This window comes from Conger conger, chromosome 4 (assembly GCF_963514075.1).
Source record: "Conger conger chromosome 4, fConCon1.1, whole genome shotgun sequence".
NCBI lineage: Eukaryota > Metazoa > Chordata > Actinopteri > Anguilliformes > Congridae > Conger > Conger conger.
Genome location: NC_083763.1, coordinates 51120453 through 51361317, shown reverse-complemented (window position 1 = coordinate 51361317; position 240865 = coordinate 51120453). Strand labels below are relative to the sequence as shown.

Sequence of the window (240865 nt, the reverse complement as noted above, 5' to 3'; positions counted from 1 at the left end):
AGAGAAGCATTTTATTGGATTATTTCAACCTGTCACATTAGTTTACATCAAGTTTGCTGGGTTCAAGATTGAATTCGTTGCAAGGACCTTGCCTTATACTGGTCAAATTTGATCATTATGCTGAAGTGGATGTGCTTGAAAATAATCCATGTTGTAGTCATTTCTGCTGTATCAACTCCAACCATTATAACACTTATGGGCACAAGTGAGAGCCCTTTATGAGAAATGAGCAATTCAAAGGTCTTTGATATTATTTTAAATATCATTGCTATTAGTGAATGTACATCATGTGTCATGGTCTCAATTCTGATCACTAAAAGAAGTATACTTGATCATTTTCCGTAGTGATGCCTCATTTCCCCAGTATTAAAATGAGCCAGAATGAGACTCAATAATCAATCTGCAGTTTTTAGATACATATAAGGCCATGAGACGAAGAATATCCAACCCCTCGATAAAAGTTTCAGCTAAATAACCAATTATTTTACATATAACCCTACCACTAATGCATGCAGTCTGTAAGCAAATGAGCAATAAGCCAGAATCACAGTTGTGTGATGAGATGGGAAAATCCAAACCCTCCCTCAATGGTAGATAATTATATCCTCAGTAGACTGACCCAGAGAGTATGGGATTCCACTGACATTCAACTGGAAGCCTGTGTCAAAATAATAAAAGTTAATTTTTTTCAGTTCAGAGGACATAAAACCAGCATGATGAAATAAAACCTCATGATGAAAATCATTGAATTGGTATGGACCTGCAAGGCAGTGTTGATGGGTTCCACAGTTGTTCAGTGGAGCTGGGTGATTACAGTGCCCCCTTCTGGCCAAAGATGGAAGTGTCTTACAGTGCAGCAGTGTCTTGGTCGCCCCCGAGGGCGGGAACATTTCCTAATCTAGCCCAAGATGAGCACCCTGGGGTCTGCTAAGCTTGGAGTAGGAGCTATATTTAGGTCTGACTCAGCCATGATAGAAGTGAACTGGAGTGGGCACAGCATCCTGTGCCAGCCTGCTCTGCTCTGCATTTCAAAGCCTGATTCATGGGAATCTCTTCAGTTTATATCGCATGCCTCCATCTGCATTATATCTGTTTTGTTTTCTTTTGATACTATTATAAATAATGTGGAGGGGATAAAGCATTCACTGTTAGCAGTTTATGTTGTTTTTATTTTTAGGTTTGCTCTGTACAGTATATTGGAAAGCTTGAAAAACATGTCAAAGCATAAACCTGTCTGATAATTACACAACAGCACAAAAGATATTTAAACAAATGGAGAAAATAAATGTAAAGTACAAACACCTTTTCTAATGCTGTGGGAATTCCACATGAATTAAAAGGTCAAAATGTTATTTTGTTAATTTATGCTGCATTTATTAAAATGTTTATTCCGTTATCCTGACTTAGATCCAGTGTAAAATTACAGCAGAAAGTTGAATAGAAACAGAAAAAAAAAAAAAAAAATGTCAGGAGGTCTGGTTAGAGAAATGTAATAGCAATCAAGGTAATGTTTTGTTATGGTAATTCTCAGCCATGGCAAGGGAATTGTGGGCACTACACATAATGCTTATGTACACTTTCCCCCTGAGGACATCCTTTGTTATACTGAACATTAGGAATGAATATTTCACAGTACTCCTATGATTAAAACAGCTGTATGTTCTCTTGACTACATTATTTATTGTTGTAAAATTTGATATACACAAATGAAAAAAACTAGTACCATACCTTACATAAAACAAACAAACAAAATATACTCATATGGTGGGCTCCAGAATTATTGGCACCCTTAATAAAAATGGAGAAAAAAGGCTGCATATAATAATCAACATGGATAATGATCTATATTGTATGTTCAAACATATGGGAAAATTATGTACTTTTATTTCAATACATTTAGTCCCATGTTTCAATATTTTTTATGAAAAACTACAGGTGCCAACATTATTGGCTAAATAAAATAAAAATAAGTGAAATTGGCAATATAATTTTACTTTAATATAGTTAATTTCATATTGTGTCACTCCATCACTTCCTGTCTTACTAGAGTATAACAATTAGGTAAGAGGCATGTAAAATCCCTTTGTCAACCATCAGCATGGGAAAGGAATGGTCAATTTAGAAGACACAAATGGTATGAATACAAGTCAGGTACTGCTAAAAATCAATGGCACAATGAATTCAACAAAGTGCCAAGAAATCTTGGCAGATTGGTTAGGAAGCTGAGTCTTAGTCATAGGTAGATTGTCCAGCAGGACAATAACTCCAAGCATGTAAAAGTAAAAACAACAACCGTGTTCTGCAATGACCATCTCAGTCTCCAGACTTAAATCCCATGAGAAGCATGTGTTCTGAACTGAAGACAGGGGTATTCCAAGGACATCTCAATGATTCTGAAAAGTTCTACATGGACGAATGGTCAAAAATCCCAAAGGTGTTCTTTAACCTTATCACAAATTATACGAAAAGACTCACGGCTGTCATCTTGGCCATGGGTGTTTGCACAAAGTATTATACCAGGGGTGCCAATAATTGTGAAACCTGCTTTTTCTTTTAAAAAGTAAGACTTTGGTTTATTCCATTTAATCATTAGAGGTACAATAGGTATGATTTTTGTTTTAAAACAAGACCACTGTAAATCCCTTCCTATCATTGAAAAAGGCTCACTGACATGTTAACTCACCTTCTGCCTGTGTTTATTGTCCTTAAATTTGGGTTTCAAAATATGCAGTTGACGGGCCGGCACTCTGTACCAAAACACCATATAGCTGTACAATTTTTCAAACTCATTGGTTGAAAATTGGTTCTAATTGCCACAGCCAATGGCGTTTCAATGCCAACGCGTTCACAGAGAAGGGGTGGGATAAACAGGGTTGTGTTTGAGCGTGTTTGTTTCTGCAATTCCTCTCTTGACCATTAGAAGTTCAAAATGACCTATATGTATATCAATAAAGCAAACTACTTTATGCATGTTGGAAAATAAAACAGTATTATTTTGTCTACATACTATATCAATAATTCTGGAGCTCACTGTATATATGCACATTTTAGACCTGAATAAACCATAAATATTGCAACCAAAGCATGAACCATACAAACAAAACAATCCATACTTCTACATGAGTGATCACACCATGGTTTAATACCTATTAAATACATCATTTATTTTACATTTATTTAAAGCGCAAAGTGAAGTACCTTTTCCATTCATTATTGCCTCTATTCCATAAATAAACCTCTTTGACATATATGTACCTTTTGTATTCATCCTAGCCCTTTGGCTTTTAAACGTGAAAAATCATCTGAGTACATATTGGCTATCTCTCATTGAAAGCAATCCCTGGATACAGTCACGAAGAATTTTATTTTTAGCTTTATACATGTGCAATTTTGAAATGTGAACAGTTTTGAAATTTGAATTAATGAACAGTAGGTTGGTTGGTTTATGATGATCTTCCCTATTAAATATTCTTATTGCTCTCTTCTGATGTATAAAAATTGGATTTGTATTGGATTTATACACATATCCCCATCCCTCCACACAGTAGGTCATGTAAGGAAATATCAGTGAACAGTACAAAGTGTACAGAGAATGTTGATTCAAAAGGTCCTTGGATTTGTGTAAGATGACAAGATTGACATTTTTCATTTTATATTATTCATATTTGGTTTCCAGGACAGTTTATGATCTAATATTATGCCCAGAATGAAGACCGTACAGAGTTGGTAATCTTTGGTAATTATTTTCAATAGAAAGCCAGTTTGAGAGATGGGGGAAGCAAGTCCTTAATCTGCCTGGCTGTGTTAACAAAAGGAGTGAGATTACTCTTTGAAAACTCAATGGAAAACTCAAGACATTGGTCATCAGAAGGAACGATCTTGCAACTTTGAGAGAAACATCATATGGCTTAAGCCTTAAACCATTGTTCCCTGGCTTGCTCAGGCACCATTTTACAAATAACATCTATCAAACTGACCAAGGCAGGTCTTTTTCCAGTTCTATATTTTTCTATAATTTTTCCAAAATTGGATTACCACAAAATTTTTTATCGGGTGACAGTTCTCTCCACAGTTTTATATGCATGTGTGGCAGTTGCTTTAGAGTGTGAACGAGTGGCCATAATCTTTAAGTTTTGAGATTTCACTGTGACGAAAACTGTGTGAAGGGAAAACCACTACAGATGTATTCTCATGGAACACTTTACTGTTATCATTTTTGCCACACTTTTGAAATACTATTTACTACAGGCAGCAGTGTGGAGTAAGGTTTATAATTCCATATTTCAAAGCAATGTGACCTCACATCCCAAGAGGCTTGGCAGTGATATGTTTTAGCAAAATTCACCCTTGAGAATTCTTCACTGACAATCAGCTGATGTGGGCAAAACCTTCCCCATTCCTGTTCTGACCTGTTGTGTGAGGTCACTTAAGTGTTTTGTGTGATGATTATATTATGTCCTTGTGTGTGATCGATATATTATTATCATGGTAGAGGCTTTCTGTAAAAGGCACACATAGCTGTTCGACAGTTGAAAAAAATGTTTTCTGCACAATTTAAAGTATTCTTTGGTTCATCCACTACAGTGGTCTTCCATGGTATACCAGGCTGTTTGCTTTTGCTGAGCTCACTAGTGCATTATTGCTCCTTAACAATGTTCCAAACAATTGACTTTGATACACTCAAGGTTTTGGATATACCTCTATTTTGACTTTATTCTGATTTGTCCACCCCATGATGGCTAGCTTTACTGGCGTTGAAAGTTCTTTGGTCCACATGTTGAGAGACAACAGCAACAGACTGAAACAGCAAAGTCCACACCTAGAATCACCTCTAGACTAGTCCTATTTTGTTAGCTTTCTTGGGCATGAAACAATGGTGGCAGCATATAGCATAGTTTAGCAAGGCCCTCATTGCCCAAGGGGGCATTGTCTCCTGCTTAGTCTAATCAACTGTAAGTCACTTTGGATAAAAGCATCAGCCAAATAACATGTAATGTAATGTAACAATGATGCAACAACACACAGCTGGGCAATTCAGTTTCAGTCCCTTAAAGTTGGGGACTATTTATAAAAAGGGCTGAAATTCCTAAATGGTTAATCTGATGTAAATACCCTCAAATTAAAGCTGATGGTCTCTGAACTCTAACGTAATTGCTTCATTTCAAATCCAGTATGCTGGAGTACAGAGGCAAAACCACAAAAACTGTGTCACTGTCAAATGCTTACAGACTGCACTGTGTATCATTAGAACTTGCATAAAACATATGGAAAAGATCCAACCAAATGTTCCTGACAGTTTTTGAAAATCTCCATTTCTCAATGAAGATTTCTGTCTCTTCCCTTTTTGACTGAATTTACCCCCAACCCTCCCCCACACACACACACACAAAAAAAAACCCAGTATGTAGCACTATAACAGACAACTAGATAAAAGCAATGCACACAATGGAGATGAGACAGTGCAGATCAAACACCTTTTACAAAATGAGTCTACTACTAAGAAATCTTCCTTTTAGATCATTAATCCTGTTTAGATCTGATTAAAGGGTAATTCAGTCAAATCGAAAATGGCTAATCTTACACATCCAATGTATACAGTTTCATACTTTTGTTTGTGATATTCTTTTAGCGTCACTTAAAGTGTTAAAAATCAAAAATTGCAAGTTGACTGATTGTGATTGATTGAGCATGGGAGCAATCAAATAGCTATTGTAAGTTGACTTCACAAAAATTCACACATTGGGAAAGAAATGTAATAGGTTATTTAAGCAGTTGGGTGCCAGTTACTGTGAGAGTACTATCGAGAAAGCTACCTGACATGACTGAGCAGAAAAAAAATACTGATTTCAAAGGACACCAGAACTCATTACTTCATTTTTAGTATGAGTACTTTATTGTGTTAATACACTTCAGTTTGACTTTCTGTCCTCAACTCAGTTATTCCCAATCCCAAGCGGGGTATATTTTTGAAGAGGCATATTTTACATGACTCAAATTGAATTTCTGATTAGTTGTAACCTAGTAACAGAGAACATTGCATTGTGATTCACTGGTGAGTACAGGGAGAGAATTCTAGAAAAAGGCCTCTCTGGTGAATTGGAAAATGGATATAGCTTGAAGAGCTTCCACCTGTGAATATTATATGGAGCACCCTTCTCCCTGGGGACTGTCGACATCCACCATTCACCAGAAATGCATTACGTGAATCAGCACTGGTCTCTCATGGGCTGTTTCTCTCAAAGCTCAGTCCCCAAGAAACCTGACTTCTTCTTGGTCAGATTTCATATAATCAGCACAGGAGGAAGGGAACGCTCTTAAAACAGACCTTTATGGCTCACACGGCCTAAATCTCCACTGAATTCACAGAGACTGTATTCCTCATAGCCTTGAATTACATGCAATTACCCCAAGCTTCTAATGGACTAAGAGCTTGGCCATTACAGGTACTGCCTGTATGTGACACATAACCGAAATAAATATGTGAAACAATATCACTAATAGCAGCACATTTTAAATAGTGCTCTTAATCATCAAAGTGATATTTAACTTGCCATACATTATTGCATTACAGTCATTTAGCAGAAGCTGTTATCCAGAGCAATTTACAGTGTAGGAGAAACAAAAATGTGTGTACCTGGTTAATATGAACTATAGCGCCTGATAACATGGCTGATAATATTCCCGGACCAGCCATTAACGATGGAACATCACTGAAGCACTAATGCAAGTTAACTATGCCAAGAACCAAAATACAATATATAATTCTAAATGCAAACTGTAATGGACTATGATTCTTGTGCCAAAATATATGAGAGTAACCAGTTAAAATGGAGCACAGTATGTTACTTGGCCTTACAATTAATTCCTTTTTAAATAGCTATCCATCTCCTAAGCAGACCACAACAGAATGTACTGTCATCATCCACTTAAGAAGCAGGCCACAGGAAGCGCTACAGTGACTGTGTACAGTAAACCATTTATTTTGATTGATATATCACAGAGTCCGTAATCCAAGTGACTCATCATATGTGTTTCATTGTTTTTTCCTGGTAATTGGACCAGATGAAGGCATTGATAAAGGCATATATATACACGTCATATATGAGCACATTGGATTGGTGTAAAGGAGCCACATATTATTCTAACTTTACGTGGTGACAAACCTTTTTTTCTTTTTGTGTTGCTTTTTGTTAGGGTTCACCTGCGTCCTTACGGCCTCTGGCAGCGGAGGCCACCTGCTCTTCCCTCATGTCTCCCTTACTCGTCAGAGTTAATTGTTTGACATTATTAGATTAGTGGTTCCCTTCAGTCTGCATGTGTTTAGTTAATTTAGGTGATTGTCTGCATGTGGGTCTTGGTGTATATATTTCCCTGCTCTGCTTGTTCTTGGTTTGTACTTCCCCAGCCCCTCGGGATTGTGTTGTAATTCTAGGAGTCCAAGTATTTTGTTCCTGCCTGTTTCCCGAGTTTCCCAGTTATTGTGTTTTTTGCCTTGGTGGATTTATTGTATTTTTCTTTGGATTTACTCAGGAAAGATTGTTTTTGACCTCACTCCTGCCTCTGTGTTCCTGCACTTGGGTCCAACTTCCTGACTTTCCCGCCTGCGACAGCTTTTCAGATTACAGAGCTTCTAGAGACACTTTTAATACCGGATACACATTTTGACTCAAAAGATGCATAAATACATTCCAGTATAACTGTAGACCCGTGTCCATTTGAATCCCTTATGTCTCTCATTCACAGAAAATCTGAAATGTTTAACTCGGTACTCTAATTATGAACACGCACTTGCGATTTAATGCACCTGATTTAATGAATTTCAACTAAAAAGAGAAAATTAAGATAAATCTGTTGGCTAAGTGGAGATACTGCCTGTAAAAAGGCACGTGAAATAGAAGTTCCTGAAAGTGTTTATATCATATTTTATTTTAGAATTTCAATGAATATATTTCAAATCCAGTAGTGATGGTGTGTTGACTCTTTGAGGTACCAAATAATATGCTTTGATGAGACTTTATGTAATTTCTCAGTTTTTCTGAATTTTTCTCCCAAAGCAAAAATTTCTACTTCATTGCCTTTTATTTACATTGTGAGAGATAATGTTTTGAGTAAAATTAGTCTCTAGTTCATTGCTATTAATCTCCTTAGAATATGCCTTCATCCAGGTTCTTCAGCAGCTCTTGCACTTTAAGTCCTGCCTGTCATTTGTCCCGATTGTTGAATCCTGCCCAACGCATAAACTACCTTCCCAATTTGTCCAGGTTGCAATTTTTGCTCATTCAACATAAATCCACTGATTCAAGCTAATTAGAAAGGCCTTGTCTTGTTTATTGATTTCAGAAGGAAATTGCCCCAATTTTCACTCTTTACAGTGTGGGTTTAAATGTCACCTTTGACAAAAACACAGAGCTGACCTATTACTGTGTACAACAGTGCTGCCTCTTATGTGGGTTAATTTATCCCAGGGTCCTGATCATAATAATAACATTCAATAACACTTTCTCTGAATAGCTGTACATTGAAAAAGGAAGCATTCATCTTTCTGCATGTTTTGTCTTTCATTTGAGATTTGGCATTATATATTGTTGCAGTACATAGGGCGGCTTGTAGCATAGTGGTTAAGGTAATTGACTGGGACAGGTAAGGTTCAGGGTTTGAATCCCAGTGTAGCCACAATAAGATCTGCACAGCGGTTGGGTCCTTGAGCAAGGCCCTTAACCCTGCATTGCTCCAGGGGAGGATTGTCTCCTGCTTAGTCTAATCAACTGTACATCGCTCTGGATAAGAGCTTCTGCCAAATGCCAATAATGTAATGTAATGTAATGTAATGTAATGTAATGTAATGTGCATAGTTTTGCCAGTGGTGTGAAAAAACGAATATGAATTAATAAAACTTGTCTATAAGATGACTAGTTATTCTCTATTTGTCTGTCGGTAAAACAGTATCCTAGTTGACATTAATGACCAGTATCTGCATATACAGTATGTATCAGCGTCTGTGTTTGTTTGCAATTGAGACTTGCTGTGGGGAGGTAGTGATTGGCGGAAAAAAGGAGGATAAAATGAGTGCCAACCTGAATCCCTTTCTCAGGAGAATTGTATAAAAATGATTTTTTTGGTTTAACAACAAATAGCTCTTTTATCTCAAAGCCTTCAAGATTGTGTCTATGGCACATTTGAAAAACAATCCATTTGAGAAGCGAACCAATCTAAGATCGCTGTAATTCTGTTTCCTTTAACATTCCGTGCGTTCAGTGAATATGAAATTCTTCTTTCATCCATATTTTTATGTTGACTCAAAACTATATTCATATTTAATTCAAAACATAATTTCTCACTTTCATTAGACATTCCCTGTTTTGATCCAATACTTGTTTGTGTGACTGCAGCCGTGAAATAAATAATGAGATGAGAACCGGGGAATTTGTCTAACCTTTCAGGTATTGGAATTATACCCCTGAACTTGTGAAGAGAATGAGGTAATGAGGTAATGCTCACTTCAGAAAACAAAGCAAGAACTAGAGCGACGCAATTTGAAAGTAAAGCTTGCCGAGCAGGCATGTCGCAATTGATTTTTCCATTACATTTCCTGCAGCCAAAGCTGTAGCACATGCTGTTGCATGTATTTTGAAGGCTGTCTGTCATGGTAAATGAAATTTCTGAGCTTTTGATTCCTGCAAAACAAAAAAAAAAGTTGCTAATTTCACTTTGTTAGATTGTTAATAATTTTGGTACCTGTGCTTTTCAGAAAACAAGAGATTAATAAATAAAAAACATTGAAACATAAGAGTAAATTTATTGAAATAAAAGTGTATATTTTTCTTGTGTGTTTGAACATAAAATATAAATCATTATGTTGTTTTTTATATGCAGCCTTTTTCTTCAATAATTCAGGAGCCCACTGTACATAATCAGTACTACTGCAATTAAAACACAACATGACACATACTCCATAGTTATGCCCTAAACAATTACTTGCCTATTTGCTCAAGAAAGTATTTACAATCACTCAATTGTCCAGGACTGAAATCCTGCATCTCCTCAGAAGCGACTTGAATAAATAGACTTGATTAGAGGTACCGTTGCACTGACAGGCAGGGAACGGTGCGGGGAAAGGGCGCTGGCATGGAATAGACAGAAACAGATGCTATATCCATCATGATGAACAGCATCGCCAAGGTGTTTTGAACGGCCATTTTGTCTCCCTCTTCCAATCTCGGGCGCATCTGCTGTTCATGCAGAAGCAGTGACACAGGTGATCAGCCACAGCTGGGTTGCCCTCACGCTCTCTCTCGGCCATCTTGTAATCTTGTACAGTACATTTTAATGACCCCCCCTTCCCAGATGATGACCAAGACGAGACAAACCGTGGGCTCATGCACAAGCTGTTTGTCTTTGTCAATCAGCAGCCTTGGCATCCTGCCCTGAATGAAATACAAAACATAAAGACCTGAAGCCCTTCCTGTGTGCATGTGACCACAGGGCTGAAGAAGATATAGATCTTTACAGCAGGAACGTGAGGGAAGCTGTTTATCATTCCAAAAGTCATCCCACCTACTGTCTCCAGGGAACACTCTGTATTCAGTCAAGGCATCCACATGCCGGTTTGCAAAATCGATTGGCTTCTTCAGGTGGGATTTGATGTTTGAGCTTGCCCTTCCCATGACCTCTTTGCAGAAGCTTTTACTCACAGAAATAGCACAGTTTAGAGACATTTACTGTAAAGAACGAATGGTAAGGTAACAGAGGAACAGCATAGAACTGAGTGAAAATTCTGAAAATTGAACCATTTGGTTTGGGGTCTTGCACTTGGAGTGATGATTCTTGCAGCTTGCAATGGTGATTCTGAATGAGGAATATGAATAACATCAAAAAATTGATTGAAGCTAATACATTTTCAAAAAAGAAGTTTTACATGGTAAAAGAATTAACATAAAACTGGAATAGTAGTAAAGTAAAGCAGATGAATACATCTTCATATGGATGTATCAATACGACAGTACAGAAATATCTTGTGAAATATCTTTTATATATATATATATATATATATATAGTGGAAGTAGTATTTTGCTATGCCTCAATACAAATAATAGTGGTCAAGTATGCTATAATAAGGCAAAAACATTCTACACTATTATCCTGCTAAAACACTGGGTTTCAGTGTTGTGTGTTACTGATTAATAAAGTAGGGAGTGAGGGTCTCATTCAGTAGGATTGGCTTCATCTCATTGAGTTCCCCATTCATTCATTCATTTTCCCTGAAATGAAATCCACAAATTCCATATAATCATCCTGTTCTGTTGGTCGAGTGGGTAGCACTGCCGCCTCACAGCAAGGAGGTCCTGGGTTCGAACTCTGTGCAGAGTTTGCATGTTCTCCCTGTGTCTGCGTGGGTTTCCTCCGGGTACTCCGGTTTCCTCCCACAGTCCAAAGACATGCAGGTTAGGCTGATTGGAGAGTGTAAATTGCCCTTAGGTATGAGTGTGTGAGTGAATGAATGGTGTGTGTGCCCTGCGATGGACTGGCGACCTGTCCAGGGTGTATTCTTGCCTTTCGCCCAATGTATGCTGGGATAGGCTCCAGCCCCCCTGCGACCCTGATCAGGATAAGCAGGTTCAGATAATGGATGGATGGATGGATCCTGTTCTGTGTATTATTTCAGCAGAAAACATTTCCTTTATTACCGTTGTGTTGTATAATAGATTAATGGGATCACTCACTGTGAAATAACATACTGTACGTATATTGTGAACACACATTAGCCAGAGGGCCAATTTCATCTGGTGCTGTTAATATAATACCAGAATGCAGAATAGGCACAGTAACCAGAGATTACCATTCAAACAATGGACAATTTTAGTTTATAGCAGATTGAAACAGAGAATGTCAAAGAGACACATATATTTATTTATATAAATCATCTTTCTCTCCAGTGATGAACTGGTGTTAAGCCATTTACAGTTGAATTACAGTCCATTTTTATTGGTTAGTGAAATTTACAGACCATCTCTATGAATAAGCCAAATAATAGTTGTGAAGGTTCACTACAAGGCCTACCTAAAGGCAAACTCTTCTATAGAGACATAAGAGGCCGGCTGCCAAGCTTTTAAATAGTTGGAGTTGGCCACAGAATTCAAAAACAGTTGGCAGTACAAGCAGAAAATCTATGTGGGAGGTAACAGTGAGACTGATGGTGTAAACAAACAAGGAACCTGGTCCAGCCATAATGTGACTCTGTATCACACAACCCACAATGCAAACTGCTCTTTTCCCATTTTGAGTTCAAATAAGAAAAGTTGCTTGCTGTATCCGAACACTAGATTAAGAAGAATTTTGGCCAAAGACATCCAGACACTGTGTTCCTTTCAAGTACCAACAAAAAAGACAAAGAGTTTTGTCTGTTATAAAAGCACTTGGCATGGCAAAACAAATAAGTGTAGTCCATTTCCGTAAATGTGTAAAGTGTTACAGAAATGTTATGATCAATATTGTCCACAATGCTTTGTGTGAAACACCTACTTTTTCTCCAGTATGACATTGTTAATGGATCCCACAGTATCTATAATGCATTGGCTGCCATTATTTCACACATATTAATGGCAATTTCATCACAGAGTGCAATAATTATATTTAAAAGAAAGGTGTATAGCAGTAATATTACATCTAATATGGAAGCTAGAATAATAAAAGGTTTCTTGGGAGAGGGGAGAGAATCAGCAAGACGTGATGGTGAGGTGATTTATGAGCACTGTCTAGCGGAATAAGCCCTTTATTTATTAATTTATGACAACCACTGTGGGACAGCAGTCTGATGGAAGAGCAGAGGTTAGGTCTGAGTGTATTTAAAACCAGTCCATACTACAGACATAAACAAATATAGAAACGTTTGAATTTTGATGTTGCCAGTTTCGTGGAGGTATTGGTATAGACGAAATTCCTCTTAGCTCAGTAAAAACTATAAATAGGCCCATACACTACATTCAATAGTTGAGCAGTGATTCATTTTTCTGACTTATTTTATGTGAGTGAGTGTATGTGTGTAGCAATTGTGTCCATAATTATACCAATGCAGAGGTTGCTGCCAACACTCCTGTCAATGACAACTTCTTTGTGTGAGGTTTCATAACACAAAAACCAAACTGTTTAGTAAATAACAGTAATTTACTGAATTTACAAATTTGCAAGTTAAGTAAATTAATTATTCCATCGAGTCTACGAAATATCATTATTACACACAAGCCGCATATTTACATGGAAACTTTATGGCCTAATAAACAGGTTAACCTATAATACATATATGAGTATGTACATATACATATATACAAGTATAAACTAAGAAAGCTTCGTAACAATCTTCTCATTTTAATGAGGTACTTTAAGGATCTTCAAAATTATTTTTTATTGAAAATCTTTTAACTTTGACATACTTACTTCATCAATAAACTGGCAACACATAGGGCATAGTGGGACTGCAGGAGTTTGGGAACCGTTATTACTGTATATCAATCGATATATTGATTAGTGTATTGATCTAATCAATATATCCATATGTGGTTGTAAGTTTCATATTATACTGAGGTCCTACTTCTGAATGCACCTGCAAGTAATTATCAAGACATATATGAGCTTGGTATAACTTCAAGTTCATATAGGATCATATATATTTTTTGTCTGTCACCTCTGAGTCCTGCATCCTCGTTTCTTCAGCCCTTCCTTCAGCTAGTAAAACAGAGAGACTTTCATGCTTGAACAGATGATCTGTTTTACTCTCATGTTTCACACTCCACTGTTGTTATCCGGCTTCCAATTATCCTCACACAGCATTTGTTTTTGACTGTGTTCCCATTACTTGTGGCAGTGTGCTGTCAGTTGTGTTCTGTGATGTGTGAGCGGACAAAATTGCAAAAAAGGTTGTTCCTTTGGTGTGACTGTAATTACTTGCCATAATAGCCTTTATATGAAGCCTTTGTAACCTTTAATTGGTCATTAACTTCAGGCTGAAGCCACACATTTCCCTATCACAGGTCTCAGCACAGTGAATCCATATCTATTCCTTAAATTAAATAAGGATTAGCACCTATCTAAAATTGTTAAATTTTAATCTGAAGACATGCTCTAAAATGTACATAACGTGCTGTCTGTGATGTATTGGTGAGCTGTCCAAGGTGTATTCCTGCCTTTCGCACAATGTATACTGAGATGCAGGCTCCAGCCCCCATGACCCTGAGTAGGAATAGGTGCTTTAAAAATAGAATGGATGAAGCATGGACTCAGAGATAGCAGAACACAGTTCCAGAGCCGGCAAACAGGAATTACCCAGGTAAGGCAGTTTGTGGTCACAGGACAGGTGATGGTCGAAAAACCAGGCAGTCAGGGCAATGTAGAGCAGGCAGACCAATGGGTGGTAGGAACAGGGAAGGAGTCAGGGACTGGAGAAGAAAAGGAGAAAAGGAGTCGTATCTCATACCTGTATCGTACCCCCCGTAAGCAAGTCAAGTCAAGTCACATTTATTTATAAAGCACATTTAAAATGACTACCGTCAATTGCTGTACAATTTCTAATTACTGTATATAAAAATAAAAACGGTAAAAAAACAAACAAAATACACAGTACTGCAATAATAATACATAAAGATACAGCAAAAACAAACAAGTTCTCCAATATGTTTGGTACAACCTACCAGCTAATGTTGTAACAAATCAGTTATATTATATTTGACATATTTATATAATTTTTTATTTCTCCTTTACTTATTCTCATTTATTTAACCAGGTGAGTCGCATTGAGATTGTTATCTCTTTCACAAGGCAGCCCAAGGGAGGAGAAAGCAGAGATGATAACATAATGTTCAATACAATACAAAAGCACAACACAATTACACATTAATACAATCTCAAGTAAAACAGTCTCAAGTAAAACAGCTGCAGTTTTTACAGTCTGAAGTAAACTTTTAAATTTGGCTTGTACTTCAAGCTCAGTTATAGTACAAAACCCTTGGCATCACACCAGTAATAAGAGATCTGCAACTCCACCTGTACAAATTCAGGAGTAATTACAGAACATTGTGTGTTCTCATATCGTCAGTAAACCCTTTGTGTTGTCCTGTACAGTAATTAGTATCTTTGAATGTCACCAGAGACATCAAACACAGCATGTTCTGTAAAACATGGCAGAGAGCCACAAACCTCAGTATTCTTTCAACATTGGTGCTTCATTTGAATTGTTCTTCGTCCTGATTATGTCCAGAGCACATATTGCAGTGTAGAATAGACACAAAGAAAGACTAATTATAGATTGCTGTCTAGGTGACAAATGGCTCATGCCAGCAGAACACTGTTACAACATACAGCATACATTATGTTGGAAGAATGTTATGAGTTGCCTGGGGTATTATCTATTGAACTGTGGACTTCTGTCATCGTGTGTGGTGCAGAGACCACTGTATTGGTGGTTAAACTGTGACAGCTCAATTAGGGGTTGATACAGGTCCAAATATTGTTCTGTTGTAAATACAGCGTAATATCAAGTCGGTGGCTATGCCAACCCAATTAACTTTACTGTCAGATACACAGAGGGGTGGGCACCTAAGCCATGGTTTGGCTTCTCGGGCTTTTTTATAAATGGGATTTTTTTAAATGTCTTCTTATCCCATAGCAGTTCCAAGAATTCAAACAAGTAAAGTTAAGCTACCAGTTACCTTTTCATTAAGGACCAAAAGCTCAGTACATGCTGGGATATAAATCTCAGAAATGGTCTTAATACATGACAAATGATTTGAGGGAAACTAAAGCATATACATATTGTTCTTTCTCTTCTTTTTTTACTGAAAGTAATGCAGAATAAATCTAAACACATACCAAATACGTTTGAAAAAAAACAGAAAAGCATTTCTGAAATAGCTCACTTCAAGTACTTTTTTGAACTTCCTCTAGCTTTCTGTAGAAGAAAACCATTCAAACAGCAGCTCATACTGGTCCACTCACATGCTTTCCAAATCCAAACATTTTTTTCCTGAGGAAGCTTGAAGAAATGGAAAAAAACAAATCCAACCAAATGCTAGTCACTTTCAGTGTCACTGAGGTTACCATAATTATAGGCAATCTGGCCTGTCCATAATTTTTATACATTTCTCGTGTGTGTGTGGTAGGATGTCATCTGTTTATTGAATGGATGAGCCATACTTGCACAGTAGCATCTGTTTGCACATAGAGGTTTTCACTTATTTAATCGTTTTCTTGTATGGAAAAAGCTGAAAGAATTACACTTCAAGAAAGTATTAATATTCCACTGTTAGAATAAATCAGAACATAAAAATGTAGCTATGACAAGTGACTACGCATGGAGGCTTCAGCTTGGTGAATTATTTTTTGATGTGTTTTTTATTTTTATATACAAACCAAAGGAGAAGTGTTAAGTGGATAGTTTTTCATTAAAATATAAAAATGGCAACAGGCTGAAAAGTGCGTACATGAACCAGCATTACTGGGTAAACAGGAGAGCAGGAGAAATACCTGATGGCTGTACAATACAAGATATTTTTTCTGTATAATGTACTACTTGCTACATTATATTACACTGTAAACTGTAATGGCGTATACATCACAGATAATTTCCATCATTACTAAGCGCAAAATGTCCAAGTGGTGCCACTGTACTGTAGCTAAGTACTCTCAGAGGTGTGTGGGTCTTAGTGGTTGGCATTTATGCAGCTATGACTTCTGGGAAACATGAACGCTGGAAATGCAAGAGGCCAAATTACAGGGTACACATGCTTGTGTTTGTTTTGCTGCCTGCTCTTGGCAAAATGCAACAACAGTAACTTACAGTGACATAGTGCCATCTGTTGGTGATCTAGAGCATTAAAAAGTACAACGTGTAATGTAAGTGGATATATTACTGTAGTGAGCTGTGGGGAGAGTTGGACTAAAAATGATGCCCAGACTGGTCAAAGCTGACAGAAAGGTGGCAGAAACCACCACTGCAACATGAAGAACAGCATCTCTGAACACACAACTCGTATTACAGTTTTTTACAATAACTTGGACACTAATTTCAGAACCTTGAGGTCATTTTTCAAAACCGTAGACACAAAACTCAAAACAGATCATCAAAATTTGCTTGGATACAATTTACATAAACTAAAAACCATTTGTTCACTGAACCAAATCACTTGTTCACAATGACACAACTTAATGTTCAAATAATTAGCCTTTCAAAATGAAATACACACATTACATTTGAAAATACTGTGTTTTCGTTAATTACAACGCATCTAACTACCAATGTATCCCACTACTCAAAATGATAGTTTTATGGAAACTGAATACTTGTAACAAACCCACAGTATGTTGTAATTATATTAGTGTTCTAATTTTGTTTGATGATTCCACTTTCTTCTACCATTTCCACTATATTTAGAACCACAAGAATAACCATTTTGAAATATGTATCAAGTATTTTTACCTGCTATAGCAAAGTATTGTAAAAACAACTAAACAGTGAAGCTATAGCTATCTTTTATGTGGGTAATCTAAACAAATGTTCCTATAGTACTTAATGAAAAGTTTGAACCAATGAGTTTGAAAGTGCAAGATTTCTTGAAAGATATGAATGCACAATGCGTGTTCTGAACAAGTGAACAGGCTGTGTTACAAGTGCTTACCATTTTTGTGTCTAAGGTTTTGAAAATTGAGCATAAGCTTGTGAGATTAGTGTCGAAGTCATTGTAAAAAAAAATGTAAGTGGATAGATACAGCAGCAGAAGCCTTAATAAAAAATAAGTGTTCACTGAGTATATATGACAATTCAATAACACTCATTGAGTATTATAGTGGGGCACCCCATCGTGGTGTGCATCAGCCAGCCTCCTAATGCATGGCCCCAAATGCCTTATATCCAGCAGAAACTCAGATAAGAAATATCAAGTTCAATAGCCAGTAGTTACACTCTTACGGTTCAAAAATACTTGAATTAGGGACCATAAGGCCACTTACCATGTAATTATTCTTATTGAGGAAAAAAATAACAGATTTTAAATCGCAGACTTCCAAAGATATTTGTCTGTATGGCATTCGCACGTCCCTTACTTGTTTTCTTTAAAGCCATAATATAATATACCTTGTGTCAGAGCAAGTGCTGACGGAGCTAGGCATACAGATAACGCAGTATTCTAGTGAATCTGCGGATACCAATCAAACGATATATCGCCACCTCAGCGCTGACGAAAGTGCTTCTCGAAAGTGAATTTACTCTCATTCCGGGGATTTCATCATTCACTCTGCCTCATTTTCTGCCGGTGTTTTCGGTCCATGCTTTTCAGAGCAGTCGTACCCGCCCTGGTGAGGTCCAGTATAGGCATCGCTGCCTTCGTGCTGCCTCGGGTTGCAGTGAAATCAGACCCGCTCCCTCATTCATTGAAAGGCAGGCTTTTTTCTCGATCGGTCTGCTTGAGTAAGAAGAAAAGTCTTCGGCTTCAGATTTCAGAAGGACAAATTATGGATGGCAATATTGAAGAGATTCTCGCCCCATTGAGGCTTGCAGTGAAAGAACAGGTAACGTTAGGAACTATATTAAAGTTAATGAATTGACGATGATTCACTTTGCATTTGGTAACGTTATTAACGTTAAACGGCTATCTAACGTTAGCTATATTACTAGCCAACTAATTGGTTAGCAAGCGGATTATTTTCCCCTGCTGGCTTGCTGTCAAATGAATGGTCAATGGGATACAGTAACGTTAGCTAGCTAACGTTAGACACCACGCCACGTTATCAAGGTTAGATTACTGCCTATCTGTAATACTACTGCTGAAATGATTCAAATGTATAGCTACATAATTATAAAAGCAATTACTACTTAACGTTAATAGCTAACGGTAGCCGTTTTTAAAGATTGCTAGTTAACTAGCTAAGAGTTGGTGGTTTGTGCAGCACTGATTGCAAGCTAGCGAACGGTAGCAAGCTAGCTAACAGCAAGAGTAACTTGCAGTACTTGGCTAGCTAGCTAATGTTCAATTAGCATATCCATTCAAAACCGTCGGGTTATTAGCAAGCTTGGTGGTCCATGTTACTTTGACGTTCAGTATGTCAGTTTTCAAGCGTTAGATTGATACCTTGATACAAGCTAACTGTTAAACGTGGTTGGCCTCAGCCAGCAGTCAAGCTAATGTGTCATATTCGCACGCAGTGCAGATGTTTTTCTCTTCGGGCTATGCCACGTTTCGTGTGATCATATTGTAACAATACGTCCTAGCCAAGTAGCTAGCGAGCATTGCAACGTGGAGAGGAGGAAGAAAGAACCTCGCTAACTAACCAGAATAGCAATGTTTTGCTGCTAGCTATTTCTACACAAATGGTCATGTCGAAGCCAGCTACTTAGCCCCATAAGTAATACGTAAGTTATATAAATGCATGTTTACTGCAGCTAGATAATTGATGTGGCGCAATCTTAATTAAATTAAATTATTTTATTATTGGATTGAAATGTTTCACGAAAGTGACTTCGATTGTGTTAAATGGAAATAAAAATAAAATTTCAAAACGAAGCATAACCGGCCAACTAATCCACAAACGGTAACGTTACTATGTATTCATGATCTATCGTGAATCATACCTTGGTTGGTTACTAGCTAATTAGTTCCATACCCCCACTAGTAGACTTGTCCATTTACATGGTAACGTAGTGTTATCCGGCTGCGTGAATGTACTGTACACCACGTCGTATCTGCTGAAGCAAGCAAAGTCCAGTATCTAACCAACCACAATGCTCTGTGCTACTCTTACCTATAACATTCGACTGTCAAATTATACAAAATCTATTGAGCACACACAGACAAAGCTGTACTATAGCTAGATGTTATAACTTTCCCATGTCTTACCGGTAAAAATGTATGGTTATACAGGAAGCATCTCGCAGTCAGTCTTTCTGTGAGAAGTGGGAGCACATACACCTCACAAACAAATAGCCTATAATTTAGCAGCCAGTCCCTAAACGGAATGGGAAATTTGTGACTGGAGTCCCTACCTGTTCCTCTCCTTGCAGGGGGAATTGGTACGCAAATTGAAAGAGGAGCAGGCCCCTGATGTGGATGTTACCAAAGCTGTGGCAGAGCTGAAGGCCCGAAAGCGAATACTCGAGGCTAAGGTGGGGTCTTTCAAACTGAAATGTGTTGTCTGCCAACTTTTTGCAAAGCTTTCAGCTAGTGATACTTGGTTGATGTTTAATTATTTGACTTGAGGTTAAATAGATCTGGATGTGCTACATTCATAAAAGTTTCCCTCCAAAAGTTTAAGGACGTAAGTTGGCATGCCCTGTGGTTCCTGGAACCTGCTATTCTGTGCAGTTCTCCAGGTTTTTGATAGGGCATATATTAACTCTGTGATTTTTGCGTGGAGCCTGTGGCTTTATACATCAGTCTCCATAGCCCGGTCTCAGAAACATTTCCTGCATACTGGACACTGCATACAAGTAAAGATTCTTGTCCACTCGGCTGTTTTTCAAATTAATTAATTTATTTTTCATCTTTCTCAGAGTTCGCCTATCAGAAGGCCCCTTTCCTCACCCTCCTCATTAAGTCAAACACTAGGAGGATTTCCAGTGTTATAAAATGTAAAAATTGTTAAATAAATATGTTCACGTCATTGTACTGGACAGTCAAATACTGTTCTGGCATAATTGTAACTTGAGCTATTCACCACTTCCAATCACGTCACCTTTAGGCTTGATTGGCTTCTGAAATTAAGATTAGCTCACTGATAAATTGCAGACCTTGTCTGGTGTTTCCGATTTCATATTCAGTCCTCTCTTCCCATTCGCTCTGCAGGAGTTGTCCCTACAGCCCAAGGATGATATCATTGATAGAACCAAGATGGAGGACACTCTTAAGAGGAGATTCTTTTATGATCAAGCATTCTCCATCTACGGTGGTAAGAGGCAGAGCACTAAATTACCATTAGTTAATGTCACTTGACTAGATGGAAATTATGGTTTTTGTAGGTATGGTTTGGTGTTCACCATTTTTGAAAGGAGAATTCATAGGAATGTTTTTAATGCACAGGTATAGCATTATTGTGCTCAGAAAATGGGCTACAATAGAACCAGGGCACAGGAGCTGCATCTCCTTCTTTTGGGCCTAATTGCATTTTGTCAGGTGTGAGCGGGCTGTACGACTTTGGCCCCGTCGGGTGTGCTCTGAAGAACAACATCCTCCAAGCATGGAGGCAGCACTTCATCCAAGAGGAGCAGATCCTGGAGATCGACTGCACTATGCTGACCCCAGAGCCTGTTCTCAAGTAGGTGATATGACCTCTGTGTGTACCTTTATACTCTGTTGATCCGGGGATGGACTGGTTTCAGGTTTGAGGTTTTAGAGGCCTTTTTAAAGCCCCCCAAAGCTTTCCCGAGGTATAATTAATCTGGATTTAATCTCAGTCAGTTTTAACTGACTTCAGGTTGAATCTGACTGTACTGCTGTTCTAGGACTTGAGTTGTAGGTTACTGAGAAGGTAACCAGCTAGTGAAGGCCTTCACTAGCTGGTTGTCTGTTCAGAATTAAGTTCTAAACGGCAGTCTAGGCTAATGTAGCATGGTTAGCTCAGCTAGTTCGCTAGTAAGCACGGATGGTGCAGTGAAAGCGAAGGCTGGTAGCAGGTTATCGCGACAACACTCCCCGATGACGTAACCCTCAAATTCAAAAGTACGTTGTTGCCCTTGGCTAGAGGCGACTGACTGGTAACGCGTTCGTTCAACAAAATATTTGGACAAGTGAGAAGCCGGGGTTCAAATCCCACCTCGGGCTCAGGCCAATTCTTCACCTGTTACATTGGTGCCGTGATTCGGATCTGGGTGGGAGTAAAAAAAATAAAAAATAAATAAAAAAATGGTTACTGCGGAGTTTCACATGGAGGGGAAGTCAAAGGGGGGTGAGTGTAGCATGGTTAGCTCAGCTAGTTCGCTAGTAAGCACGGATGGTGCTGTGAAAGCGAAGGCTGGTACCAGGTTATCACGACAACTCCTGTATGAAGTAGATGAAGTGTTTGAAGGAGGTGTTGAGGTGGGCCTCCTCCTGCAGCTGCATGACGGAGTCGAAGTGCTGGTGGTAGATATGAGCGTAGACCCGGAACAGCCTCTTCAGGATGGTCTTGGCCACAGACAGGAAGTTCTTCGGGAAGGGCACTCCGATCTTGGAGGGGAAGAGAGTCTCGTCGTCCAGCTGGTCCTGCACCCAGGTCATCAGATAGTCAATGTATTTGGGGGCTGAGCATTTGATGGGCTTCTTAATGTTGGTGCCGTTGGCCCAGTGGTACTCATACCTGGGCCCTGCAGACATGACAGCACAGCTGATCTCTGTGCAGAACTCTGTGATGGTGCCATACAGCATGTTGATCTGGTTAAAGAAATCCACCGTGTTCACGGCGATCCACTCGTTGAGGTCTTCTCCCTCCGGCAACATCACAGCCTGCCGCAGATTCCCGCTGCCCAGTGTGGCCTCGGCGTGCTTCAGCAGGTCGTACTGGTGGGAGCCTTCTGGAATGTTCTTCTTTGGCTTGAAGGTCTTTGAGGAACGATTAAAAAGGAAACTCATGGCAGCAGACGAGCAAACTGTTCAGTGCGGACACAAAGAAAAGTTTCAATAGAAGACCTCACAGAAGTCCGATCACTGGTATGCGTTGGATGTCTGATAGGCAATTCGGTGAAAACACACCTTCTTTAACTTTGCTACTTGAAAAATGTCCGTTTTTTGCGTTTTTACATTCAGTTTCCAAGACCACCTTGACTTGTTACCAGAGTAAATGCAAGATACGTAACCCTCAAATTCAAAAGAACATTGTTGCCCTTGGCTAGAGGCGATTTCGTCTTTAGCTGACTGGTAACGCGTTCGTTCAACAAAATATTTGGACAAGTGAGAAGGCGGGGTTCAAATCCCACCTCGGACTCAGGCAATTTCATCACCTGTTACACTAACACCTTCCTAATACTGGTGTGGTCCTGTTTTGGTAAATCTCCAATGCTGACATCGCACCTTTACAGTTACAGAACTGTGTGGACTGTGGTGATAGTGACTCAGCGGCCTTGATAGTGGTCCTATAGTGTGAGTCATGTTGCTGCCTGGTGGTTCCTGGAGACAGCTGGACTGTGCTGATCTGTGGGTTTTGATAGACAGGTAGACATTAATTCTGTGATTTTATGCATGGGGACTGTGTTTCTAAGCAGACTCCATAGCCTGGTTGCAGAAACAATTCACCAAAAACACTACTACTGCATAGTATAACATAGTATGCATTGTTCATTATTCAAGTAATCTTTCTTTGCATGCTTTTGCTCATATTCAAGCTGGTACTTATTAAGAATATTAATGTTGTGAGTCAAGGAAAACTAATCTATTCACTGTATTTCTGTTAGATATTCCTTTAAAGATCTTTCTGTGAGTATTAAACTGTTTTTGAAACCTTCAGGGTCCCAACCAAAGTATCTTAGTAAGGGTATATGTGTGCCTGTTGCAGGACATCAGGACACGTGGATAAGTTTGCAGACTACATGGTGAAGGATGTGAAGAACGGAGAGTGTTTCCGTGCCGACCACCTCCTGAAAGGTACGGAGCAGCACTTGCAGTTCTCCCTGTTTTTGGATCACATGAATGCAGTGATTCAGTTGAAGAGATTGCTCATATCAGTATAAATGTGTGAGATTTCAGTGGACCCCTCGGTCTCTCAGACCTGGCAATGTCCTGAGTATCAGTGCTTTGCCCTCAGGGGAAGGGAAGTGTGTGGCTCAGTAGAAATCACAGAGCTTTTAGCGGGATGCTGCTCCACCATTATCCCGTGCCTGCCGTTTAAACAGCAGCTGGTTTAGTGGTTAATGTCTGCCCAGTCACCGGAAAGTTCCGTGCTTCACTGGGTCATACCCAAAGATAAAATGGCACCCCTGGGCTCATTGTTTGGCTTGTAGTGTTGTGTTGGCTTACAGTTGAGAACAACTCAACACAGAAAGAGAGAAAGTTAAATTTCACTGAAAGATATTTACACAAGATGGCCCAGGTTTATTTCAAAATGGGAGTTGACATTTTGCTGTGTCTAGGGGCCAACTGAATAGCTAAGATTTGTATTTGTGGCAATACACAAATTAGTTAATCTTCCTATTGTCTTGTTATGCTTCCTGATAAATTTTAATAATGTAAAATGTGTTAATAACAGGCCTGTTTTTTAATACTCTTGTAAATTTCCTCATTTTCTTAGCTCATCTCCAGAAATTGATGTCTGACAAGAAATGTGCTGCTGAAAAGAAAGCTGAGATGGAAGATGTCATCACTCAGGTCTGATTGTAGAACTAAAAGCGTATTCTCATAATTTAAAAAATAATAATGTCCAGATTGAGATTGAGTTTTAATAATTTTCTCCTACTACATACATGATGGAGTTTCTCCTTTTTGTAAGCTGTGGCTTTTTTCACAGGTTCTAAAACTAATGTGAGATGCTTTGTCGACATTGTTTAGACTAATTTATCTTGCTTTATAGTTGTCTTGTGGAGACATTGTGATCCGGTTAGGAAAACTACAATTGCAGATGAAATATTGATATATTATTAGTTTAAAGTAACTGGAGTCCAGAACTGCAATGCTTGCTTATGCTATTCTCAGATGGACAACTACACCCAGCAAGAGTTGACAGACCTCTTTGTTAAGTACAACGTCAAGTCTCCGACCACAGGGAATGACCTGACCGCACCCATCTCCTTCAACCTGATGTTCCAGACCTCCATTGGACCTGGGGGCAACATGCCAGGGTAAAGGGAGGGGGCACTGAATGCTGAATCATGCTCACAAAATATTTCTAACTCTGTCTCCAAAACAGAGGGAAGTGTTTGGAAAAATTAGTAACCGCATTCAGAAAAGAAACTAATCTTATCATAACCACAGGCTAACCTAAAATCTCAATGTCAGTGCCACATGCTGAATTTGTATGCGTTTTAAAAGTTGAATTTATACGTTGCATGTAAACATCAGCTTTCACTTTCACATATCAAAGACTTGGCTGTATATGGCCGACGCATTCAGCCTGGTGTACTCAATGAATGTAATGTAATGTGCAGGTATCTACGGCCAGAGACCGCTCAGGGAATCTTCCTCAACTTCAAGCGCCTGCTGGAGTTCAACCAGGGAAAGCTGCCCTTTGCCGCGGCCCAGATCGGGAACTCCTTCAGGAATGAGATCTCTCCCCGCTCGGGCCTCATTCGGGTCAGGTGAGCCAGTTCAACTGGTGGAAGAGGGCAGTGTCATAGACCTGGAAATAGGGCTCACTCTACTTGGCTGTAATGGGAAGGTTTTCAGATGATTTACTGTACATGTATTTTGGTTGCTTAACATTACAGTTACATAACATTACAGTATGCACTGGCCTGCAGGAGCCTTGCTTTAAATCTCAGCTGAAATGGCTGAATATTGTGTTTTTTTCATTTTAAAAAAACTTACTGAGGGTCAGTATATGTGGAATGTCTCATTCACAGCTGGAACCATCTGTAATAGTTTCTTGCTGCAGTTTGCTTAGAGGAATAGCAGTAGAACTAATCTTTGTGGAAAGCTCGATCAACTCAGTAGTAGTAACTAAGGAGTGGAGTTATCACACAAATTGCATCTAGAAAAGTAAATGCAGTCCTGACCTTGTCCTCCAAACAGAGAGTTTACCATGGCAGAAATAGAGCACTTTGTGGACCCCAACGAAAAGATCCATCCAAAGTTCCAGAATGTAGCAGACCTGGATATCCTGTTGTACTCCTCCAAAGCACAGACCAGTGGCCAGTCAGCCAAAGTAATGAGGCTGGGTGAGGCAGTAGACCAGGTAAGACCGGTTGGTGGTGAGGGGGTGGAATTGGTGGGGAAGTCCAGCCTGCAGCTGTGTCCTGAATTTACCCAACTTGACTGCTCAAGACTCAGTTTAAAACTTGTTATTTAGAATTTACATCTTTCCTTTGTGTTGTTACTTGTAAATATTTTCCGGAAAAGTCTGTTGCCGCAGACGATTAGAGTTCCACCGCTGACCCAAGTGATTTGTATATGGCTGTCTGCCCAGCATACGATCTAAGCCCGCATTCATATTGGTTTGCAGGGGGTGATCAATAACTCTGTCCTGGGCTACTTCATTGGGAGGATCTACCTGTACCTTACCAAGGTGGGCGTGAGCCCAGACAAGCTGCGCTTCCGTCAGCACATGGATAACGAGATGGCCCACTATGCCTGCGACTGCTGGGATGCTGAGACCAAAACCTCCTACGTACGTCCACCTCCGTGCCCCTGTTGGCCTGGCTCCAATGGTCCAGCCACACTTTTACGACTGGTGCCGGAACCGTCGAGTTGACTGCAACGAAACGGCTACCTACAATTTGTTATTTTCCCCCACAGGGCTGGATCGAGATTGTTGGGTGTGCAGACCGCTCGTGCTATGACCTGCTGTGTCACGCCCGGGCCACCAAAGTCCCCCTGGTGGCTGAGAAGCCCCTGAAGGAACCCATATCCATTTCATATCAGAGCTTGCATCTCCACAGTCCGATCATAGGCTCTTAAGATGCGTAAATATCTGTAGCATTACATCTCACTGTGGTAGTGCTATTTTCTGGCATTTACAATACCGGTCAGTTTTGTCTATACCCCACTGTTTCAATGGCGTTTATGGAGAGCATTTGTTACCGCAGGTGCACCGTCTTCTTGTCACTACCCTTAACCATTGCACACAAAACCGTAAATGTTGTCCAGTTCGAACCAAACAAGGGAGCCATCGGCAAGGCCTACAAGAAAGAGGCCAAGCTGGCGATGGAGTACTTGGCCATCTGCGATGAGTGCTACATTACGGATCAGGAGAAGCTTCTCAGTGAAAATGGGTTAGTTCTGAAACCTGTGTGCTTTATGCAGTCTTTATAGCGTTCACATTTATGTTGCTGTAGGCTACTTGTAAAATAGAATTTTTTACATACATGTTTACTTCTCATCCACCTTAGTGAGTTCACCTTTGAGACAGAAGGGAAGACTTTTAAGCTAACCAAGGACATGGTCACTGTGAAGAGGTTCCAGAAGACTCTACATGGTAAGTTAGCACTCAACCTATAAATTAATACCTGAAGTTGTAATTCACAAAATGGGTGTAACACAGGAAGATAATACTGTCTGAAATTGAACCATTCTACTGGAGATTATTTATGGACATTTCCACGTTTGATGTGGACACAGTTGGTTGGCAGTTGTACATTGTGAATATTGAAATTGTCCAGTTCAATTTTCTTGATTTACCACTATCTACCACTCCAGGGCAGTTGACATGGCACCCCTAGGCCATCAGAATAAGGAAATCCTATTTAGTGATGTGCATAGGAAAGAAGCGTTGGTCATGAAAGAAGTGCATAATGATTGCATAAAATAATTTGTTCTGTTGTGTCAATTCTTACATTTTATTTATTACCCTTTCCCACAGTTGAAGAAATTGTTCCCAACGTAATCGAGCCGTCCTTCGGCATTGGAAGAATCATGTACTCCATCTTTGAACACACATTCCATGTCAGACAGGGCGACGAACAAAGAACGGTAAAGACTACTCTGAAGATAGCACAAAGATTTACTCTAAAAATCATCAATGAAGTGGGAACTGTGTAGCTCATAGTATTTCAGATATCTGCAATCGCAAGGGCTTTGCACTAATTTCTGGGACTAAATTTGCACTAAATTAACTAACTTCTTGTCCGCTGTTCTTAGTAGAGATTATAGCAGGGTTGATTAATTACTTGTGTGTTTCAAATACACAAGGCAGCTGAGGTGTTCCTTGCCCCAGACTTAACCAAGTTTTCTCTCTAGTTTTTCAGCTTTCCGGCCACTGTAGCACCCTACAAATGCTCCGTCCTCCCTTTGAGCCAAAATCAGGAATTCGTGCCTTTCGTCAAAGAGCTATGTGAGTACTTATTAAATTGTCACGTTGAATTGGCTGACAAGACTATTGACATGAGATCACTTATTACTGAATGTAAGTTTTGGGTGATTACTCTAGGCTGCTTTGTGTGATTACACTGTAAACACATTTTCCTTACAATTATCAGCAATTTTGGAGAATTGGAGAATTTCAGTCCTTGTAATAGGTCCCTACCAAAGCAAATTTAATTAGCTTTTATATGCCAAGTGCTAAGTTGTTAAATAGAAGGATGTGGTAATTTTGGCATTGTCATGACTTACTGTTAAGTTGTATTTAATTATTTGTTTGTGTTTACTGAAACAATGCAGACTGCAAATGCTATCTCAGGGGTACAATCACAGCTTTTGGAATTCAAACCTACAATCTTCTGACTGTGATTTCAGCCTCTTATTCACCAGTGAATGAAGTGATTAATAAATCACCAGGGCTAATGAGATTAAAGAAACTAGTACAAACTGTTTTGTGCTCAATCCAAGTGTAATTGGTTACACTGCTTTGACTGTGATTTCTTTGGGGGGGTCATACAGCTGGTACATTCTTCAAGATGAAAGAGAATGTTTTAAATGAGCCATTGTGCATATTTAATACCTCTTTATGAAATATATAGAGTATGTTTTACGATACGCAATGACTATTTTTAAAAAGCCTGTGAACTATCAAAGTTCTTGAAGAAACCACTCACGCTTTTACCGTGTTCTCTTTTTGGCATACCTGTAAAAATGCGAAGGAATAGTGTTTGATTTGTTGCACGTTTGCCCTCCTTTCCACAGCCGAAGCCATGACCAAAAACGGCGTCTCGCATAAGGTGGATGACTCCTCTGGGTCCATTGGGAGACGCTACGCCAGGACGGATGAGATCGGCGTGGCGTTTGGCATCACCATCGATTTCGACACGGTGAACAAGAACCCCCACACCGCCACCCTGAGGGACCGCGACTCCATGCGTCAGATCAGGGCCGAGGTAAGAGAACGGGGCTATCGGGTGGCACAGAAATTAGTCAGTGATGAATTCATAGGATTGGAGGAAAGCCACTGCTTTTCCTTGGTTTTTGAAGACATAGCTTACCAGTACAACACAAACCACTAAAACACATTTGCACAATGGGCAGAAATCATAAACATGCCTCATGAACACACATAGTACAGCAATGCTTGCAGTAGGATTGAGGTCAAATTTGATAGCATTATATTAGATTACATTACACTTTATTTAGCACACTCTTTTATCCAAAGCGACGTACAAACAATGCGTAGCATAACATGCACAATGTCATTAGAACAGACTATAGAACAGGTTAGATAAGATGCAATTCACAAATGATCCGTTTTACACAAAACCAGTTGGCAAGACCATTGTCTGCTTTGTAGAAAAGCAGCGAGTGGATTTTTAAAATGCGTGTTTATGTTGTGTCGGAAGGTTTCTGAGTTGCCGGAGATTGTCCGCGACCTGGCGAATGGAAACACCACATGGGCCAAAGTGGAGAGCAAGTATCCCATCTTTGAGGGACAGGAGACCAGCAAGAAGGAAGTCATCGAGGAATAAAACACAACTGCACCAGCCAGCACCTCTCACTGGAGAAAGCGGACATTTGTACTTAAAGTCAATCGGGGCACTTTCCCAGCTGTAATTTGCAAAGCTGTCTGTTCACTAGTAGAGGTCCTTATGTTTCACAATGCAGCCACTATTGTTTTGGGATAATGATAATTTTTATGTAATTATAATGCTTCAAGTCGAATAACGGTATGTTTTTGCATATTCCTGCCCATAAATGTTAGCTTTTAAATTCAGTTGAAATCCTCATAACTAAAAAAAGAATGGGGGAAATGGCGAGGCATTTTGGTGAATGACCTCTCTCTTTGAGAGCTGTTGGTGTACGGTTTATACAAATGCCTGAAAAGGTGAGGGAAGGCACTTTGTCTTTATATCAACCTGCTTAAATCATGTCCTTTCTTTTCAGTTTCGAGGTGTGTCTCACAGAGCAGAAGACATGTATGTCACTGTTCTGAAACTGGGGAAATGAAATGAAAAGCATCTTGGTTCAATAAACCCAAATTATCTGTAGACCTTGTGGTTGTATTCCATTTTTTTTACTGTATTTATGTACACAATACCAGTATACCAGCGTTCCTTCTAAAGATGCATTTTAAATGTTGGGCTTAAAGAGGTCCAGTTGTTTTTGGGTGTTTTGTCTGCCCCAAAAATTTTATTACTACATTTTTACATTCTTGCAGTAATCCAATATCCTCATTCTCAGAAATGGTTTATATATACCATGAAATACAATGGATGCAACCACATTCCATGATATTGACACACACTCCTCTAGACATGGTATTTACACACAGTATTCCAAATAAGTCATGTGAAGGACATTCATGAAATGTCCTGCCAATTCAATTAAAAGAGAAGCTTGCTTCTGCATTATGCTGTGTTATGTTTTATTATGATCAAGATTGAGAATATTGGGACATACAGATGTACTTCTATTTCTATGTGGAACTAGAACCTGTATTCTGAGCAATATTCCATTTAATAGTAAAATCTCATATCTCATAGCGGTATTCACCACCAGGATACTGGCTTATTTGGGATTTTGTAAACAGCAAAATATTCACATTTGTCATTGTCAGAACACTTGAATATGCACGTTAGAATTGGAGTATTAGTGCATGTGTAAATGTCTAGTCCGTAGTATTAACAGCTGATCCCTTGTAAGTGCACACGATATCTCCATGCAATTACCACATTCTGTCCTTTTGAAGTAGTATGTCCCAATCTCAACTTGACTGATATGACTAAAGGGAGATAAATGGTTGCTGGCTTATTTGGGATTTTGTTAACGGAGCAAGATATTTACATAATTTGCCATTGTCAGAACACTTGAATATTCATGTTAAAATGTAAATGTACTTAATGATGCATAAATGGAGAAATGTCTAGTCAGTAGTATTAATAGCTTACCCCTTGGAACGTAAGTACATACAGATATCTCCATGTGCTTGCCACATATTGTAAGTAGTATGTCCCAATGTCACCTTGGCTGATATGACTAAAGGAAGATAACACATGCAGCTGTATTTTTCTTTTGGGCGGCTTGTTCATGTATCTAAACAAAGGTCAGGTCAGGTCACATCAATCTGCTGTTGAAGATAAACCATAATCCTTAGCTGGCTGAATCCTGACTTCACAAAGTAAGGGCTACAAACCATTGGCATTCATGCACCATGAAACGCAAGGGTGGTATTACAAATATCTGATGTTAAAGACCGGTTTCCTATGAAGGAAATCAATTATAAACTGCAACTCACAACCGTTCTGTATAATCCTGTGGTTATTGTAATTCTCTATATTTTTCGGTACTATTTTCACCTTTTATGCATTTAAATCTATCATTTCTGTTCACCATTCCTGTAGGTATGACAGTGTGTTAAGGGCATAACTGAATACATCCACATTGTAGAGCATTGTGTTTGTTTAAATTAATAGACACTCCAGTCCGGTGATTTTATATGCATAGTCCCATGTTTTTTCCAAGAAATAATAATAATAATAATTATTATTATTATTTATGTATAAATGATAGAGTAAAATGTGTATGCTCCAAAACTGTGTGTTAAAGGTGACTGTGGAGTTGGCATTTATCTATATGACCACATTGGGGCACTATTTCAAACTCACCCACCTTTGCAAACATTTTTTGTGTAGGCCTACATTAAAAAAAGAATGTGCATAACAAAATATACACTTCTTAAATAACAATTGTATGCTGACACAGCTATATAACTATGTCCTCCGTGGTGAAAGACACAAGGTCTATGTGCTTGATGGGCCTCATTTTCCCTCTAGGCCACCATTTGAATAGCCAGTATAACTGACACCGTATTGAAGACTGCAAAGACAAACCTGACAAACATGAAGAGAAAATGACATTTCTAAGTCCATAAGTTCTACAAAAGAAAAATGAAAGCATAGTTTTGAGATCCTTAAAGTTTAGTTAAGTCCTTTAATACCATGTTAATATGACTAACAGACCCTACAAAGACCAAATACGGATCATTTTTTTTATATTTGTCAGCCTGGTGGAGCATAAAGCAGACTGACAATATTCCAATCAACTGTCTGGCTGAGGGATAAGGGAACAAGATAAGAGTCACGATAAAAACCTGAAACAGGCCCGGACCTATTCAGAGTATGCTGGTTCCTCTTATTCTAGTTCCTGTGCTTTATTTTGAAGCCATTTTCTCCATTCATCAGGATATGAAAGCACAGTAAGTAATCATCGATTTCTGAATGAATACACTTAAATGCGCAGGCATGATTAATAACGTATTATTATGTTGCCATTCCTTTATCCCAATGCACATTCTAAAAAAGTGCATTGGGATAAAGAGAAGAATGAAAAGAAAAAAATGATCCTATTTGGACTACTAAAGCTACACAGGAACCTGTTGAGGAACTGGAAATTGGGTTTGTACCCAATTACAGAAGGATTTGGTGAGGATTTTAGGTACACAAATATGTTAATATAATTTCAGCACACTGGTTTGAACTATTTATAATAATTCATGAAAAATTTAAGATTTGTCATGCCCATATACAGTGGGCTCAAAAATTATTGGCACCCTTGACAGAAAATGAACAAACAATACTCAAAAAAATTCTAAACAATATATTTATAGACAAACTCGAAATACCAACATGTGATAAATACTGTGCTATATTAATGTTTCAATGGAACCAACAAAAATCATTTACTGATTTAATTCTAAATCAATTTCCTCCAAATCAATGTTTCACAATTATTGGCACCCTTAAAGATTATTGTAAATAACACCTACCAAAATTAAACCAGGTATTAAATTCCACTTATTTAAGTTTATCTATGTGTTAAGGAACTGTATTGAGTGATTACATCACTTCCTGTTTCACTAGGGTATAAAAATGAAGTAACACACATGCAATATCCCTTTGTCATCCAACACCATGAAGAAAACAAAAGAATTGGCAGTTCAAAAGAGGCAGATGGTCATAGACCTTCATAAACGTGGTAATGGCTACAAGAAAATTCTCCAACAATTGAATATACCACTGAGCACTGTCAGAGCAATTATAAAAAAGTTCAAAAGAAATGGAACTGTTGTAAATCTCATGGGTAGAGGACGCAACTGCATCCTGCCCCCCAGGATACTGAGGAGAATGGTGAGAGAAGCAACAACATCCCCAAGGATCACAGTGAAAGAATTGCAGGCCTTGGTGGCATCTTGGGGTCACCAGGTTTCAAAAAGCACCATCAGACGCCACCTCCATAACCACAGCCTCATTGGAAGGGTTGCCGGAAGAAAGCCTTTTCTGACCACAAGACACAGAAGAAAGCGCTTGGAGTTTGCCAAACGTCATTTACATTATGACTGGAACAAGGTTCTCTGGTCAGATGAGACCAAAATTGAACATTTTGGTCAGATACAGCATCGGTATGTTTGGTGTAGGAACAGAGATGCATACAAGGAGAAGCACCTCATACCCACAGTGAAATATGGTGGTGGGTCAGTCATGTTTTAATTCCAGAGGTCCAGGGGCACTGGTTAGGATTGATAATAGCATAATGAATCCCAGCAAGTATCAGGCAATTTTGGCTGAAAATCTGGTTCCCTCTGCCAGAAGTCTGGGACTTGGTAGTAGGTGGACTTTCCAACAAGACAATGACCCAAAACACACTTCAAGATCCACACAGAAATGGTTCCGTGACAACAAAATCAACGTTCTGCAATGGCCATCTCAGTCACCAGACCTCAATCCAATCGAAAAGTTGAAGAGGTCAGTTGATAAGCACAAACCCAAGAACGTGAAGGATCTTGAAAGGATATGCAAAGAGGAATGGTCCAAAATCTCTCCAAATGTGTTCCTTAATCTTGTCAAAAATTACAGGAAGAGACTCCATGCTGTTATCCTTGCCAGAGGTGGTTGCACTAAGTACTAGGTGAAGGGTGCCAATAATTCTGAAACCTTGATTTTGTTGAAATGTATTTTTTATTAAATGATTGTTATGATTTTGGTTGTTTCCATTGAAACATTAATAAAGTACAGTATTTGGCACATGTTGGTGTATTACCTTTCTCTATAATGATATTATTCTTTTTTTTAAGCCTTGTTTGTGCATTGCTGGTGAGGGGTGCCAATAATTCTTGAGCCCACTGTACATATCTATAGGCCTTCTAAAAAACTATTTTGGGGCAAATCCTCCCATATTGACATTAAAAATATAAATTAACTTCCCAGAATGTCAGTACTGTGCAAATGTCTTAGGCAGACACACACAAATGTGAAATTTGTAAAGCGAAGATGCTTTCCAAAATAATGAAACTAAAAGTTTTGAAATATTTAAAAAGTTACTATAAAGAGGAGGAAGCAGTTAAAAATGAAATCAAATCAATATTTGATATAACCTCCCTTCGCCTTTAAAACTGCAATCAATTCTCTTAGGTACACTGTCCTGTAGTGTTATAGGAAAATCAGCTGGTGGGTTCTTTCAAACATATTGAAGAGCTTTCCAGATAATCCCAGACAGCCTTGAGCATTCATTTCCATTAATGATTACATGATAATTCAATGTGCATTCTCTCTGTGACTACTTTAAACCAGCAAGGCCTCATAGAAGTGTTTTTCCTTTCATTGTTAATACAAGCTGTTCTGTGCGCTTTACCTTTAAGTGATAACATTGCTGCTTTGACTGTCCCTTGATCTACTGGTCTGCATCACAGGGCTTTTTTATAGTGTGTATTTTATTCTATTCATTCAGGGGTTTTATTCATGAGTTTATGAATGTACTGCTGTTTTTCAACCCCAAGCTACTGTATATAAAGTATAAGTGCAGCATACAGTATGTGAAAGGGCACTTCATATAATGCTGATGCAGAAATTAAAGGATACACTGAAGTCGCAAGTAATTTATTAGTAAATTATCATGCAACGCATGTGACCTACTGTATATGTTAGATAAGGCAGTGTTCTAACATGACTAAAATGGCTTCCACTTTTGTCTTCTGTATGAATGGAAACTCAAATAGAGAGCATAATGTTCTCTTCATTTTTTTTTCTTCTGCTTTTTTCAGGACAATATGGTTTTGTTATTGTTTTTGTAGGGAATGTACATATGTGGTGCATTGTGTGTATAAAATGGCAATTATTTGAATGCTTCAGCAATTATGTAGAAAGCCACAGGATAAGGAAAAGCACATAAGGTAATTTCAATGATAATTCTACACAATTCTGCTTCTAAATGAAACTATTCCTCTGTTGGCAAACAATGTACATAACACAGTATATGTTTAAACATTTCTTAACAAGGTCCACGCTGTAGCAGTTTTTTCAGCACAAACTAAAATATATTTGTATATTATATGCAAAATATATTTGTCTTTACTGTTTATGATGACACCTTAATCTAGCATATGAATACATTAATTGTTAATTCATATAATTTTATGTGATTATCTGAATTTAGCAGATAGTACTTTATTTGTAGTGCTGCTTAATACTTTGTTGTACGTCGCTCTGGATAGGATCGGCTGGCAAATGACTATAATGTAATGTAATGTAATGTAAAATAGCATTCCACCAGTGCAATTGTACTATAAATATCACTGACTCACAGACGTATTAGGAACTATGCACTTTCTGTGGCCTACACTGTCTTTCTTTCTGCTATCATTTGACAGACAGGCTGATAACCAACCCCGTGGCGTTCAAATAATATAAATATTAGGCTGTCACAACAGCTTCATTGTTCCGCACATCCGTAACGGTGACCGGTGGGTGAGGTACAGCCCGTAGACTAACCCACCATCACTCCAGCTACAGGGGATATGTATATATTCATCCGTATTTATTTATTTATTTATTTTATTATTTGTTTTATAAGTTTCCCATTTTCATTTTAAAAGCAGGGGTGCTGCAATTCAACCTATACGACTGTCCTCAGACGTATCCTCCAGCTGCTTTACTGAATTCAAGGTCAGTAACCTTTTAAAAGGTCCTATGCCTATTTACAGTAAATTACTGCAATAAATAAATAAATTTTAACGAGTAAAGCAGAAACAGCCTTTTGTGAATCAAGTTAACACTATTTCCCTAACAAACAATCCTGATTGTTTAATCATGGACGAATGTTGCTGGAAGAAAAGCTTGTTTTGAAAATTGATAATCGGATACTTATTTATATGGAACGAATGCAAGTCTCCTAATCATTGCAGCTTTAAATAAACATGTGCACAAAGGAAATTGTTGGTGCTATTTCCTACTGTGAAGAAAGTCACCGACGTGTCCGAGAGTGCATAATCTTGCAACAGGTGTAGGCTACGCTGAGCAACTGCGAACTTTAAAATAGGATTGCGGCATACAGATGACTCGTAGTCAGACCTATTTGAGTAAAAAGCTATTCTATTGACCTACTTTGTGGGCGATCAATTTTTAAGTGTTGTTGGTAATTATCTGATTTGAGAATCAGCTGTCACTGAAATTATTTTGAAGAAACTACAGTTGGTATTTTTATTATCACTGTTGTTGATTCATATATTTTGCTGAAAATTTGTCACTGAAAAAATGTTAAGACCGCTAGTTTATAGTTCTTATATTTTGTTTTGCATGGGACATGTGAGAGCAGAAGGTAGTACCACCAATCACGTCGAATTTGTAAAGGACAGATGGGACACTTTGTATGCTTTGTTTTAAAGCCAGAAGTAGCTTAGAGTAGCTCTTTGTAGATTGTTATGCAACATATATCACTGATGATACAACCTACAAACATAGACAGGCATGAGCAAAGAAATGTACCTGGGCAAACTAGACTATCATTAGGCTATGGTATGCTTAGCTCCCAAAGCAATTCAATCAAAAATGTCTAACAAATTGCAAACATGAGTTGAAAGGTAAGCCATAGTCTGCTTCTACAATGTTCCAGTACTTAACTGATATTGCACAATCTAGACAAACTTCATGAAAGCATTTTATCACATCGTGACAGACGTCACTGCAAAAACAGTAAGTGACACAAAGCCTCTGCAAGAAAAGAAGAAGATGACCCCATTCATTGCATATTGACAGTAGTAACACACAAGTAACCTTTTTTGCAATCTATTGCTGAATCTAGTTTAATTTTAAATGATTTTAGCTGCACGGTACTGTTGCTATAATACTGTAATCCTGTTGGGGTAAAGTGGTGTCATAAGTGACCTGTGTGTGCTCCTCACTCAACAGTTCCCTCTGTGCTACTATTTGCTTGTGGGCCACGATGGGAGTCAAAGCCGCCCTTCCCAAATATGAGCTGTGCATATACATGGCTGTTTTGTACATGGCTATGGTCTGGGCTGGTAGCTGGGTGTTTGAGGTCTCCAGTGGTAAGTACACTTGTGTGCATAATGGCACGAGACTGAGGACTTGGTGAACCAGTTTCTTTCAGCCTGCACATACAACTGAACAGACTTTTTTGGATTCTGTAAGACCTCTGGTTAGTATAAGAACTTACAGCAAGACTGTAATTTCTCTTGAATAAAAAACTGCTATCAATGCAGGCTTAAAGGACTTTTGACCAGTTCCATTAGGTCGACATGTATGTTATTGAACAAGCATATTGCTTTGCCACATTCTAATTTCTGATTATATTTATTTATATTTTTTGTATTTTAATAAGCTGCTTCAATAACTTCTCCATCACATGTTTCCACAAGGAAATGGCCCTCAGGGCAATGAGAGCAGTGGGGAAGGTGATTTCCTCTTTCTGTCAAAATAAGTCAAGCCTTTGTGCTGAAGTACTAATGAATAATCCATTTTACAGCAAGTACTCATAATAATTACCTTCTTCAATTGTGATATCAAAGCAAATTGCTGGTTAATAGAAGCAATCAATGGGATCTATGCAGGCTCAAGTGGAGTTTCAAGTGGTGACATAATTGAATTTAAATGTGGCCCTCTTCAGCCAAGATTCCTCTGGTACAGCATGAGTGACCTATACCTATGTCAATGCTACACCTGAAAATGGAAAAGTGTGCCAACTTTATAACAGGGTCTGCACACAATATTCTGGACAGAAGTAGGCTACAAAATGAAATGAGATGTCACTATGGCAGAGAAACCACTTTAAACTGGCAATAAATCAAATTTGAAATATAGTTAAAAAAGAAAATATTCTAGTCTTTTGTGACAAGTTTGTATGAAATATGACAGCAGCAAAATTCACTAATGTTTTAAAATTCAAGTAAAAAAAAGTAGGTAGTAAGTAAGTAAGTAAAAAAAAAAAGTAAGTAAGAGCTTTGAGATTTGAAATTTCCAAACATTTCATTTAATTTCATTATTTTTGAAACCATCTTCACTTTACGGATTTGTTTTACACGTGCCTAAGACTTTTGCACAGTAAGTAAAACCCCTAAAACATATAATGGGTGTTTTGTTAAGTCTGGCCTTGTTGAAATAGACACTGAAATGTTGTTAGTACTCAGCAACTGAATCAAAACATTGTGTTAGCTTGCCCCAGCGTGCTTCACATTGTACTAGGAAAAGGGCAGCAGGGCATTGGTTTTGAGACCTGGAGACGGCAAGCCTGCAGACATGTGAAGCATGTAATGGATATCAGGTTTCTGTATTAATAAACCAGGGCAGGGGTAGAAAATTATGTTCAGGATGTCATCCATAACAAAAGCGACTCATCTACAATAGTTTCATGGGCAAGTCAGTGCTGATCCCCAGGGAAGCTTTTGTTTGGCTGTACTGAGCATTAATAAATTGTCCTTCTCCCGCTTTTTCACTACATGAAGGACGATAGTTGTTCCAATGTCAATGTACGTGTTATGTACGGTACTGAGGACCCAGACGCAGACCAGGGGGTAATCCAAAAATGTAGTTATTTATTCTGAATTCGTAGCCAGGAGATCCAAGACAAAGACAAAAACAGCAAGCAAAACAATGGTAGAGAAAACAGGCAAAAAGGTTAAAAAAAAAAAATTTTTAAATCAATAGGCGAAAGTACAAAAGGGCAAAGGCAAAAAACCAAAGTCACTAAAACATATCAGATAATGAAAAAAGAGGAAAGCAGAAGGGCAAACAAAACAAGAGGGTAAGGCAGGCTCGAAAATCAAGGTGTCAAAGGGGTGTCTTTATGAATCTCAAGAAATAGGCGTACAAGTAATTCGGCACTATAACTGATCAACGTTCTGACAATGGTAGAAACGGAGACTGAGGTTTAAATACATGAGGGAAGGTGACAATCTAGGCGGGGCTGGGAAAAAGGTGGGCTAAACAAATAGACAACAGGTGGGGAAACATAATAGGGTAATAACATAATAACAGGAGGGAGACGAAAACGCGGACTGGATGCACGTAACCGAACATGTAAAACATACGGCTCCAGATTAGGGAGTAGACATTTGCATAGATTGAAGACGTAGTGATAGTCAGAGACAGGTGCGACAACTTCGCTGAAACTAAGCGAGTAATCAGGGATAGCATAGGGAGGCGAAGTTATAGAACAGTGCAGAAACACTAAGAGATTGCGTTAGTGAATTAGTTACGTGAATACTTCTAAACTACCCAATAAAAGTGACTGTTAGTTAGTTAGTTAGTTAGACAGACAGTAAGTGTATTAATCAGATTAGTACTGTACAATATCTAGTAGTAAGTAAGAATAGTGCTTTACAACATTTAACTACCAAGAGCAGGAAGTAAGAATCGCGAGTTTGGAAGGAATGTTGAAAACCCGAAACTACCGTAAACACCCGAATAGTGGGGCACGCAGACAGGGGAGTGACTAGGCTGGTAAACATTCAGACGCAGACATAACAGGGGATGACAAATGAGAACTGTAATGAAAACAATAACCAAGGATGTATGAAAAATGAATAAATAACAAGAATAAACATAAATACACACAGGACAGATACAGAAACATTACAGTACGTCTTTGATCATATGGCTTTACTCAGCTGTCTGCAGTTGCTTAGACTTGTAATTAATAAATTCTCAGCCCTGCGGTTATTGTTTTTTCATTTAGAAAAGAGAGGACGGGAATTTATTTTCGCCAAACTGTCTTCTACTTTTGCCTTCATCATCATCATCATCATCATCATTGTTTTCTACATCATCAGAGTCTATGGGAAATTGGGGGTGGGACTAGATTCAGCTATAAGTTGCGCTGATACAGTAAGGAACACATTTGTAGGTTAAATGGCTTTAAGTCATCAAGGGTCCAAGGTATCAAATGAGCCTCAAACCACTGTGCTGCTGCCAGATATGCAGTAGATACAAACATAATTGTTTCTCCTGGATATTTTTTCCATTGTGTTCAACAGGAAAATTTGTCAGCAGAATAAATGATGGGTCTTTGTCCCAAACATTATGGAGGGCACTGTATATATGATGATAGATTATTTTTCTCTTGGATTCTGATGTTTTGAAGTGTCCATTTTCTAAGTTTAAGTAATTCAGGAGAAAAAACAATGAAACAAGGGATAATTGACTATGCCTTTTAAATAATTTAACCCCTTCTCTTTTTAGTGAATGTGAACAGGAAGGCCTTCAAGGCCACTGTGAAGCCAGGATGGCACTACTTTGGGAGGAAAATGGTGAGTAGGAAATTGTGACACATCATACAGGGGATATTGCACCATGTAGATGGCATAATGCCTTTGTGGGATTGAAATATAAATGTAATAAGGAAAAAGAGCTGTGACTATTAATATTCCATGTAAAGGAGCACCTGAGCATAATTCTGGTGGGGAACTAGGATAGGCTGGGCCAGACATCAACATAATTCCAAATGTAGTGTCACGAAGAGGTAATCAAAACCAAGCGCAGACTCAGGACTGTGACAGAAGTAACACAGACAAGGCAGTTCGTAGTAATTGGACAAGTGATGGTCAGAAGCCAGGCAGACAGGGAAAGGTAGAGCAGGCAGAACGAGGTCCAGAGCGAGCAAGAGTCGAAACCAGGAAGTCAGTCCAATGGAGCAGCAACGGGGAAGGAGCTGGGAGGAGGAGAGGAGGCTGAGGGCTGGAGATACGACAGAATACGGACCCGGGAACACAGGAGCAGGTAACAGGACATAGGAACATAGGAACAGGTAAGGCAGGCACAGGAAACAGTTAAGTGGGACACAGGAGCAGGTTACAGGAGAAACTGCTTGAGAGTATGACAAGTACGAAGCAGGGCACATAACAATCTGGCACAGAACAAAGAAACAGGCAGGAACTCTTAAAACACAGAGAAATGAGGAAATCAGGAATAACCTAAAACAGCCATCATCAAATCTGGACAGCAAATCCAAATATGACCTGGATTATTTTCTCCCAGGTAATTAGCTGAAAAATTTGTGCTACTGATTGGCCAGAGTGTTTCAGACTTGACTCCCAGACAAAGGGAGGGTGGAAAACCACGAGGACCGTGATTTGATGATCCCTGAACTAAGACAACATTACATTACATTACATTACATTACATTATTGGCATTTGGCAGACGCTCTTATCCAGAGCGACGTACAACAAAGTGCATACCCATAACTAGGGATAAGTGCGCTGAAAGACCCTAGAGGGAAGTACAATTTCAACTGTGAGACAACAAGACAACAGAAAAACATGGAACTCACAGAAATACATAAAACCAGGAAAATCAGGAAATAATTATAACATGGGGCATGGGACATGACATGTAATAGCCCCTGTTGAATCTATGGTGACCTCGTAGATTCTCATAATGTACTGTTGCTGTTTTTGTGTTCATGCTTGTTCACAGGACATTGCTGATTTCGAATGGGTCATGTGGTTCAGCACGTTCCGCAGCCACATACTGTTCGCCCTGTCCGGTCATGTGATCTTCGCTAAGATCTGCTCCATGTTGGCTCCTCAGGTGCGCTCAGTGCTCCTCCAGTGCAAATGTGTTAATCAGGATACATGGGTACACGGTGGGCCGTAATGGGGCCAGCTTCAGTTAACTACCACAGCTATAAACAGCGTTGTAGAATACATTTACAATGCGTCTGTCCAGGTGTAAAAAGGCTGAATAGATATTGACTGAAAATAAAAAGCAATCTTGCTTTAAAATTTGCAGAAAGGTCTCATGTTTAATTTAGTATTCAGGTTTGCTTTTGATCATGTACAGATTCATTGTAACAGACATTTAAACCAGGGGTCCCCAAATATTTGCTCCCCACTGTAAAAGGAAATGTGTAATGTTACATACATTAATGAATGGCAGAATTAGATGTAATCAGACCGGTGCAGATAATTCTCAGATAAATAGAATCACAGTTTGCTCACTTCATGAATAAGGGCTAAAGTAAATACGTATGTAAAGGTGCGTAGGTAGAGGTGCGTCATGTGATGTTTGAAGTTCAGTCAGACAACGTACAATGAATTAAGCAATATTTATTTAGCTTTAATATACTGTAAATGCAAACTTTGGCGTAATGGCAACAGAGTGCAGAATGAGCCAGACAGCGTAATGGCAACAGAGTGCAGAATGAGCCAGACAGCGTAATGGCAACAGAGTGCAGAATGAGCCAGACAGTGCAATGGCAACAGAGTGCAGAATGAGCCAGACAGTGCAATGGCAGTATCATGCAGAATGAGCCAGACAGTGCAATGACAGGATCATGCAGAATGAGCCAGGCAGTGTGCAGAAGGCAGCAGGGTAGCTGCAGAATGAGCAATGGCATGAAAAGATAAGGTTGGTGGTTTAAATAGCCTCTCCCATTAAGTATCACATGAACAGACAGCGCTTCTCAAGTTGTCTCCCTGAACTAGCTCCACAGGCTTCGCATCATTAGTAATAATCTGACTCTTTGTCCACAGCACAGGTCCATAATGTACATGGCGTATGGGATGACAGCCATCTTCATGAGCATGGGCTGGACCTATGTGGCCCTGATCCTATCCCACTGCATAATGCTCTACAGCATCTCACTGGTCAAGTTCAAGTGGCTCTGCTTTGTCACCGGATTCACCAGCCTGGTCACCTTCAAGATTGAGCCCTTTATTTCTTGGCAGGTGAGTAATGGCTCAGATAATGGCCAGTGATATTTTCCAGTCTGTACTGATGGAGTGAGGATTCCTTTCAAGTGGCAATGTAAAGTTTTGCATAATTAACCATGAATAAGCGTCTGTATGTTTCCATGGTCAATAGCACACTATTAAAGAACAATAATTTGTTGTTCTTCTGAAGTGCTGCAGCTCATGTGATGGTGTTTTTGTTTCTCCAAGGGCGGTTTTGTGAAAGAGACCTTTGAGCTTCAGCATGTCCTGTTTTACGGAGGCTGCGGGCTCACCATCATGCGCTGCATGAGCTTTGCTCTGGAGAATTGTGAGAAGAAGGAGAGCAACTACACCTTTCTGGATCTCCTTAAATATAACTTCTACCTCCCCTTCTTCTACTTCGGACCTGTCATGACTTTTGATAAATTTCACACTCAGGTGAGTCATTCAAGATAAACCATGTGGATCACCTCATTTGAGTATTATTGTGTTCCATGGTTCATATGTATTTTAATATTAATTTAATTCATACTTGTGTGGTTTCTGACACTGTACTGCTGCCCGTCTTGCAGGCCAACAATCCTGACTTGACTCGTAAAGATTGGGAGATGTGGAACATCACCACCCAAGCCGTGTTGCACCTTGGGGCCATTATCATGGTGGACATCCTTTTCCACTTCCTCTACATCCTCACCATACCCAATGATATTAAGCTGTTGAAGCACCAATCAGACTGGGCACTTGGTCAGTGAATGATTTGTCAGTCATATTTGAAGCTCATCAAGTTAATCAGAGCTATTCTGTAGTTGTAAATATAATACTTTAGAGCACTTTGAGATTCATATTGTATTTCTAATGCATATCAAACTTAGGTACATTTAATCTAACAAATTGAAGTTACATTATCTGAATTGTCTCATCTTTTTTTATTTTATAGCTGGTTTGGCCTACTTTAATTTGGTATATGACTGGGTCAAAGCAGCTGTAATGTTCGGGGTCATAAACACAGTGTCAAGACTTGATCACCTTGACCCCCCTAAACCCCCAAAATGCACCACACTGCTGTATGTTTTTGCTGAAACGTGAGTATGCAACATTCTTGTCATGGTAATGTTCATAATGTTCTCATGTTCATTGTGTCATTTGCATATGATCTCTGTCTGATCAGTTATCTCACCTCTTCATGCAAAACATTACTGCTTACAAAACACATCCAATGTCTTACTCACTCAATACTTAGCCAGTGTGAAATTTATGCAAATTATATGTCACAAGAAAATAATACTGATGTAATGTTTCCTCTTTTTTCTCTCCAATTTGCAGTGACAAATTAAATTAGTCAGCGTTAAATGCCACAACCTTAAACAATTCAGGAGAGTGCTGACAAGCATGTGCTCTTCTCCGAAACATGTGATGTCAGCCATCACATCCTATCACATGCCAGTTTGCAATTTGGACTTTGAAGTTGAAGTCACTTTGGACCTGATTTACTAAGACCTTTTGCACTTGCAAACACTCACAAAACTAATAACAAAACAAATGATTTGTGCAAAATTTTTTTACCATGACCTATCATTTATTATGTTATTGGTTTTGTGTGTGCTGAAAGGTTTTACATATGCTAAAGCTTTTACTAAATCAGGTCCTTTGTGTGCAGATTTACCAGCAGACTTGAGGATGTTTGATTGGCCAGCAGGGGTCACTGCTGCATGAAGAGATGTGATCATCCAGACTGAATGAAACCCTGGGCTGTGCTAGAGCCAATGTTGCATTATCCTGTGGGGTCTACATTTATAGTTTCTGCTTTGAAATATTTATTTTAGAATGTGTGATGGTAATTATTTGTCTCACCGGCACGATCTTTAGACCAGCCATTGGGTGTAGTAAAATAACGAGTTTGCTGACACAAAAATCCCACTTGTCTAATATTGTCTCTCTTTATTGCTGCAGACATTTTGACAGAGGAATTAATGATTGGCTCTGCAAGTGAGTACTTTTGAAAGTAAACGCCGGTATTGACTGTACTTCCCCATAATGAATTTTAAACACTTTGTACTGATTTTGTTGTATATGCTCAGAGGCGCTAAACATAACTGCTGATGAATCAACTTAAACAGTTAAAGCACATTTCGTATTTACTATTTATACAATGGAGATATCTCATGTGTATGCAGGTACGTTTATGACTACCTGGGTGGAAACCATGACAACATCTGGAACGAGCTTGTGGCATCCGTCAGCACATTTGGAATCACTGCTTTGTGGTTAGGGCCGTGTCAGGTGGTGTTCATCTGGTCTTTCTTGAATTGCTTTGGCTTGAACTTTGAGCTGTGGCTGGCAAAGTTCTTTTCACTGGAGCCATTTGCATCCATGGAGGTGAGGCTTGTGTAAATGCCAATGCATTTATAGTGTGGTAGTCTGTTATAAGTGGACTGTCACACTGTAAGTGGTCTGTAACTACATCATAAGGAAATTATTTATTTTGCTGTTGTATATTGATAGTTGGGGATTAAATCCAATTGTGAGATTCTGTCAATTCAAGAAATGGACAGAAATTATCAAATTGCAGTATATTTTTAATTGGAGGACATCCAATTTATTAATACAACTTAAATTCATTTCCTGAATTGACTAAATTGAAAAGTTATTGAGTGTCTGCAAACAAAACATTGATGCTAATAAAAGTGTATAGAAGCAATACTGTACATGTAAGTTAAACTGAAAATAAAGTAAATGTTACAAATGTGAACACTGACTTTCTTTTCTAAGTCATTTTGGATATGAGAATCTCCGATGTGATTGTAATGTATTGGAATTAATATTAAAGTTTTACTGCAATCTTGGCCTCCTGTCCACAGATGGCGATGTCTGAAGCCATGTCTCGGCGGATAAGAGCTATCTTCAATGCAGCTAACTTCTGGATAATTGTCCTGTTCAATATCCTGGCACTCAACAGCCTCGATTTTGCCAAACTAGTAGCCAGGAGACTACTCATCAGAGGTAAAGTGATCTATGATCTCTCACAGATATTGACAACTGCTGTGACCTGAAATATTAGGCTACAGCATTGTACTCACAGTTTACTATATATTAATTTACCATTGATCAAACACTTCATCTGAGAGTAATTCAGCTTTAGTAAAATCCATGTGAAATAGACAGGACATGTCATTCAGGCTTCAAACTGTTTATTGTTCTTTACATTATTTAATTATATTCTTTGCGTATTCTATGAAAAGCAATCTGTAGAGTGTTTTTCAAACAGAGGGTCATTTCACTCAGTAATACTATACTGTGTTGTACGTCATGTCTCTGTTCACATACAGACAGGATGTTACTAGTCAAAAAACAACTGTGACATTTTGTATTTTTAACTGAAAATAGTTTTGATGTAGATGGTATCTCACTATTTATACATTTACCATATAAATCATACATGGTACATATTTCATGTGGCTTATCAATACTTAATGTCACTCTTGTGACATTTTCAACTAAATACACATTGTATTCTCCCATTATAATGTCACAAAAGAACAGTTGGAGAATCTACACCACAATATCTCTGTAGGATGTATAAATTCTTCTTGGTCAAATGGCACAATAAAGTAATATGCAGCATCAGTTATAAAAATGGAAACAATTAGTTGTTTTCTTTAACTGGTTTTGTTATTAGCGTAACTTAGTAATTATGAAGTAGTTCATAGTCTATGAATGAACTATGTATATAGTTCATTTTTAGCTCTGGTTTGGATGTGTTAGTGCTAGTTTTTAGGGTCCTTTTTGAACCATAGGGCATTGTGCAACACATAATAGGTTACACATTGTGAACGTACGACTTTGTCACCACCTACAGGCTTTCCCGTGTCCACACTATCCGTTCTGTTCTTCACATACTGTGGCGTGCAGCTGGTCAAGGAACGAGAGAGGAGGCGGGCCTTGCTGTTGGATCCTGATCCTGCCCCAGCCTCTGCCCCTGTCACTCATACTGGCCCCACCCTGACAAAGGAGGAGCCAGCGAAGGAAAAAGCAGAGTAACAGAGTCACAGAACTCTGCATAGTTCTCAATACCATCAGTATTTGTGAAGCAGAAGCGGCATTTGTGGGGGTGCAGCATACCCATATGAGAAGCCATTGGGTGGCCCTTGAGAACACTAACACTATGAACACTAACTTATGAATGAAAAGCATTGTTCAAAGAATGTCGACAAATAACATTGTGTATTGTTTCCCTGCTGTAAAATCTAGCTTGACCAGCTTGACAATTGAGCTGGTCAAGCTGGTCATAAGATGGTCTAGCTGGGTATGAGCTGGACAACCAGCGTGGCCAAGCTGATCATAAGCTGGTCATCCGGCTAGTGCTGGTACCTTGTCTGAGCTGGTAGCTGGTTGACCATACTCAGCTGTTTCAAAACATAGCTTGAGCTGGTCAAACCATGTCAAGCAGGGAGTGGGTCAGAATTGGTAAACCAGCTACACCATAGGTGACCAGCTGCCAGCTCTTTCAAAACCTAGGATAAGCTGTTTTTTTTTCTGCAGGATTTGCATTAAAAACAAATAATACATATATTTTTAATCAGAGTTTAAGTTTAAATGCATCATATCTTTAAAGTGTTTTTGCTCTCATCATGCCATGTGTCCATACTGTATGACAGGCTAGCTCCACCAGAGACTATGAGCCTTCTAGACTGCTACATCCATCACCACAGATTTCACACCATGTGAAGTAAATCACATTTTAATTGTGGATCATCCTGATATGCTGTAAATAAATGCCATCAGTGCATGACTTTATTGTGTTGGCAAATATAACTTCCTGCCAAGTGTATTATGGATTTTAAATATAGTATATGAATTGGTCTTATGGACCATGTGTTTTTCTGAGTGTTTTTATTCATCTAAAAATGTAATTACCTTTGCTCATTCTTCTCAAAATATAAAATGTCCAGTCATATATGTGGGTTCATTCCATTGGACTGATATCCTCCATCAATTTGGGAGAGCAATGAGTAATACATACACTACGTCCTCTGAAACATGAAGGCCCCCACAGAGTAGTCGTGGTGTCGTAGGACCGGAGGAGCTGCTGTACCCAGGGGACTGTAGACAATAATGTGCTGCTCTACAGAGCTTCTGGCCACTCTCGGCCCCAGCACAGTCATAATTAGATTCCCGATCACAGGTAGTCATTGGTCTGAGAACAAATGGTTTAGCCAGCTAGACCCTCGCCTCTAGCAGCCCTCAATACATGCACTCAGACAATGTCCGAAAAGTATACTTGATATCATTATGAAATAATTGAACCAATCACTATTGTAACATTGTTTTTTATTTGCACGTATGAACACCAGTGTTCGTACATGTACATGGTTAGACAATAGTCCTGGCTTCTAATGACAGTGACGGAAAGGATAGATAGAAGGAAAAGTACATTTAAAACAATAGCGTGTAGACCAGGGTGCTGTACAGAGTTAAAATAAGATGCATAAAACAAAGTAAAATTGGCTTACACCAAATTGCACATCACTAGCCAAAACCTTTATACAGATTCATAGGCTAATGAGAAGAGCTGGGTCTTAAAACCAGATTTAAAAGTATCAATGAAGGGGGAGAACCTGATACTCAGACGAAGGCTATTCCACAACCTCGGAGCAGCAATGGAGAAATCAAGATCAACCTTTGTTTTTAAACGTGATCTTGAAATACACAAGAGCAATTTGTCAGAGGATCTAAGAGACCTGGAGGTGGACAGGGGGCAAAGGAGTTCAGAATTATAGCAAGGGGCCAATCCATGTAGGGCTTATAGTATCAAATAGTAACACCTTAAATTCAACTCTTATTTAACTGGTCGACAGTGAAAATAGGCCAGTACAGGTGTGATGTGATCTCTCTTCTTGACACTGGCAAGCCTAGCAGCTGCAATTTGAACTAACTGCAGACAGACAAGACTAATTCCTAATTCAGTCCAACATACAGATAATAGCAAAAGTAATAAAAGTAATAAAAAGCATGTATCAAGATCTCCAGGTCCTTCAACAAAAGTAAAGGGTTTAGTTTTATTTTGGAAACAGAAACAGTCAGGACTGTTTGGCAGCGCTGTTGTTATTGGCAGAGAGATTATCTTTTGTAATGACTCTCTCTGTCAGAGGGAAAAGAGCATGGAATACTCCCTCTCTGACTAGGTGGCTTAGATTAGCTCCCGGAAGGTCATAAGGTAATGAATATGAATAAACCAACTTTTAGATTCCTCTCATCTTTATAAACAGTTGTACATTCATATTAAGGCTGATGTGGCATTACTCAGTTCCACTTTTAGTGTGGAAATACGCTTGATGAAAGCGACAATGTATGAATAATGTGCAGCACAAGAAGTCATTTCTAACTATAATTCTGTCCTTTCAATACTTCTACGGATAGATAAACATTTAGGATTTTCTGATTTATTTTGATACAGTTTTTTCATGTATTATTTTAAGGCTAGCAAAATCGAGTATTTAATTTCATGAACAAATCCAGTTAATTAAAGCATGAAATCAGCATTTCTATCCTTGCTCTTTCAAAAATGTAGCTAAATTACTTTTTTTTTTAAACTGGAATGAAATGTTCAGGAAAAAATTTGTCATTGCTCATTGAGTCAAAAGGGGAATTTTTTTTGAACATGTTCTACTCAACATCTTGATGACATATTTACACACAGACAGGTAAGCTCATACTGTTAGGTCTATGTGACAAGTGGAAGAGGTGATGCACAGCCCCACCAGTGGACAGTGGTGTAATAGAGAAGGTCTTGCTCTTTTGACTCAGGGCTCACGAAGGGACCTTCTAATGGGTGATGATCTCATTGAAAAGGTTGCATTGACTCAGAGCCCCACTAGGGGGCACATTCCTGTTAAATGGTGATCTCAGTGTGTGAAGCTATGTGCTGCCAGACCAATTTTGTTTAGCCAGGAGACAGCTTGTCAGCTGCTGCCTGGGACAGACTACTGGGGATCAGATTTCACATGTACCATGTGGATTCCTCAGCTTTGTGGGGGCCCAGTCTATAAATACACCTCCTGTTGGAGTTTGAAGGGTTGAAACAGCTGAGGAAGTCAGCAGTCCTGACTATTTCTTCTGAGCTAGGCTTTGAATGAGACAGCACTGCTACACTACTGCACAGAGGTGACCGGGAAGCCTACCCTTTTCTAGGTTCGGTAAAAGATGGCTTTGCCTATAGATCCCATGGAAGAGCCCCGGCTGTACCAGCAGACCCTGCTGCAGGACGGGCTATATGACCTCTTGGAGAGTGATACATTTGTGGACTGTGTCCTCAAGATTAAAGACAAGGAGTTCCCCTGCCACCGACTGGTGCTGGCCGCCTGTAGCGCCTTCTTCAGAACCATGTTCAAGTCAGACCGGGAGGAGTTCAAAAAGCGGGAGATCGTCCTAGAAGAAGTGGAGCCAGATATCATGGAGCTCATCATCAAGTACATCTACACATCCAGTATTGTTGTGACAGAGCAGAATGTGCAGGACATCTTCACGGTAGCCAACTTGTTGCAGATCCCCTCCATCTTTACTGTCTGTGTGTCCTTCCTGCAGAAGAGGCTGAGCCTCAGCAATTGCGTGGCGATTTTCAGGCTGGGTCTGATGCTGAACTGTCCCCGACTGGCCATCGCTGCCAGGAACTTCATCTGCAACCGCTTCCAGCTGATAATGCTGGACCAGGACTTCCTCGACTTGAGCTCGAGCGAGCTAGCGGCCATTCTCGCGTCTGACACCCTCAATGTAGAGAATGAAGACCTGGTCTTTGAATCGCTGCTGAAGTGGGTTGCCAATGACAAGGCTGGCCGGCTCAAGGAACTTCCAGGCCTGCTGGAGTGTGTCCGCTTCCGCCTGATCTCCGAGGAATATTTCACAAACAAGGTGGAAAACCATGAGTGGATACAGTCCAACCCGGCGATGGCAGACAACTTACAGCTAGTAAGAGATGCTTACAGTGGAAAGCTTCCCGAAGTCAAGAAAACCACCAGTAAGAAGGCAGAGGGCAAGAAAACAGAGAATGGTGGAGAAATGGGTGAGGAAGAAGAAGAGGAGGAAGAGAAGGAAGGCTTGCTTCCAGGAATCCTGAATGACAACCTGCGTTTTGGAATGTTCCTCAGAGACCTCATATTCATGATCAGTGACACAGGGGCGGTGGCTTATGACCCCACAGCGAATGATTGTTTTGTGGCATCTTTGTCCAGCCAGGTTCCTAAAAACCACTGCAGCATGGTCACTAAGGAGAATCAGATCTTTGTGGCAGGGGGACTTTTCTACAATGAACAGAGCAAAGAAGAGCCTCTCAGCTCCTACTTTTTACAGGTAAGCCATGAAAAACCTTTAATTTAATCTATTGGCATGTACTATTTTGTTTGATCAAAGCTACATATACACATTATGTGCTTATTTTTCACAATTTTTAAAAGGGACAAAAAGAGTAGTTTCTGTCCAACAACGCCTAATATGTTCAAAAAACCTTTGAATAATCACATATACATATTATCTGTATAAATCGTATTCACTTCAAAGTTCAATTTTAATGGAATTCTATGGCATAGCCAGCACTCCACAAGTGCCTAATGTTCCTTATAGTGACACAGCATGTATTTAAGACCAGGCTATGTCATTAAACAAGTATGACCGTGGGTATGCTATAGTGGTGCCCACGTGCTAGAGGGTGTCATCAATGAGTAATAATGTTGTAGTCAATAGTGTGAAAATAGTCAGAGGTTCGCAAATGAGTGTATTGGGCTATATGAGTAATGAGTGTTTGCTAATGAGTGTATGTTTCTTTTCACATGCAGACTGTGAGATCCAGTGTTGCAAAGATTTATTTTCAGACCCTTTATTTTATTTTTTTGCCAAATATCAGTTTTGAACAACATTTCCCAGTTTCTTAGGCCCAATAATATATTTTACCAACATATTGTATTTACAACTGTTACACAGAGAGCATCTAGAGTACAACATTTTGGTTTCAGATACACAGGGCGAAGCAAAATGGATTGAAAAGGAGTGGAAAAGGGGAATTGTAATAATAATGATATATGATGTATATACAAGGATATATATAAAATAGTTTGTTTGAAAGGTATTGCATACTGATTCATATTTGACTTCATCTGTTTGCCAGGGTTCAGCTGAATGCATGCATTCATTTAACTTTCAACCCCAGAGCTAGGCTTGTTTTCAGACAGTTCTTGTTTTCCCTGATGGAGTCTCGTCCATCCACAGTTTGACCCCATGGGTGCAGACTGGTTGGGTATGCCTCCTCTTCCATCCCCGCGATGCCTCTTTGGGCTGGGAGAGGCAGAGAATGCCATCTTTGTTATCGGAGGCAAGGAGCTGAAGGAAGAAGAGCGCATCCTGGACACAGTGATGGTCTATGACAGACAGTGAGTGACCACTAAATGAGACCCCAGACACAGGGTGCACTGCCCTGCTGTAATATCCAGCTATGCTAGCCTGACCAGCTTGAAAATTGAGCTGGTCAAGCTGGTCACAATATTGTCTGGCTGGGTATGAGCTGGCCAACCAGCATTGCTAAGCTGGTCAGAAGTTGGTTGAGCTGGGTATGAGCTGGTTAACCAGCTAGTGCTGGTAGCTTGTCTGAGCTGTTAGCTGCAGCTGTTTCAAACCATAGCTTCAGCTGGTCAAACTATGTCAATCTGGTAGCTGGTCTCCTAGTTTCTTGAAGGAACATTAGATGGACTGGAATTTCCTTCAAGTTGGTGGACCTCTATTGAGTCCCAGGTGAGGCAAAGAACAAGGGGACAGGGAAGGATAAAATAATCAATTGGAATGAGCCCCAAGTGTAACAGAAAAACAGAACAGAAAAAGCTGGCCCAGCTCCCACCAACCTCTTTGTAAACCTTTTTTCATATTTTTTTTTTACTGATTGTGAAAAGACAATTCATTCATGTTCGGTGTGTATATCTCAACTTACAGGACTTTCAAATGGGAGGAGGCAAATCCACTTGACTTCGCAGTTTATGGTCATGGAACTGTGTCTCATAACGGACTCATCTATATAATGGGAGGAAAGAGTGAAGACAAGTAAGTCTCTCATGTGGTCTTGCAATACAATGTATTTTAAACTGCGCTGTTCAACCAATCCACATTGCTTCATGTATAGTTCTAAAGAGCCGCGGTTTATTATAGAGAAATCCTTACGGAATAGCTTTTAGAATTATGCCAAGGAGAATTAGGATGTACAAAGTAGTTACATAATGCATGATGGGTGGACAATGGCTGGATAATGGAGATATCAGTAACAGATGCATTGGCTTTTAAATGGGGAGATGCATCTGTCAGTAAGAGCTGACACACAGTTGGAGGCACAGCATGGTGTCTGTAGAAAATGGGGTGAAACTCTCATTCAGCTTTTCAAATATAGACATTTAGAGCATGGATAATGGAAGTACAGATGAAAAGGACCTCCTTTGCCCTTGCATGCATGCATACATAATTCCAGTTTTATGCGCATTCTGTGCAGTTCCATGCATGAGGTATAAAATCACCACACCACAAGATACAGGGTTCATGGGTAAAGCGTCTTCTAGTACACAGGTGTCAAACTCCAGTCCTAGAGGGCCTCAGTGTCTGCTGGTTTTTGGGGTGTTCTGGGCACCCGTGGTTCATTCAAGTCATTGATTGGTTAAAGTATCCACAGACCTTGTTCTCAAGGCCTTAATTGGCAGCTGATTGAAAGGAAACCACAAAAACCCACAGACACTGTGGCCCCCTGGGAATTCAGTTTGACACCCCTGTTCTAGTACATAGTGAAAGTAATTTTGGATATTTCCTCTCAGGGAAGGAGGGTTTCAGTAAGCAATCTTTCCTCCCTTCATCACACAAGAGAAACTCCGGTGTCCGTAGCCCGCCAGGAGTCTGTCAACATCAGCTGTCAATGAATTAAATCTATTCAATGTAAAGCTCAGCTGGTGCACTGCACAGTGAAAGGAAGAGGTGATTGGTAGAAGACAGCACTGCAAACACAGGCTGGTCTATGCTGTCCCAGACTGACAGTGACATTTTAGAAATGAAATGTTCTACAGAACACCAATTTAGGTAAAATGTGGTGAAACCCGAACAAATAAAATTTCTTTAAAACTAAGTTGTTTATTCTAAAATGTTTACCAAAGTCTGTCATCTGTTCTGTGCAGAGAGTGCATAGAGAAGACGTGTGTTTACGACCCAAAGACGTTTGAGTGGAAGGAGCTGGCCCCATTAAAGATCGCCCGCTCTCTATTTGGTGTGACAGTCCACCAAGACAAGATCTACGTGGTGGCTGGAGTCACGGACACAGGACTCACCAACACCGTGGAAGTCTATGACATAGCCAACAACAAGTGAGCATCAGTAAATAGCAAGCATGGTCACTGGAGTTTAGCTGCTTAACAGAGCCAAGGGTAGAGTCACACATTACTGTGAAGACATATGAGTATTTGAAATGTTATTTGTAGCATCTAATATATCTTGTATTTAAATGTTCTCATTAACTGCCATTTTAGACTATTCATGAAAATAACAAAACCATCAATGCAATATACAAGCACAGTCTCAAAATTGTTTACATGGAACAACACAGATATCTATACCTATTTTCATTTGATAATAATTTGATAATTAAACAGTAGAATCTGTAATTAATTTGTGAAAAACCACTTGATACATTGAAACCTTCATGGATGGTCTAGTTTAAAGGACTGTGGTTCTATGCAATTCAGGTGGTCTGAGTTTCTGGAGTTCCCTCAAGAGCGAAGCTCCATCAGCCTGGTCTCCACGGCTGGCTCCCTATACGCCATTGGGGGGTTCGCTATGATGCCCAGTGAAAATGAGGAATTCACCCCCAAGGAGATGACTGACATCTGGAGGTGAGTCCTGTTTCTGCTGGTGTTAGGGTCCTGGTGTTGAATCATATCCAGTTACATGATCTATGTTCATACATCTCAAATTTCCAAAATACAAAAGCATCATATAGACAATGGGGCATGGGAGAGGCTGCATGGCAGGCAGAAAATATAGCAGTTTCACATAATTTCTGTTTAAAAATGTATTAGTTTCACTTTCATCCAAATGCTTAAAATGCTTCAAACTGAGTTTATCATCAGTCATGATGAGATACAATACATGAATCCTGAAGTGTGAGGGGATTACAGATAAGGCTGGGTGTTTGTCCTGGAAAATATTGACTGAAGTTGTGGAGCGGTCATGGCATGTTGAAAATGAGGAAGAATTATTATTATTATTATTTTTTTTTACTTTAATTTAGGAAATTAATGAATAGATCTTAATAGATGTGAAGCAGTGGGAAATAATTTAAATAACATATTCTCAAGAGTAACAAGTGCTTCAAGAGCAACAAGTGCTGGGCATCAATACTGTTTATGGGCCATCAAAAATATTTGTAATTACAAGTAGCAAGGATGGGAATCTTGATCCCGGTGCATTCTAGAATCTGTACATTGTTCTGTTTCTCCCAGCATTTGGTAATATTGTGAAAACACATAGGCCTATAGCCTACAAATAACAATGTTGACTATGTCAAAGTTGACGGAAAGCACTAGAAACAGAGGGAATCACAGAAATTTCCATGAACAAACACCCAGCCTAAGTATAGATACACAACTTAATGGCTGACTGTAAAACAGCAATGAGGTTTCGCAGCTGTTTCACATGACAACCACTCACTATATTACTTATGCTAAGAGAAAAAGTAGAAATGACAACTGTACAATACAATGTATGCTCCACAGATATGATGAGGCGGAGAGGAAGTGGATTGGTATTCTAAGGGACATCCGCTACGCATCGGGTGCCACCATCCTGGGTGTACGTCTAAATACGCTGCATCTTACCAAGATGTAAACATCACAGCACCCTGTAGGTGGAGAAGACCAGGTGCAAGTAACCTGCCCACTCTGTGGTGCCACCAGAGCAGAAGAATCGAGTCTTCTTCAGTTCTCAGACAGGAAATATATGTCATATCATCCCCATGAGAACAACCCGAACTAAAAAATACACAAAGGCGAATTTGAAGCAGTAACTTCACCATTTGGCTGTCAGTTGAACTTACTGTACAGCTGTACTACAGCATATTAAACTATATAGTGGAGTTGGGCAGAACTTATTGCTGGAATAGGATTCCAGGCCTGTATGTGCTGTCCAGAATGAATGTGTGTGTGACCGCATATAATTTTTTAGTTAGCATTGAAAATGGATGTTGATTGATAATGGAATGTTCCAGAACTCTTTAATCATCAGCTCAGCTTCCAAACCATAACAATGAGGTTTGTAAAAAGGTTTGGTATTATGATAACTTGCAGTTATGATTTACTTTCATAATTAATTCTTGCTAACCAGTCCAATCCTCATCAAATAACTTTTTTTATCATATAAACTGTGAAAGTGACCCCATGGTGTCTTAGATAATTACAAGAATATTTTGTGGGCAACACATGAACAGCAAAAGTGGCCCACAGCAGAAGGCCCAAGAGACAGTAAAATGATTGTGTTCACATACCTACATCTTATCACAGTCCTAAGATGTAGGTAAGATGAGAGGGAACAGTATTTACGGAGGCAAGAGACCTCACCCAAAACCTTTTTCAAATGTTACGTAAAAGTAAGCTTCTATTTGTAAAATTGTGTTTTCTTTGGCAAATAAAACTAAAGAGCTATAAAGACCCTTGATCTGTGCAACAACATCGCACTGCAATTTATTAGGCTGTATGAATTAATCCAACCATGCCGATCCATTAATGATTCAACAGAGGGAGCCAGAACTCAATGTTTTTCACCTTGGATGATCTTCTGGAGTAGACAACAAATCAAGACATGTTTACAGCAGCCACGTTTCATTTTGCCATTAATAAACTAGACATTTTCCCCCAAGTGATCAAAAGAACAAACATGCTTGACTTTGCATATTTATTATGCCCGAGTGCCCATAAATGCAGAGACATGTGTAAATCACCTTGCCTTTCCCTCTGTACCGGCCTCAGACAATCCCCCGTTGTTGTTTTTTTATAATTGAAAATTTTATGGGGCAAACTGGTGACTTACTGCCCTGGAGAGTGAGCAATACTGGTATATTCAGACTCGTGTTTTTTTTCCCCACGTGAGGTAATCATTCTAGTTTTGTTTGTGCAGCTGTTTCTGCAATATAAACAACCTCTACCCACTTTATAAAATCCAACAGGGCTTTTGATCATTATTATAATTCCACAGTCATATGAATAAGGACAGTGAAACAGTAATTACTTATTAAAGATGTTCAAAGAAAGGATATGAATTTTGATTAGAAGTATTTAAATAATTGACGTCTGGAATATCTAAGGTCAAACATAGTCTAAATATATAAATATTCTGAATATCTCTCCAAAATATCAATACCAGAATTATTAGAAGAATCATGGAGTATGTCCCTTACACAGACATATCCTCAATTATTATTTTGTTAACTTTTAAAATGAGTGGTTCTCTGAAATATTTTGTGACAGCCACTAATTGGTGGAGAGAACCACAAAATGTGGAAAAAAAGCAGTATTACAAGTTGTCAAAAAGTTGCACTGCAGGTTTTTAAATCCAAGTACAAAGTTCAGTCCTCAATTCCCGCAAGCACAGCAGCCCTTTGTCCGAATTTATCCAGACCTCTGCCACGACCACGTCCTTTGCCAGCCCTCGAGGAGTGCTGCAGGCACACTGCATACCAAGAACAGTTAATTAGGAGGAGACACGACTGAAACCAAGGGGCTCATACTGCATGTCAGTCCTGGGAAAGCAAGCCCCTTTGTCTCTTGTGAGGAATGTTGACTGTACACTTTAAAACAGTGTACAGTTTAAAACTGTCTGCATTCCAACATTAAGTAAGAAGTTGGAGGAGCGAGATTGAGGGTTCTGGAGGCATAGTGTGCAATGTAGCTTTCCTGCTGTTAATGGTGCTGTGGACTCCATTATAAAACTGCCCACACAGAAGTTTATAGGTTACAAAATTGTATGAAAATATTATTATTTTAATAATATAAATAATTATTCCTACAGACACAGCGGAAAACTTGTGGCTGGAGATTTTAGGAAAGATAGGATTGAATTGAAGAATGGTCGAAGTCCTTAAAAACACATGCCTTATTGGGTTCTCTATAAAGCTGTGTGTGTCTCTATAAACACAATGCACTCCAAGGCTCTAAAAAAGACTGAAGAACAAGAACAATGAATTAAATATCAGCAAAACATACAAAATGTTATAGGCAGCAAATAACCACAGGAAGCAATCTCGTTGGAATAATATAGATCTATAGAATTTAATATGGAAATTATTGTTTTTTTTCTCTTTCCCGTGTTACAGACAATATACACTTGCCAATACAATAAATGACATGGAATATAGACTAATAGTATTAGCACCTCTAGACATAATTGTCCTTGTATTATTTTTACATTTCTGTTTAGATAACCACAACAGCTACTGTCTACATGTAATCTAGTATGTACACAGGAGTTAACTAAGACATTGTGTTTACATAGTAAATTACTGAATCAGCATTCAAAAAGATTGACACAGAATTGGCTTCCTAAATCTGGATTGGGAGGGAAAGGTGGTTAAGATCAGAACCTAGCATGGAAACCGTTTAGTCCTAGCAAAACTACAGATTTGTTTGGGTTTTATTCAGTAGCACTGAAAACTATGCAATGAACGGACATTTCCCTTTCCCAATGGAACACTGTAACACTGAAAAGACCACTGCCCTTCAATTAATGTGCAGTAACCCATAATACTACATCTTTTAGTATTCTAACATTCATTTAATTTGTAACTTCCTCCTTCACAGACTTGGTACTTTACCGACTGCACATAAAAATGTAATTTGAAACAAACAATGAACCCAAACAAATGCAGTGCACACATTTCTCCATTCAAATAATTCCTTGGCTTGCTACTCACATATATTTCTTATCTTTTGTAGCCATTATTTTCTAATGTATAACCTTTTACAGTATGTACACACTCAGCTTTTCCATAGACCGACTCATCAACTGAGTCTACCTTTAGATATATTTTGGTCTAGGTATGAAGGCCACAAAAGTCTTTCATTTGGGGCAACAGTCCCCCTAGCAGCAAAACCCATGGTAAGAATTCTACTTTCCTTTGGGGAAAAAATACAAAAAAACAAAAAACATCACAATGCACTAAATAAGCAAGGGGTCTGGAATCCTGGAGGTCCTGGAGAGCATGAGGGTAAACAATTACGGTAACTCACCTAACTTGGTCTGAATCGGTTGCGGATTTGAAGATGAAACAAAATTGAACAGACCCTACAGCCCTCTGCGACACAGGACGCAGACACCTGTACTACACAGTTCACACTGTCATCTTGTTTTAGGCACCCATAGCTTATTCTAGCCAGCAACATTTGTATTTAACAAATTCATCTTTAAGGAAGAAAGTGTCTGAAACAATGACAGAATGTCAGAAAGAGCAATAGTGATACTTTGACTGTAGCCTTCATCATTTGGCCCTCGGCTATGAAACAGCACTCATAAATATGATATTCAATCTGTATCCAATATCCCACATTACTTTTTTTACTTTGACTTTTACATGTATTGTATAAACATGTATTGATACATTTGTACATGTATTGATTTCTTCAAACATCAAAACCTGACTTCACTAGCTTATCTCCAACCAACACCATCCATTTCTACAAAGTGCTTAAGAATAATAAAAGGCTTGCTTTTGTTACACCTTTAAAAATGATGCGCAACAAGCAAGTGTCAAGTGCTTTGTTCCTCAATAATAACCTCAAAGCTTAACCAAATAGTTAAACTACCTTTGCCACTTGAATACAATGAGGATATCCCATAATACCAATACTCAGGCAGGGTGCAGCTTAAGCATTAATAGGCCCACACTATACCGCCCACAGTAATCCCCCTGGTTGAAGGTGAACCTTTTGAATTGACGTACAAGATTACAACTTGAATTCATTTTACTTAAAGCTATCTATGTTTTAAATACGGATTTTATATCTGCTGTGAGAAGTGTTATAATCAGCTGATTTCAAACAATGATGATTGACTGCTTCCGGCTGACAACATTACTAAAATTCATGAACAGCTTTGCATTACCCTCAGTGTTGCAGCACAACGTGATTGGTGTCTGAAGTCTAGTCTAGTGTTTTGCTAGAACCGTGACTGATCGTCCTTGTTTGAGATTGGATAAACCAAAGCATCTATTGGTAAATGAGTGGAAATAACCTAGATAACCTACCAACATATTTGCAGTATCAGAAACGTCTTCCCATCAGACTTGAGTCCAGGAATAACTGCAATATTATTCTCCTCATTCTCAACCTTCAGACTCTGCAATCTGAGCTGCTCTGCTGCATGACACTCTGACAAATTGATTAACTGCACAGTGCTTCATAAATGATTACAGAGCAGTCTCAGCTAAGCAATGCTAATACTATTATTATTAGATATAGCATACACAATTAAAACTTCAAAACTTTTGAAGATTTTTTTATCTCCCATGAACGTAATGGCAAAAGACATCATGGCACCGGAAATAATTTGACCTAACTCTTCCTTTTCCTCTTTTGGTGGAAATCATCTTCCCAAGGTGAGAAAATCCAATGAGCACAGTGTAGACTAAGAATAGTTTTTGGGATTCTCAAATGATTACAAAACCACATAAGCACAAATTCCTCATTCTGTGACAATTTAAATAGCATTACCATTCATTATTAGTATCTTACAACACGGCGACCATCAAAACATGTAGCGTTGCCATTAGACTTTCATCACTTAAGGCAAGCCAAAACAAAGAAGCACCATCTAAGAATAGTTACAATTAGCCAACCATTCTCCCTGACCCTGGAGCATAAGAATTAGCAATTTTACCTAAACCAGTTATCAATAAAATAAATATGTTATCCTTAGCATCATTTTACAATGTCAAGACAATACTGTGTGACTTTACACAAAAATGTATGAAAACCCATTTTCTTGATGTATTGCTTAGGATCATTTCAGCACATTTCTGGTCTAAATGTGTCTGTATATCATTATTTAGTTTGATCTTAGTTAAAAGTGCTAGACTTGAGAGGCGACAATCCTAAATCGTTTATAACTTGAGGATCAAGGATAAAGAACATTAATACAAGCTTGGGTAAGGCCTTCCAAAAAGGAGCAACAACTAATTAGCATACCAAGTGTAATTTACTTTAACTTATTTTACATTTTATTCATGTAGTTATACTATGTAGGGTACTGAGGCATTATACTTCCACAGGCCAAGTTCATTCCCATCACTACTGCCCTGCAGTGCAGTGAAGTTATTCTTTATTTTAAAATACAAGGCAGCAGTGTCACTCCATAGTTAAAGTGCAGCCACTCCCAGAAGAGTGTTGTGGAGCCCACCAAACACTTATTCACCTTTTGATTGACATGTGCATCTGCCAATGGGACAGTAGATTCAAGAAGTTTATAAAAAATACAGCTGCCAGTGCCCCGCTACAGGTCTTTCCCAATGTGGACCATGCACAACTGCAGCCAATCAGGGAATGCAACATTTAAAGGTACAGGCCAATGTAAATACAAACAAGAATTTGAAAGAAAAAAAAAAGTACTGTACCTATCTTTTGGTTTCAGTCCACAGCCAGGTTACTGCTACCTCAGCTTTGTGATTCAGCTTTATCACACTTTACATACATAGTTGGGTTTCTTGTTATACAATTACATCATTATTACTATTATAAGGTGCTTAAGCAACGTGAAAACCTACTAAAACATATTACAGCGTTTTACAGATAAAATAAATCTTCACAACTTTCCACATCTTTCATTAATACTAACCACTACCACCACCATTCCCTTTTCTTTCAAAGAGACTGTAAACAACATATTTTGATCTCATACTAAAAAGGGCTAGGAATAAACCTTGTATTAACTGTCAAACTATATTTATATATTGATGATATAGAACTACAGAGGTTTGTTTTTGTCACAGCCTCAAATAAGTAAGATGTACTTTAAAGTATTCCAACAGTGACTTCTCATTAAATCTATGGTGATTCAACTGCAGCCAAGTAAAACTATTTTGAGATTAATTTTTATAGTATAAAGCGTCATTTGAACAATGAAATTAAGGTTATCACACAAGTGCATGACTAGCCAAAAACAATAATGAGATTGCACTCTTCCCCCAAAACTCAGACAATTAAAGGTGCTTGACCTTAACTTGGGAGATATAGAACAATAATACATTTCTCAGCTTGAATGATTTTTCTTTTCTGGCCATGTGGCCATTCTCTGATTCCATATTTTCTGCATTGTCATATTCAATAGAACCAATAATATATTAAAAACCTATTCTGCAGTTGATGAAGACAGATTTTGATTAAATCAAATATACAAAACAAAAATTAGTTCCACAGGTCTGTTCCACTCCCTAGTAGCTCATGTAGCAATGCTGGTGCCACTTTTTGGTAACTAATTAACTGTAATTCCTATCACTGTTAGTTGACCTCATGGTCTTCTGAATATGATATACAGTATCATAATTCAGGTCACAACAATAGCTTCCATTCAAAATATATTTTTTGCTAGACCATACAAATAACACTGTAACTTATCTTGTTATCTTATCAGGGGCAGCAAGTTGTTGAAAATTTGACTCCATTAAGTCTATTAAACAGTAAGGGCTGATTATCATCTACCTCTGAAAAGGGGAATTGCTTTAAAATGTGCAGGGAAAAAACATTTTTGGAGAAGATCCTCAAATAATTTATATGGTAATTTTTTTTGTCCATTTAAAATGGGACCGAAGATGATCCAAAACTGTCAAAATGAGGAACAATAATAACTATATAAAGTATATTATAGATCTAGTGAATCTGAATGGCATGGTAATGGCTTCAATACAAAATGAGAATTTTCCACTTAAGTGGGCAGAACAAAACAAATCAGAAAGTGTCATGTTACTACAAAACAGAGCAAAAACAACTAAATTGCTTAACATAAGCAAATACTCCCAACTGTACACTCAATGCACTTTGTGTCCGCCCCTATGCTTTCAGGCCCAAAAGGTGTGGTTAAATGATTTTAATACTTATTGAACGGGAGGTCATATGAATCAGTGTTCTTTAGATATATTTTCTGCTAAATGGAACCACATCCTATATCTTGGGCTATCTGGGTGTTGCACAGTGTTCTTAACCTAACTTTTCAAAAGCCTTTAAAGTGGCATCACATGCCTAATATTACACAAAAACCTCACTAAAAAGAAAGACACAATTAGAGCACATTGTAAATATCACAAGGGGGTATAAAAGCTTCAGAATATACTCTAAAGGCTGTATAACAATGGCCTAGCAGGGGAGCTCACGGGATTTGGTTATTGCAATGCAATACAAATGTATTCTAAGAAAGATTAGCATTTGGTTATCGCTGGATCATTAAAAAGAACCAAAGCAGAACAATGAAATACAAAAACAATGACATTGCTACATTTTCAATAAACTAAAATAACAAAACGAGACACCTTGTGTCCTATCACGCTGTTAATTTGTTCAGAAAACCACCGTTAGCACTTGCTTAAGGAATCGTTGTAGCTCCGGCAGCCACAAAGTTCAGAACATACATGGCCTTTGACTACACTACACAAACCCACTATGGCCGTTTCACGACTGCTATGCAGAAGCATTCCCACAACCAGACAAAGGCCAAGTATATTTTTTTCAGGGACATCAGGCAAAGTAATAAAAGTAGGGAGTTGGCTTAAGTTCCCTGGGACACTCTTGCACCTTAATGGACCTCACTCCAGTAGTCCGTGAGAATTCTGTCCAAGAGACGTACAAAAAAATACTCATGACATGAAAGTCCCCAGCAGGCAATTGATTTGTAATGATGTTCAATAATGTTCACGCATTCAAACAAACGACCAACATGGTCCATCCCCTTTCCATAATTATTGTAGGTTTAGTATGGAAGAGGCAAGCAAGAATTATTGTAGAAATATGAGAACAAACTGTTTTTGTGGCAATTTCCTGTAGATTATGGATATCCAGGGAAGAGATACAAAAACAAGAACATAACATAATATAATATGTAAAAGGACCGGTACCACACATTTTCCAGGCTTTTTATACAGATTGGGGGTGTTAGCATTTCAATATCTAATAAAAAACTATCGAAATATGCTTGGTATATGTCTTTCTATCGCAAAAGAATCCTCTGAAATATTGGTTTATAGAATAAAAAGATAGCTATGTATGACCAGTAATTTCATACTGTGGGATTATTCTCAAGAGGAGGTAAACTCCAACCCTCGGCAAGGTTCGTTATTGAGCAGTCTTAGGTCCCATGGAAGTAAGAGGGGAGCAGAATGCCAACATTTTGAGTCTGCAAAAAACAAACGATAAAAAGCAGACATTAATTATTAATTGTTGTTGGAGTTTATCCTTGCTGCTGGGAAAAGGGGAGGGGGCGGGGGCAGTTGGGTGGGTGGAGGAAGCCCCCCCATCGAGTGGAACAAGGGGAGAGAGAGGGCAGTGTGGTGGGAGTGGCCACCGGACATGCTCTCACCCACCGCCACCTGATTGGCTGTCGCGTCGCCAGCCGGGGTGGCGGGGTCGAGGCTCAGCGGGTTGACCTCTGGAATCATGGGGTTGCTGACCCGGAAGCACTTCTCCTTGTGGGCCTTGAGCATGTTGGAGAAGCGGAAACGCTGGCCGCAGATGTCACAAGGGTAGGGCTTCTCGCCGGTGTGCGTTCGGCGGTGACGCTTCATGTTCGGACGGCTGGTGAAGCTCTTCCCACAGATCTCACATATGTACGGCTTCTCCCCTGCAGGGCGGAGGAAGAACAGCCAGATAATATCGTGGAAAATATTCTTTTCAGTTTCATTCTGTGCATTGTGACAACATTTTGGCAATGCTGCTCTCATCCCCCGATTGTACACTGGACAGGATGCACTTAAAAAGAAGTATGGTGACATGCAAAGAGATTGTTGTAAACCTCTTGTCTCAGCCTTGTAAATGTTTTTGTCTGTTGGCCTGGTATGACTTTGTTTTTGGAAATATGCAAACCAAAGACTAAACAAGATTAAGATAGTGAGTAACATCATTGGCTAGTCAAAGACCCCGTCTAGAATATCCGGATAATATCATCCACATAAAAATGCAGGTGTAAATGCAAGATGCATTCCGAACAAATTCAAATCCTATTGCCTAAACCACTACAGGAGGTGGTTCGGGCGCATTGAGGCCGGATGTTATACCACTTCAAATGCATCCATCTCTTGAAGACACATAAAACAACCGAAACTCCTCCAAAATATAGTGTCATGCGACTTGTAAACACATGTAACTTCACAATCGCAACAAAGAGTAATTTCAGAAATCAAACAGTTTTTGCTACGGCTACTACCAGGGATGCTGCTCAATCTCAACAGTCTTTTTTGTACATTGCCTGCTGAATATGGCATCTTCCATTAAGAAACAGAAAAATGCCATGCTATTTTGGAAGCAGCTATCATCTTTGCTCTGTGAGAGGCGGAAAAAAACAGGAAGTGGGCTGTCAGGGTTTTGCATTTTACGTGCAAAATAGCAATAGGATTTCAATCCGGCATATTTGCAATATGGATACCATCTAGATTAGTGTTTCTCAACTCCAGTCCTCGGGACCTACTTGCCAAAAGGTTTTTGTTGTAACCAGGAACTCACACACCTGATTTAACTAATGAAGGGCATTTTTTGTGGTTTTATTGGTTCAGTCATTAAATCAGGTGTGTGAGTTCTTGGTTAAAACAAAAACTTTCTGTCAAGTGGGTCCCAGCGACTAGAGTTGAGAAACACTGATCTAGATACAAGTCATATGGAACAACCTGGTGTAATATGGGGCCAAAGTTAGCAACAAATGTTGACTGAATGTAGGCCTGGTTACTCAATGAAGTGGGGGGCTCCTACCGGTGTGTGTCTTCATGTGCTCGTCAAAGTACTGCTTCATGTTGAAGTCCTTTCCACACCACTGGCACATGAACTGCTTGTGTCCGATATGGATGCTCATGTGTGAACGCAGCTGGTACTTATACTGGAACCTCTCACTGCAGTTCTGCAAACCAGCCACACACTTGGGTTACAACAATATTGCCACTTTCTCATTTTACACTACTGTATTTCCGTTTCTTCCTTCAGACATTAATGCACAGCAGTTGAGCACTTTGGATAAATCACATGCAAATGCAGTGAAAAAACATTGTCAGTGGTCCCCAGAATGGGAATATTAAAACCTTTTTAAACTTTTGATGACCACTTAAGACTTATCATAGACATTGCTGACCATTTAAGACTTATCAACAGAAACAGTAATGGAGATGCTGAGGTTTCCCCACTGTGACACCTGAGAGGAGCAAACCACATTCAAAAGTAGTAAACCACAGTTTTCAAATCTAGTTAAAAAAGGTAAATGGTTTTAAATGCAAAGTCATGATAATATATCAAGAGGAAAAATAATGAATGTGGAAAATTGTACATCCCTTTTTCAGTACCCCAGCGCTGGAGACATATATCGGACAGTGGCATGATATAGTATGAGGGGTTTATGAATATGCTAATGCTTCTGTCTGAGTGCATCGGTAGTGTCTGCTGCCACTGAGAGAAGACAAGGGGGGAGAGGGGAGGGCTGCACTAACTGCTGCTGTGGGGTTTTTTCACCATCCCACTGGAGTGTCCAGGCCAGTGCCCGCACAGAGGGCTGTTGTGTGCCCGCATATCTGCATCTCCCAGGGGTCCGTGCCTCTTTCTTCCGACACGCACATTTACATATTCATGCCTCTCTTTAAGTGTCACCTCTGCAAAGCAGTCACCGCGACCCACGCGGTTAGCGCAACTCACCCACTGTACTGTATGTGCCGTTCAGAGAGGGAATACCGATTAGGGCTCCTGGGTGCACCTCTCTCGCTCATCGAGGAGTTTGGGGGAAAAAGTAAAGAAAGGAAGGACAGTTCTCACCTCGCACTTGAAGGGCTTCTCTCCGGAATGCTGGAGGGAGTGTACCTTCAGGGACATGCTGCGCTTGAAGGACTTCCCGCACGTCTCACATGTGAACGGCATGTCCTTGGTGTGGGCTGGGGACACAGATGGAACGACACCGCGCTTCAGATTACGCAGAGGGGCTCCTGACTCAGGAGACCAAGAGGGCACCCGCGCTTGGAGCTTATGTGCTGTCATGTGGGAGACCCTTTGCCAATTTCATGGCAATCAAAACTCTGTTGTCTTTGAAGTGTAAGCCCCTCTAATATTGAGGAAAGTGCACTGCATATGTTCCCTCCATTACACTTACATTTGTTTACCTGGATTACACAAAGATAATCAGGTCGACTTACTTCTATTTACACATATGGACCATTATAAAGTAATTCATAATAACTGTAAAATACATATTTTAATTGCAGGTATTTGGCTGTGAGTCCGAGCCCACAAGTCTATGAATATTCAGAAGTGAAGTTTATTTCCCAGGGATGATTTGTAGTAGCTTTTAGGACTAAAATCAATATACTCTCCCGACGCGAACAACGAATGAAAACAAATGTATATCTATTTTTAACAGTACCCAAGGCAATTCCAATCATTAGGACTAGATCTAATCCAATTTCTTGCTGAATTCCAAATTAGTCTGCAGAGGAAAAAAAAAATCTAATTTAATTCAGTGAATAAAAACTTCCGGTAAAAACAGCTAAAAAGGTACCATATTCAAGGCAAACTTCACCACACAAAGAAAACACCCAGCAGTTTAAATTCATTATAGGTGGGTGTAAAGAGTAATACAGCAATATGCATGAATGACTGAACTGAAAATATCTTATTCCAAGAAAGCAGTCATATGCTCATATTAGAAGAAAATTGTTGGTGAGGAATAAGCCCATTTCTGTCTGATAGCAATTTACTTCTCTGCATAGTGAAGATCTTTCATTATCATATTAATGTGAAGCTGTGGTCTGGAGTGACAGGAAGTAGACTCGGGGTTCTGTGGCAGGAATCTGAACCACAAATGTATTGCTAGGTCTGTTCCCAAACTGTCCACGCTCCACTTTGATTTTAATCACAATCATTGACTGATTTTGCAGATAAAATGTCAATTTTGCAGATAACATGTCAGCCATTTCATTTCAAGCCAGTGACTTAAGATAATCACAAATTACCTGTTCAAAGTAGACGTTTCAGAAGTTTCAACTGGGAAACAACCAGCTATTCTAGCCCAGTGTCTAGCACAATAACATTATGCTAGCTTTCTCTGAGACCTCTTTCTGGGTGTGAAGGTGAATTCTGTGTTTCTCAGGCTTCACAATACACAAGAACAATGCAGGCACAACATTGAGTTACCACAGAGCTGCAAAATGAGTGACTATTCCAAGACAACAGGTCCTAACCTAGGTGAAAGCATGAAATCACAGCCCTTTTCTGCTTATGAGGCAGACCCAGAAGACATAAATTAAGCATTTTGTTCCGAAAGTGATTTCCTTGCCAACACAGGAAACGCTTGCCCACTCCCACCAAAGCTAAACATTCAGGGAACTGAATACATAACAGCTAAGCTTCACTTCCCTTACAAAACCAAGCACAATTCTGACCACTTTCATTATATAACAGACATTAATTTAGCAAGCATCCTTATCCTGAGTAACTTACAATACAAGGGCAAGAGCACCCATCTATATACAACACTCCCAGTCCAAGAAGTACAAGTGAAAAATCATCAAAGCACAAAAATAAGTTAATATTCAGCTAATATACATACAAAGCTATTAGAAAATGTTAATTCCAAGAAACGCACAGAAAACTTTGCAACTGAGCCCCATACTTGTACAAGCAGCAGAATCTGCAGTAGAATTAAACAAAAAGCTCCCAAAAGATATTTGCCTACTCATTATCAATACATACTGTATTTCCCCTAGCCTATTTCTGTCACGTACGTCCTTTATAGTTACAGCCAGTCTCCAGGACACGACAAGTTTGTTATTGCTCTCTGGGTATTCATCCTTAAGACATCTTTGCAGTAGACATCAAAACCTCAATACAAAATCTCCCATGGTACAATACCAAGGCACTAATTTGCGCAGAAAGAGCCAGCATGAATACAGAAGAGGATTACCACAGCGGAGAGATATTTCATCAAAGGATAACAAACCAAGATAATATCACAGTAAATACATTCATAGAATTATTCAGGAATACATGAGCAAATATCACAGTTCTGTTAAAGTACTATCATACAGACTTTAAAAACACAGTGACACAATTAATACTCAGATTTTTCCTCAGAAATATTAATTTATCATCAGACGCATATTGAAGGTCGGAAACCTATTCTGCTGCTCAATTGGCCACACTAACAAGCATCACTCACTGAAAGTAGAGGTGCAGACTAATCTTGTAGGAAGCTAAGATTTCAGCTACAACGGAACAATTTCCTCTCCACCTAGACAGATTTAGCACAGGGGCTGACTAGACTTCCTTCCCTGTGGCATAGTTGAGATCAGGTAACTGCTGGGTTCATACAGACAGTGGTGAAAAAAACCTTACGTTTTGTTATCTAAATCTCAGAACCAGCTCACCTATATCACACCGAGTCTCAAACTTCATCCCCATTGCATCTGTGCTGTACTTACCGACCATATGCTTTCTGACGTGAGCCATAGTGTAGAACTTTTTCTCACAGATCTCGCAAGAGAACTTCTTTTCGGCATAGCCGTGGACTATTTTATTATGTTCATGGAGGGACCATAGCTTCTTGAAGCCTTTGCCACAGGTAACACACTGTAAGAAATGGAAAAGGAAAAGAAATACCCTAAAATGACAGGAAATGTACACTTCATATTATGTTGCCAACGCAATAGGTAATTTTTAATCCTAGACATAACAAACTCTCAAACAAACTTGCTTCTCAGAATACCTCCAAAATGTCACTGCCAAGCTAACTTGGCTTGCATTGACACAATGCTGATTTGTCTTGTCCCAAATTTCCTGCAGGCATGTAACACAGTACATCCGTTTTTGTTACCCTAACCAAAGACAAATTAGCATGAGAATGAGAACACTGTCAGAGGTACTGGAGCACTGCTGGCCAAGCAAAGTGAAGTGGGTACAATATGCTTTAAGACAAAATAGCGTTAACATTGAGGGACAGGATTTAAAAAACATTAAGTGCAATTCTATAAATAAATAACATTTTCATTGGTATACCTGAGATAAAAGATATTTGCAAGGAAGAAACAACACCATAGAACCTTTTTAGAAGGTAAAAACAAATTTAAATTCTATCAATATTACTCACCTATTCCAGCAACAGTGTAAAACATGAAGTTACATCAACTATTTACCCCATCAATTTGAGAAGATGACAGGGTTGAAGCAGGCTTCCAGCTACTGTGAGAATTATATAAATCCTGCATGAAATTTGCATGTGTTATAATCACTATTAAAATGATGAAGGAACTGAATTAGTTCTATAGCAGAAAGAAAATAACTAGGCTAAATCCTTCTCATTGCTTGGTGGAATTTCATAACAAATGGACAAAGTAAAGCCAGCTAGGGAGCTCTGTATTTGAGGGTTTTGTAATTTGAGGCCACAGATTTCATTACTGATGCTTTAAAAATAAAAGTTTGGATGCTACAAAGAGGAATGACTGAAAGGGGACTATTTGGCAACAGAAATACATAGCAAATGTCCAGCTGTTTTCTATAATGTAGTGCATTAAAGCCACAGTGGGCAGAATGTTTGAATACTCTTGATTAATTGCAGGTGTTAAACTGTACTCGTATTGAAAATGTTATTCATTAATATTTTCTATGCAACCAAAATGGCTTTGGCAGACTGTTTCTGAAAAATGTGAGCCCCACAAGACTTTCAGAGCCAACTGTAAGACAATTCCAGGGTTGACAATATTTCCATAAAAAACTCCATCAAGACTTGCTGCTAACAAGCAAATGAAACCAGGCAAACATGACTGCCGATAATTAAAATGCAGATGACACTGACTGATTAGAAGAACAAGTGTTCTGCAATGCCTGGTCAAAATATTTAAGATCAGCCATAATGTAATGCAAACGCATTAGCAGCTCCTCGATCTCTGGTTGCTTAACACCCAAAGGATGAGGCCTACCTGGATGGCCTTCTCACAGTCGGTCTGGTGGTGCAGCAGCAGCTCGCTCTCCAGCAGGAAGCGCTTGCCGCACTTGTCGCAGATCTGCATGCGGTTGTGCGTGACGTTCATGTGCTTCTCCAGGTACCAGCGGTTGTTGAAGACGCGCGGGCACTTCTCGCACGGGAAGTGCGGCTTCTCCTCCAGCTTTACCTTCTGGCCCAGGCTTTCCGGGTCCTTCTTCCTTTTGCGTCCGCGGCCCTTGCAGGCCCTAGTGGAGGTGCTCAGGGTCTGCCTGGTGGAGATGGCTGTCATGGTGTCCAAAGAGCCCCTGGTGCCCCGACGGGGCCTCGCCGCCCGTTCTTCCTGCTCTGGAATGGTGTGGTTGTCCCCCCTCTCCTCCCCCCCGTCCTCTTCACCCTCTTCACTGCTGTCCTTTTCCTCCTCTTCCTCTTCCCCTACATCTGCATCTTCATCATCCTCCTCATTGTCTTCTTCCTCTTCTTCGTCCTCCTCCTCTTCCTCACTATCCTGTTCCTCACTGTGACAATGGGCCAGTACAGCAGTGGTCTCTGCGGGGGACGGCTTCCCCTCCTTGCCCTTAGATACATTCAGGGTCTGGTTGTTGAGGTTTACCTCCACGATGATCTGCTCCCGGTTGAAGGAGGCATGGTCGTCCGAGTCTTCGGCTTCCTCCACGCTGCCTTCCATCTTGCACACTCCCCGTCCACCGCCCCTAGCCCCGCCTCCATCACCCTCCTCCTTCTTGAAGAACTTGGCCTGCGCGCTGGCGTGGTGCGACTTCGCCAAGCCGTCCTCCACGCGCACCGAGTAGGGGCCGATCCCCTCGCGGGCGTAGATCTTGGCGTGGGCCGGGTCCATTTCCTGCTTGATCTCCCGGTAAAACTGGGAGGGGGCAGGGTTCCCGCAGCCGTCCTGCTTGGCCATGGCCAGTTCGAGGCCGAGAGAGCGGTTGCTGATGAGCTCTTGGCAGGAGCTGGCGATGTCGCTCATCTGGAGCACGGCCGCGGCGTTGAGCACGTCCCGCACGTTGCAGGCGTTCACCAGCAACTTGGAAGTGTAGATGAAGTTGAGGATCTGCTGCAAGCCCTGCGAGGTGAGGGCCTCCAGGGACAGGTCCACCCGCTGGAGCTGCTTGTTCTGGGCGAATAGAGAGTGGAAGAACTGGCTGTAGGCTGCCAGCACGCCCTTGTGGGCCGGGAAGGTGTTCTTGTGCCGCACGAGCACTATGTCTACATCACAGAGGTTGGGCTGAAACAGGCGCTGCTCGTTTAGTCTGTCCATCAAGCAGGTGAAGTGCAGAGCAACATCTTCCACCAACGAGAACTCTGTGGAAGGGTAGTCCGTTGTCTTTTCCACTATCAGCTGGAGGGAAACGGAAGAATAAAATATCTCAAATTCAGGATTTGTACAGCACTGAAAACCTCATTAAAATCTTTAACATATGGAATAATTATGAATGCAAAATCTCAATGCTTATGCAAACCATAATAAAGATACATAACAGTAAATCACTTAATTAGTGACTAGCAAAAAGCCTAGTTTTTTACTTGAGCACATAGTCTTTTTGTATATGATATCAAACCACTAATTCAACAAAAGAATGATGGAAAACCCCTCAAAAGCCAAATAATAAATTAATAATTGCCAGAATATTCTCAAAAATGTAAAAGCAATGTTATATTGTACATCTAAACAGGCAGCTGGGTGGTTCATCCAGTCAAAGCACTGATGTGGATGTTCGGCCAAAGTGCTCATAAATACAATCGGCCATTCCAAATTGAGTAGAAAAATGGTGTAAAAAAAGAAACCGAAAATGGTAATTGTATTTATCTATCATGACCATTACTTTAAATCATTCACAAGCACGCCTGAGAGGTTGTGGTATTTTGAATGAACACAGCTGCTCAACCATGGCATAAAACCAAGGCGCAGAGAGAATGTGTCATGACTACAGGAACAACTGGTGAGTGCTGAAACAATAAAAAAAGAGGTATGTGACTTCACAAGTGTTCACCGAATTTAGTGAAGACACAGGTACATGTTCTATCAAAAAAATAAATTGACCAATAGGGTCTTTTTGGTCCCCAATTCTCAGCAGAAAATGTTATGACACTGCAAACCAGGCGGGGTGGGGGATTTAACTAAACTACATTGAAATAACAGAGATTAAAATGATTACTTTTTTGACATGGAAGTGGAACTTATTTAATAGTATGCAAATCGACAAAGCAGTATGACCTTAGCACTCAATCAGCTGAACCGTATCTAAAACAATAAACAAATATGCAATTTGTTTTGGAGAATAAGAATTGTATTCCCTTCATTCAGAGAGCATAACATTGTTTTTCATTATCTGAGGTTAGACTGCACACCAAGGACAAGTGTTCCAGAACACAGTGTTCCGGAACATACGACTGCATCACATACAGAAAGTGGGTCTCAAAAACCTGTAAAGAATCTATACTGCTTGTGGTCAAACGTTTTGATCTGACCAGGATCCCAGTTAGGACCGAGAAACAATCATCGCCTCTCTGACAGCGATATTTGATGAGTGAATTGATATTCAGTTCCATCTCCCCCTGTTTGCTCTCTCATTCTTGCCTCCAAGGATTTCACAATTATGCAGAAAACAGAACGCGTACAGAGAACTAATAGCATGAGGACAAACTGGGTGAAAGAAGAGCAACCACCCAGAAATGTAAGATTTACTTTTGAGATGTTCACCTATAATTTAATATGAACATATACAGATCAGATTGCAGGCACTGTACGTATCAGTACATATAATACCCGATGGATCCAATAATACTGCACATCATGACTGAGTGTAAAAGAGGGACCTGCACTAAATGACAGTATATACAGTATTTACAATATGTAACTGCCAGAATCCCACAAAACAGAGGCAGAAGGACTACACAGACATAATTAAATCTCTGGATGGTTATGAGCAATGAATGATAAACTATAAATATATTCCACTGGGGCGGAGCTAGCCTGTCATACATATGGGTGCTAGGCATGGTGAAAATAAGTCCACTTTAAAGATAGGACACATTTCTACATCAACTCTACATGACTGAAAACATATGCAGTATATTATTTGTTTTTAACACAAACAATACATAATGTTACTTGTCAACATTTTTTCAACAATGTTTTTCATTAATTAGGCCTAGTTTAGTGTCTGTGTTTGGGTTCTGAGAGGACCCCCCATGGCTGCCCATATGGATGCACTGCACTCATGGCACTCCCGCTAATTCCGCTTACAAATACTCCACAATAAAAGTAATCTCTGATGGTTTTAGTAGTGATTGTGTTATTCAATATAGCATGTGGTTTTACATTTCACTCTCATTTGTAATTTTTTAATTGGAGGTGATTACATATGAATTATATATCAGTTATCATCAGTGTGAATTTTCCTTGTATTAAACCAGAAGCAAGACAAAGCACTGCAATAAACATTAAAGCAAAACAGTTTGATATGCCCCAAACTATTGGCAGTGGGACAAATTTTCAGATCTCAAGTCAATCTATTACCTTTAATTAGCATCTCTTTAAGTTCTGCTTAGAAGTATTGATGTCTCTGTGCACTGTCGATTGCGTTAAGGACTGCCCTTTCTGAAATCAATAAAAAAGACCTGCAGGAGAATTGATTCTTAACAAGAATTAACCTTGATGTTAGCAAGGTTTTCAATTACCATTTTATCTAATGTTAGATATATTCAATGATATATTCTTATTTTTTTAACAAAGAGGCACAGTAAAGCTTGGGAATAATTGGTAGTTTCATAGGTAGAGTTGAAAGAGTTCAAGGACAGAACTGCACTTCTGAACACAGTCTCCACTTAACTCGACATAATTAATTCACACGCAAATTTTGCTTGGTCTTTTTCAGCCTCCAACACGCCATTTTTCTACCATAGGTGAGTAATTTAGGTTCTAAGAAGAATTTTTAACACTACATGTGCTTTAATTAAACATTAAGCATGCAATATAATTTACCATTAGAATATATTAAAACCAGACATGAATATAAGACATTCCTTAAACAGTGCAGCTATCTGAAAATGCGATGTCCACGTAAAAAGATTTTTTGGTAAGACATTAGATTCAGTTTTGGCCGTTCTAGATTGCATAGTGCATCACAGTTTCCCATTTAATTTTCTTTTTGTCTCACTGGTAAAAAGTGACATCCCTGATTGCCCTATAAGGCAATGTTTAAAAATGCAAATACTAAGGTTGAATGAAGACACAGATGCTCCATCTGAAAATTTTTCTCTAGCTATGGAAAAAGCTTTTTCCACAACAGTTGCATAGCTGAGAGTGCTTTGTCACTTCCAAAATGAACATATCAAATCTTTCACAGTCCTTGATTTCAAACTGCACAAGAGACTTGAATGAAATAAGGTGTTACTTGTGAGATAATAATGGGCCGAGATACAAGGTTTAAAGCACAATTTATGTTTTCCCATAATAGATACTGCAAATATGTGTATATAGATATATTACATTGCAATATCTCTAATTGGAATCAGTTGCATAATTGCCCATAAATTGTGCATTAAAATATTAGTTATTTCATATTTTCACGATAGGATATTTGATTTCCTTAATGGCCTTGTTAGACTGACTGGTCAACAATCATTGGTCAACATCCATCAGTAGTCAGCTCACAAAAACAGGCAACAACTTAAAGCCCTGATATAAATGAGGTGGAATTCAGCCTGTATCCAAATGCATTATTTTACTCCAAAGAGAAGCTTAAGAACAATAAACAAATAGCCAGTGTGAAGTCAATTATTTTACGTTAAAAAAAGATAAACTCACTTATCACAGCAACGAATTAGGACCCAGGCGCAGAAGTACAGTAAGTAAAACAAAGAAGTGGGAATAAAACTAGACATAGGAACAGGAACTGTGACATGCAGTAGGCTACACTATAAGAGCTATTAAAGATGCCAAACTGATAATCCCAAAACGCAGAACTCCTCTTGAAGAGGCACACATAATCATCAAAAACATGTAATTAACGAAAGAACACCATTCTTAGGAAAACACTTCTGCAAATCCCTTTTTCAGGTTGTGTCTCACATCAGCTACAGATGCTGCCTTGAGATAAGAAAGACCTTGAAACTTTCAGACACCTACTTCAGTTTCAATAGTGATACATCTACATGTGGTCATCTGAGAATGAAACATTCCATAACAGAACACAACACAACACAATTAACAGGCCATTCAGCCCAACAATACTTTCCTACCACTAAAGTGTACCTAATGCGTAGCTTACCTAAAAAGTAGATAGTATCTAGCACAGTATGAAGTCTAAACCTAAGCTATTCCACACAGTTCACTTTGTTCATTCCTTTTATGAATTTAAAAACCTCAATCAGATCACCCCTAAGTATCATTTTACGAAGCTTGAAGATACTTTAAGCATCTTAAGTCTTTCCTCATAATTCCTCATATCTTCTACAGTATACTTGGAACCAATTTGGTTGCCCTTCTTTGAACCTTTTCCAGAGCCTCTATATCTTTCTTGTCGTACAGCCTCCAGAACTGCACACAATACTCTCAGTGTGGTGTGACAAAGGTATAGCATAACAGAAGTAGAACTTCCTTGGATTTATGATCAATACTTTTGGCTATATCCCAGTATTCCGTTGGCCTGTGGGATATTGTCTTTTCAATAATTTATAGATGTAGTGATACACCAAAACACTGGTTCAATAAATCATAATGACGTTTATTATAATTTGAATTAACTTATGACTTCACAGTTTCAATAAACAGTTTTACCAGCAGTATTCCAAAACTGGGGTCTGTATGAATCTTTTGCAACTTTTGCAACAAGAAAATATATCTTGACTCTGGTACAAAAGCAATAAAGAAAAACTTCTGGGTATCCACGGAAACTAAGCGAAGCATGCATAATACTTGTACATTTAATTGCCAAATCTTGCCAATTTCCCATCTGCATATAAATGTTAAAATTAGCGCTTGTCTGGTGCTATTAATTCTTTCATGGAAACTCCAACTCTAACCTCATGCCTAATCAGGAGGGGTTGCATGCATTATTAATTACAGTGCCATGGAAAACAAGCACTTGGGAAGCTTGTTCACACAGCTAACAAAGGGTGTAATTTCAAAGAGCTTCAATCAAAATGCAGTTGTCCCGAAAGTGGTTTAATCTTTTCAATTTCTTTATACCAGTGAGCAGAGCCAAAGGTCTGCATAATTTGTGCTTGTGCTTTTTTGGGGGTAAATTTACATTTTTTACAAACAAAAATAATCACCATAAGGATGTTTAACAGGAAAGCGAGAGAAGTGGCTTAATCAGTGGAGGCACTATCGACGAGTGCAAACTCGTACATACAGAGGGAAGACATTGAAGCCTGGGCTATACCATTATCCGACTGTGAGTGGTGCACAGTGGTACCGCATGATTAGCTTCACCCAGGGTTAGGGTAGGCATGTCTGCTACATTTGCTAATAAAAAATACACAGTGTGCCACACCATGGGCTACCAGTTGCTTTCAGTTAGAGACATGTTTCATTTTAAATGAGTGCTCTCTTTTGCAGGCGGATGTATTGGACGTTTGCGTATACAGCTGCAGTGATCCTGGGGTCTTTCTCCCATGGTATAGGCACAGCTCAAGATGCAAAATTGAGAGGAAAAAGGAAGAATTACTTCAATTACAATTATCACCCTATCCCAAAGGCATCTAGTTATTATACATACAGCATGAATCCTGTATACAGCCCCATATTCCATCAGTTTGAGGTGAACACGAGGTGAACAAGTATGGTAAAGAGTGACGCACACGAGAGGAAGTGTTAGGGTTGTGTTTGAATATCTTATACACAAATGAACTCATTTTATGACATAATATATTCAGTGATTACATTTTTTACAAAAGCAAACTACAAAACTGCTGAAATGCAAGTTAGAGGGAAAAAAAGTAAAGGATGAAAAGAGATGTGTGTGTTAGTGTGTGCGTGTGCAAAGCAATTAAGCCCTCCAGCTGTCCAGGCCAGAAGATAAATGTATTTTTCTTGGTAACTTCAAAGGCCGACTCATTATTTATTTCTTTAGATTCTGAAGAGGAGTCCTGTATTCTATATTTCTGAATCGTTAGGGTTAAGTGCCAGAACCAATTCACCTAAAACAATCTATTCTCGTCTTCAAGACAAGTGCCTGTCTCTTGTAATTACACCGATGTCAACGTGACCAGATATTATTCTCACATTCAATACGTCAATGGTGGTAAGGCACAAATGATAGTGAACAATACACAGAAGCTTTGTTAACACACATCATCTGCACTCAGCATGTACATGGGCTGAACCACTAAATAAAGACCCTCTGAAAATCCTTTGTTCTTCCATTATTCATCAAGTTAATGAATTGCTTACATTTTTTACATTTATGAACAAGACAATAATTTAATTTCCATTTGCTGTAAAGCATCCACTTTCTAAACAAGAGAGCTGAATGTCTGACATAGTATTTCCAATTAGTACACATATTGAACTCAAGCATACTTCTGATTGGCAGCCCACATGATAGCCAATGATTAGGTAAAACATAAATGCTGTGTTACTTGCAAAAGAAACATAAGTTCCAAATCGTAATGGATGGTAAATGGAGTGCATTTATATAGGGCTTTCATCCAAAGCACTTTACCATTAATGCCTCTCATTCAATCATTCACATACGCTCTCACATGGCAACCAATCAGCTTGTTGGGTGCAATTAGGGATTAGGTGTCTTGCTCAGGGACACTTCGACACACCCAGGGTGGGAGATCGAACCGGCAACCCACCAATTGCTGCACAACTTACCTCCTGAATTCAGAAATTAACAATCAAACAATACAAACGATCTGGTCCGTAAACAACTGAGCAGGATATTTGAAAGTAAAAATATTTAATCCAAAGGAAATGATAAGATTTATAACTCTTGCAGAGCTAAAAATGACAATGATCTCACAAATCAGGAATTGCAGGTTAATCTCACTGGGTAAAAGCTAAAATGAAATACAAACAATCTACTGCATTTGAGATACAATTCAACATTTGTGAAAATGTTCTACTTGAAATTAGGATGAATTCACTATTGCCAATCACTTTCTTTCTGGTACATGGTATATGATTTTCATCGCCTTTGTCTTAATATTGAGTAATTTGGGATGCAACCTCCACCTGCCAATGACTGCAATGCATTCGGTACAGTCAGTCAAGAAAAATCTAAGCATTCATGCTGATGATCCACAACTCAACGCAGCGGTCTCATACAGAGATAACAAGAAAGGTGTAGCAGTTTCACACTGCTTCAGGCAATGTTTGCAACTTATCCTTTGTTACAACCGAAGACTAATGATCTACAGTATACTCTATACTAACCCAAACTTCAGAAGCCCATAATAAATTATTTTATAGCTTTCATTCTTACACCAGCAGTTGCTACACTAACTATGACATTGCTCATGGAGAGCCACCAAGTTCAAAGATCCAACTGTGAACAGGAGCAGAGAAAACAGAAGGGGAAGCCATCACTCTTTGTAAGAAATCAACATTTATTTGAAACAACATTTCTCCTGATGCCAAACTGCTCAGAGCCTGGTATTATTATTCTATGAATTCTCTAGTCTCTGGTTTTAGGCTCTAGTCTATGTGTAGCTGAAGATTATAAATGGATCTTTGTCCCTCAAGGAACAACATATAAGCAATAAATTGGTAGCTATCATGCATGCATGCAAGCATTAGAAAACAAACTTATTAAATTAAATAGACGCAAGCTGTTGCTAAATCAAATAGTTTTTAACGTCCATAATAAAAATGTGCACTACAAGTATTTGAAAATGGTGCTAGACCTGCACCTAGTCCCAACCAATCTTCGATTCCATAGTAACGGTATTGATTGATAAAGGAATGCTACAAAAGCATTCTGGCTTGTGAGGTGTTTTAACTGTTGACAAACTTGTGTTAGGTATTCAGAGTGCTGCACATTTAAACAAGGGTGTTGATGGTTAAAACCTCTGGATTCAGGAATTGCTGTTTTAAATGCATTTTACATAATCCTCACGTCCCTGACAAGTTGAATATAACACAATGAACTTTCAATCACAAACAAAACAAACAGCCAGTTGAGGCATACAAAGTATAAATGATCCAGGAAAATAAGAAACTATTTGATGAGCATAAAGGTAGTTAAGGGTACCACAAACTTAAAATGCGAATAGACAGTCCCTTGTTAGCTTGGGCTCTTTTCAGCTGAAACAAGGCATGTCAAAGTAAGTACAGACCTTGAGTCTCATAGACACAAGAGAGACTTCTGAGGGAGCCAAATCTGACATGAAAAGTTCAGCATCAATATCAAGTGAACACGAAGGTGACTGAAAGGCGCAGACATTTGGTTCTAAAGCCTCTGGGAAGAGGCATTTTGAATGGGTAATTACTTTAGCCCAGGCAGTGAATGTCAACCAGACAAGGCCTCACAGCTGAGGAAAGTTAGAGGCTTCTTTATCTTACATCATTAATTGCACCAGTAATTCCTCTTACACAAACAGAGCTTCTCTTTCACCAAAGCTAAAAGTGATATAAAACTGCTTCTGAGGCGAAATATGGATAAGTGAGTCATACTTGAAACAATTAATTGCCACAAGTATAATATGTTCTTGTGTTTTACAGAATTGGTTGTACCATTATCCTGGACACACTTACACATTCTCCATTAAAGTGGCTTGCCAGGTGGTTGAGTCAACTTACTAAACAGCTGTAACTGTTATTAACTAACTTAAATGGAAATATGTCAATTCCTATTCTAAAATGCAACACTAAGGAAAAATGTAATTTTCTCCTTAGAGAAAAAACAGGATTTGAGCATTCCTTTTGGGTTTTTAATAACACAGATAACAATGAATAATAAAAAGCACGCGGATGGAAATGCATTTTTCAATTGGCTGTGAGTCAAATTCAATCTGATATTTTAGGAAACTATGCTTAGCAACATCTGAACCACTTTAGCATGCAAGTAATTTCCCTATAAAAACAATATATTTTAAGAGGCTATATCATTAGTAGTTTGCTTTTAACTATGCTTACAGCCACAGAATGATTAATTTCCACAAATGATGGCACTTGCTTTTAGAAATTGTGGTACTATTTAAAGAAGAACTTTGAGTCTTTCTTGTCTGTATGACTTCCATTCATTTTGGGAAAAACTTTGATGGGCTAATCAAATGTGGAAAAAGTACACTGCCAATATGTTTGTCCAAAAGGAAATTCATTCTTAGGGTGAACTATCCTTTTGCAGGATAACTTTCTCTGAACCCCAATGGAAATAGTGATACCTCTGGCAGATCAGGAAATGACATGTCCATTTCTCTGGTGCAGTGACTGTAGCACTCAGCTGGTGAAATGAAAAGTGACAAAATAGAGAAAGGTGCAGGCTGAATGCATTTCAAAAGACACATGCTGGTCTGGACACTTGCTAATGTCCAGCAACCACTGCACAAACTTATAATCATGGTCTAGCTTAGGAGAGTAAAGAAAATATGGGGATGAATTCTATTCTTAAAAGGGAGAAAAACAAGACCCTGACAAATCAACCTCAAAGTTAACCAACCAGTTAACCATTCCCATTAACTACACTCACAGAATAAAGCTTTACCCTCAGTTGACCTTGAAAGAATATGAAGTGAGCTATTGCTCCATGGGTCTGGTTAAGTTCTGCTTTCCTTCATGTTGCAGGGACATTTGGAGGCCTTCAGCACAATGAGGGATCCACAGAGATCACACAGACTCTGACACACCGCCATGTTCTGTGACCGACACCTGCCACAATCAGATCAGGCATAGTGTCACCTGGTATCTTCATCACAGTGTTAGGGATGGGCAAAAATAGGACCTGCATGCAGAACAGTGATCCAGAGATATAATTGGAGATAAGTCAAACCTTTATTCATGCATTTTTATGCAACTAAAACACAAAAAACTCTTTAAAAATGTATTGAAAGTCAGTTTCTATACAGAGACATTCAATACATCTTTGCTTAAAAAGATTAATTTCCTCATGCAGCAAACTGTTTCTATATTGCTGTCCAATTGCCCTTCAGTCTACTCTCACAGCCAGGCAAGGTGACCAGAATTGCAATCCTCACGCCTTTTCCACACTCACTCTAATGAAAAACCCATGTTCATCACAGTTTAATCAAAATAACATTTACGTGATGTCAAATCAATCATGGCTATAGTGTATTCTGGGTACCAATTCTTCTGGTTAGCCACTGTCAAGACACAGGTGGCAATGACCCGTGTCTTCGGTAGATATGTGTGTTATAAAAGCTTCAATTGTGCACATTGGTGTTTGTATGGAATATAAATATCTTAATTTTTTAAAATCTGTAAATAGCTTCTCTGGGGTTGCTGGGTGGCTCATTAGGTTAAAGCACCATGCTGTGGAGCATGGATGAGTCTCCTGGTCTCCGATTGAATCCGGACCGGATTGAATCCGGACCATGCCAATGTAGACTTTGGCAGGTCGCCCCATAGGGTGATTGACACCTGCATTGCCCAGGGTATGGGAAGGTCCAGTGAGATAGGGATCTGCATACCATCATTCTTGAGCAAGCCCCACTAGCTGAGAAGGCACATGAAAGACTGCATATGAAGCTTCCTATGCTGCTCTGTGTGAGATTACTGTATCTATGGTCTACAATGCTAAAAGAAGTAGCAGTTGGAGACGTGTTTCAGAGGAGAACTGCGGAAGTCTCATTCTACCAAATTGGCAGGGTGGTTCAGGCATGGAACGTGGATATACACAGCCCCGATGGGCAGCTAATTAAAAATGTCTCTATACTCAAGTGCCTAAATTAATCAATAAACACATAAAATGATACATTTCTGCGTCTTTAGATTTTTGTTTAAGAGGGTAACAGATCACAGCTCAGATGGTGCCAGCGGATGCCCCTATGTACCACAAGACTAGCCCTTGAAAACTGATTAACAGTACAATTCCCAAATTAACAACCTCTTTTGCAGACTGCCTGGTCAACAAAACAGGGCATGAGCCCGGAAATAGCACAAGCGTTTATGCCTTTTCCAGCTTCTCGGTGTACTGCACACATAGATTCTCCATAAGTATTACCAATGCAAAAAAGCAATCAAAATAATTTAAACAATTTAAAATCAACAGTGATAAAACCTGTAAATATACCTCTCAAACTGTATGGCAGTCCAACTAAATTTAGTGAGGGGTCAGCATATTGGAACAAAAAGAAGAGTGCCGTCTTATGTAAATAACACACATTTTAACTGACACATTAATGGATGCACTTAGAAATTACCTGTGCTAGACGTAGTTTGAACTGAGTGGTAGTCAGAAGCCACCTGCTTGTTGGCAGACCACTGTTTTCTAGTACACAATCATTCCTAGCTTGATTTGAACTATTTTTATAAGTTGTACTTTTCTTGGTCAATAGTTTTTTCTCTCTCACTAACTAAGCTCTACTTCATTATGTTTTATCTTTCAAAAAGCCAATGTAAAAAAATATTCAGAAGAAATTGTTTAATTATTGGTTATTAATTAACTAAAAACTATAGAGCTACAAAATCAGAGCCTATTTAAAAAATAAGGGTAGACTAATGCAATCCAATAAATGTTTCAAAGTAGGATTTGTGTATTTTGACTTCGCATTCAAAGTTACAATCATTCTGGAGTTCCGAATGACCCCATTCCTGAAGACCCAGATGGTAAATGGTTGGCATTTATATAGCGCCTTTATCCAAAGCGCTGTACAATTGATGCTTCTCATTCACCCATTCACACACTGACGGCGATTGGCTGCCATGCAAGGCACCGACCAGCTCGTCAGGAGCATTTGGGGGTTAGGTGTCTTGCTCAGGGACACTCCGACACAGCCCGGGCGGGGGATCGAACCGGCAACCCTCTGACTGCCAAACGACTGCTCTTACTGCCTGAGCAACTGTATTCTGAGGGTATGACTTATCAGCATCTTCCATTTCACAAAGCTAAGTTTGTCAAAGACAATTAACAAGTAACAAGAGAGTCAGCTTATATTCATGAGCGAAGGAGGAGGATTAAACCACAGGGAGCTCAGATTGGCCAGTTGGCATTTCTGCTGGACACAGTTGCCCAACTTCAGCTTACCTTTAATGACCTCCACAACCCTGCAGCTGAAGAGCCATGGAATAATTAAGGATCTCTGAGCTGCAGAGGCGAAACTCAGTTCTGCCGTTCACCACATTTCCAGCACAGGGTCTTTGGGGTAAGATAAGCTTCAGTGAAAGCAGCTATGAGCTAAACGAGGTCCTTAAGGCAAAGAGGTATATCAAATACTGCAAATTGGGCACATCGTTTTCTGTTTATTACCAAGGGCATCTCCCAACATAGCTCTAAAACAGTGTTAATGGGATCATATGCTTCCAAGACGAAATGCACCAGAGGATACTCTGTGAGTACTTACAGCATCAAGAATTTTATACTAGCCTTTTGGCTCTTCTGTGCCTGGCTGATCTATGCCATCTAAAACACTTCCCTTGGGGCTTTGCTTTCAGATTTATACAACTACATTGACATATAGGGTAATTCCGTGAAAGATCAGCCAGAGGTGTGGGGGGTGACCACTCCAATTTTGCTCAAACTTTGTGTAAATGTTATTTATATATTCAATAGTGAAACTTAGCCTCGTTGGATTTGTCATTCTAGAGATATTGGCTCTCAAGTTTGGGGTGTCACCCAGAAAGTCACTTACAAGTGGATAGGGGTTTGTGTAGATTTTGGAGCATCATATCTAAATCGTGCCACTCGGCAATTCATTTTTTCAATATTTGATGACTTGCTACATCAGCACCACTTGGTGTATGACTTCCAAACTTCTAAGACTATTGGTTAAGAACAGCCACACAGAAAAACAATGCCAAAATTGCCTATAATGCCTATAATATTAAATGGAGAAGCAAAATAAACAACAGATGAACTGTAAACAGTCCCATAAAAGCATAAAATCCCAGTGTAGTACTATGTAATGGTAAATGGTTCCATGTTTTGACTCTTATTTTAACTGGTGGGAAATGTAGCAGTATATACACTCAAAGGAAGATACTGCTTCGTTATTTATTTTGTCGCAGGGGAAATTAATCTTCATTTCATGAACAATGACAGCTGCACAAATATGTATTTGCCTCACGATTGTGCATTTTAACACTTGACAATTTTTTATTAAATATGCATATAAGGAAAGCCCATTATCCCCGTTATCTTTATCACCTTCTCTATTTCCAGGGCAGGGAGGCTGCAACATTCACAAGTTGGCCATGCTGAACGCTTCCTGTACAACTCAAGATAGGAGGAGGTGTCACAGGTGAATGTCGAGGCTTTTCAGTTCCCACAAAGGTGTGGTCTGAGCGATGCTGGGACAAACCCATCTGCTTCTCAGTGGAAGTTGCAGCTCTGCAGCAAGAACTCCCTGTGCACCCTGCAGACAGCAGACGCAGCCATCAGACTCACCAAGGTTAAACAAGGCAGTCTCTCAGAGGGGGAGCGAGGGAGGGAGGGATGGAGAGAGACAGACAGAGAGGGAGAGCGAGAGAGAGCGAGAGCGAGAGAGAGAGGGTGGCAGGGAGAGCAAGAGAGAGAGAGAGAAACCTGCCCGCAGAGAGAAAAAAAAGTATACAGCAGGTCTGTCTCAGAATCCCATCCCCCTTTCCCCTCCCCTGTCCTTTTCATCACAAAGTACCCCAAGCACTGACCTTGAGGAGAGAAGCATGAAACGGACACATAGCACCTACAGTGTGTGTTAATGCCACCGGAGCAGAGGTGCTAAAAAGCAGTGCGGCTGGGTTTTCCCGCACAAAAGCTCCAAGCACTGTCTGTAATTGCACATCTGCATGCACTTATAAAACATGATCAGCATTTAGGAGATTTGGAGACCAAGAGCCTTAACTAAAATACAGCACGGCAAGCGAATACAAAATAAAACATATAGACATTTTTATGAGGTAGTATTTTAGACTGTTTGAGAGAATTTTAATACTTAGCAACTCGTCCCAAGTCCCACTGAGCCAAGCAGAGCATTTTCTCTGAAATGAAGCCATCTACAGTACAGTCCCATTTTGAAAAGCAGTATTTGTTGAGAAAGTCCTGTGAGGACGTAGAACTGTAAGAGTGGTATTGTATTTCCACATTTTCTTTTGGCTCTCTCAACTCTCGAGGTTACTTTGTAGTTTCTTAGTGGAATATTTAAACACTTGCAGCACAGGTCTCTTTTCGCATGACAGTACTGCACATTAGCAACGGGGTTCCACCTAATCAACCAACCAATGTTTAATTGCATCAGACAGGGATGTAGTTGTTAAAAAGCCGGGGAGCAGCAACCAAGGGGCCCTAATGTCAATTTATACAAAATTACGTTAGAAGATGTAGCAGTACACTGACAGGCAGATTCATACACAGCAGCAAGGTCACATTGTAACACGTCCTGATTTCACCTTGATGTGGTAATGCTGCACTGTCAAAGAAAGACAGGGATGATTACAGCTTGTCCCAGTGCTGCCACTGCTTCATAATTCAGTGCTGTCACAGTGCCTTGACAGAATTCTATCCAACCACAAATGGGAGCATTCCAGTCAGCCTCATTCTGCAACAGTAAATTACAACCGGATAGAGCTATTTTTGCAACTGTTTCTATAATCCCAGCATTCAAAACTGCAAACTTCGTACAGAAGTTTAAAACGTCTTGTGGATATAGGCCTATGTCATGTAAAAAGTAAGAGAACAAGAAATAATCTGTAGGAAAAGATATTACTATATCACAGGTTCAGTGGCCTACATTTCACACAGCGGGCTGTAGGCATAGAACTCAGAGGTATGAAGTCCCCAAAGTCGTTATTTTATTTTGCTTTAAAAATTGAGTGATGCGTAAAAAATAATTCCCCTGTCTGAGAGCAGGCACAGCTCTGTTTGTGTTCAATGATAGCAAGCGTTGCGTTTCAATGAACGGTGACAAAATTGTCAATACACAGCTGTAAAGCATTTCTGGAAATGAAAACTTGCACTCACTTCTGTCTCCTACATATTCATCACTGTGTAATGTTTCCACATAACACACTGTCTGTTGGGCCATATAAAAAGTGGCATGCAGACAATGGCAATTTATGTGCCACAGTCTGCATGTCATAGTTATATTTCGGATCTGATTGCAAACACATATTGATTAGAGAGGCTATTAAGCTTGATTTTGTTTTGCCGACAGTACAAAAAAAGAAAGCATGGAAAAAAAGTAAATGTTTGTGAGCCAGAAAAGCACAGACAGAATGGGGCGAGTCAAATTCAAGGCTATTTTTATCAGCTAAAAACCTCTAATAATAAAAATGCAAATTGATAATTTGTATCTGTCGTTAATCTATTCCAAGAAATAAGTGTGAAAATGGAGATAGAGAAATCACTCAAGTTACATTTACAATGTCAGAGTTAGCTCACAAGCCCTAAGGCCTTGTTCATTACCTGTGCGAACATAGGCATGGAATAATTACCTGCCCAGGCGTAATGTATGAGACGGATGGTGGTACTGTGCCTTCCTTCTAGAAAACACTGATTAATTATTGTGGCATAGTGAGACTGCTGAAAGCAAAGTGATGGGAACTTGGTAACCAACAATGCAAAGGACTGGACAAAGTTTGCATTGTTAAGGACTTTTTCCCACAAACAATATTACTCATACACTCTTGAAGTCAGACCTTTCATCTGATATGTGTCTGAATAAACGTTCTGAATAAAATTTATTTTGCCACTTGTAGAGATGGATGACATACAAAACTCTGCAGTCCTTCTGCCACTTATATTGTATGAAATCCATCCATCCATCAGTCCATTATCTAACTTTCTTATTCCTGGTTAGGGTCGTAGGGGGTGCTGGTGCCTATCCCAGAATGCCTTGGGAGAGAGGTAGGAAATCATACAATAAATGACTGCATCCTATGACAGTATAATATACGTTGTATTTCAATTATTATCCTCCAGGGGGTCCTACACAAATAGCAGCCGGATTGTAAAATTCATAAACACAATTAGTTGACTTAATATTAGGAGAGCGAAAGGAAGAAAAATGAACTTGGACAGAGTGGCAAACACACACACACTACAAAAAGAATATCTTTCAGCAAACAAGTGCAAGAGTATCCACCTGGTAGGTTGCAGAGAGATTTAGGCAAATTCATTTAGCAGAACCTGCAATTTAGCATTAAATCACACAAAGAAAACAACCCACAATTTAAAACAAACAAACATGAACTAATTCTGAGATCAGCAGACCGCAGGCAAAAAGACAGCCTAGAACAGTGGCTAAATGTGATTCCAGGTTTAACATATGTGCAAATATTGTACTGTAAAAGTTGATAATCCCAAATTGCAGGATTCTATGGAATAAACGGCAGGGTAATGCCATCAGCGAGACAACTTTGACATAAGCTTAGGCCACACTGTATCTGTGAATAAATCAATGGACAAATCCACAGATGGAACAGAGCATTACATATTTAATTTATTCTTCAAGGAAAGTCCATCACAACTGGATTTTAGCTTGCTGATACACTATACCTTACTGCCTTGAATACTCCTCAGTTTTGGATGGCATCAAGAAATGCTCTGAGAAAGTTAAAGCTGATTTGAAAAATGTGACTGCATTTCTGAATGGAGGTTCTATGAAAAAAGCATATATAGACATCCTTGTGGTCAGGTTCAGTGCACTTACAGTAACTTGAAATGTCAACACTGATGTACTGGAGGTCATAAACTTCCCAAAAGTAAAATTAGTCCAAATTGCCACAAACTTGCCACTTTCAAGAGAGTTTTTGCCATCGTCCAAGCTGGAAGATTTCTTATAGTGAGCATATAAAGAATGCAATTAAATAGCAAGGCTATTCTCTGTCAAAAACATCCCCCTGAACCACATAAAACCAAAGGGGTCATTTGGTATTCTGCTGCAGAGTGCCAAAGAATGTCAGTTATTATCCCAGATTTGTGGAAATAGAGTCACACCAACGCTCCAGGCTTTGACGGATAAGGATTTGGAGATACAGCTCTCATTAGTCACTGAAAACGGCAAAACTTTGGCTGACACGATCCGGTTGTGCTCACAAAACCTACAGTAAAATAGAACAGCATAATGAACATTGTACACTGTGTGAGTAAACGTAATCTGTCAATCAGTTACAGAAGAGACCACTTGAAAAACTGACCATGATCAAATTTGCACTTGCAAGTCGCTTTGGATTAAAAGCGTCTGCCAAATTACAAAAATGAAAATTTTATCACAGACTTTAGAAGACTTTCATTTTAACTGTGCACATGGCAGTCACTTATTTTATTTATCATTGTGTAATACTACTCAAATAATAATAATAATAATAATAATAATAATAATAATAATAATAATAATAACAACAATACAACTACAAACTATTGCATTATTATCAATACAATTTAACCATTCAAGTTAAATGACAACTGATAACTGCCGTTAAATGATCTCTGCTGCTCTCACTTTTAATTAATTCCACAGTACTTCAAATAAAAAATAACATTATTCCAGTGACAACATTCAAAATAATTTGGCTTTTATGTTATAGTTTATTAAATTTTGGATTTTTAAAAATTATTATTTGTTCATTAAATTCCATTGTAAATGTAATATTTTATTTTATGTAATTCAGGACTCCCTTGAAAATGAGATCAATGGGTAAATTTTTGTTAATAATTTAATTGAATTTAAAAGTTGTATTCAACCATCTGTGATCAGCTTAATTCTTGCTAATTATTTTATGCGGTGGTGGTGCAGTTGCGATAATTGTAAAAAAAGGCCTCTTGTTGGCAGAGGACTGAAGCAAATGTGAGAAAAGAGCAGTGAGCAACTGGCAGCTCTAGCTATACAGAAACATGACAGTGTCTTGTAAGAATTACAATTTCATGATAGACCGTGACAATGTAAGCCATTTTGAGACTGCATAACAAATAGATCACATTATACATAATTGTTTTTATTTGATTTATTATGATTAATTATCCTGAAATTCAACCATCAAGTAATACATAAGTGATATTTACAGTGTTATACTCACCATCTGCTTAAGAGAAGACTTGGCCAGCTACAATGTTTTCACTGTAGACAGGGGCAGTTTGCTTTAATGCATCGTTTTAACCACAGGCAAGTTAGAAAGGGGAGCATTACTGTGGGTCTGTCTTTCACGACAAAAATCACAGTAGTGGAAAATCCGTGCGCTGTATGCATGTCTGCAAATATTATTTGTAATTCTGACAAGCTTAATCACATTAAATGTTGATACCACACATCCATATCTTCCATCTAAAAAAGCAATTCAATTGTATGCAACTGAATGCAGAATGAATGTAGCTACCACAACAAGCAATAGATTCTCCTGGTATTAAACTAGATAATACACCAACATTATTAAAGTAATTTGCTCTGCTGGGCTTTTAGCTAGCACACTAAATGTCTACATAAGCTTAGTTATTTGCACATTTTAAGTAACGGATTAATCTGGTCATGGTTTAGAAAGAGGCAAAACAACCCACTGAATCCATCCATCCATCCATTATCTTAACCCGCTTATCCTGAACAGGGTCGCAGGGGGGCTGGAGCCTATCTCAGCATACATTGGGCGAAAGGCAGGAATACACCCTGGACAGGTCGCCAGTCCATCGCAGGGCACACACACCATTCACTCACACACTCATACCTACGGGCAATTTAGACTCTCCAATCAGCCTGACCTGCATGTCTTTGGACTGTGGGAGGAAACCGGAGTACCCGGAGGAAACCCACACAGACACGGGGAGAACATGCAAACTCCACACAGAGAGGTCCCGGCCGACGGGGATTCGTACCCAGGACCTCCTTGCTGTGAGGCGGCAGTGCTACCCACTGCACCATCCGTGCCGCCACCCACTGAATCAAGAAAGCTAATTAATCAGATAGGACTGGCATACTCACAGCTTCTAAGAAACAACAATAAAGATTTATTTCCATTTTTTCACACCATAAACTAGTTCAGACTGCATGGATACACTGCAAATAGTTTTGGATATCAGCAGTGGCATTGCCATTTCTAACAGTCCTTTCAGTCTTTAAAGTCTTCTTGCAAGTTTAAGCTATGCGCAATTACAGTCAGACTAAAGGAAGACCAACACTTCATCTTCTAATGGATGAAAAGGACAAATAGGTTCAAGGACCCCTTGGATCAGGAGCTAAATTTGTTTGGCTCGTTTGCCACTGCTATTAGCATAGCAGCCCATCAGTGATCCAAGTGCTGCATCCTGACATATTTTACTGTCTCCAGCTTGCGTGAGAGCTGACAGTGATGGATAGCACTCTGCAGCTAAATGAGACACCTCTTTGGGAAGACATGCCTTTAATGGATAATAGTATAGGCATTTCAGAAAATAAAACTCATATTACTCAAGTAGCAGATTTACAAAGTCGTCTGGAACATCAGATTCTGCTGTATTTCGTTCTGCTGTCATTACTGCACAAAAGTATTTCCTTTCTAACAAAGCTTCAAGACTAATCTGTTTGTTTATTTATTTGAGAAAAGGCCAACCTTCAGATCTGTAGAGGCTTTAGTCCGTTCCTTGTCACAGAGTCCCCAAATAAACCTATGAACTGATCTGTGTTGCCTGACATCCATCACCAAAAAGCCCCCCCTTTCTCCTTCTCCTGCCATAAGAAAACTGCACTCTGTACCAGCGAGCTATGAAATGAATAAGGACACTCTTTCCATCCCCTGATCATTAGCACTGATGGATCAGCCTAAAAAGACAGGTAAGATAACTGGAAGAGTGCCCACACTTGCATGAATAAAACATGCCACTTCCACCAACTGACACCAGCAAGACTGCTGTATTCAGATCGCTGAAACTATGATGCAACATGATCCACAGCACACAAGAGTTACTGGTGTAATACATCACAACATTCACCTTGACCGCACCTGAAGTGTAATTGCCAATTAATTTGGTCCAGAATTAATTTGCCACTGTTATCTATGGCCACTCTTCACGACAACCAAACCACATTGCGTCAGCCCCTGTAGCTGCTTTGGAAAATGGAATGTGTGTGTATGTGTGTAGGTATGCACATTTTCCCGATATACACATGTACAGTAATGCACGTATATAGGCTATATACACCGATGAGCTGAATCATTATGACTGCTCACAGATTAAGCAAATAATGCTGAGTATCTCGTAATAGCACATGTCAAAGTCTGGGATATATGAGATAAGATTAGATGGTAGGCGAACAGTTGATTCTCGTAGTCAACGTGTTACATGCGAAAGAAACAGGAAGGTGTAAGGACCTGAGCGACTTTGACTAGGGCCAAATAGTTATGGCCAGACGACTGGGTCGGAGCACCTCTGAAACGGCAAGGCTTGTGGGGTACTCCCGGTTAGCAGTGGTGAGTATCTACTGACAATGGTCCTCAGAGCGGCAAATCACTGACAGGCTGTTGGACACCAAAGGCTCATCGACGCACAAGGGCAACAAAGGCCATCCCTTCTGGTCCGAACCGACAGAAGGGCTACTGTAGCCGGTGGAGGGAGTGTGATGCTCTGAGCAAAGTTCTGCTGGGAAACCCTGGATCCGAGCATTCATGTGGACGTCAATTTGACACGTGCCACCTACCTAAACATTGTTGTGGACCGGATGTACCCCTTCATCGCAATGTTCCCTGATGGCAGTGGCCTCTTTCAGCAGGATAATGCTCCCTGCCACACTGCCTCCATTGTTCAGGAATGGTTTGAGGAACATGACAAAGAGTTCAAGTGTTACCCTGCCCTCCAAATCCCCGAGCTCTCAATTTGATCAAGCATCTTCGGGATATGCTGGAACAACAAGTCTGATCCACAGCAGCTCCACCTCGCAACTTAAAGGACTTAAAGAATCTGCTGATAACTTGCCGGATAACACAGGGCACCTTCAGAGGTCTTGTAGCATTCATGCCTTGGCGGGTCAGAGCTGTTCTGGTGGCATGTGGAGGACCAACAGCATATTAGGCAGGTGGACATAACATTTTGGCTCATCGGTGTATATTTGGCTCATCGGTGTATAATGCATGTATATACACTCAGTGACAACTATATTAGGTAGATCTGTACACCAGCCGGTTGATGCAAATGTATAATCAGCCAATCATGTGGCAGAAACTCCATGAAACCATCCAGACAAGGTCAAGAGGTTCAGTTCTTGTTCACAAACATCCACTGAGCAGCAGCTTTGTAGGTAGTTCTGGGCTTGTTAATGAGAGAGGTCAGAGGACAACGGCCAGACTGGTTCAAGCTGACTGGAAGAGGACAGTAACTCAAATGGCGTTTGACAACAATGTTATGCGTCAAACACAGCAAACCTTTAAGTGGATGGGCCACAGCAACAGAACACCACACCGGTTTCACTCTTGTCAGCTAAGAAGAGAAAGATGAGGCCAGAGTGGACACTGGACAGCTGAAGACTGGAAAAGCGTTGCCTGGTCTGACAAATCACAATTTCTGCTGTGACATGCAGATGACAGGGTCAAACTTTGTCATAAACAACAAGAATCCATGGATCCATCCTGCTTTGTGCCAGAGAGTCAGGCTGGTGCTGGCGGTGTAATGTTTTCTTGGCACACATAAGGCTCCTTAATACAAATTGCATCATTAAAATTCCACCTGAGTATTGTTGCATGTGCTTGCCTTTTTGGCATGTGCTTCCCTTTATCATAAATATGTTTCAGAAAACAAAATAGACATCAAGTCATTAACACATATATACTCTACTATAGACCATATATCCTGTAACTATAGTAACCAATAACTATATATAGCATCTCAAAAAGCAAATGCATTTGGCATAATGCCTGTATGCCAATGTGCTGAACCTAAAAAATTAAATAAAAACTGTTGACTACATACTAAGGATAAAACAATGTATAAAATGTAGGTCCTGTTGTGAAATTAGAGCTCTACAGTAATGTAAAATATATTTTACCTCATAAAATATTGGCTGCGCTGTTAATCTCTGATATGGGAGGTGAATTACCAGGAAATGTTTTCTGCTGTCAAAAAGTTACCTGAAAGAAAGTTTAAGGGCTTGATGTCAGCAGCACTGTGTATTCATACTAATCCAGATGAGTAAAGCCAGGTAATGTGCAACAGTGAAATCATTTGTGAGCACAATAGTAGCTGATTTTAAGAGTTTGAATACCATAATTCTAATTTCACAACTGTAATTGTAGCTCTCACCTTTTTGAAGTATCACTTAAGCGTGGTTTATTACCTGTAGAAGCAATTACAATAGCCTGGTGGATTATGTTCTTCAAGGAGATATTGAATTCTGGGTAACTCACCTGTCCCACAGATTTAGAAATGCAGGGGGCACACCTTGGGTTAAGTGGAAAGGTACTCTGTCGAGCATAGAAAGCACAGAGGACTCCTCAATGGCACAGACTACGAGATAAATTTCACAGGAATTAATATTTAATAATAGCCTTTTATTTCCTCTTGGGGAGTTTATTAATCCCTGTATAGGTAACTGATGTGTGCATACTCTTTATTTATTTCCTTTCCCCTTTTATATGTGGCATTTATTATCCTAAGCAGGCACATTTTATAAAGAGATGAAATTAAAGGCAGTTTTATGAGGAGAATAAATTAAAGGCACCATATTAGATTATTGTTAGAGAAGAGGAGACAAAGGAAATGTCAGTTTTTATTCTGTAATTCTAAATTTGAATGTCTCAATATGTGAACTTTGGCACTAATGCCTCCTTGAAGAAAAAGATGAACGTGACTAATTCTCATTTACATTTATGGTAATACAACCAGGCAACGGTGTCTACATGAAATCCTCCAAAGGATGCAGTCCTCCAAAATCAATGTGTTCACATATTTTCTTGGACTATTTTTCAAAGCGTAAAGGGATGCAATCAATATACACTCAGTGAGCACTTTATTAGTTATTTATTATACTATACTGCTACTTTAACATAAAAGATGCAAAAAAATACAGTGCCCTCCATAATGTTTGGGACAAAAACCCATCATTCATTTATTTATTTGCCTCTGTACTCCACAATTTGAGATTTGTCTTTTTTTTAAAATTACACGTGGTTAAAGTGCTCACTGTCAGATTTTAATAAAGGGCATCTTTTATACATTTTGGTTTTACCATGTAGAAATTACAGCAGTATTTATACATAGTCCCCCAATTTCAGGGCCCCATAATGTTTGGGACACAGCAATGTTATGCAAATGAAAGTAGTCAGTTTAGTATCTTGTTCCATATCCTTTGCATGCCATGACTTCATGATGTCTGTGACCTATCAACATCAGAGTCTGGATATCTCATTTCCAGATACTAAAACTCTTTGCATTTCAATGGATCTCTATTGGAATTTGGGGGTGGGACTAAATTCAGCTGTACATTATGTTGATACAGTATGGAATACATTTGCTGGCTAAAAGGCTTTAAGTCATCAGGGCTCCAAATCAAATGAGCCTCAAACCACCATTCGGCTTCCAGATATGCAGTAGATAACCAAGCAAAACAGGTCTGCAGCTGTTGTTATAATGTACCAGGTCAGAAATAAAACTTACACCGCACAGTAACTTAATTTACTGGGCTAGTCGCCATCAGAGAAGGATGAATTAAGGATTGGTTTTGCTTTAAAATGCAAACTATAAGCCACAAAAGCTTCTGTCTGCATTAAATCAAGCACATCCATCCAAGCACAAGCAGCATTCACATTTTGTTTACGAGAAACAGAAATGAGAAATGTGACACTTTGTGAGACGTGACTCTCAATAGTGGAGTTTAAGCGTGATGGTTTCGGTTTGAGGTAACCCCAAAGAATGTTTACGGTTCGGCTGAGCATTTACACAGTTCTTTGCATGAGAGAGGTCAAAGCCAGGTGAAACCATTTTTATTATTTTTATATTTTTTAATGGTTTTTAAACAGGTTTTTAAACTGAACTGAGCAAGTTACTTGAGCTCTAGCTGGTCAAGGCTGTTATTTCTGATGGTTCTCTTACAACATATTCTCTTTCAGCCATTTCATTACCAACCACCACTACATTCACATACAGTAAAAACAAAGTCAGCTTCAGAATTATTGGCACCCTTAATAAAAATGAAGAAAAAAGCTGCATATAGTAAACAGAGATAATAATCTGTTATGTGCAAACATATGGGAATACTAAGTTCTTTTTTTTTTTTTTCTCGTTGACAGTGTGGAAGATGGTGAAGGAGGCCATAAAGAATCAAAATTCACGGTTTAAGAATTTCAGTGTTTTTTTGCATTTCGGGGTCCGCAAGTGTGTAAAAGAACCATAAAACAACACCTCCATACCACCAAACGCTTTGGAAGGGTGGCACAAAGAAAGCCCTTCATGAGCACAATAAACAAAACCAGGCAGTTTGCCAAAAGGCATTGGAATTATGACTGGAAGAGAGTGCTATGATCAGATGAGACCATTGTGGTGGGTCATTGATGCTTAGGAGATGTTTTGCTGCCAGTGGTCCAGGGGCACTATAAAAGATCACTTGGATTAATGAATTCATCAACAAAGTTCTTAAAGTCATTCAGAAAGTCTGGTTATCTCAGCTAGGAACCTGAACATGGTCGTAGCTGGATTTCCAGCAGGACACTGACTCCAAACATACATCAAAATCCAAACAGAAATGGTGGAGTGAAAACAACGGCCATGTTCTGAAATCTGACTTTGAAAATTTGTGCATGGTGGGGTTCTGGCTTTCACAATACAGTTCTTGCCATAATACACCAAACAATGTGCTATTTACACTGCACCATGGTACTCAAGTAGATGTCATCCAGTGAACTCTGCAGAGGACGTGTATTGTTTTGCATTTAATTTCCCCCAACTCCAAATACAGTTCCATGAAAGCATAGTGAGATACAATAAAGCATTATTTCATCAATCTGCCACAGCAGAATTTGCCTTTCTTGGGGTGGAAATAAATTGGCACATACCTAGTAAAGTGGCCACTGAGTGTATTTTTTATACTTATTTGTTACTTATTGGCCTTCTGCTGCTGTTGCCCATCCACTTCAAGGTTCAACGTGTTGTGTGTTCAGAGATGCTCTAGATAACACTGTTGTTACGCATTGTTATTTGAGTTACTGTCATCTTCCTGTCAACTTGAATCAAACTGGCCATTCACCTCATATCCCTCTCATTAACAAGGCATTTTCGCCCACTGCAACTCACTGGATGATTTTTGTTTTTCACACCATTCTCTGTAAACCCTAGAGACTGTTGTGAGTGGAAACTCCCAGGTGATCAGTTTCTGAGATACTCAAACCACCCCGGCTGGCACCAACAATCATTCCATGGTCGAAGTCACTTTGATCACATTTCTTCCCATAAAGACATTTGGTTTGAACAACAACTGAACATCTTGGCCATGTCTGTATGCTTTTATGCATTCAGTTGCTGCCACATGATTAGATATTTGCATTAATGAGAAGATGTACAGATCTAGCTAATAAAGTGTTCACTGAGTATAGTTACTCAGTGGGAAAATGGCAACGTTCAGTAGTTCTGAAGCACAAGCACCTTTAAGAAAGGGTGAAAAATGTGTCCAGCTCACTGGCACGGCAGAGTTAGAGGCAATCTCAGAGGTCAGGGTGAGCCACCACACAGAGCCTAATTGGACAGCCGGTGAACGTATGTGCATTTACTGAGTCAGCAGTCCAAATCCACAGGGATCTGGCAGAGCTTCTGAATATCTCCTGCGAATATCTCACATAAACCTAATGCTATAATGGAATCACATTCCAACCAGGGTCCAAAAGGAAAATATATGGGAATATGTTCCAAATGGAGAGAACAGATGTATGGGTATTGGTGTGTGACTTGATTGCCAGCATGCATGGTCAGGAAAGCATAAACAGTAGAAACATCAAAAAAATAAGCAGAATTGCGTTAGTCGGCAGCAATCCCAGCCAGGCAGTGAGGAACCTGAATGATTTCTCATCACAAGGGGACAGAAGGAAGCTAGGTTTGGAAGTAACTGGTTTAGCCAACTCATGCAGAGCAACTCCAGGACCATGGCAATCAATACTGCATTGCTCAATGGTTGCTGATTTCACAGAACATCTCGGTTCAATACCGCTCTGCCAGAAGGAAGCTATGGCTCTCCGGAGACGTTTTCAAAACGGAATACCAGCCTTCACTGTCAAACGCTCCAGTTACTGTTGTGAAACCAATCAGACAGACTGGTATAGCCTACAATGAACTGAAAAAAACAGCCAACAATTACACATTTTCTACTAACCCCTGTCAGTTTGAAATTCAATATGTTCTGATACACATGGCTTGGGAAACCTATGAGATTTACTTTCTGTTTGGGTAAAATCCCTGAAAACAGCATGCATCTGGTATAGTGCTTGTACTCTTAAATCCACATTAAAGAACATTTTGTTGGCAGCTTCACGTTTAAACACTGTGAAGACTATATTTATTGTAGAAGACTATAGACATTAGAACTTCAATCCCAGCTCAGCCAAAAATGCATCTTGATGACAAAATATGCACCACTTGATTCAAACAACACATGGTATTAAATAATTGAGAAAAACTAAAAATCTTGCTTTGATATCATATATCCAAAACAACACATAACAAATGATTGCATACAATTATATTACCTGAAACTTCTCTATTCTATTATCTGAAGATTATATTATCTTTGTTGAATAAAAACAACACATTGGCTTTCATCTTTTACTGTCAATCTTAAACTTTTAAATCGGAAGAGGTAGATCTGAGGATGCAACCCCTTTTACAGCACGATTTAAAGAATAATAGGCCTGGAAATAAAACTATATTCATACATATCAGCATATTTAAATCATTTTCTATGTTATGCCCGCCTAACGTCTAAGGCTGACATATCATGTTACAATATGAAGGAATTCCTTCAAACAAAATGTCAGTGGAGAGTTTTGTAATATAACCTCTCTACCCACTAGACCCTCCAAAACCTGAATCAAGAGGCCACTCTCCATCATTTCTTGTACTGCAGTACTTAAGCATTGTGGGTAATCTCAAGGCACACATGGACGTGAATAGGTCATGTTGTACTATTAATAAATGTTTGGGAGAGTGGAACCCATAGGAATCAGAGAACTGAAAAGAAAGGACTTTTAAAGGGGCAGTTCACCCAAAAATGAAATTGAGATACATTTCCACTTACCTTATAGATTATAGTTTCTCTGAGGTCTGAAAAAGTTTTCTAGATTTCCGCTGCAGTTCACCCTGACACAACAAACCTCAATGGGTCACGGCTAATGTGGCTTCAAAGCACCAAACATTCTGATTAGAAAAACTCACCAGCAAGGTCTCAAAATATGCCAGAGGTCCTCCACAACACAAATATCTACAGACCTTAAGGGGAGGCTGATATAAAACATCTAAATTAACTACTAGTTGTTGCTGATCATAGTTTCCTATATTTTATTAACCAATAAATTGACATATCCAGCCAAAATCACCCTTTTCATCTGTGGTTCCTCCCCTTAATTTGAGGCATGGTTTCATAGAAAATGACGCCAGTTGTTTATATCAATGCAAAGTCTCAATCAAAACATGCATGTATTCTCGGATGCAGTGTCAGCATTGTTAAAACGATGAATGTTTTAGGACAATGTAATATGTAACAAGTAGAAAGTAGTTTTAATTAAACTATGCACAAATTAAACTCTGAGGATGTTCGTGGGCTACTGTTGTATTATATTTGGAAAGAAAGTTTGCTGTTGATTTTTCAAAAGGTCACAAAAACTGTGTCCCGCTGAGCTCAATTGTATCAGGGTGAGGTGCAGCGGATATCTGGAAAGTTTTGTTGAAATTTGACAAATCATGTCAGAAATTTATCTGGATGGATAGATAGCACTCTGGGTAAGCCGAATTCTATTTTAATTTTTGGGTGAACTGTCCCTTTAAAATGGAGATTCAAGCAAATTCATTCAAGGACAGTCGTAACTTTAAACTCTTGCTTTCGTAGAGGACTGACCCCCTAATGTCAAATAGCACTTTATTATTAGTATTTATTATTATTGTTGGTGTTGTTGTCGTCATTAATGCTTTTTAATCATTATTAATGAGATACTGTCATCCCCTCCATTCTGCCACTTCGTGCCGTCTGGCGCCTCCCCCTCGCCACACCTGCACTTCACGCTCACGACTGCTGTCTGTCCTGGTCCCACGGTGGTGGAATGACCTCCCGGTGGATGTCAGAACGGCAGAGTCTCTGACCTCCTTCAAGCGCAGACTGAAGACCCATCTCTTCAGGCTACACCTTTCCCTCCCCAACTCACAATCACTGTGATTAGCCTTAGACCGTAATGGCACTTATGTATAGATATCGTTACTTGTATAGGTATTGTTGTTTTTATTGGCTGTTGTTGTATTCTAGCTGCCAACAGTGGTATGCTAGTTTGAATGTTGATTGTACTCTTCAAGGGTTCTGAATTTCTGTATGTTTACACTAGGACTCGGAACTGTACTGTCCTCTCAGGTCTACTTTTGCACTTGTTCTTGTGATTGATTTGCACTTTGTTGTACGTCGCTCTGGATAAGAGCGTCTGCTAAATGCCACGTAATGTAATGTAATGTCATCCCAGCCAGCCGATTCCCTCCCATTCCTGGTCTAATTGTACTCTGCCTTGCAGAGCCGACCATAGCTAGTTACTGTGTACAATGTCACTGTTTGTTCATTGTTAATTCACAGGGTTTGATATACATGGTGTGGGAGAAAAATATAATGTAGTACAATGTAACCTAGGATATATGTATCCAGATATATACAATGCATATAGTTAGAAAACTGCTTAAAAAGAATAAATTGTGCTTGTGACAGATAACCAGCAAAAATGTAAGGGAGGGGTGAGTGCTCGGCTTCAGGAGATAAGACAGAACACCCTCCCATCGCTGGGTGCGATCAGGTGCTTGTTATGATAGAAAAGGATGAGGAGGAAGCGCATCCAAGGTCGGTTCCTCCTTAACCAGCCTAGGAGGAACCACGGATGATAAATATAGCCTTTGAAGATACTGTAGCAGTGGGTTAATTGCAAAACAAATGTTATATGACTTAAGGAGCAGATGTGGGCCTAGGAGTACAATGCGTGGGAAAAATACTGAAACACTGTCTGAAGATGATTGGCTTTCACCGTAATGTATTCATGTGATAACTTAGGATGTGTAATGGTATAAGAATAGACACCCTGTCTGCTAAAATCTAGAGTGTTTTTTCACATTGGTGTGAGGAATTCTCCGTGCTTTGTTATAGGGTTAATAAAGTTTGTATTATTGAAACTCCCCTTGCTGTGAAAGAACTGGGTTCTTTTAAACGGGAAAGGTTGCTTGCAAGAAGTCTGTCCTAACTCAAAGGGAATTTTCCCCAACAATGGTCTAATGCAGGCCAATGAAAAAAATATTCCACTGTAAAATCTTGGATTATATAGAAAAAATACAATTGCACTGCTATAATTAATTTATTACAGCAGGAATTTCTTTTTTGAGCGTATTCAAACCACCCTGTCTGACACCAACAATCATTCCATGGCCAAAGTCACTTAGATCACATTTCTTCCCCATTCTGACATTTGGTCTGAAAAACAACTGAACCTCATGTCTGCATGCTTTTATGCACTTAGATGCTGCCACGTGATTGGCTGATTAAATATTTGCATTAGCAATCTGGTGTGCATGTCTACCGAATAAAGTGCTCAGTGAGTGTATAGGCTATTAATATTAAGGTGCCAAAAATGCAACTATTATGGCTGAGCACAATGTTATAATGTTATAGTGTCAACATTGGTATTACCTGGTTTAAGATCAAACAATTAGAAGGGGGAGATCAAACAGAAATGCTACACAAAATTACTACAGAGGGGAGTTGTAGATTAAGACCTGAGCAGTCATATATAATTAATCACAGAGAATTTAATTAATGTTCCACTTTCCAATTAAGTTCTTAAAATGATTACACAGTCAGTGGCTTTGACCTTTGTGACATTGGGGTGAATGAACAGCTGCCTCACCTTTGGGAAGCACAGAACCAGTGCTGATTCTGCCATTCAAAAGAGGAGCAACTACACTGCCAAACATACCATCAATAGCAGTGTTTCCGCAATGAATTTGACTAAATTACTAGATGCTTTGTATGAATTAGATGAAGAATTAGTTTGTATTTGTTTTTAGTTCATGAGCCCAGGGGAGGGGTAATGCCCACATGGAGGGACAATGTCTCATAATAATCATTTTGGATGGTCTATGGCCCTAGTATTACAAAATGTATGACATCATTATGGCAATGGTAGCTTTCTATATGTTATCACTAATTTGTTCATGCCTCCATTACTTGTTTTTCATCTTTTATCATCGGTTTTCAATTAAAATTAACATAAAAACAGTTCAACAAGGCAGCATATAATGAAGTCATATGTATGGAAAGCTTACAATCCCCTCTATCCAAGAATGTTATGTTCAGTACCCTAAAGTCAATAGAACCTGACCTTTCACCCTGTGATGTAATAAGGCAATTTAGGCTTCGTAATTATTTACACTTTCATCTGGTGCCACCAACAGTGGCGTAAATTGAAAGAACACAAGATAAGCTCTAAAATGATGTATAATATGTATATTAGCAGAAATAACCCTCTCCATGAGAAGAATTGAAAATTATTCATCCCTCATTGTTTTAATGATATGGTGCATCTTATAAAGTGGTGACTGAGTGTATACTGTGCTTGATGAATCATTAATCATCCAGTATGAACAATGTTATTAGTAAATCCTTACTGATGAGATTAATCAATTGCTACATGTATTTGTGCAACTTCTCATTAATTAGAATCCAAGTACATGGATTCCAATGCAGCTCCCCAATCAAAAATCTCAAGCCTCAAATTTCAATTATTCAAAAACAAAGAATGATGAAAAACAAATAATGATTGAGGGATGAAAAAAATAGTGATAGCACACAATATAGCATTGTGGCAATGGTAGCTTTCTATTGTACATTTTGTAATACTAGGCACAAAGACCATCCAAAGAAATCGTCCTCCCTCCAAGTGGGCATGATTGCCAAAACTTGAGGGTCTAATAGGTTTGTGTTTGATTTATGATCTGAGGTTGTATGGCAGGTTTGTGTGGCATCAACACTTTAGTTGAGCTATAAAGTTAGAACCGCATGACACAAGGAAGCAGTAATCGGTTTACTTAGTTGTGTCTACGATAAAAAAATGGATACAGGAAATTATATCTGACCCCAAGGGACCTTTGAAAACTGGAATTATTATATTAACGCTCCAGTGATGTAGTGTATTTGACTGCATGTCTGTTTTTATCTGCCTTTCGAACGCATTATAGAAATGCAGTAATGATATTTGACCACTAGGGGTCAAGGTTGAATCAAAGGGATAAATGTCTAATCGCTGTCTGTTCACTCACAGTACTAGTCACCATTATTTTAGTTGGCTGTTGGCAGCCATCCTTTTCTAGAGCAACATAAAGCTCTACACAAGCCTTACTTGTGTACTAGAATTAAATCCTGAAAATTATGGATACAAGGTTCCTTGCCTTCCTAAAAGGAGAATAACGTCCTGTGAGAGCATGCACTGTTGCCATTAATTCCAGCGAAGTCCGTAAGTATTTGGACAGAGGTGCAATTTTTTTGCTCTGTACGTTGGATTTGAAATTAAATGAAAAATGAAGTTACAGTGCAAAAGCTGAGAACGAAGACTAGATATGGACAGATTTCTCATACAGGCACTAAAGAAGCGATTGTATACACCTGACTAGTCAGAAACAGCTGAGGCGCCAATTGTCCATTACTTTGGTCCCCTAAAACGAGGGGGGGGGGGTGCTATGCATAAAAATGAATGTAATTCCTCCGCAGATCACCTAATACGGATGAAAAGACTACCAAATTAAAGGCGACAGTCGGTGTTTTAACCTCATATTCATCTCAAATCCAATGTGCTGGTACAGAGTCAAAAAAACTGAAATTGTACACCTGTCCAAATACTTATGGACTGCATTGTATTTCTATATCCAGATAAAATACTTGAATCTATGTGAGTCAATCAGGGTTAAGTTTGTCTCAAAAAGAATTATCAAAGAGTGTAGTTATTTCAAATGAGTTTTCAATGACATTTTCTTGGCAAATGTTCGGTAATAACACTGATACTGTCTTTAAACTGTGTGTCTTGCCAGTTAAATTAATCATGCAGGTATAGGATTTATTTGTGTTCACGTCAGGCAGTCTCCTATCTCCTGATATCAGCCAATCTTTGCCCACGGCAAACACCACAGCATGGATCTGCCTGACAGAGGGAATGAGGATGGTGAATGAAGAGATTAGATCAGGGCTACTCAACTCCTGGTCCTGGGGGCGCATACAGAATCCAAATAACCAGACAAAAGATAAAACTGAAGATCACATTGTACAAGATAAAACTAAAGGCTACAGTCTAGATTACAGTAGTTGGATGGGGTATATAGATTGTAAACATGAATCCGGTCATCCACATCATAATTAAAGTAGCCCACATTTTTGTCAACAAAATGTTTTCTATTTTATTCAATCGTCAGAGAATACGCAATCGCTCCTTCTCTGGTCAACTGGGAGCCTGCGGTCTGTCTTCAGTCTGTCTGGCACATTGGAGATGCACCTTAGCTGGAATGACCACTGGTGAGAAGAAGTGGCATGCAGACTGCAGGCACTCAACCTATGAGAGATGCTATTTCTCAGTGATGAGCCTCGGGTAAGCTTGTCGTCAAGCCTGTGGGGAATCATCCACTAGCCTGTGGGGTTTGGCGGCCATAGTCAGCACTGGCAATACCAGGACTGGGGACTCCATGCCAGACCATTTGGTATGTCACTGTATAGCAACAGTACTTCAGTTGGACATGATACTCTACAGTACCAAATCCTATTCCTTGCATTACATTACATTACTGGCTTTTGGCAGACGCTCTTATCCAGAGCGACATACAGTTGATTAGACTAAGCAGGAGACAATCCTCCCCTGGAGCAATGCAGGGTTACGGGCCTTGCTCAAGGGCCCAACGGCTGTGCGGCTCTTATTGTGGCTACACCGGGATAAGAACCACCGACCTTGCGTTTTCCAGTCATGTACCTTAACCACTACGCTACAGGCCGCCCCGCCTGCCAAAAAAGCACTGCATATTAACAATTCATCACCCAGTCTAACAAATGAATAAAGTACAAAGCAGCACAAGAGCAGTAAAATGAGGACCGAAGACTAGACAAACTTGTGGTCAAGCTTATGGACCTGCATCATGGCATTTGTGCTTTCTGAGATGAAGGACTGGCTTGTGACAGTTGAGTCTGCAGGAGTCTGACACTTATAGCCTCAGTGGCTGCACTTGTCAGTAGAACTGAAGTGACCCCTTATTCAGCATTGCAGGGCAATTCAGGGCCTGCCTGAATGTGGAGTCATGATTAAACCCAGCTTTCTGCTACAACAAAGTTGATAGAGTCAACTGAGCTGGAGAATTATTTAAAGCAAATTTAAAGTGATTCAAGTTCTTCCGTTGCTGCATAAACATGAAAACACACACTAGTTGCCTGACAATTCACCAGAAAGTTGTGTGCTTGTTTTTAGACAACTCAGCAACAACTATATAAGTCGAATGTGTAATTCCATTAGCTCCTAACAGATAATATTACATAATAATCATACAGGAAAGTAGAGGATTGTTCAGATCTTCATGGCACACATGAGCAATTATTTGATCCAACCAGTTTAATGTTGAATTTCACCAGGGACAATAGAACATTTCAGCAATTTACCACTAACGCCTTGGTTTGAATGAGCCAACTTGCTGAACATGATGCAAGAGATCTCTCATATGAATTCCTAAGACATATAGTGCGTATCCTCCGCTGTGAAAAGATTAAATTAAAAAGAAATATGTTTCCAGATATCTGCCATGCATGCACCACATACAGGATATTTGTGAACGTTGTGGGCCCTGACAAAAAAGTTTGCAAACTGTATAAGCAGCCTAGAAAAAAGATTTAAGCATTAAACCCAACCGTTTCAAAATACTGTTCACATTGTAAGAAATAGCTGTGAAATCATGAAAAACTGACAAAATAGCCTCTCCAAAAATTACATAGGATATTATACATTGTTAGTCATCAAACAATACAGTAAATTAAATCTCACTTGCTTTAACTCCAGGTCTAGTTTATATTTCGTTAGAATTGGCACAAATAAATGATGTAGAATTTGCAAGTTTGCAGCTGTCTTTGTTAGTTAACACTCATGTGCACTACCAAAAGAAAATAAACTTGTGTAACACCAGATGTGAGATGAAGTTATTGACATCTTTGAAGTGAAGCTAGAAAAATCTGCTTCATCTTCACTATTGATTTTGTCAACATTTAAAATCAAAGAACTCAGTTGAAAGCTAATATTTAGCATAACCAACAGCCTACAAACTGTAATGCTTTTCTGAATTCTGGATACACTGATAATTGAATATTCAACTGAGCAGCAGTTGGCACTCATTTTTTATTGATGACTATAACAGTATCCTGTGCTGGCAGCTCCACTGGCATGATTTGGATGTGTACCTGCAGTCAGTACCATCACCTTTTAATCTTGACAAAACCACATCAGCCTCACCCTCACTAAATGCCGTTTATACAGCCCTGGTGCCAATAAAGAGGGTTACACATTGTATTCTATGGAACTCTGACCTTTATAGTTAATGGTCCCATATTGTACACCTTTATTTTAGGTCCTGATATCCATAAGATATTTGTGTGGTTTTAAGTACCAAGAACAATCTCCATCTAGTTTTACAGTCCATTCTCCAGCACCTCTCATGAGCTTTAATGAAAACAGGCTGTTTTAGAGACTGTGTCTTCTAATAAATATCATGAAACCCTGTTCTGATTGGCTGGCTAGCACTAAAAAACTTAATTTTGTGTGTGCTGAGCACTGGAATTTCTTCAGGCTACAAGGTGCTGAAGGAGAACATGAGAAATGAGTGTATTGTTGTGATGTCAAAAAATTCATGGAAGTCCAAACGGCTTGTTTAAGGAAAACACAAACATTTGGGAAATATACCTTTTTTCCGACTTACCCAGACAAGATATTTGGTTTCATTTTCATTTTTGTGCATTTACTGGCTCAATTTCAATGTTAGCAGCCTAGTCAGCCAGCGTAAGATGGAAGAGGATACATGTGTGTTCAGCAGTTATAGTTCCAACAGTCTTACTTCTCGGAAAACAACGTGGAAACATTTTTATATTTAATGTTAAGGTCAATGGAGTCCAATGGGAAAAAAGTTTTTTTGAGCAAGAACATAGGTATCACTTGGGGTAACTTGATATCAATTGTCATACGCACATTTTCTTCATACGGATTCCGTGGGCTTATTTGGGGCCTGTGTGTTTTGATACTTTCAGAGTTTTTATAGCACGTTCAACGCCTCTATAATCCACATAGCAAGGGAAATGTTCACAATATAGCAGCTTTAAAGAAGCAAGTGTTTGAGGAACATTAATTTTCTTCCATCATTAATCTTAATTACACTTTATTACATTTTATGAAAGGCACACTTTCTCCTACTGTGCACCCTTAATTCATGTCATAGAAAACTGCACCACCAAAAAGAAATGTGAGAATTTAGCCTATAGTTACATTACATTAATTTAGAAATATTACATTAGTAGTATAGCCATAAAACATTGACAGTACCCAATGATAATGTGAGCCTTTTATCCAAGCTAAAATATTTCAAAAATGGAGATACCATTTCAGTTTTTTTGCTGTTTATTTACAATACTGACATACTGATTATTATAACCACTCTACAGCAGTCATGCAAATAAATACAAATAAATACATTATATATTAACTAAAATAGGATATAATAGCAATATTTATATTATACAAAAACTCTTTAAGCATTCAAATGGGGGGACAAAACCAAGAATAATCATTTATCCATGCTGAAAGTCATTTGAATGTTTTAATGCCTTCTGTGATAAAAGGAGACACATTACAAGAAAAGGATATTTTTACCCACTGGAAGCTAAACTGTGACCACCAAACTGATCTGACTCGTGACCTGACCTAGATACTCACCCAAGCCTCCAGATGTGAAAGGGCTATAGGATTATTCCGCTGCGCCACCCAGCTTCAAATGCTGTTTAATGAAATATCCCCGAATGACCCCTATGCCTACGTGTCTACCATCCCCCCCTCCTTCCGCCAGAACAGACGGAGGACGAAGCAAATGACTTGTTAGAAAAAATATGGAAATGAACATACTTGCCAATGAGCACATTTACCTCAAACCAAGAAGGGTTTCGACTTCCATAATGAAATAATCAATAATGAAAGAATTCTGAAAACAGCTGCATAATTTCAGAAGAACAAGTACAGAACAAAGGTCCCTTTAATGGGGCAGACATTCCCATACTATTCATTGTTTTGTTGCCAAACATAGTGTAATAAAAATGTGGAAGCTTCATCATTTTTCTTAAGGGCTATTTAAAGAGATGAAGGCAATTGTCTTGACAGATTTGCCGTTCAAACCGCTTCTTCTTCACATTTTGAAAATGAATGTAAGGTATGTGCCACGTTCCTGATTTGTGTGGGATAAAATTCCTCCACAGCGATGTGAATGACTGATCAAGGGTTTGGTTGCAATTATTGCTGCTAAAGGTGCAACCAGCTATTGAGTTTAAAGGGGCAATTACTGTTTCTACTTTTTATTAAGGAAATATAATAGTAACATAAAAATGTTTTTTTGTGTTTACTCAGGTTCCCGCTGTCCAATATTATTTTGTCTAATTATATGAAAACTTTCAGTGTGACAAATATGCAATAGAGTAAATTAATAAGGGGGCAAAAAACTTTTTCATGGCACTGTAGGCCTATATTACAGAAGCAAGTGATTCAAGTGACTGAATTTTATTTAGTTACATGTCATGAAAACTGGTGAAAGGACAATGATTTTGTTTCAAAATTACATCATAAAGAGGCTAGACTTGATAATTAAGTGGTTAAAAGCCAGTGATATTATCAAGCCTACAGACTGGGGCTAGTGAATGAGTCAAAACTTTGCTTGAAATTCCAGGGCTACTGTTGACAGCATGTTCTACACACATAATATATTGTATATTTTGCAACTTTCTTCAGATTAATAACTTGCATGTAGTTCACTGGAAACTTTAAACTTGATTAAGACTGCAGGTGAGAAAGGACAGGTGATACTTCAGTAATCAGACGGCTGTCCAAGAATAGAGAACATGGAGACTGACAGATTGATTAAAAAAGTCTGGTCAATAGGAGAGGCTAAACTCAATCTATAAAACTTCAAGGCAGAGAACACTGCCAGGCTCAAATTTGCAATAGTTGAATCAAAGCCACCACACAACCATTAATGCAACACCCGTTGGAGACTATAGCCTACTCAACAATGAACAACCTGGCAGAGTCTAACCTCAACACCATGGAAAACCTGGGACCAACTGTCTTAGAGATGAACCGTACAGAAAATATGTAGTTGGCATATATTGATCAGCATACACATTAGAGAAAACACCTTTTATCTTCTCCCGTTTAAAGTATTTGGATAATGGCCATTAAAAAAATGTACATTTGACCATAATTCCTTTCAGAAAATATCCTTAATAATGAAGTCACTGATGGAATTAAATGCGACAACCTAGGTAGCCTATACCCATCTACAACATACCATTCATCATAATATAACACAGACCTATACCTAAAAATGGTGTCATATTTTTCTATCCAAAACACATTGGGGTTACTACATCAAGCAGTTTATACGAGTTTAAGTTTCAGTAAAATGAAATCTCTTTTTCCATATCCAAATACAATATCTGAGTTTACCTGATGTATATTAGAAACATTCTTTATTTCAGTCAATTAAATTAAATGTGTTCTTCGAAAAACAAAACATGAACAATATAGAAAATAAAAGGTATTTTCACTTATTATAATACAGGATATGGACAGATCACATTCATACAATGTTATAAATAACAACATTTACACTAAACCACAGCACTGCCTTCCTTAGTTTTCAATCCAAACCACGATGTCAATCAAACTGAGAATAATGGAAGCACGGCTTGCAGTTATCTTTGCAGATAACTTTGCCCAAAACCGTTACCTGAACAGTTAATGCCAAGTCACATAAATTCTGCAAATGCAACAGAATGTCGCGTTACTCATGTTTACAGTCCGGTACAATATGTGACGGGCGGCAGCTACGCTAACATTATTTATATTTTCAATAAAACAGACGTATTATGAGACCTATGATCTTTCTGAGGGTTTCCCATGAAACGCAAATGTGCACAATTCCTCTGCTCCAAGAAACTTGCCAACTAAAATATTCCAAAGCCAGTTGATCCTAGAAATCTCATGGAACACAATGAGTTTCACTTGCGCACCAATGTCCAAAAAAAGCACCAGTCACGACCTGGTCCTTGCGGTGGCATCCTAATATGATGGAATTTAACTCTTTCTTTGCAAAAATGCAGTTGTTGTTACTATTGCATTCTTGTAATTGATCCAATATGTACTCTACTTTCCTACTAACGCTCAATGCAAGTTCTAACTTTAACTATTCGATGAACTCACAAACGCCCGCATACACAGAATTATCCAAAGCCACTTGACAAGAGACATATCCATGCAGAAGCATCCTTGGACAATTTTTCAGGTAAGTTTCAACGGCCTAGCTAACTAGCTGAAATTTGCAAGAGATCAAAAGGAAAAAGAAAATAAACAGACAATTGCAACGCTCTACTGTACCATTTTGATCCAAGCTTTTCTGGGGCAAAGGAGTCCTGATTCCCCTCCTTTCGTATCGGACTTTTGTTCGCCATGAAAGTCTTTAATGCTCTGTTTTCACATTTCTTTTTTGATTTTTTATTTCTTCATATCAGTCTTTTTTTCGCCATGTTAGCATTCAGAAAGACAAAAATGCAGAGACTGCCTTTGCAGAAGGAACTGGTGATTGGAGCTCAGGGATCATATGGGCGTTTTGTCTGGGTTTTTTAAAGCGACAGGGACGCTATATGCTGCTTGACTTTTAAGCAAGTGCACTTCAAATTTTTCTGCTTTTCAAGTCTTGTAAATTACCACTGAAAGCAAAAGCAACCGCGCTCTCTTAGCACTACACGTCCGTACATCAGAGCATTCCAGAACACGCGTCGTTACTCCCGGGTCTCATTAGACAGGCTACGAGACGCGGGCAAGGTCACGGAGTCCACAGCGATGCGAACATGTCAAATGAAATGCTGATGAAATACCTCTGAAATATGGGCAAATTGATCAGTATGTGTATATCTGCTTATCGTATAAGGACACCTGAAAAAAATCAAGAGATCGAGTTTGAGTTTTACTTTTTTCTTATTACATCGGTTTACTAGCCTATGATTATTTATGTAATGATGCAAATGCAACCGCCTATTCCTGATAGTCTACTGTAATTATAATTAAATAATAGCTCAAAACGTTCTTTCTTTGGTTGACTTTTACTTTGGGCTGAAGTGTTTGTATACATTTGTTATTCAATTATCAACATTTTTAATGTATACATAAATAATACATTTAGACATATCTATTTTATTGTATGTTTATGTGAATAAACATAAATGTTACCTTATTTTTAAAGAAATATATACATTCCTGGATTTATATAATCTAATTATATTCAGATGAAAAATAGCTTATTGGGTCTGGAATTTCTCATGTTTTTGAACAATCTGAGAATGCAGAGCTTCTTGCATGGGTGCCAATGAAACAGTGGTATTTCTTGAGGCAAAATTGGTGAATCTTATTGAGAGGTAAACAAGGGAGGCAATAGTTCAAATCTTTTTATAGAATGTAAGTGACAAGGAAAACTAATTTAAGAAGGCTGCATGTACAGGACATTGTTGAAAAGTTTGAAACAGCAATAGAAAATAATAATTGGGCTGTGAACCACTATGTGGCACCTGAACCTCAGTTCTGGTGACAGAGAAGGCCACAGCATATGAAAAACATTATTGGCCGGCAGCTCAAACCATTGTGTGACTACATGTGAAAAATTTTCATCCAAGAAGACACCTTCCAGCAGGAAGGAGATGCTTCACTTATCAGAACGTATACACCAGCAAGACCCCTCCATTCCACTACTTCGGGATGCCTGGCACCTCCCCCTTGCCGCACCTGCACTTCTCGGTCACGACTGCTGTCTGTTCTGGCCGCACGGTGGTGGAATGACCTTCCTGTGGATGTCAGAACAGCAGACTCTGACCACTTCCAAGTGCAGACTGAAGACTCATCTCTTCAGGCTGCACCTTTTCCTCCATAATTCACCACCATGATTAGCCTTGTGCATGCCATTGATTATAATGGCCTTTCTGTAAAGTAAGAATGCTTTCAAAAATAGAAATGTTAATAGTTTATTTTTATCAATTAACAAACTGCAAAGTGAGTGAACAGAAGAAAAATCTAAATCAAATCAATATTTGGTGTGACCACCCTTTGCCTTCAAACCAGCATGAATTCTTCTAGGTACACTTGCACAAAGTCAGGGATTTTGTAGGCATATATTCAGGTGTGTGATTAACCAATTAAACAGGAGCTAATGGTCATCAATTTAATATGTAGGTTGAAACACAATCATTAACTGAAAGGATGTTGGATGGTTAAAACTAGGTGAGGAACAGCCAAACTCTGCTCCCAAGGTGAGGTTGCTGAAGACAGTTTAATGTCAGAAGCCATACACCATGGCAAGACTGAGCACAGCATATATTATATAATATTTGGCTTTAGCAGAAGGCAGTTTGTTTGCTGAAGGGCTGGAGAGCGGTACAAGAATGTCTGCAGGCAACAGTGAAGCATGGTGGAGGTTCCTTGCAAGTTTGGGGCTGCATTTCTGCAAATCGAATTGGGGATTTGGTCAGAATTAATGGTCTCCTCAATGTTGAGAAATACAGGCAGATACTTATCCATCATGCAATACCATCAGGGAGGCATCTGATTGGCCCCACATTTATTCAGCAACAGGACAACTACCCCAAACATACAGCCAATGTCATTAAGAACTATCTTCAGTGTAAAGAAGAACAATGAGTCCTGGAAGTGATGGTATGGCCCCCACAGAGCCCTGATCTCAACAAGTCTGAAGAAGAACTGTAGCAAGTTCTCCAACATGCTTGGAACAACCACCCTGCTGATTAGCCAACGCTGTCCTGCAGTTCTATATCTCAGAGAAGTAAGTTTTAACGCTGAAGGGTGGTCACAAAAAATATTGATTTGATTCAGTTTTTAATTATTCTGCCAAATTACTAATGTAAAATGTATAGTATGTTTATTTAGGACCTTTCATTGAATTATTTTTGAAAGAATCTTATCTGTAAAGAATGTTATACAGGTGCCTAAAACTTTTGCACAGTACTACATACATATACTATTGTTGTACTCTGGGTATTCTAGCTGCCAACCGTGGTATGCTAATTGGTAAATTGATGTACTCTTCAAGGGTTCAAGTTGTATCTATATGGTCATGCTAGGACTCGGAACTGTACTGTCCTCTAGGGTCCTCATCACACTTGTCCCTCTGCGTTCGATCTGCCATTAGTTGTATGTCGCTCTAGATAAGAGTGTCTGCTAAATGCTTGTAATGTAATGGAATGTATATGGAATGAAAGGGATCACCTAGAATCATTAAGTATGGATTAGCATTGGCATTGCCTTCTAAGGCAGAGGTGTCAAACTGTAGTCCCGGTGGGCCACAATGTCTACATGGATTTGTGGTTTTCCTTACATTAACAGCCAATTGAGGACAAGGTGTGTGCTTTGCCCAATCACTGACTTAATCGCTTGTGTGGAAACACACAGAAAACCAGCAGACACTGTGTTCCAGACTGGAGCTGAAGGGGACAAGTGCATCAAAACCAGTGGTCTCCAACCTTGGTCCTGGAGAGCTACAAGGTCTGTTGGTTTTTGTTGTTACTCTGCACTTAATGAATCACTTAAAGCTGTTGATTATATAGTTAACTCATCACCACATCTGGTTGCCAGGGTCTCAACAGGGTGCCAATTTTAAGGTGGAAACAAAAACCAGTAGGCCCAGTAGCTCTCCAGGACCAGGGTTGGAGACCACTGATCCAAATCGATCCAGGAAAATATGTCCTATACCATTATGGAACCCTTCCTTGTTGGAACTAAACACTAAATACAAATGCATGCCTGAAGGAGCTTACTAAACCTATAGGTATTTAAACATGTGCCACACATATACTACCACAGGGGTGGCCAACCCTGGTCCTAGAGAGCTGCAGGGTGTACTGGTTTTTGTTGTTACTTAGTACTTAATCGATCTTGCACACCCTGCGGTTCTCCAGGACCAGGGCTGTTCACCCCTGCTCCACCATGTTGAAGGATGATTCCTGATTCATCATTCCTGATTCATCATTCATCAAATCTCCACAAATTGGTACTCCATTCTCTGTGCTCTTTGTTCACAACACACTGCCATGAGTGGGCTGTGCACCACAAACTGAATATGACATGTTACTCTGTAGTATTCTCAACGGACTATTCTTGATGAAACTGCCTGCTCATATCCTAGACTGAAATTTAAAGACAGTTGCTTTATAGTTGTTCCTTGCTTAGCCTTAATAAGTCAAATGAATGTACGGACATCACAATCCAGGAGTACTGTATGTATTTGCAGTCACAATTCATTGGTTGATGGTGTTTTCCCCTCAGAATTCAGTGCAGGTTACATACTGTTCTCCATGGAAAACGCAATATGGGCTATCTTCACCAGTGAATATCCAAGTGTGTCTTAACACCCCTCTTTCAAAGTCACTGAGGTCCTTATTCTAATCAGGTTTTACCAATTTGTTCATACCCTGTGTACGTTGGAATGTTAATTGTATAAATAACTCAGGAACCTGTGTGGAAGTATTTTCTGTCAATATACTTTTTGTCCCTCATTTGCCAAAGTGTTAATAACATTTTTGAGCACTGCCTATCATCAGTTAGTAATGAACAAACCAAAGCGTTCATTGACAGATTAAATATTTTCCTAATCAAAACATATTTAGGTTTTTCAGGATTTTACAGCTGCCAACCAAACAGATTATGAGGAATGAACTATTCATTATTATCAATAAATTAACTACAGCCAATTCTGAAATGCCTGTTGGTGAAGTCACTTACTTGGGTTATTTGTTAATCTCTGCACTGCTCTGCTCTGCGCAATTTGTCCTTAATTGATTACAGTGACAAGCCTCTTCCCTGATGAAGCTATAAATAGCAGAAGAAGTGAATTTGTGACGATAAATAAATAAATTGATTCATAGTTCTATATTCTTTTCTAATTTTTTCTTTTGATAATTTATCACCTGAAATAATGATTGCCTATTTAACTGTAACTTTGTTTATTGCAGGAGCCCCTCGAAAACAAGAGCTCAAGGGGCTAATTTTCCTAATAAATAAAACAAATTAAACAATTATATATTTTCTTCTGTAAGAATTTCAATAAAACAACATTGCCTACATGTTCATTACGTTTTTTAAGCTGCTGGCTCTTGACTGACACACCCTGAGCAGTGGCTCTCTTCTCACTGCAGTGCACAGTGAGTCCCGAAATTACCGGAGGGAATGGGATCATCTTGAAAATGCTAAATCAGCAGATCGCCAGCTCGCAACACAACAGGCGATGACGGGAAAATAGGGCCCAAAGACTGCCTCCTCTGTCCTTACCCCGACCCTTCAGACATTCCCATTAGCTCAAAAACACAGAGGATTTTACATGCCATCATAATGATATGAGGAAACCCCAATAAATGAAAGCATTGTTTTGAGTCATTCAGCCAGAGAAGTCATGTTTTTTAAAAGAATATTGGAATAACTATTGGTGCAGTGGGTAGCACTGCCGCCTCACAGCAAGGGGGTCCTGGGTTCGAATCCCCGTCGGCCAGGGCCTCTCTGTGTGGAGTTTGCTTGTTCTCCCCGTGTTCGTGTGTGTTTCCTCCGGGCCCGTGGGTATGAGTGTGTGAGTGAATGGTGTGTGTGCCCTGGCGACCTGTACAGGGTGTTTTCCTGCCTTTCACTCAATGTATGCTGGGATAGGCTCCAGCCCCCCTGCGACCCTGTTCAGGATAAGCGGGTTCAGATAATGGATGGATGGATGGATGGAATAACTATACAGTGCCCGTCCAACTAAATGAATCAATTCCTGGAGTATACATCCACAAGAAGAAATGACTGGAACTTCACTTGGTAGCATAAGGCATCAAAGACTAAGCAAAAAACTCAGTATTAGTTCAGAACTTTATCAATAATTAAATTGAGCTTTTTCTGTGCTTGTTCTTGTAAAAAGGAAACGTGGAAAAGGAATTAGACAGAATCATTCATTATTCTCTTTGTTCCAATTGCATTCATTCTAATCTAGAAAATTAATATTACTCATTCTAATTAAACCAAGAAAATATATATTTCAGTTCAGTTTGTAGTCTATTATTACGGCAGAAATCAGTGGTATTATTAATAACATGTCTTTAATTTGTTTGAACAAAGTTCCACACCAAGAACAAATTCATCATGGTAGTGTAATGGTTCATTATACTTATACGTAACTTATTTCATGACATGAACTATTCATTTTAAACCATAGTGACATGAATATTTTACACAGGGGATATACAGAGTTTATTATCAATAATAATCAATTATTATTATTAAGATAAAGTAATTAAATGTAATATAAAGGTATGAGTACATGTATAGTTTGACAAGGGACAAGAAACAATCCTGCAGCATAGTGAACATATAACAGTATTTTATATTTTGCATCATCATCATGTACTGTCACTATTGTCATGTATAATTAATATCGCTATTGTTGTACTGATATTGTGTTAATGACCCTTCTTTATTATCCTTTTGTGTGTGAACTGCATTGCAACTTCTGTACAAAAGTGTTAAAAGAAAAAAGATTGATTGCTTGAAGTGGTTCAATAATTCATGAGGATGGCAGGTGGAGCTGAAGAAATTTGTTCAAGTGATGGGCTTCATGTAGTGAATCTGTCATATTTTAAAACCAAAAATAAAACCATGCAGTGAAAACTGTCTGTGCCAATTTAAACAATACACTACAACTGAAAAGGGATGTTGTTGTGCTACATTACATGAAATATTAGTCAATTAAAGTTAACAAAATTTAAAAAATGTTTTGACCCGATACAATCAGTTTAGTCAATTTCAAAACACGCTTATGAACTTGATTATATACATCTTGAAATGTTCCAACATTTCAATATTCCTTCTGAACTGTCTAAATAAATGTGGCCCATGTTGACTGCCCTAAATATGATAAAGAATGAAGAGTGCAAGCCGTCACTCACTTAATCTGGCCAATCAGAATGACCAGATTGACCATTCAGAGGAATCTGGGTCTATACTGCTTTGGTCTACAACCCTGCACTTAATTAGTCAATTACAGCTGTTGATTACAGTGAATTCACCTCAGTTAGTTGGGTCTGAATTTGTTGTGGACCCTGCAGCTCTCCAGGATGTGGTAGACCTCTTTATTAGCCTTTTGTATAGATTGGGAGCTCAGATACATCTAGAAAAACATGCACTGGAATAAGCAGTTCAACTGCAGTCTGCACAGGAGCACACTATTTTAAACAGGATGGAAACTACAGTGTTACTGTCCTACAATGTATTCTTGTGGCAAGACAAAAAAAACTTGGCAAAAGGACCAATGCTTTTCACAGGAAGGATTTAAACGGTCCAATTCAGGCCATATTAAGTCTTTTGCCAAATGTTTTGAAACGTGGTAAAAGCACACAAAAAACTGAAACGCAGTTGCAAACCTGCAATGGTAAGGTAAGGCAAACATTGCCGTGTGTGATTAAGTGAAACTGACTCTCGGGTTCTTCCTGCTGAGAGCATCAGTTTGAATAGTGTCATTGGCCTGACGTGACAGTGACCCAGAAAAATAAGATTCAGGTTGGCATGAAGGTTTTTCCTTTCGGGGACCACTGAGGATGGACATGCCAGCTGGGCTGGTTTTCAGAAGTATGAATGACACCAAGAATTAGACACCAAAAAGCACATGCCTACAGCACCTGCCGTTTGTAATTTAAAATGAGTTATATTAATTGAAAAAGTTGTCTTTGAATAGTAAGGGGAATAAAAAAGAAAGTATGGGGGGCTTTTATTTTGTTTAAAGTTAAAAAACAACGTGTTATACAGCAGCTCCTGGGGCAACATGGCTCAGGCAGTAAGAGCAGTTGTCTGGCAGTCGGAGGGTTGCCGGTTCGATCCCCCGCCCGGGCTGTGTCGAAGTGTCCCTGAGCAAGACACCTAACCCCAAAATGCTCCTGATGAGCTGGTCGGCGCCTTGCATGGCAGCCAATCGCCGTTGGTGTGCGAGTGTGTGTATGAATGGGTGAATGAGAAGCATCAATTGTACAGCGCTTTGGATAAAGGCGCTATATAAATGCCAACCATTTACCATAGCTCCTGCAAACAAGACCATGAAAGAAGTGACAGAAGATCGCTTTTGCATTGCATTTATTTTACATTCATAAAAGAAAAATCAGCACAGTAAGAAAACTAAGCAGGAATTAAATCATGTAATATTGAATATGTATTGTTAACACTACAAAAGTTAATTCCCCATCAGTTACCATGATTTCAGTCCCTTTCCCTGCTTGTTGAAGCTGATTAAGGCATTTAGTTCTCAACCAGGGATTCTCGTGATGCGCTCCGGTAACAGGCTGTGGTGACTGGGATGAGCTGACTGTTATACAGGAGCATTTTTCATGGAATTAACTGAGAACATTTGGTGTCATTTACAACATGCCATTTGATGCTTTCCTTTACTGTACATTCAATGCAATTTACATTTTCAGTAAAAAAGTAAACCCAAACTAAAGGAGATGGGAAATAAAAAGCATTTGTCTGCAAATACACAAATCTAGATGTACAGTACATAAAAGTATTTACAAAACTTATAGTCTTGCCTTCTCAAAGCAAAGGCAGATCAGATTAGAAAATATTGTAAGTGTTGGAAGTGTAGCAATACAAGAGCTCATCCAACAAGTGACAAAAGCTACATCTCAGCCTCACACGCAGAAGCAGGGAAGCAGAAGGTCCCCTCATCTCCCAGGCACTTCTCAGCTGTATCTGCTGCTCCTGCTGTGACTGCGCCGTCTTGAGTAACTGCGGTCGCTCGCACTATACGAGCGGTACGACCTACAGCAGTGCAAAACGGGGGAAACCCAATAAATAACACAGCCCAACAGAAAAAGAGGGTACTCCATCTAAGTGCAGATAACCTCGTGCATGAAACGGCCCCACAATTAAGTGAAGTCTCTGAAAGCACATAAGCATTTGCTAATATAACCCCAAATCGGAATTCTTAAAATAACTGCCGACACACTGCCGGAAGATAAATAAAAGGGATTAGACGGATCTTTGAATTAGGATCTAAGATAGAATATGCCGAAGCAGCGCTACAGGAAGGCTAAATGCAGGGCTAAGCGGTTGCACACTGCGTTCGTACCTGGACCTGCGGTCAGAGCTCCTGTAGCTCTCACTTCTCCGTCGCCTGCTGCTTCTGCTTCGGCTGCGGCTGGTGTAGCTGTCATACGAGTACGACCTGCATGACCAACACACAAATGTTCCCATATTTGGACATTAAAAACGGGGAATCCTTGTGTTGCTCGAGGGTGGTGGGGAAAGGCTACACAATTTAAAAGCCACAAGAATATAAACACTTTAGCACAGTCTTTCAATACAATTTTCTAAACAAGAATTACAATTCATGACCTAATTTTTTATCAGTCCAAAGAGCTAATTAATATAGAAAGCTTTGACCGTCAGTTTTACTGCCTGCTATTCATGCAAGAAATTATTAATATGATATTTTATGCCAAGTCAGAGTAATATTCCAGTTCAATTTGGTTCAGTTTTTTGGAATTCCCTATGAAAAATGACTAACTTGATCACAATCTGTTTGTGCCTTATGAAAATAGCTGACATACATACCTGGACCTTCTGCGGCGGGCATGCGATCGGCTTCTGGATTTACTTCTACTGTACGTCCGGCTGAAGGCACAAAACAAATCATTCTAAACATACCGTCTACAGAATGCATTTCAGTGCGGTAATAAGTAGTAGAGTACTTCTGATAGAATATACAGTATTAAATTGCATTCACATTACAATGAAATTGCATGCTTGTGAACATGTTATGTTCATCCTCAAGGTCAAACTGCTTGTGTAAAAACATTGTTTGCTTCAAATTTTTGGTAGTGGTAGCCTGACCTGTGTTGCAACATAGCATATCCAGTACAATAGATCAGGCCATCTAAAACAAATACCAGAAAATAACTGCAACCCGCAGTCACAATCATTCCACAGCTTTTCTGTGTGATGTGGATCCCTTCCTGTGCATTTCTTCATTGTGCTCACCTGTGACTATGGTAGCTGCTGCTGCGGGTGCGAGAGCGCCCCCTGCTGTATCTTCTGCGGCTGTGACTCCTGCTGTAGCTTCTGCTGACAAGACACCACACAAAACAAACCATAAGACTAGATCACTCGCTGTCCGATTGAACATGTTAGAAAATCTCATTCTGTTCTTGAGGTACATTCCTGTACAACATTAAAAAAATGGCCCTCTGATAAAAAATACAGTTATGCCAGCAACAGCTAACATTATTGGGTCTTACACATTGAATATATGAAATATGAAATCAAACGGTAGAGTACAGGCCAGGATTATATCTGTGTACATAGCAGAAGAACAGCAAGAAATAACAAAAATAAATCTATTGGACATAATTTGAGCATTGAATACAAAGTTTTTCCTGCCATTTCAACAGTTCTTGCACAGGTACGGTAATGACAATGGTCCAAAATGATGTGAAAATGCATCTTTTTGAATGTTTCTGACCACGTATGCAAAACTTGAGACGATTAAAGAGTTAAACTAACTGACATGGAGCTCTCCCTTGCAGGCAGCTTTTTGAAATAGTGCTTCCATTTAGATGAGCTAACTGTAGGAAAGGGCAGAGTTATATGCACACAGGGCCATAGATAATCAGAACCGCAGGCACAGTAAAGCCCTTTTCAATGGCTCTGCATAGGTCTATAAACTGAAATTCACAGCAACCAGCACTTACGGCAGGATTTCAAACTGAAGCAGAGCATTGGATCTTCTCACAACAACCAGCCTCATATTAAATGAGATTTGAAAGTAATATGGTCAGTTAAGAGTGTGTACGCCGATGTTAAGCATAACATTTTTTTTCCACTCCCCAAGAGATTGCCATCTTGTCCAGTCAAGAAATATACTCACTAATTTGACATGCATTAAATGGCTGAATGTCTGGCAAATACACTACAGTTGTGCCATTCTTAAGACTGTAACCACTCATGTAACACTTGTCAAAATGTTACATGAGCTTGCTGAGAAATTCGTTTCCATGTTTTGACACTTGTTCACCTCAAGATATGCCTTCAGATATTGCTTTCAAATAAATAAAAATATAATTATGTCTTGGTTCAATTAGCTGCCCATATTTCTTGGCTAGAGTTAAATAGAAATGATTAAATCCAGGCATTGCAGTCTTAAAACGGATCAATGGGGATACAGTCCCTGTAGAAATCCCACCTGTAGGAGTAACTGGAGCTTCTGGATCGGGATCTGGAGCGGCTGGAGGACTGGGACCTGGTCCTGGACCGGGAGGAGACGGAGTGGGATTTGCTCCTTGATCGGCTGTGAGACTTGCCTTTATCACAGGCTGAGGGGGACCTGTCCTCACTGGAGCTTTCCTGGTTTCTTGGCCTCTGGTTGAGCCTGGCCGTCTTGCGGACCTCGTCAAACAGGGACCCTGGCCGGACTCGGCTTCTGGTCTTAATCTCGATCCTGAGACCCTGGGATTTACAGTCACTCTGCTCTAGAGGATTTGCATTTTTTGCCACAACAAAATTGGGATTCACTGCCTGCAGACCAGAGATACCCCTCAGAGGCTTCCATCTTGAGTCTGCAATGATTGCTGCAGCTTTGCTGGTGGTAGTTTCCTCCCCTGACCCACAATTTTGCGCTGAAGTAGGAGCTACAGCAGCATGACATTCCTCAGTAATGGGTGACAGAACAGAACTGCCATCCTTTGTTGCATTCTTCAGGGGAGCAGCATTTGGAGTTGAATTCTGTGATGGTTCAGAGACCATGTGAGGACCTGACAATTCACTAATCACTTCAGGAATGTCATGCTCAGGGGTGCATATCTCCATAGAATCATCGTCTGGAATCTTTGGTAACTCGGAATTGCTCAAATCAGTTTTAATTTGGGTAATCTCAGGGAGTTCCATCTGAACTGAATTAGCACGTTCCTTGGTTTTTTGCCCCTTCTTGCTCGTTTCAGTCGTTTCTTCCACCCGGCAAGGTACTTGTGGCAAAGTGCAAGTTTCTTTGGCTGACCTTTGATTTTTCCCTGTTTTCACTTCATATTGCTTAGGAGTGATTCCTCTGACAGTTTTTAAAGGGCTTCCCTTCACAACCTCAGGAAGTTTCAGATTAATGCACTGTTCTAGAACAGGAGCTTCCTCTTCCTCCTCCTCTTCAAGTGGTGGCTTCCACTGAAAGGTCTCCTTAGGCTTCTGTTGTTTTTTCTTGGACTTCTTGGATTTAGTCTTGGACTTTGAGCGATGCAACCGCACTTTTGAGGAGGTCTTCTTCTTATGCTTGTGCTTCCTCTTGGCCTTCTTCTTTGTTTTATGTGATTCAAACACCTTGCCTTTATCTGGACTTTCCTCTAAACCAGGAGGGCTCTCAGAAGCCTTCTTTAGGTCAATGTCAGAATTCGCTGAGGATGCAACGCCAGTGACTTTGCTTGTCTTGCTGTGCAAAGACACATGGCCCTCGCTCTCAGACTCAGAACTGGCCTCGCCTTCCTCTTTACCAGATGAGAGTTTTGAATCTGCAGCTTGAGAAGTTTTTGCCGCACCCTCAAAATCACTGTCTGAGTCCCACCGACTAATTTTTTTTTCTCCACCTTTCTCCACCTCATCAGATTTTACTCCAGGTTTATAGTTTTCCATTGATTGGTCACTCACACTGGCCTTTTTTCTGGACTTATCGCTGTCACTCTCCCATCCAGATTTACTATTGGGGTCTTCCAATGATGTAGCCTTCTTTGGTTTGTCAGTCTTTCCATAGGTTGTATGAAGGCTGCCAGTTTCTGACAAGGAATCAATTTTGCTTATTAGCCCCTTGGAGTCAGTATCATTTTCTCTGTGTCGATCAATTGGGCTATCTTCGCTGTCTGAAGCAAATTCGGAACAGGACGGAGAGGTGCAATTCCGCTTCACCTGATGCACATTACTGGTCTTTAAACGGGTCTCCATAACTGGACTGTGAGGACTCCTATGTGTGCTGTAGTGTTTCTTCCCTTTCTTTTCATGGCTCGTTTTCCTCTTGATCTCATGTCCACGGTATGAATCGTAGGAGTCTGACCGGCTATAGGATGAAGACCGACTGCCATACTTGGCTGGGGACCGTGACCTGGACCTGGACCTGGACCTGGACCTGGACCGGGAGCGACTGTATGACCTGCTGTAGGACCTACTTCTGGAAGACCTACTGTGCGACTGTCTTGTTGATTTTCGACTCTTGCTGTACCGCCTGGAGTCGTAGCTCCTCTCACTCTCAGCACTGTCACGCGGGTTGTGCTGCAATGATGTTCGCTCACTTTCCAAAGCACTACTGGCTATGCAGCTCAGCTGAGGGAGGGCAGCAGGCACTGCCTTTGCTTTTATTTCCTGGATACGGACATAGGAGGGTTTCCAGGGCTTCTGTCCAGGCTTCCACCTGGAAGGTGGAGGACTGTCACTCAAAGGTAATACTGGAGCACTCTCTGCAGCTGCTGCAGGCACTGGCTTGCTTTCCCCTTTAACTACAACATGCACAGGGGCTTCAGCCTTTGGTTTGATGCTCTCACTCAACTTAGTTTGTCTTGGGGATCTCGACATGTTCCTCTTACGTCTCCTTGACCGTGACTGTGAACGAGAACGAGAAAGAGAACATGACATACTTCTTGACCTAGATGAAGATCTTGTTCTTCCATTTGACCTTGATCGACTAAGGGAATAGGACCGGCTTTTAGACCTAGTGTAGGACCTTGAGTCTCTGGAGGAAGGGGAAGAATGGCGCTCCTTTTCAGACCTTGACCACTCTTTCCTGGAGGAATGTCTGGAGGTGGAGGAGGAACGTGACCTTTTCTCCGGGTGACTGGATAGCTTTGATCTCCTGCCAGATGAGGCTGACATCTCACCCTCAGAGAGGGGGGACCCTTTGGGCTTTCCCTTAGATGTCTTGTGTCGCTTCTGTTTTTTGGACTTTTTCTTTTTGTGCTTGGCTTTCTTCTTCTTCTCCTTCTTGTGTCGGGGGTGCGGACTGGAGCTGTGGTCAGAGGAGTACTCCTGCGACCAAGACCTGGACCACGGAGAGACGCTTCTGTTGTCCCATCTGCTTGAGGAATGGTCATTCAATCTGTCAAGTCAAAATTTTTACACCCTCAGTCACCTACCAGTACAGACAGTAGGTAAATTAAATAGGATTCAACCTGGGCATTGGGCACGTTTAAGGAAAATATTGTGAAGCTAAATCTCTGATGCTAAAATTATAGAGATAGCAATCTCAAATCTAACCATGTATTGGTTCAGATGGGGGTTTTCTTTTCGTTATTCAGTGTAACGTTCACCGTGAAGTACATTAATACAATACAAATGACAGGTGATAGCTTCACAAAAAGACTAAATCAATACAAGACAGACTGTTTTTCCAGATGTTGCATACTTGTCTCCTTTACTCCATTTCTCCATGCTAGGCAGTTGGTATGTCTTAGTTTTCTGCATCTCCTCTTTCCAGTGAGGTGGAGTTTCACTGCTTCCTCTGTCTTCTTCAGACACGGAGCGGGATTTCGACCGAGTTGGTGTGTGATATCTCTGCAGTGGTAAACAACAAGGCTGTAGTGCACTGACAACTATAAGACATCCTTCCCCTTTCAAGATTTTTGTGCTGCCTTGCATGCTATTTAACTTTCTCCATGTGGCTTGCAATTTACATGACCTAAATTGAAATTCCAGGAAGTAAACACCAAATGTGTGCTTTTGTAGGGCAGAAATATAACCTAACAATTTGAAAGAATGGCAGTTGCACTAAGGAAAATAAGCAGACAGAATAAAAAGGATAAATAAAAACAGTTGCAGGGATTTTGGTTCATATTTGCTTTTGTGGTCCTGTGAGATATTATGGTTCTTTAAACAACATAAGATTAATCTCTGGCACACATATTGTAAGCATTGCAGCAAGTAAATCATTTCATAAGATCCTGATCAAAATTTAAATTGACCAAATTAAATGCAATGACACTGCCTTAATCAGACAATTATCTCAGAAAGCTACACTCAGCCAGGAGAACTGACATACCATTGTTCCACGGCCTTTGATTTTCCGGCCAGATTTTGTGACTGCTGGCTTGAGGTCATTTGGAACTGATGAGGCCTCTTGCTGGATTCTAAGGAACACAAATGCTATTTTTATTCAGCAGTTTGGAGCATTACTGCAGTGTTGATGGACATTTCATTGCAAATTACTGTCAAAAGCATAGTGACCAAGTCGACACTGCAAAACAAACATTCTAAATACATTTAGAATGTTAATATTAAAACTAGGATTTATGAGTAGACTGACTAAATAATGGAGCTATTAGTTTAACTGTAAAATCCTGTTTTATTTGTTATTTTTAATCGATTTGAGGAGTTTTAGTTCAATCCTTAAACATCTGTACAGGAATGCAATAAAGCATTCACAAACAATATAAAATAAAACTAAAAGACCGCAACTAACGTATCAGGATTCTCCTCCTGCACGGGCATGTCCCTCCTAAGCAGGAATCGATTCTCTGGCACTGGTGGAATCTCTTCCGGGCGAACCACAGGCTTCTCTCGCTTGCTCTGCTCCTTGTCCATTTCCCCATCGCCAGTCTCCTCCTCAGGACAGCTGCAAGAATAAAGTATGACCCATTGTTGCCACAACATTTTTATGCAGTCTTTTTTTAAATATCAAATACAACAATTCATTGGCATGACAACCAGGTACAAACTATTTTTGGATTGGGTAACAGGGTCTATTATAACCAAACTGCTTTATTAAACAGCAAAAAAAACAATCTACCAGCCACATTAGCAGCTGAACAAGCATTTAAAAAAAATATCTGCAGAGGCTAGAAATACCAGAAGCATCTCAGGACCCAAGGCCAAACCATTCCCAGTCATTGTATTTATGAAACTCACCGACAAAATGAAAGCACAAGAGACAGGTGGTTCAAGAAACTCACCTTCTTTGACTTCGGCTTCTACTCTCCTCCCTCTTTTTGAGTTCTTTCCTTCTCTTCTTTGAGCGTTTCATTTTGGCCAGCATCTTCCGTCTGCGGCGCCTGTACCTTTCCTCCGATTCGCTGTCTGACTCTGAAGATGATGAGTGTGACGAAGAGTCAGAGGAGCTGATTGAGGTGTCCGTCGAATATGACGTTCTCTTCCTCTTTGCCCCAAGCACTAAACGAGAAAGAGCAAAATGGCAACTCAACTTGTTCAGCATACCATTAAAGACTGACTGTTTATTGTGTAAAAGGCACTCTTTGGGCTGCCAGCATTTCCCAATAATTCTTCCCAATGTACCCTGTCAGGTACTGTGACCATTATACCTTTTCTAGATTAAGTGCAGCTGACCTACAGTATAACCATACATCAGACGCGTAAGGTGATGAGGACAAAAAGCACATAATCCAATCGGGGAAACATATGCAGCTGGTAGGATACATCATGGTGGACTATGATCTATTGGGCTCAAACTTTCCATTTGTTATGCAGAACATACCCACCTAAAACCTACAATTACACTCAAATGAAACGGATCTAAACAGACCAATCTAAAAAGCAACTTGATCCGTGCACACAGTTAAGACTCAGTCTCAGCAACGTCTGGTTATATGTAGGTCAGTCATTTCACAATTCACGTGTGACAGCAAAGACATGTTCTAATGTACGCCTGTTGAATGCCTTCAGTCCTATATATAAACCGTGTCAATGAAGACTATTTTGTCATTGACAGCGCATAACACACACATATAGCTACATGAAATGTTCAGATAGTAGCAGCATCTCGGAGACAGCAATATATTGCCATATCAGTACCCTCCCTTATATTAACAATGCACAGAAAAATACATTTATCAATTGTGACAAAGAAACAGGATTAATAAATTCATAATCAGTACAGAACCAGGGCAATGAAATGGATTCCTAACTGTGCGTGAGTGCATATGTAGTGTATGTATGCATGCAAGCCACTTTTGAACTGCAACAGATATTCCAAATTTTCCAGTGAGTACAACTAATTCACTGCACATATTAATTTAGGGGGGGAACATGGGTATTCCACTTAGTGGAGGAACCGCTTACCATCATTGGCTGACTTTGTTATCAACTGTCCGCAGTCGATCACCCGCACATCAGCGTAGGGCCTGCTCGCAGAGTCGGTCTTCAGACTCTCGATGCGTTTCACCACCTCAAACCCGGAGATAACCAGACCAAAGACCACGTGAACTCTGCAGCAGACAAGCAGGATTTCAGAGGGGCTGGACAGTCAGAAGCCATTACCATCAGTCTACTGGCACGGCCATTATAAATAGACTCCCACACAAGGCCACAAAACTGCACACTCTGTATGCATGGTGCTTTGGTGAATACACAATTGAAAAATGTAAATGCACAAGAACATTCCCCAGCGAATGGTAAAATATAAATGCATTCATCCATCAGAAAATGGATAGTTACATTAGCTTTTCTTTTATGCAACTACCTCATGTGAGACCAGTGACTACTGAGATAATCTGGCCAATTATTTCATGACAGCACGGAAGCACTACTCCAGATCAGTGACACCTAGGTATTACCTACTCTAGACCACATTGGTTGTCTGAATGTCAAATGAAATATCATGCAATTTCAACTAGGTCACAGAACAAGAACTGAATAATATGGAGGCAGCTCAAATGGACAGAAATGGAAAACATACCCATCAAGATGAGGTGCCATCTTTGTGGTGCTGTTGACAGGATATTCAAGCATCCAGGTCATTTCAGCCAAAAGGATGAGATGTCATGGAGAAATAGAAGAAAATGGATAGAATAAGCACTTGTGAAATACAAAAGATACCAATACAAATATAACTTTCAAATTGATAATTTTGCATTTACACAACACATTTTGAAAAGCAAAGACTTCATGTTCCACATGGTTCATGTTTTTTGGGAGCACACTGAATGAATTGATGGTGAATTTAAGAAAGCTTTTATATAAATATCTTAAAGTCAATTACAAATGTGTGACTTCAAGAGAAATAATTACTTCGTGGGTAATAAATGGAAATACATGTCAATGTGGATTTAAGGTTCCCTCACCATAAAATGCTGAAGTACAAATCATGAAATCTAAATGATATTTACATTCAATAAAAAAAAGCCACCTGCGTATGACCTACCTAGGTCTACCAAAGAGCAAAGCTGAGTTCTCCACTGCTCACCAGTTGTGTAAAAAAAATTATTGAGATTATTTTAGAATCAATTTACGTTAAGCAGGTACTTTGTGTAGGGTTTTAAGCTTTTAGGAACAGCTGGTGTGGTGTTTAGGCTCAAACTCCTCAGTTCTCAGTTTGAGTCCTCAAGTCTTTTTCAAAAATACACACCAACTGAAATGGTACTCTGCTTTCAAAGGGAGGAGGATGGTGAGAGGCAACTAAGAAATCAATACACAGTCAGGAGAGAGAAGCACAGCCTTAAGAGTCACACATTACCTTGGAAGAGCAGGATGCTAGAGAGTTTCTGTAAATTTTACACAAAAACGGCAAGAGAAAAATTGTAATACATTTGTTGGCAAAAAAGGAGTCCAAGTCTTTGTTTATGTTTGTTTAATATGCATACATCAAGAGGGAAAAAGCAGTAAGCATGTTGAAATTGTCTGCATTTCACAAATACAAGGAGGTTTATGCAGAGCATTAGAAATAAACAGCACAGAAATGGAGGACTTAGCCAAATCTGCTCAAGTTGGAAAAAATGGGATTTTATCAAAATATGCACAGAAACAGAGGACTCATAAATTTCACAGGCCATATAAGGAACGCCATCGAAATTGGCATTCCAAGCATCTTCCTCACGGAATTTTCCAAACATTAGCAATACTGAGTTCACGTTTCAACAATATTTATATTTTATCTGGTGGTTCAGGCAAATTCTCCCCTTCACTGAGCATAGCTTTGAGACAGGATGAATGACAATAACAATTAACATTGTTGTTGTTATCATTATTATAATTAATAATGGGCCACATGCTGTACAAAAGTATAAAGAAAATCCCAGTCGTCATGTACCTCAGTCTATATTAACTGGGTTACCATACTGCTCTGAATGAGCTTCAAAATTATTCAAACTGCCATTCCTAATGAAAGAGTTAAAAGGAAATACAACATTTTGGAAGGTACATTAACTGGTACACTAATTTACAACCATGACGTAAATTCACTAACTTCATTCAGAACTTCCTCAAAGTTCCTCAATGCAAATTATGGATCAAATTGCATGACAAAGTTTCTCAGTGGAAATGAGTTGGGATGTTTTTAGGATGCATAAACTTGTGCACATTATTTGTTATGCAAATCATTCTGGGGTGCCCAGTGAACAGATCCTAAAGAAGAACTCCTAAAGAAGAAGTAGATGCAAATCCCCATCTTGTGTTACAGCTACAGTGAAATTTTAGAGTCCTGTTTCGCAGTAAAATATGATTTACTTAATTTGCAAAAAGCACAAGACGCACACAGAAGCTGATTTCAGACAACTGGTCAAATCGTAAGTGTTTGTCAGAAATCCCAGAAGTTCAACTAAGAACAAAACGACAAATCAAGGAAGCACCATCCAGCAACTGAACTTCATGATTTCATAAGTATGTGCATAACCAATATAGCGACTCATCTACATGTAGACCTACATGCGGCAGTTGGTGCAATAAACGCAAGTTTGAAATGCAATATGCAACCTATGCATTATTGCACAGTGCCCTGCTATTGCATCTAACAACGCACTCACTTCTTTACAATGAAGTAGAAGGCAATTGTGTTCATATAGTACAACACAAACTGATATGCCTTAAGAATGATAACGAACCCAATTTACTCAGCTGATGAATTGCTTCTACACATATTTTCTGCGATACCCCCAACAAATACATAATCAGGTCAGAAATGGCATTTGATAGTAACCAATCAGCCACACAAAATGATTCACTCAAACACTGTTATCTTTATGAACTTTTAAGTGAATGGTGCTTCCCCCACATTCAATTGCTTGACAACAAATTGAAAAGTACTCACATGAAGAACTGGGAACCGTTTGTGTCTTTGCCTCGGTTGGCCATTGACAGCAGGAACGCCTTGTCGTGTTTGAGAGTAAAATTCTCATCTGTCCAAAAAGAGAGAAGGGCAGTGAGATGCCTTCCGCCGCCAGTCAGAAGCGGTGGTGAGAAGATCAAGAGCGCACGGCGGTGGCAGCAAGCCACCTCCACTTTAACGCCAGCCCTAAGAAACGGACATCCGACTCCATTTCTCCAACCGCCATTAAACAGTGTGCCAGCGAATCTCACACATACAGCAATGTCTGCTACAACTGCCATTTCCTGTAGATGGGTAGTGCTGTCATAAGACCTGCCACATGTCAAAAATGACTTTTACAAGTCACATCTAGAATGGTGGGACAGCCGCCAATTTGCACTCAACTGAATGGGTCGATTCAGGGGAGACATTTCAGTGAAAGACGTTTCTGTGTGACTGACCAACAAGTCCTGGGGGGGGGGGGGGGGGGGGGGGGGCTGCCATACATTAGTATGGAAATCCAATTTAAACCACATTGGAGACAAATATAATTAAATCCAAATTTGCAACAGGTTTGAAGATACAACAGGTTCTGACTGTTAGCGTGAATAATTCTTAGATGAACATCCTTCAGAAGGAATCATTCATACAAACAGCCTGAACTTCAAATCCGGTATAAATATAGAGAAGTCACTGTCACGGTCACAGAGCATACAAGGGAGAGTGGCAACAGCAAACTTGTCAAAAGTTGCAATATGAACAGACATGCATTACATACATTTGTATCCACATGAAAGTAAAGGTAAATTGTTTATGGGGGCAGATGGTGCACAGGAAGACTGTTGCAGCTCAAGCAACCACCATAAGCCTTAAGTTTTGACTGGCTAATCACACTTAATGTATTCATCAACTGATAAAAGTACATGAAAAACTGAGCCTATGTACCCAGGTGAATTCACAGAAATCACTGAAACTAATGATTCTATGAGGAATGGGCTGAAGCAAAGAAATGCCTTCAAGTCTTCAATCAGTTTAGACATCCATCCACACATTGACCATGGAAGACGTTTTAACCCGTTCTCTTGATGGGGAGGGTGGAAGAGAAAAAAATGTTTGCATTGTGTTACTGTGTACATCTCTTACCTTCTCATTTTGCAAAAGACCACACTCTACAAATAAAAGAATATGTTCAAAATTTTAGGCAGGAAGATTGGAGATTTCAAGTTAAAAAATAAAATAAAAAGCCTAACCTCCATGCTGAGTCAGAAAAAAGAAAAAAGGAGCTAAAAATCGTAATCATCAAGATAAAAAAGAGAAGAGAAAATAAAGACAAAACCATGCTCATACCAACCTTCCATGCAATAACAGTCATGCATAAGTAGATAAGACGAAAGCACATAGGTAAACATTATATATACATTAAGGGAATTTAAAACACTTTTTGTACTCATCTGATGTTGCCCTGTCATTTCATATGGCTGCTTACCTTCAAAGTAGCCACCGTATATTGACTCTCCTCCTCTTCCATTACCTACAAAGTAAAGACTAGTCAGTGTGTAGCTCACTTGCCCCACAGGTGAGAAAGTCTTGGCCATATTGATATTCCCTGTGTGTGGCTGAAGGTGCAAGCTCAGCTCAAATCTCCGATTAATTCCACAGACCACTCACGGAGTCATGTGACAAATGCAAACAATGTGCCAGATGCTTACGTCCACATTTGCTTCTGTGCATGCCATATCCGCTTAACAGGTGATAACATATTTTATGTTCAATATTAATCACCAAGACTCAAAAAGAACCATAAAATGGTATACTAATGAACTCTTACTGAGCACAAACAAAATCAAGCATTTGGAGTTTGGCAGCAAAAGAGGAATATTTACAAGGAGAGGCACCACATACCCACTGTCAAATATGGAGGTGGGTCATTGATGTTTTGCTGGCAGTAGTCCATGGACTATTTAAGATTAATGGCACAAAGTACCAGGAAGTTTTGGCCGTAAGAAGGGACTTGGTGATAGGTAGTTTACAGCATTTTTGTGCATATGGGCGACACAAGGGTGTCAATAATTCTGAATCCTATTGTATATTCCATGATCTATTAGTTCTAATTAATCTTCTTCATTCGGAACAATCTGCAGAAAGTTTCCACTCACCAAAAACAGTCTTAGAGAGGGAGTTAAGAGACTACAAGGCTATATAGATAAATAAGTACATATCTAATATTCCTGTTTGAAATGCAGAATATCACCACTGTACAGACTAATTCGTTTTGGTGTTCTAACGCCACGTGAAAGGGTTGTCCGAGTGGTGTCATTTAGCCAAAAGAATGGAGATATTTCAAAACTGGCTTACCTTCAGTGAAATCCCCTCCCTGGATCATGAAGCTCTTTACTACGCGGTGGAACGTGGAGCCTTTGAAACACAATTTTTTCCCTGTGACTTTCCCAGTTCCTCTCTCACCTGCAAACAAGGAGGATCATTGTAAGACCTCAGTAATTGTGCAAAGGCTTGAATTAAGCAAAACAGAATAGACCATTGCTTAACTGCTATAACTAGCTTAACTGCTATATCACTAAAAAACCTCAGTGTTCCACTCAACATATATACAGAACCATAAATAACAATGAGATATCTCCAGCCATCTTAGAACTTCCTGTAGTGAAACCTAGAGGTGAAGGCAGTCTTTTTTAATAAGCGAGTCAAGTGGCACCTTTAGGTAAAGCTGCCCCTGAACTTCTGACATGCTGCAAGTTATCTGCAGAGGCAGGGAAGCACTCATTTTGCACATTTATGAGACGAGAGCGGAAGATGTTGGGATAAAATTTAGGCGCAATGCTTGCAGAAGGGGACATGCTGTTCTCTAGCTGAAGGCAGAACAGAAGGCAGTGCAGCTGGACAGCTTGGGTTGCTAATGGCCAGCTTTTCAAGTTCTAAGTCTTGGGCAACTTGTGGGTTTATGGTTTCATAGAAACTGGTGGAGGGTCCCCAAAGCAGGGGCTGCGGATGGTGGGGTGGGGGAGGGGGGGCGGGGGTGTGACAAGCAGAAGCCATTAGGAAGCTGAGAATAGCAGCTCGGGTCTGGAAAGGAGCCGTCTCTTGTGTCTGCCCTTGCCAGCTTGCCGTTCCCTCTGTCAGGTATGGAGAAAGATGAGAGGGGCATATTGATCCCTCCTGCAGATTTACATCAGCCCGGAAGCACAGTCTGGGAGAGGCATGTAGAAGATGGTGGGGTGGTTGAGGCAAGGGGGGGGATTTTGCAGACTAGGGTGATTATTGGAGGGAATAGATGTCCACTATCATTGTGAAATAATATACAACAAACAGCAACATGGTGGTTTGTGTTGATTTCCTTAAGGGAGTCCAACTGAAGGGTTTTGAATGCATTTGCACATGCCCAGAAAAACATTCCTAGTTAGAGGTACTTGACCATGTTTATTCTACCTTCATGACACTAAGTGCAAGTTTTTGTTGAGTCAACTAGTCAATATTAGGGTCCGAAAGCAGTACAAGCTTGGTGGCAGTACTAGTAAAAGTAACAGAACGCTGTCAAAAAGGGCCTGCATGAAATAACTACAGACAGCATAGTGTACTTAATATACTTACCCGTACACAAGCAAAGAAAATTTTTACTCGTCTTGGGACAAACATCTGAAAAGAGCTGAAAGACAATGCGTCCAACTAAAAACCAAAAGGGGAGAGAAGATAATTGCATCAAATCGCTTTGAAAATTATTTAAGCTGTCATTTAGATACATTGGGTTTAGTTCAATCTCTTAAGGGAGAATAAATATATAAGGACTGACAGCATTACTTTAAAATAACCATTTAAAACACTTAGCTGCCTAATCACTTCCCAAAACGCTGCTCGACAAACGCTTCTTTATTCTGGGTTTTGACATTATGCCCTTCACTGGCAATTTCTGCTTATGAAACTCCCCATGCCATCTGATCCATCTGTCCTTTCAACAACACTAGCTTAACACTAGCCTTGTTTTATTTCCATATCAACAGCTGTCATGCTTCCAAAAATATGACGGCACCGTCACTGTGCTATCGCAGAGTGCTATGATTGGCGATCCAATCCATTTTTTTACCTGATACGTCATCGTCACTGACAATTTAACAGTGTAAGAATTCCCTTTGTGACGCAACAGCTAACACTACATGAGGCACTAATCTGATTGACACAGGATAACGGGACAGATGGACAGGAACATTCAGAAGGGCAAATGAAGCCTCTGCAAGCTGGTATAAAGACCGTTCTTGTCAAACACAAAATGTACTCCGCCCAGCTATGCTGCAGCATGAGCTCTTTTGGAAGGGGGTGGTAGGTATAGGCAAATTCACTCCTGCAGCTCAATAAAATGGACTACAGTGGAGAATGGCTACATTTGTTCCAACTTTCCAAAGCACGTAGGGAATACTAGCATGAATTTCAATGCGAATTTTCAGCTTCCAATGCAAGAAGTCTGATGCTTACTAGCACAACAAAACAAGTTGCGTTGCGTGAGCTTGCACGTCACGCATATCAGACTGGTCTTGCCTGCCCTGCCCCTAGTCACTACTATAACAGCAGGCTGACTAGCATTCCTCTACTGCCTCCTGCTTTGATAACACGCCAGAGTGCACTGGAACATTCTCGTTCCACTAGTCTTTTAGGACAGTGACATTTTACTAAGTGGTGTTATGCAAGAGAACCGAGGCAGGGTTGTAAAGCCCTCTTCAACTGATGTGACTGTGGCACTACCTTCTATCGATGGCATATCTACTCATCCCCTTTAAAATCCTCACGTTAATTGAACAATTGACATCATTGATACATTACATTCAGGAAAAGCAATGCATAAGCAGTGCATACAACAAACACATTGCATACAAGACCACACTAGCTAAAACAGGCACATGCATCCCCATGTTGCATTAAACACATGTTGTATATTTAAAAAATAAAAAAAAACAGCAACAGAAGTCAGTCAATCAATGCTTCACTGCATTCAACCTAGCTGGAAATTTAAAAAGGTTGGGAACATTTCCTACCTGGCTCCCTATTGAGCTCCACATCAAAGTAGCACTGAGGGCGATCTTTAACTCCCATTGTTAAAGGGTTACCTGAAGATGTAAAAAATAAAAACAAATAAAAATTAGTGATTTACACTAACTTCTTCCTCAGGCTCCACAGTGCACAACTTCGAGCCCTTAGTCACTTGGCAAATCATTTCTCCTGCTTGTTAGTATCGGTAGGCAGTGAAGAGTGAGAGCAATTCAAAACCAAAGACTCTCGCCTTCTCCGCCCCAACCCCACCCCTAAATATTGCCATGCTACTGCTCTAAAGTCAAATGTCAGAGGCAGCTGCTGAACTAGAATTATGCTGTGGGGGAAGTGTGGATTTATAGAGTCAGGACAGTTTTGGAGGAAAAAAAATAAATAAATGGAAAAAAAAAATCACTCGGCAAAAGTAACAAAAACAATGAAATAAGGAAGAGCAGTATGCATTAAACGTACACATTACAAGCCCTACGAATTTTCTGAACTTTTTTTGCTTCAAACAACAGAACTGCCTCCTCATCAATTTTCGATGCATTATCAATCACCATTTACTACAATATCAGGCTGACCCGCATATTCAGCGAGACATTATGTCTTGGGAGTCATAGCTTTGTCTTTTGTGACCAATTAGTCATCGAATACATACAGCCTAACGAACAGCATTGTTAAGTAGCAAGCTAGTTATAGTGACCTTGATTGAATCTTCGTTCATCAACATCCAAATTTGAGGATGGCGGCACACACGCTACTTTTCGGCGGCGTCAAAATATGCGTCAATTAACTTAATTGCATTGTTCATTAGCAATATCTTAGTGGGTATTCAACACCTGATACATCTGCATTTGTATGGGGGATCGGTCTCTCATAAGACTTACAAAGACACAAAAAAATGGACACAGTTTACATTTTGACGCCCAGAAAATTGACTCAATATACAAAATATCACATTTAAGACCCAATATCTTCAAAATGAAGCGAGATAAATATTTCCTGACATCAGATTTGAATTATACATACTGTATAGTTATATATAGAGGCCTCAGACCAGGCCTGAGGAAAATGGTCTGGGTAAAGATGTGGAGCCCTTGGTCATGCAGTTGTGTTACTTAAAAAGCAAACATTTGAAAATCTATTAACTACCACACACATAAATTCTCCCAAATAACTCCACAAACATAAAAACAGACTATTGTTCTAGAAACGCTGTAATCACCTAACTTGGCATCGCAGCCATGATCTGTGCATAACGTTAGTTTAGCTAGTTCCCATGAGAGGAATCTTCACCAGCTAACTGGGCGATTATGCTTCGGCAATGCAATAACATGGAAACAGTACAATTGTAACTTGGCTAGCTAGCTACAATCTACAATCTTTTAATTCAGCTAGTTTTGGGGCTAGCCAAGTACATTTACGAATGATCCGCTAGACGATTAGTAGCCTAAAATAAGAGAAGTCCGACGAAGCAAATATGTTAAGTTACTTAACGTCACACATAGTACGTTACAAAATTAACAAGCAAGCTATTTAGATCACATTTTAGTGCCTCTACAGTGCCAATGTTAACTCCCGTTAACTCATACATCTACTCTCGAAATTTGGAGGACGAAATTTTTAATTTTGGTTTTAACCGTTTGTTAACTAGGAATTGACGAAATATACTACCATCTTATTTGTAAAGAAACGTTAGCAGGCTTATCCGTGTTGTCACACAACGTCTTATCAACTGTGAAGGCAAAATGAAATTCCTATATCAAGCTTACGATTGCTGGCTGGCTAACCAGCTATTTTTACACATCCATCGTGGAAAACGACGTTAAAGTTATATCATATCTAGCTAGAATAGTTCAGTAGATATAGTTATCAGACGAAACACCACATCTTGGTGAACTCTCAAGAGGTTTTTTCCAGCTAGGCTAGCTAGCTAGCTAGCTAGCTACGGGCAAGTTTTGCATCTAGACTAGCTGGTTAGCAAGCTAGCTACACCCATATACAATCTGCATGCAGACAACGGAAATCGTTAGCTCGCTTGTTATAACTGTCCTTCTGTTTTCACAGTGTATAGACGAACTGAAGTCCACTTGGTCACTAATGCAGCGAGCTATATCAAAGTTTTATCAATATAATACAATAAGCCACATACCTTTTATCTGTGTAGCTACATTCGCATGCCAATGACAATGTTGATATTTGCTAGCTAGCAGTCTGAACGTCGCTCTCTGCCGCCAGTTGGCTGTCGGGAACTTGGAGGTATAACTTAAAAGCGAAAGCTCGTCAAATGACTGGACTTTGGAGAGAGAATTGTGGTGTGGTGCTATTAGTTATTTTAGTGGCTGCTTTCTTTTACATTTAAAATGTTACGATATGTTTTGACGTAGGGGGCTCTGGGGGTATATCACAAAGCAATATTATTACTGAGTTAGCTAAAACATTACATTTTAGGAAAACATTCATTGGTCTTAGAGTAAAAACCCGGATACATCAGTCCATATCCAGTTTTGGAAGGGTGAATTTATTCAGCAACCCAGTAAATCTGCGTCGTGGTGTATGTAACCCCAGGCAACCCCAGGTTGAAAGCGACTGGGTGTAGGTCAGTGGTCTCAACTCGTTGCCAGTAAGGTTTATGCAGGTTTTCATTCCAACCTTAATGCTTAATTCATTCATTAATTCGTAATGCTGCCTTCATTGTTTCCAATTACTCGTTCAGCAATATAGTTTTCTTCCCCACATATTATTAAGAATGGTTGAATAAACTCCTTAACTACATGAGAGAAAATCACGTGAAAAATATTTTGCTTTGATAATGTCCTGTGAGACTTAATTCAGGTATTCTCCATTTCATTTCATCTGTAACTTTCAGCTACAGAATGTCCTGTCAATATGGATAGAATAACATTGGTGTTACCTATACCTGACAAATGTCTTTGTTTTCTACTTATTTGTATTTTTTATTTGACTACGGGAAGACTTTAATTGTAAGCTTTGGAGCTGCCACGTTTCACTTTCGTTCTTCAATTCTCAAGTTGGTTATGGTTAGACCCTGCTGAGTGGATGTTTACCTGGGGTATTTACAAGTAGCTACTGTATATAATTACCCTGAAATGCACTGTTAAACTAAAGCTAATTGAAAAGTACTTAATATTTGGCATACCACACTGTAGGCAATCAAGCACTGAAGTAAGAGTAGGCAACATTTTAATGTTATTCAGCTCTAAGTATTCGGCATAGAACACACATATTACATCGGGTCGCTGTGATCTCGTCTATGTATTTCATAGTTGGGTGAGGCTCCTGCAATACCAAGGAATTAATAATTTGAAATAGTCCAAAATATTTAATCTGCCTCTTTGAGAAACGTTCATAGCAAAATTCATAGGGCTCATTCCAATCGCTTATTTTTCTCCTCTTTTTACTTTTCTTTTCTCCTTTTCTTGCCCCTAGCTCCACTCATAGGGAGAGGTCGGAAAAGTTGAAAGAAAAAATCTGGGAGAATCGAGAAACCCGAATTAGACTAATTGAATGCTCTTGCTCCTTCAAACGTCAGTTCGTAGCAGATGGGGAGAGGTGGATCCACAGGTCGATCATTTATAGGATGCGCTGATGTTTTCTCAAAGGAAATATTTGTGCTTCCTAACTTCTACATCTAGTTCCTAGAAGGAACCTTTTAGGGGTTGGAATGGCCTTAAAGATGGCGCACCTTGGTCGATTTCCGGGTCAGGAGCAAGTAAACGATAAAGAGGAGAAAAATAACCGCTTGGAATGAGCCCATTAGTTGTGGGTGAAAGAAACTGTAGGAACCCAGCTTGCTGCTGCTGTCAGATCGTTATGGTGCAATAACTAGCTAACGTTAACTATGTGGTTAGAAAGCTAGCTAGCTAAGATTTCATCACAGCATGCGCGTTGGCTGGTTAAATCAGTGCATTTCTATACATGAACTAGATTTACAATTTTATCCTCCTGTAACCGCTAACATGATGATTCGAAAAGTGATGAGGTAAGGGTCAATACACATTTTGAGTAATAGCACACCATGATTCTATGTATCCATAAGCTGGCTAGGTTAGCTAACGCTAGCTGGTCAGTAAAGCTGTTCTACCAGTTTGTAAACAATATGACTTAAAAACAGTCAGGTTACTTCCTAGTTAGCTAGCAATTAGCTAACTTATTTGTTGAATTTAACAACGCCGATAACGATATGTTAACGATAAAGCAGAGGGTTTTTTTCTCAATATGTGAAAAATGTTATTAAGCTCTAAGTTTACTAACGGTAGCTAGCCTCTTTATTCTCAAATTGGACATGACAAGATGCCATCTGTGCTAGGTAGTTGCACGATCTTCGTTGTTGCATTGTATGTTATTGTTAACAAAGACAATCTTGACTTACATTTTGACACATTTCCGTTGGGCACTAATACAAATCAAATCCATTGCGACCCATTCTATCTATTGTCTCCTGAGCTCAAGATTTCTTATATGTAGGCATGGAGATTTATGTTCATGAGTGTGATCCCTCTCTTACATCCCTTACATGTTAACTTGGTTTTTGTTTGCTTGTATTGCTTTAAGAGACACCTGTCTGTTACAGAAGTGGTAATAATTCTAAAACCGCAAGTGCTCTTCCTGTGTATTTGCAGTGTTCAGTCGAGTCTGAGTAGAAACATTTTCCTATTAATTTAATGTGAGTATTGAGTAAATCACACAAAGAGCTTTAGAATCGCATCACAGTTGTATGTGCACTGTTCAGTGTGCTGAAACATTACAAAGTCAAGAGCGTCATATAGGTGGTAGATGAGACCTACAATTGATAATATGTTGATGAATATATGCATGCATAGCCTATATACATATGCAAAATATGAAAATGTGGACTATTGGTTCTGCAGTAACCCTGAACAAAAGCGGCGTGCCAACCTTTCAGATACTACAAGCAGGCCAGATCCCTGATTTCTTGCTCCGATATAATTGACGGCAGTCATTGATATTTTGAAAACGAACTGTTAGCTTACACTATGGTAGGGTGTACAATGTTTTGTGTTTTTTATAAGATATGTTATAACAACTTATCAAGAAATAAATTCACGGGTTTATTTCTTTAAAATAAATCAGGCCTCAGTAAATAAAGCCTTTTAAATAATGCATTTTGGAGAAGATGGTACATTTACTAAATGTTATGGCTTGTCTTTTACTTTGTGACATTGAGTAGGCCTGTTTGTGAGTACTATATGGTTGAACAAAGACCTTGTACTGCATCCATGAACGGTTGGTGCATTTCTGTGTCGTAGTGTATCTACCTCTTATCTTGCACTGATTCTCATTGATTTCCTAGTGCAGTTGGGGCTGATGCTGACAGTGTATTTTTTCCACCTGCAGGCTGCATCTCTCCCAGAGCCTCCACGGATCATGTCACTGATCCTGTTTGCTTTTGTTGCTCGGGTCAGGGATGGGCTCCCTCTCTCTGCTTCCACAGACTTTGAGCATAACAAGGAGTTGCAGGAGCGCAAGCAGCAACTGAAGACCATATCTAAAGCTCTGGCCCTTTTCCCTCCAAGAGGGACAGTCAAGGGCCGTGAGCTTAACATATAGTAAGTAGTATATCATAACCTGAAACGTATTAATAGACATTACCTAATTAAAATGTAAGTGCTCTCATGGGCAGTAATGGAGTGGCAAAGAATTATCTCAATTTGAATGGAAGTTCAGGTCAGTTTATCTTCAAGAGTGAGAAATTTAAGCATTCTTTGGGGCTATTTCTGGAAGCAGGATTTCTGAATTCGGTGGATAACTGCACCCGGTGGAGTAAAACCCGGAACCCTCCTAGATTTGGAACATGGACTGAAATAAAACCAGGTGTTCTGGGTTTTACTCTGCAAAGTTATCAGCTAGCTCCATAATCCTGCTTTGCAAAGTACCCCCCAGGTTACCTCTTTATGTGTTTAACAGTATTTTAAAAGGCAACTCCACTTCACTCCACTCCAGTGTTCTCCATTTCTGCACATCACTCTGGATAAATGGAAACCAAATGGGAGATATTGGTACTAATTTACATTTATTACATTTATTTTGATTTTCCAGTGGGTGGTTCCCTTTCACCTTTTGATACAAAAGATAATCCCTTAATGCACTTTAACAGTAAAGCTTATCACAGAACATTAAGACGTTACATAACTAACTGTGATTTACAGTGATGCATTACAAACTTAGTGAGGTGTGTAACATCATTCATGTGTTAAATCATGGCTGAAGTTACCCGTACTGAGAGGTTTGAAATGGGATGTTAAAAAATAAATAAATAATACAATGCGCTGGTTTCATAAAATGTGTGAGAAGACATGCGGTAACCTGTACAAGCAGCATACTACTGTAAGAACTATTAGGTCAGTTGTTTACAAATACCCTTTTTCTTTTTAGCTTTATCTCCTCAGATGGTGTCTCGTATATGGCCGTTTGCTCCTGTAGGCTCCCCACCGCCATGGCCTTCTGCTTCCTGGAGGATCTCAGATGGGAGTTCACAGCATGCTTTGACAGCACCACAGTTTCTTTGGCAAATAGGCCATATCCATTTCTGGAATTTGGTGAGCAAACATAAGGCGATCAAAAAGACCCAAGTATCTAAGTTGTGCTATATTACATGATTTCAGTGGAGCAGAAAATTACCTCTTTGATGGTCTTTGTTAATTAGAGGATTTAGTAGAACAGTTTCTGTCTCTGCACTTTGTTTAGCGCTAATGTGAAGAGAGATCTTCACACACATCAAAAGATGTATTAAGCTCTTTTAGCCAATGGGCCTCATCTACAGTTAAATAAGTGACTGTGATGCAGTTCCCCACATATCTTAACAAGGTATCAGTTAACAGTAGATATTGGCTGGAATTTGCTCTCCAGGAAAAGATGTGTTCAGAAAAAGACAAGGTATATGGTGGTTTTCTTTTTTTCTGTATATATTCATTGCTCAGTTGACTCTACAACGCCAACATAGACGAAGACAAGAGATACAGTTTAATCCAATAATCAGAGTAATGTCCTTCATTTTTATTGCATGTCTCACGGTCAAAGTGCTTTTCATTTACTTGGATATGAAAATACACAGTGAAATTAAGAATTCAAACTGAACTTGTCATCCCTGATAATGTTTCTGTTTGCCATGTTTAATGATTCACCGATAGACAGCGTCATTCAGAAGGTGAAGCACCGCTACAGTCAGAGCGGGAGTCCCTCTCTAGGGAGCAGTTTGGCAAAGCTTCAGGAGGAGCTGAGGACAAAGCCCCCACCAATACTGAACTTGGAGGACTTGGAGCTGAGCAATGGAACAGCCAATGGGCATGCAGAGTCCACGGCAGGATCTGGTGAGACTTGGTGCCGCTACCTTCCCTGCTGGCATTGTCAAGTAGTAGTTACAGTGTTGAATATGTGAATGGAAAAAAACAAGTTAGCACGCACCTTATAGTACACACAGTGCAGGTGGAGGAAAAGGAATGGGCCCGCACCCTTTTCACTTGCTCCCAGTTTAGGCAAATATTAGGGTGAGAGTGTGGGCACCAGGTGTTACGCATGTCACAACATTGGCTCAGGCGGTAAGAGCAGTCGTCTGGCAGTCGGGGGGTTGCCGGTTCGATCCCGCCCTGGGTGTGTCGAAGTGTCCCTGAGCAAGACACCTAACCCCGAAATGCTCCTGACGAGCTGGTTGGTGCCTTGCATGGCAGCCAATTGCCGTTGGTGTGAGTGTGTGTATGAATGGGTGACTGAGAAGCATCAATTGTACAGTGCTTTGGATAAAGGCGTTATATAAATGCCAACCATTTACCATTCAAATGTTAATTGTATTTTTATAGTGGAGCATTATTTCCTGTCGTTTTCATTTTCACAGATAAAAAGTACCTGGATGATTATAGATTTAGTGAAATGTAAACTGAGCGGAGGATGAGATTTATCAATACAAAACAATTTGTCACAATTTACAAACTGTATTCATTTTTTTAATGAATTTATTTTGTTTTATTTTTTACCTGGTGGTTCTGAAGGCCCCAATCAGCGACTAGAGCCGGTGACCGCTCCGGGGATCCTCTCCCTGGTCCTCAACATCATGTGCGCAGCTCTGAACCTCATTCGAGGGGTGCACCTCATCGAATACTCCTTCCATGTGAGCACTTTAAGGGGCTGCTCCCTGTAAACCGCTTTATCCAACCATTGCTTTTTTTCTCAAGCTAACTCAGAGTAAACGGTCAAGTTAACTGTTTAAAGCTTAACTCCACATAATGACACACTCTGTAGATATTATACCATTTCTTTTTTTTGTTGAGGTCTTTCATTTGATTACGCTGAAATTGTTGGTAGTATGGCTATCTGGTGTGTGACTGGTATTATACTGAAAATGGAGAAATGGACAGCGTCGACATATTTAGATTGGGGTAATGAACCCCCCCTGCAACGGGTGGTTCATTACCATAAGGCAGTGGCTCCTAAGTGTAAAGAAGAGTAATGGCCTGTGTTGGTGTCTAAAGGCCGGTAGTTCAGAGTTCGTACAACACCAATCAAAGGCATGATCAAAAGTAATTTACGGCCCATTATGGAGAACAAAATTTAAAATTATAGAGAAAAAGCAGCCCAGCGTGCTAAAGCTAATTGTTGTAACACTCTTTGGTTGATTGGAACTCTGGTTTATCATCGTGATGTCACAATGGTCAGGTCCAAATGACAATTTCCATAACAACAACAAAACAATGTTGGTATCCTTGACTCAATAGCATTTTATTTATATTTGAGTTAATCTACAATACTATGTAATGGGTATTGGTTTTTCCTTCTCTGATCTTTACTCACAGTTTGACTTCTTCAATAAGTTTGAAATGGCATTATCACTGATTACTAGTGTGTTAAATAAAGTATCATTTTTTTTTTAGCAAACTGGTATTTGTACACACTTTGAAAACCTGTGGTACATTAGTGATATATTTTCCTTCTTAAGCTTTGTCATGTGCCCAGAGCTTAGTCAGATTTAATTTACACTCCAAAAATGTACACTCTAAAAATGCTCTTAATGTCTCAGAATTGTTTTTACTTCCTGCAACCTCAATCCTTAGCAATGGTTTAATCTTTCTCTGCACTGTAAAGTATGCTGTGGAATCAGTCCAATGGACATTCGATTGGAATTAAGTCATTTTATTACTTCTAAACAATGGTTAATCTACATACATATTTAGACAGAATAAGAAACAGAATGTCAGAAAGTATAGTTTTGTTGATACTGCAGGCAGGCTGTGAGCTTTCGAGCAGCAGCCAAAACTTTCCTGCCCCTTTCTCGTTCTCTGCTGGCCTTATTGGTGGAGCTGGTGAGGGCATAATGCACTTCTGTCTTGTATGGATCAGCTTTCTGATCTTCTTCCGACAAGCACTTTTACGTTTTTATTCTAATGTTTAACTAAAATGCGCTCTCCCCGATCCAGGATCGAGACGACAGTCACATTGTGTTAAGGCCGTAGTTGGAGTGTTTACATGTGACAGCCATAATTTCCTTACAGTGGTGTCCCTGGATCCACAGTGTCCTGGAAGTGTTCTTCAGGCTGACCGTACTCCCTTAGTATTGCATTAATAGTAATCCGCAGCAGAAGTGCCACACATCTCACCAGGCAGTCGCCCTGGTTGTGAGCCGAGATGCTCCAATGAGACTTTGTCTCCCACCCTCTCCTTGCTCTCCTGCGCATTGGCTCCCCCTCCATGTTCAGCTTTCTTTGTCTCCATCTGTGACTTTTTTGGGATGCTAGCGCACTGGCAGGAGCTCCATTGTTGGGGTCGGTGTGACTGTCCCCAGGTTTTTGAAGACTTTCGTCCATGGTTTGTCTGCCTCTGAGGCTCAGGACATGCTTACCCAGGCTAGTGAACGGGTCCTTGTTGATGGGAGGAGTGCTTGCCCACTGTATTGGTACCAGCGGAGGCATCAGGGTGTCGATGGCTGCAGGCCAGTAATTCAGAAGAACTAATACTCCCATCAGGATGATGACAGGAAAGCACCTACGGGCCATTTTGGAGCAGAACACTAATGTTATTACAGTAAACTGGAAAAGCAGCCTCCCATGAGATTGAGATAGTAGGTTGTGCTGTGGACACTTTGGAACTTAGCGTATTTAAACTGAATGCGCAGCCTTGTGATGTCATAAGGGGTGCCCCATGTGACTTTGTGCCCAAGTTTGTTGACCTGTGTCCATAACAACAGCAACAAAATAATACATCAATACCAATAACGCATTGTTTATATTTGAATTATGTATTATTTAATTACTAAAAATATGTATTGAGTATGCTATTTATTTCCTCTAAGATTATGGCCCACAGATATGACTGTAATGTCAAAAATTATGATCACTGATGAATGTACTGCATCCACAATATTCACACCCTTTATAAAGATGAGCAAAAAGACTAGAATTATTCAATGGAATTAATCAAAATAAAGCATTTCTCAAATGATATTAATTATATTAATATATTAATAAAATCTCACATTTTCACACCCATTTTCAGTACTATGTGTGACCAGAGAGGAAACCTCTGTTACAAATCACATTAGTGGCCGTTTTTCCGGTTGCTGAAAACACCACCGCAATTTCTCGATGATGAGACGTTCTTAATAATAATTGGGTTCCTTGCAAGATTAGCAGAAAAGGTAATGCCTACGGTACATTAGTCAAACTTGCCCATTCTTAGTAACATCCTTTGAATGAGATTTGGTTAGTTAAAAAGGTGGGCATTTGGCTGGATCTTAATAACAACAGCCAAACTAGTGAGTGAATAGACTTGTGCTAAGAAATTATATGAGCTGTGAATGCGACTTGGGTTTAGTGGCTTGAGTGAGACCAGTTATCATGCAGTGTAGAAAGAAAAAAAAGGTTGTTCAAACCACTAGGGAGCAGTGTTTCCCTTTTTCATATGTTTTGAAATGTTTTTCATTATTATAAATTATTCTTGATTATATTTTGTAATGTTGATCAGCTTTCTACCCCCTCACACATCCCTGCCTGATGTTTAAGTAGTGCATGCCTGTCATAGTGGGTTCATTATTTGATTTGTCTCTCAACCCAAGGAGCAGAACCTTAGATTCCTGCCTCTCATCTACTTTGCATTTAAAATGACTTAAATTATTATTTTTTCAAAACAAAATTGTGTGTCATTTTCTCTCTCTCTCGTCGCAGGATGATTATGAAGGGATATGGAATGTCATCGCATTTCTCTTAGCATTTGTGTGCTGTCTTTGCCAGGTAAATAACCTTTGCACACTTACTTTACCATGCGCTTAAAAATGTGTATATAATTAATAAAGAAATGTATTGTTTTCGTAAAGCCATTACAGATCACAATTTTAGCTATGTACCTACAAAGTTTATATTATAAGTATACTATGTTGGGTGAAGGAAAAATATGAGCTGGCATTCTAACTATCGAAACTAAGATAAGTACCGCATAGTTTTAAACTACTGCATGTACATTTAGGGCCTGATTTACGAAGGCCTTTAGCACAGGTAAAACATTTTAGCACAGACACAACTAATAACACAACAAATTATTGGTGCAAAACCAATACAATCATTGCTCAAATAATTTTCAGGTTCAGTCACAAGTGGATCATTTTCAGATTCCAATTCTGCAACTTGCTTGCAGTCATTGTTTTACTGAAATTATTTTTTTCCCCATCTACACAGTGCTACCTGTATGTGTTCTACACATCCTTTAAGAAGCTGAAGTCCTTCGCCCTGTTGACCCTCATCGTCCTATGCAACATGTTTCTGTACGGCCTGAGGAACAGTTGGCAGCTTGCCTTCCATATTGCGGTGGCGTCCACCTCCACTTGCCTCATTCTCTCCCGAAAACTCCAGGAGAGGACAGCGGACTGTGGAGTCTGAGAGCCCTGCTGCTTTGAGCTCTGAGTCTGTGTGGAAACTCACCAGTAAGAAAGTTGAATGTGGTAACCGAACAAATAACTTATTATGCTTTACTAATTGTATTTATTTTGATTTAACTGTCTGTATGATAATTTGCGCTCTGTTTGCAATGCACACTATACACTTAGTGTATGATATTTGAGTGTATGAGAAAGGAAATGGTGGCATGTAGTGAAGTACTGGGGGTTTCCTCTTCATAAGCCAAAAACAGGGTAATAAGTAACTTAAAAACAGTTGTTGGTGAAGTGTGTGTTTTGCCACCACTGTGAAATGAAGGATGACTGGTCAGCATAAACAGTACATAATTAAGTACGTAGTTAGTATCTTATGGATATGTCAGATTTGATTATATCTAGAACATATCTAAATTATTATGCAACCCTCAATAATTCAATAATGGAAACCTAATAAAGTGACTGTAAAGGGGCTGGAAATAATTGAAATAACCATAAATTCACAATTAGGGTGCATCTACATAACCACCAAATATCAAGTCAAAGTCATGTCAATAAATATAACAACGCACATTTCAGACATTTAACTCTTAAGTCCCTAGCCTAGCCCAATACGAAGTGGCTCGACCTAAATTCTGACTGCCTGGCTTTGGTTGAGAAAAATGTGAAAGTTCAAGAAAATTTAGTAGGGTTTTAATAGGGGTTAAAATCTATAGTATAGCGGCCATTTTGATTGATTGAAATGGTGTAAGGTCGAGAGGGTTCTCAGGATTGAGTCGTCTGGCTCTGTTGGTTAGCTTTAAATGTAAGCAACATTTAAGGAAGGATTCCTTATTTGTTGTATAGACGACATTGTATTTTACTTAATTTGGAAATGATCAACAATGGTTTAAAATAAATAATCTAAAATAAATAACCTGTCCTAAAGCTTAAATTCAAAGCCAGCCCACAATGCTGAATGAAATGCGGCCTAGCTGAACGTGATTCCCACTAGTTATTTATTCAAAATGATCTTGTTTGGTTATAGTGTTTTCCCCACAATAGTCAGTGGTATACCTTCTTTGTGTTTTATTTCACTCAGATAAAGACTTAAAATGAAACTCAAATTCAGAGGAAAAATATGGATCAATAAATCAAAATCAAAATATTTTAAATACGTTTTTACATTTCCTCCTATCTGTACATGTGGTACAAACTGGTTGCTAGTAGTGATGATAGAGATACTAAGGACAATAGAAAGTAAAATATTAAGAACACTTCATTCGAACTCCGGGAGTAAAAAAGGACTAGCAACTACGTGATATACTTTGATGATGAAATTATATATATTATATACTAAAAGTATAGCATGTATTGCAATTTTCAGCATTGCACTTATTTCAGATGCACTTATTCTCAGTTTACAGAGTATACCTGTGTGTTGACATGTTATTCATAGCTTACTATTATTCCAGTAACGATTAGTAAAAGTTTGTATGCTACTGAATGTATGGCTGTGGCTATAGGAAGCTACGCTACATAGACTACTGCTATATATACACGTTACAGTGACCGTGGTAGTGCACACACCTAGAAGATGCAGCAGTGATCAGTCCCTATCAGGCATCTGTAGCTGTTGTTTAGTAGAAGTATATGGAACTCAATTTATAGCAATGATATCCTGATAGTTTATAATGAGGATGAATTTTTATATAGGTACTGTATGTCTTACGCGTTTGATAAGAATTTGGACCAATTGGGTTCACCATGTATTGTTCAGTGCGTCAACTAATGTTTCAGTCATTTTTGATACTTGGCCTGTACTAAGAGTGATCAAATACATTTGGTGTTTACAAATGTGATGAATGCATTGTCAATAATCAATGTGGTCACTAATTAGTTGAATAGTTAATGAAATGAACATCTCATTACAAAGACGGCTAACAGTCTTCATGAAGTCAATAACAAAGCATCTTTCTAGTAGATGGCTGCATCATTGCACATTGTTTTCGTAACGTAAAGAAATTAGGAAAATGACTTCGCAAAATGGTCCACAAAAAAACTGAAACATTCATTTGGTGCTATATGATGGGACAACCTAGTGGTTGCTGTAATTGCAGGATTGGAATGCACTGATGTAAGAAATTAATTATTTGTTTGCTAATTGTTGTAATGTCTTATTAATATTATGTTATTTCTCATAGAAGGTATTTTATAAGTGGGGAAAGAATACATTTATGAATGATTTCATGTTTGTTCAGGTTAGACCAGGTAGAGGCAAACATAAATTCAAGGGCTCTGTTCATATCAAAATAGATTAAGAAATTGTATATATTTTTACAAGAGGAATTTAGATGAATCTGGATGTAAAATGTGAAATGCCTTTGTTAATTCGGTGTTGATTGAATAAGAGTGAATCGTATAGAAAACTATCTTGAATAACTTTCTAGACGGTACTTGGATGTAGCACTGGGAAAATACATTTTGTTAAATCAATATTGAGCTAAATAATGGGTTGATTGGATATTTAAATAAACTTTACATGCTGCAAGTGAACAAAAAATGAATGCCTTGGAAAATGAGGAGGAGAACAGGTATATGCAATATAGAGGCTACCACACAGGTACAACTCGACCATAGGCAGCATTAAATGGGCAACATCAGTATACTGTATATGCTGTATGTTGGATGGACCTAGTTGCCTATACTTGTATGTAGAATGGATGCAGAGAGATCTCAGCAGCTCCTCATTGATCCGGACAGCTGAACTTTTTCACAGTCAAGTCTAGGGTGATGCTTACATGAAACTCCAACTGAAAGGAATGATCAGCAAATGGCAGCAATTGATGAAATCACAAAAGCCAGGTTGGTGTGTCCATGCATTCAAGTCCTAGCCAAAACGGGCAAGTTATCATTGTTCAGATGACTGCAAAGTCCGACCTGGCACTGTAAAGTCATTACATTAGTGTCTTGTTCACTACCTGTACAGTTTTCATACCGAAAATTAGTCATACAGAATCTTGTAATAATTGTGTCCAATTATTTACAGCACTGTTGGACTTATAAATCAGTGTAGTGAATTTCTTTAGGTTATTGTACAGCAATTGCACAAATATGTAGGCAGAGTAGTTGTGCAGGGTACAATAACAAGATATTTCACACTGTGTGCACTATTTGGGCTGTAAAATTGCATTTTAAACCCATGTTTAGTTTTGAATTCAAATCACATTGACTAGGAATTCAAGCGACAGTGTTAAAACATGCTCTTCTGTAAATACGAATGGCTTTAAAGCAATGCACTTGTTTTTTTAAATGTACATCTACCTTTTTTAAGATTGACAGCCAAACTGTATCTTGGAATGAATAGACTGTCCTTAAAATCATTCAGGATTCCTTTTGAAATTCTTTCAAGAGGGAGTTCAGGCAGGATTGCTCCCTTGTGGAGCAGGTATTGTTTGTTGCCATTTTTCTAGAAACTTTTAAAATGTAACCCTTGCTGCCACATCTCAGCGTTGCCCCTGTGTAGTGTTGCTGTTGAAGTACTAATTACACCGGCTCTCAAAGGGTTCAGTTCACATGAATGCTGTTTGAAACTGATATATTCCTGGCTGCGATGCCCCTGCAGACGCAATATGCCCGGTCACATAGTGTCTTGATTTAGTACCAGCTATCTCCCACTCGGCCATTTTGTTTTGAATGAAACACGTCCTGTCTTAATCAGCACATAATTAGCCAGTTCTGTAGGCACAGACATGTTTGTTATCTGGGTCAGTCAACAGGGGGTCCCGATGATTGACAGCATTCGCCTGTGTTTCCTTCAAGCATTTTAGTCTCCTGATTGAGGTCACCCTCATGTCGATCAGAGGTTTAATCCCCTGTCACTTTGACAAGTGTTATTCATATGCAGGCAGCTGCAAAATGTGATGGCAGAGTAGTGGTCTGCAGGATAGTTCACTGGTGTAGTAGACAGAACTCCTGATAGACCAAATTGCAAATGTGACAATCTGATTGAAGAGCTGCCGATTTCCGATAAAACTTCTGCTCCCTACTTGCTGTACAAATAGTGACAAACCTCTATTGTCCAGCAAACTATTGGCAAAGTCTTAATACAACTACCAGTGCACACCGAAGTCTTAATACAAGTAACAGTGAACACATTACTCACATGGGAAGGCTTTTGTATACTGAACACATTTTATGCACACAAAAAAAGCATTGTAACAAAAATAGGCTAACTGGGATGTTCGCTGAGACTTGAGGGTGAATTCCAAAATGTAAGCTCAGATACTGCATGCTGATTGATTAAATCATGCACTTGCTGTAATTTAATCATTAGTTAAATTTAGAGATGCTACACATGGAGACACTAACTGTTGGACTCTTCACTCCACTAGTTTTCCAAGGTTTTTGTATTTATTGAAAGTGGAATTCACAGTGACATAATTGACATAAAATCACTGATGTTGGTTGGAAATTCTGAAATTGAGTGACAGCTAGCATGTTCTAGTAAATGAGCCTGAACTTACTGAGTCGGTAATGCTGATGTTTGTATTGTTTTCAATGACACATTTATAAATCTTTGTAAATGTCGTGTTCAAAGAACCCACTAACATTTTCCTCAGCCATACTGCATACCAAGGAAACCTGGATGTACTGGAAAGGGGACTTACGGCAACCTTTCCCTGGTAGTCTTTTACAATACGATTTGGGGAATTAATAATTTCACCTACTTAGAGTATGTGCAAATCTGCCACTGACATGGGCACAATCATTGGTGGGGATCATTAAGGGTTGGTCGAACTTCACAATTTGTTGGTCAGTCTCATTGTCCATTAAAATAAATTAAAATAACCAGAAGAGAAATTGCACTATACTAGCAGGAACTAATTGGTAAGCAAAGCAAACTGTCTGCTGTAAATCTGTTTTACTGCCTGCTGTAAATCTGGTCAGATATTCCTGACGAGCTATCTGGTTGTAAAGGTTCAGCTGTGAAGACTCCGATACATTTATCTTTCTTGGGGGATCTGGTTGTCATTTTATATTTTATTTATATGGTTATTATACTGCCAAAAACAGAGACATTGACAGTTATTACAGCTTTAAGCATTGCCTGTCTGATACATGTCACTAAATAAAGCATTTGTTTTGCAAACTTTATTGTTGGTGTTTTGTTTGCAGTGAACTTCAGAACAATGCGTCAGGTTTGCTCCTATTGTAAGCAATACTGCAACCAGGTTACAGTGATATTCCGCATACAACTACCGCCAAACACTTCCAGATGTCATTCTGTAGCATTCCAAGACACTGTGAGGATAAAGGGACCTATAGTACAATCTGTTATACTAATCACTGAACAAATCATTGTCAAATGAATTACATTGTGTACAGAAAATGGATTTCATAATCAAGCTGTTGTATCTCAGAATAGAAGTTCTGTTTGATTGCTAATGCACGTGCCCTTATTCTGTATTTCAAACTCCACCCTCAGGTTTCATGGTAAATACAAATTAGGAAAAGGAAATGCAAATCCTTTCTCTTAGGATTTTCAACCCAAATGATTAATACTACGGCCTAAGGCGATTCCAAAACACAAATGCTCTTAACCACCTGAAAGAACACAGTTTACACAAAAGCTTTGTATCCACAATCCCAGAACTGAATCAATTAATGTCCTGACTTTGCAACAGTTCAAAGCGAAGGTACGATTTTGTATATTCTGCCATTTGCATGCCACAACATTTGCCTGAAGGATTTCTAGTGCTTGGCTTAAGTTTATTTTCTAATCCGAGAAGACATAGTTAATGCTCTGTCGATGAGAACACTGTCAGCTTGAAAGACAACTCAATCCGCACTGCAGGAAAGAGAAATGTGAGCATATATTACATTTTATTCACATGTATTCATAGCTTTCTTACTGCAATATCTCTAATTGTCACATGTACCATTGCATTTGATACATGATTAGTAGAGCATGGGAATCCAGAAGGACAGGCTATTGCTACAGAAAATATGATAAAATATTAGAATATGTCTCTATGGTTTTGCTGAGAATTTAAGGAGACCTTTACATTTGATTTCACAGCAGATGGTGTGTAGAATGGTTGTGGAATAAGCAAAGGCAAATTCTCAACAGGGTATGACATTTTCATTCTATCCTTCTCTCTTCTATTCTTAAATTATCCAGCTAGCCCACACTGAATTAAACACTGCAAATATGCTGGCTACAAACAATCCCAACAGTTCAGCCTCCTAATTCACCGCGGCTTGCATTCGCGTCAGTCATTGTAATAGATGAAGTGCTATGCTCCTCCAGGGACTTATCCTGTTAGCATGGCTCAACCCACCGCTCACTCCCGCGCTTCTGAAATGACATTATCCCCTGCCTCATCTCAGGAGCGACACCACGCATTGACTTCCAAGTGTTTACAGCTAAACCTCCAACTCCTCTAATCAGAATTTCTGTATTCAACTTCTTTACCTTCATTTTCATGGTTTAATAACTTGCCTGTGTTTTATAAAGGGAACTGAAAAAAACAAGAACACAAAACAGCATTCACTTAATGTGGGTATTTATAATGCTTTTGAGATCAGAAAATGGTCATCCGCTTAATATTGTTGATCTGCTATCATCTGATGTGTTTATTGAGTTATGTATTGGCCCAGTTTGCTCTCATTGCCTATACATTGTAATGTATTTCTAATATTATTACGTATTATAGAAGTGTAGAATGTAGTTATGTTACAGTTAAGTCTGCAGTTATTGCTGAGTCCATACAATCATGTATTGGACACATACATATGGTTCTAGCAAATATTTTGCAGACTGGAGCATTTATATACACACAGATGCACATGCATATACAGTGTAAAACATCCACTTGTTGGCGATGTGGCTTTGTATCTGAAACTAAGACCAGAAGTTTTGCCACTGAGGTATTTGTTGTGAAAATAGGTTCACAATATTCTGAAATCCTGTCTATTGTATATTCATTGGCATCATTGTATTCTCTTAACAGATCAGAAAATTGATTCTTCCACCTTTTGCTCTGTATTATTTCTGTGGTTGCAGGGTTCAAGTGGTGCCACTAGGAGGAACCAAAATACTATAGAGAGCCAGGAACTTTCAGTATGACTCTGCTACCCAGTAAGCCAAGATAAATGTCAGCAATGGAACTTTAGTTTGTCACTATGCAACTGCACACGAGAAGCATCAGCTTATGTTTGCGGGATCTTTCACTCTTAGTGGCGCAAATGTCATATTTATTCAGTATATCTGGCATGGGGGACTGTTTACTGCTTTTTGTTAAAGCCTACTTCGACTGAACTTAGACAACTTAATGCCATTACCATAGGCAACAAAAACATTGTGTTTATCCTTGAATGTGCATTATTATATAAATATTTATTTTAGTAGCATCTGGATGCATACAGGTCTACACATCATATACACATCAGAATTAAATTCTCAACATTCAAAGGAGACATTTCTGAACTGCAGGTTTGTAAATCCAGTAAGAGTGTGTTAGATTTCTTCCTTTTGTACTTACATTATAACAGGAAAGATAATACAGTAAGTTATTATATGCTTGAAATTTTACATTCATTATAATTATCTCAGGCACAGAAAGGCCTCCCAGTGGAATCTGCTAATTATTATTATTTAAAGGTACAATAGCTAATTTTCGGACTTCTAACGGTCAAGAGAGGAATAGCAGCAACAAACACTTTCAAACCACAACACTGTTTATCCCTCCCCCTTCTCTGTAAACGCACTGACGTTGAAACACCATTGGCGGTGGCAATTGGAACCAATTTTCAACCAATGAGCTGGAATTATTGTACATTTATATAATGTTTTGGTACAGAGTGTTGGGCCATTAACTGTATATTTTGAAACCCAAATTTAAGGACTATAAATACAGGCAGGGGGTGAGTCAACATGTCAGTGAGCCTTTTTCAATAATAGGAAGGTTGGTCTTGTAACAATGTTTTAACACAAAAATTTGACCTATTGTACCTTTAAGGTTTAAAGATGTAAAATATGTTTTTTCATTCTGATTGAAGGTGCATCTCAAAATAAGCAATTAGCTATGGCTGTCCCATTATAGAGCTCTGTGCTGAGTAGGCACTAAAAACAAATCCATCTTTTTAACATTTACTGTGGCAAACACAAACTATGTGAACCCATTGGAATTCCCTGGTTTTCTGCATTAATTGGTCATATAATGTCACAAGTATAGACACAATGTGTTGAAGCAAATGCTTAAGCCTAACACACACACACACACACACACACACACACAATTATAATTGTTCATGTCTTTATTTAACAAACCCACTGGCAGACAGCCATCCTGACATTATCCCATGGGATACCTTGATTAACTCGGGAATTAATTTTCCCCTCAATGATGCCAAGCTGTCCAGGCCCTGAGGCAGCGAAGCAGCCAAATCATGATGCTCCCTCCACTGTACTTCATTGCTGGGAGGATGTTTTTATATTTGTGTTTGGTGCCCTTTTTTCAGCATCCGTAGTGCTGCCTGTTCTTCCCAAACAAATCAACCTTAGTTTCATCAGTCCACAAAATATATATTTTTTACCTCATTGAGCATTCTCCGTTGTGCTTTTGCAGTCATCTTGGCGGGGAGCCCACTTCTAGGGAAAGTAACCACAGTCATAAATCATCTCCATTTATAGACCATTTGTCTATCTGTGGACTGATAAATATCTAAACTTTTTGAGATGACTTTGTAACCCTTTCCAGCTTCATGCAAGTCAACAGTTCATGATCGTGGGTCTTCTGAGATCTCTTTTTTTGCAAGGCACGGTTCACATCAGCAGATGCTTCTTGTGAATAGCAAACCTAAAATGTTTGAATGTTTTTTAGAAGTCAAAATAGCTCTAACCCACTCTAATCTTGTTTAATTGATTGGACTGCAGGTTTGCTAACTCCTTACTCCAATTAGCTTTTGTTGACGTCATTAGCCTAGGGGTTCACATACTTTTTCCAACCTACACTATGAATGTTTGAATGATGCATTCAATATGGACAAGAACAATACAATAATTTGTGTGTTATTAGTTAAAACTTTCAGACAAATTTGTCTTTTTTGAAGACAAATTTATACATAAATGCAAATAATTCCAAAGGGTTCCCTCACCTTTTCTTGCCACTGTATAGGAATGCTGGTTTATAAATATTCATAGCTCTACTGTCATTTTATAATCTGTAGAAAAATAATTTGCTCTTGTTCTCTAATGAAAAGATCTAATTCCGGAAAATTGGAATTACATTTGTACATTGCACATATTGCACAAATCAAAGCTGTAGTTCTAATCGTATAATTTTCATTTCACTTGGCTGAAACGATGAAGGTCAAATAGTAGGGATATCACTCTTGCATCAGTGCCTTTTGGAATACAATCTAATGAAGGGCTGGCTATGCAGTGTGCTTCTTCATGCAAAACTGTCAGCGGGTGTCTTCTTACAATTCCTCCTAATCATCTTATTGTACTCTGCCAAGCAAGGGATTCATCTTCTGTGAATATGGTACATTTTAACCTAGGATTTCTATTCACAGAGTTACTTTTGTCAATGTGCACTGTAAATTATTGTGAAAGCTGTGAAAATTAAACCATAATATTGGCTACAAATTAACAATAACAATGTGTACAATGATTAATATTAATCCATATTTCAGTTTGCTTGTGTTGTGCTTTTAGCTTGACATCAGAATAATTGCTAACGTTTATCTTATGATGGAATATACAATGTTTTTTTTTTCCTTAATTGATTAAATGAGTTAACTGTGAACTCTGTTCTCATGTGCAGTACAAACCAAAGGAATAAATGAATGTGAGCAGAAAATGTAAGAGATTGAGTAGGCATATAGATTTAGTTTTAGGTGGCCATGTAGAAAACTTGTTTCATTAAAAAAATATGACCCGTACTATCATAATCAGTCGTGAATCACAATGGCCAATTTCGCACAAATAAATTGTGATCCGTACTATCATAATCAGTCGAAAATCGCAACGGCCAGTTTCGCACAAATCGATGTTTATGTCTAACAATATCTTGGCTTTCATAATCTGCATGTCTTCATGACAAATTCAGAGTTGGAATATAACTTTTAAGCATTTAAATGCAAAATGAGTTTTATAGGGTCTATACATAAGATAGCAAGTTGTAGCCCCGGGGTTTTGCTAACCCAGTGTCGAGTGTCGGTAGTCTCCCAGTCTCCTAATTGCTTACACGATACACTTGCTTCAAAACTTTTTAAAGTTTTTTTTTGCAAAAACATGGTTTGGTGGCAAAAATGAAACGGGGCACAGCTCCCTTGATATCTGGAGTAGAGAGATAACTTTGGTAACATCAGAAAGCTTACACTCTTTCGATTAGTTCAATCATGACTGATGAGTCATGATGAGTCAATATGACTGATGATTTTGATAGAGCAGGTCATATTATACCAGGATACCAGACATAATAATTAGTTCATTTAATGGCCATAACAAGTAGAAATGTTAGTTTGTCTCATACAAACGATGCCATGTTCTACTACATGTTGCCAAGGCATTGCATTCATCATTGGTCCAGAGAGAACTTCCCCCTATTGGCCCACCAACAGCTCTAACAGAAATGACCACAATGTCTTCTATCTTTACACTACACCAGCTTCATGAGTTAGACATGACAAGGATAGCTGCTAACAAATATCAAATGTTTGCAAAGAATGTTTAATAACTTGGCATTGCCTGCGCAATGTATTCTGTTTTGATATTGTTGTATCAAACATAAGTAGTTTGCTGAAGCATAGCAGGATGGAGAGCAAGCAGTTTTTTTTCCGTGAATCAAATAGAGGCCACTTACTTGGTAATGACCCTGACACACAAATAGCTTCGCATCATATCCTATCTTCAAAAGCATGAAGAAGTTCAGTGAGCTGAAACCCTTTTCATCATCAAATGATTGCACTCTAATTTCAGCATGTAATGAGTGCCTACACTAGTTCAGGCTCATTTTCTCAAAATTGAATGTCAGCTGTGAAATCAATTGTTGAGGGCCTATATGTTCTCCTGTGGAGCCAGAGCAAAATTAATCTTCTGCAACGATGTTACATCCTGTTGCATGTCAAGTTTGGCATTTTCTAACTCTGCCAAAAAGATAGACATTCACCTTGCCTGGTCATATATTACATTGTTCTGGGGCCTGGTATTTACTGTATAATTGAGGAACAGAATAGTAAGAATCTTACTTTTTTTTTTGGTGCTACAGTAAACCTGTCAAAATTGCTTCAGTTTGATCAAATATTATATTTACAATGGCATGTCCAAATCTAGGGTATAAATCACCACCATTAACTATGAGATGAGATTGGCTTCTTCTGCCATAACTCTCTCCACCTCAAAAAGTTACTTTACAGTAAGTAATATGAAATTATGGCAGATTAACCTGGGACATAGGAAAGTTTGTGTTTTACTGAACTGAACCGTCTTAAAATGACATGGCAGACATGTACAAATCAAGGGGTTCGGTATTTTAGCAGGTTATTGATTCTGGTATCATGGTAATGGTTAGTAATTCAGTGCTTAAGTGAAACAGCTTGCATGGATGTCTGCTGGATCATTGCTTGACCTTGTACTGAATACACTACAAGCTAGCATAATTCTACTGTATTGAAGAGATCCTGACCACTAATATCCCTTTCACAGAAAAGCAACGACCAGGGAATGTCCTGAGTTTGCTGTTGGTGTGAAAGGGTAAATCTATCCTGGGTCCGTGACCCTGCTCACGACCTGGGAATTAGCCAGGATGGACATGGGATGGCTTGGCTTTGGTATGAAAGGGGGGATTCAATCAAGGAACCTCATTGGTTACCCTTGGGCGAAGATGTACGAGTATCAATCGAGTAATTTAAAAAAATGTGATATCTCTCCAGCCAATCACTATAAGGCTAGATCATGCGCTCAACAAGCACATCTTTTTTTATTGCAAGCATATATTACATACTGTCTCTTCACTTGACTATGTACAATGCTTTTCTTTTAAAATGCTGGTTATGTTTGTCTCCCTCAATGGAACTGCATTGTGGCTGTCGCAGGTTATCGTCTGATTGAGACGTTATCAATGTTCCACTCAGGCAAGAAACACTCTTTCTGTATTTCACAAATATTTGCTATGTAAAATGAAACCAGCAGCAACTAGATCAGGCATTAGCTAGTGGTACTTTCTATATAGAGACGAGGTCCCTTATTTGCTCAGCATCATACCTGGAATTACTTTTCCACCACATTGACCACATCCCAACAGGTTGCATCCTTGAGGGCAAAGAATACCAAAGATTGGGAGGTCTTTGTGAAGTTGTTAACTTGCTGTGCCAACACAGTAAGCGGGTGAGCTGCTTCTATAGATAACATAAGCCTTTTTGATGGACAGATGGCATACCTGATTATTCTTCTCTGCTGGTGAGCTTCTGCCAGGATGAGCCAATTCAGATTTGCGCATCAGGCATGATCATGACAACCTGTATTCATGAGGGGAAAGTAAATTGAACAGGATTTTTGCACCTGAGAGGCAATTGTAACTGGCACAATACAAAACGCCAAATTCCACAAATTACATTTTAATGTATTATCAGGGATATTGTACACGAGCTAGATTTCGGTAAATAACTTGAACATAGACCTGCATTCCAGTAATGCATGTTGCTTAAGGCAGTTTTCTAATATTTGTGAGCTTCAATGGCAGTATATATTTTGGATCATGAATAAGCCTGAATATGCAGCGTGCAATTTGTTTTACAGAGATGATGCACCAAACCAGAATCAGACAACTCTTTTCAAGCAGAAGGCTTTGCCACAAATACAAGATTAATGATTCTGTCAACCAAAACTAGGCAGTGAATTATTCATTTTAGCCAGAGGCCTCAGCTTCTAATTTTCATTCATTATTCATTTCTGTGAAGAGCCATGTTTTGGTAGAAGGATAATGCAGAGTTGATTTGCGGTGCCGGCACTGATATACTTACCTGATATACTTATTCTTGAGTAAGTACTTATTACCTTCAACCACTGCACTACAAATAGTACAAACGCATTGCTCATTCTATGAATCTCTTCCTTGTGCATTCATTTTACACAATGGAAACACCCCTGTTGCTGGTGAAGTAAGAAACACTCTTGCTGAGATCTTCCAAAAACTCAAACTGAAAGATGGACTTCATCGGATTCAGAGCCATTAGGCTCGAAACATTACTTTCTTTGCGTCGATAAATTCATGTTGTATGGGAGCATATGCAGTGCGTGGACTATTTTCTATCATTTGATCTATTTTTTGTAATTATTAACACATTAATTGGCATCCAAATAATGTACTTGGACCTGCCTGGCCTACTCCCTGGGAAGAGGGTTTGGAGTCATTAAAAAAAGCACGTACACACCTGATAATTCTGGGTGAGCACATAATGTAGAACATATGGTCAAATATTGCCCAAGCTGGAGCTGCAATATACTTTTTTGTGCATTGACTTAGGAAAGCCAGAACCAGAACCTATTATTGAACTAGCCAAATTAATGTTATCTTCATCACATTTTTTCAAATTGCAAGCTTATGTGTCTGCTATGAGCAGTACTATAGATTTATAAGTGCTTTGCCAGTCAATTAAGATCGCAGTGTATATCTGCAAGTATCTACACAAGATGTTGGCTACTTATTGTTTTGAAAAATTTTACACATTTAGATTATGTTACATGTAATATTTGCAGTATCAATTCCATTGCCTTCCCTCGGTTTTTTACTTAAAAGAGAAGACAGTTACACTTTGCAAATGGTTGCTAAAATAGCCAGTATCTGTAATACAATTGGGGATGCTAATTGTTAGTTTGTTGGAGTATCCCATTTCTGTTTGGCTTCCATAATCCTACTTTAAACAAATACAATGCAAGTGTCTTGGATGACAAAAACAATGCAATGAAAATATTTTAAAAACAAATATTTTATTTTATTATGTGTCTCTCGCAGTGTAGGTAGGATGGTAGAATACAATCTTCTCTTTACACTACCTTTTATCTACCCCAGAAAGCTTTCAAGGTTATAATTACACTCCAAAAAGAGCTGGTCAAAATACTATTCCATTTCAGTTTTTCGGCGGCACGGATGGTGCAGTGGGTAGCACTGCCGCCTCACAGCAAGGAGGTCCTGGGTTCGAATCCCCGTCGGCCGGGGCCTCTCTGTGCGGAGTTTGCATGTTCTCCCCGTGTCTGCATGGGTTTCCTCCGGGTACTCTGGTTTCCTCCCGCAGTCCAAAGACATGCAGGTTAGGCTGATTGGAGAGTCTAAATTGCCCGTAGGTATGAGTGTGTGAGTGAATGGTGTGTGTGCCCTGCAATGGACTGGTGACCTGTCCAGGGTGTATTCCTGCCTTCCGCCCAATGTATGCTGGGATAGGCTCCAGCCCCCCTGCGACCCTGTTCAGGATAAGTGGGTTCAGATAATGGATGGGTGGATGGATGGATTTCAGTTTTTGTTTATCACAGTTCATGCAGTAATTTAAGAGCTCACTCCTGAGGCAGTTTGTCATGTTGAATCAATAATCTTAAATAGGTGAACTTTTAAATGTCTCATGTCAAATCCCACGTCATTACTGCAAATGTATCAATTCCTCTGAACGTGTCACATCAGCTGCTCTAAACCATATATTGCATTTTTAAATATTGAACTGTTTTTTGTGAAGTGTGATCCTATATTTACGAATATTCAATTCATCATGCAGCTCATTCAATGCAGTGCAGCACACTATTCAAGAAATCAACAATTTCGTCCCTGTTGCCATTTACGAATAAAGTCGGTAAGTTTGAGATATACACACTTTATACCTGTACACCAACTTGTGAATGCAAATATTTAATCAGCCAATCACGTGGCAGAAACAAAATGCATACAAACATATAGACAGGGTCAAGAGGTTCAGCTGTTTTTCAGACCAGATCTAAGTGACTTCGACTGTGGAATGATTGTCAGAGGAGAAAGGTCAGACTGGTCAAAGCTGACAGAAAGGTAACTCAAATAACCACACATTACAACAGTGGTATGCAGAAGAACATCTCTGAACACACAAAGCAACGGAAGACTAATAAGTACAAAAAATAAGTCTAATAAATACCTAATAAAGTGCTCAATGAGTGTAGGTTACAATAATTGTCAGAACGAGTTGGAAACATGAAACTATTCTGCCTTCTGGTTATAGGGCCGACTAAAAATGTGAGCCACTTCTGTTTATATGTGTAATTTTATTTACATATGTATGTGCAAGTGTTTCACTTGTGTATATGTGAGTATTTTATAATGTATGTATTTGAGTACACAGGAGTATGCATGTATGTGCGAGTGTTTCACATGTGTATGTGGGAGTGTTTTACATGCGCTTATGCAAACAAAGCCCTCATATCAAAGCTCATTTCCACTAGCACTATCACAAAATGTGCATTTTTCAGACACAAACTGTTTTTGGGATTGTATGTTCTATTGCTTCTGATAGTTTATTTTTTGTTGATTAAAAAGGATATTGATTTACTACTTCAGTAAATTGGTGTGTTGTCAAGTTTCAGTTACGAAGAAACTTGAAGAAATTTCCATTTGTTAGCACAGACTTCATGTCGTTTTGATTTCATATTGCAAACACACCTGAAGAGTTCATTGAAGCAAAGGCTATCTTCAAGCAACTCTCAGAGTCACAAACAAATTCCCTTCACTTCATCCTTTGGGTAATACGTGAATTTTTCAAGAGCGGTCTTGAAATTTTGTGTGAAGTAGGCCTGCATTTTCAAGACACGTCGCGATCTGAAAACCCCACTTTGACTACAAATGAGTTCCCTGCTGACTCACGAAAGACGTACTCATTACTGGTAAGTCAGGGAAAATAATAATAATTCAGTTAAATTTTTCATTTTATTCTGGTGACATGCAATAATTGATTGATGATAAGCTGCGAATGTGAATATTGTGAATATTGCCACATTTGCAAGCACACAAAAGTGGCAACAGAAAGAGTAATCCATGGCAGCAGGAAATTTTACATCCTTTCATTCTGTCAGGCTGGTAGATAAGTAAAGTTTCTGGTTTCTGCAGACTGAGACTTCTGCCGGCTCGACCTCCAAAAACAAAAAGCTCTTTGAAATGCTGAGCAAATACTGTTTTGAATGCAAACCCCCCTCTTGTTTTCCTATCAGGACAAGCGATAAACTACTGCAACACTGCAGTAAAACTTGTGCAGCATCCCACTCCGCAAAACATCAAAATGTCTGGAACATTCCAGCATAAACGACCACACAAACAGGATGCTCAAAATGTTTTTGCAGACAGTATTTTCACCATCACATGTTGCCACTTTAAAGCCTTATTTTCATCATATTTTCCATCAGTCCTTTTCTGATTGTATTTACGCACCTGCTTTGTTGTTGTTTTTGGTTTTGGAGTTTTTTTCAGATTTCATTAGTTCTAAGAGCAGATTTGATTGTTTCTGTACCTTTCTGTAGCCCTATTACACCACACACATTTCAGACAGAGCTTGTGGAAGCAGAGCATTTGAAAGATTGACTGGTTTTGTCTAGTTTTGTTATTTTGCATTTATCTTTATATCACAACTGTTAGTTGTTATGTTAGCTTGTGTTAACAATGCCCTTTTAACATGTGCATCTGTAATTTACCTGCCACATGCTATATGTATCTTGTGTAAATGGTATAGTGTTTTTGAATAATAATAATTTTGTACGTACGATAAAGTACGTTTGAGGCATATTCACCCCATTCAGCACAAAGCTCTGTACACCTCCTTTGAACATAGACTAATATGAATGACTAATACTAAGAAGACTAAATAATCTACTGTTCCACTGTTTTTCCACAATCCATTATTTTTGCATGTAAAAAGTATTTGCCAGCAGGCATGCCTAGCCCAGCTGTCCTCCATTTAGGGACATTAATTATGGTAGCCCTAAGAAGACACACATTGCAAACCTTTGAAAATCACACTCCACAAATGCATTTTTAAAAGGCATACAATGCTAAGGTTGCTTTGCATATTCATTAGATACAAATCATGTCATTCATTAGTAATTAGCAATTAATTTGTTTATGAAGACTTCTGTGCTGTGCAATCTAGTGGGCATTTTGATCAGAGTTTGCATTATGTTTCAGGACTAAACTATGACATTTTCCTTTTTTAATAGAAACCTTTTCTTTTCACCTGTAGAGCTCACTCTTGCTATTGCATGCTGTGTTGCCATAAGGGGTCATCTTGCGTTCAAACCTTCAATAACTCAAGAAATCACTCGAGGGTGATGAATCCTGGGTGGCAAACAGACTGCCATTTCATTTCCCGGTGTTGAGGCTTTGTCTTATCAACAGTATTTACCATCACATGTAGCCACTTTAGTCTTATTTCCATCATATTTTCCATCAGTCCTTTTCTGATTGTATTTTACGCACCTGTTTGTTGTTGTTTTCAGTAGTTTCACAAGGGCATGTATGGAGCATGTCAAGATACAGGTTCAATTTACCTCCCACAAATTCAGTTTATTTAAACCTCTTATTTGGTAAGTGAAAACTAATGTGAAATTTGAAATTTATTTGCTGAAATGAAAACGTAGGCTACTTAATACTTACTTAACTATTCTGTGTGGATGAGTTAAAACATTCAGTTTGTACACTTCCACAGAATTTCTTATGATTATAACAATATTTATTCAGCAGTAATTAAATGACAAAAACAGCTGGGGGGTAATACAGTGACATTTTCTAATTAAATCTGTCTTCAGGAGATGACAGCATAATAAGAGGCCACAGGCTGTTTGGTTCACGGATTGCAGTCTGGGGAATAGAAACACCATGACATGGAAGAAAAGAAACTGATGACAATTTACCAATGCATATTCACTTCAGGTAATGCCACATGACACATATGCAATGTGCACAAAGACATACTCAGATAAATACCTGTTTCGGAAACAGAGCAACTAACTGTCACATTAACAGGTGTGCCCTTAGGGGGGACGAAAGTTCAAATGATTCCAAGGGTCTGAACTGACCATGGCCCTCAAAGATATTAGAACATACAATTTTATAGGGCGTTGGGGCCCTATGTGATATCTTCTCATGGAGTCAAGATTCCCTGGTGATGCCCCTGCTTGTGTGAACAATATGGAACAGAGGACATCAGACAAGGAAGATGAAGAAGGAAGTGAGAGAATATTGAGTTTATCCTCATCTCCCATGAGTACTAATCTCAATGTGATAGGACAATCAAGTGAACAAAACTTTAACAAATCAGCATATTGCATGTGAGGGGAAAATACATTTTCCTTTCTGCAATGTATAGTTGGTTAGCCAGCTTGTTGGCTATATTCATTGTGACATGAATATCTAAGCACTCATCAGCACTTATCTCTTTCCTTGGGGCTAGCTTCAGCTAACTTCTTGGATTTGGTCAATTCATTTGTAGTGAAAAGTTTATCATGTCATCACCACTTTCTTTGATGAACCTTCTTGTTCCAGAAAGCTATATGTAGGCTTTCATAATATCATAATATGTCTCTGGATTTGCCTGTTGAGATGGATATACTGTACTTTTTATATTACTTGCTTAAGGACATTCAGTCAACATGATCATTACTCAAGCTGAAATTTATGTTTATATAGTAATTTAGGAATCCTCTATTCTTTGTAGTTTGTACATTTATCTCGTGGTTCATACTGGGGTGATTCCTGCAGTATTTCAGCTGATATTAATATACATGTATGCAATGGTGATACCTTTAGACTTGAACAAATCCAGATGCAACAAATTTGCCTCTTGGTATAAATAATATGAAATGATTTAAATATACAGTTATATGCATTTAATAATTGTAAAAGCACAGTGACAAAATGTGTGTTCTTTTGGCTCAGTATTCAATTCAGCATGTTGAATTTGAAATAAAACAATAGAATAATTGTTTTATTAGGTGTAAGGTGTATGAACTATATAAATAATGATTTATTGATTGTCTACCAGGTTGTTTGCTATATTGCTCAGCTCACCAGTGGATTTTTTCTTCTTAACAATGTATTAAAGAGATTTTGGCACATCCAATGTTTTGGCTATGTCTCTGAAGGATTTATTTGGATTTTCAGGCTCAAGATGGCCTGCTTCCCAGGGATTGACACTTATTTGATTCTCCTGCTGAGAAGCAACAGCAGCAAATACACCCTTTAGCTTTCTAGTGCATGAACTAATGATGCAAAGACACACAGCTGACCATGAAATAACTTGCCTATTTTTTCAATTACCCTTTCTCTCATACAATGGGGGGACCAAAGTGCTTGAGTACAAAACTACAAAACTGTGTCAGTGTCCAAATACTTTTGCATTTCGTTGTATAGTATGCAACCAAATGGTATATTATATACTCCAAAGTTCTAAAGCTTGGGTAATTGAATGAGAAAGAATTAAGAAAGCAAGTATAAAAGACAGAAAGTCTGAGGAGAAAAAAACGTATAGGAATTATATATATCTGACCACTGCTTCATCTGTTTTTCTCTTCCACTCTCCCAACACCCATCCATCTCTCCCACCATCCACTGTCACCTGTCGGCGGAACCTACGCCACCTGTCTTCCTCCACCCTCTCATCTACAATCCTCTCCTCCCTACCATCTGCGGAGTCCTCCACTGCCAGAACCTGCAGGTTCTTTCTGTATAATATACGCCGTATCCGTCATCTCCTGACGGAGAAAGCCACCCAGCTCTAGTCCAGGCGCTCGTCATTTCCCGCCTGGATTACTGCAGCTCCCTCCTAGCCGGTCTCCCAGCATGTGCCATCAAGCCCCTCCCGCTGGTCCAGAATGCTGCAGCCCGCCTCATCACCAGTCAGCCCAGGTCGGCTCATGTCACCCCGCTTCTCATTGGCCTCCACTGACTTCCTATTGCCGCACGCATCCGATTCAAGGCCCTAGTGTTGGCATTTCAGGCTGCTAAGGGGACTGTTTTCCATTCTGGTTCCTCAGTGGTGGAATGACTTGCCTACCACTGTCAGGACAGCAGAATCCCTCCCCCTATTTCGACTCAGACTCAAAACACACCTTTTCAAACTCTACCTTAGTCCTCCCTCCTGATTTCCCCTGCCCCCCCTTTCTGATATCCCTCTCCTCCTTGTCTACCTCCTTGACTTGTGGTAGAACCTATGCACTTGTAAGTCGCTTTGGATTAAAAGCGTCTGCCAAATGACAAAAATGAAAATGTAAATGTAAAATGTAAGTAAATGAGAACTGTCACTAATTAACTGATTTAGTGTCTGCGTTATCTTACTGTCTGCCAAATGACAATATTTAATCCCATCCTTTTTTTGCAAAAAAAAAACAACAAAAGTGCAAATCCAAGGGCATGAGTGTTAATAAGACAAAGCCTCAACACCGGGAAATGAAATGGCAGTCTGTTTGCCACCCAGGATTCATCACCCTCGAGTGATTTCTTGAGTTATTGAAGGTGTGAGCGCAAGATGACCCCTTATGGCAACACAGCATGCAATAGCAAGGGTGAGCTCTACAGGTGAAAAGGAAAGGTTTCTATTAAAAAAGGAAGACGTCATAGTTTAGTCCTGAAACATAATGCAAACTCTGTTCAAAATGCCCACTAGGTTTCACAGTACAGATGTCTTTATAAACAAATTAATTGCTAATTACTAATTAATTACATGATTTGTATCTAATGAATATGCAATGCAACCCTAGCATTGTATGCCTTTTAAAAATGCATTTGTGGTGTGTGATTTTCAAAGGTTTGCAATGTGTGTCTTCTTAGGGCTACCATAATTAATGTCCCTAAATGGAGGACAGTTGGGCTAGGCATGCCTGCTGGCAAAGACTTTTTTCATGCAAAAATAATGGATTGTGGAAAAACAGTGGAACAGTAGATTATTTAGTCTTCTTAGCATTAGTCATTCATATTAGTCTATGTTCAAAGGAGGTGTACAGAGCTTTGTGCTGAATGGGGTGAATATGCCTCAAACGTACAAAATTATTATTATTCAAGAAAATTACACCATTTACACAAGATACATACATACAGCAGGTAAATTACAGATGCACATGTTAAAAAAGGCATTGCTAACACAAGCTAACATAACAACTAAGAGTTGTGATATAAAGAAATATGAAAAATAACAACACTAGACAAAACCAGTCAATCTTTCAAATGCTCTGCTTCCACAAGCTCTGTCTGAAATGTGTGTGGTGTTAAAACTAATTAAATATAGCCTTAAAACCAATAGCATATTTAATAATAATATATTATTGTATTAATATAATTGTATTGACAAACATTTGTAGCTACCGTGGACTGTAAGTACTTTAATTCTGGTAATGTGTTTGCATGAATAATAAAGTGTTCTGAATTGGAAATCTTCTGCAAATGTTGCAGTAGAGTTTTATTGGCAAGCAGCCATTACAAATGAACATGAGATACCAAAATTCCATTACTATTTCAATATAGTATTTGTGGTTTATCAAATTGCTATCCACTTGAAATGTAGCCTATATGTTTTGACCTTGAGTGCATCAGTTTTTAAAGAGTGTGTGCAAACCTTTTGGGAATTGGGCGGTGGAAATGTATTGTTTTTGAGTCTGACTGAGAAATGAATTCAAGATTTTTGAAACTGTGTCCATTGAATGCATTTTTTTCAAAGCAATGCAAAAAATTATTCACAGTTTGGTCCACATAGAGTGTTGTTGTGCTGACTGTGAACAGTTCTGAAATGTAAACTTGGTATCAAAAAATACTTGTCAGCGATTGTAGAAAATTGAAAATTCAGATACGAAAAAAGATTAATGTTTCTAAGCACAGTTAACGGCCCAATTTTATCGTATGCATGTTTTGTGAATGAGGACCTTTGTGTTTCATCCATAAAGATAATCTTGAGTTTGTTTAGTACTTTCAGTGGGAATGTTCCCATTGTAACCAAATAGCACAAGCTCTTGACAGCAACCTCCAAACATGTAAAATAATTCCCACTCATAAAATATTAAGTGCTTATTCAAAATCACAATCAGAGTTGGCATTGCATGAAGGTTAGGAGACACAAACTACAGGCATTCTTTTGAAACGGCACAGGAAAGCCACGGGGCTCATGACTTATGGAGGGCAGCAGTTGTGCTTGCATGCAGTCATTACGTGTGCCCTTAGCAGAGGTCAGGGCAGTTGGGCCAGTAGACTGCAGGAAGCACTGAACCCACTGCTCGGCCCCACAGTGCACAGGGTAGACCTGGCTATTAACAGACCACAAGCTGTCCAGTTCCTGCTCACCTCGTACAGAAACTGTGAAAACACACAGGGCTTAGAAAACTGTTAATCACACCTGGACCTGTTTTTTTGTTTGTTTTGCTTTGGCAGCTCAACTGTAAGTTCAGTTAACCTCACTGTTTTGTTTTTGTTTTTCATTTTAAACCAACCAAGGGTAAGATCCACTATCACCATTTAAATACACATATTCTTTGCTTACCATAGTGCTTATGGGAGTCTGAAAAATAATTTTTTTTGCTTTGGTGACCCCATTCAATTATGTTGGTATTGTGTGTGTAAAATGGAAAAAAGACGTTGTTAGGCTTGTTTTGTGCTTTTATTCTTCCATTCATTCATGTTATTTTGATTGAAAAAATTAATAAGTCAATTGAATATTATAATTGTTCATATGTTCATATATTCATTCAAATGGATTCAAAATTAAAACGGGTGATGCTTCATTCGGGTAATCGTGATTATTTAATGCTTAATTGGGAGTTATAAATTCCATTAAATAAACAAAGTTTGCTATAAATAGCTTAGGCCTTCGTTGCTATGGCTGACCTCTCTTTCCATTACATTTATTGTACATTTATTGCTTTTTCTAGAGGATGTTGTGGATGGTGTGCTTTGGAGAGAGTGCATCTTCAAGACCAAGCCAATTTGTTTGGTGAGGCTCACGAGTCAGTTCCAGCAATTCAGATAATTTTTTTAGCTTTTCTCGGCCATCTCTTTCACTTCCTCGAAATGGAATTCCAAGCTGCTTATTAGGTTTTTCTAGGGGTGTATTCTAATCACAAGTCCTGTGAACATGCTTTTCATTTACTATTGATTGGTATTCAACAACATACACGTGGATACAAAAAAATCTGTGTTTGATTAACTGGTGAAATGTGTTAGTTTGGTTTCTGATTACATATAAATTCACACACAGATTTATACAAATAATTATGAATGAGGCCAAATGTGTTTCACTCTCTTTTCCCATGAAACATAATTTAAATGCTGGCTTGTAAGGTTCATACAGTAAGACTCACACTGTTGTTGCTGTTGCAGTGATGTTACGAACCGCATGCAGTAGAACTGGAAATGTAGCAATGGGTTCATGGTCCTGTGGTTTCTTGTTTGTTTGTTTGTAATCAAACCTCTGCTGGAGTCGTTTGCCTGTCTGGTGGTATCAGCTACATTGCATGCTCTGGTTGGTGATGGGCCTGAGGGGGGGGGGTGAGGGTTAGGGAATGAAGGGAAAGCAGTGTTGAATTTTTTTTATATAAAGAATCAGTGGGATTATTCTTAAATGCAAGTGGTTGAAATGAACTTTATGTTTGTAAACATCAGTATGTCTTCAACATATTGAAATTGCAAGTACAAGTCATGCCAAGTTCAGGAAGAACTTTCAGCAGAGCGTCTCTCTAGGCCTAATTATTCATCCATCCCTTAAACAACCCATAAAACAAATTAAGATTGGTTTGTGAAATAAATAATGCAACAGATTGCTTCCAAAGTACTTACTTGCATATTCATCACGAATGATGCATAAAGGCACTCACAAAAGGACTACTCACGATATACATCTTGTAAGACAGGTTTAAAACAAAGCTATACCTGATGTAATCAAACACATTCTTTGATATTAACCACTACCTCATGGTCCTCAGAAAGTACACACTAAAGTGACAGCTATGATATTCGACTTACCCCTGAGATGTGTTTTCAACTAAATGGAAACTACACAATGTACCAAGCAGTGTCTTGATATGAATCCCTTGGCAAGACAAGACATATAATAATAATAAGAAAGCATACTGAAACTGCCCTTATGCTGTTATAATAAGTATCAATCCAATGTGAAGTTAAGATTATGTTAAGGCATATACTAGCTATTTACGTTTTGTTTTTGTTTAATACTATGCTGCAAACTTTGATGATTGAAGACGGTGTGATATTTGGGATTTGGGCGAACACAAGGTTATGTTATTCTTGAGCAAAGACCATATACCATTTTTGACAGATGAGTAGTGAGTAATTTTGGATAACTGATTATCAAAATTAAATAACAGTGGTATGTTATTTGGCGGCACGGATGGTGCAATGGGTAGCCCTGGCTCCTCACAGCAAGGAGGTCCTGGGTTCGAATCCTCGTCGGCCGGGGCCTCTCTGTGTGGAGTTTGCATGTTCTGTATGTTTCCTCCGGGTACTCCGGTTTCCTCCCACAGTCCAAAGACATGCAGGTTAGGCTGATTGGAGAGTCTAAATTGCCCGTAGGTATGAGTGTGTGAGTGAATGGTGTGTGTGCCCTGCGATGGACTGGCGACCTGTCCAGGGTGTATTCCTGCCTTTCGGCCAATGTATGCTGGGATAGGCTCCAGCCCCCCTGCGACCCTGTTCAGGATAAGCGGGTTAGGATAATGGATGGAAGGATGGATGGATGGATGGTTATTTTTTTCCCAAAGTGTATTGTTAAATGAATAACAATAATAATAACAATGAATACTCAATTGTTCAGTACACAGTAAACTCATGTACAGCAGTAGGATACGTATGTATGTTAAGCTAAATAATTCTCTAGTCACATCACTTTAAAAGACAGAAGAACAAAATGGCATGCATTACTAAACAGAGTCTACAAAGCTGACAGCCTTTACAGTGTAACACACTGTATAAAATAAGCCTCAGCTGGCTTGCTGATAGTGCTATTAAAACTGGTGATCCCACACAGGACTGCACTGAAAAGTGGTAACTGGCATCAGAAATGATTACGCAAATGAGTGAGCTAATGGCTAAGCCACTTTTTTCAAAGGCTGATGGCTCTTGAGGTCAAGTAGGAGGTAGCAATGAAGAGGAACATTCTCATGCCACGGCACAGTGGCATTGGATCAGGTCTGGTTTTATACTGAATCAAACTTATATAAGAATATTTGTATCATTCATTTATTAATTCACTCATTTATTTGGCAAGTCCTTTTTTCAGTGTGACAGAGTAACAGGTCAGCATGAGTAAGTGTCATTGAAAGTATATTTCAGTTGAAAATATAACATGATCATTGTCTCTCTGGCTTTATATATATTGTCATTCTGTTTGATATACTTTTCATTTTGGAAAGTGGTCAAAACACAATGTAAGAAAGCATGATACAAATGAAAGATTTAGTATGACAAAATTGCCTGGGTAAATATGATTGAGCATCAACCTGTTAAAATGAAAGCAACTTGCCTGTACTGTGTTAATGTACTGTGTTAGTGCCTAACAATGATGTTTAAGAGCAGTTACACTAGAAAGGCGTAAATAAAGAGCTGGGTTGAGAAGGTGGTGAAAAATGAATGTATTCTTCTCATGTTGGAGTAATCTCAAGAACTGGATGACTGACACAGTGTGGTCTGTGGAGGAAGACTTCTCTTTTATAGTAGCAATGAGGTTCTTTTTGACCTGTGTAGAAGGGGAAGCACTGTATTCATTCCTCTAGTGGTACAGAGAAGCATTTGAAAGGATTGGGTTTGGTTAGTACATCGAAAAATCTTTTAATGTGAGCAGGCACTGTGAGTCATAGGTGGGAAAGGAGAGAAACCGATGACTGTCAGTAAAAATGATAGGAAAACCATGGGCAGAGATGAACCATCAAATGATTCGGAGGGAAGGGATAATGGAACTCCTATGACTGAGCCCTGGGGCTATACTGTCAAGAAGAAGAGGGCCAGATTTATTGTGAAAAGATCTCTGGAGTTTCCAGCCCTGAAACTAAGGTGCTTGTGGCCTAGAAGTTTGCTGTAAAAGAGAGATTCAAACACTGTGATCACATGTTATTTATAGAAAGAGGAAAGAGAGGCAAGAGAGTGTGTAGAACAAAAGAAGGGTCTTTTTTTTTTTTGCAAAATAAGTGTGATGTATGTGTTCTAAAAGCTATCAGGAAAACATCCAGAGGGCAGAGGGTTTCCAGAAACAGCAGAAGTAGGGAGACAAACTCACATTTCATTTTACAGTTACACCTTGAAAGTTCTCCCACACCTTAGCTAAATCAATTTACATAATATATAGAGGTACTTTTTTTATTATCAACCTCAAATACATAAGCATTTTTCAATGAGAGGCCATGACCTGGAATAACCTGTATTAGCAAAGATGAATAAGGATATGAAGTGACATTGGCTCAGGAAGTATGAGCAGTCGTCTGGTAGTCGGTGGGTTGCCATTTCGATCCCGCCCTGGGTGTGTTGAAGTGCCCCTGAGCAAGATACCTAACCCCCAATTGCTTCTGACAAGCTGGTTGTTGCCTTGAATGGCAGCCAATTGAGTGTGTGTGTGAATGGGTGAATGAGAGGCATCAATTCTACATTCTGCTTCTTCTATATAAATGCAGACCATTTACTCCTAGTTTAAAAGTTTGATCTGAGTTTTGTGCATTGTACGCATTTAATTTGCATGCATATAGTAGAAAATTGGTGTATGCTCAAAGTTCTCTTAAAGCACTCAAATCTGTTTCTGTACGTGTGGTTCAAGCATTATTTCCAGGGAATTTTATTGAGCCAGAATACAGGTGCTAAATGGTTCAGTGACAAATATAATCCAGTGGGTACAGGGGTCACAGACCATATTTTGTAATTGATTAAAAACATATGCTTCTGATTTATCTATCCTAAGTATACAGTGTATACAGAAAGTATTCTGTCCCCTTCACTTTATTGTTTTGTATATTTCATTTGAAATGTATAAAACTGGGCACGGATGGTGCAGTGGGTAGCACTGCTGCCTCACAGCAAGGAGGTCCTGGGTTCGAATCCCCGTTGGCCGGGGCCTCTCTGTGCGGAGTTTGCATGTTCTCCCCGTGTCTGCGTGGGTTTCCTCCGGGTACTCCGGTTTCCTCCCACAGTCCAAAGACATGCAGGTTAGGCTGATTGGAGAGTCTAAATTGCCCGTAGGTATGAGTGTATGAGTGTGTGAGTGAATGGTGTGTGTGCCCTGCGATGGACTGGCGACCTGTCCAGGGTGTATTCCTGCCTTTCGCCCAATGTATGCTGGGATAGGCTCCAGCCCCCCTGCGACCCTGATTAGGATAAGCGGGTTCAGATAATGGATGGATGGATGGATGTATAAAACTGCCATTTTTAACAATCAATATGCACTCAATAACCCATAATGACAAAGTGAAAACATGTTTATAGAAATTTTAGCAAATGGATTAAAAATCTAAACTGAAGTCTCTCATTCATATTAAGTATTTAGACCCCTATTTCTGTACTTTTTAGAAGCCTTTTTTACAGCTTCGAGTCTTCTTGTGTAAGTCTCTACAAGCTTTGCACACCTTAATTTGGGCAATTTATCCCATTCTTCATGGCAGATCCTCTCAAGCTCCGTCAGATTGGATGGGAAGTGTCTGTGAACTGCCGTCTTCAGGTCTCTCCACAGATGTTCTATGGGCTTTGGCTGGGTCACTCATGGACAGTCAGAGACTGTGCCGAAGTCACTCCAGTGTTGTCTTGGCTGTATGATTCAAGTCATTGTCATGCTGAATGGTGAACCGCCACCCCTGTCTGAGGTCATGTGCACTTTGAAGCAGGTTTTCTTCAAGGACCTCTCTGTATTTGGCTGCATTCTTATGTTTAAGACAATAACAGATTTCATATAGGATCTCCCTCAACATCATTACAAGGAAAAGTAATCCAAATGTGTCTAAATCAGTATTTTGTGTGGCCCTCAAAATGCAAAACTTTAATTTTTGCAATTTCCTTTGTTGGTAGACTGGACAATTTTTCCAAGCTATGTGCAAGATTTGCCATAACTCTTGACCTTGCCAGGTTTTGGCTCTTTTCACTGTCCAAATGATCACAGCTTCAGTTACCTTGAGGTCAGCGCTCTGAGGCGGGCAATCTATTACTGTGAGTGTTCTGTCTGCAGACGTCAGACGTCAGCTCGTCAGGTCTTAATCATGTTTGTAGAGTATTTGTGGTCATTATCATGCTGAAAGATAAAGTGTTTGCCAATCAGTCCTTTTCCCAAAGGCACCGCATGATGAATCAAGATCTGTTTTACTTCTCAGCATTCATAATTCCATCAATTGTGACCAGATCCCCTACACTATTAGCTGAATTGCACCCTAGGCTGTGACAGTGCTGCCACTGTGCTTCAAAGGAGGCTGCAGACAGGCATAAATGTACTTCTCACCAACACTTCTGACATGCTGGCAGCTCCGTGAACCAAAGATTTCACTTCATTGCTCCCAAAGACTTTCGGCCACTGGTTGTCGCCCCATGCTTTATGGTGATTTGTACAATATCTTGTGCTTCTTGCCATTCCGCAAGAATCCTTTTTTTAGTTGCAACATTCTCATTGCACACCCCTAGTATAAGCAGACAATCCAAAAGTGATCGTTTTGTAGCATCTGTTTATTATCGTGGTTCACTTGATATAAAGCTACTTGGAGTTGACAAGGATGCTGGAGTTACTGTTGCTTCATTCTTGGAATTAAGGGATAAAAGATTACTGGAACATGAAACATGAAAATAATAAACTTAAATACGTAAGCCTATCCCTATATTTTCTAAATTTCTATCAAATGCTGCACACGTGTTTTGCAAATATTGAGTGCCCAAATGAATTAAGTTGTCGCCAAATAGTTTAATCTACAGAGATATACAGTAATAATGCAGTTCACACTAGTTCATATATGGCCAGCATTTCAGAGAAAATGTCACGTTCAGGTCTGTCTTGCCATGTTTTATGTTTATTCATTTTGTCTTAGTCACGTATTGTCTTATCATGTATTATGTTAGTCTAGGTTCGTCATGTTGTTTAGTTTATTTCTTGTTACGATTTATTTTCTCGTCATGACTAGTTATGTTTCGTTACGATTATATTACCTTGTTATGTTGAGTGGCTATCGTCTTAGTTTCGTTTTGTGTTATGTTTTGATTTATGTTTATTGTTACGTAGACTGGTTGCTGTTTAAACATACACTTCCACATGTCTTTCCGCAAACCTTGCGTTCCGCCTTTTCTCTCTCTCTCTTTCTGTCATTCACACCCTAATTGTTTCCATTTGTCTATTTACTAAAACTACTAACGCTAGATCAGGATTGGGTAGAACTAACAAACTAATTATGTGTTCATGTTTCCTTACGTTTCTCGTGCATGTCATTTACTAATTTACTAATGCTAGGGCAGGATAGGTTTATTACTAACGATTACTAATGTTAAACCTTGTTAAACTTGTCATCTATCGCACCTGTTTTTCATTTCCTTCCTGCTCGCTAAACTAATTGTCTACACCTGTCTACACCCGCATTTATAGCCCAGTCGCACTACGGTTCTTCGCGAAATTGGCTGCCTCTTGTTATCAACGCAACGCTTGAGCGGTTACTGTTATTGATTACACGTTACGATCCAAGCCTGTTTTTTATCGACCATCGATTTCTGTTTTGTTGACCATCGTTTGTTTTTGACCACGTCTTCGCCTACCGTTTTTGTACCTTTGCCTCGCTGATTGTTTCATGGTTTCGACTTCCGCATCGCCCTCGACTACGACTCTGCCTGCCGTCCGCCTGTACTTCTGCCCCGCTGACGGCTCTCCTGCTACCGGACCTTCCTGCTCGTCTACCGACTACGAGTTCGCCTCTTCCCTCGGCACCGTGCTTTTTGTTTGTTTACTGTTTGTTTGGCTGGATCTTCGTGTATGGACTTTGCTTGTTTTGACCACTCTCCTGGGATTCGTCCCGAATAAAGCCCTGACGGGACTTTATCTACCCATTGTTTCTGAGTCGTGCATTTTGGGTCCAACCCCCACGCACCCGTCTCAGAAAATCTATATTAAAATACCTAGCAGGCCATATCCAGTCCACAGTGCATTCCCTTCTGGTGTAGATTTCCTTTTCCTCTGCCATTAATTTGGGTATGCTTCATTGACAGACGCAATGTGTATGAAGCTGAGGCTCATCTGCTATGTGCAGCTCAAGATGTTGCAAAAAGCACCTGAAGCATAACTACTACTGTTTATCACAGGTTTATTTGGCTTGTGATTTCTACTTCAACAAAAGGATTGTAACATTCGTCCTGATATTGCAGCTGCTGCAAACCCACTAACCTGTCCTGATTCAGTTTTAAACCGTAGACAACTAATCCCAGCAGTTGCTTTATTTTATTTATAGTTGTAGGCTGCTCATTTCTGTATTAAATTTAAGGCAATTGGCCATCTGTTAAAAGGGTTTCATTTGATCTATACATTTTTTTTTTCTTTATTTGTTGCCAATGAGACACCACAATGAGAGCATGCCCCTGGTTTTTGGTATAAAAAACCGCATCATGCATGTCATGACCACCACATTGTGATTATTCCTTACATAATCTCTGACAGATTCCTTGAATAACTATATTTTGGGTTTAATAAAAACACTTGTCAGACCTGTTGTCTTGTCATGGAGGCAGTGTAGCCAAACTGTGTCAGTGTTTGTCTGTGCCATGGTGAAATAAATATATTAAACATTTTGTAAAAATTTAGTTCTTGGAAAAAGTGGTTTTTTGTTTTCTTATTGTTGAAAACAAAGTTCTGTTCATCATAGAAAGACATTTTCAATTCAAACATATACAAAAAAATATATATTTGCCAAATGTGGCACCTTGTAGTAAAAGAATCAAGATAACATGCATATTGCAGGTAAATCACGTCTGGTTCCAAGTGAAGGGTCTGATTTGTTTCTGGGGTAATGAGAAAACATCCAAGCTCCCATGTGGCACAGAACATGATTTTGTGATGTCAGACTGCTAACAGGTAAGTTGTCTGTTAAATTATCCTTGTTAAATTGGACTGGGGATAATATTCCCCCATAAGAGATTAGAAAAATGTGGTACATATGGACTCATATGTAATTGCAAAATACCAGATATACCAACATACTGTAACACATGGCAATGCTTTTTAAAGTGAGATGAGCTGATCTATGTCCTCATCATATTTGGTCCAATTGATGTGAGAGGAGTGACGGTGTATAATTAATTTCAAAACTACACAATGCTGAAAACCATCCTAATAGGCTCTAAACACAAAGCTAATTAGCATGGTTTTCAACACACCTCATTGATATTTATCCATATTTAATTTGGATTTCTAGTTAAGTCTGAATATATTCAAGAAGTATACACATTCCTATAACCAAGGCATATACAGTGCAGTCCGTAAGTATTTTGGCAGTGGTAAAATTTATGTTCTTTTGATTCTGTACTGCAGCACATTGGATTTGAAATTAAACAATGAATATGAGGTTAATTTGAATGTTTAATTTGAGGGTATTTACATCCATATTGGTTGATCCATGTAGGAATTACATCCTTTCTTATACAGTTTTAGGGGACCAAAAGTAATTGGACAGTTTGCTTCTCTGCTGTTTTTGATTAGTCAAGTGTATTAGTCAGTCGCTTCCTTAGTAATAAGTACAAGAAAGCTTTCAGTATCTAGTCTTGATTTTTGAGTTTGGGTGAGAATGACCATAAATACTGTGGGGGACAAATTGGGCTTCCTCAGATATTGGGGGTAAGGAAATTATGCATATTCTAACGTTTTGGATTTGGTGATGCCTATGAGTTATGGGCAAAAAAAAGAAAGAAAGAAAAAAGAAAGAAAACAGGCTAAAGCCTCCCAAAAAAGGCTTGGTAGTATGTTAGTACTGGTAGTATGTTAGGGGTACCATTATATTTGACACCAAAGGGTTTCAGAAATAATGAAATTACTTGATTATAAAAATCAACAACATTGAAACATGAGAGTAAATAATAAAAATATTTTATCTGCATTTTTTTCTTCATTTTCATCAAGGGTGCCAATAATTCTGGAGTACATATGGTCCCAGTTGGAATCATGTACTCTGTTAGAGTCAAATTAACATAGGCCATTTTACTGTTTACAGGATTTTATTCAACATCAAGGTACACGTAAGTTCTGTCAACCCAAGCCTATGGTACTTTGTCTAAAGCTTTAAGTAATGACTGGGTGCAAATAATACATTGTACAGCTTTGACAATCAAACTGAAAAACCAACTACTGCTCTGCATTCCCATTTGAACAATCCCACTTTTTCCATAATCCATCTACTTGATCCCTTTGAATGGGATTCAGAAACTTGTTTGCAGGAATTCTGCCCCAAGCGAGTCTGAATCTTTAAGCTTGTTCAGCAACTTGAAATCTGAATGCAAAAGTGTGAATGTGGCGGAATGAATGTGATGAATCAGATTGAATTTCAAAGCTATACGCTCACACCCACATAAAATGTAATGTTAATGGTGTAGCCCATGCATCCTGTTCAGCTACAATTCCTTTGTATTTTATCATGAGCGAAAGCATTTAGCCACAGAACCTTTAACCTGCATTTTCAAAGTTTTTCATTAATGCACAAATAGTATTTAGGATGATGAAAGCGATTCCATATCAAAACTTCCTTGTTTGCTCCAGGCCCTGAGAGCTCTGGGAGGCTGTGCCTGAGGCACTTTTTGATACTTACCTTTTTGAACTAGACCACTTTAAGCTATAGCCTTCGGCTATCTAAGGAGCGTTATGATCCAGGATGCACCTGTCCTTCAGTTAATGTGTTTGCATGCTGCCCAATACATGCTCGGTTCGGGGTAATTTTCTGGGAATCCAGACAGTATATCAACATTTGCCCCTGCATATTGCCTCCCTTGTGTTTTCTATTTAGTGAAGGCTGACAGCATCTTCTCTGCCATATGAGCTTCCCAGCACTTTTTTGCACATGCCAGTATACAGTAGTCAGCTTAATAACCTTGTCTAAACAGGTGAGTGAGTGAGTGAATGAGTACACATGCACGCACACGTGCACATGAGGTTTGCTCAAAGTTATTCGTATCCATTTTTCTCCTGGAAAATGGAATCTGTCAGTCTCAATGAATCTTAAAGACTTTATATCCTTCTAAAGAAAGTGGCTGTTGTCAGAGCCGCAGTGTGATGGTACGTCATTCTCACACTCAAAGGTCAACACCAGACAAAATTTGCATATCCCCAGTTTAATGACAAGTGACTTGGTGAATGGCCTTACTACCTGCTGGTTCAACAGCTTTATTTTCGAGGTTCAGGGTTCTTAATGGAACTGATGAGCACGGACATTGACTGCTTGCTGCCTGATTGATTTACTGTATTTCTCTATTCTCAAGTTTAGTGGAAGAGTAAAAAAGATACAATAAGACAGAGAGAACACGGAATGGAATATATCAGACACATCAATAATGGTGCAGAAGCAAGGTTTGGATAAGGGAAGGGTGATGAGGAGAGAAGATTAGAAATTTGGGTAACACATTTTCTGATATGAAAGAAAGGGGAATGTGAGTCAAAATAGGCACTGTGAGAAAAGAGCGATCACATACAGAACATTCACAGGATTCTCCATAGAAATGATTTCCTTATACTGCCTACAATACATTACAGTACTGTAAAAATGTCTAAAGTGTAACATCAAATTTTCAGCTTATGCATAATCATTACGATTTCTTTGAAGTAAGAACACAACATGGATGAAGGCATACACAGAATAATGGACACAGAATTGTTTGATCTAATGACTGATACTGTAGGCTATACACATATATGCAGTTGGATACAATAGTTGCTGCAAATTCCTTGGAATTTTACATGGTATGAACAGTAAAAATTATATTTGGTATTTTGAGAGGCCCCCTCCGAGGAATCGCCACCTTAACGTGGTGGAGGGGTTTGTGTGTCCCGGTGATCCTGGGAGCTAGGTTGTCGGGGGCACTGTTAGCCCCCAGTAGGGTCTCCCAAGGCAAATTGGTCCCGGGGGAGGGGCCGGACTAAGAGTGATTCAAAGACTCCCATGATACGGCCACACAACGACCCAGTTACCTCGCCCGGAAAAGGGAAACCGGGGCCCCCTGCTGGAGCCAGACCCAGGAGGGGAGCCCGTCGGCGAGCGTCTGGTGGCCGGGCCTTATCCCATGGGGCCTGGCCGGGCAAAGCCCGAACTGGTCACGTGGGGTCGCCGCCCTGTGGGCTCACCACCTGCAGGGGTCGGCATCGGAGTCGGGTGCTTTGCCCAACGGGCAGTAGGCAAAGGCGGGGATCCGGGCGTGCTGATCCTCGGCGTCGCAGACTGGTTCTGGGGATGTGGAACGTCACTTCTCTGGTGGGGAAGGAACCGGAGCTAGTGCGGGAGGCGGAGCGGTACGAACTAGATATAGTTGGGCTCACCTCCACACACAGTACTGGTTCCGGAACCAAACTCCTGGAGAAGGGCTGGACTCTGTTCTTTTCTGGAGTTGCTCAAGGTGAGAGGCCTTCTTGGAGTCACTGGGCGGCATCCTGGAAAGGGTGCCACCTGGAGACTCCATAGTTCTGCTGGGCGGCTTCAACGCTCACGTGGGCAATGACGGAGAAACCTGGAGGGGGGTGATTGGGAGGAACGGCCTGCCTGATCTGAACCCAAGCGGTGTTTTGTTATTGGACTTCTGTGCTGGTCATGGATTGTCGATAACAAACACCATGTTCAAGCATAGGGTAGCTCATAAGTGTACTTGGTACCAGAGCACCTTAGGCCAAAGATCGATGATCGACTTTGTGGTCGTATCGTCAGACCTGCGGCCGTATGTCTTGGACACTCGGGTGAAGAGAGGAGCAGAGCTGTCAACTGATCACCACCTGGTGGTGAGTTGGATCAAGTGGCCGGGGAGGCTGCCGGACAGACCCGGTAAACCAAAACTTGTAGTGAGGGTGAACTGGGAACGTCTGGCGGAGGCCCCTGTTCGCGAGGTCTTCAACTCCCACCTCCGGAGGAACTTCTCACGCATCCCGGGGGAAGCTGGGGACATGGAGTCCAAGTGGGCCATGTTCAAAGCCTCCATTGCAGAGGCCGCAAGCAGGAGCTGTGGCCAGAAAGTCATCGGTGCCTGTCGGGGCGGCAACCCAAGAACCCGCTGGTGGACACCAGCGGTGAGGGAGGCCGTCAAGCTGAAGAAGGAGGCCTTTCGGGCTTGGCTGGCCCGGGGGTCCCCTAAAGCAGCAGACAGGTACCGGGTGGCCAGAAGGGCTGCGACTTCGGCAGTCGCTGAAGCAAAAACCCGGGTATGGGAGGAGTTCGGGGAGGCTATGGAGAAGGACTTTCGGTTGGCCTCGAGGAAGTTCTGGCAAACCATCCGACGACTCAGAAAGGGAAAGCAGGGCTTGTCTCAGGCTGTTTTCAGCAGGGGAGGAGAACTGCTGACCCGGACTGGGGATATTGTCGGGCGGTGGAAAGAGCACTTCGAGGAGCTCCTGAACCCGAACAACACGTCCTCTGTGGAAGAGGCAGAGCCCAAAGACTCGGGGGAATCTGCACCTATATCCCTGGCGGAAGTTGCTGAGGTAGTCAAAAAGCTCCTCAGTGGCAAGTCGCCGGGTGTAGATGAGATTCGCCCTGAGATGCTGAAGGCTCTGGACATTGTTGGGCTGTCTTGGCTGACACGCCTCTCCAGTGTCGCGTGGAGGTCAGGGACAGTACCTGTAGAGTGGCAGACCGGGGTGGTGGTCCCCATTTTCAAGAAGGGGGACCAGAGGGTGTGCTCCAATTACCGGGGTATCACACTCCTCAGCCTCCCTGGGAAAGCTTACTCTAGGGTGCTGGAAAGGAGGCTCCGACCAACGGTCGAACCTCGGATTCATGTGGCTTCCGTCCTGGCCGTGGAACTGTGGACCAGCTCTTTACCTTGGCAGGGTTGCTGGCGGGGTCATGGGAGTTTGCCCATCCAGTCCACATGTGCTTTGTGGACTTGGAGAAGGCTTTCGACCGTGTCCCCCGGGGAACCCTGTGGGGTGTACTGCGGGAGTATGGGGTACCGGGGCCGTTGTTACGAGCCATCAGGTCCCTGTATAACCCAAGTGAGAGCTGTGTCCGCATTCTCGGCACAAAGTCAAGCACGTTTCCTGTGGGTATTGGACTCCGCCAAGGTTGCCCCTTGTCACCGGTCCTGTTTGTGGTATTCATGGACAGGATCTCAAGGCACAGCCGAGGTGAGGAGAGTGTCCGGTTTGGTGACCTCAGAATCGCATCTCTGCTTTTTGCGGATGATGTGGTTCTGCTGGCTTCATCGGACCGTGACCTTCAGCACGCACTGGAGTGGTTTGCAGCCGAGTGTGAAGCGGCCGGGATGAGAGTCAGCCCCTCCAAGTCCGAGGCCATGGTTCTCTGCCGGAAAACGGTGGATTGCTTCCTCCGGGTTGGGAACGAGTGAAGGAGTTCAAGTATCAAGTTCAAGTATCTCGGGGTCTTGTTCACGAGTGAGGGTAGAAGGGAGCGTGAGATCGACAGGCGGATCGGTGCAGCGTCAGCAGTAATGCGGGCGTTGCACCGGACCGTTGTGGTGAAGAGGGAGCTGAGCCGGAAGGCGAAGCTCTCGATTTACTGGTCGATCTACGTCCCAACCCTCACCTATGAAAGAACCCTCACCGAAAGAACGAGGTCGCGTATACAAGCGGCCGAAATGAGCTTCCTCCGTAGGGTGGCTGGGCTCAGCCTTAGAAATAGGGTGAGGAGCTCGGACATCCGGAGGGAGCTCGGAGTAGAGCCGCTGCTCCTTCGCGTCGAAAGGAGCCAATTGAGGTGGTTCGGGCATCTGATCGGGATGCCTCCCGGGCGCCTCCCTTTGGAGGTTTTCCGGGCTCGTCCAACTGGGCGGAGACCCCGAGGGAGACCCAGAGCCCACTGGAGAGATTATATATCTCTCCTGGCCAGGGAACGCCTCGGGATCCCCCAGGAGGAGCTAGAATGCGTTGCTGGGGAGAGGGACGCCTGGAATACCCGGCTTTGCCTACTGCCACCACGACCCGACTCCGGATAAGCGGGTGATGATGGATGGATGGATGGATGGATTTTGAGAGGCCTGTTGAAAGAAATAGTCTAGAATTCGTGGTTTGGATGGCAAAAATGAATCAGTGATATTACAATATTTGCAATATTTAAGGCATGTTTATGCCGTTGTTCCAATGAAACATAAGAGGATTTACCACTTACAGCTTTTAGTGTCATATATATTTGTCTCTGAGCAAAACTGAATGTAACTGTAAGATATTCTAAACATTCAGTTTCACCACCAAAGCATTTAATTCTGGAGCTGTGTGGCTCATCTTGACTAAACTTTGCACAGTTACTGCGTCCATGATAAACTGCAGTATATTTTTTGCTTAACTCTTCCTGGGGGTATGGGGCAGGGAAAAAAATATGTCACGATATTTAACAAACTTAAGCCTGTTGAAATGTCATCATCAAATGAAAGGGCAAACTTACAGTTTGCCTTTGGAAATGAACAAACCCAATATAATCCTATTAAGAATGCCAGAGAAATTACACATTATTTTTGACATGACAAATTATTATATCTGGAGGCAAAGTAGAAAGCACCCCACGTGACAACATTTCAAAATAATGTACTGCAGGTTGAAATACACTCAACTCAAAATGTATATCATAAAATGTTATTATTGCAAGTAATATCCTGCGATTACTTGCGTGGTGTGCATTCTAAATGCAATACCGTAATTACAATGAAATGGCTTCAAAAAACGTATTCATAGAATGTTCTTAATCAAGAGACAATTTCCTTGATGACGATGTGCAGGAGGACAAGCGGCTATAGCCAGCCATTCATTTTTGTGGTGAAACAGGGGTTAACCTCGGCCTAGATTTCTACTTCAGTTCAAACGTAGCATAGTTAGCTATAACTTTAAATCCTACTAATAATCTTGATTTATGCATTACTAACATAAACGTGGTGACACCACGGAAATAATCTAGCTACAATATAACTAATGGTAAAACAAATTTTCTGCACATAGTGGTAACATCATGCCATTTTGCAAATCGGTAATCAAGTAGAGGTTTCATTTCTGGATATGATATTTCAGCAGCGATCTAGCTAATTTACGATGTGGAAGTGGAAGTCGGTGACTGGGAGGAGATAACGTTGATTATCCACTCGTCTTAGTGAGTTCACGTCCAAAAGAAATCGGCTATAACCCGTTACGGTATACACTCACTGAGCACTTTAACAGGCAGACCTGTACACCAGCTTGTTAATGCAAATATTTAATCAGCCAATCATGTGGCAGCAACTAAATGTATAAAAGCACATGGTTTGTGAGTGACATGTATTAAGAATGATGCATACAATAAAAGAAAATAAGTAGTAATAGCATGTCCAAATGCAATTTATCAATGCAACTGGAGCTGAGCAGAAAGCATTTCTGCATTTTTTGTCAGTATTGACCTTATGTGCAAGGTTGGAAATGGGTGGAATCAGCTATTCCAGATATAAAATACAGACAGATAGCTGTTCCCATTGGACTCCCAAATGCTATTTCATTTGCAGCTGTTACAGTTTCCATTTGCACAATATATCACAAATGCCCAGGGAACCAATTACAAATTGTAGTGACCCAGAGGATTGAGCTGAATTGGAACAGTCAAATACTGGTCACTTATTGTTCAATGGCTTGTCATTCAGATTTGTGTCATCTCAAGTCAATATGAAAGTTGACAATACCCTATTTCTGGGTGAAAATGGAGCAAGCTCAGTTGTTAAAGGTGAACAGACTCTGCAGGTTCAGCCAAGGATGTTCATTGTGGTTTCAGCCCTCTGTGGTAGTTGCCTCACTGACAGGTAGCAAAGCCTGATCCAATTTATAGTATTAGAATTGATCATATTCATTGCCTGGTGTTTTGGGAAAGATTTTGCACACCCACATTGCATAGTAAAATCCATCATAAAGAATTATTGTTGGGAAATGGGGCACTGTGTTGAAATTCACACCTTCACGCCTCCTCATATTAAAATCAGCAGCCTACAGACAAGCTGTGAATGAAAAGTACATGTGAACTAAATTGTTTAATCTTGTAACATACAAATAGTATTTACATATAAATACAGTCCTACACTGAGCACAATGCAATGTACCATGACAATATAGTGTAATATCATTAAATAGCATTACATCCAGTTCTGGGTCATGACTTGACATGTACACTCAGGACATTCAGTAAACAGATCCATCAAAAACAGTAAAACTAGACAAAATATTGGACAAAATATAGTATACAACATTAAATTTGTATCTGCACCATACATATAGTAGGACACTACAAAAATATCATGCCAGCTATTATTGAAGAAACATGAATTAAACACAAACTGTACAGCACAATTTTTTATGCACCCTGTTCTGCACTTTACATTCTTTAGAATTGTATGAGAAGTACTTGTTCACATTTGCAGTTACGCCAGAAGATTATATTAAACAGAATAATATCCAAGGGCACAGTCGTTCTACTCCTTTTTTACTCCAGTTTTCTCAAGCTGACAAAATTTCAACTGAACAATAGATGGTGATTTCAAATACAGCATCAGTATATTTTAAACATACAAGGTAACAAGCAGTCTACAACACAGCTAAAGTGAAGTAGCCATACATCAAACCATTTTTGTCCACGAAAAAATCTTTATATTTTATATTTGAATGGGGTTTACTTGAACCAATGGTGTTGTTTAGTACAATGATTTGAAATTGAATTTGGCAGTAATCATACTGTAACTGTACAAAAAAGACATGTTTTCATGATTAGGAATATTGTACATATTATTCACTTGAAATGTTATGGTTACAGTAAAAGTGAAATGGCACAGTTCAAAATGTGTTGAAATGTGTTTTACTAAGCAGTCACCAGGGAAAATGCTTTGCGGGAAAGGGTACCTGAATGAGTGACTGCATGTGAAGCACAAGTACAGAAAATAGTCACAGAAATTAGGCCTCATATCTAAATATGTAGTGCAGTGAAGGGCAATTGTGTGCCAGGCCTGCCATTTGGAATGTTATCCAAGTGTGTCTCACTTCATTTTTTTGTTCTCTCCATTTTGTCATGATATGACATTTGTCAAGATAGCTTTCATTCTATTACTCTTTTGTCCAAATCAGATGGTGGCTACTGATCAAGTGAATGTTACAAAACTCACTCAAAGTTCAATTTTTCAGCCATTTGACTTTCCAAAAGGAAAATCAACAAAAATTAGCACAAAAAAAGAAAAAAAAAAGAAACCATTGTGCCTCTATGTGTCTTTAAATGCTGTCAATTGTTCACAATGTTGACTATTAAATGTTGACAATTAAATCACTTTTTTAATATGTTTGCTTGGGTATGGTACTATACTATACAACAAAGAATTTACTGGAAGTTAAAAAATATATAATATATACTGTAACAGTGTGGATGAGTTACCTGTGAGTGTTAATCTGAGGCCAGTTTTGTATTTTGCTTCCTCATGGTTCACATGAAGATTTGGCAACTGGTAACTGATCCTGGATCAGTGCTTAGGGGAAACTTCTACAGTATCTCAAGCAAATCTACAGTAACAGTAATTTACATAATTGAGTACCAATTATTGATAAGCATGGATTTGGAACCCTACTCCGATGTTTTTAGGCAAAAACATTTTATGCTGAATTCACCATCTACATGTCCTCGCATTGCAACACTTAAATGGCCGCTGAAAGTGGAACAGGAGGTTGTGTCCACTATGGACTTGTTGCCCCAAACGAAGGCTACATCATACATTTTTAAAATGCAACTTTTCATCTTTCCTTCGCTCGTCGTCTCCTTGGGAGCTCGAAGGGCCATGCCATGACAGGGAATATTTGAACTGTTAATTACTGAGGAAACATAATCCATAATTGATTGACTACTTTGTTGAAGAACGGCGCATCCATCGAGGTGGGGATTTGAGTGTATGAATGAAAATCCCACAAAAGAATGACAGAAAAATGGCAGTGCAGGTTAATAAGGAGGGAAGGAAAGATGGAAGGGCACATTTTTTATGTCACAATGACTACAGATAACAAAGAGCAAGAGATATGATAAATGTACGCCAACATGGAAACATATTTTGTAGTGACAGGAAGCAAAGGCATAAATTCAAAAAAACCTAATAAATTTGTTATACCACATGCATATATTGGCCTATTTAGATCACAAGTCAAAATGCAATATTTATCAATTGTAATTAAAGTCAGGTTCAAAAATATATGTATGTGATAAGAGTATTTTTTTTTACTGTGCTACAGATTCTGGATACTGGAATGAATTCTTCCAAGCATGAACAAAAATACTGGAATAGTCGCCCAATGACAGAAATATCTATATTTATTATTCTAAGTAGAGCAAAAACACAGCCTATATGTGTGTCAACAATGACTGATATCGCTTATCCCCTTATTTCCAACTTGGTTTATAGTAAGTGTTATCTTTATTGGTCAACATACTTTTCTTGTTTGTAATGCATCATTTCAATATTGAATAGTATTGCTTGACCAATATCTAGAAAGGTCACCTATATATGTTAATGAAAACTACATTTTCTTGGTTTCTATACACTGCTTTATGACTAAATTGTGTTTTTCAGCAAGCATGTCAATTAAAAAATATATAACCTTATTAAGGTAATTTTCTACTAAGAATAATAATTTCTGTAGGACATGCAATAAATAATGCATTGAATATCTTGATTCAGAAGATTCTTGGGACAGAGGCAAGTATACAAATACATTTGCGTAAATTATGACATGACAAACAGATATGACATAAAAAAGTATGACATAAAATGTTCTGATTTGTAATTGTATCACAATAGGCAATACAGCTTTGTCTTTGTTTTGGAAAGTGGTTTCATGTTTTTTTTTTCAACAAACTTGTATGCATCTGTGGATGCTGGTATGAGGATATAATGAGTATTAAATAAGTGTACAAGAACATTGTTTTCCAACAGAAGTATGGAACCGGTAAGACAAATTGTGTGGCTTAAAAATTCCTTTTTTAAAACTACATCAAAAATGAAAGATGCCGGCTACTTGTTGTTTCGTTGGGTTAAGGTACCACACTGTGGTGCATGAATGAACCTCACGGCTTCGGATGAAATGCAACTTTGGCCAGTAGCTCCATAGGTTGATTCACAATTGGTAATTGCATCACCCCCTGTACTGTGCGGCAACCTCTATGACTGACATCCAGCAGGTGAAAGAACACATTCATATGTCTTCATTGAGTTTGAGTGCTACCCACTGTGCCAGAAAGCAGTAGGGTAGCACTGTTGCCTCACAACAAGAAAGACCTGGGTTTCTGTGTGGAGTTTGCTTGTTCTCCCCATGTCTGCGTGGGTTTCCTCCAGGTACTCTGGTTTCCTCCCACAGTCCAAAGACATGCAGGTTAAGGACTACAGATGAAAATCCGCTCATTAGCTAACTCTGGCACATTTACATTGATGTGGAAATGGAAAATGTCGATTAATGTGCACTGTCCCTAGTAAAAAAAAGAAACTTTTTGACAAACTTTGCTCTTGGAATCTCAACAGTTGCCAGTAGCTTTCCTGAATGGTCTATAGCATCTCCAAACTTGTGGGAAAGTATGAAACTTGCGGGACTGGGCAGAGATAGTTGCGTGGTAAAGCAGAGCAGATGCAGGCGTCGACGATGACATCAGAGTACGGAGTCGTTCTGGCAGGCAGACGTGCGACGGTTCTTAGGGCTGCTCCTGGTCAGCATGGAGATTTGGGTGCTGAAGTTGTTCCCATTGCTGCCTATGGAGGGGTGCTGGTACTTCGTATCAGCACCCAGGAACCTCTCCAGATGCCACCTCCTCCATTTCCGCTTGATTTCAGCCTGCACCTGTGATGGAAGACGGATGGAGAGGCATCAGGGATTGAGCGCTACGGTCAGGAGATGCTGAGACGCAGGTAAGAAGTCGCAGACCGCATGGGCCCTGCAATTTTCTATTGACCTGACATTTTCATGAACAATGTTGTCAGATGCTAATCTTATAAGAGAGAGTGCTGCTATTCACCTTCCCAAAAAGATGTAGGACGTTACAGAGATGGGATGCATTTACAACTGCAATTATGAGTTGCAATTAAAAAAATATATATATGTAAAAATGGGTACAAAACTGAATGGCATTAGCATTTAAAACTGTTACACTGTTGGCCATTCTTACCTCTCCGTTTAGGAAACAGTACAAAACAGCAACAACAAAACCCTGAAGAAAAAACAGCCACAAAGAGAATGAGATAATGAGAAAAAATCATTTTACCTCAGAGAAATACAAACACAAACATGTAGATACAGATCAACCTCAGACAAGCTACTCAAAGATAAAGCCCAAACAAAATGCCTGCTACTTTTACAAAATAGTTCAGATTCTTCCTTTAAGCTATTCCTTAAAACTGTGAGTGTGATTGTTACTTAAGCATGCACTGCTTAGCTCTTAAAATTAGTATAATGAGAATTCAAGTATTTGTATATTACATACCTGGAATGACCCCAGAATAAGGTCAAACACCAGCCTTAGTTCTGTTTTCATGTGATCGGGAATGAAGGCAAATATAATGTAGTTTATTCCAAAGAGAGGAATCAACAGCAATGTCGATTTTGCCAACCTCCTATAAACAACAGAGAATTTCACACTTTATCCGCACTTAATCCTGCAGATATTTCTGACAAATAAAAGGCGTCTTCTCATTAAACCGTACTCCCAAACTGTCGAGTGATGTTACAGAATCATTCATCCTCGCCTTTGTTTGTTTGTTGGACAGGAAGCTTATAAATCCTTCCCATGACATATTACCAGGCTTACAATCTCGATCTACTTTTATTCATTCTGGCTCATGGTCTGCTCTTCAGTTTGATATTCCAGATGCATTGTGCACAACACACTTTTTTAAGTGCTCAGCTGAGCTCAATAACTTTCCCTGGTATTTGTGACCAGGGACCTGTTCCACAAAGCAGGCTTATTGAGTTAGCCGGATAACTGCACAGAGTAAAACCTGGACTGTGGAATCTGGAGCATACACTGAAGTAAAAAGCTATTCTGTTTTACTTTGTGCAGTTATCCAGCTAACTCAGTAATCCTGCTTTGTGGAACAGGTAACTAGTTCTTTGTATACTATTTTTTTATTTTTAAGTATTTTTACTAGGGATGGGTATTTTCATTTCAACTGACAACATTTACTCAATTAACCGATTAAAAATCTATTTTTACAACTGCTGTAATAGGCTGTACAAGCATGTGGCAATAGGCTGGACCACAGCCAATAAAAGTCAGTATACATGTCAGTCACATTAATTGGATATATTACTGCAACAGGGGGCAATGCATGCAGCACATACCTAACAGTTACTTAAAGTTGTTTTATTATAAACAGTTTATTTAAAACCTGGCCAGAGGAACTAAATCTAATTTCACTGAACAACAACTTTCAACAAAGAACCCTGGCAAAGGCTTGTACAAAAATAATAATGAAAAATACAACCACTACACCCACAAATTAAATATAATTCAACAGTACATTAAATGTGGGCGGCCTGTAACGTAGTGGTTAAGGTAAATGACTGGGACACCCAAGGTCGGTGGTTCTAATCCTGGTGTACCCACAATAAGATCTGCACAGCCGTTGGGCCCTTGAGCAAGGCCCTTAACCCTGCATTGCTCCAGGGGAGGATTGTCTCCTGCTTAGTCTAATCAACTGTACATCGTTCTGGATAAGAGCGTCTGCCAAATGCCAATAATGTAATGTAATGTAATGTAATTGAATAATAACAGATCAGACAGCACACTTACGAATATTGGTTGGATTCATTCCTTCCTATATCTGGATAGTTTATCTTTTGACGTAGTATCCGAATGATGCAAATGAAGAGAATAAAGTTCATCTGTAATCAACGATAAAAGCAGACAAAAATCGGAATTATGTTACAAAGAAAACCAACAAAGACAGAGAAAGTCTTTTGTATCTTTTGTAAGTGTTTAACCTACATTACCACCAAATCCTTGACAAAGGCATTGTGAGGAACAGGGCTCACAAGTGGTGCACCCCATTGAATGGATTGAGTGGAGTGCAGCAATTACCCCATGGCCTGGATCACATCTACATGCCAGTGCTGACAGTGGCTGGGAGTCTCACAGAGGTACACGTTAGCATAGCCTAGCATTGCCCAGGAAGGGTGTTTAAGTTGGCTGAGAATCAAACTTCTCATCCCTCAACAGCAACTCCTCTGGTCAGCCTGGCACCAGCAGTCTGCTCTCACCAGTACAGTCCTGTAGAGCAGGAGCTGAGGGACCTCAACTGACAGGAAGGACAAACAAGTACTGGCTTTCTCCAGACTGCATTTTCATGTTTCTTGTCCATGTTTTCCCAAACTGATAGTAGATTTTGCAGAAATGAGTGTGGTTGCTGAATATGACTGAACATTTCAACGTAATGTAGCAAGGACATTTAGAGGAGGGATGCCTTTTCAATAGAGCATGAACTTACCAGTATTGATGCTAAAATTGGTGTTTTGATGATCCACCAGAATGGGTCAGATATTTCAATGATATCCCAGCATCTACAACACAATATGCAAAATAAGTATCAAGCATATACACTACACACATTACCTACTTGTGGCATCGATTTAGTACAACCCATTTATGTTTTTGTTAGCAATGTGTAATGCATTGATAATGTTGGTATGTGATATCTCAGAAATTAGTGTTTTGTGTTGCACATCTGATGGGTTTGTCCTAGGATCCTGGTTCAGGAACCCCTGGCTTAAATCGCTTCACTTAAAATTGCAGGCTGAATTTAAAGTTTGAGTATGATTGATTTGCAGGAGGATCCATCCCTCACTAAATTGTATCGTCAAAATTTGGAACAATTAATATGAGGGTTGGTGCTTTAGGCACATGACACAGCAAACTTGCAATGGTAATGTTTTTTTAATCATTATGCAAGTTCCAGCTTTGATCAGACTCCAATTAAAATATAATAGTCAGGTGCTTGGGGTTGGCAAAAAAAGCACACGTAGGAGTTTTATTCATTGGAATGTGTTCTGAGGGCACACAATCACAAATGACAAATTGACAGCCATGGCTTCAAATGGATTTAGGATTTTGGTCAGCATGATGGTACCTGATGCAGAGGGCCTGGTTTTGTGGCCCAGAGCAGTTTCTTTCCTTTTTCTTTCCTTTGCTCATTTAAAAAGACATAATAACAAATGATATTTTTCCAGTCCAGGGGATTTGGGGAATGGGAATCTTATTTTCTCTTGTTCTGTAATTTTGTTCATTACTTTTAATTTCAGTGATGTCTTTTGTCTAACACAAGGGAAAAATGGGTCATTGACAAAACGTACTGCAATATAGAGATCAGGCTCACTCTCCCTAATGCAGATGATCCCACCTCCTTGCTTTTTTGATTGGGCACCTGATCACATCTAATCACATCTACAGTAATGCTGCCTTCAGAACACATTCCAATGAATAAAACTCCTATGTGTGCTTTTTTGCCAACCCCAAGCACCTGACTGTTATATTTAAACTCGGAGTCTGATCAAAGCTGGAACTTGCATACTGATTAAAAAACACTTCTCATCGTACGTTTGCTGTGTCGTCTGTTTAAAAAAGAGACCCGTTATTCCAAATTGTGATAAACGGATTTGTTTGTATTGAATTTAAGTGTTACAGGGGTATTCACAAAATATCAACTTGGCATCTTGTCTATTTTTACCAAGGATATAGAAGGAGGAAGTTCTCAATAACAGTAGCAGCCCAATACAAAGATTAATTCCATGCAACGATACAATAAATGAAGACCGAATCAGCAAAAGAACAAAAGTGAAACAGGTCAGTATGTATTAACTTACCCCACATCATTAAAATAGGCTTTTGTAATGCTCCACGCTGTTATAAAAATCGTCGGTCCTCCTGTAAGCATTTCAGATAACACATTTACTCGATAGCACACATGTAAATCAGCCAGTGTGTCATGGGAAACCAGGCACTAATGCTTCATGAGCTGATAAAGTAGATTATTTAACCAATTACATAATCTCTATCTTGCCATGGGTCACATTTCATTTTCATTTTCATTTTTAAGAATTTATTTTATACCTGCGTGATCAAACCTTGTTTTACAGCGTAGTAATGTAGAATATAGGTTATGGAACTTGACTATTAACAAATGCACGGGGTATCCTGACAAAAAAAATCACATCACAAATTTCACAAATCACAATTTGAATTTAACATAATATAAAACCAAATATGTGACATTAAATCACATGGAATTTTCCCATGTGAGTAACTTTTTAATAGATCACATACTCTTCACAAGTTTGGTGTTCACACGTTTACATTTACAAGGGTAAAATCCCTAGCTGGGGTGCTACTGATCTATACCTGAATGGTATTTAATCTGATCTGAACGTATACATGTATTTATGGTGTGTAGTTAGTACACACCATAAATACAGTTTGGGGCTATTCAACTTAAGGAATACTTTTCCTTCCTTTAAAAAAGCAATTACATAACGATACATACCCCAACCTATCAGTATGTAACACCAGAAATATTTCCTTTCAAAGAAGGAAATGGTAAGCAGAGCATGGAGATACAAGCCTTCTGCCAAGAGCCAGAAGAAGCTGGCCATGATGCAGTACTGGAAAAAGACGATTACTGCTTTGCAGCCAACCTAAAATGAGAATAAAACATACAATTTACAATTACAGACACATTTCTAACAGTCAACAGAATGTTCAACCATTCAAATCCTAGATTATGTGACATACTAGCATACAAACCTTCTGCACAACCTTGTGGTAGTAGTTGAACCTTAAATGCCATTTCTCTACCTTCATTTTCATAATCTAACAATCTCATCGAAGAAAATAAATAAATAACTGAAATGAAAAGCATAGCCAGGGGCCTAGTAATGAGACTAAGTGGCAGTGACTGTTCTACTTTAGACAGTCATGCAACACTTCACAGCACAGAGAAAGATAAGAGCAGAACAGCATGGTGACTGCTCTTCCACTGTATCTCCACAATTAGTTTTTCTGAAACACAATCAAAGTGGAAGCAGTTCACAACACAGCAAGAACACTTTTTTGCTTATGAAATTGGAAACAGTCCAAGCAACACACACATGATGCCATCCAAATAGAATTACTGCATCTTTCTGATCTTTTTTATACACCGTATTATGTTTGTGTTGGTTGGTTCTTCCATTGAAAGTGGCATCTCTTATATAATAATAATTAATAATTGCATTAGAGACTGTAAAAAGAAAGAGACTGCTGCAGACAAAGAATGCTGGCATGTTTGAGAAATTCATTAATTCATCAAATTCAAATATTATAATTTCCGATTAAATTACTAATAATCTTAGCCAATCATATTTCATAAAGGCAAAGCTTTGGACCAGGACCAAGAATATTTATGGATATCCCACAATCTACAATCATGATCTTCCATTTATCAATAATACCAATAAAAAGATCTTTAGGCATTAATTACTTTATTTCATTATGTACCAGATTGTTCAAAACCATTCTACATGAAACTGGATACATGCTGAAGCATCAAATCCACTTCAAGGCTAATGTATTTCAAATTCGTATTCTCAGCATGTAACTTCAAAAAGGGCTGATAAACAAACCCACCATTTTCAGTGAGTGAGGACTTGGGCAAAGAAATGTTTTTGTTGTGTGGGGAAGAAATCGAGTGGAGATGGAAGCCAACCATAGTGCCTAATGCACACAAATCATCCAAAATTGCCCTGACAGCCCACCTAAAATTCCTCTTTCTGACAGCATAGTGCGGTGCACGAAGCTGATAAAAAGCTTTCAGAGAGAGGCAAGTAGACAAGCAGGACTGGGGCACACTCCCCTCATGAGAGAACAAACACTAGCCCTCTGTCATGTTCTACTACACACTTTACCCATGACAATTTATTGCAGGGTGGGATAATGGACAGTTTCGGGATGTTATACGGCAAACAATTGGCCTCACAACCTTCAAGTGTTTTTGACAGGAATATAATTCCAGAAGCTTCCTCAGTGTCCCTGGTAAGTTAATGTAAATCTGCAAGACTAAAGATGTAACAACAGAAAGATGAGCGTAGTATGAAATGTAATGTCAAAGGCACAGTTCACCCAAAAATAAAACAGATTTCAAGTTTTCTGGATATCCGCTGCAGCTTACCCTGATACAACGGACCTCAATGGGCCAATGTTTGTCCATTGTATGTTAAAACAATGTTGATACTGTGCCCCAGAAGACCAGCTTTCTTTTATTGGGTCTTTTTTGTGAATATGCACAGTTGGCTTACTTTGGGAGAAAGCAGTTTCTGATTAAACAAGACTGTAGATGTTTGTGAGTAACCGTATGATTATATTGGAAAGAGACTTTGCTGCTGAGAGTTTCGAAAGTAAATTATTGGCACTGAGCGCCACAAACACTGGTCCCATTGAGGTCCATTGTATCATTGTGAGCTGCAGTGGATATCTAGAAAATAATCTGATTTGAATGGATCTCTCCAGGTAAGAGGAAATATCGGTAGCTTCATTTTATTTTTGCCACTTTCAACTGAAAAATATGACCTATGTGCCTTGACCAATTGTATGATTTTGATGCAAAATACTGGTAGTTATACTGGTAGTGGTTAACGAAGATGAAGTATCAGTTGAAAAAATCAACCCATTATCAACAAATGTGTAGACAGACCAAATATAGATGATGAGTAATCGTGTCTTGTGGAGGAAGAAGCAGGCATTGTGTGTTTTGTGGAAATGTACACAGTGGACAGTAAATGGCCATTCGGCTCGACAGGCAGCACTGTGGCGGATGTTTCCATGACAAACGGTCAAATTTTCCTCAGCAGTTCTTTGCGGTGACCATTTACCAAAGTTAACAGCCTCAAAGCAGCTCCTCCGACTGAGCTGTAATTTTTCAACACAAAGGCGGTCAAGTGGACGCTGAGCAGCCCCAGGGGTTCCTCTGGACATAGATGTCCTCTTTATGGTGTTCTTAACCTGCCAAGCCCGATTTTTCTCCTGCTGTCGTGTTTACTTCTTTAGAGTGGGGTGTGTTTACAGCAGAGCATGCAGCTTTAACTGTCCAAGGCTCTAACCATTTTTCAAACAGCATCACGACAAATGTTTAAATCAAATAGAGCAGTATGGTACATAACACTGTAAACACAGATTAAGGATTAAACTAACATATTTTGTGAACAGAAAAAATGATAAACACAAAGGACACATAAAGTGAAAGAGTCAAAGGAGTGATACCACAATTCAAAGCTACAGTGGCCCAAGGCTTTGTAACACATTACTGGGACTATCTATTCATATGATAACATTTCAGCAACAGTGTTGGATTATTTCACCATCTCTTCCTTCCGCCTTATTAATGGGCATTAACTCACCTAAAACCATAAAACGAGAAGAGAAACCCAGAATCAATTAATGGGCACTTTTTAAAGTTCAGTTTCTCCTCAATTTAGTCAACCAATATTGTAGCTACAGGGCTAAAATACATGCTTTACATATAGTGACACGATTGCTGGTGCCAGCCATCCTGAAAAATGTACGAGCTCAAGTGCTTTAAATAACAGTATTCATCAAATGGCATATATTCAAATGGCATATTTTTAAACGCAATGCTGGAGCGTGATCTATAGTTAGGTATGAGGCTTTTAGTTTGTAGCCCCCCCATCCATCACCACCAGTCGCCACTGAGTTCACAACAGGTATCTGTCAGGCCCTATGAAACGGGAGTCTGGTAGAATTTTCCCACAAGCCACACTACTGCTCCACGCAGCTTGGCAGTCTTACTTCATGTAAGCATGCAAAACCCAAACATGGCTTTCACAGAAATTCATGCAACCTGAGAAAAAATGCTCACAAAAAATGTTGCAATTTCATGAATAAACAAATCAGTGTGTTCCATTTCTCTGTACAGACCTTTGGCAGTTAAATATATGTCTTTGTTTAGACATTCAGAAGGACCATGCCTTGCACTAACCACTTTTAGGTTATAAATAATATAAATAATTAATATTCTTGTCATTATTTTTTTTACTCTTTCGGAACGATAACACTAATGACGTTTCCTCCTCATTGAACAATCAAAACATTAGCCCCCAACTGCCTCAGACATGTTTCGAACAGTTTTAAAATGTCAGATTTCATGTTGTTTTGTCATTATTTTTGGACACAACTGTTCTGTAATGCAACATTACATAACATAACAGAACAGGCCATTTAGCCCAGCAATGCTCACCTTCCCCTACCCCTAAGTGTACCTACTGCCTAGTTTACCATAAAGCTAAATAGTATCTAACACCGTATCAAGCCTGGTCTTGAAAAGCCCCAGTGTTTCTGGGGATTTACTAAAACACATAAACTACCCTAATCACACTTTTCCCCTTACGTAAAGGTGGGTTGAGCTGCAGAAGTCTTTCCATGTTGCATTTGGCCATCCCAGTTTGAGGTGCTGAATTGTAAAGTATTAGCAGGATGAGAGGTGTGAAAAAACCTGATAACCTCAATAAGTCAAATGCTCTGCAAGGGGACTTCTGTGGAGATGCCTGCAGATAATTCATAGTGTGGAAAAGCATGCCAAGGCCCAGAATCTGAGCATTAGTACCGTGTGCACTACACAGTCCTGCTGCTGTTTTCCTTTCCTCTCATATTGAAATGAATCATCTCAAATTAACATAGATGGCTCACCCAAGAATTCTCATTTCAGAGTATGAAATTGTATCCTATGGCCGGATATAATCATTATCCATCCCAATGTTTTGTGGTCTCTCCCATGCAGAAATAACAAAAACAAACGCATCAGGATTTCCTTCTCCCTGGCAGGACAAATATGTTTCTTGAAAAAGAGTACTGGGAAAAAAACCCAGCCTTTTTGTTTAGTTTTTTTCAGGTTTACTGTAATTTGTCACTCACTTTTATCAAATGAAATATAGTATGTTACCAGCCACGAAAAGCAATTTTAATGTTGAGACTGGTTTTTAAAGGAGCTTCTTCACCTTTGCCATTGTGGTAGTTAGCTAACTACAAATGATCCTGATTCCAGTCACAGGCTCTGTAGCCACACCTAGCCGTCCACACACAGCAAAGAGCCCAATGCCCAAAAACACAACAAATATATTTCTGAATAACAAATACAGGTATAACACCACTAATTTGGCAAAGAAACCACTAAGGTGTGCAAAGAAAGAGATTACCAGTATATCATAGATATGCCTTATCATGGCTATTTTATAATATTTTCAAGTTACCTTGAAATTATTATAAAATCACCAATAGGACATGTACAAATCATGCATAGTATGCCTTTGCGAGGAATGGTGTGCACTGAGAGGTGATCCCTATGGAGTTAAGTCCGGTGTAATACCACTGACTTACCGACCCCGAGGAACAGTTGTCTGACTCCTCAACATCATACAGAACCACATCCTTAATGAACACGGCGATGGCTTTCAGGATGAATGACAGAAAGAGATGCATGTGAATGTAGTTTCTCGTACAGTGCAGTTTCCTGTGGACACAAATCAGAGCAAACGCAGGCTCAATGCTGCCCTAAATACTTGTTTGAAATTGTTTGAAAAGTAACTAAGTCTCTTGACACACAGCTTTGTATGTACTGTAGAGCTTGAATCCATTGGATTTTATTCATGAACCAGGATTTGGGGAACTCTGGCCACTTTAATTCAAGACATAACTTTAATTTCTATATTTATGAATGATTCATGTGCCCAAGCCCTGTAGAGCTAATGAGACAAAACTACATGGACAGATAGCAAGGTGTCTGCAGTAAAGTACTGTAAGCCAGCTGTCTGGATGGGTTGTGTATAAAAGATTCATGCTCCAAACATCCTGTGACAGAATACAGATGGGCCCTGTTTCCTGGGTTAGTAGCGTGCTAGGATCCTAGAGCACACAGAACATGAGCCTCACTGGTGTTTTCTTTTGTTTGGTTTTTTAACAGCCCAGATCACTGGCTGCTGCGCTTGTTTAAACACTGGGTGGTGACTGTACTCTGGTTAAATGGAAAGCAATATATTTTAAAGTCCAGGAACAGGAACCATTCATCCTCTGACCAGAACCAGACATAATGAGAATTTCTTTATGTTTAGTGCTACTGTACATTTAATCATTCAAATTGAAAAACCTGTCTTGTACATAATGGGGCCAAAGTTGTCATTTTAAAATATTGTAGCCATTAATACTTTCAGTGTTACTGACAGTATTAGTATGCCAGAGATTTCCATTTCTGTCCCCTGTCTTCAGTCATAATGTCCCTTACAACCTCATATCATATGTTGTGGGTGTTATAAATATGCCACATAATTTTTACTGGAAACCTCTAAATGTGTATTGCATATACAACTAATTATTTTGTGCATCACTATAAAATTTCTGCCCTTTATTTGCATTTTTTTATATGAGCATCACCACTGTCTCATGGTTTTCTGCATTATTTCACTAGAATGGGGGGAGCGGGTTGGTGGGGTGGTAGTCCATTTTAGTCTAAAATGATTGTTCTTTCATACAATCTTTGATATACTTTTTTTGGGGTGTAGTGGCTCTGACTCCAGCATACTGGATTTGAAATTAAGCAGTGAAGTTAAACTACAGGCTGTCAGCTTTAGTTCATATCCATATTGAGTAAACCATGTAGGAATTGCAGCCCTTATTATGCATATCCCTTTCATTTTGGGGAACCAAAAGTAATCAGTACAATTGGGGTGGCCTGTAGCGTAGTGGTTAAGGTAAATGACTGGGACACGTAAGGTTGGTGGTTCTAATCCCGGTGTAGCCACAATAAGATCCGCACAGCCATTGGGCCCTTGAGCAAGGCCCTTAACCCTGCAGTCTAATCAACTGTAAGTCGCTCTGGATAAGAGCGTCTGCCAAATGCCAATAATGTAATGTAATGTAATTGGCTGCTCAGCTGTTTCTTGGCAGTTGCATCATTAGTTCATTAGTACAATAAAGCTAACAAGGTGACTAGTTTATTCTAGGTGTGGGATTTGCATTTGGAGTCTGTTGCTGTTGCATGCTGCTCCTGATCCAAAGCACCCCCCCCCCCCCTCTACTCTATGGGAAATGGGAGGTTGGACTAGATTCAGCTGTAAATTATGCTGATACAGTATGGAACACATGTGTTGGCTTAATTGCTTTATGACATCAAGGGTCAAATGAGCCTGAAACCACTGTGCTGTCACTAGATCTGCAGTAGATAGGCCTACTGCATGGGTTGTTTCTCCTGAATATCTTGAATATCTGAGTTTTCATTGAAGAAAATTAGTCAGGAGCCATTTCATATTTTGGACCCTTGATGACTTATAGCCATTTAACCAACAAATGGGATTTCTCATTCCACGGTGGGACAATTATTCCTATACATATTATTTTCCTGATCCATGACTGGGTTTGCAGAAAGTATTGGATTCCTATGGCTGAATCTTTAGTACTGGTTTCTATATTTGTCAGAAACCCAAAAATATGGACTGGGCCAGTTCTAGAAAAGTCCCTGGTATGCTGACTCACTACCACAGTCATCCATCTCTTTATGATAGTATAGATGGATGCGCAATCCCGTTTCTGTCATTCTCCCTCAGAGACATGTTACATTTTACCAAATCTATTGTCAATTTTGTTACACAGCCTATACCTTTTTGTGGCTTATATAATCATGTACCTGCTGCTGAAAAATTCAGAAGCATTTCTCATGTGAAGCCACAAGTAAGGAAACACTTAACCATGATATTAGAAAGTTATTATATGTCCTGATAAATCCCAAAAATGAATCACAAATTATCTAGCGAAAGGTATGTTGCTCTCTTTTCAATGATGTGAGTATTACTGTAGGCTGAGATTCAATAAACATGCATGACACAACTCCTACTGTGAAAATACTGAAATCTTCCAACTGACAGTTTGTAGAAAAACTAAAGATTTTTAGAAGAAATATGGTCTGTCAGCATTGATCTAGAAAATGGTCAGGGTCTCAAAGAAAACAAAGCATGTTGAATATCAGGACGAAATGTACAATGGTATATTTCTTCATAGTGAAATAAAAACAATTATAGCAAATAGAAAATAAGCAGCACATATTATTAGTGTTTCATTTTATGCCTTACCTAAAGATACACAGTATGATTATGGCTGTTGTGAGGGAGATGAGCGAGACACTGTGGCCAATCGTGTAGCCAATCTTCACAGTCCAAAAGAATTTACCCTGAGAGAAAAACAATGGCCACAGAATTAATGGATGAATATTGCATGAAGACTAAATTTTCACTTGGGGCCAAATTAGGCTTTTGGATTTGCTGGTGAAAATTGCATATTAGCTGCTCCTTTGGGGCCACCATTTATGATATTTTTAAACAAACTACAAGCATTTAAGGATAAATACAATGGGCCTTATCTATCACAGTCAAACATGCAGACTCATACAGCAAGTTGAAGGTACTGAAATATACACTCAGTAAGTACTTTATTGGGTACTTATTTTGTTTTACTTATTAAGGCTTCTGCTGCTGTAGCCTTTTCACTTTTGTGGTAATTTGCATTACTATCACCTTCTTGTCAGCTTTGATCAGTCTGGCCATTTTCCTCTGACCTCCCTCATTAACTGGCCCCAGAACTGCTGCTCACTTGATGTTTTTTGTTTTTCTAACCATTCTCTGCAAGCTCTAGAAACTGTTGTGTGTGAAAAGAGATCAGCAGTTTCTGAGATACTCAAATTTAGGTTAAATTTGTTCCCCATTCTGATAGTTGATGTGAACATTAATAACTGAAGCTCCTGACCCGTATCTGTATGATTTTATGCATTGCACAGCTGCCACAAGGGCGACATGGCTCAGGCAGTAAGAGCAGTCGTCTGGCAGTCGGAGGGTTGCCAGTTCGATCCCCCGCCCGGGCTGTGTCGAAGTGTTCCTGAGCAAGACACCTAACCCCCAAATGCTCCTGACGAGCTGGTCGGCGCCTTGCATGGCAGCCAATCGCCGTTGGTGTGTGAATGGGTGAATGAGAAGCATAAATTGTACAGCGCTTTGGATAAAGGCGCTATATAAATGCCAACCATTTGCCACATGATAGGCTGATTAGATAAGCCACATGAATATGTAGGTGTACAGGTGTTCCTAATAAATTGCTCAGTGAGAGTATCTTCAACAGTACAAATAGTAGAACATTTATTCGATAGTTCTGTTGATGTTTTTGGCCAGTTAAGATGGGAAAAATATTTGTGAATTAATGAAGTGAAACTGTGTTACCATTGAACGTAAATTGTTGGCATACTTACATCATCAATGGTGTTATTGAGATTATACCCACAATTCACAGCAATTGTGATGGGTAGCATCTCTGTCCAGCCATCAGCGGTGCACGTCTTTGAAAGATTACCTGACAAATAAAGATAGTTATTTATACTAACCTATTATTTGTTTATTTATTTATTTCGATTTACTAATATCATCAAAGTAAAAAAGAGTAAATGCAGTACATTCATAGTTTAAATCCTGCCAGACCAAATCCTGCCAGACATTCCAACACTTCCTGTTTCACTGGAGTATAAAAATAAAGTAACAAGCATGCAATATACCATTTAGCACTTTTACCATTAAATATACCATTTAGCACTGTAAGCACTGTAAGGGCAATAAAAAAAAGACATAAAATATATGGAAGGGTTGCAAATATGCCAGAACACAAGTGCATATTATCCCTACAGAAGGAAGATGGCGAGGGAGGCCATAAGAAACCCATGGATCACAGTTTAAGAATTGCAAAGATTATTAGCATCTTGTCAAAAATAAAATGGCACCTCCATACCAACAAACTCTTTGGAAGGGTGGCACAAAGACAGCCCTTATTTGAAGGTGAATGGACTGACCAAGGTGCAACAATTTCTTTATGTATCTCTATACATAAAGCCCCCCCCCCCCCCCCCCGGCTTTACCTTCACCATAAAGCCAATGCTCATTTCTTTCAAAACAGGCTCACCTGCATGAACAAACCATGACAGTCATTTCATTATATGTGTCAACAGCAATAAAAGACCCAAAAAAGAGAAAAAATACAAGTTAATTTGAAAGAGAATTTTATTACACACAGCCAACACATAATTTGTCTCAAGTCTTTTTATTCATATTTCTGTCACTCCAAGGTCTTGGCGTGAGAAAACAACCAAAAACGATATCACACATCATAGAAAGCATAAAATATTTACATAATTATAAGCAGATATTGGAAAACGAAACTGTGCCAAGCATTAAACTATATGCAACTACCGTAATTATACGTATATACGCGCAATAATACTATACACGCAATATATACTGCTAAGACGTGCCTTACTCCACGAACTCATTTCTTGACATAGGCAAACTGGGAAACTCTTTGCAGCTGGACTGCCTACAATCTTGATATGGTATCTGCAGCTCTGATTGATTAGAACCGTGCTTCAAGTGACAGAAAGCTACAAGGATTAATTTATCAATGGAACTCTCCGCTTGGCTCTACAATGTTGTCCTTCAAAGTTATAGATCTTTGCCGCTTTGCTTTGCATTGGTAGCTTTACATTAAACACCACGCAGTTACGCAAAAATCTTAGCTTTTACATTTAAAAACACATTAAGAAACGTTTTGATTAGGAGAGCATTATGAGTGCGTTATTGCCCGGCACCATTCCCGTATGTCTCAGAGGATTAAAACTCTGCTTTTGAATGAATCTTTCCCAACTTTTATGCTGTGTTGTCAGTTCCGAAAGTTACCGGCCAAAGAATGAGTGAGAGTGCGTCATTTGGAAGGAGATGTCATTTGTATTATTAACGTTTGATCAGGAGGAGACCTTTTTTTGCCCGGCACCAACCCAGGTGGCCTCAAAGGGTTAAAGAGGTGCTCCAGGAGCTATTTCATCTCAGCTCATTAAAGGAAGTCCTTAACAGTGGCCTTAGGCCTTAGGCCTTGATTGTGATTGCTCCATCAAACCAGCAATCACGTAAACCAGATGATTACACTGGGCTTTTGCTAATGGCAGCAGTATAGTGTTGGGAGCAAAAACCACAAAAGGAAAGAAACCAAAAGTTCACGGAGGCTAATACTGCTGGACAGCTAAGTGGTTTCCCAGCATCCATTTTGAAGGTGAGCCAGAAGAGTTGTCAATGTCTGGAGCAAAAGATCAAAAACGGAAAACAGCTACTCACATGGACAAAAAGGGGGTAATTCACAAAGTATTCCAAAAGAGTACACCAAATCCTCTCCAGCACAGTACAGACAACATTCCTGACTCACCACTCCCCCAAACTAGAGTGGGCTCAATTTATGACCAATTAATGAGTATGGAATGATCCTAAGGTGTGCTCAAAGGGGCTCAACGTGGTGGGTGTAGCTGCCACTTGTGAAGGGGCGTAGCCAGTCATGTGGAAAGTATATGCCTTCCAGCACTGGTCCCTTCGCTCTGTCGTAATATAATTTGGGTAGGCCATTAAATAGGTTTTCATTAGAGTTATTTCAACTGAATGGGACCCTAAGGAAAAATTTAATGTGATTTCACAGAGAGGTTTGTAAAGGGTATTGTAACCATGTACTCAACACAGTGCGCCCCACCAAACACTAAATCCGAACTGAAACTGAAAATTCCTCCATTTTGCAAAGCAATTTTACATAATGTGTTCTGCATTATTCCCACTTTACCAATGTCTTTGGTGAGTCAAGAGCAAAGTTGCTATCATTGAATTGTATATGTGATTCACAACCTGCAGGGACTTCACTGCATTAGTCTGCAATAGGGAAAGATAATTTAGTGATCCCATTTCTTTGCTCACTGGTTGCTAGCAGAAATCAAAAAGCAGCTTTACAGGTGCGGAACTATAACATTGGTTCAAATATGGATGATGTAGGATAATATGTAGTAGTACAGAAGCCTGATAGCAATTGCATAGAGAAAAAAACTGAGTGGGTTCAAGAGCACTTGTTTGCACTTCCATTTGATCCTTTTGCTACTTCTGAGTATCTGTTGCAAGTATGTACAGTACCATGCCGTCAATGTTATTGAACCCTTATTGACTGGTACAATTGATTCTTAAAAAAAAACAAAACAATGTATACTGTTTGACCTCAATTGATGAGGCACATCACAAGTCTTCACCTGCAATCTGTTCTTGACCAGCCATTTATTCAGCAGAAAACACAATTCAGTGTTAAATGCTTACCACAATTTTACTTTAATATTAGCCTTGCCTTCTCAAGCTCAAAATGTCTATGGTCCGTGTATTATCGAACAATTGCAAAAGATTTCTACTTATGAAAATGGTTCAGTGGTGCTGGTGAAGTTCCTATAATTAAAATTTGTTCCCCATATTACATTTCTGGTTTCTGGCTCCAGTCACATGACATGTACACAGACAAAAATCATTTCACATTAAAATGCATATTAGACAAATGTAAGCTTTTTCCATTCTCAATGAATATGACAGTTTTGTAAGTAAATATAACACATGGCCATTTTGCCACTCAGCATAATCTTCCTGTCATAGCATCAATAGCCTGTACATCCTGCAATCTGCAGTACTCTGATACCCCATTCACATAGAAGCAACGACCACAAAATATCCCGTGTTCACTATTGCTGTGAAAGGGTCAAGCTGGGATCTCCATAACCCGGGACCGTGAGCCTGGTCTTGACATGGGAATTAGACGGGATAACACGGCTGAGCTTTGATATGAAAGGTGGAATCCCAGATTACTTGACACGGGATTAAATCCAGGAACCTCATTAGTCATAGCCGGAGACGCGCTAGTAGCCTGTATATTGATATCGAACAGTCGTCTCATTTAATTCAGCACATTAAAGAACAGAATTCCCCTGCTTTTAGAATTGATTAGTGCGCAAAATATACATATTTTCCCCTCACTGCACTGGTAATATTCTTGTTCTTGGAGAGAGTAGCCTATATGTTGTTAAAACATAAAACTAATGCATAGAAAGATGCTAGATGCATATTACATAGTCTTATCGCTTGACTATATGATACTTTTCTTTAAAAAAACGTCATTTCACACCCACCAGGTACAATAATTCAATATTTCTCATCTGGCAATGCTGGTTATGTTTGTCTCCCTCAAAGCATTGTGGCTGTCGCTATCATCAGGTTGAGATGTAATCAATGTTACACTCAGGCAAGAAATACTCTTTCTGTATTTCACAAATTCACCATGCAAAAAGAAACAAGAAACAACTAGATCAGGTTTTAGCTTAAGGTCAATGTAATTCCTCTTTAGTAAGCAACCGAAAGACTCCCTCTCACTCATAAATTCCGCACTTCTCAATAGCAAAAATGCTTGAACATGATATTACCACATGAAGAACATAGATATTATACCGTAATTATTGGCTTACATTAGGTGACTGCATAGCTTAAAGGAAAGAAATCCTATTAATTTTAAGATTGCCTGAGAAAAATATACCAGATCATGTGAACTGTCCACTATTGAATCTCCGATAAACTAAACTGTCCATGATCATATTATTTTAGGCATTTATTAACCTATATTGCAAAAAGCCTACAGATAAATTCACGGGAGCTTAACGTCCACTTTTAATGATTTCAAGATGGGACATCCCTGTTCACCAGTGCCTTATATGGAAGTAAACTTGCAGACCAGGGAAAGTCCAGGGTCTGGTGAAAACGGGACATTCCCGGGACCATCCTGCGGTGTGAATGGGTCAAACGCGAGTTGATCCCAGGTTCAATATCCTGTGTATATCCTGGGTTTTCTGTGAGAAAGGGGTATGAGAGAACAGCTGGCACAGTGATTGTGGACCTCCTGACAAAGAATTAGCTTTTTGGCTGCTTGTGAATCCATTTAAGGGCCCAGAGGGGTAGAGTACACAATAGAACCTATTAAGCTATTTCACACAAGGCATTCCAATAAAGAGGGTTTTTTAAAACATGGGTATGGCTTAATGGGGGCTGCTACAGTATGTGTACTAAGTCTACTGACCCTGACAGAATATCCAGTCAAATGTTACAAATACCACGTCTACAATGTGACTACAAATACAATGCCTTCAATGTGATTTTCAAATTAGTTCAGACTTCATTTTAATCCATTAAATCCATCATGTTGCCTAAATGAACTTCCCCTTTTAAACAATGGAAGGTTATGTGTAATTCACAACACAACTACAGTAAGAACTATGGTTAAAACAAAAATATGTCCATTATTTGGTCTTGCTTAGACTTTGGTGGGTTATATTCTCTTTTAAAGTACTGTTACATTACAAAACTGCCTTTTCTATTATTTTTACAAATTCCATTGCAGTCAATTTAGTAGGTTATACTGTACATATTCCAACAAAACAAAACAAAACTGTGCAACAGTGCAATAGCGCAAAATTAACCCTTTAACTGGCAGTGCAGCCAGACATCTTTGCTCATTAAAACTCCACTGGCTGAGTTGGAGGTATGGGTGGAAAAACACATGGCGGGACTTTTACTTTTTAAAAATCTTTTTCTGACCCCTGGACTTCTGAATCTCTGCTGTTAAATAAAGATACTTCAGTATCAAATAACTGATCATTCTTTGCCACTTTAAGGACTGATCTAGTGTTTTCATGCACTATGAATTCTAAGTACAGTTAAACAAAAATTCATTATCTAAATGTGATTCCTTCCCAAATGATTCCTTTTTGCTGAATCTTACTGCACCTGATTTATCCTTTGCATTTCCCTCTGCTTCTCATTTGTAACAAAACAAAAAAAGGCTATTTACATTAAAAACAATACAAAGCGCTCTCATTGCGTAAGCTTGATAATGGAATTAGTTACATTTCGAGATTGCACATTTACTCAAGCCAAATGATAAATGAATAGAAAATGAAAAGTTTCAGTGTGAAGATTAAATTTATTAAATTCATGGATGCTTGCTATGATGTAGACTTCAAGGGGGGCGAATAACATTTATTCTCAGCCATCAGAGGACATTCATGGCAAATGGCATATCTTTGGCTCTATTCTCAAAACCACAGCTCAATTTGCTTAATAACTATATAACTATGTATAGCTGGAGGTCAGTGCTTGGTTAATTGTCTGGTGATATATCAAAGCCCAATTTGTGTGCTGCAATCATTTTAAAACACTCTTATGGATCTTTAGTGCTATGCCAGAAGTCATCCATCTTCCTGATGAGGCATTGGTTGATTTAATGTCTGTACACATTAAATACTGAGTTTCAGTGGCAGCACCCCATCACCTCTGTGATAAAATGCAAGTTTTTTGTCCACTTGACTAATGACTGCTTGTCAAATTAAGTACAGGGGTGTGACTGAGGGATAATTTGGAATTATTTAACAGCCACATATTTCAAAGCACATAAGACTCCAAGACAAATATATAAGATCTCCAACTAGCTGTAACTATATTCCAGAGATGCATGTGTGTATTTCTGTTTCATATAGTCCTCAGGATGCTCCAAGGATCATAAACCATGATTGTTCCTTCTTCTTTCTCGCTATCAAGTACCAGTGCCCGAAGACACACATCCTCACCTCCTGTTTCCGGGCTGCAGTAGAGGAGGTATTTCCACTGGCAGATTATGGATGGTCCTTTGATAATGCCATCAAAAACAGAAACTCCTGGCTAGAACACAAAGCCTAGTTTTATGAAAGCAAACAGTAAATGCATTTGGGGAAGGTTGTGATGTAAGAAAGCCAGAGAATCAACTGCTGTAAGCAGACCTCCGGAGCTCTGTACACATCAGTGGGCAGGAGGAGTAAGGAATGATAAACAGTGAGCTCCATAATGTTTGGAACAAAGACATATTTTTGTGCTGGATTTGGCCCTGATTTGTCCTCCACTTTAGATTCTTCAGACTTTAGATTCGTAATCAAACAATTCACATGTCACAGGTTAAAGTACAGATTCTCCTCAGCTATTGTTGAAGGGTATTTTCATACATTTCCTTTTTACCATGTAGAAATGACAGCACTTTTCATATTCCCCCCATTTCAGGACGGCATTATTATTATGTGAAATGACTTCAATTCAATGAGTTCAATTGCCCCCTTAGTGCAGATATAAAACAACGTTCACTATCTAATCTTGATTCTAGGCTTTTGAATGGCTGTGTCTGTTACTGGCCACTGTCTGTTATTGGCCACTGTGCACTCGTGCAAATGAAAGTCAATGAACCCATTATGAGGCTGAGCAAAAAGGAAAAACAGTCAGAGACATAGGCCAAACCTTAGGCATACCAAAATGTTTGTGCAGCTGTTTGTTACATCATTAAGAAGAAAGAGAGCACTGGTCAGTAATCACAAAAGGGCCTGGTAGGCCAAGAAAGACCTCAATAGTTGATGATAAAAGAATTCTCACCATAATGACGAAAAACCTATAGACAGATCAGAAATACTCTTCAGGAGGTGGACATGGTTGTATCAGTGACTACTGTCTGCAGAATACCTCCTGTACATAATTACAGAGGCTACTCTGCAAGAAGCAAACCACTAGTTAGCCGCAAAACAGGATGACCAGGTGACAGTCTGCAAAGTACCTAAAAGAGCCTGCAGAGTTTAGGAAAAAGGACTTGTGAACAGATGAAACTAAGATTCACTTGTATCAGAGTGATGGCACAAGCAAAGTGTGGAGGCTCTTCCCAAGATCCCCCCTCATCTGTGAAAAATGGGGGTGGGGGGTTTGGAATGTATGGCTGCCACAGGTAGATCATGTAACTGTTGACAGCAGCAGCAAAATGAATTCTGTACTTACTATACAATATTTACAGCAGACTCTGTCTCTGCACCAAAAATGCACCAGTTGTCAATTAAAACAATACATATGTCAAGATAGGAAAAAGTGGAAGTGGACCAGAGGTGATATTGAATTTAGCCAGAGGATGTTTATCCATGTGGTATCACTTAGATACACTCAGAATCAATCGCTTCACCTCAAGTAAATCAGTACAGTGACACCTGTTCACCTCCAAAGACAAGGAAGGCAGAACCAAGAATATATATTGGGGCTATTCTTGGTGCGTAGCCTGGGAGGAGGTCGTATCTGTCCTAATGGCCCCCAAGTGGCCACTAAGCCGTGATCCTCAAATATTGGTGATAGCATAACAGACATCCCACACTTTCAGACAGGATTTCACAAGTTAAATTCCTGACCTATAAGTGGACCAGCTATTAGATATGGGATTGTGCTAACAAGTAGTACACACTTTGCAGAGTACATGGGCCTCTATGACTTGGGGGGGGGGGGGCTGTTCACACAGATGGCACATGTTTAAGCCAAGGAGTGTATATCCAAAGTGAATCCTGAGTGCCTCACCTGCACATCTAATAACTTACTGATGGAGGAAATAACCCGCAGCACTCAAATTGTTCATGCAGGCAGTTAATGCTGTCTGCAAAGGTACTTAAGAGTTAACAGGGGATAACATCCATGTCAGACAATGGAAGTGCAAAAAAGTAGCCCAAGATGCTTTCATACAGAGACACAGATTGGTGCTCAACAGCCAGAATACACACTAACAGAATCCTTACCCAGAATTTAAAATGGCAAGCTCGCCAGATAAGGTATGGAATGCATGGAAGCAATGGCTGCATTATGTGAAGGGTATGACCTTTTCAACTATCCCATGCCCTCTGACATATTAGAGGTTCTCAACCAGACTAGACTCCCCACGAGCACTCCACCACCTCCACCTGTACTAATGCATAATTGTTAATCTGCAATTTATTTACACATCTATGTGTCATGTGGGAGGTAATACCCGTTGTTACCAGCAGAGGGCCGAGGATCATTGTTTGCACCTGTTCCTCATTGGCGTTAGGGGAATTACCTCCCAGGAGCATATTTAAGCTCAGTACTGACTATCCTTCAGTGCTTGTGTGTCAACTGTTCGCTCTTGCGCCAAGCCGGTAAGCACAAGGTAGACTCTGTCAGTCTTTTGTAGTCAGGTACTGTGCTGGTGGTTGCAAACAAAAAAAACTTAAAAAGGTAAGGAAGGCGTTCCGCTGGTATTGTGTTCGCTGGCGCCTTCCTCAAAGGTTTTGGTTTTGGTTTTTCTTTCTTTTGACTCGTGTGAGTCAGTGGTTGGGGGACGTTGTCCCCTGGTATGTATTTTGGTTTGAGTTTTCTTCCCGAGCTGCGCCTCGAGGGTTTTATTTTCTCGTGCCTAGCTTTTTTTACGCTAGGTTGTATTTTCTTTTCGGCGGTCCCGGTCTGCTACCGTCAGTGCTGTGTGTCAAGCACATATTTGGTTTTGAGTTGAGGTGTTTTATTTTCCCAGCCGTTTTTGGCTTAATTTCTGTTATCATTCTAATTCGCCTTCGGGTTAGTTTTTGTTCCTCCCTCTGTTCTGGGAGTAGGGGTTATCGCCTTATATTGAGGTTTAGTGGCGAACACGTTTGCGTGCTCGCTTTAAAAGGGTTTCCCCTTTAGTCGCTACTGGCTCTCCGCTCAACCCCATCCTCACACTATGAGCTTCAACAAATAGTTAATAGTCATATAATTTGTCCACTCATTACCAAATGACCAAACATTTCAGTGATTTCAATTATGAACTCAAAGATGATTAATACAATTGCTAAATACAAATTAAGAACAAAAAAATGATTTGGTTTCTTTGGTGTACTCTTTTAGTGTCTTCATGATTGTTATTCAGTGCATTGTTCATTTGGAGCCAGTCAAACTCAAGCCAATATCCCCACCCCCAAATTATGTATGCAGAAACCATCTGGCTGTGTAATCTGTGACAGAGGGCAGGGGGAACGATAAGCCCCTGCAGCTTTTCTTGCCTTCTGATGAATATGTTTTGAATACAGGATTGCGAGAGGAATGCTTTCATCAAGTAGCAAAACAGGAGAGCGACAGAGCAGGCAAGGATTTCACCCTTATTTATCAAGACACTGGCTGCTTAAGCGAGTTAATCACCCAAGAGTGTGTTGTTTCTGAACATTCTTCCCAGCACTGTGCCGTGCAATAAGCGGTACCACACAGCTTGCTGAGTTTTATTCTATTTCTGTCAAACAAATGTAGCATGAAAATACGCTTAGCAAGTGAACCCAGGGTGAAAGAACTGTTCATCCAGTGCAGTTTTAAGGCAATTGTTTAGGTAGAACCTTCCTTTGGCTCTATCTCTCTAAATTTGAACTGGTCCATCATCTCAGCTTACAGTAGACCAGGACAATGTGATGGCAGTTCTGTTTTTGTCTTTGCGATCTAATGGCAGCTTTACCCATCCTACAAGCTACAGCTCAATGTGTACAGTAGTGTGCAAAGACTTGGGCACCCCTGGTCAAAAAGCCTTTTACAAGTGAAACCTGACCTGTAAATGGTACAATGTTAAACATGCCCACATTTCCTCAAATTATAAAGTAAGATTACTTTTTATTGACATTTTTTCATGGTTTCAAAAAAGGAAAATGGTCATGTACAAAAGTTAGGGAACCCTGTCAGTGAGTACTTTGTAATACCGCCTCGGGCAACTATAACAGCTTGTGAATGCTGTGAGTCTTTCACTTCTCGCTTTTGGAATTTTTCCCCATTGTCCTGGCAGAACACCTCTAGCTCAGAAATATTCTCTGGCCTCCTTGCATGTATGGCATGTTTGAGATCTCTCCACAGATTTTCAATAATATGGAATGGTGGCCATTCCAAAATCTTCATCTGTCTTTCTTGGATACTTCGAGGTATGTTTTGGGTCATTGTTTTGCTAGAATACCCAACCTCTCTTAAACTTCAATGCTGGACTGACTTTTCAACATTAGGCTCGAGAAGAAAAAAAAAACAAAAAAAAAAAACATTAGGCTCTAGAATTTATTGATATTTGGTGGAATCCATTCTTTCTTCCACTTGCACAATATTTCCTGTGCCCACAGCAGCCACACAACCCCAAAGCATAATGGATCCACCTCCACGCTTCGCAGTTGGCAAGGTGTTCTTCTCTACAAAGGCTTCACCCTTTTATCTCCAAACATACCTAGTTTGGTGGTGGACAAAAAGTCCAGACCTTCCCTTGACTTCAACTATTCCATTTATCTTCCATTTTCTAATAATGTTTTGGTAGTTTGAAACATTGAGAGAGTTTTTGTAGCTGTTTCCTTCTTGGTGGAAACAAACCATATCATTCTGAAATCCCTGAACAACTGCCCATATTTTTGCATTCCACTATGATATCTTGATATGTTAATAACTGTTGAGGAAGTTTTTAACACATGCAAAGCATGTTGCTATAATACATAAGTGAACACAAACCCATCATTCTTGCATAAATGCAGCATCGCAAACCCCCATGTTTAAACATGCCCTATGTTAGTTTGCGCTTCGGTCTACACATTGGGAATTGTTAAACCTACCCCAATTCTGAAGCAGCACTCTTAATACTCAACAAAAACTGTTGACTTTATCACTCCTGTTAATTTGCTTATTGACATTAAAGTGATACATTAAGATTATTCACTTGTTAGAAACATTTTCAAGGTAAAAATTTCAAATATGTCAGCCTATTTTGGAGGGTTATACAAGCTTCACTACACATACATAATTCATTATGCTGCCCCAGAGCTCTGTTGCCACATTTTCAGACCTTAGAAAAACGAGAGGCTTCCACATCCAGCTTTCACATACTGTATCTTGTCACTAGAAGGACCTTTATAATGGTGCAATTGCAAACAAAGACAATTATATTTTGAAGTAATGTCATTTTACTTCCTTCACTGAGTCAAAAGATGAAGGTTATTCTTAGACAATTCATCAGTATTTTGAATAACCTCATCATTTTATATTAGAATTTCATATATATGTTAATGAGCCCAACTCCCCGACTGTCTCTTTACTTGTTACTCTTTATTCTTTTCAACTGGCAATAAATGATTTAAATTTAGAATAATTGTGTTGTGTCTGGCAACTGGAAGATGCCATGAGAAGATCTTCTAAAACTTGGTAGTTTTCTGTTTCATTGCTTCTTTGATCTGAACTGGGCTTAGAAATACAATTGCCACACAAAATGCTGTACAGAGGGCTTATTTCAATACATTTACTCTCATCATCCAATGTTTTTAATTTAGTAATTAATTTCTTTCTGAAAACTACAGGTGCCAAAATTCATCAAACAAAGTAAAATTGGCAATACAATTGAGACGGGTGCGTAGGGGTTGGACCCAAAATGCTCGACTCAGAAACAATGGTAAAATAAAGTCCCGTCAGGGCTTTATTCGGGACGAATCCCAGGAGCGTAGTCAAAACAAGCAAAGTCCATACACGTAGATCCAGCCAAACAAACAGTAAACAAACAAAAAGCACAGTGCCGAGGGAAGAGGCAAACTCGTAGTCGGTAGACGTGCAGGGAGGTCCGGTAGCAGGAGAGCCGTCAGCGGGGCAGAAGAAAAGGCGGACGGCAGGCAGAGGCGTAGTCATGGGCGAACCGGAAGTCGAAACCATAAAACAATCAGCGAGGCAAAGGTACAAAACGGTAGGCGAGGACGTGGTCAAAAACAAGCGAGGGTCAACAAAACAGAAATCAATAAACAATGGTCGGTAACAGGCTTGGATCGTAACGTGTAATCAATAGTAAATAATGCTCAAGCGTTGCTTTGACGGACAAGAGGCAGACAATTTCGCGAAGAACAGAAGTGCGACTGGGCTATAAATGCAGGTGTAGACAGGTGTAGACAATTAGTTAGAGCGTAGCAAGGAAATGGAAAACAGGTGTGATGGATGACAAATTTAACAAGGTAATTAGTAATCGTTAGTAATAAACCTATCCTGCCCTAGCATTAGTAAATTAGTAAATGACATGCACGAGAAACGTAAGGTGACATGAACACATGATTAGTTTGTTCGTTTCTACCCAATCCTGATCTAGCGTTAGTAGTTTTAGTAAATAGACAAATGGAAACAATTAGGGAGTGAATGACAGAAAGAGAGAGACAGAAAAGGCGGAACGCAAGGTTTGTGGAAAGACATGTAAAAGTGTATGTTTAAACAGCAACCAGTCTCCGTAACAATAAACATAAATCAAAACATAACACAAAACGAAACTAAGACGATAACCACTCAACATAACAAGGTAATATAATCGTAACAAAACATAACTAGACATGACGAGAAAATAAATCGTAACAAGAAATAAACTAAACAACATGACGAACCTAGACTAACATAATACATGATAAGACAATACAAGACTAAGACAAAATGAATAAACATAAAACATGGCGAGACAGACCTGAAACGTGACAACAATTTTACTTGAATTTAGTTAATCTCAGTCTAAAGGAACTATATTGTGTAATGCCATCACTTATGTTTCACTAGAGTATAGAAATAAGGTAACAAGCATGCAAAATCCCATTGTCAACCATCATCATGGGAAAAGCCAAAGAACTGTCAATTCAGAAGACACTGATTGTAACTGACCATCAAAAGTCACCAAGACTTTGATAAATCCCCAGCCTATGACAAACACCCAGCTATAATTATTGCTTGGCTGAAATAATTAATTGATATTCATGCACAAATCAACCCTCATTAAATGTGTGAACTTTAGTAAATTCAATGGAATACATAATCAGCCACACTTATAATATCTCCGCCCTTCATTTGCGCAATCCAAGAGCAAGAGCATGGTTTGTGTGAAGGAAAATTGAAGCACTGGTCATTTTGAGGTTGTTTTAAAATCGGTAACAGTCTCTATGAACCTCCTCTCTCGCTCTCCAATAAATATCGACTAGTCCCTAATTCCTTACTTGGCAATCAATTTTCCAGACACAGTCTCTAGCTTCAGTACTGCTATTAGTGATTTTTGACCTTGACACCTTCACAGTTGCAAATACACATGAGAAAAAAGGCTAACTATGTCTGTTGATACAGTATGGAGTTCTTATAGAGATGCTCCACCTTGCTGTGAAAATTATTTTGTTTCATGCTACCTGAATACAACTGAGCTTAACATCAAAAGAAAGTCATTCAAGTCGTAATTACCCTTATGCTGGTCATTGAAGTAACTGAAGTAGTTTGGACATGATATTGTCACCACTTCTCCAACCCTGGCTGAGGGCCAACAGGTGATGATGTCCCACATTCCTTTACAACCTGCCAAGAGAATAGAAGCGTGGTAGAATACAGATGGCGGATTCAATCAAACATACTTAGAATGATAAAGGGCATCTGCAATTCAATAACCAAAACAAACCTTTCTAAATTTATCTTTGACGCACAGCAATGGGACGTTATCAAACTATGGGCAATTACTGTTGCTAATTTAAAAAAAACATTTCTAATTTTACTAATTTATTGATTCATGAATGAATTATGAAATTATGAAATGAGCACTTTGTGAATCTGTTCTCCGTGCTTACTATTTATTGCTGCAGGAGGTTAAAAAAAAAGATGTCACTTGATGTCAGTAAAATCATGGTAACTACATAAAACATCACCTGGGTTGAATGAGCTCAACCCTGTTGGTGTTCGTAAGATTGCTTCTAAGTCCAATAACATTAGAGAAAATACACCTTTTCCATTGAAAAATTCCAGATATTTCCGAACTGAAAATGTAAGATTTCAGACCATATTACTAACAGCTAGATGTTTATTATGGAAATGCATGATTTCAAGAGCCTACAGCTACAGATGTATGTTACATGTTACATCCTGATGATGTGTGCTATTATGTTGCCAAATAATTGGCATCACTTCATCAGCTGTGTAAATAAGTTTACACAATTTATTTATTCATAGTAAACATTTTGGTTATGCCGGCTGTTCACCATACGCCATCAAAAAACACACTGCTTGTATGATCAATTTATTTTTTATAATTCTGAATTATAATTTTGAATATTCTGGAAACGCAAATATTTTTCGACTTTTCTTTTTCCATACTTATCAAGATCTGGATATTGCCAAAATGAAATTCTGAACTTTTCAATACTGCATAGAAACCCTGAACTGAATTGCTTATTTCTAGGAATGTTGGAAGTGAAGGTCAGAATGGTCAAAGCAAACAAGCTGGTCTGCCCTCCAAGGTTTATATAGGTCGAGTGTGAGTTAATCTCTGCAGTTGACAGAATTGTGACAAGCAAGCAAAGAGGTGTGACAGCAGGACCTTGCAGCCAGAGATGGGATCCAGAGATGACTGGAGCTTTTAGAGCTTACTGTCAAGCACAGTCAAATCAATACTCTATACGGCAGCACCGCAGCCTGTGGCCGTAAGATCAATGTGGGTCAGAAAGTCAGAAATACAGAAAGTGAAATACATGGAAACCTCACAATTGCAGGTACAGTATCAGGACAGAATAACTTAACATCAGAACAGTTCCAGAGCAAGAATTCAGCTTGCTGATTTTTGAAAATGATACTGAAGTGAAATAATTGATCATGTGTAGTGTTTTGTGGTCCATGCGTTCACCACTACCGATGAGATTTAGAAATAATCTGCACAGAGATGAAGGACACACTTCACATAAATGTCCGGTGTCTATATACATCCGGGACCTAAGCCAATTCAATCACACAAGAAGAAAGACAGAAATATGCATTGATAATGTGATGGATGCATTTCAGACAAGCTTTAATTTAATGCCATGGTTTGTGTTTAAGCACAAAGCACACTAAGTTAACAAAGCACACTAAATCCCTAGATGCTGAAAGTATAGTGCCAAGAGAGACAAATGCAAGTCTCAAGTGACAATTTCTCAACTACCCTACTGAACATAACTTACAAAAGTTATACAAACAACAACAACAACAAAGAACTACATGCTCTGAAAACAAGAAAGAAGTTACAGTACATCTCATCTTGAATTTTGATGGACCTTGAGGTGACTACCAGTAAACATGCCTGGTGGCAACTGTTAGTACACAAGGCTGGTGGTGACTGACAGTAAACTTGCCTGGCGGCACAGTAACTGTTAACTAGCAGGTGTTTTTGCTTTCTCCCTCCTGTATTATGCCATGTTTTATTAGCTGTTATGCTGTACAGGACTGCACTGCAAGGTAGGATCAAGCAAGCATGAAGTCTTTTGTTATAAATCTTGCATGTGTTCCCTCAGGCTATAAATCTCAGAACACTATTCTTTCAGGTTTATGTCAGTTTCCAATGCATCAGTAAAGTTTTAGAAGAAGGAAGGGGAATTAGACGTCGGCTGAACAGCATTTGTTTTACAATTTGGTTTAATTCCTGTGGGTTGGAAGACAAAGGAAATCCATACTGGAGAAAAAATGTATGCGATGTTTAATATCCTGCTTCCATCTAGAGTTTCAAAATGATCAAATAATTTCACAGCTTCAGTTGCAGAAAAAATTGCAGCCAAGTGCTAAAGTTCAGCTAATTAAAACAGTTCAGTATTTCAAAAAACTGGACAACACACTCACATATATTATGTATACACATTTATCACCACAATGCTGAATCTAAATGAACTGAAATAGTGACACTGAAGACAACATGACTTGATAGTATTTCAGCGCTCATTGTAACTGAGATAATCAGGTGAGGGCTACACTCTTGACACAGAACAATACCAATACCAATATTTCACAGGAACGATTTGCCATTTTAATAACTGGCTTGTGGCTGATTAGATTTTTTTGGTGAAACTAGTGAGAGGGTGAAACAAAATGTTAGTTCAGTATCCAAGGAATGAATTAGACCTTCACTTCAATGAGATCCCTTTGGATTTATATACCATTAATTCCTTTGGAACACCCCAAGTTATTGCTTCCTTTCATTTGAAAGAATAGCCTTTCAATTTTCCCTCCCAATTGTTGATTAATCTCACTGACACAAGGGAGGAGGTGCATGGGGCTAGCTTATTTCATAGCTCGCTGAAGCTTCAAGAGGCCACAGGCCTTTGAATACACAATGGACTACAGTATGGCGATGAAGCAAATGCAAGCATCTGTTTCGCTTCAGAATACTGACTGGCTGTAATACAAGCTTTCACAGATTTCACATCACACATAATACAAAGGACAGCACCGTGGAGGAAAGTGAGAAGAGGGACTGGCAGTAGAGATAAGGTGTGTGTAATGCTAATAACAGAAATACCTGTATTCCGCCTCCCTTGATATACGGAATCTTTTTTTTTTCATTTGTTAGTCACAATCCGCTAAATTGCAAACCCTTTGCCTTCTTTCTGCTGAGAGTTTGTTGCCTTTCCCCACTGTAAAGGATGTGGATTTTAAATGTACCCCAGTGAAGCAAAGGGCCACAATACAGTTCCCTAGGATTCATCATGTTGACGCATATTCATTATTTATTCCTATTTTGTTTTAAATTATTGCAGTATACCTTTTTTTTAAATAAACATGTGGGGGACACCTTGCTCACCCTGTGGTTCTGTTTGAGCTGTGGAGTTGCTTAGTGAGTTGGACTGGACAAGCCGTATACTGCCATGCTACAAATGTGTTGAGACAAGAGAAGACAAACCTAACCACATTCCATAGGCTATGCTTTGATGGCTCTATTAAACAAAGCCTTCAGAAGAGTGACAAAATACGTTTCAGGGAATTACTTGCCCTGTATTGTAACTTTCATCTGTTCTAGTAGGAATTGCACTAGTGTAAAGGTTTTAATGAGACAATTCAAGTGAAAATGAGTACTAATATTTTCTAGAGAAAGAATTTATCTTTTTCACATCATTCGTAGTAACTGGTTTTAGTGAGATAATTAAAGTGAAAATGAGTACTACTATTTTCTAGAAAAAGAATCCCTCTTCCACATCATTCGAAGCAACTGGATCATTTTCCAGGGTGATTCACAGTGCATTCCTGCCCTGCCAATACATCCTCTCATCTGCAAAGTCAGAGTCACAGAGTGTTTAGGAGTCTGAAAGGGTTTGCTCTGAACCCCTGACAGATGCACTTACCAGAAGTGACGTTTTCCATCTGTGCTTCGCATCTTTCTCTTTCAACTTCAATTTCATTTACAACGTCACACATCTGCACTGACAGGACCTGCAGTGATGAAAAAGGAATGCATTTATGAAAAATACCTTACATACTTGACTGTGATGCTCTTCAAAGTTTGGCCACTGCCAAACTCTTAATTTGGATGTTAATCAAAATTGAAGTGCTCAGCAGACCATTCAAAACAAATATGTGTACACATTTTTTTCTCACTGCTATTTATTTTCTGCATCGTCACAGTCTCCAGTCTGATAATCACAAATCAGATTTAACGAGGGAATAATAGCAAGATTGGTCATACTGTACACATCAACATCTGATGACAAATGTGACCAGCCACTGACACAAAGCATATTCGATAATAGAGAATGAGCAGCGCTAAGATACTGCTGGAGAAGGTCACTACAGTCAGTGATGACAGAATAGGCCTGTAGTGTAGTGGTTAGGGTAAATGACTGGGACACGCAAGGTCAGTGGGTCTAATCCCGGTGTAGCCACAATAAGATCCGCACAGCCGTTGGGCCCTTGAGCAGGGCCCTTAACCCTGCATTGCGCCAGGGGAGGACTGTCTCCTGCTTAGTCTAATCAACTGTATGTTGCTTTGGATAAGAGCGTCTGCCAAATGCCAATAATGTAATGTAATACAATAGGAAATAGGACAGTGAATTGACATAGATATAGGCAAAATGATACCTGAGAGTCCATAACTCACAGTCTAAAACTATTTACAGATTTCATTATACTGTACATTTCAGATGGCTTTATTAGCATAATGATAATAACAATTTATTGCGGATGCTAAGAATAGTATATGCGCCATTGTACTAGGCTATGATATACAGTACATACAGAATAAGCTTTATTTTCTTGTCTTGGCCAGACCCATACCCATTACATCCCACAGGGGTATGTCCTAGGACCTATCCTATTAATTTTATACATGCTCCCCCTCGGGCAAGAGCCTGGATGAAGAAAAACTTGCCGCAACTGAACAGCAATAAAACTGAGGCCCTCCTTTTTGGCACATCCCACCAGCTCTGCCACTCTCCCTTAACCCATCTCACTATTTCTGGATCTCTCCTCCTCAGTCTCCAACCTGGGCATCACATTTGACCCCTCTTTGACCTTCGTCAAAATGCTGTGCAAATCTTCCTTTCACCACCTCAAAAATTTCGCAAAACTCCACCACATTGTCTCCCTGTCCAATGCAGACCAGCTTGTCAACGCCTTTGTCTCCTCAAGGCTGGACTTGAGGAGACAAGTCAGAAAAAATCATTACTTTTACTGCAATGATTCCAGAAAAGAACATCCAGAAGCTCTTTTTCTGCCAAACATGTTGATGGCATGTATGGCAAAAATGTTCAGCAAGGGATATCTTCATGCCACCCTTCCAAAGAGTTTATTGGTATGGAGGTGCCATTTTATGGTTCTTTTTTAGACTTGGTGACCCCATGACACAACCAATCTCTACAATTCTTAAACAGCGATCCTTGGGTTACTTGTGGCCTCCCTCCCCATCTACCTTACCGTCTGTGGGGATAATGTGTACTTGCATCCACTTCCTGGCAGGTTTGCAACCATTCCATGTATTTTACACCTTTTTATTATTGCTCTTACAGTGCTAGGTGGTATTCTTAACCATTTATGTATTTAATTGTATCCATTACCAGCCTCTTCTAAATTGACAATTCTTTGGCTTTTCCCATGCTAATGGGCGACAATGGGATTTTGCATGTTTGTCACCCAACACTTATACTGCAGTGAAACAGGAAGTGATGGAATGGCACATTATAGTTACTTTAGACTGAGATTAAGTAAATTAAGTAAAATTGTATTGATTTTACTGAGAATAAATGCATTGAAATAAAAGTATGTAGATTTCTCATATGTTTTTTAACATATACACTCATTGAGGACTTTATTAGGTAGACCTGGACACCAACCAATTAATGCAAATATTGAATCAGCCAATCATGTGTCAGCAGGTGACAGTAATGCAAATAACCACACATTACAACAGTGGTATGCAGAACAGCCTCTCTGAATACACAATGCATCAAACCTCCAAGTGGATAGGCTACTGCAGCAAAAGACCAATAAGTCAAAAAAAGAAGTCTAATAAACACCTAATAACGTGCTCAGTGAGTGTAGATTGTTGTCTGTTGCATCCTTTTTTCCTCCTTTTTATTTCAAGGGTGCCAATAATTCTGGAGCCCACTGAATAATAATAACAGAGTAAATCAGGAAGGAGGAAAATACCTTTTCATGGCACTATAGATTCTTACTATACAAAATGCAGATTTCACAGTCTATATTTTGAATTCGCACTTGATGACATTTCATGTTTTCATTTTATTGGGGGCAAAGCACCATGTTTATGTAGAAACCATGCAGGTTTTTCCAGAATAAACAGTAATAAAACCTAAAGGGCACATGGATGACTTGCAAAAAGAAGTAGGTCTGTGCTGGGTTATGGGAGGATACCACACACTAAGTGTTCCATAGATGAGACTAGTCACGTTATAATAACAATTGTCAGTGAAATGTTTAAACATTCCAAAAATACCATTTTCAACACAGCTGTTAAACGTGGCAGACACATTTTGCCTTTTGAAAATGAATAACGTTGTCTCTTGGAGCAACCCAGGAGAACTGTAAGATTGCGTGACCACATTATATTTTGTATAAACCATTCCAACAAATGATCACAAAGTCTAAGACGAATTTAAACAGTTTTCATCTTTGCCCTGACTAGGAACATGTAACAAAATCGCTACTGCAAACCAATGAAATACAAACATGTTTTGAATCTGCAGATATATAATATACAGTGCAGTCTGGAAGTATTTGGGCAGTAGTACAATTTCTGTAATTTTTGCCCTTTACTCCAGCACATGGGAATTGAGTGCAGGCTGTCACCTTTAATTTGAAGGTATTTACATCCATATCGGCTGATAGGACTGACATCCCTTTTATTACATTTAAGTAATAAGGACATTTGGCTTCTCAGCTGTTTCTGATTAGTAGGTTGTATTAAATTAGTTGCTTACTGCAGGTACAGTTTAAAAACCTTTCAGTATCTAGTCATGATTCTAGGCCTTTGATTGCCTTTGTAGTATGTTATTGGCGTTTGGTGTAATTGGTGCCAATCTGGTCAATAAAACCATTAAGAGGCTGAGGCCAACTGATACACAGGCCAAAGAATAGGCTTACCAAAATCAACTGTTTGGAATATCACTGTCCAAATACTATTCAACATGGTACACATTTATTTTAAGTATGTAGTTTTTGGTGTAAATGCATGTACAGTACTGCCCATTCCCTCATTCTGTCAGGTCTTACAGATATCACAATGTATACAAATGTAACTTTAGTTGGATGATCATTTGGAGGATAATCACAAATTACTTACCACACTGACATCAATAATAGCACTTTAATATTGTGGAAATACTAACAGAGGAAGCACGTTGCCAATTGCTGTTATCATTGTCTGTAATGTGCCCTTTGGAAGCATTTTGTCAGACCGAGATACAATGCAGGCAAGCACTTAAATCTGTGTACATTGTGTAATATAATCTGTACCCACACTATTTCTAAACTGGTAACTGGAAGTGGGTATTACTGTATTTATGATCACATTTAGAATAGCTGAATCTGACCATTGTCTTTCTACAGGGCTGCAACATATGCAAAACTTGAATTTGCATAAGAGCTGTCAGAGGAATCAAAGCTTTACAATTGTAACAAGTCCTTTGTCACTTTTGAATATTGTATTAGCAGCTTCAAAGGATCTAAGATTTCAGCACTAATTATAATTCGACCAAAATCCTGACAAGCCTTCTGAAAGTATATCTGGATCACAGAAGTACTTTATACTTTTTACTTTGCATAGCTTTCCAAGTGATATGCATGAATCCAATACAGTTGTCAAAGCCCAATACTACAGACTCCATTGACAAAACTTTCTGATTTTTCAGGGGTATGTAGAGCAGAAAATGCATATACTTTTAAGTATATCTTTTATTGGCAATCAACATCTATAATGACTGTGAACTCATATTCATATATGGCATTACAAAACCAATGTTGTATTTTAAATATAATTCAGCTGAAAAATCATCTTGGCAATCTTTTGAAAATGTAAGATGAAACCTTTTGGGCTCAAGGCAAAATGATTCCAGATAAATAATAAAGGTTTCTGTTATAACTGAATCTGATTAATTTTTGCAAAAGATGAAGGGCTTTGGTGTGCTCTAATAATATAAGTGCCTTATTTATTGTCCAACAGTGACATGCAAATCAGGCAGATAGTGGTCGAATGCAGGCAGACGGGAATAACAAAGGTAATCAAGCTTGTAGTAGCGGTCACAGGCAAAAGCACAAACACTGGGCAAACAGGTGTAGCAGAGATAATCCAGTACGTTGTCGAGGTCACAGGCAATTGTCCAAAACCGATAAGGCAGTCCACACAGGCAACGGTGCAGAACGTAATCCAAAAGTCAAAATCCAAGTCCAATCAAAGTCCCATAACAGGAAATCAAATAGATGAATCACACAACAGAATGAAAATCCAAAGAACAGAAGTCGGGGTAGAGCAGAACACGAAACAGGCAGGCAGAGAAACACTGGAAAGAACGGTCGAAACACATTATCTTCCAGAGTAACTGGGAAAACAGACAGGTTAACTGAAATAACGAACAGGTGCGGGGAAACAGGTAACGAGAAACAGGTGAGTGACAGAATTACAGAAAGTGAACTAGGACAACAGACCCGAGAACAATAGGCAGAAAACACAAAACGGTATGACAGGGGAGCCACAAGGCTCTAATCTGCAGCATATGGTAAGAACATTATGATGCAGATCTGTGGGAGTGTATGAGAACGCAGGTGTTTAAGAATCTTTCACACAAACACCTACTGTATAATAACCCATGTAATTATGTTAGCAACTGCCCAGACTGAGTAGCGACAGCCCACATGCCGCAAGAGCTTTCTGAAAGTATTAACTTGAAACAGTAAATTCTGTAGATTTTGGCATGGATTCATGGATTCTACAGAATAAAAGCAGTCTGCATGAAAATCTCCACTCCACTCTTTGAGTGACAAATAAACACAGTGTCGAGCCTGGACTTGAACATCCAAACAAAACATGACCTGGCAAGCTTTACAGCACTTTGACAGCTGTCAATTTGTCCTATCACTGTTTAATTTTCAGTTAACTCATGACCACCTACATTTCATTCTTCTGCTGTCAATTTATTTCACAGATTAACCTGAAATTCTTGTGTATAGTTCACTTGTTAAATATCTTTTTTGAATCGTTTTTGAATCCCTTTTCAGCCTGAGAATACTGCAGCTTATGTGCCAAACCTTTCCTGATAACTTTTAAATGTCATACCTGAAATGCATTTAGTTGCCCTCCTTTGTACTTATTTATGCAGTGTGGCGCCCGGGGCTGTGCACAATACCCTAGCTGTGGCTGGACAGAGGCATCGCATCACATAAATATAACCTTTGATTTATACTTTTTGCTATATATCACAACAGCCTCATTTTCTTTTACTGATAATGCCTGGGACCTGAGACTTCCAGTACTTCCCAAGTCCTTTTTCAAATTGAACTCTTTCTCTTTTTACTTCATCCAAAAGATATGCCGGGCCTAATTCATTTTTCCAGCTTATCAGTGATAACCCACTTCTGAATAACGTCCAAATTGCTTGCTAAACTGTTTGCACTTCTATGTCATCTGAACCTTATGTTGCTACTATTTTGAGCATGTTGGATTTGAAATGAAATAATTGATATGTGGTTAAAGTGAACTGTCAGCTTGCAGCATGTATCTTAACAATCTACCAAACAGTTGATTTTGGCACACCGAATCTTTTGGCTATGGCCTTGATCGATTTATTTGGATTCATAATGGCCTGCTTTACTGGCATTGACACTTCTTTAGTCAAACAACAGCAACAGACTCCAAATGCAAATGCCACGCCAATAATCAACTAAAGACCCTTTGTTAGCTTTATTATCTATGAGCTCATGATGCAAAGTGAGATATCATTCTCAATATTAAACTACACCAAAAAAAGTCATTTGCATTATCTGAAAAATCCTCTTCATATTTCCTCTGTCCTGACAAAAATTCCCTTTTCAGAGAGGGGTAATTATTATTAATGGCCTCCTGTCAAGAATGCTTTATGTTTCCACAGAGTATATAATTTATATTCCAACACAAAGATTATATTTTCAAAATGAGTAACATTCCCACCTCTTTTATTAGTTCTATCATAGCTGATGAGTTTAGAATGTCTCACTTTGGGCATACTTTCAACCTATCATAACCCCTATTAATTGTGACAGTCTCGAGTTCCAAAAATGTGTTTATGCTTCAAACATGTAAATGGACTTGCACATTTTACCTGCACAATCATTCTACCCTTGTACCACTACCAACTTCACTTTATTTGGGATATTTTCACAGATGTTACCACACATTACTGTAGCTTCCATACAGTAATCTCCCTACTTCCTACTCTTAACAGTCCTAAAGTGCTCTTTCCTAAAGGTGGTTTGTAAGACATAAATTCCTGAGAAAACTATCTGCTCCTACTCTTTTGCCATGCAGAACATAATAGCATTAGCTACGCAACTAGCTCCAACATGGGCCGTAACCACTGGATCCACCTTTGCTCTGGAGCTTGCTGACAGGCTCTAGGGGGGTTCTTACCCCAGCACCAGGCTGGCAACACCTCTAATGAATTCATTTCACTTCTTCGAGATTATGTTGCCACCTGGGTGCCCTTTTTTTAACCTGATTAAATTGATAACAAGTCACCACGTCTACTGTGCAAACCTTAGTCTTTGAACAGTCAGAAGTAGAAACCAGGTAAGAACAAGAAACCCTCCATGATGTCATCCAGTTACTTGTAGCCAGGGGAAATATGTGAAAAAAACACCTGGAATCGTATTGTATTATACTGATATTCACTTATGAACGACACACAAAAGCTAGTTTGCAAACTAATACTTCCCTAATTAAGATTTGTTGGCAAGGGCATTGTAAAATGTTACATCCTTACCTATTGATAGATGAGTCCTGTGATCTTGCAGTGAGGTGTGCTATAGACACAGTCTTATGTATTTTAGTTCTTCCTGAGTTTTGAGAACGCTTAGGAAAATATTTTTGTGGGAGGGATTATCTGATTAATATGGATAAAATATGTCAGCTATGGGTGGCCACAGAAAATGTTCTTTATCTGGGCAGCTCTGAAAGCTCTGATACAATATAACTAACTTCAAATTACATTTTTTCTTTGAAATCAGTGGCTTTTATCTGGAGATATTCATACTCTAGCCAGCTACAGCAATTAACCTTGACTGATTAGGCTCTTCCTTTCCGGAAGACAGCACTTTTAACAGGCTGCTTTGGCTTTTCCACTGTGAAAGCTGTTGAAATATCTTTGGATGAATACCCTATTCAATTGTAATCTCTGAAAGAAATAATCTACTATGAGATAGAAGATAAGAGTAGGTGTGGAGGCAATAAATTAGCATGCTATATGTCTCTTCCTTTTCAGGATGGCTGGAATAGGTCTGAAAATGCTTTGCCAAGCTTGTGAAAGGCGTGGCAGGACTCATTTAAGGTTACGAGAAAGATCAGCTTAACTCATGAGCTGAAACGGCTTATGTCAGAAGAATTATAAATGTAAAGTGACATAATTTTCCTAGTTCATCTTCATAAATTAAATAGTTGAATGATTTAATTTAGTGGAACAAAATCCATCCATGAGCACTGATTAGCCATATAAATATGTCAACCAATAAATATAAATTTGACCAAATGTGAATAGAATGTGGAATGATTGAGGTCTTGGTCAGAGAAATTGCTGAGGCATTTCTGATGCATGGATGTATAAGTCCATTATCAAATAGGAGGTGAAATACCAAGGGGGGTCTATGTTTCAATGAACACCTTCAATATTTAATGCCGTTTCCATTTGCTGTTTGGAATGCTCATGTGCAATGTGACATAGTCATTACTAAAGCTTTAATTTCTCTCTGAGAAATCACATTCCATTCAGCAAAAAGAGCTTTACAGCATGCAAGCATACATGCCAAGAGTAGTGACAGCCCGTTCACCAACACAGAGGACCCTGGGGGTGCTTTCATGAGTTCACGTAGGGTGGCCAGTAGATCACATGCACACACATTCTTGCATGCCAGAGAAGATTGTTGTGTCTATGCATAATATCTCCAACACATTCTCCTCCCTCTCTACCATAGTTTGGAATGCCTGGATCAACAGGGACAATTCAGCCAAATGTGAACCAAATACAACCAATTTATCAGGTTGAAAGCCAATCAAACATGAATGCTGTGTCAGTGCTACAACAGCTTCTAGGATCCGTGATATATGGGATACTGAAGCGTTATGGCTATCCTCCCATGGCAGGCTTCCCTTCTCCCATGGTTATGTTGTAAACTGTAGCTTCCCCACCATTCTGTAATGAAGTAGCAGCTACTCTAACTCTCATGTAGGTGTTGTTTGTTCAAAGTCACCAGGCACCATCAGCAAAATAGCTCTCATCTGACAGGGATTAAATAAAGCTGAGAAAATAATGCACTGAGAATAGTACAAATCTGCCATTTTATGAAGTACATGTGCATCCTAATCTAAAAATTCTTATGTGAATTACATTTGATTTGTTATGCAGGAAAGGCACAGAATACAGTAATACAACCTCTGTATATGCAGATACAAGGTGAAGGCTGCTTCTATGCCAGTCCTTTTAAGCCCCTAACTTGTACAGCATGGTTTTGCAAGGATGTGCATGTGTGGCATATCCAGCCCCTGCCATGTAAATGCAAGTGTTGTGAAAATGAAGGGGGGATATAGGGACCCTGGTATTACTGTACCATTTGCACTAAATTAATTGAACAATATTGTGCAAACCAATGGCATTTGATCAAAAACATGGACAGCCTGTAGCCTAGTGGCAAGGGTACATGACTGGGACCTGGAGGCCCCAGTGTAGCTACAATAAAATCTGCAGAGCTGTTGGGCCCTTGAGCAAGGCCTTTAACCCCACATCTCTCCATGGGGGATTGTCCCCTGCTTAGTCTAATCGACTGTAAATTACCTTGGATAAAAGCCTCAGCTAAATAACTGAATTATTTATATCGACTGTTAGGTATAAGTTTTAAATTTATGTATTTAACACATAATGCGCATTTTCACTGTTAGACATTGTGATGAAGCACGATGCTTTGACTACAGTTATTAAATAATTGTAGCAATTGCTAAAGAATGCATCTTAATATGAGAGAGCAGTTGCATGTTTGTAGTGCCAATCCTTTGAAACACATCCTATCCTACCACTTGATAAACGCTCAAAAACCTAGCAGGTCTGGGAGTCAACGGCATCTATAAGACAGTAATGGAAAGTATGATTCATGTTTAATTCCCTAAAAGGTACAAAACTGCCAGAGTGACAGATGTTTCATAATTATAAGCCACCACTTAATTATGCCTGACTGTTTTGCAACTTGATCAGTGAGAACAAAGAGCAGGGTTACATTCTGACAAGTGTAGCAGTCCTCTATGTACAATCATTTTAAATACCTATCTCTTGATTTATGTATTTGCCAGGCACATTCATCTTGAGTGGCTTCTGTTGCAAATGAGAAGGCAATAGTACCACTAATGGAATGCTATTCAATTAAAAGCAACCAATGCAGCCCAGAGTAATACATTTAATTCTGAATGTACTATAGGCATATTGGATTTAGGAATAAGCTTGATGTGGGCACTGTGGGCCTGATCCTGGCTTGAGACACAAATGAATTACGTGACTTTTCACGCAAGTTACGCAGGGATATGATAGATGCTTGAGGTGGAAGATCTGTGGGGATGAGCCAGGGTCATAGTCTGCAAAAAAAATAATAAAGTGATTGTGATGTCAGCTGTTAACTTTCCCTAAGCTTGGGAAAACCATTCTGCAGCCACGAAAGTGCAGGTTTTGTGCTGACATGCTGCCCCCAAGTGATGCACAGTGACAAGGCAGTGTCCTTGATTGTTCCTGAAAATGTAAAAAATATTGTCCAAATGATACAATAATTTAACAAATTGGCACATGGGGAGACAATGGACAAAGAAAAGACAGCTATTACGACTACATGGTTTTGTAGGAAAAACTTGTATATGTATAGATGAAAGACCTGAACTTGAGCCAACCACGCCGGCATTAGAGAGTAATGTCTCTCAACAATACCAGGGAGTGAGCTTGATGAATATACTCTCAGGCTGGAGTTTCACTCAAAACAAGATGTGTCCCATACTGTAGAATTCAGGGTTCTGTGAATCTTGGCTTGAGGCTTAGATGAGCAATATTATTCAGGGATATACATGACAACAAGGTGTAGCTGACAACGCGATGGAGCTTTAGCAAAGCTAATTTGTGAGTGTGGGTTTGTATTGTGAGTGAGAGGTACAGCTTTTGTATAATTGCGGATAGCAGATAATGACAGATAATCTCCACTTGGGAAATAAGCTATAAGCATTTTTCATGTAAAATGTTCAAGCTTGACATTAAAAGGCTTCCTTTATTTGAAGCCTGTGTTTAGTATGCATGGTAAACATGACACAAAATGATCATTTTCACACGTTGGCTATTCATCAATACCGTTTCACAAGATAAGTAACAAATAGTTAAATGGTTGCAAATTCTCTTTGCAGAATTGACAACTCATACTTTCACCATCAGACAACCCAACACAATCCAAATAAGCTTTTTCTTGTTTGTTTGTTTTTTCTGTGCAAAGTAATGCACATGTGAGGATTATAGCACCAGATTATCTCTGAATCCATATTGTACAGTTATGATTCTAGCACTATGAGATCCAAAACAGCTGTTGCATTGTGTTAATACAGGGTCAGTGTGAAATCCACTAGTATCAAATCAAGTTCATACATTTTTTGTCTGTTAACAGTCAAACAGTATCCACCCAGAAAAGAACTGATACAGATTGTATGGTTTATGAGATAGAAATGATCATTCATAAATGTGAGATGTAAGATTATTTTTGACTGTATAGCGCTCTAAGTACTGTATTTAATTAAATGTTGCATTAAACAAGTATAGGCATGATACAGTGTTAATAAAATGTGCCTGTAATTTAGGAAAACAATTTATTCACAAAATTGCTTGTTGCATTTAGTAGGTGTATTAAGAAACAAAATATTTTTACAGCATAATTAGGCAATATTCCATCCATCCATTATTTTAACCCGCTTATCCTGAACAGGGTCGCAGGGGGGCTGGAGCCTATCCCAGCATACATTGGGCGAAAGGCAGGAATACACCCTGGACAGGTCGCCAGTCCATCACAGTGTCGAGGACCCGGCCCTAGGCCCCCCTGATGAGAGATTGACGGGGGATGGGTTAGAAAGGAATACATTGTTAACCCCTCGCACACGCCATCGAGGTGGTAGTAAGAACGCCCGTAAGAAGAAAAATATGTGGTTCAGAGAATGAGCAGCCATACTTGTCAGTAGAGGAGTCTGAAGTCGGGGGACTTAGATTTAGGGTTTTAAGGAGCAAGGTTAAAGTTCTGACTGAGAATACCCCAACCCTACAGGGGAGGGGCACAATGCCTGGCTAAAAAATAAGGAAAACGGAGGAGAAGTACGAAGTGCAAAGTCACGTCTTTCGAAAGTCTGGGTCCTGATCCTGCCCCAGATTCCCAAACCAATGCAGCTGTTCAAAGAGCTCATCAACAGCAAGGAGGAGGGATCAAATCCCGCAGAAAACGAGATGGCTATATTTAGGGCATGAGTGGTAATTATAATCTATATTACTTGTAGAAGTAGGAAAAGTAATACATAGAAGTAATACATTATAAGTTTCCTTTTATTTTTATGTCTTTTATTTTTTAGAAAGATACTATATACGATATAAATAAGTAGTAGACCTTAGGGGTGTTCGTACCCATTGTATTAATGGAAGTTCAGTAGCTTTTATCTCCGTGAAGGGGGAGCCATAAGATAAGGTAAAGGCCAAAGAGGAGGATGGATATAGGAAGGGTGTACCTTGATTTTTAAACATCGTGGTGGAAAGGTAATTTAGAAAGAGCTAAGAGGGGTATATGTAACTTGCATGTGATTAGCAAACTGCAAAAGATGATATGTACACTGTAATCTGTACAACTCTATTCTTTTGATTGATTATAATAAAATATATCTTACTATAATCATATGTGACAAAGAGTCTTTAGAGGAAATACATTGAATACAGGACATCGATTACCAGATTTGCATCACACCCTTCACTTCGAGACTGGGCTGGAAGTTCAGTAGAACTTACCAGGGCTCCAGGACGTTCGGAGTACTTGAGTTCGTCCCCGAGACACCTCATGGTGAGGTACTGCTCGTGGGAACGTGAGGTCTGAGCTCGGCAAGGGGTCCGTGGCTCACGACAACAGGGCACACACACCATTCACTCACACACTCATACCTATGGGCAATTTAGACTCTCCAATCAGCCTAACCTGCATGTCTTTGGACTGTGGGAGGAAACCGGAGTACCCAGAGGAAACCCACGCAGACACAGGGAGAACATGCAAACTCCGCACAGAGAGGCCCTGGCCGACGGGGATTTGGACCCAGGACCTCCTTGCTGTGAGGCGGCAGTGCTACCCACTGCACCATCCGTGCCGTCAATTAGGCAATATAATTTGCTCAACATAACAAAGCTACTGGTCACAATAGTAAACTTCAACTGAAAAATATTTGCCTGGGCAATGCTCCTACATTTGAACTCAGATGGAATTAAAATTGACCTGACCATGCTTTGTCTCTATGAATCCATACCCTGAGCTGGCCAGAAGAGGATGAACTCCCCCGCTTCAGACAGTTTCTTTCAGTATAACACACCAGGGAGCTTTTCCTTCCTACTGTCGCCTTACGCTTGCTTTTTGTGGGGGTTAATGCCAGAGTGTACTGTGTATGATGTTTATTGATTATAAAATTATTTTTGTATGTTTATTGATACAAACTACTGCAGGTGAAGGACACAAATGAATGATGTTTAAATATGATATATTGTCCCTTTGACCGCCACTTCCCAGTTTAATATATTCCACAATAATTAAATATATTTCTCATGCACATTTGGCTTTGGTGAATTACATCTTTCAAAGCTACCAGAAAAACTATAGTACAGGTAGGTGAAAATTTAAAAATGTTCAGTGTTTCAATGTTCAAGTTCGTTTTACTAAATTATGTTAACACGCAGTTATCCAGCATTGAATATTACATTTTGCACATGATCCTATAAGATACCTGGGCACGCATCATGAACATCTGCTGATCTGCCTTAACAGTAGGCTACGACATGTACTGAATTCATGAAACTGAATTCACAGAGCAGGTTGTCTCTGCAGTAGGCTACGACATGTATTAGGTTAGCTATATCTGACCACCTTCGATCACAAATATTCGTAGGATGAGCGCCTGCAAGTTGGATGTGTGGATATGACAATTATGACAACTAATCTGTAGCCTGTTACGAAATTAACACCAGTCACATTTTTGTAAAAAAAAAAAAAAAAAAAAAAGTGCCAGCCAGGCTTCTTTCTTCATCTTTTCGTCTAAATCATGCCGGTCAGGACTTTTTAGCGTGGTCATATAGTGTACCCGAATTAAGATACAATGCGTTCTGGAGTAATTGCAAGATTGCGCATGAAAGGAATGGACTTACCGTAGTCATCATGGAGTTCAGAGTTAAAACGACGATGATACACTTTGAAACATCCATTTCGTTAAAGGAAGATGAAGGAATCTTCGAAGTTATCGCACTGAATTGTCCTACCAATTCTTGAATTCAGTCGGCGGCAAACACTTAATAAAAGTTGACCGCTGCCAACAGCACTGATGCCTTTTCCTGAACTTGTATTGTGAAATATCACTTCTACTTCAGCGAAGTCTGGTTCTCGCGTATTTCTAATACACCCACTAGCTGCATTTGGAAATCGAGTGAGGCTTGCCCCAAATGGGAAGTAACCAATAGACTGTCAGAGAAATTCTATGTCGACGCCCAACCAACCTGCCAACGACAACCTGTCAACGGAATTTAATTCCTCTAGCACTGAAACACATTTATTGATGAATAAAATAATTGCAGAAAAATTGTTCGGTTATGATAAGAATCATATAATACACGTATAAAGCGTTAATTGCTTTTCCTGTTTTTATTTGTCTTGCCAGCTATACACGGTTACTATATATCTTCATTTATATTTCTCTGTTTGTTAACCTCTGGTAACGATATTTCTATCATACTACTACAAAGAGACAGACAACACGGACTTTTAAGTATAATATTTAGGATTTCTATCATTGAGTACTATCTTAAAGACTCAATTGGTACTTTTGAAGAAAAAAAGGATTGCGCAAAATATCAGAATGACAAATTAGGCTTAAGGTAAGTGCAGGACGCATAAATCGTATCTCGGTCTCGTTATACGTTGGGACACTTTCGTAGTAGCTTAGCTGTAGCCTACTAAATATCACAGCTTATAAAATATCATCAACAACGAGGTGAAAACAGAGGTGCTCAGGGGAGAATGATCAGACTAAGAAAAGCTAAGAAAAATGCTCAACTAATCTTTTTTTGTCACAGCAGTGGTGTGCAGAAGCACTACACTTTGAACCTTGAAGCAATGGGCTACAGCACCAGAAGAGCATGCCAAGTTCTACTCCCACCAGTTATGATGGGGAAGATGAAGTTACAGTGGACAAATGATTGGAAAAACTGGACAAGATTGGAAAAGCATTGCCTGGACTGACGAATCTCAATTTCTGCAGCAACATGCAGATGGTTGGGTCAGAATTTTGCATAAACAGCATGAATCCTACCTTGTGCCGGCTGCTGCCGGTAGTGTAATGGTATGGGGAATGTTAGCCAAGATTTAAATGATGCCACATCAAACCTAAGCATTGTACCTAACCATGTGTATCCTTTTATGGCCACAGTCAACCCTTTTTCAAATGCATACTTCCAGCAGGAGACTGTGCCATGTCACAAAACACACATCATCTCAAGCCAGTTCCATGAACATGGACTTCAATTTAATCCAATGGCCTCCACAGTCCCAAGATCTCCATCTAATAAAGCACCTTTGGGATGAGGTGGAATGGGAGGTTCGCTTTATGATTCTATGGTCAAAACGACTGCAGGAACTGTGCGATGCTGTAGAGTCAACCGGGACAAAAATCCCTAAGGAATGTTTCCAGCACCTTCTTGAAGCCATGACACTAAGAATTCAGGCTGTTTGAGGAAAAATTTCCGATTTTGGGGATTTCCTGGAAATCACTAAGAAGGTCAAGGAAGTCTTTGCAACATTTTTCTGTAGTGTTGCATATGCTTGGAAGGAAAATGTAGATGGCTGAGCTTGTCTGGCACAAGCTTAAGCCGTATAGTCAGCAAATTGCTTGCAGTGTGGCCAGTAAGATACTGTATCAGTCAGGTCACCAAAACATAGAACAGCTTTACAAATAAATATATTGAAGGGGTAGGAAGCCATCTGGACTGGCCCATACACTTTCTCATATGTCTCCAAGAACCCATATGATATATTGCGTGAACCTGTGAACCACAGATCTCTTCTGGTACCCTTATAGCACCAGGATGCCAAAGAGCTGGTAGAACATTTAAATATGATTAATACGCTCCCATTCTGCTTGCATATCTACATGTTGCCAGTGCCAAAGGTGCATATCCATTCATTTCAGGCACTCAGAATGAAAGCATCTGTCATTAAAGAGTGAAGAAGTACAAGATCAAACCGCTTTACCAGCATGCCAGATGTCTGGTGCTGAACCACAGAGATATATTCAGCTTGTTACCTCATTAGTCAGCTGTCTCTTTTCACAATTTCACAATCATAAATGGTTGTATAAAATGAGAAAAATTTTATCTGGCATCAGACAAAAAGAGCCTCCCAAGCTCATTGAACTCATAACATTTTTTGTGGGAATTTATTGCTTCTGCAGACAGGAGGACTTCAGACCTGGGCCACTGCCCTGCTTTCTACAAAGCCAGGCAGGGAAATCAGTTACCAGCTGCTCATCCTAACACATACTGGACAAAAAGAACACTCAATAGAGCTTAAAATAACGCTCACCTGCATGCAATTCTCTCACGATCAAGTTGAAATTTTTGTGTATGTGCACAAGCTTAGTATCCAGCCCCTTTAACTGCCACAATTAACCATACAGTACATGGTTCATGGAGGGTGACATGTGAGTATGACATGAGGATGTGAAAAAAAACTTTCAGACTATTGTTTATTTCAAAATAAATTTTATTGAACTTATAGTAAAAAAAGAACACAGTTTGAGGACAACTAGTTTCACTTTGATGTCTGTTCCCCTGCTGCTGAACATTTGGATCTTGTACTAAAGCATTTGCGCCACCATCCTCACATTCTGTGCATGGATGTCAGGTGGCATGGCCACTGTAATCATAGGATGGAAGCTCTTATTATAGAATATGCACAGCCAGCATAAATGGATTTAGTTTGTACTAAAGAATAGTTGCTTCTTGTTGAACTATTGATTCTCGGTGATGAAATGCAACAGGTATATCAACCTCCATACCTGCATACCTATACCAAAATGAATCATACAGTTCAATCAAGCAGAGATATATGAGTGGATGACATGGTAGTGAACAGGTTACTTGGACCTAATTGTGTACAGTACTGGCTTATATGGCTGTGTTTTATTTTTCATGAAAACATTTGAAGCTATTGGTTGACTCGCATGTGGTATATCTATTTGAAGCACTTAGTGCAGCCTGTAGCATGAAATCCAATGCTTCTATTGTTGAAATGGGGTGTAGTCAAATGATTTTTCATCTGTGTTCAGGAAATGCAAATCACACCTTATACCAAAAAGGATTTTACACTTTTCTACCTTGTGGACAACCTTCTGAGATTGCCATTCCACTTGTTCTATTGTGGAGAAACAGAATCCTCGTATTGACTCCAGCATTGAACTTGCTACAAATCACTAAATGTATGACATGCCCAGAACTGAAATGCCAGAGGGGCTAAAAAATATTTTAATCGGAACTCTTTGGATCAATAATAAAAGAAAGACGACTAAAACTTCAGGGTCCAAAAATGATAGGACATGGCCCTCACAATATTATATTTGATTACGCATTATAGTTTGTTTAGGGAAAAACTACAATGAGTAGACAGTACACCACCTAGTTGATCTATGTCAAAGGGTGACCCAATAATGGGACTGAATGTTGCAACTCCATTTACTGTGTCTAAATAAGTTATGTTTCCAGCAGTGTACTGTGTCATGAGTTGGCAGAGAGAAGGAAGGCCCATTTATCCACATGTAAAATGGAAGATTGAGAAATACTTGGAAATCATGTGGAGTTCTTGCAAGCTGAGAAAGATGGCAGTCAATCTTTGTCTTTGTGAGGCAGAAGCTAATTCACAGTTTTCTCTGCAGGATCATTCTTATTACGCTGTCGCACATATTTTTTATTTTACCTTCATTTTACCGGGTTAGTTAAAAATCTGGCCAAGAGAGACCTAGCCAAAATAGCAGCACATCTAATTTCAGAAAATACAACATAAAAGCATAAAAGTATGCAAGTACAAAAACAAGCAGAATGTGCAAAATACAATCCGCAAAAATATATAAGAAGCCATTGCATCAGGGGTGTATAAGATGATGTTGGCCTGAATTATTTCAAATGGCAATGCATTTGCTATTTGGCAATTATTTACAGAGACCAAGAAAAAAATGGGAGATTTTTGCGCTGTCACATTTAATGCATAGGAACTCTGCCGATTTATAAAATCCATTCATTCTTTGGAATATATCACATTTATATTTTCATATTATAAGCATCTTGAACGAACATAGAAAAGTCATTGACTTGATGATAAGGTTTATGTGAGGTGGAATATCCAAAGGGAGAAAGATATAGTCACACAGATAAATGATAACATCCAGTGTATGACTGTGTTATATTGAACCACAGCCATTGCTACTAGTCAGTAGCCAATCCCAGAGCATAACTGCAGGACAGAGAAATTGCTCAAAGTGCATGTCAAAAACCATTAGACAGACTTGAGAGATATGCACCTACATTTACGCTTATGTGCATCTGGGAACTGAACTGTGGAGCATGTCAATCCGGACTGCTTAGATCACAAATGAATCCAGGTCATACAAATTGAAGGGCCAGCCTTCATTTCACTAGTGCGACAGTCTAAGGTAGTACTCTTGTTATTATTAACCATAGTGACTGAAAATTATTTTGAATTGACACAAGGAAGAAGAAAATGCATACAATGCAGGATTTTCAACTTGAAAAACCATGCTCAATCATTACTATGATGCACTGGCAACCTGTGTCTGTGTTTACTTCTGCCCAATACCTTGCTTATCGACCTGTATTTGCTATTATAAAAATAATTTGGGATGTTCAGTTGGGCATGACTCTATGCTATATCTAAAAAGCATTTGCCAAATAGATAAGGAGGAGGAGTGCAAGAGGGAACGTGTATGGATTGGCTGTAGGCAGTAACAGCTGTGGCTGGGTTAGTGAAAGAAAGTGTTGCCTTGGTGGCTAACCGCTAACCAAATTGCTGGTCAGTATTCAATATTCAATATTCAATATAAATGCTAACCATTTACCATTTACCAATAACATTAGGAAGCTGCCATAATTAGCTAGCTAACTAAATTCAGTTATTTTTGCTAATGTTAGCTGGCTGGCCATGATGGCCTGAGAATTTGCTGTGGGTCTGATATTTTACAAAGCAACAACTTCTCATATGACCACCGGTGGAGACATTTGCTGAAATAGATACAGTCAGACTATGTAAAGCTGCAAAACAAATAATTATAATAAAAGGACAATGATATACAGCTTATGTAACAATTTTGTTGTGCGGCTAGAGCAGACTGAAATACATGGGTGCTGTGTTGACAATGGCACAGGGCGGATCAAACAGGCACCGGTGAATCGCCGACAGACAGAAACAGCAGGC

The 240865-nt window shown here is 39.3% G+C and overlaps 8 protein-coding genes and 2 non-coding genes across 12 annotated transcripts; 6 read left to right on the top strand and 4 right to left on the bottom strand.

Moving 5' to 3' along the window:
- Nucleotides 1-18261: 18261 nt before the first annotated feature.
- On the top strand, nucleotides 18262-30007 carry gars1 (glycyl-tRNA synthetase 1). The gene is made up of 17 exons (XM_061238716.1): nucleotides 18262-18552; nucleotides 20042-20143; nucleotides 20823-20925; nucleotides 21150-21291; nucleotides 23503-23591; nucleotides 24235-24311; nucleotides 24636-24781; nucleotides 25088-25237; nucleotides 25671-25833; nucleotides 26101-26265; nucleotides 26394-26502; nucleotides 26725-26869; nucleotides 26987-27072; nucleotides 27457-27566; nucleotides 27834-27927; nucleotides 28716-28906; nucleotides 29363-30007. The coding sequence occupies exons 1-17, from the start codon at nucleotides 18310-18312 to the stop codon at nucleotides 29486-29488; spliced, it is 2241 nt and encodes a 746-aa protein (XP_061094700.1). The 5' UTR covers nucleotides 18262-18309; the 3' UTR covers nucleotides 29489-30007.
- On the top strand, nucleotides 20308-20442 carry LOC133127814 (small nucleolar RNA SNORA84). The gene has a single exon (XR_009708676.1). It is a non-coding gene; the product is annotated as a small nucleolar RNA SNORA84 (small nucleolar RNA).
- LOC133125934 (MOB kinase activator 1A-like) lies at nucleotides 22002-22595 on the bottom strand. Its single transcript, XM_061237685.1, has one exon. It carries the CDS (start codon nucleotides 22581-22583, stop codon nucleotides 22002-22004), a length of 582 nt encoding a protein of 193 aa, XP_061093669.1. The 5' UTR covers nucleotides 22584-22595.
- Nucleotides 23106-23240, top strand: LOC133127816 (small nucleolar RNA SNORA84). The gene has a single exon (XR_009708677.1). It is a non-coding gene; the product is annotated as a small nucleolar RNA SNORA84 (small nucleolar RNA).
- Nucleotides 30008-34962: 4955 nt separating the features above from the next.
- On the top strand, nucleotides 34963-47736 carry hhatlb (hedgehog acyltransferase like, b). Of its 2 annotated transcripts, XM_061240025.1 has the most exons (13): nucleotides 34963-35184; nucleotides 35887-35956; nucleotides 37199-37338; nucleotides 40487-40554; nucleotides 41721-41834; nucleotides 42779-42973; nucleotides 43187-43396; nucleotides 43531-43702; nucleotides 43896-44040; nucleotides 44909-44944; nucleotides 45133-45334; nucleotides 45817-45958; nucleotides 46815-47736. In XM_061240025.1, the coding sequence occupies exons 3-13, from the start codon at nucleotides 37233-37235 to the stop codon at nucleotides 46994-46996; spliced, it is 1572 nt and encodes a 523-aa protein (XP_061096009.1). In that variant the 5' UTR covers nucleotides 34963-35184; nucleotides 35887-35956; nucleotides 37199-37232; the 3' UTR covers nucleotides 46997-47736. The 2 variants fall into 2 exon arrangements, with proteins under 2 accessions (XP_061096009.1, XP_061096010.1); XM_061240026.1 differs by lacking the exon at nucleotides 34963-35184 and having other exon boundaries at nucleotides 35865-35956.
- A 2327-nt stretch (nucleotides 47737-50063) lies between these two features.
- On the top strand, nucleotides 50064-58600 carry klhl40b (kelch-like family member 40b). The gene is made up of 6 exons (XM_061240110.1): nucleotides 50064-51301; nucleotides 52214-52374; nucleotides 52928-53035; nucleotides 54145-54330; nucleotides 54709-54855; nucleotides 55738-58600. The coding sequence occupies exons 1-6, from the start codon at nucleotides 50159-50161 to the stop codon at nucleotides 55847-55849; spliced, it is 1857 nt and encodes a 618-aa protein (XP_061096094.1). The 5' UTR covers nucleotides 50064-50158; the 3' UTR covers nucleotides 55850-58600.
- Nucleotides 58601-64424: 5824 nt separating this feature from the next.
- zbtb47b (zinc finger and BTB domain containing 47b) lies at nucleotides 64425-111236 on the bottom strand. Its single transcript, XM_061240642.1, has 6 exons — nucleotides 111093-111236; nucleotides 71148-72512; nucleotides 69654-69801; nucleotides 66997-67112; nucleotides 65953-66097; nucleotides 64425-64831 (listed from the first exon to the last, which is right to left on the bottom strand). The coding sequence occupies exons 1-6, from the start codon at nucleotides 111093-111095 to the stop codon at nucleotides 64425-64427; spliced, it is 2184 nt and encodes a 727-aa protein (XP_061096626.1). The 5' UTR covers nucleotides 111096-111236.
- Nucleotides 111237-118848: 7612 nt separating this feature from the next.
- On the bottom strand, nucleotides 118849-138062 carry nktr (natural killer cell triggering receptor). 2 transcript variants are annotated; one of them, XM_061238773.1, is made up of 17 exons: nucleotides 137972-138062; nucleotides 135822-135893; nucleotides 134389-134463; nucleotides 133138-133245; nucleotides 132269-132313; nucleotides 130786-130873; nucleotides 128440-128469; nucleotides 127824-127969; nucleotides 126701-126917; nucleotides 126211-126363; nucleotides 125791-125878; nucleotides 125158-125306; nucleotides 121972-124851; nucleotides 120771-120851; nucleotides 120345-120404; nucleotides 119860-119955; nucleotides 118849-119549 (listed from the first exon to the last, which is right to left on the bottom strand). In XM_061238773.1, the coding sequence occupies exons 2-17, from the start codon at nucleotides 135877-135879 to the stop codon at nucleotides 119471-119473; spliced, it is 4353 nt and encodes a 1450-aa protein (XP_061094757.1). In that variant the 5' UTR covers nucleotides 135880-135893; nucleotides 137972-138062; the 3' UTR covers nucleotides 118849-119470. The 2 variants fall into 2 exon arrangements, with proteins under 2 accessions (XP_061094757.1, XP_061094758.1); XM_061238774.1 differs by lacking the exons at nucleotides 132269-132313; nucleotides 133138-133245; nucleotides 134389-134463; nucleotides 135822-135893; nucleotides 137972-138062 and adding an exon at nucleotides 129217-129244 and having other exon boundaries at nucleotides 130786-130874.
- A 1362-nt stretch (nucleotides 138063-139424) lies between these two features.
- Nucleotides 139425-152843, top strand: sec22c (SEC22 homolog C, vesicle trafficking protein). Its single transcript, XM_061240698.1, has 7 exons — nucleotides 139425-139822; nucleotides 141199-141410; nucleotides 142237-142400; nucleotides 142992-143171; nucleotides 143847-143965; nucleotides 147012-147077; nucleotides 147519-152843. The coding sequence occupies exons 2-7, from the start codon at nucleotides 141229-141231 to the stop codon at nucleotides 147717-147719; spliced, it is 912 nt and encodes a 303-aa protein (XP_061096682.1). The 5' UTR covers nucleotides 139425-139822; nucleotides 141199-141228; the 3' UTR covers nucleotides 147720-152843.
- Nucleotides 152844-190498: 37655 nt separating this feature from the next.
- vipr1b (vasoactive intestinal peptide receptor 1b) lies at nucleotides 190499-221821 on the bottom strand. Its single transcript, XM_061239594.1, has 12 exons — nucleotides 221740-221821; nucleotides 217853-217963; nucleotides 204166-204266; nucleotides 203000-203097; nucleotides 200259-200391; nucleotides 195379-195529; nucleotides 194702-194762; nucleotides 193330-193402; nucleotides 192636-192727; nucleotides 191328-191457; nucleotides 191013-191054; nucleotides 190499-190687 (listed from the first exon to the last, which is right to left on the bottom strand). The coding sequence occupies exons 1-12, from the start codon at nucleotides 221810-221812 to the stop codon at nucleotides 190499-190501; spliced, it is 1254 nt and encodes a 417-aa protein (XP_061095578.1). The 5' UTR covers nucleotides 221813-221821.
- Nucleotides 221822-240865: the final 19044 nt, after the last annotated feature.

Bases quoted from the DNA above. Each gene is read 5' to 3' on its own strand.
- nktr (XM_061238773.1), bottom strand. From the start codon at position 135,879: ATGGGAGTTAAAGATCGCCCTCAGTGCTACTTTGATGTGGAGCTCAAT. The intron at 134,464-135,821 runs GTAGGAAATGTT...TTTGGTTTTTAG, and splicing joins GGAGCTCAATAGGGAGCCAG to TTGGACGCATTGTCTTTCAG. The intron at 130,874-132,268 runs GTAAGCAGCCAT...CTTTTTGGACAG, and splicing joins ATACGGTGGCTACTTTGAAG to ATGAGAATTTTACTCTCAAA.
- klhl40b (XM_061240110.1), top strand. From the start codon at position 50,159: ATGGCTTTGCCTATAGATCCCATGGAAGAGCCCCGGCTGTACCAGCAG. The intron at 52,375-52,927 runs GTGAGTGACCAC...CTCAACTTACAG, and splicing joins GTGATGGTCTATGACAGACA to GACTTTCAAATGGGAGGAGG. The intron at 53,036-54,144 runs GTAAGTCTCTCA...TGTTCTGTGCAG, and splicing joins GGAGGAAAGAGTGAAGACAA to AGAGTGCATAGAGAAGACGT.
- zbtb47b (XM_061240642.1), bottom strand. The intron at 69,802-71,147 runs GTAGGCCTCATC...CATTTCTTACAG, and splicing joins ACTGTGAGAAGGCCATCCAG to TGTGTTACCTGTGGCAAAGG. The intron at 64,832-65,952 runs GTAGGAGCCCCC...TCCGCCCTGCAG, and splicing joins GCACATGAAGACACACACCG to GGGAGAAGCCGTACATATGT.
- hhatlb (XM_061240025.1), top strand. From the start codon at position 37,233: ATGGGAGTCAAAGCCGCCCTTCCCAAATATGAGCTGTGCATATACATG. The intron at 42,974-43,186 runs GTGAGTAATGGC...TGTTTCTCCAAG, and splicing joins AGCCCTTTATTTCTTGGCAG to GGCGGTTTTGTGAAAGAGAC. The intron at 45,335-45,816 runs GTGAGGCTTGTG...TCCTGTCCACAG, and splicing joins AGCCATTTGCATCCATGGAG to ATGGCGATGTCTGAAGCCAT.
- vipr1b (XM_061239594.1), bottom strand. From the start codon at position 221,812: ATGTGTGACGTTGTAAATGAAATTGAAGTTGAAAGAGAAAGATGCGAA. The intron at 217,964-221,739 runs GTAAGTGCATCT...TTCTCTTGGCAG, and splicing joins GATGGAAAACGTCACTTCTG to GTTGTAAAGGAATGTGGGAC. The intron at 192,728-193,329 runs GTAAGTTCATGC...CGTTGATTACAG, and splicing joins CAATTTTAGCATCAATACTG to ATGAACTTTATTCTCTTCAT.
- gars1 (XM_061238716.1), top strand. From the start codon at position 18,310: ATGCTTTTCAGAGCAGTCGTACCCGCCCTGGTGAGGTCCAGTATAGGC. The intron at 24,312-24,635 runs GTCTGATTGTAG...TGCTATTCTCAG, and splicing joins TGGAAGATGTCATCACTCAG to ATGGACAACTACACCCAGCA. The intron at 26,870-26,986 runs GTTAGTTCTGAA...CATCCACCTTAG, and splicing joins AAGCTTCTCAGTGAAAATGG to TGAGTTCACCTTTGAGACAG.
- LOC133125934 (XM_061237685.1), bottom strand. From the start codon at position 22,583: ATGAGTTTCCTTTTTAATCGTTCCTCAAAGACCTTCAAGCCAAAGAAG.
- sec22c (XM_061240698.1), top strand. From the start codon at position 141,229: ATGTCACTGATCCTGTTTGCTTTTGTTGCTCGGGTCAGGGATGGGCTC. The intron at 143,172-143,846 runs GTGAGACTTGGT...GTGGTTCTGAAG, and splicing joins AGAGTCCACGGCAGGATCTG to GCCCCAATCAGCGACTAGAG. The intron at 143,966-147,011 runs GTGAGCACTTTA...CTCTCGTCGCAG, and splicing joins TCATCGAATACTCCTTCCAT to GATGATTATGAAGGGATATG.